The sequence below is a fragment of the Momordica charantia genome (genome assembly GCF_013281855.1).
Source record: "Momordica charantia cultivar OHB3-1 chromosome 11 unlocalized genomic scaffold, Mcharantia_2.0 BLBB01000011.1, whole genome shotgun sequence".
NCBI classification, from domain to species: domain Eukaryota; kingdom Viridiplantae; phylum Streptophyta; class Magnoliopsida; order Cucurbitales; family Cucurbitaceae; genus Momordica; species Momordica charantia.
In genome coordinates this window covers 8,108,900-8,385,987 of record NW_028275159.1, presented here as the reverse complement: position 1 = coordinate 8,385,987, position 277,088 = coordinate 8,108,900, and the positions used below count along the sequence as shown (strand labels likewise).

The window sequence follows — 277,088 nt, the reverse complement described above, 5'->3', positions numbered from 1 at the left end:
CTTGACATGTTTTCTATTTGTTTAACTGTGGTTTTAATTGTTTTGGGCCTAATAAACAATCCGAGGTAAAAAGAATGGTTTAAGAATGCCCAATTTTAATCATATAAACTAAATTTAAAGTATTTAATTATTGATACTAAGTTTAAGTTATAAGACGAAATTAGTAATTCAATTTAAAAAGCAATAACATTTTATTAATTAGAAAGATAAATAATCTTTAAAAATTTTAAAGTCAATGAGATAGTTCCTATAAGAAATAGTTTTGAAAATAAAAGTAAAAAAAAAATTCAAAATAGTTTTCCCAAAGATATTTTGAGAATTAATAATTTAAAAAGAGATAAAACAAGAGTAATGCCTCATAACTTTATACCCCTAGACCAACCTAGAGAAACTGAAAAGACTATTTTACCCCTAATTTTAATCCTCCTAGACCTATGCTACCTAGGTTTTGTTCTATTTTAGCAAACCCACACACATGCTACATTTTTAATATGTGGTTAAAAGTCTTTTCGCAATTAAAAGGAATTAATGTACTTTATCAAAAAATAAAAAATAAAAAAAAAATCTATTTTTCGGTACACTGACTTTATTTGCTCACTTCTTCGACACTCACATCTCACTTGAGCTAATTTTGGACCTCTGCCATTCACCTAGCTGGGCTCCTTATACAACTTGGTTCATCTTTTCGAACACAATTGCAGTCTGAATTACCTTTTGCGTTGGGTTTAAGGGATACACATGCTCGCATCTCTTCGACCTCCTTAATGATCTAACGGACGAGTAACTCATACTCTCGAGCTACTTCCCTCTCACTTGATTGGTCTCCCAAGCCCATAGTGTCAAACTCTTTGACGTATTATTAAAACGGTTTCTACTTGTTCAACTTTGAAATGAATCATATTAAAAAGTTATGGTTTCTACTTATTGACGTAGATATAAATTATCAGTATTGTTATTATTATTATCATTGTTTGGGGAAAGAAAATCACCATGCCACGTGGAGGACGAAGAGCCGCCCACATGAGCGGTAACTCTGGAGCAGGTCCACCTGGGTCACTTAGTCATTTTGTCCTTAATAAGGGCTAAATCCGCTCCGTAACCGACATGCTGAGTTTGACATATCCGATCTATAATCCAACATAAATAACTGTCAGTCGAGGTACGTCGGATCCCAAACCTATGAGTAGAGGGCACCATTTTTATATTAAGTATCGAATTTCTCCTCTAACTTATTATTGAGTCTGAACTGTTTAGTGACTTGAGCGTCGGAGAGTTTCCTCTCTTGTACAGGTCATCTCGTGACATATCAAGTTAACAGACCTCCGAATCCGACCTTGACTAGGTCAGACCTCAATGTAAATTCTTGCATAAACAATCATTACTATTATTACTTATTTGTTTAATGCAATTTGAATTTTTCGATCAAAATAATTTCATGAATGCATAAAAAAATCATTTTGATTTATTTTCATTGTCATTGTTTACTATTATTAGTATTGTTATATTCTCACTTAAAATCAATCACAATCATTTTTATAAGGTAAATCTTTTATTGTTTGATTCTCACTATACAAAAGTTTTTCTTATAATTAATTTTCTGTTTAAATACTATTTTATTTCTTGCACTTCTAGTTTTAGTTAATGTTGGTCCCTGTATATTAAAAACGTCTCCATATATTTTAAAATGTCTCAGTCTTGTACTATTAAAAAGTGATTACTTTGATCCTTTTATTTTTACTTTTATTTGATTTCTTTCAATCGATACTTCACTCACTAATTTTTTTACATGTACCCATAAATTTGTATTAAAGACTTTCCACTTTTTAATAAATTTTGCAAGTAAAGATTAAGTTGCTCATTTTTTAAAAGTACAGTAATTAAAATGGATTTTTTTTTAAACATACAGTTGACAAGGACTATAACGAATATTGTTTACAATATAGAGACCAAAATAATATTTTTATTGAAATTTTCTCTCATTTTCATTTAAATAAATTTAATAATAAAATATTAAGTTAATATGGAGTAAATATTGATATCTAAATTTTCAAGCATAAAGTCAGATATCCTAAAGTATCAAACATCAGAATTTTGTTTCCTTTTGTTCACTCAAAATATATTATTCATTGGTTGATAGACTTTAGAACATAAATAACCAAAATAATAACATCCAAGGTAAACCTATCATGTATTAGAATTATAATAATAGGTCTATTTTTACTGAATTGGACACATACTATATTTAAGAAACTCACAATGTATATGAAAAATACTCAATTCATTATATTATTCAACTAGTAGTAAATTCCGTTTAATTCAAACACGCGGAATCATTTTGATGTATGACATCTTCGTTGAAATTAAAAGAGATAGCTTTAAAATCAACACATAATTGAACTTGTTTCGTAATGGTTTGATATTTAAAATTTATATCGTTTACTCATCCAATTTTTTCTTAGTTTTCACGAGATAAAATAGGCCTATATTTAAAAACCTAAAACTAGGTTTTTTGGAAACTTTTTTTCTTCTTTCTTTTTTTCGAATTTGGCTAAAAATTATGTGAAAATTCGAATACACGATCTTTAAAGAGATGCTACTAAATTCTTAATCAATTAGGATATGTTCAAGTTGATGACAGAGAATAATTGATAGTAATAAAATTGCTATCAAATGAATAATAACTTTGATATAATTAATACATCAGTGACAAATGTCCAAAAAAAATCAAACTTTAGGGATATCACTATCAAATAATTGTATTAATCAACAAAGAAAACTAAGACTTTGCTCATTTCTTAATTGCAATAAAATTAAATCAGCTCATTTTCAATGCATATAATAATACATAATTAACTTGACTTTAATCACTTGAAAATAGACGTGTGGATTTTATTAATCTCTCATATAAGCTATGATTTGTTCTTGGTTTGTTTTGGTCATAAAACCTTATCTTTTACTAACACATTTTAGTTCCCTTTTGAGTTTTATATGACTTTTTGCAGAATTTATCTTACTTAAAAAAACGAAATATTACGCAAACATAACTAAGTTCTAATTTGTATATATCTTCAATCAAGAGTTTGTAAATTCAATCATCCACTCCACATGTTGTACTAAAAAAACGAAATATTACAATAAAATGATCTTGTCAATATATAATATTTAGAAGTGGAGGGAATTAAAAAAATATATCACAAAAAAATGATGTATTTCTATATATAGCATTAGGTTTAATTTAAAAAAAATAACATAATTAACATATATAATCACATGAGGCAACTATCAACTCATTAGTAAATCAAAAAGTTTGAACGGGATGAGTTCAAATCTCATGATGACCAGTAGATTAGTCAAAGTGCGAATGCTCAGACGCTCATGGATATAAAAAAAAATCCCATAAGAAAAACCAAATGTCATTTTGTGACCTTTTTTTTTAATAAAAGAAATAATATTTTTATAAACACGTATTTATTTTGTGGCATTTAGTATAATTTCGTCTATATATATATATATATATATTCTTCACGGGAAAATAAACAAAAATATTTTTAAAGTTTTGTTATTCGTTGCCTTGAAACTAAGAAACCAAAACACGACATGGTTATGTCTGGTTGCTTCAAATTTTTAATTACGAACAATTATGTTTGATCACGAAAATGACCAACACTGCGAACTTGGACGTCAAGATGACCAGGCGGATGAGCTGGAGCAGACTAGGCATGTGACCTGTAAAATAAAGAACACTCCGATGTCAAAGCCAGGAACAATCCAAGGTGCTTTTCAGAGAGAAAATGGATGTTCACATAACTCAAAACGGAGCAAATGGGTTTTATTTATAAGCGACTTCCCCGACAATATTTCCGACAATACCTCAACGACTCTTTAAGGTAGTCGAAAATCATGACGCATTGTCGTGGAATTTGTCGGAGGCTGGGACTGAGCTGAGATAAAGCTGATCAATTCAACAAGTAAATGGGAACAGATTCTCATTGAGTTTGATCGGCTCGGCCACGCAAGACGTCGGCTCGACTACAAGAAATGAAAATGAGATGTGAGGCTTTCTCGAGGGAGGCCATGTGTAATGCTCATCACCCAACCAACGTATACCACGTCTATGGTGAAAATCGCCTCCAATAAATCTTAGGACCACAATTATTTGTTATTACAATTTTCATATAATTATATATATTATTAGAAATTGTGGTCTAAATTAGTTAATACAATCCAAGAACATGTGTATTGTGTCCAATTTGATGGGATTGTTGTTGAATATTTCAATCTATTTGACAATTTGTTTTTGTCCTCTTGATGTGTAGAAAAATAAGGTCCTTGAGATTTGGCTTGTCTTTGACTATCCTGAAGGTCAACTCTACGAAGCTAATATTTATGATAATTAAAAAGAAAAAAAAAAGAATCAATTCCCATTAATAATATCAAATTCATAATTGACATTTTTTAATTATATTTAAAGAGGCTTTATTAAAAAATACAAAATGTATATATCGAAATTTGATTTTTTTTCCCTTTTGAAAGATCATTTTTTTTTCTCACTAAAGCATAGTCAAGTGGAGATTTTTGTAAATAAAACTTGCAATTAAAATAATAAGTTGATTAGATTTCGTGTTTTGAGTGCTTTAATTTTAGACTCAATTTAGTCTCATTGCTTTGAAAGTTTCATTATCATTTCATTTTTGTAAAATTATAATTTTTAAAAAAATCCCTATACTACTATTAGTCAAAATTAACAAAAATCAAAACCTAATAAATTATGTCATGAAATTTACTTGACAATGTAAAAATAAAAATAAAATTTGTTATAGGTAGGTGAAAATTATCGTGGTGGGTCACTCTAAATGAGGCTAAAGAAATAAAGCGAGTTAAGTCGACCATCCGATCAGACTCAACTGGATCGAGTTGACTACTTTAAGCTAGTCCTGTAACATCTCACAATTCACTTAGTGCTAAAAGGAATGAGATCCCCTGTATATAGGAGGAGAGATTCTATACGTGAAGTACATTTACAAAATCATATTTTTTTGCCATGCTCGATTTAACTAATTGTCTGAATATCAAAGTGTATTGTATTTAGTATTACACTGGTGTGTGTACCTCATTTCTTGTGCAGGTGTTCATCCATAGCATTCGACATCGAGGCCGAGATCCAAATCGTACATCAACAAAATTGATTTTGAAACCAACTGTTTGAAAATCCAAATCAACTACTCCAACCAAAACCAATCGATCAAGACAATCAATCGATACTAAACTAATCGAATTATGTTCCATTCTAAACTTTTACTAAATCAAGTCGGTCGATATGCATTGCTCAAACCAGTTAAACTAATCAACTCGGGTTGGTAGGCTCGATTATCGAGCCATTGGAGAGAGAAAGTGGGGGAAGGGGACCATTAAGGGCTCCACGCCCAAAATCCAAGTGGTCGACAAGTGGAAACACAAGGAGATCCCTTTTGGACCATCACCACTTATTTTAGTCAAAATAAACACTCTAAAATTCCCCCATGCACGTCGAACCTTCAACTATCCAATTTCTACTTTCCTTCTTAATTTCTTTTTCTCTTTTTCTTTTCTTCTTTTAAATTTATTTATTTTATTAAAAACTATTGAATGTGAGCGACATAAAATAATAATAAGAAGAAAAGTGGGTCAATTTAGTTCTTGAATTTAAAGAAAAAATTGATTAATTGTTAACTTTTAAATTATATTTCAATTTAGCTTCATTAATATAAATTAAAATTAACAATATCATGTTTATATTATAAACATGACTCAAATTTCAAAGCTGTTAATTGAATTTTTTTTAGAAGTTCATAGACAATAAATAGACACAATAATCCAAATCTAGAGACTAAATTGATAACGAATCAAAACCGGAATTTTTCCTAAAAGGGACTCAACAAAATAAATTAAAATTTTAAATTCCAGTTTGGTTCACCATTTTAAAAGGATCTATTTTTAAACCCTAAACTTGTAAGTTTATTTCATTTTAGTCCCTCAAATTTATATGATCAATTTTAATCCACAGACTTTGAAAACAAAAAAAAAAACAATCATTTTAATTTTTTAGTATAGCGTGTGGAATTGAGGGATCGAACTCACAACATCTTGATTGAACATATATGTTAATTATCATTGAACTATGTTTGTTTTGGTAGTCATTTAAACCTGAATTAAGTGATTTCAAATATGTGTGTATTAATGTAAACTTGTATTAAAATGTCACAAATTTTTAATGCAGGAGCTCAATAAAAGTTTGGAAAGCTGGTGGATGAAAATAAAATAAATCTAAAATTTAAATTTCGAAATGGCCTATTATAGATGTCATAATTAATAAAAAGGACCAACGAAAATGACTTACCAACGTTTAACAATTACGGGAGAAAAAAAAAGAAAAGAAAATAAGAAACAAACGAACAAAAAGGGGTGAAAGTGGATAAGGTTTGGGATTAATTAAAATTAATTAATTTGGAGGCTTTGGGCAACCAATGGAAGGGAAGGGAAGGGAAGGCTTGGCACGCCGAAGTCACGTGCGGTGGATGCATAATGGAATAACTGAAACCCGGATTCCTTTTACAAATCCGCGTTCACACCTAACTGAAGTTTAAAAAATAAAATGGAAAATTGAAAATTAAAAATTAAATCTCCGTAAAGATTCTGCTTTTTAAACGCGTTCACACTGGGGATCAGACCCCAAGATTCCACGTTTCGCCCTTTTCACATTGCTTTTTATTATTATTATTATTATTTTTAATGCGCTCTTCTTTTTGCTTTTATTTTCTCTTTTTGGAAAAATTAGAAATTGCCTTTCTTTGACTGACTCGGCTCATTCACTTGAGCCGGCTTCTCCCCTTCAAATTTTATTTTATTTTATAATAATCTTATTTTATGAATATTTTATTTAAAATTAAAAAAGATATTTGGTCATGTATTTTCTTTAAAATAATGATTTAGCCTGTGAGGTAATAATCTAGTGTATGTAATAATTTAATCTCTATAATTTAAAATTTATAATAATTTCATCAAACTTAAATGTCTATTTTGGTCATATAATAATTTAATTTTTGTAATTTATAAATACATTTGATCTTTTATCGATTTATTCATTTACAAATATAAAAAACTTAACAAAAATTTTTCCTGGACCGTAACAAACTTTTTTTAGTAGAGGATTGTTACAAACTTTAAACTACATAATTAAATTGTTACGTACTAAAATGCAGGGATTAAATTATTACCAATTTAAAAGTATATAGATTAAAGCATTACAAATTAAAATTTAAGGATTAATCGATACTTCACTAAAAAGTATAGAAATTAAAGTATTTTTTTAATATTTAGTTAATTTGTAACAATTACTAATATTTGCTGAAATTAACACTCTTATAGTTATCTTTTCTTTTCTTTTTCTTTTATTTATTATTTTTAGTTTAAAGATTTGTCTATGGTGTTTTGAGACTATAACATCGTGGCTATGCAAGGTTATTTCTATTGACACTATTGTTTCGTTCAAATGTTTTTTTTTTGTTTATTTTTTCTGAGATGGGTGTGTTTGATATTACTAGACATCTTTAACAACGACATATGAAAAAGACAGAAAAAGAGAGACGATATAGAATTAAAAAAAATAGAAATATAGCATAGTCCAACTATATAAAAAAAACAATAAAAATATTAAAAAATTTATCTGTAGAGACTACAAAATCATTATAGGATAGAAATTGAATGTTCTAATACATATTTAGATGGCGTTCAAAGATTAGTTAATAATGTTTGAAGTGTTATCAAGACGAGCTATCAATCACATGAGAATAACATCGATGGATGTCATTGAACACCGCGACTGATATCCTATTTCCACAAACGCCACTTTTATCCCTTAAAAATTAAGCATAAATTATAATAACACATGACAAAATATAAAAAACGAACGGCTAGTGGAAGCCGAGCCGAAGAGCAGGCGCGTAGCGCAGCACGCACTTGAAAAATATAATCTTATAATCTACGATTGGAGGAAGCGAGTAACCGGGAGTGCCAGTAAGTATCATGGCTGCCGTCACTCACCGCCTTTAAATTTAATGAGAGTAATGAGAATACCTTTGAACCGATCCCTCCGTTTCCCGGTCAACCTCTGCCACGTGTCCCCATTTTCATCCTACGTGGCACACCCATCTCCACCATCCTTCTATATATATAAAACCTCTCCCCTCTTTTCCGTTCCTCCCAATAAAATTAAATCAATTCTCTCTCTGAAAACATAATTAAAAAAAAATTTAATCATCGTTGTTCAAATGGGCAACTGTCTACGGCGGGACGGGGCGGCGGAGCGGTGGGCCGGCGAGGAGTGGGGATTTTTGGCCGAGGAAAAGCAGGGCTCTGCGGCGGCGCCCACGGCGGCGGCAACGGAGGTGAAGATCAAGATCACGAAGAAGCAGCTGGAGGAGCTGCTGGGGAAGGCGGATGTTAAGGGGCTGTCCGTACAGCAGGTTCTGGCTCAGTTGATCGCCGTCGGCGACCAGTTTCACGAGTCTCGCCACCGGCCGTGGCGGCCGGTGTTGCAGAGCATCCCTGAAATGGACTGATTGGTGCCGGCCGGCACCGGCACCGACGATCAGTTTGGTTCTTCTTCTTCTTTTCTCGTAGTGTGATTTGATTTTTCTTGTTGGAGAGAGGAGGCGCTGTGCCGGCCGGAAGTGGGTCGCCGGAGCCGGAGCGGCCGCCGTGGGAGAGAAACTTAGAGGAAGATTAGATAAATTAATTAAATTAATTGTACATTTTGTGCAGGTTATAGATTTTGTATATTAAATATAATATACATTTTTTTACCGAAATTCCAATTTTCTCCCTCTCATCAATGCAAAGTTGATTTTTTCTTCGAGAATAATGCAAAATTGGTTTTAGGGAGCTAAATAAAATAGAGTCAGATAAAATTAATTGTTTAATTTTAACACTTGATTATTTATTTTTAGTTTAAAATAGTGTTGTTGTACTAAAAACAAAAACAATTATATAGGTATAAGATTGTAAGCTCCAAATTTTTGAGTGATTTTCACCTCAAGTAATTTTATCATTCAAATACAAATTTAATTTCTCTAGGTTTATCTATATTTTTAAATATTATATCTATACATTTAATTTTAGTGAGCAAAGGAAAACAGAGTGAAAAATAAATGAGAAAGAAAAATAAAGTATTAAAAATGAGATAAATGAAGTTTTTAGGTCGAAAATAAATTATCTATCGCAATTTTCTCCCTCTCATCAATCAAAGTCGATTTTTTCTTCGAGAATAATGCAAAATTGGTTTTAGGTAGCTAAATAAAATAGAGTAAGATAATATTGAATTATTATTTTTAGTTTAAACATATTTTAAAACAATTATGTAGGTGTAGGATTCTAAGTTCCAATTTTTTAACGGTTTTTACCGTGAGTAATTTTGTCATTTAAATACAAAATTTTCACTTAATTTTTTTTTTTACTTTTATCTATATTTTGAAATATTACATCTATAAATTTAATTTAGATTTGTGGAGAAAAAAAGAATTTGAAAATAACTGAGAAAGAAAAAGAAAATATTAAAAATGAGATGAATGAAGTTTTTGAGGTTGAAAATGACTTATCTATCGCAATTTTCTCCCCTTCATCAATGCAAAGTTGATTTTTTCTTCGAGAATAATGCAAACTCGGTTTTAGGTATAAATAAAATAGAGAGACATAAAATTAATCATTTTTAATTTAAAAATATTATTGTTTTACTAAAAAAAATAAAAATGTAATAATAAACTCGATATTTTGACGGCCCAGCCCAAGATTACGGTATCGGCCCAATTACATTTGACGGAGGGCCCAGCCTATATAATTTTGTAACAGAACCCAGCTCTCTCCCGGTCTCGGAATTTGTTTCCCTCTCTCTCTCAGGCGCTCAAAAAATTCGCAGAAAAATTCCTCTCCCGCCGAATTTCTCTCTCTCTCTCTCTCATGCCATCCCAATTATCTTCGCTATATGCGTCGCTCTCTCGTCGTCGGCAAGCTGCTGAGAGTTCACCGTCTTGATGGGTATCTGATAATCTCCATCTTATCCTCGTTTCAGAACTGATTCTTTTGGTATCCATTGCCACTTCTTTTGCTGCGTTTGATTGGTAGCTGAATCTGCTTCTAATTTGTGTTACTGCTTCTTCAATTGCTGAAAATTTTGCATTCGTTTTCCTTCCCAGATCTTGATCTTCCCGTTTGTGCAATCTTATGGCTTATTGTGACGCTCCCTCCTTCTCTCTCGGCCTCGATTTGGATTTTGATTCGGAGCCCCAGATTCCTATACCGGATTGTACCGCTCGGAAGCCTGCTTCTGACTGTTCTGTGGGAGCCAGTGCTTCATCCAAAGAGGACGATTGTGGGGAGGTGGGAACAGGGGTTGTGGGTTGCACTGCGGAAATTGAAAACGAACCACCTAGAAAATTTAAGCGACTGAAGCGTGGACCATCTGGAGGTTCTTCGTTGGCCATGAAAAACGAATCACTGCCTTCATTATCTGTAGTCGATGAGGACATTGAAGAATTTTCATCACAAGAAGACTTTCCCAGAGGTAATATATCTCTTACATTTTGAGTTTTTTATTTTTGTTCTCTCTCTACCTTTCTTTCTTTCTTGAATGGAAAATCAGAAAGGATACTGTCAGAAAATATAGCTCTAAGGTTTTATAAATGACACCCAGAGAATCAGAGAAGCTTTGGATGCTAAATGGTTTATGACATAGGGGAAATTTTCTAGTACTACCATTTTCCATACTACTCTCATTCATTGTTTGTGAAACCAGTTGCATTTAAGAATGATGTGGGGTTTATAAAATAAAATCATGTATTATTTAATGATGTTTCAAATTGTGAGCGAAAGGTTTCATAGTATTAGAAATTTTCCGACACTGGTTATAAAGAATGGCCTTGGACTCGTTTGATATTAGAACTATATTTTTTACTCTTTGTTCAAAGTAGCCTACTGGAGGTTCATACATTCTGAAGTTAACATAATGTTCACGTGTACCTCTGTTGCAGCAGATCACCATCCATCATCACTTTTGCAATGTGTATGCAGTACTTCAAAGGTACCTTTACATGGGATCTTAACTGCTCCCTCTTCCAGCCAGCTAAAGGCAAAGAAAATCAAAGAGACTGTAGATGCACCAACTTCTGCTGGTTTGGAAAAGCAGAATAAGTCAATGTTTTCTAATTTAACTATCAGTCCTCTTCGAAAGTTTCAGTTACTTGATTCCGATTCAGATGATCCTTCTAGCTGTGACAATAAAAGCAGGAAAAGCCACAAAGCTGCATCATCTTTAGACAAGCAAAAGTCTATATTTTGTCACTCTGCAACAGCGCACTACAAAAAGATGCGTTTGACAGCCTGTGTTACTCAAAAGGAGGATCTATGGAAAGATTTTTGTCAAACTAAAAGCTCTCATTTGCCAACTCCAGCCTTTGATGAAGTCTGTGAAGAATTTTTCCAGTTAAAGAAAGATAATAAAGCAGCTACTGAATTAGGAAGTAGTGCTCGTATAAATTGTATGGATAATCAAACTAATAATAGCAGCTGCCCAAATGAACTGATGGATAAGCTCAGTTGCCCTGCTCATTACTATTTCTTTCATGATGATCCAAGGATTCAGAAATTAGTTCGTAACCGCTTACCAAACTTTTTCCCATTGGGAGTTGATGGCAGCAGAGCATCAGTGATTGATTATATGTTAGTAACTCTTCCTATTAATTTTAATTGCTCCTTTTTCATTTAAATAAAAGTTGGCCTCTTTTCTTTCTGACCTTTATCATATTCTACATGTTTTATTGCTGCACTGGCAGGAGACAATTTAACAATGGAGAGGCTTCTACCTGCCGACCTTCACAGGTTAACGTGGAGAAAAGTTCAAAAAGATCAACAGATGTATCAAAAGGGTCTAAGAACATAGCTTCCAAATCTCGGGTTAATAAGAAAGTTCTTTCGCCATTAAGCAGTAAAAAGGCACCTAAAAGGGTATCAACTCAAAAAAATAATATCGGTAACAGTTCAAGAAATGTAAAAGGTAAACAAGGGGCATCAAACTGTGAAGAACTTTTGAAAGATTCTGGAAGCTGGATTGATCCAAAGAGCTCTTTTAGTCTTCCTAGAGATGCTGGGAAAAGAAGGGTCCAGGCAGGTGGCCAATCATCAACTGGTCACTGGTATACATCTCCAGAAGGGAAGAAGGTATGACAATATTGTTCTGCAAACTCAATTTCAATAATTTTCTCAAATGTTCATGATAATAGGCCAAAATAGTTTCAATATACTCTGTTTTGTGCATTCATGTAAGTCACGTACTGATAGATGATTGCAGAAACAACTATTCGGCATTTTCTTTTTCTCTTACCCAGCTTTCTTTAATTTGTATTGATGGTTATATTTTGCCAATGGTGTGGAGCCGTGATGGAGGTTTCCAATATATTGTTAGGGTTGGATAAATGGTGTCTTTACGATTTCTGCAACGGACGATTGTATATTTCTGCTGCAGAAATTAATCTCAAAGTGGTATTTCTTAAATTTTTCTTTGATAGCTTTTCCGAGAGATACTGAGTAATGTCTTGTTATTAGTCTACTTTGGTGGTGTCATTTTCACATATTGACATTACAACTTGAAGAATGATTCTTTTGATAAAAAAGTAAATTCATAAAGAACTTGAAGAATGATTCTTCTAGCAAGACCATTTATTACTTATTTTGCCTAGCTTTCTCTGGCCAATGTTCATACTGTATTACCCATGTCCAGGTATACATCACTAAAAGTGGGGAGGAGTTGACAGGCCGAGCTGCATATAGATTTTACAAAAAGGTAAATCCAAATTCTATTCCTCTGGATTTGGATTTTCTTATGCTCTTTATCAGTTTATTGCACATTCATCACTTCCCTATCTGTTGTTGCCTATAGGATACTGGAGGCTTTAGAAAGTCAAAGAAGAAAGTAGCAAGCAAGAAAAGAAAAGGATAAAGGACACCATTCACGAGAGGCAAAGTTACACAAACGATCCTAGCGTTCGGTTACAATGTTTTCTCATTTCGTCCTTTCAATTACTGTTGGCTGTTTCATTAACATCATTGTTCATAGTACAGTGTACATGTAACAACTTTGTCCAATTTTAGACTAACAAATCAGCCAAAACATGGCAGATTGTTTTCTTGATTCTTTCCCATATATGCATCCCTATTACTTGAGAGTGTAGATCTTAAATGTACCAAACTGTTGATTTAGGCTTAAATTTTGAATGATAGTTGAGCCAGTCAGTTTTCACCAACCCATTCAATATGATAGTGTATATACAATAATTGTTTTATGATTAAGACGACAAGTTTAAGAAGCTTCTGTTATCATGTTTCTTAAATCTTTATTTGACAGGTTTTACTTCCAGCACAAGAGGGAAGAGGGTAGAGAAAAAACTGGTACTGGTTTTAAACATTTTGCCAAATTTGTTTCTTTAGCCAATCAACAAATTACACAACTATTAGGGGGAAAGGGTATTCACCAATGAACTGCCTTACGTTGCTCCTTTGCCTGAAAACTGAACTTTATAATGTTATGTTGTTGAAATGAAGTGAATTCCTTTAGCATTTTAATATTTAAAGATCAAATGTTTGGAAGAAAAATGTGATATTATCTTATCTTAAAATCTTTTGTTGGAGAAGTTGATATTGTCAAGTTTTTTGTCAGTTTGACTAAAGACATGTAATGGAGGTTTCGTTATACATTCTCGATTCGAAATCAGTTTTATTGAAGTGAGAGTTGATAGATTTGAGTTCTATATGCTTTCATTTTCAAAATTTTTTTATGGGACTCCACATTATGATCATCTCTTAATTGTACATAACATATTTTAATTTCTACATCATTTCCTTGGTTTATAATACAAATGAATCTGCTTTGTAGTTGTAATCGGTTCATTGTTCTATAGAAAATATTTATGCAGTTGAAAAGTCTAAATTTATATAATCTACATTTGAACTATACCCAAAAAAAAAAAAGTTAAAAAGTTTATACAACCTCGGTTTGATACAACATTTGAAATATTGTAGCGGCTCGCAACTTCGAAATAAACAAACATACATACCAAATATAAACTCGACTTTTCTCCCTCAAAAGTTTTAAACCCAAGATCACTTTTTCTTCTAATTAAGTATAAAGTAAATCCAGAGTCTACATGATTAAGTTTTCACAAAATCAAACCTCAAAACAGATAAAGAATAGAGGCAAACATCCAACAAAGGTTGCCTTCAAATGGTTGCAAAATTGAGACACAGCCCTCATCAGAATGGCACAGCACTCATGAAGGTTTTTTTTTTTTTTTTTTTAATGTGAATTTGAGAACAAAAAGTCAAAAAGACAACATGAGCCGATTTGGTTAATACTTGGATCTGTCATCACCTCCTTCATTCTGACTTAGCAACAGTGGCAAGAGATATGATCCACTTTTGTGAGAGGAACAATAATCATAATCTTTGATCAATCCTAAGAAAAATCAATGTTTTTGCCTTTTAAGAATGATTGTCAGAAGAATTTTGATGGTTTGGTTCCTTGGAATCTCCTGAATGTGACTGAGAAGACATAGGATCCAAGATTCTCTGGCATCTCCTGAAATGCAGTTCAAGCAAAACATTTGTAAGCCACTGGATGAAATAAAAGGCTGCAGATAACAAGCGACAGCGTTTCTTCGGTTCTAATGGGTTGGCATAACTAGAAAGATCTAATCTTAAAATTGATGGCCGAAATGATCATCCAGATTAGTTTCACTTGCAAGATACAGTTAACAAGTGTAGTACTTTAGAGAGTGAACGTTCTCAATAAAATCAAGGTTGGGAAAACTTCTCTACCATTAGTCTAAACTTACAGAAACTTGTTAGATTTCAAAAAGATCAAATAGAGAAATGCCATACTTGTCGAAATCCGCTTCCCGAGTTTTGATCTCACTTGACCATAACAAAGGTTCAGTGTTTTTTGGCAACAACTCTTGTTGTTGGCTTTTCTCTGTTAGCCACTGCTCTGCTCTGTTGCACTCATCGAGGATCTGGAGAAAAGGGAAAAGTTCATGAGAGAGAGAATTCAAACAAAACCAACTATTACTAGTAACATTAGAGATCATTAGCATTATTACCAATGCTCGAACTTGAGGCGAAAGTGAATCCCCAGTTTTCCTATAATCGGAAATACGCTTTAACAGATGTGTTTTAGCTTGTGCTCTTGCTTCTTCATCTTCGTATCGGTTAATTATAGGATCCACCAACTAAGAAAGAACAATGGTAGAGTAGAGTAAGCAAGGAGAAGAGAACTTGAAATCAGAAAATGTGAATTAACTTTGTATCATACAAAACAAATAGAAATAACCTTCTTAAGGTCATCCAACTTAGAAGAATAAGCACTCTCTGTCTCATCATCTCCATCCTCATATAGCCACTCCTCTGTTTGCTGGAGGCTTGAGGAGATGCCTTCTCGCTCTTGGTCACTAGCGAAACTCCGATATGTGTTGAAAAGCTATTAGAAAACCGCTCTAAGCATCATCATTTTTCTTATAATATAATAAGAATCAAACATTGATAGGAATAGTGATTAGAATGCATGAGATGAGACTAAAAACCTACCTCGAGATATCATCAAAATTAACAAAAGTCTGAATGTTGATAGAGCCTTACTAAAAGGGAAAGTCCATTAAATCTAAATTATGCTTCATGCTCACATGTTGGAAATCAAGAATTTTATTTTAGAAGAGGTGTGGCAGCAAACATTTTTACAACCCCCCAAAGTTATCAGGTGTAAAGTGAGCATTAAATGACTTCGCCGCATGACTCGAAACAGAATGTGTTAATGGCATCATAAAGGAAGATTGAAAGTGCTTTAAGCCTCATGAAAATAGATCCTTTACCTTATTCCTCATCTCATAGACATATGACTCTAAAGCATTCTTCTTATTTTTAGCTTGTTCCATATTTTTATCCTGTTGGGCAAGTTGGAGTTCTCTTTCTTGGGCTTCTGAGAGCTCAGCCTTGGTCATTCCACCATATATGTGTTCACTAACTGGTATCTCAATCCTCCTTGTGCTCCTAGCTTTTCTTGAAACATCAGACTGGAAAAATGCAATAAATCAATACGTTAAAGGCAGCAAATCTCAGTGAAGTACAAACAAAGAGATAGAGACAAATTTCCAAGGAAAATTTTGGGAGATAAGAGAAACATAGTATAAGGTTTTCTATCAGAAACTTGATTCAAATTACAGAATTAACAGCAAACAATCTTTTGATGCATGTGAAGATTTTGAGTGCTGTAAGGGATTGCAATAACACCATCTAGCTTTACCTCGGAACAGGAAGAAGCCTCGAACTCGGTCTCCATTTTTTCTGTGTTTGAATGAGCAGCATCTCTCTTTGGTATTTGTTCATCTACATTATCCTCTACGAACTAAATTCATAATTCATATCAATAAAGAGGAGTCTCTTAAATAGTTAGAAAATTTGATGGAAAAAATATATATTACTTACAATAGCTGATTCAACAGTAATGATGCCGTTCATATTTAACTGGACTTTAACTTTAACCCTTGCATTCGAGTTGTTAGAACCTTGGACCGGACCAATCTGCATCTCAAATTACTTCACATCTAAGAATCAATTCCAACCCATCATAATAGAAATTAGAGAATGCCAAACTAGGAGCAGAAACATGTTAAGAGTGACACTCTCTAAAGTAGTTCAAGAGCTTTCCAGCTCCACGCTAACAACTACTTCAAAAAATAAAAATAAAGCTTAAAACTGAACATACTGTAAAACAGCCAATTTTTGAAGACGTGCCAGGAGGTAGTTCATCCAGATTAGTATAGACGGCTTCTAAATGGAATAAACTGGCACGCTGGAATGACAGAACTTTAGTACTTGGAATGTGCTGGCCTTTGGGAAATAGTACACTATTTAAATCCAAGCTAATTGGGCCTGCATCTGATGAGAACCCAATGGAGAAAGGGAATGAATCCTGAACCTGCATTTCAACAACTGTATTTCATTAGCATTTATGCAACTACAACCCAGAGGAACAGATGGCGTATAAAGAAAGAAGTAGATGGAGAAAAACATGTAAAAGAAGAAAATGAAAGACCATGTTTCACCCTTTTTTAAAGGAGAATAATGGGACAGTTACTTTTCAAGTCTTCTTATTTATAATTAGGTCAAAGCTAGTATAAAGAGTTAAAAGAGCATCACATCATATGAAAATAAAAATGGAATGACTGGAGGTGGGGTCGTCTTTTCTCAAATCCCCATCACATGCCTAGCTAATGCAAGCTATAAAATCTCAGGCAAAGTACACACCTCATAATCTCTGACCCGAAAAACTGGGCTCAGCATCGCACAATGTAGAGCACAGCCACGCGCTACACATTCACTAGCATTAAGTTTGCGACTGGGTTCTTTCTTGAATACAGAAGTCAATAACCTAGTTACTGCAGGGATCCTTGACCCTGATCCAACAAGCTCAACAGAATGGATTTTTTCTACAGTTAATCCTGCATCAGCTAAGACTCTGGTACAAGGAATGCTAATCCTCTCCAATAACCCAGAAGCAAGATTTTCAAATTCTTCTCTTTTGATAAATCCCTTAACGTCTTTCTCGTCCATCAAACATTCAATATTAAGAGGTGCCTCTAAATTTGCACTCAGAACTTTCTTCAGCTTCTCACAAGCTGCCTGCAATCTGATACAAGCCTTGACATTAGAATTTACATCTATATCATACTGCTTCTTGAATTCCGCAGCAAAGTGGCTGAACAAAACCTCATCAAAATCTCTCCCTCCTAAATTTCTATCGTAGGTATGTGACATTATCCTCATATGTCCAGTCTCAAATGATACAATAGAGACCTGGGTATCACAATGACCAATATCAACAAAAGCAACGTATATAGGACCTGGATTTGAGAAATCGGTTTTATAAATTCCATAACTAAGTGCGGTTGCAGTACAGTCATGCATGAGTCTCAAAGGCTTTAAACCAGCAATAGCAGCAGCATTCAAATATAAACGTCTCTGCAAATCTGTAAAATACGATGGAATGCCAATAACGCAATCTGAAAATGGTGTTCCCAAACTTTTCTCTGTTACGTCTCTCAAATTTGCAAAGAGCATTGCCATGATCTGAACTGGAGTAAATGTATGAGTCTCCCCCAAGTGTTTCACGTGAACCAAAATGCTGCCATCAAGGGCTTCGGATGTTTCAAAAGGAAGCCTTTTGAGATCCTTTTGAACATCTGGCTCGCCAAAGTTACGTCCAATCAATCTCTTTACCTGAGTTATTGTGGATCTCGGGTTCATAATAGCAGATGCAGCACCTGCAGACCCCAAAAACCGCTGCTTTTCCCCAAAACATACCACTGCGGGTGTTTCTCGTTGTGATTCCTCGTTTAACAGGACATCAATACCACGTTGCCTCGACACAGCAATGACACAATTCTCATTTCCAATATCAAAACCCACTACGTTCATCTCTACTAGTCAGTTATATAAGCTTTCAAAAGAAACTGAAAGAAATAACTCTCAACCCAATCATTTGCCAAAAAAGTCAATAGTTGTTCATAGAATCACTGAATAATCACCAAGTTCTCCAAAAGAATGCTCCAGAAACTAATGACCACGTAATATAACTGCATAAAAACGAGATGAACCAATCGGTAAAGAAGCTTGAATTCAACTTGAACATAATCAAACTATCAAAGTAAAGAAAAATAACAATGCCAGCAGTCATATAATTGTAAGTATGCCACCTATGCACTATTTGATATAAAAGGCAATTGGGTAGTTCTTAATAATCTTGGCTAGTTATGAGGGTTTCTTTTTCTCCCTTTATGTACTTCTCTCTCCCATAAAAACAACAAGAACAATAATAAATCTATTTCATAAGTAGGAGTGATAGGATAGGGCAGGTGGATCCCCTGTTTTTCACCTCTAAAGGCATTTCCATTTATACAAGGGTCAGAGATGGAGGCAGAGATTCACCGCAATATTCAAAATTTAAAAACAAGCCAGTTCACAACAAAAGACACAGTTGATTCCGGCATCAAATAACACAGTTCGGGAATCTCAAAGATTCAAGTTAGTGCTACTATTAAACAATCTCCAAATCGTTGATAAGTAATTTGGAATTGACATACAATCGTAACGGTGAAACAAGCATTTCAAATTCTTGGCCATTAACCATAAAGCCTCATCACATAGGTACGCTATTGTTCCATACAAACAGCCCTAACAAGATTATGAGAAGCACATCAAAATACTACAAGAAGGGGGTTCATTAAATTCACAAATTGATGCATTGCATTGACTGCCAAGAAAAATCAGAATTCCCAAGTGGCGATAAAAGAACTCACACATTGGTCACTCACACTAATCAATAGAGAAACATCAGATGAAACCCATGAAGACCCACCTGAGGATGGCCTCTCAGAAGCTCACGGCAGCTGAAAATACCTCCGGCGACCGACAATCGGAGACGAAAAAGGGTATCAGAGGGAGAAGCTTTGGGCGTAAGTTAGAGTGTGAGGGAAAGGGGGAAATTCGAGGGAGGGAAGAGAGGGTTCTGTTACAAAATTCAAGGGCTGGGCGAGAATTTTGGGCAATTATATATGTGGATACAAAGCCTGAGATTTGAGATTTCCTTGTCGCAGAACGGCAGATTTTCGTTTTTCCCTGTAATTTTGACTATGATTTTCTCGTCATCTTACGTTTGAAAGTGCATTTCCCCACCCAATAACATTTCATTTCCATCTAATTCTAGACCAATAATTTTTCTTTGGTACCTCTAGTTTTTGAATTTTCAATCTAGTCCCTATAGTTTGATTAAACTTCACCAGCGTTCTTAAAAATTTCAGGTATTTCATTCTAATTTTTACTAAGCACTAAATCTCAATAGAGTTAACCAACGTAGCGTGATTAGCCAAGTAAAAAATATTAAGATAGTTGTTGCATAAAAAAAATCGACAATGTGGTATTGGCAAAGATAAAGTTGTGAAGTTTGACTAAACCATGAGGATCGGAATGAAAATTTTATCATAAGAATTAAATTGAAACTTTTAAAATCATGGAGACCAAATTGAAAATATGTCTAACCCAAAGGGACCAATTTTATAATTTACCATTTTTAATGAGAAATATTTCATAGCATTAAATTATATACTTAAATCATTCGTTATTTCAGTTGGAGAGACGTAGAGTGTAAAGATAAATCATGTGCATTTTATAGAAATATTTCATAGCACTAAATTATATACCTACGTTGCATGCAATTTCATTTATTTTGCATACAAGGTATGAGATTTACGTGTTAACTCGCCTTCATGCTTCACACGTCATTCCATACGTGACGCCTTTAAATCGTGTTGAATGTATACAATTCTTGACTTCGACCACAAACTAACGTATTTTGTGAATAGTTTGGATATGCATTATACACCCTAGTTTTGAGAGTTTTCATTTAATTTACATTTATTTTGTTATTACTTTGAAAGTTACATCATTTACGCAATTTCTTAAAAATTACATTTTTTTTAATTTACTCCATTTTGATCCTTGCACTTTCATATTTGATCTATTTTAGTATTTTTACTTTTAAAACATTTATTTTACTCTATATACTTAAAAGTGACCTTTATAGATATTTTATATACAACGAAAACTCAATAATTTTTTTTAGTACACAACCCAATCATTTGAACCTATGGTAAATAGACTAAAACAATTATTTATATGATTTAATAACTAATTTTTGGTTTTATATTAAGAGGTCAATATTTTATGCCTTCACAATTTTTTTTTTTAAGATTATCTTTGTACAACTATGAGGGGAAAGTTTGAATACACCACCTTTAAAAAAGTAGAAATATCTTTAAGTTAACCATCCAACGTTGTTCATGTGGGCTAACGACATATTTTTTAACTAAGTTAAAAGGATGAAATAGTCTTTTTCCTTTGTATACCAATAGCATTATGAAAGTACGAACATCTTTAAGAATCAAATGAAAGAAATAAACGTGCAACATTGTCTAGTATATAATATGAAAAAGTTCCCTAATGTGGAATTTTTGGTTGATAATCCAAAAGCTAATTAGGTATAATAATTGATTTAAGATTTCCATCCCAAATTTGAATTTGTTCCACCTTCTCTTGTTCCATTGTAAATTGTGAATTTATGAAGAGACATTAATTGCCAAGAAAATGTTTAGGTCTTAGTTTTTCAAGAAATACCCATGAAAATATTTGATGAACATAAAAAAAAATATCTATCTATTGTATTGTGTCAAAATTAGCCAAAAAAAAAAAATTGTAATAAACCATAAACTAACTCAGAAGAGAACAACACCAAAATACATACATACGCATATATATATATATATATATATATATATATATATATATTATATAGGGTATTTTCAGTAACAAAAAAGTGATAATAGACCGGATTTGGGTCGACCTGAAAAATTATTCGATTTGATCATCTCCTAATAGTCCTTCGATACAAGTTCAAAATCTATCTAACCCTTGATAATCATTCAATACGGATACTAGTTCAAAATACGATTTCCAAATTCTCTCGCACGACGCAAAATTGTTAGCCACATTATTCTAACCTACTCAAATGGCTTCTTGTAAACCAAATCAACACAACGTGACCTTTCAGGCTTTGATTACTTGCAGCAAGGTGAGACATTTGGTGATCTTGTAGAGCCAGATATTTTGATGAAAGATTGAACAGGAGTGAAGCCAGTAAGCAAACATATACTGCTGTTAAAGCCTTTAGGCTCCACTGTTCCCATAACTTTAGATGGAAGGTGCTGTTTGAAAAGAGCGGATTGAGTTCATGATATGAGCACGCTAGCGCTAACCTCGCATCAAAGTTGTCTCGTGCACTAGGATTTCGCGTATCATTGAACTCGAACTCGTATGATCATGCCTAGATCATGATTAAGATGAGTAACCACACCATTACACATGGCTGAAGGTTTGTGAAAGTTCCACGAATCATCTATTGGTCGACAAGGTTTCTCTTGCTTTCGTGTCTTGTAGTCATGCTCCCTTCTGCTTTTGCACTCAAAGGCCAATCTCTGTCTAGCCCAAAGAAACCTTTGCACAGCAATTATCTCGCCTCGCCTCATTGACAAATGGGAATGAAAGCTCTACTATCCTGCTGTACTGTTTGCATAGCAATAGAAGCATGCTCATGCTGCCTTGGCAGCGCTTTTTCGCCTTCTCTTAGCTTTATACATATTCATCAAGAACCAAATGAAGTTTTTCCCATTTTTAGCCTCTCATCTTTACATCTCCTTTGATCTCCAATCATGGACTCAAAAACATCCAACAAACTATCCAGCCCTTCAGGGTTATCTCCTATTAACTTCAAGGCATAAACAATGCTTTCAATGGTGGACAAAAAACCAATCTTGGGCTGATGTCTCACATCACTATACAAGCTAATCTTCTCCAAATCCAACTTCAGATGTGGCAAAAGCCTCAACCAAGGATTTTCATTGTACATTCTCTTTGCTTTTGCCCATGTTCCATCCAAAACTATCAAATTATTCACATCAAAATCACTACCATCTACACCACAATCTACAGTAAAAGCATTTTCAGAGGGAAAGAGTAGAACTGACTTGGGAGGAATCTCAATCTCGAATTCAGCATATTCCTCCATCTCCTGGCTTCCATCCAGCAGCCGCTTCTGCAGTTTCTTCACGATGAACCCTTTTGCTACTGATGCCCGAATTGCTGGAGATGCTAAAACCTCGTCGATTTTAAGCTTCTGAAAGCTCGGTTTCTGCATCCAGATGTGATCGAAAGAGTTAACGACGCCATACTTGCCAATCGTAGCAGTAATTACAGCTTCAGGAGTTTCAGGTTTTATGCATTCGGAATCTATTACATCACCAAGTAGAAATCCATCCCGATTCTGTATTTGAATTCGAGACTCGTTCTGACCTTTTGTGGAGCAACATTTCTCCTCAGGATCAAAATCTTGCGTTCCGCGTATGGTGAAGCGAGCCTCGAAATTAACGTCGGAGACGGTGGCGATTTGGACATTCTTGAGACCTAATTTTGCGATTCTAGCGGAATTTAGCGGGTGCTTTCTCTCTAAACTGTGCTGAAGAATGGTTACCCCGACGGAATTCTCGAGACCGGGGTTTCGGAGTCGCGAACAGAGACAGATACGGGCCGGTTTCGAACAGGATGGACAAACGGGTCTTCGGGAATTGGGAGGAGCATCCGCCATTGCTAGGGTTTGAAGAAGCTTGGATTGGCGAGGACTTTGAATGCGATTTAGCGGGTCTTTGAGGTTCCCGAATCGGATCCGATTTCGAAAAAGAATCATCGTTCTCGCCGGCGCTATGTCGTCGACGGGAATACTCCGACGAGGAAGAACGCACTATACGACGTCGTCTAGATGTACCAAGCCAAATGAACGTTGAGAAATTTATATAAAGGCCAAATTACCAAATTAAAAAAGAAAATACTATTTCAAAATATATCTCTTTTAAAAGTTTTCTGCTAGAGCCTAGATTTTTATAAACATTTCAAAACGACCTTTTGAATAATTATTAGTTAAATTTTTTAAGGAAATTTTGACAGGACAAAATCTAACTTGAAAATTAAATTTGTTTACGTTTAAGTGTGAGGGGAGAAATTTAGATAAACTATTGTTTTTAAAAGAGAAATTAGGGTGAAATTGGATAGAGAGCGGAGGAAGAAGATTTTTATAATAAAATTGAGAGGTGAATTGCTACATCATTTCAAGTTCTACCATGTGACTTTTATTCAAAATATTAATAGTGCTCAAATGGTATATTTCAATTGAAATTTTTGAAAGGATAAAGATTTTTTTAAAATAAAAGTAAAGTTCGGAGGTTTTTTATTATTATTATTTAATAGTATAAAATAAATTATGGATTTTTTTTAAAACAAATAATGTAGGTGTGAAACTATTTCTAAAAATAATGTAGTGAAATCGCAGCCATTTTGAGGTAAAACACAACCAATAGGTGTGATTGCAGTCATTGGTTGTAGTTCGACGTGGTTTCCAATCCAGTTGAAAGCCACAAGCTAAATAAAAATAATAAAAATGCTTCAAATGGAATTTGATGTCAAAATGTGGAAGTTGGGGAAGAGGATAAAAGGGAGAAATAAACTACTTTTTGTTTACAAATATTTCGCTATATTATATTTTAACTTAAATTTGTTAACCCAACTCTCAAATTCACCCCATATATGATGTGCTGACACCTAAAACTTCATATATGACGTGTTGACATTTAAATCATATTCATTGTACGCGATTTTTTACTTTGATCAAAATCCAACTTATTTATGTCAAGAGTTTGGATGTCTAACTTACTTTTGTAATTTTTTTAATTTATATTATATTTATTTTGTTATTATTTTTAAATCTTATATTTTGTTTTTAAAACTATATTATTTTCAGAATTGATCCAATAAATTATATTTATAAAATTTAAAATTTTTGAAAAGCAACGTTACAAAACAGGACAGATCCAAAATAAAATAAAATTTAGGTTAGATTTGAAAAAAAGAAAGGAAAAGTTGTTATGCTTTTAAAATATATATTAAATTTATGAAATAAAGTAGAACTTCTACTTAAAAAAGATTTGAAGTTGGTAAAAACTCAAAATCAACCAAAAAAAAGTATAATATTATCGTAGCATACATATGCTTTTTTTTTTTAATTAAAGTACTTGATTTACATTGTTGATTATTGTTTATTGTAGTTTATTTTCTTTTATCCTTCGCATTGTTTGTATCGCCTTTTTTCAATAGGATAGAAAAAACTTAAAATAAATGAATAGTTTGAATCTCGTATAATAAAATATTATACAAATTGATTATTATTATTTTTTAGTAGATTATGCAGGCCGAAATTATTGAACTCTAATTTTTAACGGAGAAGCAATATTATATATTCAAATATACTAATAGAAAGAATATTAATTATTCTATCGAAAATGACAATTTAGTTCAGCTCTAATTGTAATTGTCACTTGTCTAACCAATCACTCATGAAACAAATATGAAAGTTTAGGGATGAAAATATAATTGTTAATGACGATTTTCAGATAAACGGCACATATATGTCATGGAGGTGCCACGTACATCTTCATTCCTACGCATAGAAATTTAGCACTAGTGTGGTGTTCGACGAAATGCATTACAATGCCTAAATTATAATTTTAGGTGGAAGCAAATGAATATCAAATAAGATAGAAAAGCAGTAGTCTCTAGTGAGTCTCTGCTTGAAAGTTTGTGAATCTAATTCTCACATGGAATTGTGCAAGAAAATTCGACTCATCTAAATTAGAGTTTTCTCACTTTTATGTATTGGGCAAGGAAAGTTGATAGAGTGGGAGGCAGATACAGAGGACGGAATGCTGCATAAGGGTCGGGGTGCATTAAAAAGAGGCGTGACAGTGTCTTGGGTGATTCTGTGGAGTACATTGCTATTCGGGCATAGGGAGTAAGCGCCCTAATTACTAGCTGTCTCTCTGGTACAAATTGTCCAAATATACTTGGTCAAATTAAACTGTGGAAATTGAGTCTAGTATACTTGGCCTTCACATGATTATTATTGACCCGATTCGCATGGGTCGATTGGTTTTCGAAAGCAAAATAGTATTTAAACCAAAATTTAACTGCAAGAAGTTGTTATAAATTAGCACCTTTGTAAGGTATGAACGAGAAATGGCGAAACTTTACTTTGCAAACAAAAAGAGAAATGGCAATCTTTTTTGACTAATGTTCTTCTTTTGCGAAAGAAAACAAATTCAAAAAGGGTGATTTGATCTCTCCTTTATTCATTCTTCTGAAATTTCATGAAGCAACCGAACCAACTCGCGTGAAAATGGAAGCCAAGGCCACCAATCTACTGCTCCTGCTCTTCGTCTCGATCATCTCAACTCTCACAGCTGATTATGTTCGTCCTCAGCCGCGTGAAACTCTGCGCTTCCCATGGAATCCGAAATCATCTTCTCAGCCACAGCAGGTTTCATTTTCATTTTTTCTCGGGCTTTCTTTGTGATTTTCTCTGGAAACAATCAAGATTTGAACACTGTTTTGTCGGATTTTTGAAGATCCATTGCGAACCCATGCTTGATTCTGCACTAGCTCGATTCTTCTAGGTCAATCGCTCCTAAGTCTAATTGCTATTGCCTTTTCCTCAATCTGCTCGTACAAGTTTTGGGAATAGTTTAAGCTTCGTACTTGATATGGTATTCCGTGCGTTCATTACTGAAACTTTGTGGTGGGCTTTCTAGGCTAAGAATAGTAACGATTTTGTCTGAATTTGATCATTAGCCTATACTGGTTAGGGCTATGAATAAATGATGATAGGTACCATAACAGCTTTAGAGTTTAATGGTGGATTTAACTTCGTATTAGTATAGGAGGTTATATGTTCCAACTCCTGTAAAGTCATTCATTCCTCAATTAATATTGATAGTCACTTGTTGAGTTTTGGGCTAATTTCCAAGCTCATGAGTGGGCAGTATTAAGAATATAAATAAATGATTAAATATAACATAACTGCTCGAGTTTAGTGGTGATTTAGCATGGTATCAAAGTTAGAGTCACTATGTTTGAACTCACGTAATGCTATTTTTCCCTGATTAATATTGTAATCACTTGTTAGGGTTTGTGCTAATTTTCAAGTCCAGAAATGAGAGTGTGTTTGTGTTAAGAATATAAATCAATAATTAAATATATTCTAATCTAATGGTATAAATTTTTGGGTTAGATGGTAATTTAACGAACGTTTTCTTCATCATTGTTTGCACGTTTGAGTTTCCTTTGCATGATGTATTGCTGATTCCTGGCAGGTGCATATCTCCCTGGCGGGGGATAAGCATATGAGAGTTACATGGATTACTAATGATCATTCTGCTCCCTCTTATGTTGAATATGGAACATCATCTGGAGAATATACTTCTGTTTCACAAGGAGAGAGCACCTCATATACTTATATTCTGTATAAGTCAGGAAAGATACACCATACAGTAATTGGGCCTCTTGAGGCTGGCAAAGTTTATTTCTACCGATGTGGAGGGGAAGGTTCTGAGTTTCAGCTGAAGACACCTCCTTCCCAGTTTCCAATTACTTTTTCAGTGGCTGGGGATCTGGGTCAAACTGGATGGACCAAATCAACATTAGACCACATTGATCTGTGCAAATATGATGTGCATCTGCTTCCAGGTGACCTATCATATGCTGATTACTTGCAGTTTCGGTGGGACTCATTTGGTAGGCTTGTGGAGCGGCTTGCGAGTGCAAGGCCATGGATGGTGACTGAAGGGAACCATGAAAAGGAGAACATAGTCATGTTGAAGGCTCCATTTGACTCCTATAATGCAAGATGGAAGATGCCATTTGAGGAGAGTGGATCAAGTTCAAATCTCTATTATTCTTTTGAAGTCACTGGAACTCATGTGATTATGCTTGGATCGTACACTGATTATGATGAGTCCTCAGATCAATACGCATGGTTGAAGGTTTGTGAACATTTAACTTTTTTCTTAAGAAGTAATCTTACTTGCTGATAATAAATATTCAGAGAGAGAGAGAGAGAGAGTATGATTAGTTAAGAGAGAATAGTTTCGTTCTATTGAAATAACTATTTAGGTGGGGTTTTTGCAATTAGTTTAGAGCAAAACTTTGTTTCTCTTTTGGAGTACAGGAGCAAATAGTTCAATTATACTTAAATAATTACTGAGAAGTGAGAATACGTTTAGTGCCTAAGATATAAAAATCCTACCAAAAATTTTCTTGATGACTAAATATTGTGGGTGTGGCATAAGATTAGTGGAGATGTGCATAAGCTCGCTCAACTTTTTTAACGTGACTATATGAATAATATTGAATAACAATCCAAGTCTGGATGTATAACTAAACTAGTGCCGTTGGATTTGGCCATTCGAGTGAACATGTCATCCTCTCGATTCCATCTGCTACCACGAATCCCTTCCTTGAATAAATTGTTTATGAGAATCATTCAGCTAGAGACCTGAGAAATTTTGTTGTTCAATAGGCTGATCTTGCAAAGGTGGACAGGGAAAGAACACCTTGGCTGGTAGTGCTATTCCATGTGCCATGGTACAATAGCAATAAAGCTCATCAAGGTGAAGGTGCAGGTATGATGGCAGCCATGGAGCCATTGTTATACGCAGCTGGTGCAGACATAATAATCACTGGCCATGTCCATGCCTATGAACGCTCGGTATATTCTTTTGGTCCCATTTGAATATTTGGTGATTCCATTTTCTCCTAAAGCATCTTGTGATTCATATTCACTCTATGGCAGAAACGTGTGAATGCTGGAAAATCTGATCCTTGTGGTGCTGTGCATATAACTATTGGCGATGGAGGAAACCGAGAAGGTTTAGCTCACAAGTACGGAATCACTATAATTCTACGATTTATAATCGATTTTCATTCATTCATTTTAGTAGAACTACGAAAATTTAATTTCTTATCAAAATGACAGAAGATGTTAAAGAGAAAGTTAGAGATGAAGATGTTTATGGGTGCTTGAAATCTTAATTCTTTTGCTTGTAATTTGCTAGGTACGACCCACAGCCGGAGTGGTCGATATTTCGGGAGGCTAGTTTCGGTCACGGGGAACTCAAGATAGCAAACTCCACTCATGCCTTTTGGAGTTGGCATAGAAATGATGATGATGAACCAGTTAAGTCTGATGAAGCATGGATAACCTCACTGGTGGGCTCTGGTTGTGTTGCTGAGAAGAACCATCAAGTGAAGAAGTTCTAATGGCACCTTAGGATCTCTTTTAAGTTTTAACATAGTCTATCCATTCTGCTCTATCCATTCTGCTCTAGATGAAGCTCCTCTTTGATCCAGTGTAAATAGTGAGTGTGATTTGACTAAAACTCAATATATAGAATATATTATAGAAAATCAATTATCGTTACTGCTCTCTTTCCAAGCTGTCTCAAGATTTGATACCATATATCACCATGGTATTAACCATAGATATTAAAGTTTAGATTCATTGCAGATATTCAAGAAGACTACACAACACATCCAGGAGAGTTTGAGGAATGAGAATCAACAAATCCCCAAAGCTCATTCAAGATTTGAGCACCATTATAGTTTACATTTCCTCTCCATGTTCTATCGACATCCACCGTCTTCGAGTTCACGTTCTCTTCACGATCTCTCTCCCTCTCCACAATTTAATCTGTCTGCTCATCCTCGAACAAAATCAGTAGGTACAATGTATAAATTGATCGTCCTCGAAGAAAAACCATCCTCATCATCTGTACCAAGATACTGCAAGTTAAACATACACATTCCAGGAATCTACCATCTTCGAGTTCACGTCCTCTCGATGATCTTTCTTCCCTCTCCACAGTATAATCTGCTCATCCTTGAACAAAATGGGAACACAAGGTACCAAACCCTGGATTTTTGGTAGAGGAAGTATCTTATAGATAAGAAACAAACTTCTTGGCATTAAAAGTATGAGAATTACAAAAGAAAAGTGGAAGAGAAGAGCTGTACCCTCAATTTAACACCTATTTGTTTGCAGTCACTGCTGCCAACATGAGTGCAATCTAGTCTAACCACATCCTCGAACTCGAAAGCCTCTCTCACTCTCTCGACGACGTTAACATATACACCATTCCTTGCTACAGAAAATACATCCGAAGGTGAAAGTTCAGGTTAATAAAAACTACAAACACCATCTTTACCATTCATCTCTCAAACGCATACATAATTTGTACATAAAATAAAGGTTGGCTAGCCACAGCCTCCTCTTTTTTGCTTTTCAACCAAAATAATACCTTAAGATCGACCCATGTATTGTAACATTAAAGCATATAGATTAAAAATGCAATTTGACCTAAAACAAAGAAGAATGGATAGCTCATTGGAACAACATTCACTTACTAAGTTTCATTAGAGGAGGAGAATTCAATCCTCTACTTCTCATTTCCTTCGTTTCCTCAAATGATAAGCCATCAGCCACATTCTTCACAAGCTTTGGATATATTGGCGCATAAGGTTTCCACAACATAAGAGGGATAGCTGGTCGATTCTTGGGATCATAGTTTCGACCACGGTATAAAAGAAGGACATTGATATGTCGATATATTATCTTCCCACCCGACTTGTCCTAGAGAGAAACTATAGTGCACGTCAGGTAATTTCCTAGTGAAAGTTGATCTTGAAAGACCAAAAAACAAAAAAAACAAAAAAAAAACAAGAAAATGGTATGTTGTGGATACATGAAGAATGGTTGTAGTTCAAACCTCAAGGTGGAAACATATATTGTCCATATCAAGAGTTGGCACTCCCAAGCACTTGATCCTCACAGCTTCAGCCCTTTTCCAGTGGTTATGTATGTCATCCAACATGTTGTGAGTAACTCCCCCCTTTCCTAGTTAAGTAAAATGCAAAATCTGTCAAACCCTTCATTCATTTTTACTCAGCTATAGGCATTATGATCATCACAAAGAAAAACAAATATTATAGAATGAATAATGCAAGCTCAAAGAAAGTTCTGAGCTATAGTCAGTACGATCATGTCAAAGACAAACAAACACCATAGAATGTGCATAAGAAATGCAAGTATATCAGTAGAAGGGATTCAACAATACAACTTGAACTACCAGCCAATTTTCCCCCATTAACATGAATTCAAGTTTTCATGGCATGATAGAATCAATCTTGCATTTTCAGTAACAACCGGAATACACAAGAAAAATATAACTCTTCAGAAACGGTTTTGAATCTCTAGTGTTATTACCAAGATTTATTTGCCGGGAGCAATTGTCATGCCGATACTCTTCCACAAGCTCTGCAACTTCCTCCTCCGAAAGTGGGTCTCCAAGAATCCGATTCCTCTCCTCCGAAACTTCACGTATCTTCACTTCCATCCCCGCAGGGGCCGAAGTGCCGCTCCATTTCCGGTCGAGCCGGCCCGGGCCAAACGGTGAGAACTTCGGCGATTCTCGGAAGCCTATAGGCTCAACTGACGGATTGGTCTCGGAGTAGGAGTAGAAGAAGTCGAAAGGAAGATCCGAGTGGAGAGGGAGCGTGGGGTTTTTGTTCGAACTTGAATTTCCTTCGTGGGTCTTCTTGTTCTTGGCCTTTCGGAGCTTGGAAGCAGGAGAAAATGGAGGATCGTACGCGTCTTCAGCCGGAGATTTGGAGATAAATCGGCAAATCAAGAGGAAATAGCCGCAGGGTTTCTGGTTCGAATGATTCGGAAATCTGATCCGGGTTCGAAAATGAATCATCGTCTCCAGCAGCTCGACTAGGGCAATACTAAAGTTGCAGTCTTGCAGAGAGCTAGAGAAGAGAGAACACTGTACGGCGTCGTTTGGGTGGAGACAGGCGAGGGTAACCCCGCCATTTTGCAGGAAAGTTAGGGGTATTATGGGAATAAAATTTGAGAGCCTGTGGAGGGAGGGATAGTCAATTTTGACCAGCGGCGTCCCACGCGCCATACAGCTCATGAAGCGGTTAGGAAGAACTGAAAAATCCTCCCTTCTCTTTGATCTGTGAAACCAGAGAGAAATTTGCTCAAAATCTGATTTTCCCAGAAAACCCAGTTGGAGAAATGCATGATTTCTGCTTCACAATCCCTTATGGATTGGTTTTAGTGGGTGGAGGCATTTTTGGTTACCTCAGGAAAGGGAGCACCGCGTCGTTAGCTGGAGGCGTGGGTATTGGGTTGGTTCTCATTCTGGCTGGATACTTGAGCCTTGGAGCTTTCAAGAAGAAGAAGAACTCGTATTTTGCTCTGATTCTTGAGACAGGTATTGGTTTTGTTTCCATGTTCAATTGTTTTTGTTTGATCTTATTTTTGCTCTTTCCGTGGTTAAAGATCTTAGCTAAGATGTTTGCTACTATAGATCCTGGTAGTTTTCCCAGTTATAGAACCTTGAATTGTGGGATTCTCCCCTGTCAACGTGTCAATTCTTTTCTGGTTTTTTTTTTTTTTTTTTTTTTTTTTTGATGTTCCAGTGTTCATGTTTCTGCAAACTTGAGACGCTTGCGAGCAAACTCATCCGATGTATCTTGTGGGGGTTTTTTTTTGGCTGTATAATCTATACTGATGAAATCGATCAAACCATGCACTTGTATGTAGTGCTTTTCTAGATTTTGCTAGTAAGAAATCATGTTGTGAATGCTACAACTACAATTCATGAGAGCTTGCTGAACACGAGCTATTTCCTCTTCTTGCCCAGGTGCTTTTAACCACTGTCACTTCTTCTTGTTCTTGTCTCATCTTGTTGTTCTTTTTTTTGTAAACATTAAATTCCATTTCCGAGCATGCCTGATTCACTTTCTAGGTTCCATTTTGGGTATTATTTGGAGTTATATGTAGTAAGAGGAGTTTGATGGCTGTCAACTTATATGAATTTCACAAAGAGATCCAATGTACTTTCAATTTGTGTTGATGTGTCTGTATTATGATAGAATAGAACTACACTCAAGGTGAACTCGAGAGCTACCTGATCTCTTCCCAGACAGTCCTTAACAAAATAGCGAAAAGGTTACCCCTTCCTTCACTACTCGGATGTATATACCCTATTTACAAAATACTCATTTTACCTCCATTAGGACCATAACTAGTACTAGGGGCCCACTCACTTCACGGACTCACCTCTCATACACTGCACTCCTTGGCCTCTCTTTCTGACATGTACTTTCTTACTCAGGCCTATCATATTCTTTCTTTGGTCCTAGTAAGGTTATGGTTAGCACATTTTGACGCACCACCGGCGTGCAGCCTTTGGCCTTCATGCTGCACGGTGCAAAGCTAGATGTCGCTGCCACACCCTACTTTCCTGTCGGATCAAATATACACCATGCCCCTCCATTGAGCGAGGAAGTAGGGTGGCATGTCAAGTCAAACTCGAGGTGGGCTTGCTTTGACCATGCCTGAGTATTTGCTCCCTCAGTCTTAGAAAGACAAAAGAAGCGGGTTGAGATTAGCACATTGGATTCATTTAATGCAAGTAACTAATAGCAAGAATGGGGGAGTGGGCGAGTAGCTCTGAGCATTCAGTGCTGTCCAAAACTGGTAGGGATCAGATATTCAGATTGCTTGTTGGTTCAGCATGACTAAGTAAATAGGGTTTGGTAAATATAGAACATGATGTTTTCGTTTAGTTATTCATATTCTTTTCTCCCCAAGTATCCTTTTCTGGGACCTTTGTGAAGTTTACATTTCCTGTCAAGTGAACTGTATAGACAGTGGTAGTGTTCTCCATCCTTTTTATGATTTAGCTATAACCTGCTTTTTTTTTTTTGTGAATTTTTTTCTGAATCATGAAGTTCTGAAATTCATTGAATTTTTCTTATGACTGATCCATTTTTCAACTATTAGCTTAAGTTGTTAAGAAGCGCCCTGTACACCACCATGCTAAAAAAATGGGCAAGGACATTTTGACGCTGCAACATAGTTGACTTTACAGAACTTGATAATTATGGAGGACTGGTGAAAACTCTATATATTTCTTATAGGAATGCCCTTGGGGTAATTAGGAATAGTAATTATGGTAGGAAGGATATATTAGTTATTAGCCAAGTTATTGGTTATAAATAGAGGGGTGGTATGAGATGAAGGTAGGCATTGATTTAGTTGGTTTAGGATCGAGCAATCTCGAGAGAGGGAGGGTTCAAGTACTTTAAAACACTTGGTAGTATCTTGGTGTATTTTGTTCAAAGTTTTCTTTAAAAAAAGAAATTTTCTCTGGGAAAAAATATCAATCTAAGAACCTCTTTTCTTCTCCTTTCTCTGTTTCCCTATTCAAAAGAAATCAATCCTCTTATGCAAGGGAGAGGAAACTTGGAGAGAAAGGAAGGGAAGAGCTCTCTCTGTATGTTTGAGATAGGGAGAGTGAAAGAGTGAAAAATTAATGGGAGTGGGGGAGAATATGGGAGAGGAAGAGAGAAGGGAATAAAAGAAGAAAAAAATACCTTTGTTGCCGAGCACGAGAGAGAGATTGATAAGGAAGAAAGTGAGAGAGAATTTGGAGGAAGAATGAGAGGAGAGAGACAGAGAAATCAGTGGGAGAGAGTGAGAATGTACAATGGGAGAATGTGGAGAAGGGAGAATGGAGAGAAAAAAATAAATCGTTGAGAACGTGAGAGAATGAGAGAAAATTACGTAGAATTGGGAGAGTTGGGAGATAAGGAGTGAAAATGGAAAAATGGGAGAGATTTAGCTGAAATGTGTTTAGGAAAGATATTTTTGAAATTTTTTCTTAATCTCAAATTTCAAACTTCATTTATCAATGAAATTTCATGCTATCAATGAAATTTGTTTCCTATCCCAAAAAAAAAAAAACTTCATTTATCCACTCAATTATAGTTTTGTTTTTTTCTTATTCTTTTTTTGATTTTACATTTAACTCACAACAAAAGATTATTTTGAAATAATAAAAATAAAAATGACTTGGACAATGTTATCTACAAGATACATTTCACTCCTAATTCGTATAAAAGAAATGGTATTCCTGGTGCCACACCCATCTGTATTTTCTAACTTCTTTTCATTATACTAAATACTAATTCACCACTTATTTTTCCATGTCAAGTTAGCTATGCATTTACTTCAATGAAGTACTAAAGATATATGTGCTTTTGAAACAGTATGTGCCGCCGTGCTGACATGGGTTATGGGCCAGCGCTATTTGCAGACTTCTAAGATCATGCCAGCTGGAGTTGTGGCCGGAATCAGGTTACTAGATCTACTTCTAAATTCATGTCAAGAATTTCTTTTAAACAAAAGTGAACCTTTTCTTCTGCTGTTGATTATATCTTGATCGGAGAAAACATAGGGATGCTGCTGTTTATATTATAGTATAGTTCTAAGCTGGTACCTGGTTAATCCAAACGTTACTTTCCATATCTGGTCTGCATATCGTTACGATTTGAACGAAATCTTGTCGAATCAAACTAGGAGAAAGATGATTTCTTACTGTAGGAATACTATAAATGTTAAATATATGTTTCAGTCCCTCACGTTGGGGTATTTTTTCAACTTAGTGCCTATTGTTTAGAAGATTCCAATTTAGTCCTCTATGTTTTAACCTTTCTAAATTATACTTTTTCAATTAGTATATGTTAAAATTGGTTGATGATAAGTTTATACGGCATGATGCTTAATAAGTTGGCAGCCATTGGCAAAAAATTAAATGTGGAAGTAGGCCACTTAAACTTCTTAGAAATTTGGAGAAATCATAATCTTTTCTTCTTCAGGAAGCCTAATTACCTTTCTAAATTTTTGCCTAACTCATGAGTCTCGTGTCATGCAAGTTTATCATTTATCAATTTTAACATTCACCAACGAAATGAGAATAATTAGAAAATGTTAAAATGTGAGGGACTAAATTGAAATTTTTTAAATAACGGGATCAAATCAGAAAAACACCCCAAGATTGTAATTTCGGATCATCTGGTTTTCTTGTATGACATGACAACATCAATATTGTAAGTTCTTGGAGCTAATACACATTTTACACTTTCTTTTTTGCTATTCTTGCAGTTCTCTAATGACTGTATTTTACCTGTACAAGCTGGCATCTGGTGGCAACCATATTTCTCCCAAGGCCGAGTAATGATTCCACCGATTACTTCTTTCGATATTTGATATAGGAAATGTATCGGATCACACGAAAAACTTGAACGATGTTTTATATGCTGATGATTGCTGTTATTGCTAACCTTGCAAACTTGGACATGTAAACCAAATGGCCATTATTGAATATAAACAGTTGGGGTTAAAGTTTTTCAGAGTTCTTATTACAAATATATCGTATCGTGTTCTTGGCCGAGCTCGCTCGGTTACTGTCCTTTTACATGTGCAGTTTCGTAGGAATCAAGTTTTGCTGAGAAAACTTTGGATTCTGTTACAGATTTTTTGTTTGTTCTCATCATCTCTGTTATCAACTTCTGTCCAATGATGTACAACTGAAACAAACTTACAGGTAACTGAAGAACAATCTTGCTGACATTTGGAAATTTATATTTACAAGGGTTTTTTTGGTATTATTTTAATTGTCTTCTCCAAATGGTAAGAGGTTGCAACAAAACAATTTTTGGGGTCATTGAATTGGTGGGAATAAATACAACAAGAGAATCTATTTAGATGGGTAAGAATCAAGGATAATAGTATTTGTTTGTGAGGGTTTTGTGCAAGGATAAAAAAAATATATAAATATATTAAAGTTTTATTTTATAACGTTTTCATTTTTTGTTTCTCGACCTGTTCCAAAAGTGAATTTGAGGTAACATTTTTTTGGTACAAAAATAGATGGTATAGAAATTTCAACTCATGACCTTTTGATCTATGCTTTAATTGGTTGAATTATGATCAAGTCGAAGAGTTTAAGATAACTTTTGAGAGCATTGTTTTTTAGGTAAGGTATTTTCTATAAGTATTGAAAATGTCTTAATGATAAGTACTTTAAAGATCAACTTGAATGTAACTGGTTAAGGTATATATCATCGAATACAAAGTCGGAGTACGCACTTCACATATTGTTCAACTAAAAAAAATAATTACTTTAAAAGTATTTTTAAAAATTATAAAAATATTTTTAACCATGTGAATCTTAAAATTTTGATGAGTGATTTTAGTTGGGTAAAACCTATGTGATTAAAATTTTTTTGGTAGTATACTAAAATATTCCTTACATGGGAAAGAATCATGATCATATGAATATAGATGTTTGTTTATATATAGATGCTTATCAAGTAAACACCCAAGATGCCCTCAAAACATGCATGACCACTTGTGAGTTAAAAAGGAATCTAAGGTGTTAAAAATGTAACCGTCGAAGTTTTGATTCGATGGAAATGTCGATGTTGATGGATATTTTGAAAAAAAAATCACGAAAATTTTAAAATTGATGGTGTTTGATCCAAAAAGACCATGCTCGGAATCCTTGTAGATCGGAGCGCACGGGATGATCTTCCTAACCCTCCGAAGAACCTGCAAAACAAGGTTAGCACTCCAACGAGCAAGTTAGCTCTTATCTGATCTAATTCAATGAATGCAAATGGATTCGCGTACCTTGTACCAAGAGCAGACATCTCTATTTATCGAAATTGGATCTGACAGGAGTCCCGACATGGGGCTAACGATCGTCCTACCGTCCGTAGAACACGGCTTGTTATCAGAGTTTAGAGACATTTCCTTGAATGCACCTCCAGCTCGGCTTGAATCCTTTAAATAGACCAATGGGAGACAATAGGTAGCTCGGCTCGTGCCTCGGTTTCCGACTTGAAAGGACTTAAACAGATTATTATAATCTAAATAGGTTTTAATCCAAGTACCTCCATGATGACACGTGGCCGCAAAAATCTGCCTCCAACGTATGAAAATTGTTTGAATTAGCAAATGAAACTTTAATGGTAGTTTAATTAGGCCATAATTAATCACTTTTAACCCTCCTATGAAAATTATGAATAACTTACCTAAAACAAGATAATAAAGATGGATAGAAATTAGTTGAATTTTGTTTAATCAGATGTTTGATTGGTAACTTATAATTACATCTAGATATAAAATAATTTTGTCTAGATACGTACACATATATATATAATTTTGTCTCACATTGGATATGACAAACCGCTTGTAAAAGGTAAATATCTCCCGTGTGGCAAAATTGTGAGTTTGTTTTTTTCATTTTTGTAATTTAGCCTTTTTTTTTCCCTTCCTTTTTAATCAGAGTTCGTATATATAGCATCATTCAAATTCAAACCATGTGTGAATTGAAGCAAACACAATTCTTGTGTTCCCAAAAGCAAAATCATGAACATTTACCTCACAATCTTCTCTTTTCTAATCCCAATCTTCCTGTTTCTTACCAGAGGAAGAAGATCAAGATCATCCCAAAAGCTTCCTCCGGGATCCCTCGGAGTTCCCTTCATCGGCCAAAGCCTCGGCCTCCTTCGCGCCATGCGCTCCAACACGGCCGAACAATGGCTGCAGCGCAGAATCACGAAGTACGGGCCCATTTCGAAGCTAACCCTCTTCGGAAAACCCACAGTGTTAGTCGGCGGGCAGGGCGCCAACAAGTTGATTTTCAATGGCGACACCGCAATTTCGAACCAGCAGAATGAGTCTCTTAGGGCGATTTTGGGCGAGAGCAATTTGTTGGAGCTGACTGGAGATGATCACAAGCGTGTGAGAAGTGCGCTTGTTTCGTTCTTGAAGCCTGAATGTTTGAAGCAATATGTGGGGAAAATGGATGAAGAAGTCAGGAGACATCTCGAGATGCATTGGCAGCGCAAGCAAGAGGTCACTGTGAGTCACTCCCAACAGAATTTCTATTTGTTTGCATAAACTGGCTGGAAGGCTTTAGTAATTAGGTGCTCAATAAATTTTATTGAACTTCGGTTCTACCCAGAAAATCTTCTACTTGAACTAACTTCACACAGTTTATTTAGTAGGTAGTGATTGTTTGACAAGAATTGATATGCATAGGTTTAGTGTTTGGTAATGTTTTTCGCTTCTTGTTTCTTTACTTTTTAAGTATGAGATACGAAAAACAAAGGACAATTACCAAACACATAAGTTTCTTAGAAACTGGAACAAGAAACGAGAAACAGGATATCTGATAGCACCTAAACTAACAAAAGATGTCCCATCACCTTAAGCTTTCCTCTTTGGTATGCGGGTTTAGGTAGAAGAAATCTTAGAGAAGATGCTCTTGTCTCATGGCCTCTCAGAGGTGTCCTCTAATTATCCTTTTATTTTGATGGACTAAGCTATAGATTTGAACAAAAAGAAAATGAAGACTAGATTCTTTCTTTCACAGCTAATCATGAGAAGTGTGTGATTGCCTTTTAGGTAATATATGAATTATGCTTGAAGTTACTGAACAGAATTTTGTCAATTGAGTTGTTGTTTCATATGCAAATAGGTACTGCCATTGATGAAGACTCTCACCTTCAACATTGTATGCTCTCTTCTCTTTGGTCTTGAGGAAGGTACAAGAAGGGAAAGAATGATAGAATGCTTTCAAGTAATGATAGGAGGGGTATGGTCGATCCCGATAAACTTGCCGTTCACGAGGTACAACCAAAGCCGACAGGCAAGTATAAAAATTCAAGAGATGCTAAAGAACCTCTTGGATGAAAAGAGAGTGGAACTGGAAGTAAAGGGCACTTCCCCACACCAAGATCTAATTACTTGTCTGCTTAGCATAAAAAACAAAGAACATGAACAAGTATTGACTGAGAAGGAAATCATTCACAATATAATACTGGTAATGGTTGCTGGATACGATACATCATCTGTTCTGATTACATTTATGGTGCGGTTTTTGGCAAATAATCCAACTGTTTATGCTGCTGTTCTTCAAGGTATGCTTGAAATTATCTCTCAAACTGTCAATATGACCACGAGCTTATAATCATCTTAGTTTTAAAATGTGGAGACTATAATTCTATTTTTTGTAGAAACCCATAGAAATTCCTGTTTAAGAATAAATAACAGAAGTAAACCCAAATCAGAAATTTGATAAATTAATCTTGAAATAAGAAACAGTAGAAATGAAGTCAGAAATCAGTAAAGGAACTCTAGATAGTAAATGGCTTAACCCATTGATAGGCTAGAAAATAGGAAGGGCTTCTAACTTGAAGCACACAAAATTGAGAAGATGGGAAAATCATAACATTATCTGGTTTCTTATGGTCTGTGGTTACAGAACAGGAAGAGATAGCAAGAAGCAAGGAATGTGGAGAGCTGCTCACTTGGGAAGATCTTGCCAAGATGAAATACACATGGAGAGTTGCATTAGAGACTTTAAGACTAGTGGCACCTGTATTTGGAGGGTTTAGAAAGGCTATGAAAGATATTGAATTTGGTGGCTACCTTATTCCTAAAGGATGGCAAGTAAGTTCGGTTTTCTTCTTTTTTATTTAGGTTGAAAAAACATGTGAAAATATTTATCTTACAACAATTGGATTTCAGATATTCTGGGCATCACCAATGACCCATTTGGATGATACCATATTTGAAGAACCACTAAAGTTCGATCCCAATAGGTTTGAGAATCAAGCATCGGTTCCAACATATTGCTTCGTTGCTTTTGGTGGGGGTCCAAGAATTTGTCCAGGCTATGAGTTTGCGAGGGTCGAAACTCTTGTTACAATCCATTACTTAATCACCCAGTTCACATGGAAGCTACTCTTAGATGACCTTTTTATTAGAGATCCAATGCCAGTTCCTACCAAAGGATTACCTATCAAAGTTTGTCCCAGAGAAACTTCCATGACATTGTAGCTTCTGGACTAATGGAAATCATAATTAAGAATGAAGCGGAAAATGGGAGTTATGGTAATGCCTACATTTGTGCACATTTTTAGAATATCAACACTTGAAAGAGTGAGAACAGATTTTTGAAAGACAAATATATAAAGAAAGAAAAATCTATGGAAGGACTTGTATGTTATATATAGTGTGTTTAGGAGGTTGAAGAACTCAGATTAAACTCTTACCACTGCAGAATATGTAAATGTTAATACTTGTTGCTCAAGGTCATGAATTATGATCATTGAGAAGCCAGTACTTCTAGATGGGCAAAAGAAGACATGTAAAAGTGAACTGAACATAGAAATTCACATAAGTTGGAGAATTTAAATTGCTTTTTAAAATAATAATTGAAAGTTTAAGGATAAAAATCAAAATTCTGGAAGTTAAGGGACCAAAATAAAATGGATGTAAGATTTCAAAGATCAAAATCATATTTAAACTTAAATAACAGTCACTGACTAAATGTCAAAAGCTTGTTCCTACTTCCTTGTAATTTCCTTCAACCTCTACACGCATTCAGTCCTATTCATCCTCCCTCTAGTTAATTATTGTATGAAATCTAAATACATGAACTACAACAATCACTAAATTCCAACCAATGGAAACAAACGTGCAAACTGATGAACAGATTTGCTGACTTTTGCACTTGTTGTCATATAGAAGACAAATATAAACATTAAACAGACAACTTAGTTTATTTGTTGTTGGGATGTTGATATTGCATTGACTTCATATATACACACATAAGCACTATGCCAGATAAAAAGAAGAAGAAAGAAAGAAAGAAAAAGACACAAAAGAAGAACAATTCAACAACAAGAAGTAAAGTAAGCCAACATGTTATGAATTTGGAACAACAATTGCGACAAATAAACAGTGAGACAAACAGGTATGTTAGACATTATCTGTTAGAGACAGCATATAATTAAAGGTTCTGAGATGTCCTTTCAAACTCTCTCACTCTAAACTCATCTAGTCATCTCTTTCTCACCCTGATACCAACAAAGATCATGATTGCCATCTTTGTGTTACTCATCACCATCTTCCTCTTTCTCAGTAACAGAAGAAGATCCTCCAAAAGGCTTCCTCCAGGGTCACTCGGAATCCCCTTCATTGGCCAAAGCCTTGGCCTCCTTCGTGCCATGCGCACCAACTCTGCAGAAGAATGCTGCTGCACAGGATTGCAAAGTATGGACCAATTTCCAAGTTGACTCTATTTGGAAAGCCTACAGTTTTCATTCGTGGGCAGGCTGCAAACAAGTTCATCTTCTCCAGTGACGACCGTATGATTTCCAACCAGCAAACGAAGTCTCTTAAGATGATATTGGGGGAACGTAATCTGACAGAACTAAGTGGGGACGATTACAAGCGTGTGAGAGGTGCACTTGTTTCATTCTTGAAGCCTGAATCTTTGAGGCAGTATGTGGGATAAATGGATGAGGAAGTCAGGAGACATCTCAAGATGCATTGGCAGGGCAAGCAAGAGGTCACTGTAAGTGATTGCCCCCAAAATTTCTCTAAGTTGTACATTAAATTAAGCGCATTAAAATTATTTATAGTGTTTGCTTTTAACTTAAAGCTGTAGTCTATATGAGATTTATCTTGCATAAACTGACTGTAGGACTTAGGCAGGTCATCCTTAGTTGATGGGGACCTAGTCAGTAGGTGCCCAATAAATTGGATTTTACTTTGGATCTACTCTGAAAACCTTCTTGTTGAACTAACTTGGGTTGATCAAGTTGCACTTAATTTAGTAGGGAATGATTGTTTGTCAAGAATTGTTTTGATTGGCACAATATTTTGTGTGACTTGAAAAAATGATGAATAAAAAGAATGTGCCATCACCTCCAGCTCTTTCTTCTCTAAGCTATGAATATGAAGAAAGAAATGAATGTTAGGTTCTTTCTTTAGCTAACTTTGGGAAGTTCATACTTCAAAGTTTCATTGAGCTCTAAGAATAAAATGTGTGATTGCCTTTTTAGGTTGTAGTTGTATTTGAATTATGCTCAAAGTGAAGGACAACATTTTATATCAACTAAGTTGTTGTTCCATATGCAAACAGGTATTGCCATTGATGAGGACTCTCACCTTCAACATTGTATCCTCTCTTCTCTTTGGTCTTGAGCACGGTACAAGAAGAGAAAAATTGATAGAATGCTTTCAAGTAATGGTACGAGGAATGTGGTCGATCCCGATAAACTTGCCATTCACAAGGTACAACCGTAGCCGATGGGCAAGTTTGAGAATCCAAGAAATGCTGAAGGAACTCTTGGATGAAAAGAGGGTGGAAGTAGAAAAAAGGGTGCTTCCCCTCACCAAGATCTAATTACTTGTTTGCTTGGCATAAAAAATAAAGAAAATGAACAAGTATTGACTGAGAAGGAAATTATTCACAATAGTTTGTTGGCAATGGTTGCTGGATATGATACTTCATCTGTTCTTATTACATTCATGGTGCGGCTTTTGGCTAATAATCCAACCATTCATGCAGCTGTTCTTCAAGGTATGCTTTTAAGTTCTAACTCTCTTAAATTTTCAATTTTACTCTGAGCTCATTATCATGTTAGCCTTAAAATGCAGAGAAAGTAATTTTATGTTTAGTAGAAACCCAAAGAAATACTGTCTGGAAATGGATAAAAGAAACAAACCGAGATCAAGAAATTGGTATGCCAAAATGAAAAACAGAAACTCGATAACTCTAGATAGATAATAAGAGACTCATGCATTGCTATATAAAAACCTGAAAGGACTTCAACTTCTAACTCGAATCATATAGACTCGAGAAGACGAGCGAAAGTTAACATTATCGGGTTGCTTGTGGTCTGTGGTCACAGAACAGGAAGAGATCGCAGGAAGTAAGAAATGTGGAGAGTTGCTCACTTGGGAAGATCTTGCCAAGATGAAGTACACATGGAGTGTTGCATTAGAGACCTTGAGACTAGTGGCACCTATCTTTGGAGGATTCAGAAGGGCTCTGAAAGATATTGAATTTGGTGGCTACCTTATTCCCAAAGGATGGCAAGTAAGCAGAGTTTTCTTTCTTTCTTCTTTTGGTTGAACAAACATGTGAAAATATTCATCCAACAATAATTCAAATGGATTTTCAGATATTCTGGGCAGCACCAATGACTCAACTGGATGGTACAATATTCGAAGAACCACTTAAGTTCGACCCGAGTAGATTCGAGAATCAGGCATCGATTCCACCGTATTGCTTCGTTGCATTTGGCGGGGGTCCAAGAATTTGTCCTGGATACGAGTTTGGAAGGGTTGAAACTCTTGTTACCATCCATTACTTGATCACTCAGTTCACATGGAAGCTACTTTCAGATGAGCTTTTTATCAGAGATCCAATGCCAATTCCTACCAAAGAATTGCCTATCAAAATTTTTGCTACAGAAACTTCCATTTCATTGTAGTATTTGTACAAGAGAATCGTAATTAAGAATGGTGCAGCAAATGCTGGAAATGGTGCCTTGGTTTTGGCAATGTAATTGTCCACATCTTTACAAGCTCAATACATAGAATTACTAATTTATATTCTATCTGGTAGTTTTTTTTTTTCCTTACTCTTGTTTAGTACGGGGATTCAAACTCACGATCTTTTTAGTCGAATATAGGTGTTTTAACCTATTGAACAATGAGATATATTCAAGTTGCGTGCTCAGTACAATTTTATAGTATTTGTATAAATAACCACTTCTAAAAGATTAAATTCTCAAAAAATGTTGGAGAAGAAAGTTATTAACACAACACTTACCAAATCATCTCAACTTTATAAAATACCTAAACAATAAAGGTAATAGTCCAAAAAAAAAAATACCTAAACAATAAAGGTAATAGTCCCAAAAAAAAATACCTAGTATGAAAATATTAAAAATTTTAAATTAGTTGAAATTACAATAAATGATTGCAATTTTTCTACCCTATTTTTTAATACTATTCAAACTACATTATCATGGTCAAGGCAAACAAAACTCGGTAATTGACATATACCTCAAACCAAGAGGTTGTGAGTTCGAATTTCCTACCAACATGTTGTATAAAAAAAACCCACATTATTATGTCATTTAAAAAAAATACAATCTCTAGTGATTTTTCGAGCATTATTCTCGAAATAAGTTTTGGGAAACTTATATTTTGTAAATAAGTTAACATTATTAAAAGGAAAAAAAAATCCCCCAACGTAGTTTTATGAACTAAAATACAATTAAAATAAAAAAGTTAAAGACCTCAAAACACTAGAATCATATTTAAACAAAAAAAAAATGCATTGTAATATTTTTCAATCTGTCTATGGTTGCCATATGGATCCCAATAAAATACTTCAGCTTCATTTTCTTTTCTACAAAGTCTTTGAATCAAACCAATAAACCACTTTTGCTGACTTTTGCACTTACATCATATTATCAATATAATAATCCGTTGCAAAAAAAAATAAATAAATAAATAAACTTAGTGTATGCTTTATCAAAATAAATAATAATAATAACAATAATAAACTTATTGTACGCCGGCAACCAAAAATAAAAAAATAAAAAAATCGGCAAGAAGAATCCACTGAAGAAACCCAATATTCTATAATGGTTAAATTATCCATTTCATTTTAAGCTTATAAAAAATTTGGTAAACCTTTATTAACACACCTTAAAATTTCTCTTTTAATTCACCATCTTTTGCTCAAACCCTAAACCTAATATAGTCATTTTAAACCCAAAGCCAAAATTTATCATTTGATAAACAATTCTTAGACATTTCTTGACCTAGATAATTTCAAAAATTGGCGTCGCTCGGACTCGAACTAGAGACCTTCAAGTTAGACTGACGTGATAACCAACTACACCACGACACCAGATGCAAATCAAATGTAAAGAATATTATTCAATTAATAAAACTAATAATATTTAAGTATTTACTAATATATGGATATTATTAGATTAATAAAACTACTAAGTTTCTGACAAGAGGGAGAAGAATGCAAAAAATAATAGTGAACGAGAGACTTTCTTAAAAATATATATACATGACATTACAAAAATTTACTTGTGATAATTAAGTTAGAAATTTATTTAGTTCCAGAGACGTTTGGTTCATTTTTTATTCTTAGGTTCAAATAAGATTGAGGTGTTTACTGATAGATATAATATCTCTTGCTTACCACCATACAAAAATTGACAACGAAAAAAGATGAATGTATAAATAGAGAGACTATATTTTTTTTCTTTTCAAAAAGTAGCTGTCAAAAGTTTAACTGCAATTTGAGGTTGCTGATCCATCACTGATAATTAATATACTTCAATTTCATACCTATAGACCCAAATTTGTAATTTCATGCGATAAGTAAGAAGATACCTTAGCACCAAATTGTTCTGAGGTTGCTGATCCATCAGTGATAATTAATATACTTCAATTTCATACCTATAGACCCAAATTTGTAATTTCATGCAATAAGTAAGAAGATACCTTAGCACCAGATTGTTTTGAGGTTGCTGATCCATCACTGATAATTAATATACTTCAATTTCATACCTATAGACCCAAATTTGTAATTTCAAACCCAATTTATGGATTTGTTAACAACAAAACAAAAACAAACCATCCCCAATAAATAGTGATAGCTAGATAGAGAGGCAATCAAACAAACATATCCCATAGACATTACTTATCTCTCCCACTCTAAAACAAAACAAAACAAAAATCCCATCATCTTCTCTCTCTCCAAAATCCAACCATGATCATCCCCATGTTCTTCCTCTTCCTCCTCACCATCTTCTTCCTCTTCCTCACAACCAGAAGAACAAGATCCTCCAGGCTTCCTCCTGGTCCACTTGGCCTCCCCTACATAGGCCAGAGCCTCGGCCTCCTCCGGGCCATGCGGAGCAACTCGGCAGAGCAATGGTTGCTCCGTCGAGTGGCGAAGTATGGCCCGGTGTCAAAGATGACCCTGTTCGGGAAGCCGACCGTGTTCATCCACGGGACGGTGGCGAACAAGGCGGTGTTCACCGGAGAAGAGGGGGCGATGTCGAACCAGCAGACGGAATCGCTGAAGAGAATTCTGGGGGAGAGGAACCTGACGGAGCTGAGTGGAGAGGACCATAAGAGGGTGAGAGGAGCACTGGTTTCGTTCTTGAAGCCTGACTCCTTGAAGAAATATGTGGGGAAGATGGATGGAGAGATTAGAAAGCATCTTCAAATGTATTGGCATGACAATAAAGAAGTTACTGTAAGCTCTACCTCTCTCTCCCTAGTCAACACCGTTAAAATTTTGACAACTATTTAAGTTCTATTATATTTCGTTGTTAAAGTAACTCATAAGATATTAAATCTTACATAGATGACTATCATGATTAGAATGATTTTGACAACTATTTAAGTTCTATTATATTTCGTTGTTAAAGTAACTCATAAGATATTAAATCTTACATAGATGACTATCATGATTTGAATTCATTCTCTCTCTCTCAGCTCCTGTGGTTCTTATTGACCATTAGACCAAATTATGGTGATTCTATTTGATTAATCATTTTGTTTTTTGTCATTGATAATTTAAGCCTATGAATATTCCTTTCACATGTGTTTTTTGTTTTGTTAAGCCAAGTTTTGAAAATTAGAAAAAATAGTTTAAAAATATATATTTTTAAAAATTTGACTAAGAGCTTAATTTGGTGTGTATTTACTCATTGTACAACACAAAAATTTATGACAAATTTCAATCTATGTATAGCATAAGTTTAATATGCAAAAAAAACACATGCAGGTATTGCCACTGATGAAAATCCTGACCTTTGACATCATATGCTCTCTCCTCTTTGGCATTGAAGAGGGACCAAGAAGAAAGAGCATGGTAGGATGCTTCAAAACAATGGTGGATGGCATCTGGTCTGTTCCAATCAACCTTCCATTTACAAGGTACAGCCACAGCCTGAAAGCAAGTGCAAAAGTTCAACAGATGCTCAAGCAACTTCTGAAAGAAAAGAGAGAGAAAATGGAAAAAGAAGATCAAGAAGAAGAGCAACAAGATCTAGTCACTTGCTTGCTTAGCATGAAAAACAAAGACAAAGAACAAGCCCTGAGTGAGGACGAGATTGTGCACAATATCATCATTCTAATGGTGGCTGGCCATGACACTACAACTATTTTGATTACTCTCATGATCAGGGTTTTGGGCTCTAACCCAGCTGTTTATGCAGCTGTTCTTCAAGGTATGCATATTAAAATTTTGTATATTCTTATGGGTGTTTGGCAGTCGAAGCTGATCTAAGTTGGGTTTATAAGATTGTTTGAGTTATCATAGTTTAAGTAAGTTGAGCCTAATAACACACTAGTTTACGTCCCTAAGGGATAGTTTGGGTGGCTTGGGGCCTCAAGGAATAACCTTGAGGTCCTGGGTTCAAACCATATAGGATGCAACTTCCACCAAGCAATGACTCGTTACGTATGTTTGGGTATGGAGACAACTAGTTTACGTATAAAATAATGATGAGTAAATTTCAATACTAATCGTTAGAGTCAAAAACTGGTTGAGTTGGGTTATATCACTTTGTTTCTATTGATAAGGGAATTCAACAAAGTTGAACTAACCACCTTCTACGCATGATAAAGAATATACTTTAAGCATATATGTTCCATTTGATCAGTTATCACAGTACTGTAGAGTTCAGTTAGATTCATTCTCACCTTGTTAAAAGTGATTTACAACTCCGAGTAATTAGGTTGAGTCCATATATATATATATATATGTTGTTTATGTACTCTCTTGTGGTTGAAGAGCATGAAGAAATAGCTAGAAGCAAAGAACGTGGGGAGCCACTCAGTTGGGAAGATGTTGGCAAGATGAAGTACACATGGAGGGTAGCATTGGAGACCTTGAGACTTTTCCCACCTGTATTTGGAGGGTTTAGAGTAGCTCTTAGAGACATTGAATTTGGTGGATACACAATCCCAAAAGGATGGCAAGTAAGCAAAAACTTTACTCTTCTCATATCTAGATTTTGTTTTAGTACTAAATTTGGAGGTTTTCCTAAACTTAGCGTGAAATGCACTCTAAACGCTTAAATCTTATAAAGTCACATGTAACAGGTTAAGTTTTTTCTTTTGTTGTTTTGAAACCTGTGAGAGTCCTAGTAAGGATAGTTTAGGAATATTATTAGTATATTAGTGGTATATTAGTGGGAGTATATTATGGTAATTAGTTAAGGGTGAGTTGTTATAAATAAGGGTGGTAGGGAGAGGAGAAGGTTTATCTTGGAGAATAGTATTGTGTTGAGGAACTTGAGAGAGTTCTTTGGGAGGGAGATAGCCCTCTCGAAAGACTATCGATATTGTAGTTTCTGTTCGAGATTGCAATATAGTTTTCTAGTTAGGTTCTTGTATTTGGGATCCTAACAAAATCCTTCATCCAACTAATCAGTTAAGATTGATCGATTTCGCAGGTATTTTGGGCAGCACCGATGACCCATTTGGATGACACTATATTTGCAGACCCACATAAGTTTGAACCGAACCGATTTGACAAACAAACATTGATTCCACCCTTATGCTTCATTGCATTTGGTGGGGGACCAAGAATTTGCCCGGGCTCTGAGTTTGCCAAGCTTGAAACTCTTATCACTATCCACTATTTGATCACTCAATTCACATGGAAGCTTTGTTCAGAAGAATTCTTAACCAGAGATCCCACATTGATGCCCAACAAAGGATTGCCCATCCAAATTTATCCAAAAGAAACTTCACCTGCCATATAGCAACTTTTTATACTCATGGAACAACTTTCCTAATAATAGAGGGTTACTCGATCCTCTTGCTTAGATATATGGTCTTGTATAAACTCAAGTAGTCGGATGGTAGATAGGTTTACTCCAACATATCTAATGTAATATTCTCCGTATGCATAATCTCGTTTATATATATATATATATATATATGTAATTTTTCACAGTAGAGTCTAAATCTTTACAAGTTTCAAACAAGAAGGACTAAATTCTAAAATATTAAAGTTCAGAGATCAAATCGAATTACAAATTTTTAACTATATCGATTAAATCATTCCATTTTAAAGTTAAGGAACTCCATCATTACTCTATAATAGTATAGAGAACAAACGTATTTTTTAACCCGACATCTATCACAAGGCCCTTTTAGCCCTTTTCTCTATGTCCTCTGTGTAGAACATTCTCTTTTCTGTCTCTTTAAGGACCCTAACTTGGGAGAAGAATTCAAGATCCTATTATTAAGTGTTTTGTCTGTATTAACATCTTCCAATCTAATTATAGGAAGCAAAAGTACAAATGTTTAGTGGATTACTTGCATAACACTTAGCATTTTGTCTTTGTGGAGGTATTATTATTTCATTTCATCGTTTACATTAAGATTTAAATAATCATAAAGTTGTTAGAATCAATAATGCAAGCTGACTTTACATATAAACTATTAAAAGTCAATATTAATATAAAAAAAATGCACCACCAAACAAAGTTCTGCTTTTATATTGGAATATACCTAGCATATAGAGTTGGTGCAGGCATTATGGTGTCTTCTAGCATTTTTTCTTTGATATTTTAAAATAATAAATCAAGAAATATAGACAGAGACCAATAGAACATCTTAAATTACAATCCCCCACTATGTATGTTTAAAAAAACATTAGAAAATCATTCAAAATGGTCAAAATAACAAAAACTCTTCATTTATTGACGTGTATAAATAGATTTCACCTTTAACCAATTAAACTTATGAAAAAAAGACAAATAAAACATAGTTTCAACCGCACTGATCCAATTTCAATTATAAACACTATGTAACGTTGAGACATTCTTGCTTCAAGTCAATCTACTAACCTAAAAGATGTAGAATTATATCCATATTTTGAAGTAATAAAGTTTTCCTGATTTCTAGCTCCAAGGGTCAGTCTAGTTGATAAGGACTTGAGGCCTCTTGGTGATACTAGCTTAGAGGTCTCAAGTTCGAATCTGGTGCATTTAATACTAAAAAGCCTTGATATCTCTCAGGTCTGGGCCTTGAGGCGAGCGCAGGTGCCCCTCGGTATAGGGGAGCAAAGCTCCGACTCCCAGTTCTCTAGAGGAAAAAAAAAGTTTTCCTGGTATCTAAACAAGAAATCATGTATATATTTACCCCATCCCTTTCTTCTTCTTGCTTACTCGAAGATATGATCCAGAAAGCTTCCTCTGGTTCAGCACTGGGATTCCCTTTATAGGCCACAGCCTTGCTCTTCTTCTTCATGCTCTGATCAGCTCACCAACCTAATAACCAAAAAAAAAAAAAAAAGGGCTCCAGCAGGGGAATTAGAAGATATGGTTCTATTTTAAAATCTAGCCCTCTTTGGCAAACCTACAGCATTCATTAATGGCAGAGGTTCCTATCAAGTTCATATTCAGTAGTGACAACAGAACAATTTCAATATCAAAATGTGTCTGCAAGCTAATCTGTTGGAGTTGAGCAGGACTAACCATTCGGCCCCGACGTGCTCAGGTCGAACCTCATGGTTTTAAACCATAGGCTATCAGAGATGATCTCTACTTTGGGTATCTGAACTCTGCGTGGGAAGAAAGGATGAGAAAGTAAAAGGCATCTCAAATGCATTAGTTAAGGCAGCCAACAGCGAGTCTTTATGGTGCAATTGTCATTGTCTTACGACTCGGACTTGGATGATCTATCCATGACTAGAATGACACTTCGGTAATACTAAGTGAAAATTCAAACCAAGAAAGGTAGCAACAGCAGAATTTTCCTGGGACTTGTTAATGCAAATGCATGAAAAAGATGGAAGCTTGGATAAAACAAAATGGAGGTCCAAACCCGACTGATTTTTAAGGGCTCACGTAAATCCATGCCAACAAATACCATACCGAGAATCTAAATATGCACATATAAACACCCAGTTACACCATCCTCAATGCGAAAATTATATTCCATAAGTGGCTAATGCAGCTCATCTTTCATAGATCTTGATCAACCAGAAGCTCAGCAAATATGAATAACTGACTTAAAACTTATCAAATTTCAGCTACAACTAAGTGGGTATGCTAAATTTTATATTTAACCTAAATGAATGTAAAAGGAGTTATTCCTTCTAATTCAACGGACATTCTCAACATTATGCCTTGAAGAGGACTCGAACCTCCAAGTTCTTTAGCACGAGATTTTGAGTCTCGGGTGTCTACCATTTCACCACCAAAGCATATTTAAAGTGAATCATATTCCATGAATGTGATATCTATCTAGTGTGATGTATGGAATATATGACAAAAGTGGAGTGTTAGAGTATTTATATTGATCGGTCATGAGTACTAACTTGAAATCAAGAGATCCAACAAGGTGGCAAAAACTGTTTTTGAGGTTAAGAAATTTCTCAGCAGAAATTCAGAATTCCACACTAACAAAAAAAGGATGGTTATTAACTTCTCAAGTATGATTTGCAGTCAAATAAGAAACATGTACACTTTAGTTTGGGTAATCTATCCATGTTGAACAGTCAAACATTTATCATACTTATTAGCTCGACATATATGTCAGTTGTACAAAGTGAATATGGATTCTAACACTAGTTAAGCATGTATCGAACACTTGTGAAGCATAAGAAATATATTAATATAATATAGAATAAAATAATAAATTATTAGAATCAAACTCATTTTTTAAGCATAAAAATGTATAATTTTATTGAATGTGAGTTTCCTTCCTCGTATAAAAATTACACACTTAAAAAGATTGTATATTTTTTTTCAAAAAAAAATTGTATATTTTAATAAACGTGTCCTTGTCTAGTCTATGTTTTAAATTTTTAGAAAATGACGTGCCACCGTATCATGTCGTGTCATTTTATCCGCACTCAGGCAGTCAATGTCAACTGAGTTGTATAATTTTGCTAATACATCTTGCTATGGATTTACTAACCTCAACATAACATGCGCTTCTATTCGGTCCTACGTGAGGAACAAGAGGAAATTAAAAAAAATGGGCAGCCTAAGTTACCAAAGAGAACCCACAATTTCCTCATTGGATCTATATATTGCTTCAGATATGAACTGCAAAAGCTACATCAAAATCATCACTGCAACAATTGAAGTTACCAGAGATATAGTTGAAACTCAATATAGACATGACACTGCCATCATTTAAGGCATATAATTTACAATAAATTAACAGCTATAGTGCATCGATTTGGACATCATGTAACTGTATTTACAATTTGTATTATCAACACTTATCAGTTACACTAATGGGCTAAAGCTATAACTTTAAGATAATCAAATATTCTACACAGCCTAGGCACAGGAAAGTGACTTTCAAGAGGTTTCCTAGCAATTCTCTGGCCGGTCGTACTTGGGAGGAAGAGAAGGGCACCTTTCGTTCATATGTCGATAGGGCTCCATGCTATTATATCCAGGTAAATCCACTCGATACTTTCCGAGTATCTGACAATATGGAAGCTTGACATTGTCGCCATCATTACACCACTTTGGAAGGCGGCTTGAATTGTTTTCATAAAAGTTGAGAGTGTATGCATCTTTTATCTGCATTTTAGATGGATAGTTCATTAAAGACCCAATAAATTCTCAAGCAAATCAAATACATTCATTAGAAAATATGACAATCTATAAACTAAAAAGGAAAAAAAGAAGAAAGAAGGAAAATATTACAATCTGATAACATATCAGTAATAAACATATTTTCTCTCTTTTTCCAATAGCAAACACGTCCAAGGGAGGTTTTCAATAAATAAATTTTAAAAAAGAAACACTCTAGTTGGCAACTATAGAAGAATGGATGGTTACACAAATCTTTAGAGAATGCACTAAAGGATGAGGCAACAAATAGAATAATATCCCATAATTCTCAATTGGTTTACCTACATTTGGTCAATTCTTCTATTCTTCTCAAGCAATTCATAGATCGCATTAATCTAAGAAACCTAACCCTAGCTTAAGAATGAAGGTTAGTCCTCTCTTTACCAAAGTTATGGCTTATATCTCGTTTGCCCCATTTGAAGTGTTCTTTTGTAGCTTCCCTTGGAATGGGGCACTCTCTCCCACCTTTTGTAATTTCATCTCATCAATGAAATTATCTCTTATCCAATTTTTTTATTTTTTTATTTTATTTTACTTTTTATATTCGTAAGTGTCCGGGCTAGCTCACGCACACCTTGAAATTATTACTGATCCCAAAAAAACCTAAAAGATATAATGATGGAAGGGACATTAAAATATTCCTCTGCCATAAAATTTTAGTTTCTTCAATGTCAATTGTCCACACAAACAGCACAAAATAATAGGAATGGCATAAACTGGCCCAAACAGATAGCACAACATTCTCATCAGACTTACTGTGAATTCAGTGACTTCAATTGAGCTAGCAAGTGGACCAAAAAGCCCGGCCGCCTTGTACATTTGAAGGATAAAAGCAACACAAGATGCTGATTGACCGTCAGCATAGACCCAGTCATCCCGTTCAGGAATAGCCAGTAGATCACCAAAAGTTGATCCTCGCTTTTCAACTTCAACTAAAATTTCAGCAAGTTCGAGGCCCTGCAAGAAACTCGGGATTTAATCACACTTACGATATACCATCAAGATATTATTGAAGATAAAATTTTCAAGAAATTATGCTAGTAGACTATACATGAAGTTAAAGCTTGAAGAGAGTGTGCAATATTTTGAACCACACAAAAGTACTCTCCAATTTACAGTAGTATTTAATTATATTTTAGAAAACATCATAACTACTTTTTTTTTCTACCCAGGAGTCGGCAGCCCTTTGGCCTTTATGCCTCTATACCTGGGGAGTATGCGCATTGTTCTCGTACCCGTACATAGGAGTCATCGCTTGGTGGAAGTTGCGTCCTATGAAACCCAAGACCTCTCAAGGTTATTACTTGAGGCCCCAAGCCACCCAAGCTATCCTTTGGGGACAAGCAAAGTCAAAGCTATCCCTTGGGGACAAGCATCATAACTACCTGAGTTCCAAGTCGTATGTTCAAAGCTTCATTCCACAAATTTGCCGCAAGTGTTGGCTTCACTTGATTCCATATTGTCATGAAAGAAGCAACCTGTGCTCCAATAGTGCCAACAATCAAAGTCGAAGAATTAAATAATAAAATTCTTCAAGAGCTGCCATGACAAAAGCCACACTGAGAGCAAAATTAAATATAAAAACATACTTGAGAAAAGTTTACACTTAATTTTATTTAGGTTCCAATTCTCATTTACACTACCCCTTTTTACTCATGTTGATAGAATAAATAGAACCCTTGGAATCATCATAGCCACCAATAATATCTCAAGAACTACCACTACAAGGAATAACATGTCAAGTCTATTAACTACATAACTTGAAAAGGAGTAATGGAAAGATCAAATTATATCTCCAATAAATCGAAGAGCTGGAAGCAGTCATACTATATACCGAATGTTAGTGTTACAATACTAAGGCACGGTAGACTGGAGAATGGTAAAAACAGCTCCAAACCTTGAGATGGGAAAAACAGTACAATAAGAATATATCTATACCAGATGCGCATCCAAGGGAGGCGGATAGTTTCCACGCTTGGTGTCGATCCAGCTAAAGATCAAGTTATGATAACCATACGGTTTCCCAACCATGCTCCATACGTACTCCCATGCCGCAGTATCATTAAACTTTGCCCGCAAATCGGGATGCAAAGGAAGAAATGCAATGTGGGGATTGGATTGATCGCTGTTGAGTTCATAGTCCCACCACTCATCCCATGGTAAAACATCGATAATGTCATCATCCTGCAAGAAGAATAAAAGCACACATTAGCTTTAAATTCAGTATCATTCTTAACTGAATATTTGGTTTATTTGAGTAATTTGAATATTATAACAAAAAAGAACAAAACTTGATGAAGATTGTTCGATTACAGGACAATTATTAGAAAAGAAAGATAATTACAGTGAATTAAGATAATATGACATCCCCTTAAGCAAAAACAACTTATAAAAAACAAGACCACCTAAAATACAAACATGCAAAAGAAAGGCCAAAATCTAAAGGTTTAACATCCTCTGGCACAAAACAAAAAAGGATTCTGACTCTGTTCCTAGGAACTTCAACTTTACCCTAAAGGGTGTATTTGGCAGAGGGGGTGGGCTTAGGATGGGCTTATACAGAAGTATAAGAAACATATATTTTAAGTATAAGAAACATATTTTAGGAAGGAGACCACCCAACAACCTTGATCAGAGTGACCACCACCCAGACAGCTTAGAGCAAAACCTCAACAAGAAAATTGGACTCTGACCACCACTCTATGTTCCCACCAAAATTAAAAGATGAACCTTGCAGAGCCAGGTCATCAAGTAAGAAATCCATTATTGGAGCAAAACATCAACAAGAAAATTGGATCCATCTTGATCTGCAAAATTATAGAATGTGTTTTTTGTGAAAAAACAATCTTTCAGAAAAATGAAACAAAGGGAAAAGAAAAAGGAAAAGAAAAAAGGGCACATCAAAAAACCGCCCCTTAAAATGGAGTCCCAAAACTAAACGGACTCCAATCCAAATGAATAACACCTAAATCAAAAAGAGTAACACCTAATTGATAATTATAAAACTGTTTAGTAACCATCCAAAGCCCACGAACAGGTGTTAAACCTAACAATATCCCACACCTCTTTTCAGGCTCTCTCAATCCCTCTAAAAACTCTATCATTCCTCTCAAAACTCTATCATTCCTCTCAAGCTAAATACTCCACTAAATAGCAAACAAAAGTCCATCAAACGACTGTGCCCATATCTCGAAAAGGGGGATTATAAAGCCACCCCATATAAAGTTCAGGTAGGCCAAAAGCAAAGTGCCATCATGAAAGGGAGGATCGGTCATTCGCCTATCTTTGAAACAATTTGGTAGACAATTGTTAGGAATCAATAAATGTTGCCAAGGGGTGCTAAACAAGAGAGACCATGAAGACGGTTAAGAGACTGAAAGTATAACCTCAGAACAATTTCATTTGTAGCTATTTAATAAATGATGATCCAAGTCGATCCACATTAGAGACATTAAACAGTATCTTCCTATATTACTAGATGAGACATAGACATTATATATATATCTTAAACTCAAAATAGAAAATGACCATTATTAGCAATAGTATTAGAGCACTCAAATGCATGTCAAGTAGATTCAAAAAGATACCACTCCATCTCCACGCCCAGATTCAGCAACCCACAACTTTCCTTCAGAGTCCCTTAAGCAAACAGCAGAATGACCAGCATATGATCCAGTAACCCACTTCTGTAGAGTTTCAAAACCACCCCATGCTCCACGAATTTTGGACAGTGCAAGAAAATCTCCAGAGTGAATATCATCGATGCTAACATTTGTAATCCATGGCTGAGGGCGTTGCTCAAAGGTAGCACCCATGTGGTTCTCAAGAAATTTAACATTAGAATTCTCACCCCGTACAGAATTTGAAAACAAAGGGAGGACATCAAAGAGTGCTTGGAGGGTTTTCAACACTCCAGCTTGCATGAGGAAAATTGAAACCCCTGTATTTTTAACCTGATTTCAGAAGGTACAACCACATTTAAAAAGCAAGTACTAACTTTAAAAAAAAATAATAATAAATCAGCTTGTTAGGGAGCAGCGTGCCAGCAACTTACATATTCGAATTCTTCTTTCCCTTCCCATTTTGGAAACTCCAGAGTATGTTCTCTGGACAGGAAATAGTAATCCCACGTCACGCGGTATGGAGTTGCAAAGATATAAAGATCCATACACGTCCAACTATGTGCTTTGCTAACCTGAAAATAAAATCTATTAACTTTTGGAGCACATCAAGCTTGCAAACTGGTAAATGTCTGTATTGTAAAAACAACATGCAAGAGGGCAGCATCAAAATAAACTAAAAAAGAGAGTCTTTTTATTATTAGCCCATCACTAATGTAGAGAAGAGGCCTAAAATATGACACATCTCAAAAACGCACAATCCTCATTCGTCTAATATATGAAATCCCAAAATGAAAAAAAAAAAACAGAAGGAAAAAAGAAAATGAAACTAGTTTCCTATCAAAAAAATCAAACAGACAAACCAAATAAATGAAGAATCACGATCACCTCGGGCACCCACAGCTCGTAAAAACACAAACAAATAATCCAAAGGGAAAAGTCTTCTATCGATCAATTAAAGCAAGACGAGTGACACGAATCATATGGCGATCAATTTAGGACCTCAAATCCACATAGTGAACTCTGAGCTCATTCTTCCAACTTACTGACTGCCATATAACTTATAAATCAAAATTCAAAACCCAAAAAAACTCAAATTAGAGCTCGTCCATCCGCACCTTTAGATGAAGCGTGCCACCGCCAAATTCGGAGCCAGACTTATTATGAAACTCCATCCAAGCCGTGTTCTGATAGAAACAGGCGCCTTTCCACTGAATGGAATTGTCGGGAGAGGACGCAGCGCCGACGAAAGTGGGAAGAAGATCGACGGCGCTGTTGAGGGAGTTGAGAATCGGCCACGAGACCTGTTTGGGTAACAGGGGAAGCACATCCCGGGGGTGAAACAGCGATTTCAGGGCCAGCGTTTGCGATGGAAGGAGAAAACCCACGATTGAAAGTAGAAGAAAAGTTGTGGGGATCATAGAACGAGAAGATTGAGAAGAAGAAGAAGAAGAAGAAAACGCCATGAAATGTGCGAGCAACAGAGAGAGAGAGAGACGTGAGAGAAGAAGGAGAGTAATCCGAAGAAATGGATTGCAAATAGTTCGAGGAAGCACGCAAACGCATGGCCATTTTGTGGATCTATCGACACAAACACTTTTTCGAGGTTAAAAATATAATTTGACCTATTTTTTGGAATAAACTTTTTATGTCGTTCGCGCATCTCGATTAATCTCATGCTACCTGACCCTCCTCCAATATTTGGATAAATACTTAGAATCGATTCTTAATCTTTGACATTTTAATCTCGTACATATGATTCTAGTTTAGCAAAATTTTATAGATTTGAAGTGTAGTTATAACCTTCTAATATTGTTAAATTTTTAACATTTGTTTGATTTGTGTTATCCTTTTTTAACTTATAATATTTGTGAGGCAGTACGATTTTAATATTTTAGATATGTGAAATTTTAAATTTATTTCTTCAAAATTTCTCTATTATCTCGATGACTATGTTAATTTCAAAGTTGGTTAAGTTCTTCACTAGTCTAATCTCGAAAATTTGTTTAATCCTTCAATATTTGATTGTTAAAAGGTTCGTAAGGATTCTAAGAGAGTGGATGTCACTGGTTTATTCACATTTTTTTTACTTTTCTTTTGTGCTAATAACTATTAGGTGAACCTAAACCTTGCTTAATTTTTATTACTTTGTCATAAGGTTTAAGCCATATCTTATTGAACCTCTTACTGGTTTTGTTTATGGTTCATAGAGCTAACATATGTTATTTTAATTGTTAGGTGTCACGATAGTTGACATGATGTATCGATTTTAAATTAAAGTCATACTATAAGTACCTTAGGAGTAGACATGGTTTGACTAAAAATATATCTTAGAGTTTTTCTAACTTGATCTACAACGTTTTAGAAAATTTAGTTTGCTCAGTCACGAGTCACCGTCAAAAAAGACATGATATTGAGGTGCAAACCATGATGTCTCAATAAAATTCAAGAAAAACAATATCGATGACTATTATAGAAGTGTGAATTTCAATAATGGTCACGTTTAAATTTATTTTTGTTTACCTTCATATTTGATAGTTTGTGAAAATTCATCCAACCTAACTACTAAAAGAAAAAGGAAGTTGCACACTTATTTGAAAAGTCGTTAATAGAAATTTGTTACATCAATGTTGTTTATTTTATTTAACAGTGTTATTGGGTAAAATTTCAGGTGAAAATTTGTATAGAAAAAAAAAAGTTTAATATATATTCTGAAATCTATAAATTAAGAAGTTTAAAAATAAAATAACTTTTTGTTTTTCTTCAAGTTAAAAGCTATTGCATTAAAAATCTTAGATTTACTTTCTTCAAATGAAAGTGTAAATCAACAATTTTATTATATATAGAAAATAAAGCGTTTACGATTCAACAATCAGAGTGGCGCAACGGAAGCGTGGTGGGCCCATAACTCACAGGTCCCAGGATCGAAACCTGGCTCTGATAGAGGAAGGCTTCCAATTCGCTTTTTTTTCCTTTTGGGCTTCAACCGAGTTGGGCACACTGGACTATTTCTTTTTCGGGCTTTAACCGAACAGGGCACACTGCTTTATTGGGCCTTGGGTTGGGCCTCTTGCGGACGCATCTCGATAAATAAAAAATAAAAATTTAATTGGAAAATTAGAAACAAAAAGTAAAATATTTTCATATTAATACTAATTTTAAGGTTTAAAATGAATTGATTGGATAATTTCTTAAACTCATTTATTAATTTTTTTAATTAAATGTATTTGGAAGAAAATATATTATTATTATTATTATTATTATAACAACATGTTTGAAATATAAGTTTGGAGATTTCTATAAATTAAACGTTTAGGAGAAAATTTTTCATTATTGTAGTCAACGGAATTAATAATCTAGAAAACAACTAATTGATCCTTTGCACAAAAAAAAGAAAAAAAAAACAAACTAACTAATTGAACATTTTTTTATTACAAAAACTAATTGAACAAAAGACATCAAATTTTTATTTTATTCCGTTTTAGTGTTTGTACTGTTTTAATATTTTTTTTTATTTTAATTAATACATGTCATGATTTATATTCTCAATAATGAGGTGTGGTGGGCCCTAGATAATATATTGGGTGGTTTCAGAAATTTATTTACCTCTAAAATTTTCCAATTTTAATTTCAGAATTTTATTTTAATTTCGAATTTACTCTTAATTATTGTATTTACATTTATTATAGTTATTTACTTTTTTATAATATAAAATATTTAATTATTATAATCATTTAATTATTGTGGATCATATGTTAATTTTCAATTCAAATCCCTTAATTCACTCTTTCTAGGGTTGCACATCGCTCGGACCATTATTAGACTGAAATTCCAACCGACTGACCGAACATTATATATATAACCGATCGACCAAATTGTTGGTCGGTCGGTCGATTTCCACCGAAACGGATTTTTTTTTAAATCAGTGTCTTATTTTTTATATATTTTTCTAGAGAGAATATAAGAGAAAACGGAGAAAATGGAGAGAATAGAAGAGAAATACGCACTGATCGACGGCGACGTGGCGTCACTATGGCGGGCGACATGACGGCGACGTGGCGTTGCTACGATGGGCGACGCGACGAAGGAGAAGGAACTCGTTGCAGTGTGCAACAGCGACAGCGAGCACTTGCTGCGGAGTGCGGCGGGGCGATTGAGAGTGAATTGAACCGGCGACGGCGAGGTCACGAAGGAGAGAGAGACTGTGAGTGTGAGAGAGACAGAGATGAAATGGGATGAGGGAGGGAGGCCGTGCAGCGTGCGTCGAGGGGGTGTAAAGTTGTAAACCTAATTTGAAATTAGTAATTTCTATAATATAATATAATATGTTATTATATTATTATTATTATTATTATATATATATATATATAATATTCTTTTCAACAAAATATATGTCGATCAGGGTCAGTCGGTTTTTGGGATTTTTTTCTGCCAACCACCGACCGACAGTACTATAAAGCCACCGACCGACCGATTGCCCATACACTTTCAAAACCGATCGACCGATCCTATTTCAGTCTGTTTCGTTCGGTCGGGTCAGTTTTACCTCCCTTTGTGTGCACCCCTAACTCCTTCAACACCTTAATTTACTCATTCAAAATATTGATTTTTTTATTTACCAATATTATTAAATAAAAAAATATCAAAATCTTAATTATTGTGGGCGCAGCATCTTCTCATCATCCTCAGCTTGGTTGGTACGATTCTTTTTTATACTCATTCTTTGAGTTTTAGTTTTTTGTTTGATTGTTTGAATATTTCAACAGGTACAGTTCATTCATTCCTTCATTCATACCCATATTGCTTGAATATTTGCACTGTCGTTCACATTGTTTTCTTTTATTGTTTGAGTGCCATGTTTGTTTTAATGAAATCAATTTTACGAGGTTTAGATGCTCATTAAATTTGGCAAGGTCTTATTTCTAATATGTTTGAGGCCATCTATGGCTTCCACTGGTTTTGAAATGTCTAATTATTATTTATGTGTGTGTTATATATCCTTTAACAGAAGATAATTAATGGGAAGTACGTATTGATTGACGCAAATATTCAAAGGAGAATAAAAACACAGTTTATCTATACATCGAAGGAAATATGAGTATAAATGAATGTTATTTTCTTTTTTTAAATTATAGCTATTTCTATACATGGGTATAAATTATGTTCATGTTGTTTCGTTACTATAACATATATTCTACTTGTACTTTTGAAATCTAGTATTAACATTATGTATAAACACCTTTTAAGTAAGATATGATTTATATTCATGTAAGTAAATGTACTTTTATCACTATATCCATGAAATTTTATAAGACAGGGTAGTAAGTATAATATATTAAATATACAATATATTCGATATAACATAGACTAAACTTTTCGAGATATAAAATTTATCTAGATATAATCTAAATCACATATAAACTTTAATATATTACAACTTTCTCCTTTAGTTATTGTTCTAATTCAAACTAGTTAATACTTAGAGGTAGATAGGTACCATAAGAACACTTTCAGTATGTAGGCAGTATGTAAATATTGTAGGCAGTATGTAAATCATCAGTATATATCACTATTCGTTTATATCCACCAGAATAATATTGTAGGCAGGCAAGATGTAATCACTATCAGTATATATCCACAAAATAACATAAACATCAGAAAGCCAAGATGAAAATCACTAATGATATATATCCACCAGTATAATAGTGTATGCAGTATATATCTACAAGATTTTTAGTTTTAAATCACCATCAGTATATATCCGGATATATAAAACTTGAGTTATAATATATATCTTAATCTAATTACTATACTATATATCCTCATATACACAATATTTTAAACAAACGAAATCAGAAATTGAAACTTATCAGATGGAGTGCAAACCCTTCAAATTGGAGATGAACTGCTCTGGCGACTGAGAAAAATAGAAAACGTCGGCCAAAAATGAATGCAAGCAGAAACTACCAGATAATAGGAACCGACGGAATGAAATGCTCTTGCGAAGGCGGCCGAAGATGAAATAATATACGACAAAGAAAAGCGGAGTTGCTAGAGAGAAACTGAGACAGCGACGACGGTCAGAGAAGAGGAACGGAGGTTCGGAGGAGGGAAACTCGACCGTTGGAGGAAGGAAAGAAAGACGAGGAAGAAGAACGGAGATTTCAAAAATTTGGGGGTTTAGAGATTTTTCAATTTTGGGAGGCGTAAGTTTGAAGGGATTTAATGGATTTAACATGTTTTAAGGGATTTTGTCCCCATTTACCAATTATATATTTTAATATTGAGATGTTATAGATATATTACTAATTTGTATTATGGAAATTATATACTTTTTAATTATCATTCCTAAATAGATATTTTTTTTTAACGTTTTTTACATTTTACTTTTCCGATTTTATTAGAAACTGGGCCTTTAGAGAGATGGGCCTTCTGGGCATTTGCTGAGCGTCTACAATAAATACTAATTTAATTAGTAAGTTAAAAATAAATGTTTAATATCAATAAATTGTTTTTTTTTCTTTTAACTTAATAACATTTTTGTCCCTCAATTTTACTTTCTCTCTATTCCATCTATTTTCAATTTCTAATTTATTAATTTTCTAATTTATTAATATCCTCAGATTATGATTTTGTTTAGACTAAAACAACTTGTTTAAATTTGAAGAATGAAACTATGGAAAAATTGAAATAAAAAAATTAAAAGTTATGATACATACATTTAAAATTTTCAATTTAATCTTTATAATTTTAAATTGAGTTAAAGTCAAAGTAAAGCTCACCACTACATAAATTTTATTAATATTTCTCCTTTGGTTAAAATTGATCCACTTAAAAAATAGTCAATAAATTTGGTAATTTTTACTCACATTCAATCACTTAATGAAATCAATTTGTGGTCAACCTAAGCATAATTCAACTGACATGGATCTCCTATCAAAACATCGTGAGTTCGAATCTCCATCGTTTTACTGAAGAAAAACATAATCACTCCTCAGGAATATTATTATTCTCAAAAACTTCATCAATTTCACTTCCATTCTTTGTTTCCAAACCCAGGCCTTTTCACTAATTAATTAACAACTTTTGCATTTTCTCTATCTATTAACAATGACTTGATTTCATACTAATTTCTTATCATTCTGATTCTTGATAAGTAAACGGAGCCTTTAACATTTGAGAAACCACTTCTACACTCTCACGTTATTTCATTCATAAGCAAAGCGACACCTAACTTTATTACACAACTTTATTACATGATACAACAAAGATAAAAGTAGTTGGTAGAGAGTGATGAAGTTAAAAAGGGACTTAATTTTTTCTAGCAATCATTTGGCCTGGCATAGTCTGGTGGCAAAGAAGGGCAGTTCTCATTCATATGTTTGTATGGATCAATGGTGTTGTATTCAGGCAGTTCCATTCTATACTTTCCCAATATTTGGCAATAAGGCATCTTCACTGAGTCTCCCTCATTGCACCATTTTGGCAGCTTACTTAGCTCATCCTCGTAAAATTTCAATGTGTACCCATCTTTTACCTGCAAAGCATCGCAAAATCGTGTTCGGTTTTTAGCTACTTTTAATTGTCATGCACTCTTCTATAGATATTGTTTTTTTAGTACAACATAGTGCAGGTGATGATCGATCGAACTTACAACCTCTTGATTGGAGATTTATGCCAATAATCGCTGAGTTATATGCTCACTTTGGTTTCTTCTATAGATATTGTTTGTGGTAAAGACTAACAACAAATAATACCCAATATAGAGAATTTCAGTTCGTATTTAGTTTTGATGAGTTTGCATCCAAGATTAACTAAGAATTAGGTTCTTGATTTTGAATAGAAATTAGATTAATCCCAAAGAGGGAATTTTAGTTTGGTTTCTAGGACTACTTGTCTTTGTCATTAAAGGACATGATAAAAAAAATACTAAATATATGTCATTTTAGTTCCTAATATTGATGTGCTTTCGCAATTTATTTCGGATTGTTTAACAAATTTTAATAGTGTCCCTTATGTTCTAACATTTTTTAATTCTATTTTCTTCCCTTTGCGAATGTTAAATTGATTTACCTGACATGAGGTTTAATGAGCTAGTAGAAATTTAAAGAAAAAATTATGCCATCTATCTAATTAATTAAAATAAAATAAGTCAAAATTTCTATCTAATTAATTAAAATAAAAAAAGTCAAAATTTCTATCAATTTCTTAAAAGTTGGGGAGGAAATAGCATGTCAACTCATTAAGTTTTAACATTTACCAATGAAAAAAAGGACCGTATAGTTGACAAATGTTAAGACGTGAAGAACCAAATTGAAAAAACGCTCAAACATTTATAGCGAGTAGAACATATATTTAGCTTTGGAAAGAAAACAAAAAATGGAGGCTTACAGTGAACTCTGTGGCTTGAACAGTGGGAGCAAGGGGACCAAACAGGCCAGCTTCCTTGTACATTGAAACAGCAAAAGCAACGCATGTTACTGATTTTCCATTGTCATAAATCCAATTGTCTTGTTCTGGAATTGCCAGTAGTTTGTCAAAAGATGATCCTCTCTGCTGAACTTCCTCTAATATTTGGGGAAAATCAAGTCCCTATCAACCCAATCAAACCGACCCAACTTAAATATTGATTTCAGTACAACAATTTGTTGGATGAGAATTTGTACTCACGATCTTTTGGTCTGAGATACATGTTTTAACCCGTTGAATTATGCTTAAACCAAAATAAGTCATATATTGTTTAATGGTGGGTCTCGAACAACAAATTGAAAGTAAGTGTAGTCCATTTATTACATTGGGTCCCTAAATTTCAGTACAACAATTTGTTGGATGAGAATTTGTACTCACGATCTTTTGGTCTGAGATACATGTTTTAACCCGTTGAATTATGCTTAAACCAAAATAAGTCATATATTGTTTAATGGTGGGTCTCGAACAACAAATTGAAAGTAAGTGTAGTCCATTTATTACATTGGGTCCCTAACTTCTAAACATTTATGTTTTGATCTTTAAATTATTAAAAAAAATTGTTAGTATTGCTATTTAATGTTTTTCTAAATATGTAACCATAAATATATATATATATATATATATATATATATATATATATAAAAATAAGTATATAATAAATGTCAAAACGAATATAGTTCAGTGGCAATTGGTAGAGTTTTATACATATTGTCCTTCCAATTTTGTTGCTACTGTTAAAATTGTATGCTCCTAAATTAAATTAACCAATTTATAGCTACAAATCAATATCAATATCATTCAAAATTAAATTTAATAATGACTAATGAAAAAAAAATTAACATAGAAGACAACGAAAAATATAATATTTAGATATCGAAAAGTTTAGAGATGAAAACAAATTAAAACTTGAATTAGGGTTAATATAGTTGATCACCTGAGTTCCAAGTCTCAAGTTCAAAGCTTCATTCCAAAGATTGGTAGCAGATTGAGGCTTCAACTTATTCCACACAGTCATGGCAGCAGCAATCTAAAAATGAAGAAATTAAACCAAACCTCATTAAACTTAAACCATTAAGATATAATTTATATCGAATTCTGCCAAGTTGAAGGTCGGCTACATTTTCAACCGAATGAGCTATACAGAGGAGTGAGCTTTTGGAAGACCTGCAATGGCTCGCTCCTTCGTAGCTCATTTTGATGAAAATGTGGACGACTTTCGAGTCCTCAGCAGAATTCGGCATCAACATGATATTTGTAGGTTTTTTTTTTCTTATTACGAGATTGGCATCAAGGGGAGGAGGATAGTTTGCAGTGGAGGTGTCGATCCAGCTGAAAATGAGGTTGTGGTAGCCATATGTCTTGCCATTCATTTTGCTCACGAACTCCCATGCAGCGGTGTTGTTGAATTTGGCTCTCATTTCTGAGCTCAAACGAAGCAATGCAATGTGGGGATTTGCTTTGTCTTTCTTCTTTCAATCTCCCACCATTCTTCCCATGCTGTCAATGCTATCACTTCTCCCTAATATATACTCTCAAACACACCGCACAATTTTATATATAATGGAACTTTTTTATGGCTAAATATTCATCCTGCTCTCTTAAAGGGAAGGATGATTTCAAATAATATTCATCAAAGTGGCATTAAAAAAAAAAAAAAAAATATATATATATATATATATATATATGAAGTAGCAAAATAATAATAAGAACCAAAAATAGTAATTTTCATTAATTTTAGAAAATTCAAGGGTCGAAATAAAAAATGAAAAAAATAAATAAATTCAGGACTAAAATAATAACAATAATAAAAATAAATTTAGGACCGCACCTGATCACTTTCGCGGCCGGATTCAGCGACCCAGAGCTTCCCTTGGGGATCCCTTATAAAAGCCGCGACGTGACCCGCGAAAGCTCCGGTGACCCATTTCTCCAGCGTCTCGAAAGCGCCGGAGGAGCCGCGGATCTTGGACAGAGCAAGAAAATCGCCGGAGTTAATGTCGTCGGCGTCCACGTCGGAAATCCACGCCGCCGGTGGCCGCTCCGTGAAGCTCGCCTTCATGTTCTTCTCCAGAAACCTCAGGTTAGCCTTCTCTCCCTCCTCGTCGTTCATGAACAGAGGAACCGCCTCGAAACACGCCTCTAGGGTTCCGAGTAGCCCCGCTTCCATCAGAAAAATCGATATCCCCTTCTCTTTCACCTAATTACAAAAATCCTTCAGGATTGAACATCGATTTCGACAGATAGATCTATTAATTGATTCAATTTGTGTGTTGTGTTTTGCGTGCTCTGTTTTCTGATTTTGATTCTGATTCTGATTCTGATTCTTACATATTCATATTCCATTCCACAAAAATCCGTCAGGATTGAACATCGATTTCGACCGATTGATCGATTAATTGATTCAATTTGTGTGTGCTCTGTTTTCTGATTTTGATTTTGATTCTTACATATTCATATTCGGCTTCGTCTTCCCAGAGTTTGAACTCGAACGTGTGCTCTTTGGATCTGAAATAGTAATCGCCGGTCGCTCGATCTGGCGTTGCGAACACATAGAGATCAATGCATGTCAAACTTACAGCATCGCCCACCTGCAAAATCCACACCAATATAATATTACAGTTTCTTTTATTTTCATTTAAGTAATAAACTTAGTCTTTTTTTTTTGGGTTTTTTTGTAAACTCTGATCAAGGTATAGTATAGTATAAATTGTATAATGGAGTTTTTTTTTCCTTGAAATATGTATAATGGAGTTTTTTACTTCATCAATAAATCTTTTAGGAATGAAATCTGCTTAGAAACTAACAAAATTAAATCGTTGCAGAACTTTTTATGGTTAGGGATTAATGGTTATAAATTTTAGGGTTGTTTGCATATATAACAAGATAATATCAAGTTTACTACTAATATCGATTTCTTAATTTTCAAAAAGAATGTAAAATCATAATTAATAACAAAAGGAAAGAAAAAAAATCTGATTTACAATTTTTTTTTTGCCATATTTGCAAAAACTAAAATGTTAGACTAAAATATAATGTTACTGGGGATGGATGATCGAACTCATAATCTCTGGAGATATATGTCATAATCTCTGGAGATATATGTCAATTACTGTTGAGTTATGTTCGCTTTAACGTTTGATATGTTTTAATTATTTTTTTTAGTACAATGTGTGGGGTGGGAATTCAACCTCTTGGTTGGAGATATATGCCAATTTTCGTTGATTTATGCTCGACATGTTGTATAAAGAGGTTTGTCTACTGAAAATTGGTATTTTTATTGGCGATCTGTTTCCGTTGCATTTAATAAATAAATGGATTCCACCAAACTTTTTAGTCAATAAAAATACACCAAAAACAGCTTTCAAGGTCGAAAATATATAATGCTCAGGTTCGTCATCGATTTACTATTTTTAAAATTAATCAATAAATAATTTTATATTTGTGATTGGTTTTGTAATTTATAAAGTTATGGAATTCGTGACATTAATTTAATGTAAAATTTTAATAGAGAGCACCTCAATATGAAGCGTGCCACCATCACTCCTCAAGTCCAACCAAGCAGAGTTCTTGCGGAAGCAAGAACCTGACCACGTGAGAGGTTTCTGAGGATCGGACATGGCAGCCCCGACGAACTTCGGCAGGAGATCGACAGCACTGCTCAAAGAGTTGAGGACTGGTCGGGCGACTCGATTGGGTAACAAAGGAAGCACATCGCGGGGGTGAAACGGTAATGGCACCGCCCCTATCGATTGTGGCACCCGAAGGACCACGACAACGACGGTGTAAAGGAAAAAACTAACGGTGTTACTGAAAGAAGAAGCCATAAAAACTCACATAAGAGTTTTGTAAGGGGAAAAATACTATGATATGGGACGTTGGTTTAAAGAGATTAGAGATTGATATATTTATAAGAGAAATACTTACTTCATGTCTAGCGGTAAAAACTTTGATCGTGATTTATATATATGGAAGAAATTTTAAAACTTGAAAATAATATTTCACACCTTCTTGTGATTCAATAAAAAATAACAATTGATTTGATTAAAGATATTTCTTTTTTCAATGGTACTTTATTTAACCTAAGTTACGAGACAGAAGGAAGGTAAATATATAAGAGTACTTTAATGACAAGCGCAATAGAAAGTTTGAGAGGCATGTGGCACGATATACTTAGATATATCCAAACAAGTTCAGTCTTAATATGTATATTAAAAATGGAGTGATATCAATTTTCCAGAGCGAGGAGATATTTTTTCCTTTTATCAAAAAAAAAAAAATAGCTGTTGAGTTGGGCGCAAATCTAGATTTTTCATGTAATATTATAAAAAATGTTGAGGCACCCTAGCTAATTATACTCTAAATTAGAAGGGTTTAATCTACCTTTCTTATTATCCAGTGAATGAACAACTTTTGAAAATATATTTTTCATAAATAAGTAACAAATTTTTTTCTTGTTGTTTATGATTAAAAATTAAGTTAATGAAACTACATATACATCTATTTTCTTTGTTCCTTTTTTCTTTTTCCATATTTGAAAAAAAAAAAGACTTTTTGAAATGTTAACCAAATTTTAAAATTGGAAAATGTGTTGGGAAACTTCTTTTTTTCCTTTTTTTTGGGTTTCCGAGCTTGATATTCAATTCATTTTTATTTAATGACTTTCTCATTTTTCTGAAAAATATGGTTATTTACACCCAATTTTAAAAATATTTTTTCAAATTGTGAGTAAAATTAAAAAAATTAAAAGTCAAAGTGATGATAGCTTTGCAATAATTGACATATGTCTCAAACTAAGAGATTGTTGGTTCGAATTCCGTTGTACTAAAAAAAATTAAAATTAAAAAACAAGTTTATATTTTTTCTATTCTTAACTCCTCCCTCTCGATTCAAAATATCTCTTATTTCTCTTTTCTTAACTTATGATCTCCTTTATTGACCATTTATATTTTTATCAATATAAATATAACCCAACAGTTGATACATCTTGTTCCTTATGTAGATATCGAAGATTCAATCCTCCATCTTCTCATACTCGTTGCACTAAAATAAATAATTTATATTTGATTTTGATAATTAAAAATAAAATAATCATTTAATAATAATTACATAGTTGAAAAGAATCATTATTGTCAAACAAATTTTAGTTTAAGTTTTTCTTTCTTGTGTATATATAATACAGAGCTCAAACTGGATGGATAAAAACAAGAATTTTTCTTTCTTCCCCTATTCGACACAGCAATCAAATCTAGATTTTCAGATTCTTCGAACAAAAGCATAAACCTACGTTTAAGTTTGGATAAAAAATTTAATTCAATTAAAAAGCAAGCCTATCTATTCTTGATTCCAAGACCAATAGTTCCAACGATCGACTCACTTCTTTCCAATTGTTTCTCTAAGTAAAGATAACAAAAGCTAACATCCGATCTTGTTTTATAGCAATAATAATTATGCGTTCTTATTATAAGATCAAACTAATACATCGAGGATCACGATTCAATTCTAAATAAAATGGATTATGTGACATTATACACTACTACAAATTTCCCTATCTTTAGGTAGTGGGAGCACTAGAAATTATCAAAAGATGGGGAAGCACATTACACATATATGAAAAATAAAATTATGGTAATGGAAGAAGCACCACAAATTATATAGTTGGAGAGTAAATTAACCATGAACAAAACTTTATGTATTGTATTTGGGCATTTTCACATCCACAATTGAATTATATTTCAAACACTTTCATCATTGTTCATAGGGTCATTTCATTGCCTAATAAAAGAATCTTCTACATTACAAATGTCATCGAGTTATACTTCCTCGTCGATCATGAGAAACATTAAAAAAAAAAAAGTTCAAATCTTATTTTAGTTTTTGAATTTTTTTTTTCTTTTTCAATTTTGGACTTTAAATTATTTAACAAGATTGATATATAGATAGAGATGATCCATAGATATTCATGTAGATGAAATACTACATTAAAAGTTTATGGATTAAATAGAATTGTGTAACTTAAGAAATTAAATAAAATGAAATATTTTAAAATTTATAGATCAAAACAAAATAAATAAAAATTTCATAGGAATTTAATGATTAAAAAATGTTTTGTGCATCCAAAAATAAAATCACTAGTGTCATATCTACCATATCCTCAATCTATCATTCACATCATGATATAAATTATATTTTTATATCCACCAATAACAATTATTTTTCTCATTCATAATAATCATTAGCACGAAGAAAATAGATTATATATATATATATATATATATATATATAAATATATGTGTGTGTGTGATACAATTGGTGTAGAGGATTGGAATTCGTGACCTCTTAATTATATATTGGTATTATTTACCACTAAGATTATATCGATAGATATATATATTTTTTGGAGTGTGGATACAAATGCATTAACTGCTTAACTAAATTTCTATTGATGAAATCATTTAACTTAATTACCGAAAGAAGATTAAAAAAAATTGTTTTACATCTATTTAAAGAACTACCGATTTTCATAACATCACGAATTTAGAGAAGGTTGCGATGTGTAGAGATCTTGTTGAAAAAATTTTACATAATGAGAATAAATTTAAAGCTTCAAAAATATTAAAACAATGTAAATAAAATATATAATATGACGTCATAAATAATTTTTAAGATTTTCTGAATGTTTGTCTTATTTATTGGAATTGTTATCTACTTTATATAAATAAAGTATTGCTTTGCTTCTCAATAATCAGAGTGGCGCAGCGGAAGCGTGGTGGGCCCATAACCCACAGGTCCCAGGATCGAAACCTGGCTCTGATAGAGAAAAGCTTCCAATTAGTCTTTTTCGTTCTTTTTCTTTTTCGAGCTTTAACCGAACTGGGCCCACTGGATTTATTGGGCCTTCGGCTTCGGCCTTTTGCGGATTCCTATAGAAATAATAATTTAATTAGTAAATTAGAAAGAAAAAGTGAAATATTTACATTGTGAAGTTAATAATTCAATGGTTTAAAATTTATTGATTCAATAATTTCTCAAACTCATTTTGTCAATTTTTTTTAATTATAAAATATTTGGAATCAAACTTCTCTCTTTTTTAATCTTTCTTAGAATTTAGCTATAAAAATATATATTACTATTGTTATTATTTTTATTGTGACATATTTTAAGAATTTACGTTTAAAATTAAGCCTCTAGGACAAAAATTATCATCAGAGTCAATAGAATTAGTTGTCGGACAAACAACCAATTGAATATGTTTTTGCACAAAACATAAATTTTTTTATTTTATTTCATTTATTGTACCATTTAAATGTTTATTTGGGTATTTATACTTTCCAATGTTTTTTTTTCCTCTTTTGGTTTACAAATCTCATGATTGCTTTCTTTATTTTTTAATTTTAGTATTATATGCCTTTTCAGGCAAAAAAAATTTGTATTATATTAATTAAATTCTACCCCATTCATTTTCAAACATGATACTCGACTCTATACACTAAAATTAAATGGTATAAATTAAGATAGATTTTTATATAACATTTTAATATTAAAATAAAATATTTAAAAATATAGATGTTAATTTAAAAAATGAACATATATATATATATATATATATGCAATAGAAAATTTGAATGACAGATGGTTTTTTTTTTCTTTTAAAGAGAATGACAGATGTTAAAGATAGATTATTACATGAAATTAGTATACCAAAATGAAAATTTCAAAAGTATTAAATTTAGTAAAGAATAATTGAGAAACTTAAAAAACGGCTTAAAACTATGAAGTCAATAAATCAAACATATATCGAGCATGTGGGTCTCATTATAAATTCGCAAACTATTCAACCAATTTGCAATTCAAACCAAAAGGTTGTGAATTCGATCCGCTACCCCGACATACTATACGCAAAAAAAATTGCAATTCAAACACATTTTACATAAAACTTAAATTTTCAATGATTGGTTATTAAACTCATAAGTAAAAAATCTTCTGAACCATCATTACTTGATTTACCATTTTATTTGACTATAACATATATTTTTTTTTTGTTTTTTTAACATGTGTCGGTGAAATTACGTGAGTATTGCTTAACTGATTAAGATATTATAATTTCGATCAAAATGTTATTGAATCAATTTCTCATCTTCATATATTATTAAACTAAAAAGAAAAAGGAAAAAAAAAACTTTGACTCCGGAAATTCATGACACTTTTAATTATGATTTAACCTAAAAATATGTTCACATATATAATTTGGTTGTGAGGTTTTTATACTTTCCTATGGAGTGAATGTCTTTCACTTTTTGGTTTAAAAAATTGGAGTGATTTATTGGGGAAGAATAAGTAAATTACTTTATATTTCTATTTGCTACTTTTTTTCTTTTCTGAATATGGTTTTTTCTTTAACATAAAATTAAAAACCATATCCCTTATTACACCAAAATAGTTTACAACAATAGATTAATAATTTTATTAAAGAATAGAAAAACAAGAGATCCATTTATTACTTAGATTAACATAAAAAAATAATAAAAAGTTAGGAACTATGATTAACTGCACAAAAATGATGGATACATAAAAATATTTAGAGGCAGGAAAAATAAATAATGAAAATATTGAATGTATATATATATTAACATGCAAAATAATAAAAAGTTAGAAATTGTGATGATGAATGATGAATGTGTTCACTATTCTCACTATGAATTTCCCAATTTAATCATATAATTAAAAATATATGTAATATTTCATTTAGAAGATGAGGAAACATAATAAATAAAAAAACAAATAAAAAAACAAAAGATAATTGTATACTTTTAAATTATCTAAAAAGTGAATAATGTGTTACAAAACAAGAAGGTGAGAAATTGTAGAAGAAGAAGAGGGAAGGAGAAACGTCAAATGAGTTTTAGAAGAAATATATATTGACGAGATATGAATTTTTATAAAATAATATAAATTTTTAAGGCCAACCTATGTCAATTTATTATTAAGTCATGTCATAGTCACGAGCGTGGTAGTCTAATCTTCGTGATTAAAAAAAAGAAGAGATTTTATAGGATATAATTACACTGCTAAAACAATATAATCTTTCAATTATGAAAATATAAAGATGGAATATAAGTAATTAAAAAAAATCTAAAAATTACTGAATAATAATTGATAATCTGAAATTTTTTGTGGCGGCGCTCACTTGGGAAGTGCAAGAGCCTGCCCCTTTTAGAATTATTTTATTCAAAAACTAAAAAATTTATCTAATTTCAAATAATAATGCCACTGACAAAATTGGAATATATAATTGTACCACTAAAATATTGTTAAACAAATTTTAATTTTTATCCTAACTTTTGTTTTGTGAAAACTAAAAATTGAGTGTAACGACTGTCAAACAAAAAATTATCACAAAAATCTCTTGAAATTCATCAAAATGAAGTCATGAAAAATGGAAGCACAAAATTAAAATGAACGCAAAAATTAACAATTATATTGAAAGTTAAGTTGCATCAAATCAATCTACAAAATAGATTTAGAATTCTAATTTTAAAGTCTCTTATCTATGTAATAAAGTGAATGGTCTTTACCGATCAGGTCGAGATGAACCGCTTAGAAGATCGACCTTGATATTAAGATTGAGATAGAATCAAATACCACTGTAGAGTGGGGCTCCCTATCTATCTATAATTTTGGGTGTCTGACAGCGAAGCTATTCCAGTCGAAGATGCTCGTGGCTAGTCCATCATTTTTTGTATTGTTTTTCTACGAATTATCTAAATTTCTCCTATAAAAACAAGTTTTTGAAAATGATTGTAGTTGAAATTTGTAATTTAAATGATTTAAGAAAAAGTATAGGCAAATAAATGAAGCAAGGCGTCGATTGAAGTTTTTCATACGAAACTCTTCACAATTTAACGATCCATAGTTGAAATTACTCTCCGCCGCATTTCGCCTCTCTATACATATTTCGATTCCACAACCGGGATTCGGCAATGTCTCAATCGACAGCCTCCGCCTCCCCTTCTTCTTCTTCTTCTTCTTCTTCTTCTTCGCCTTCGTTTTTCTGGTTACCATGGAAATGGCGGATTTCATGTATCAAGAAAGGTACGGGACAGTCATTTCCAGAAGCGGGAAGCCAACCGAGAGGATTGGGAGGTTTCTGAAACCATGCGCGGGGAGCTCGGCCGACGCAGAGAGGATTTCTGGGCGTGCCAACCTACTGTTTGAAGAAATGTCTATAAGAGATAAAGGGTGGCCAAAGAAAGTGAACTTCAGAGGATGGGCATTGCCACAGAAGAATTGGGATAGATGGGTCGAAAAGTTGGAGGTAAAACGCTCTATCATGTGGAAGCATACTGGAATTCACGATGCCATCATGAGTTCGTGCTGTGAGATTAGGTGCAATAAGGAAGTAGTGTTGGGTTTGGCTGAGTTTTGGTGTACAGAGACGAACACTTTTGTGTTTCCTTGGGGGGAAGCCACGATTACATTAGAAGATGTGATGATTCTTGGGGGTTTCTCTGTTCTTGGGGAACCCATAGAGAAGCCTCTGACTACAGATGCCTTGAAGATGGCAGTGAACGCCATGAGAGACAGAAAGACTGCAATGTCAAGAGAGAGGTCTAAGAAGGCTTCTCATGGAGCTTGGATGAAGCATTTTATGGAGAATGACAGTGAATTTGAGCATGTGGCATTTCTCTCACTCTGGTTGTCAAGGTATGTCTTCCCTATACATGCTAAAGAAACCATTTCGAAGGATGTGTTTTCCATTGCTGCCCATTTGTCTGAAGGTACCCAGATGGCTCTAGCCCCTGCAGTTCTTGCAGGCTTGTATAAGAACTTGAGGTTGCTGAAGGAGAAAGCACTTTCTTTTGATGATGATGACGATGAAATCAATGTCTTTGCTCCATTTCAACTTGTTTTATTGTGGGCTTTTGAGCATTTTCCTGATCTAATACAGAAACCCCCAAATAAACTCGAGCCTTGGGAACCAAGAACTGCACTCTGGAACAAAGTCACCTTTAAAATTGAAAAATCTATTGTTGATAACATCTTTATAACAGGGCAATGCTTTCAATGGAGGCCCTATGCTGCTGATATAAGCAACTGGAATCATTCATCTTACTACATACTTGAAAAGCATTTATTAGTTGACAATGGTAAGAATTCTGATGAGGATTTGCAATGTTATGTCATATGTATGACAATGTCTTACTTGGTTGGATTTGATAGTAAAGAGAGGTATATGCCTCATCGTGTGGCGATGCAGTTCGGCATGGATCAAGATTTACCTGGTGAATTCTCTGGATTGCTCATTGTCCCTAAAAATGTTTGCTTCTTTGTTCCTCCGAGGGCCTTTGAGCCCAGTGTTTCGTTAAGATACTTCGAGTGGTGGAAGAATTCTGAGTTTATTTGCGGAGGAAAACTACCAAACATTTTGAGAAGAAGCTCAGATACTTCTCAAACGTCGCCAGCTGAGGTTGAATTGAGCTCTAAAGATTACCATACTCCAAGTGTAGCTATGGGGTTGAAGAACGGCGAGACTGTTTCTCGTTCCTCCATGAAATATGAGATTATAGAGATCCTAGATGATGAGCAGAGCGACGACTTTGATGTTTTGTTCAAACCGGTTTGTAAATCTGGTTTTCCCACCAGAGAAGCTGGAAGCTTGGAAAGGAGGTCAGCTTCAATAGAGGAAGTGAAGGGTGGGGATGGTTGCTGCACCTCACCTAAATCATTTAGTTTAGGAAGTCCCGAATGTTCGACTCCGTGTTCAGTTGGCGTCGGATCCCACACTTCTGTCACTAGTAAATTTTCTCCCACACAAAGATTTCAAGATTCTGTTGAGTCTGATCACGTTGCAGGTGCAGGAACTTCCAAACAAATGGCTAAAGACTCCAAGGAAAGCAATGACGATCCTCCTTCAGAACCAGTTAGTCAGTTCACAGCCAAGGGCTCGAGCAGAAGAGCTACTTCAGACGAAGTTCATCTCGACGAAACCACTAGGAAAAGAAAATTGAGAAGCTACAGAAACTACAGAAAGAAACTACAGAAACTAATGGGCATAAGTCCAGATAGAGTATAAGAACTACTCAGTAAATACTGCTGCCTCCATAACCCGATTTTTGGTTCCCATGAATTCAGTTATAAGTTGGACCATGTTGATGTTGGAATTAAAGAGAAGTTCATCTGCAGTGAATAGAGGAAGATGAAACTGGCTTCTGGTTTTTGCTCTTCTGCTATAATAATACAACAGATCTTGATGAGCTATGGGATGAGTTCAAAGTAGTGGTTTTTTATTATATGGTGTGCCTTGTGTTGTTGAACATATTCACTTCCAAACCAACAACAGATTGGTTATATAAATTTACTGAATTTTGTAAAAGAAAATCATGATACTTTGTACAGCACTCTTTTGAGTTTGACTTGAAAGATGGTATCCATTTTCAAAATTTATACACAAGTCACATCCCACCAGGATAATAAGTGCGATCGAGCTACGTTCGGATTGGTACCATATTTCTTTCTAAATCTATATTAGCAGAAAAAATCAAGATCTATATTAGCTGAAAATTTTTTTGATTGGCAAGTATATATAATATATTTTTAATTAATTTTTTCTTCTCATCTTTATTTCAATCGACTAAATTATCACTAGGGAGTCTAATCGAAATTATATTCGTTAATAAAAATTATCATTCACTAGAAGCATAACTCAAGACATTAACCAAGAAGTCATAAGTTTAAATTTCTCTACCCCACTTCATGTACTAAAAAAATAATAAAAAAAGTTTTATGCTTACATCTATTAGCAGTGATACACACAATTGGCCACCTATTTCAACTTCCTATTAATATTTCAAAACAAAATTTATTACAACAAAAAATAAAAACTCTAATTTTTAAAAATGTAATTTAATCTATTTTAAAAAGTAAAAACTCCATAATTTTTTAACATAACTACGCAATTAAAAGTTTTCTATACAAATTATCTTTTGCACATATATTCTATCAGATGATCTATTTGTTTTTAGAACAAATAGAAACTATTCTTCCTTTTAATCTCGCACATTTTTTAACAATAATTCCAAACATAATAGTATTAACATGTAAGAATTATTAAATCACCATTCTTAAAAATAATTGAGAAACAAACAAAAAACTAACCTAAAACCACTTACCTAAAAAAACAAATATATATAAAAATCCCATTTTTCATTTCATTTTGGATGGGAAAAAACAGCAATTCAGCACAAAAAGGGAGAGAAAAAAAAAAGGTTCATAAATGGCCTATTGGAGGTGTCCAAGATCAATTCTCCAAGCAGAGGCCAACTGTGACAAAAGTTGGTCAGGCAAAGCACCTTCCCAATCTTCTGGTGGATCCATTGTTGAAGAAGCTTCATGAAAATTTAACAACACTTCTTTCTTCACTTCCATAGGAATCCCCACAAAATCACCTCCATTCTCCAAAATAATGTCTACCAACTGAAACACCATGCCAAAGTTTCAGTTTCACCATTCTCGTAACAGCTTAATAAAGGTGAGAAGTTTCGAAAAACGATGGGAGTTGAGTAAAAGACATACCTGTTGAATCCAAGATAAGCATATGTCGAACAAGTCCTGCTCGAGTAAAAATTGTCCCACGGCACGCAAGACCTCAGCAGCAATCTCGTCGGGGAGCTGGTCGACCACAGGACCGGATCTTTCCATTAGTTTTATGAGCAAGATGTCATCCGCAGTGGAGAGCACTTCAGCATAAGCTGTCTCCGTGTCGCCTGCCTGAAGGGCATCCATTGCATTGTTCCAAGAAGTCCATACTGGATCCCGTTCTTGGCCAGCATTGTCATCTGCTAATGCTTCTGCAGTCAATTCGGGAATCGCCACTTTTGGAGTCCTGGATATTCCGCTGTCTTCCCCAGCGACTCGAATCGCTTCTAAGGTTGCTTCGTCTTTCGATGCTTGCCAAACACTTCTTGCAGATGGCCCCTCACCAAGTCTTAAAGGTCCAGCCCCTTTGTCCCAGCCTCTTCTGCTACCTCCCTGGTCACTCTCCTGCTCTGATTTAGACGACCTACTGTCGATGCCACCATCTAAAGTTCTCTTAGAGCACATCTGCCCGTTTCTCGACACATAAGCAGGATAATCCCAAGTCTCCGCCGCCATATCAGGTCTCCACGCAGCACTCCTTCCTCTCATACTCGAACCAATTCCTTCTGATTGAACAAACCTCTCTCCAAAAGCAACCCTCCCATCATTATTTCTTCCAAACTTGCCACCGGGATAGTCTGAAAATCCACCATACTTGCCTAGATGCCTATTAGACGATCCTTCAAATCCAAGAGCAAAATTACCTCTCCTGCCTGACGACACAGATAAATCACGAGCCATTTCTTCGACGACTCTCTCGAGTCCACGTACTCTATTTTCCAAAGTTATCATGCTATCATGAGAGCCTCCCATGAAATCCTGTGATATAGAAGTGTGAAATAACAAGTTAAAATTCAGACATGAGAACTAACCCCACATAGCATATGTTGAGCATATACCTGCAACATGTTCATCAAATGTGCCTGTTGCCTCTCCAACAACAATAGCTGCCTCTGGATAGCGGACCAACTTCCTTTGTTGTTTATGAAGGCACTTTCCGAGTGCGTGTCCATTTTGGAGAAGTCAGAACGAGCGCCAGAAGATTCCCTCTGAGATATGTCATTTTGATCATTCACATTGTATGCTCTTGTTCTGGAATCTCTTCCATTCATTTTCCCATCATGCCATTTATCTCGCTCGAGATCTTCATAATCCCGCAGCTTAGAATGAGTAGCCAATTGACCTCTTTCGATGTCTCGATACTTACTGTTGAATGATCTATGGAAATCATCAGAATGTGTGTTTTCAACGCGATTTAATCTTCCCCCGGCATTTGAATCGTCTGGCTCCAATTTCTCATCGTTTGCATTTGAAGAACCAGCGTGTCTGCGAGGAAGAACCACCTCCACAGGCAAATCCCCAGATCCCCTAGTTTCAAGTTTCTGGAAGAACTCTGGGTTCAACTCCTTGTCAGTTAAGGCAGGTACTTTCTTCTTCAATATTACAGCCGCTTTATCCGAAATACTACCACATTTGGCTTTCGAAGATGAATTTGAAACCGGTACTGAATCCTCAGATTTATCTTTGTCTAGTGACCTCCCTCCCTGAGGGGAATCAGCATTTTTTGGGTCAGACTTTTCTGATGAGTCTGCTGTTTCATGGTTTTCACCGTCTGACATTTATAGCAAGAAAATCACATGGAAATGGAACAAGAGTTAGATGGCACCAGAAAAAAATAAAATAAGGTACTCCCCAACCTCAAGAAGAACAAAATCAAAAGTAAAAGGGGAAAAGACCCATCAATCAGTATACCTTGAGATGCATTCTGGCTTTCCGCAGCTCCATCTGTTTTCCCAGCAAGTTTTTTCCATAACTGAAGTGCCTCTGTCATGCTATCTCGAACTGGTTTTATCTGTAAAATAAACTAGATACCATTAATCCCCACCGTGACAATTGTTATGCTATATCCTCCAAACAATAAGATTCTATTCAACAAATAAAATTTATAGTTCTTATACAAGTGTTCCAGAATATCAGCATCCAGTAGTCTAGTTAGTTATCATAGTGTTCAGTTACAAACTAACAATATTCTAGTTTCACTTACAATAGTCTTGCAAATAATGTTTTTAGTTTTGAAGGGCCAGAGACCAGAGAAAAACATGCATCCTATTCACTTTTTTTTTTATCCTGAAAGAGATTAAAAAAGTGGAAGAATAAGGAATTCACCAACTATAAAGAAAAACCTCTAGAAAAATAAAAATCTATCATTAAAAAGAAAGAAAAAGAAAAGATTGAATTGAGAAGTTTGGAAGCTTTTCTGAAAAATTAATTCTTGAAGTCTATAGAATGCGAGAAGGAAATAAGAAATACATGCACACAGATATAACAGAGATAGGGCAGGGCGGGTGAAATGCTTTATACAAATGAAAGCAAAAGATTACCTTGTCAAAACGGCAAGCCTCAAGTACTGCCAAAGTGGAAGCACCTCCATCTGTGATGAAATTACTTGAATGCAATGCTAGTGCACTTAGGGCATCAGCTGCTGCCTTGCGTGTTGCCCAATCAGTGCTCCCAAGTAACTCATGAATACTTAGTAGCAAATGTTCCAAGCTCTGTTGTCCAATAGCACCAACCTGAAACAAGTTCCACTAAACTATTATGTTCTTCTTAGTATGAAGGCAACAGATATATATAAATTGTTATCGGTTTCTGATAATAGCTAAACAATCCATCATATAGGGGTAAGGTGCTGTTTTGGTGTGGGCCACAGAACCATGTATAGGGGCAGGGTCATGTAGTCCCCCCCAGCCACCACAGGGAAAAATTACCCCTGGCCTTTTCCGAGCTGTTTTGACAAACTTGCAGCCTAATTCCTTTTCCAAGAGGATTTTCAGACACTTCTATTTTATATGCACATAAGAAATGAACTTCCATCAAGAAAAATGAAAAACAAACAAATACAGCCTCAAAAAACCACGGCCAAACCAACTAAGGGCTGAAAAAAACTTACAAAAAGGAACCCAAAGGTTGGTAATCAACAAAGCAGAGACCACTGCCCCATAGAGAAGCATTAAAGAGGGGTCGAATTCCACGCTTCAACCCAAAAAGTGAGGAAGGAGGAAAGACACATGCTCTGGCGTAAAACCATCACTAGCAAATTTGGTACTAGTTTGGGGGTTGGTTTTTAGAGTCTAGAAGAGATGTAGTTCCGAAATTCGATGGAAGGAAATCATGAATCTTGGTCACTTTACAGAGGATTAAAGCCTTTTCTTGGTGAGTAATGGCAAAGATGTTAGATTTTATAAGGATCCTTGGTTAAATTTCCTTTATGCCTCCTCCCTTATTAGACTTTATGATATTTTAAATAAAAAGGATGCTTCATTTCAGAGTTGTGGTGTGCTAGTTCAGCTAGTTGAATTCCTGGAACCAGGAGGTGTTTACCAATGAGGAAGTTCTGGAATTGATAACTCTAATGAAAAAACTGAAGTCTTCCTCTTTTTCTAACACAAGACTGGAGAATCTGGAGTTGTGAGAGGTAACATATTTTCCCTAGAAACTGAAATTAAATAATTATCACCTAAAAGAAAATAGTCTGTACTTGCACATGTTACCCTTTTTTTTTTTTCTCTTTAGTTAGAGGACTAGCCATTGACTTCTAGTTCTGTTCTTGTAAACATTTTCAAATCATCTGTTCATTTTACTTTGTTTTCTTAAAAGGAGAGACAATTTTAGTTCATCTTTTCACGCTGAAGTAGCAGGCCTTGATATTGAACTCAACTAAAGTTTCTAAAGAAAAGTTGCTTCCATCGTTATGAAGTTATATACTTGCTTCACAACATTGAGGATTTCAGAAATAATGCTTAGTCTTAAGTTCATTTTGCCCTCCAAACATAATAAACTTGCAACGTATTATTTCTTGCTGCTTATCAAACATCTTCATTGAACTCATTTTTCAGACAAAACCATCAAATGCAGCACCAAATTTCAAAATACATGATGAAAAAATGTGAAATAACAAAATTACAGGCAAGAAAATAAACATAAGGGACAACCACAGAGAGTTAAAACGAACCTGTGATAAATTGGATACCACAGAGAGGAGTGAAGCCTTTGCCAAAAAATTTGGATTGTTGAGCAACTTACAGATCCTGGGGCAAAGCTTCTGAAACGCCGTGATGGGTGGGCTTGCCGCGCACTCCACCATCTTAGCCATACACATTGCCGCGCCAGATTGAACACCCTTGTTCTGCTCCCCCATTGCCTCAAACAGAGGCTTCACGAACAGCGCCACCACCGAACCAAGGCCGCCGTTATCGCCGCCGGAAGCATCCCCCTTCAAGTACTGCGCCGACAGCGCTCCAATGGCGTCTCGACACGAATCCTTGACGCCGGAATCTGAATCCTTCACCCTCCTCACGATGTGGGCGATAATTTTGGTCAAATGGGTCGAAGTAGAATCGCTATGTGAAGCACATACGACTGTTAGAAGCCGCAATGACTCTTTCTTCACGGCGGGTTTAGGGTCAGCGGAGGAGTCGTAGAGGCAATTGAGAAGCATAGGAATGGCTTCCGGGGAAATGGACTGGATGATTTTCTCCAGGTCGTCAATGGCGATCTGGTGGGTGTCTCGATCGGAGAGCTTAGAGAGCGCGGTGAGGATCCTCTGCTTCAGTTCCACCATGGCGAGATGGGATGAGAGAGAGGAAGCGGAGGATCTCGATGTGGGCGGCGATTGGTTGGGGGGTTTTGCAGGTCTTGACGATTTGGGAGCTTGAGAGCTCATTCTGAACAGCGCTAATGGCGGACACGCCCGATTCAGAGCTTCAAATGGGTCAAGAACAAGAATGCAGTCGAAGAAGAAGAAGATCAGAAGAAGGTGCGAAGCTTGAGAGAGACGGAAATGGAGAGGGAGAAGTAAGAAGCAAGTGTTGTGGGTCAGCAATCGAAGTCGAAATGAGGGCTAAAATCTTGAGATTTTCAAATCGAAAGCAAAACGAGACCTGTATGACTGATTTAACTGCTGCTTCATTTCCCCATTTTTCCTGCAAAATTCAAAAGTTTTTGGATAATTTCTATAGGAAATGGTCTGATCCATAAGACCCGTAACACTATTTTTGGAAAAATGGAGTTATATAACAATGGAGCTGTTGTATATCGAGGAAGAAGAAGGAGAACGGGGGTGCAAAGTGGAAACCACGTTCCAAAGTTCTAATATTTGTTCAAAATTTAAAAGTTCATTGGAGAAATGTTTATATATTTCAGCTTAAAAAAAAAGCTTCAAGAAAATTTTTTTTTGAACTTATTAAATTATATGTAATTTTTTTTACCTACAAATGACAAACGAAAACATATCTTAACCATTGAACTATACTATTCATAAAAGAGTAAGGATTCTGACCTCCGGGTTAGTAGTTAATTGATCTATACTCAAGAGAATATAGTTTCATTTACCTGAAAATGAGGCGGAAGGTCTCTATTTATAGGTGAAGTTCATGTCCGACAAACCTCCAACGATTCTCCGACAGCCCGAGAAGCGACGTGTTGTCATGGATTATGTCAAAGAATCCTTGCACAAATCAAGTCTATGCGCCGACTCATCATTATTATCCTACCAAGGATTGCCAAGTGGTCAGAGATAAATCACCTCTAACATATATTTGGCTTTTTATTAGTTCAATGTTAATATAATATAATGATTTGGTTGGTCTTTTTTAGTTCAACCATTCAAATCATCTACTTAATTGATATCTTATCCTCTTGAACTATATTTTGACTGACAATATAATTTAGTTGATAATCAATGTTTTTTTTATTTTAATTTTGATTTCTTTAGAATATAGAATTGTAGACATAGAGTCGAGGGTTCAATTTTTCAAAGATAATATTAATGCGCTCAAAGTTTTTAGTAGTGTGCCTATTTAATTAAGTTAAAACATAAAAATTACATCCTAAAAGTTTTTGTTAGTTATTTTTCATATAAAAAGAAGTTATAATCCTAACAAAACCAATCTATTTTCATATATAACAACTCATAATAAATTGTTTCAATTACTTTAATTAAACATGTGAAAATATATTGCGTTAATAATAGCTAATTTGCATATTAAAAAAAAAAAAGTTAATCTCTCTTCAAGATCATGTTTGGTATGACCACAATTTGCATCATTCCAGTTTTCTAGACTGGTATATCAAGCAATCTTCTCGGATCATGTAAGAGTTAAACTTCAAACATAATTAATACTCTTCATTTAAGTGGTTGAAAATATTTTCAAATATAAGTACGATGGGGAGAAAAATACTTGACCTTACGGACATTACAGAGTTGTTTCTTCAACTTATGCAAGAAATCTGCAAATCGAACGACACATTACAGAGGCGAAGATGATGACGGAACGTAACGTGGAAGGGTGTTGGATGGTAGAAGTTCCTGAACGTGTTCTTGAACAATATCTACTAGAGATGTCCTTCATTCCTTTTAACGCAAGGAGAGTTCCCTATGCACCTTAGTTTCGCTTAAATATTTGTCTCGGTAAAAAGAAAAGGGTTCTAATATAACTACGATAGCAACCATCCAAATACCTTCTAACTATTTATCCCTCCATAAATGAGTGTCTTTTTTTAGTACAACCATAAATTAGAGTCAATTCTATTAAAAAGATACTAAATTCTCTATTAGGCATCATCGCTGTCAATACAATACAACCAATATAACATGATACCTTAATTAATCAATCAATTAATTAACAAATTTTCGTTATTAACTCTTTACTATATATATTTCATAGTTTATGCGAGTGTTATTGCATTTTAAATTATTTTCCGGAGTTAATTTTATATTTTTCATTTTTTATTTAAAATTTTGGAGTGTAATTATTGAAATAGGGTCGAGTTTAACTTTAACGAGCTGTAATAGACCTAGGTTTAATTATAATAGCATTATAGTTCAAACATGGTCGGTGCATTTTCTAATAACTCTTACTAATAAAGTTATAGTGGTATAACTTTAGAGTAATAGTTTGCTTGGGAATGCGATCAAAGCCTTATATTGACTCGAGAAGTGAAGATTTATGGTATATAAGTTTAAGGATAACATCTCTATTGGTACAAAACTTTTTGGGTGAAACTAAAAGTAAAAGCACGAAGACTTATACCTAAAGTGAACATAGCATTGTGAACATGTCATCTAACATGCTATTTAGAATGAAATCAAATAAAAATTATGTTTGATTAAGGATTTGACCAAGCTACAAACCTCGGCTCGGAAGCTAGGCTGATCTAGCAAACGAGCTGGAGTCTAGTGGACAGGTGACCTGCAAAACAGAGAACACTCCGATACCAAAGTCAAAAAGAATCCAAGTTGTTTATTAGAGAGAAAAGAGATGTTCACGTACCTAAAAATGAGGTGAATGAGTTCTAATTATAGGTAACTTCCGTGACAATGTCCCCGACAAGGCCTCAACGGCTCTTTAAGATTACCATGAATCATAGTGAGCTGTCGTGAAGTCTGTCGAAGAGTCTGAAGTAAAGCCAATCGGTTCGACCAATAAATGGGAACAAGATTCCAAGGTGTTTGATCGGTTCGGTCGTGGAGAATGAAACTGAGGTAGCGAGACTTGAAGTTTACCGATAATAACTACGCGTAAGTTTCATTATCCAATCAAGTGCCCCATGTGATCTGAAATCCACCTCTAACAAATTATATTAAGTAATTTTTTAGACTTAAAAGATGTCCAGATGGATTTGATAAGGACATTCATCCCTTTATCCATTATTTTGCATACTATAAGCCATTAAGCATAATTGGATAAGTTGGGAAGCTTTAAAAATGGCTTTGATTAAATGGTAGAGAGTGTTATCCAATAAAAAAGTATCTTTCTATTTTATCACAATGTTTTAGCTTCTCAAAACTTTGAAGAATGCATTCATTTCTAGCTAAAACCACACTATTCAATTGATGGGAAGTTTTATGGAAACTCAAATTTCTAATAAACTAAAGTTATTTATCTATAGTGATTTCACCGCAATCCTTTTGTAAAATGATTAGTACTCTTGACTTGGGGTTATGAAAAATCTACTATTGATGCAGAAATTTGACTTTGTGGGACTCCGTAAATTCCGCACCAATCTTCTAGAAAAAGAGACGGACAAGACTTGCAAAACAGAGTCACGTTAAGACCAGTGTGGAGTTGTCGAATGTGGGGAGTAGAGTGATTAGGATTACCTCTAGGGTTTAGCTTACTTTTCTATTTATTGGAGTTAAGTCCTGATTCCTTCGGGAATTAGGAAAGTCAGATCAAGGTGTTTAGGAGATCCTGCTGATGGGGTTTGACCCATTTGCAATCATTCCATATCACTTGGATCACGCGGGATAGTCGGATTGGACGCACGGTAGTCCTCGGTCATTGGGCCAAGGACTGCTAGGTATCGAGCAGAGGTTGACACCGAACCCGGGTCGGTCCAGTCGATTTGAGCCCCTCCCAAGTCTTAATTTGGTTGATCGGATCATTGAGTTTTTTCACACTCGACCCGTCGCTGTGTCGAATCTTATTTATTTAGCTCATAACAATGATGAAATCAACTCAATCAAGAAAAGAGTTAGAATAAAAGTTACGTTACTGATTAAATTCCAAGAGATTAGGAGAATTAGTTTACTCAAAAGTTGAATGTTTCACAAATAAGTTTGATCAATTTTTAGGTAGAATATTTCAGCTCACAAATCTAGATCAAGAATTGTAAATAAATGAGGAAGATAGACGTCTTGAATATCTAAGAGAAGAAATTCTCAATTCTGATTGAAATTCAACTTGAGTTTATCAAACAAAACTATGTTGTAAATAGCTCGAAATTCACAACTTAAATAGCCTAAATTATTCCAATGGTGTGCTGGCTAATTAAGATCATTACTAAAAACATAACATAATAAATCCTAATCAGAGGTTATATCATTTGGCTAAACACCCCTTGTTAAACATATCATAGAGAAAATTAGAATTTAACAAAGTTACATTAAAGGACTCTTGATGGGTAGTCCGATGGTTACCACATGGTAGATCTCGATCCTTGATTTTTAGAATGTATTGTGGTTTTAGTGTTCGAGAACGTAGTTCTTTAAGTCCCATTTTATAATGTTTCCATTTCTTGTTTTTTATTTTTTAATAAAAAAACATAACTACATTTGGTAACTATTTTTTGTTTTTTATTTCTTTTATTGAAAAAAGATATAAAGAAATTTGGTTTTGTTGGAAATAGAAAAAAAAAAAAAAAGAAAAAAAATTTCCCTAAAATCTTTATAGAATTTTGAGAATATTTATAAAAAAAAGTATTGAGAAACAACAAACATAAATAGTCGTAAATACTTCAGCTTCCTAGTAAAACTGGAAACAATAAACAAGAAAGGTGAATGTTACCTTAAACTTCCCACATCAAAAAACTTTAAGACTATCGCACGTGCCCTTAAAAAGTGTAATATATAGACTCTAATTTCTTGTAGGAAAAAACTTACTAAACATCATACCGAATTCATGGTTTTAAATATCCATTGATATGTCGACATTTTCATCGCATGTCCATGTTTTCATGGATTCAACATCGACATGAGGGGTAAATCGATATTTCCATCGTAGTACAAAAAAATCGACAAAATATCAAAATATCAACAAAATATCATTAATATATACATAATATTAATATTAATTATTTTAAATTTATTTTGAAATAGAAAAATTTTTATTTGTTGATTTAAATAGTTTTTTTACGATTGTTTTAATTTCTTTAACTTTTACAGAAATATCCATCGACATCAATATTTTATCAATATTTTCATAGATATTTCCATGAAATTGAGACATCGACATTTCTATCGATATCGACATTTAAAATATTGACCGAATCTTTTATTTTACTACATGTATGTAATTGTCTTTTAACTCCGAATTTTAACTTCCCAACATAAAAAAGAATGAATCATATGTTTTGATGCTAAGCTATGTTTACGTTGTCGAAAAGAAAAAGAACGAATAATTTTAACTCCAACAAATTTAAGTTTGTTTATTATTTTAACTTTAGTTGTATGGTATTGAATCTATTGATGAAAGATGACAATACTCTACAAAACAAAGTACACAATGACACTTCATATGCAAGTAGGGACAATCTCGTTGGAAAGTGCAACAAATTTGAAGATGGATGAGAGCTACAACATAGTAGCTAAAAAAATATTTACATAATTAAAAGAATAAGAAAAATGTTGATGGTTTTTATAGGGAGAAAAAAGAGATCCAGTGAAGCGAGAGAAGACCGGAGGAGAGCTAAGAGAAGGCACAACCTAGAAAGGGAGACAGTGCTTGGCAACCCAAGTCGGCCCCCCGACCGAGCAGGGCTCAGCGTCGAGCAGTTCTCGACCCCCGGCGGAGAATCCTAGAGACCCAACTCGACCGTGATGCATGCCGGCCCGAACCCATTGTGTCCCGACTCTTGATCCGACGACAGACCCATAACATGATACGCTGGTTCAGATAACTAGATTTTCTAGATGTATCAAGATTCGACTCCCATAATTCTGAGATGAATAGGATTCAACTTCTATAAATAGGGAAGTAAGCTAAACCCTAAAAGTAGGTCTAAATATACTCTCTACTCTAGACTACTTCAATTTTAACTTAAGCATCGGAGTCCGTGTGGTAGGAGCTACACTGATCTTAAGTTATTTTGGTTTTGCAGGTCACGTCGATCCCTTTTACGATAGAAGATTAATGCAAATTTGGAGGGATCTTAGACGGTCAAATTTCTATATCAATAATTGTTGTGTCTATTTGAGTCATTATTTTAAAATCTGTCTTATTTATACAGGAGATTTGATATATTACTTTTAGTAAAATGTTAAATTAGCAGTGTAACTCTATTTTGTTTAATTGTTCGTCATATAATGACATAAACCATAGAAATTAGAAAGTATAAGAATTACATTTCAAGATTTCATAACAATCGACGATAATACAAGAACACTTGAATTTTGCTTGAATTTATAAACCAATTGCATTTTAAAATATATGTGTGGTAAAGATAAATTTGTTCTTTTTTTTTAAAAAAAATTTGGAAAAGAGGCGGAGAGCCAGCTAATATATTAGGTGGCCAAACTGACCAAATGTCATTTCTCAAAAACAAATAATTAAAATAAAAATAAAAATGTTGACTTTTATATTCATTTTTCTTTTGATTTATCATCCTAAATACAGGTGAATTTCAAATTGATTTAAAATTATGACTTAAATCATTTAATTTATTTGTTTTCAATAATTTTAATATATGTTTACTTAAATTATCATTCTAGTTGGTTATAATATAGTTTCTGTCGTTTTAATTTCATTGTTATGGTTTTTAAAATTTTAATTCAGTTTCTAGATTTAATTTCCCAAAATATTATTATTTTCTCCAGGGTCATAAGTGACGTATTTGATTTAAATTCAATTTATCTTCTTTCTACCCCATCCAAAGAAAATATGTAAATTAAAATCTAAATCTATAAAAATTAAATTGAAACCAAATGACAAATAGAACTATAATATTAATTTAACATAAAAATTTTAGGACTGCAAAGTAAACAATTTTTTTTTAAAAAGTAAAAAATTAGACAATTACCCAATGGTAAAAGTTCTAATATTTTTTTTGCATAAAAGCTGGTTAAAAATAAATTTGGTCCTATATTTTTATTAAAATAACGATTTAATCAATTATAACGATTTAATCACCTAACTTTTAATGGTAACGATTTAGTCCATGTACTTGTTTATTGGTAACAATTTAATCCTCAAACTTTAATATATAACAATTTAATTCCTATATTTTAAAATTTATAACAATTTAGTCCATACCATAAAAATTCTCATAAGCGTTTATTTTTAATCACATAACGATTTAATTTTTGTCATTTATAGATAAATGTGATCTTTGATCGGTTTATCGATCTCCATATTTAAGAAATTTAACAAAAAAAATATCATAATGAGGACTAAATCGTTACAAACTTTAAACTTCAAAGATAAAATTATTACATGTTAAATTTCAGAAACTAAATTGTTACCAATTTGAAGTAAATGACTAAATTGTTACATTTGAAAGTCTGAAGACTAAATTGTTACTCAAACAAAAGTACATTTTTTAACTCCGAAATTAAAATAAAAGAAGAAAACTAATTTTTTTACATTGCAAAAAATATATAATTTTTTAATTATTTTTAATAAATTAAATGAAACTATGAAAGGAAAAAAAAAATTATTGTGGCGAGAGTGATGAGATGATGAAGACGATAACCGAACCTTTTTTTTTTCAGACGAAAATTGCAGTGAGGTTCACGTTTGATTGTCTGATGGAGAAATGCAAATAAGACAGAAAATTCAACAACTTGAGATCTAATTTCGTCCCTTAAATCATCTTTGGAGCCGCAGTTTCAGATTTTGCTTCCAATCGATTCACTCACTGACGAATTCCCAAATTAAAATCCCCACTTTCCCCTTTTGATTTCCCTGCTTTTGTGGGTCGTTTCGTTTCTCTTTATACCCTCTTGGCTTTTTGGCTGCAGATTTTGTTGATATTCTCTCGTGGGTATGCTCTATTTCTCTCTCTCTCATGATCGGTGAAGTGTTTTGTCTTTTGATTTCGCAGCTCCTGGTGATTCATTTTGGATTTTGCTTTTGGTGGATTCTTTTGGAGTTTCTTTCGTTCTTCTGAAGTGATTGATGATATGATTCTTTCTTCTTTGGCACAACTTTTGAATGATTTGAGTAACCTTACTATTTCTTGATGTGATGCTGATGTGTGTAGTGAGGCTCCTCAAGTGTTAAAGCTGATGTTTTTTAATCTTGATTTGAATACCTTTTGGGATTTATTATTTTGAAGTGGGATTGGTTTTTGTTTGCTTCATAATTTTTGTGGGATAACTCCTAATCTTAATCAAGTGTTACTAATTGTGTGGGGCACTGGGCAGGGGGGCTGGATATGGGAAACCTGAGTGTAAGGATTATAACACTTTTATTTCTAAGTGAATGTGGAGTTTCACCTTGAAACTGATGCTTTTTGGTATAAGATTGTGGTTAGTAAGTATGGTCTCCTCATGAATGTGTATTTGCTACTTTTGTTGGCAATGGCAACTGTAACAATCCGCTGAAAACGATCCCCCGTTAGTTCTGCCGTTATCTTGATTTTTATAACACTTCTTTTTTTAAGTGGTTTCCCCTTGAAAGTCATGCTTTGTGGTCTAAGATTTTGGTTAGTAATATGGTCTTCTCATGAGGGTGTAGTTGCCACTTTTGTTGGCAATGGCATTGGCACCTGTTGCAATCTGCTGAAACTGATCCCCCGTTAGTTCCACCGTTATCTTGACTTTATTACTTTTTCGAGTTTTGTTAGGAAACATGGTTCATATTTGTTTATGGTACGATCGATGGACTAGAAATGGACTGCTTTGCAAATGCTTTTCTAACCTCTATGCCAAGAACTCTCCCATTTCTGATTTTATCCTTACTCCTTAGACAGGAGCCTTTGCACAAATGATTTCTAATTTAGAAGGGTCTGGTTTGATTCTAAACTTTTTAAAGCTTTATACTCTTTTGTCTTCCGTTTAGGGAGTCTGTTTAAATCCATCCTTCAAGGATAAGCATATATCTGGTCTCTTGAATCCTTAGATTATTTCTATGTCAAATTTTTATTTGGCCAGTTACTTGCCACCCTGTCCATTATCGTTCTCCCTTCTTCACAAAGCTATGGAAAATTTGCATTCTTAAGAAGGTAAAAGTTCTTTGTTTGGCATGTCTCTTATGCCATATGTGGGCTAATACCTAAGATGTTATCTAGAAAGCTTCGCTTTTCGTGTTAGGGCCTCAATGGTGTGTTCTATCAAATAGGAGGGCAAGGATTTGGCTTGCATTTTTCGAAGATGCTATTTTTTTAGAAGACTTGGCAGAGCTTTTAAGAAGTTCTTGGGTTGCCTTATGAGGCCTTACTGGTTCTATTTAATTTTTGAAGGCTCCTTCAGTACACTTCTATAACAATTTGCTTTTCCAGAACAGCTTAACGATTGAATTCCATTACATGAACTCGTCGATGTGCTCCTTCAGTTTCTATATCTTCTGGGCTTTCTGTCCCTGTATGATATTGTATTCGTGGTCACTCTGATTTCTATATACATATAATAATATAGATTTTAGATTGATTATAAAGTTGATATCTCAGATTTTCAAGTAGATCACAAGATTCATGCTTAATTTCTAGTATAAACTTATGTACTTGTGAGCCTCACACTATTGGATAGAAAATAACCAACTTCAATCTGCAAAGTTAGCCGTGCTACAATCAATTCTTATCATTTTCTTCTTTCTTTCAGGAGGTTATCTTATGATGGGCTGTTAAATTGCTTTAATTTGTTAAATTTTCGTTGGGAATTTTTGAAGATTGCCTCTTTCCTCTTAGAAGATACTAGTTCACCTGACGAAAACATGGCTCAGAAACTGCAATCTATCAAAGGTGGTGGAGGATCCATTAAGGTTGGAGCTACTGGAACTATTAGCTCCTTGATGATGAGGGAATTAGAGTCAATGAGATCTGGCCCCCAGAAGTCGGTAGCTTCCAAAAACAAATCTTTGTCGTCTACTACTACTACTTCTACCTCGTCTGCTGCTTCCATTCCTAAAAGATTGCAACAAAGTAGATCGTTAGATGAAGTAAGCAATGGTAGAAGATATAATAGTGTCAATAACAGAAGCTTTGGGAACTCTCATAATAGTACTAAAACCAGTTCGAGGGATGTCCACCGAATGCCAATGCTTGGTTCTAATGATAATTATACAGATGGAAACAACAGCTATAGAGGGAAACCAGAAAGGAAAGGACTTAGAGCAGTTGCAATTGTGGATGTAAAGTGCAATAACCCTGATAGAGCTTGGGCTAGTCGCCCTCTATCAAATCGACTCAGAAAACTCGGTTTTGCAAAGCTATCTGAAACCTTTGCTTGACACTAAAAACTTTCTCCATTAGTTTAAATAGGCTGCATTCTATCTGAATCTGTCACTTGGCAGGAGCTCCGCCACCCTCCAAGTTTTCTTATAGATTTTGGGATTCAAATGACATAAAGGGAGCTGCAAGTCACATTGGAGAGCCGAAATCGACCTTGGGTTGCCCTTTTCATCAGGAGGCTGCTTGCATTCAAGTGTCTTCTAGGCAATTTAGCTTGACTCATCACCCGTTCGTGCTCCGCCAATCCAGTTGGAAGCTACACCGTGTTCTAGTCGTTAGACGTTTTATTTCCTTAATCAAAAGTGAAAAGAAAGCTGGCTTGGCTTTGTTGTTTTCTCTTGGATGGTAATTTGTTCTCTTCCCATATTTGACATGTTTGCACTCAAAAACATGTAAGTTGTGTAATAGTAAAGAATTTTTCTTTCCCACTTGGGTCTCTTTTTGCATTTTTTCAGTGTATTTCAACCCATTGCTTGCTTATGACTATAATTTGCTCCAAATTCTTTGCTTTTTGCAAGTGATCTAGTAGACCAACTTACCAAAGTTTCCATTGATGACCTGAAATCTTGTTTCACTGTCTCTAATAAGTGCCAAATGATGGTGCTACATTCACAAGGAAGATTCAGTTTCTGATACATTTTTTTCTGTTGGTATCTTGAATGGCAAGGAAAAGTAGAAATAATGGTGTTTGGAGGATGGTGTGGCCTACCTCATTTTATTTTTAGATTTGAATTTTTTTTTTAATTGACCTAATGATCTAGTGTAAATCTTTTACCTTATATTTTTTATATTTGGGATAATAGGGGTCTCACTTTTTTCATTATTCTTGTGGCCTACCTCCCCAAGAAAATTGCCCTCCTTCACATCATGCCCAAAAGGAAAGTTTTAAATTATCAGGAGAGTTTTAAATTACCTGAGACCCTTTAGTAAGGTTCTAGTTTTTTGTTTTAGGTTGCCTCTTTTCTAATAAAGAGAAATTGAATTAATGAATTTTGTGTGATAGCTGTTTCTTATTTTTGTTCCAAAAAAAACATAAATATGTTTGTTAGCCCTTTCTTATTTCTCTCTCTAAACTTTCAAATTGAAAAAAAAAAAGGTAAAAGGTTTTATATGAAAATTAAATAATTCAAAATTTTTATGTTATATTTCTTTTATATATTTATTATGCATTTTATACATGAATGATAAAATAATATTTTTATCTATGTTTTTGTTGAAAATATGAATAAGCTACGTCAATGATAAAATAATATATTTATCTATGTTTTGAAAAAAACTGAATATATGAATAAGAAACTTAATTTTTTATTTTTCTCAAAAATTGGAAACAAGAAATAAAAATGTTACCAAATAGGCATTTTGTTTTTCATCGTGCGGACTAGTGACATAGAATGAATTCAATTCATTACATTTGCTCTACATGAAAAAGTACTTTTATTTATTTTTTTTCCTAAAAAAGTTTAAACTTTTGTCAGAGAGTATTTAATTAGCAAAAAGAGCCCAATGGTAAAGAAATTTGATATTTCCAAATATAATTCACATATCTAATTAATACATGAATTTCAAGGCAATGATAGATTCAACAATAGAGTTCTAGTAAATCAAGTCTCTTTCAAAAGCTAAAAGCACAAGTAAAGAAATGCTAGCAAGAATCTACCATAAATGAGGATTGGATTATGACCAGTTGCTTGGATTTAGACAAGGTTGTATTGCTGAACAACTAATTGAACCAAAAACTACTTGAAATATAGTTCTACAAGCTTTTTGAAAGTATCAAATACACTTGTGAAAGGGTTGAGTTCAATAGGAGCCTTTAGCCCCAGATCAGGAAACTGATTTGTCAAAGCCTGTTGCATTCCAGACATTGACATCATTGCAGCTAGCTGACTATTTGACATTACTTCACAATCTTGAGGAGTGTCCTTGATTTTGCTCGGATCGTACCCGAAGTTCGCCAGGTACGATTTGTACTTCTCTATGAACTCGCGTCCCGGGTTCGGTGTTCTTGAATAGATCTGTGAGATTTATGTCCAAATGAATCAAACAAAACAGTTGACTAATTAGCAGATGGGCAGACAATGATATCCAATGTACCTATGTCTTCTGAAAATGGTCTCAAACGTCTTTGTAATTTGAAAATCATGCGCTCCAATTTGTTAGTTTTAATGGAATTAGTACACATGGTATATGTAGAATAAGCCATATGTACTATTTCCGTGGAAGTTAATGGTGAAACTTACTATAATAATATGATTTATAGATCTCGAAAACCATAGGAATGTTTAAACCATTTCTAAAACATAGGAACATGATTTGCAAGCTAAACAAACTATTTGTAATCAGTCCAATTCTTTGTAAGTATAGATATTAGAGCTAAGCTTTCTAAACTACGAGTGGAAATGTATCGGGACCAAGATAGTATTTTAACCAAATTAAACTATGTACAGAATCTTTTAATTTACCTGAACGAAACTAAGGTCTTTTGCTCCAGAAACAAGAGCAAAGTTGTCATAATCAGTTGCAATCACATCATATGGCTCCTTGGGGATAAATGGCAATGTTGGAAAACGCAAGTAACATTTCTCTTTGATCATCTCCTGATTCTCCAGCTCGGTTGCATTTTTCTGTAAATCTTCCTCTGAAAGGCACTGAACTCTTCCCCTTATCCCGGTTATATACCCGTCAGGGCTTCCATGAACACAAAAGGTATCGACTTGTATAGCTGGTGTCGCCATATCAAATGTATATACACCCTACATATTGATGCAATGTAATATCTTATTCATCAGTATGATTAAGGTTGATTACGCTGTTTTCTCACTCTATGATATACTAAAGGCACGTAAAACTGGTTTGTTGTTTGAAGTATCAGATTCAAGGAGTGAGAGTTCAGATTTCAAGAGATAAAAAGAACTATAAGCTACACCAACCAGTCAGGTTCACCTGGGTGCAGTGGCAGTCTTCCTGACCTTGTCCAGCGAATCCTCGTTTAAGTGAAGCAACTTCGAACCATCTTCCCGAGTATCTAACGGGATCGAAATTTTTTGCAGTCATCCCTCTCATCATCATCAACCTCCCCCCTCCATCAGAACCACTGTCAAATGGAAGGCTTGCAGCATTCTCTGCATTTGCGAGCTGGCACAGGTTTTCATGGCGAGATAGATCAGCTGATACAGCCTGACAAGAAACTAGTATTAGAATGGTAAACCCTGCTTCGATCCCATTCAAGTTCATCACATGATCCTATATCCTCCAGTTTGTAGTCCGAAAAAATGTGTAATTCTACAACATGAATTGACTAATCCTGTAATGCCATTGGACCATGGAAAGAACTTCTATGTTTATTCAAGTAATGTAACGTAATGATAAAAGGGCCAATTTCAAGACAGACCAGATGAGAACAATCTAATTATCTCATGCGTCTAAAGTTGCAAGTAAAGGACTCATATAGTTTGAATCAACAGGACTGAATTTTGGGATCCAAGCTTTTCGATGGAGTCTGAACTGCAGGCAGTCTGATGGCAATGCGTTTGATAAAACTACACCAAACAAATCAACATTCGATCGAAACTACTCAAAGGGGATTACTTAGCTATCTCGACTAGCCAATGGACCCACTAACCTGGTTCGTTTGAGTGAGAAATATCAATGAAGCAGCAAATCCAGATAGTACATGCTGGGACACAAGCTTTCTTAGAGCAGGTCGCTCAAAACCACTCTTCAACATTGCTTTGCCAGGCATTCCCCTGATGACAAAAGAGAACAAAAAAAAAGCCCATACAGTAAACTGAGAGCATGAAGAAAATAAAAGGGTAAAACTATGGTTGATAGAGCGGGAGATTGGGAAGGAAAACAGACCATCAACTTGTTTGAACCAGAAGTCATGATCAGGATTTTACATTGAGGTCTTTGTCAGGAAATTGGATAAATTCAAGTTATTGGTCATAACATCATATGAATTCTATGAATCTAAACACTAATAATACCAACGGCACATCAAATTAAACCACCTTCAATCTATGAATTCTGTCACCCAAATGAATGCATCCTCGGTTTCAAATACCAATTCATCTCTCTTTTCCAAAATCCATCGATACTAAAATAAAATCAAGTCATTTCGAACATCCCAGAACCTAGTTCGAAATTTCCTAATGCCAACCGCAAATACCCGAAGACTACTACAAGAATTGCGAGTTCAATTACAGATTGAAACAAACCCAGAAAAATGGAAGTAGAACAAAACACAAATCCAGCTTCCATTTTATACACAACAAACTGTACACATCAATGGAGAGAAGAAGAGAAATTATGGTACCTGGAGGAGGTGGGAGGAGGAGAAGAGCATTGGAGAAGAAAGGGCGCCGCTGATTGAAGAAGAATCTGCACCATTTTCTAATTAGATTACTTTTTTTCTCTCTCAAATTTTCAAGCGTCCTGTAAGAGCAATGTGTAGAACATCGCCATTTCTGGTGCTTGGCTCTGCTGCTTCGAGCTTCTTCAAAACTCGGAAAATATCCAAACCTACAAAACGGCGACGTATTAGCGACGGCATGTTGTATATTGTCTTTGTCAAACTTTTTGAATGATGTACGTATTTCTTTTTTTTTCTTTAAATAATTGGTATTTTAGAATGGAGAATTTAAATATCGATGTTGAAGATTCAATTTTAAGAAATCGACAGGAAAAATCTCGATAAATTATCGATGTAGATAGATATTTGAGAAAAATGTATAAATATTAAGAGACCCGAAAAAACTGTCTGCAATAATGAATAAGTATGTCGTACGCTAATTCTTTTTATTATTAAGATTTATGTTTTTATATAAGTGATTTTTATCGATATTTTTTATTTTCGTAGCAACTTTAATATGGTATATTGGAAAAATATTGATCAAACTCTTTATTTTTATTGTATCAATGTCGGTTCTTTTGACTTATAGAAATATATAGTAATCAATTTTTAAATTGGTTTTTTTAAAAGTAATGAAGCTTAAAATGAATTGGACGGTTATTAGTTGAGTTGTCACTAATGTGCGATGACTTGATCGTATTAGGATCGTTTATTTGAATGATGTACGTATCTCTTTTTTTCTTTTAAATAATTGATATGTTAGAATGGAGAATTTAAATATTGTTGCCGATGGTTCTATTTTAAGATCTCGGTGAATTATCGATGTAGATAGGTATTTGTGTGAAAAATATTTGAAGATCCGAGAGACTCGAACAAATTGTTTGCAATAATCTCACATGCTATTTTTTTTTATTATTATTATTAGTGTTCATGTTCATATAAGTGATATTATCAATATTTTTTTATTTTCTTTAACAACTATATTGAAAAAATATTGATCACCGTAGAAATATATAGTAATGAAATTTGTTTCTTTTAAATAGTAGTAAGGGCATAAAATGAATTTGACGATTACTAATTGAGTTGTCACTAATATACGATGAGTTGGCTGTGTCGGGGTAATTTATTAAAATTAGAATCCGACAATTGTGTATAACTTGGTGGGATTTAAGCTATGTTTTTCTTTGTTTTTTCATGATTAAAGAATGGAATGAAAGTAGCTTTCATACTCATACCCAATTCATGCATTGTTGACAAATGTACCAAACTATACATGTAAATAAATATAATAAGGTTTTATTATAAGGGGACAATGGATATAGTTTGTTGGTCTTTTAATTTATTTTTTATGGCCACTACTTTGGTCTTTCTCACCTACTATGTGACAAAATGCATGTTATGTAGGATTTCAATTCAACTCAAAAAAAAAATTATATATATATGTAACATCCATTCATTAACCTAAAAATATCTATTCTTTCTTTTTTTTTTAATGTTTTTATTTCAAAATCGACATTGCGTGCTTAGGCTGCGGATCTTTATAACCAAGACTCATTTGTACTAAACTTTTTATTTTTATATAATGTTACGATCATTATTACTAATATTTTGGTTACTTATGTTTACCTCGACAAAATTACCCATATACTTAGTATAATTTTGAAATTGTATAATTGTATGCTTTTGATGTGGTATCTTTAAAACAAATGAATGATAAATTTGAATGGTCATTCTCAATGAACTTTGGGTATTGAAAGGAAAAGTTAACTTCGTAAATAAATGTACAATTTTGAATAATGTTTTTTTAATAAGACAAAGATGTGAGGGTGTAGATTTGAACTTATAATTTCAAGAAAAATAAATAAAAGTCTTTAACTGTTCAATTATACTCATGTTGTTGACAATTTTAAAAAATGTACTAATGATATTTATCCGAATTAAAATAGAAAATATCAATAGAAAACGGTTGAACTTAGCTCCTCGCTAAAATAAAAATGAAAGAAGAAACGAAAAAAGGATGCATCAATGATGGTTCTTTAGTATACTTTTTTAACTTAAAAAAATCAATCTTACTCGATAACTATTCCACACTATCAGCAACTAATTTGACCAATAATTCTTCTAAACTTAATTGAGTACATGTTACACATTTATCGAACTAAAAGAATTAATGAAGTAAAGTAATATTATGTAGAAAATATTTATCATGATTAAATTAAAATAAAAAAAGAAGATGATGTATCATGTATTACATTGCTTTGACATATTTCTTTATTTTTTTATCTTTAATTTTAAATTGATTATGGAAATATTTTTAATATGTATATGCATGGAAAAGAATGGGTAAGTCTTTAATTTGGAGTTTTTAAATAAAGTCCAACCTTTGATTGAATTGAAACAAACTTCAAAGGGAATTTTGGTTTTAAATATTGCAATGATCTTCTAGAGTTTGTAAGACACAAATAAATCTTACTTTTAATATTATTTTAAGATTGTTTGTTTGCTGCTTCGACAATTTCAATTTCAACTAAATCATGAAAGAGTGTGCCATTATTATTATTGTTTTTTTTAAATACGTTTAAAATATTATAAAGGTGACATATAATTTTAATCCTAAAAGTTTATATTTGGTCGGAGAAATTGTATATCGAACAGAAGATTGTGGACTCGAATTTTCGTTCTACTGAGAAAGAAAATTACATTAAAAGAAATTTTATTTTTGACCACGATTTAATTTCCCATAAAATTTAATGTGTTGACAAAAAAGGTTTATAACAACAAAATTTTATTTGTTACTCTATTACTAGTGATTCCATCGGTAAAAATCATATCTCTTATTTCAACAATAGAAATTTTTGTAAAAATTAAGGATTTCAATTTTTAATATACTATTTTTCGTGAAAATTAACGGGACGAAATTAGATTATGCTGATTATATTTAAATGAGTTCCAAATTGAGTTTCTTGTTGAAAATGTTAACTTAGGAAATTTTAATGTGCGTCACTTTTTGTTGTTTGATATTTATTATTTACATGCAAAAATTAACTTAACTATAATATTAAAATTGGGGATAAATAACAAGATTGCTAATGCTAGGATTAAATTAAATTAAGAAATTTCATTTCATGGACATAAATTTAATAGTTTTTTTTCAGAGTGTACAGCCTTTTCCTCTCTTAAAATATAGTATAAATGTGACTTCTTTAAACTTATTTTAGATTACATATAGGTTTGAGTTGGATTTGAATTATACTATTATATAAAGTTTTTTATGCTGAATTTAAAAATGTATATTTATTTTATGCTGATTATATAAATACCTCAATTAAATAAGTCAAATCCATTTGATTGTGTAAAAGGAATTATTAGGCAAAAACAATATTCTATGCTTAAAATTGTTTGGGAACATTTTCTTTAATATTTTAGAATTCCTCTCACGTTAGTCTTTCCTCACTCTACCGTCAAACAAAGCTCTCAACTTTTATCATTTCAAGGTAATTATACAAATAATGTGGTTAGTGATAACGTAAACATAATTTAGTTGATTAATACATAAATAACATTTGTTTATGATTATTTTGATCTAGCTCTAGAACTGCAAAAGTAGAGTTTGGCCAAAGCTTGGGAGTGAGTTTGGTGAGGAAGACGTGGATAAGAGAAGCTCAAATCAGTAAGGGGTCGACCTAAAGTCTCCGATCGAGTTTAGATTGTGTACCTGGAATCATAATTGGTTCTTCATTTATAGGGTTAAGATCTGACTGGAGTATCTGATGGTCAATTGTGCATTGTTGGAAAGTTCATTATCAACGGTCAATTTGTCGGGTGCTCAAGATCAAATCGTGGTAGTACCTTGTCTATCAAGTTTAGGCAGTTTACCTTAATGTAGGGTTGAAAGGTCGATCACTATGTATCTCCGAGCTTCTAGCTAGAGAAGATCTTACGTTCTAACATTTACTTGTTCTCCACGTGACAATACTATTTACCCTCCAACAACCTTCTTTAAAGATTGCATATTCGAATTTTCATGTGTATGTGAGGTAGATACAAAAACAAAAAAATCATTATTAGTTAAAATACAATATTGCACACACAAATAACATTCATATAAAAATCTCAAGGGCACCTAATTATAGCATACCAATTCAAGCTTTAAAAGAGATTTAAGGATGTGGAAGATTCATGATTATCTACACAAATATTTAAAACAAGATCTTTTTATAATCATTTTCAATTTAATAATTTGGTAGGATATATAATATCATATTTATATGCAATTAGTCTTTTAATTTTATTGTAAAAGACAGATGGGGCCAGTGTGTTATTTTATCAAAGCATGCACCTTTTTTCTTTTCTTTTCTTTTTTCTTTTTTGCCTTTATTCTAAAAGAAAGCATTGTATTCATATATTCCTTTTGATCTAGATCCACCAATCAAAACAATGCTCATTCTTTTAATAACCATGGGTTAAAATATAAATTCTTCAACCCCAACTCCATTTTCAGCTTTAACTTATGCTTTAATTTAGTCTATATTATTAAAAAAGGTTGACGTGATCTAAGAGTATAACTAATATGTAATTATAAAAACTGTATGACTATAAAGTTCTATGTCGGTGAATATTTTTTTTTTGTTGAATTAACTCGATAAAAAGATTAAATTATGCTTTAATTTATGGTGTGCTTTACATTTTACTCGAAGCAGTGTGTATTTTCATTATGTTACGTGGTAAGATAGTGTTCGTTTTAGTTTCCCGCCATTGACAAGGTCCACTTGGAGTTTACGTTCATGAATGATTTTTATTATTTACTTGCATGCTCGAATAGTCAGCTCTGTTTTTTTTGTTCCATACTTGCAAAAATAAACATAAAAAACAATGACCTAATTTTTAATATGAATATTTCTTGTACTTCAAATGTGAAGCAATATACAAAATTTTTGGTAATAAAGTATACGACCTTCTAAATTGCTAAAAACACGTTTTTTAAATATTTGTCTTTCAAGTTTCCATGCAACGGAAAAAACTTATAATTATTTTTAAAATGATATTTGTAAACCTTCAAAGTAATTAACGTACAAAAATAATATTTATAGGAACCGGCCATTAAAAACACAATCTGCCACGTCATTTTCATGGGGAATTGCGAATTCTTTCATAACTTTTCTTATCCATATAAAGCTTCACGATATATATATTATACACTTTAAAGAAAAAACGCTCCACGAGATATTTAAAATCGCCATTAAATTATGTGCAAAAATTAAAAGAGATTTTCGTTATTATTTCTTAAAAAAAAAATTGCGTTTAATTTTTAAATACTTTTTCGTAAGGCTGACCCATTTTTCTGAAATAAATATTCTTTAATTTATTACCATTCAAATTTTTTCGATTTTTTGATTTTTTTAAAATATAATATGTGATTGTGGAGATTCGAAAATAAGTGTCTTAACCAATTAAATTTATCTTCAAGTTGATTTGAATATGTAGAAGTTGACGGGGGATTTATGTTGGAGTCGATGTTTTAGGTTTTCTTAATTTTTTTGTTTTGCATCAAAAAAAATATTTAGCTTTTATAAATACTGATTTCAATATCAACAATAATATTATTTTTTTAAATATTACTTGGTTGGAGTTTTTAACAATAATTTCTTGAATAGATTCTAAATTAGGTTTTTTTTTCCTTATAGAATATTTTGAATTTATTTGTCCTTCATTTTAGTTTACGTATTTTTAAAATATCTATTTTGTCTCTTGTACTTTCAATTTTTGTTCATTTTAGTCTATATATTTTCGAACGTTGTTTATTTTGTCTTTGTACTTTTCAAAATGTGACCATTTTATTCTATTTATTTTTATTTTTATCTTATTTTTTTCGATCATAATTTTAACACGATACTTCATTACTCACTAGATTTCTTGAAATATAATCATAAATGTGTATTAAATAAAACTTTGTATTAAATTCTTGTAAATAGGAACCAAATTATTTGTCACCTTTTAAAAGTACCAAGACCAAAACGTACATTACAATAACTAAAATAAACAAAAATTAAAAATACCCTAGTCTAAAATGAACCAAAATCAAAGTAAGTAGATAAAAATAATATTTAAATCTTATTTCAAACGAAGCCATAAAAATGACCATATTGAAGAGAAGTTTTTGAGTGGATGAATGATTTAAGGGTGGACCATAAATATCAATTCCATTCATTTGATTTGGTAAATTTCATTTTCATCCTCTAATAATAGCCAATATTGTCGAGTAATAGTCAAAGTGTGATTCAAATGCATTTATAACTAACAACTCTACCATATAGTGTTCGAGCGGTTAGATATTAGTATATTATGGAGTTAGATATCTGAATATCTCTCATCCTCGTTCATAATGCAATATTATAAAAGAACGTATTTTGAATGTATGTATTTATTTTTGGTATATATCATCACTTTTGTTTCTCAATGCTATCGAAAAAAAGTTACATGATGGAACGAAAAACATACCACTTTTTAAAGAACTAGACAAAGTCCTAACTAAACCGTAGCACGATTTATAATAATGCAAACTTATGACTTCTTGGATGGAAAGAGATTCAAACCCTTGGTATTCCTACCAATACTTTAGTTTTCGAGAGACGACTAATTCAGAATATTAAAAAAACGCGATAGTTTTGATGGTTTTGAATGATGTACCTTAATTAAGAAAGGTAAATGTTACAAGTTTAAATCCTTAGACTTCGAGTCTATATCTATCTAGTCACTGTATTTTATTTTATTCTCTAACTAGATTCATAAACTTTCAATTTTGAGTCACAACGTTAGTTCCAACATTTGACTCTATTATTTAAAGATTATCCAAAAGATTAATTTTAGTAAGGCTTTAAGTATTTATTAAACTAAAATAACTAGCAACACATACCTGTTAAACATAGAATTTAATATTTAGAGACTTATGACTAAATAGACATAATAATAATAATAATAATAAAAATCTTTTCAAAACATTAAATTTATAATTTAACAAAGAAAATGATTAATTTTAGTGAAAATGTACATTTCCAAAAGTGACACTTGACATGACAATGAAAACTGGGGTTTTCCTTTTAAGGTTTAATATTCGACCATGCTTCATGTTTTTACCGGGAATAGTTCAACAATACATGGATACATGGATAGGATTCCAACATCTAATCTCGTTAAATAGAATAATATATATATTAATCAGAAGAGTTGAAAATTTATAAAAATAATTCTAACCCAATTTATTTTAGTTCTTCTACTTTTAAAAAGGTCATTTTAGTCATTATTTCTATATTTTTGTTCCTCATAGTTTTTGTAGTTTTAAAATATCTATTTTAATCTATGTAATTTAAAAATAAAAAAGAGAGAATATCTTGATTTTTAATTTTATTATTTTTTTAACAATTTTAGCACCAAACTTCATTCACTAAATTTATTGAAATATAGGCAGAAATTTGTATTAAAAAGTTTCTGACATTTGAGTTAAAATTTTACAAATAAGACTAAAATTGATATTTTTTAAACTGCATTGACGGAAATGAATACTTTGAAAATATAATAACTAAAATGAACAAAATCTAATACATGGATTAAAATAGACATTTCAGAAATACATATATCGAAAAAACAAAGTTGAAAATATATAGACCAAAGTTTTAAATGTCGACGTCGATAGATCTTCCTATAAAAGTTATAGAAATTTAAAAATCATAAAAAAATATTATTTCAATTTCTAAATAAATTAGAAAATAGTCAATATTAATATTTTATATATATATATATATATATATATATATATATCAACAACATTTGCTGATGTTTATCATATTTTGTCCATTTTTATTAGACTTGTTATACAAGTAGTTAGTTTGTTATGTTATTTCTATAACACTACTGTATTTTGTATTTTGAGGTCCTGTATACAAGGTCCATATGTTATTGAATAAAGATGATGAAAGAATTTAATTTACTTTCGGTCTTTAATAATTTTGTTTGTAATATGATGGAAATGTTGATTTACCTTTATGTAGACGTCGAATACATAAATATATAAAAATGTTGATGGAAATATCGAGACGTGTCGATACATATCTAATGTGGTAAATAAAAATAGAAAATAAAAATAGAATTGATAAAAATTGAAAAAGTAAAGGCGTGCAAATTGTGTCAGGTGTGTGTTTTCAAGCATGGACTTCACTGCACCTGCACGGCGCCAAGACACTGACCAAAACGTCGCGTTTCCAACACCAGCCGGCGATTTGGACTCCTATCAGCCTTTCATTCAACATTTAAATCTCAATCTCAATCTAAAAAATAAAAATAAATTGTAAATTTTTTTAACGTAGTACATTCTATCATTTTTTTAAAAAAATGGTAATAAGTCGTGTCATTAGATATTTGTTAAATCTCAATCTCTCCTCTCATGTACTGTTGCACTGAAAAACTTCTCATTTTAAAAAATCTCAAATAATCAAATACTAAATTAAAGACTTATTAAAAATAAATTTTAATTTTGTATCTAATCTAATTTTAAAAATATGTAAAATATATAAGAGCCGTCATGAATAAAAACTTAAAAGTTTGAATAAATTGAGTCAAAATCCTATTAGATATTTGTTAAAACTGCTAAAATATTATATTGGTCTCTATGCTCTCAATTTTGTTTCATTTTAATCTATATACTTTAAAATGTTCATTTTAATCCCTTAATTATACTTTCAATCGTCAGATTGAGCATAACTGAGTGATAATTATCATCTATTTTCAATCAAGAGATTGTGGGTTCAATTCGAATACCAACTCTCACATGTTGCACTAACTTTTCCCTTTTTTTTTTTACTTTCAATTTAATTTTTTGTATCACAATTTCAATATGACAATGCATTCAATTTATTTCTTAAAATGTGACAATGACTTTATATTAAAATATCTCTGTTATGCGTAGAATTTGTATTAATTTTATAATTATAGACTAATGATAACTTTTTAAAAGTAGAAAAACAAAATCAACATTTTAAAAATTAATATTATTAAAATTAAAGAATGTATTAAATAAAACTAATACGCAAAGCTGGAAAATTAAAACGGGATTTAAATTTAAAACGTCGATTTTAAATATAAAAAGAACCAAAAAAACCGGTCAACTGTCCCTTCTTGTTGCTGGTCCAGTCTCCAACTTTAGCTTCGTAGAAATTTGTTGGGAAAAGCGCCAAATGCACCAGAAGAAGAAGAAGAACAACAGCAGCAAACCAAACGCCGCCATTGAAAACCATGGTGCCAAGCTCCGGCGTCTCCCTTCCCTTTTCGCCGCCAAGCTGACCCATGACGCCGCCGCCGCCATGACCAAGCTTTGCCGGCGACTCGTCCGCTGGAGACTTCTCGAACGGGTCTCCCTCGTCCGCCACTTCTTCCGCCTCATTTGGGACAGCCTTTTCGTTTGCTCTTCAGGACGGACCCCCGGTAAATACCGCCGCCTCTCCCCCCCCGACGCCGGCCTCTCGCCGGACGACCCGACCACCAGTGCTGGGCTCCATTCCGATTCCGATTTCGACTCCGACGATTTGGTTCCTCTGAAGATTAGTCTGTTGGGCGATTGCCAGATTGGAAAAACAAGCTTCGTGGTAAAATCTTATTTCACCTCCGATCAGAAAGTTTAGTCTCTCTTTTTCTAAACCCTTTTTTGTTCTTCCGTTTTTTTATTAGATCAAGTACGTGGGCGATGAACAGGAGAGGAGAAGCTTGCAGATGACAGGAATAAACCTAATGAATAAGACGCTGAGTATCCAAAATGCTCTGATTTCGTTCAGTATTTGGGATGTTAAGGGTAAAATTAGACCTCCCCTGTTTATTTGATTCATTTTCCCTTCTGGGTTTTGAGACTTTCTGAAGAGAAATTTCTAATACGATAGTTCGATGAAGGTGACAGAAGCTCCCAGGATCATCTTCCGTTGGCCTGTAAAGATGCAGTGGCAATCTTGTTCATGTTTGATCTTACCAGTCGGCGAACTCTAAACAGGTCTGTTCTGCGAAAAATCTTGTCGTTCGAAATGGGAAATTTGAGCTTATTTTTTTTATTTGGTTTTGTGTTTTTGTTCATTGCAGTGTTGTTGATTGGTATACAGAAGCGAGGAAGTGGAACCAGGTAAAATTTTTTTATTCCGTTTTCCGCCATTGATGGCGCTCTGTGAAATTAGTGTTGGTTCGGTTTGCTTTTGATTTTGATTTTGATTCTGATTCCCAATTTGGGACTGTTTTCTCTTTCCTATTTTGCTGTACTTATCATCTGATCATTAAGAGGTTTTTATTGCTCATAATGAGTAACCCATTTGGCAGCTGTGGGTGAAAGTTTTTAGCACACGAAGTGATCGATAAAAGTCCTCTGAGAATTGATGAGAAAGAGATGTTAGGCTTTTTTGAACTTATGAACCGCTAAAAGATGACTTCTCCACCACCTAACTTGTTTTTGAAGAAAATGGTTTGTTATTTAGGAGATGTTTTGGCCCTCGGTTCTAACAAGTCGAGGTTTGGTTCCCATATTTGGATTGTGAAATTCTGAGTTAGTGCCGGGCAGCCTAGTTGGTAAGGACTTAGGGTCTTTTGGTCGTTTAGAGGTTTCGAACTTTCTGGTGAGCTTAATACCAAAATCGCTTGAGATCCTAATTTGACATAAGCAGACCATTACTGCATGCTAAATATAGGTTCGATTTTTTAACTCAGGTTACAGGAATCTAATAAAAATACATTCAGGTAACTTCAACTTCAGTTGTATAATAACCTCAAACTTCAAATATTGACCTTTTTATAAGTTAGGAGGCGTTTGGTTCATAGATTATACTCGCGTAACTTGGGGTTGAAGAAGTCTCGTCTATGTTTTTGGTATCTAGATTTGTTCGATCTTTCATACTATATACTAACTTTTACAAATCATAAGTCTATGAAACTAGGTTTCTCAAACCTAGACCTATTAAAACCGTGGGTCAATTCATGAGACCCACGCTTTTAAGTCTATTCTTAAATCTTGTTTTGCAAAACCAACTACCAAACAACCTCAGATTAATTCTCGGGTCGATTCTCGTTTATTGCAGACAGCCATTCCCATTCTGATAGGAACCAAATTTGATGATTTTGTTAGACTTCCTCCAGATTTGCAGTGGACTATTGTGAGTCAGGTAAGTAAAATCAATCATCATCTTGAAAATTCCATTTGAATAAACTCCTCTCTCTTTTATCACATGGCACTGTTTCCCTTTTTTTTGGCTTAATGGCAAAGACTTTTTGGTATTGAAACCGTGTGTAATCTAAGCTTTTGAGGGACCCCATTTTTTGGTTCATCAAACTTTTTTTCTTTGATTGATTGTGGTTTTTGTGTTCACAGGCAAGAGCTTATGCAAGAGTTATGAAGGCCACTCTGTTCTTCTCCAGCTCCATCCACAACATCAATGTCAACAAGATCTTCAAGTTCATCGCCGCCAAGCTCTTCGACGTCCCGTGGTCCATCGAGCGGAATCTCACCATCGGTGAGCCGATCATTGACTTCTAACTTCTGTTACACGCGATTCCGGTGTACATACAACACGAGAACCCCCACGAAAGAGAGAAAGAAAGAAAGAAAGAAAACAAAGAAAGTAGAAGAAAAGGAGAAATTTTTGTTTTTACTTTTTCCCCCACAGGTTAGATTATGAGTTGGGTTTGATCTGTTGGGATTTGTTATTTGAAATCTTATTTGTAACTTTTTCTTTGGGGGGTCCAAATGAACGGATTGTTGTAGAAGAAAGAAGAGAGGAAGAAAAAATACAGATCATACTCTGATTTGTTTTTACTCAATGACAGAGTAGATTTGTTTGCCTTAGGAGGATATGAAAAGCCAGCACTGAGAGATTCTCATGGGGTATCTTCCATGGAAGAAGCAAACTCACATATGATTTGATGTTTTGGAAGTCTCCTCTTTCTTCTTCTTGAAGCTATGGTGAAACCTTAACAATATTTGGCCAACTATTTGGGTCGGGTTGGGTCGGGTGTAGTTTGAAATTTGGAAGTTGAGTCTTTCGAGTCACGAGTTTGCTAAATCTTCGAGCTACATACAATATAATACATGCTACATGTAATTGTGTGAGTGACTTGACAAAACGGTTAAATTACAAATTCAATCTTGAAGTCATGTTTGATAACCATACGTATTTTTTTTTCATTACTTTTAAAAAACATTTTCAAAATCTAAGCTATAATTTGAAAAAAAAAAGTTTTTTTTTTTTTTGAAACTTGGCTATTAGTTCAAATGTGGTTCTAAGAAATTTAGAAATAATTCACTTCTTTTTGAAGTTTTAGGTTTAATTCAAATGTGTTTCTAAGAAATCTTAAAACATACTAAGGAAATTGTGAGCAAACCGACATAATAATAATAATAATAAAAACAAAAACGAAATAATTATCAAATGGGCCGTGGGCCATGAGTAATAGGATTCTTTTTAGTTCAACCAATGAATACACAGATCTAGAATTGTATGTCACACAAATTCATATATATATAATATAATGGAAAAATATTGTCAACATAAGTTTAGTTCAATCGTAAATGACATCTACTCCTTCCTTTGAAGTCGGATGTTCAAATCCCATCATGTGTGTCAAATAATTATAAAACATATATTTGGTACGAAATTGATAGCATTTAGACAAAACGACATTGCAGGTGAATTTTCTTTTATTGGGTTTTATAACTTCCAGCTGAATTATTTAATCATTCACTTCGTGCATTAATTAAACTTAATTTGAGAATGGTTTATATTAAATTAGTGAGTTTTTATTACATTGTTTTTTGTTTAATTATTAGGCGAGTTAGCGAAACTGATAAAATTACAATATTTATCTAAGTTAAGGGTTGAATTTGTAGATATTGAAAGTTCATTGGCGGAAGATTGGATTTTGAATGATACATGCTATTTATGACTTTATTAAACTTTAAAAACTACAATTATATTATTAAACTTTAAATTATGAATTTATATAGTGATTGTAGTTAATGATGTTCACTAATCACATAACGTGTCTACTAGATAAATATTGACTATATTTTAGTAAACAATATTGATTTAGTCAACACGGTAGATGGAAATGGACAACTGGATAAAATATAGTGTCCTAATCTATAAAATGGAGTTCAGGTGAAATTACAAATTTACAAATTTAAAGTAAAAAAATACTTGCCGTATCTTATTTTACATGTCTATCTTCTCCCATCGATTTTCAAATAAAATAAGATAATACCTTTTAAAGTTTAATATGGTTAGAGATGAAATGAAATGCTCCATGAATGATAATATTAAAAAAAAAAAATACTATTTTGGTCCCTTATTTTTCTAACTTTGATTTATTTTAGTCCCCATACCTTCAAAATATTCATTTTGCTTCCCGTACTCTCAACTTTGGTTCATTTTAGTCTCCGCACTTTTCACAAAATATTCGTTTTTTGTCAATATAATTTTAAAAAGTGATCATTTTGGTCCATATTTTCAAAACTTTAAAACAAATTCTACACATAATGAAAACTCATTAATATAAAGTCATGGTTACATTTCGATAAATATATAGAACGTAGTATCATGTTGAAATCGTAATAAAAAAAATAAGATTAAAAATAAAATTAAGGGCAAAATACATTTTTGGTCCCTGAAGTTTGAGGTAGGTGTCTATTTGTTTCCTGAAGTTTCAAAATGAACAATTTTGGTCCCTAAGGTTTGAGGTACGTGTCTACTTGGTCCATGAAGTTTCAAAATGAACATGTTTGGTCCAATTAGGTGTCAACTTGGTCCTTGAAATTTTCAAATGAACACTTTTGGTCCCTTAAATTTGAGAAATAGTTCTAAATGATCCATGATTTTTTTACTGTTAATTAACTAATATTAAAATGATATGGTAAATTGCAATTGAATTATTTATTGTAGTTGCTGACCCGACAAATTATATTAATTAAATAATATATGTGTAGGTGATGGTACTTTCTCTTCCATCTCCTCATCTCTTCCTCTCTCTTTCTCCTACCCTTTTCCGACGACCACCACGTCTTTGCTACAGCCGTCCGTCATTCATATCGGACATATATTATTTAATTAATATAATTTGCCACATCACCAACTATAATAAACAATTTAATTGCAATTTGCCACGTCATTTTAATATTAGTTAATAATAGTAAAAAAAATTAGGGATCATTTAGAACTATTTCTCAAATTTTAAGGACCAAAAGTGTTCAGTTTAAAACTTCAGGAACTAATTGACACCTAATTTAAACTTCAAGGACCAAAAGTATACATTCTGAAACTTTAGGGACCAAATAGACAGCTACCTCAAATATCAGGGACGAAAAATGTTCATTTTGAAACTTGAGGAACCAAGTAGACAGCTACCTCAAACTTCAGGGACAAAAAATGTATTTTGTCCTCAAATTAAAAAACCTAAATAGTCACTCAGGACCAAGACAAACGTTTAAAAGTAGATGGACTGAACTGAACCAAATTAAAATGGACTAAAATAAACCTTTACAGAAATCTGAACGAGAGTTTGAAAGTACATGGACCAATCATTTTTCTTATTTGGGCCTAATATGATGTAGCCCATAGCACCCTGCCAGCCCAAACAAAGAAAGTGGAACGGCCCACGTTTCTGGCCCAAAAAACAACAAAAACACAGCATTGTCTGATTATTCTATTCCGACGTGTCACATTTCAATTGGCTGGTAGAAAATTACAGACCACATCAGATGGAAAACCCCCAAAATGCCGCCTAAACCCTCACCGTTCTGATTTCCCACGACGGGAAATTCCTCTGACGAAGCTAAGCCCTAACGCCGACCACAGAGCTCTCCCGGGGCCGGAATCGTTGCTACTGTTTTGCTCTCACTTTCTCCACCACATTGGAGCCGGTAAGCGAACTACTCCACTTCTTTTCCGGCCACAATTTTTGCGGAGAATGGTGATGTATTCTATTTAATTTTTACAAGGGAAACTGAACTCTCGATTGACTCTAGAATCGGGAAATGTTGTTGTCCTGTTCAAGGAATAGAGGTGTTTGAACTCTTGCGATCGCCTAGGCGTGAATGTGAGGATGTGGATGTTTTTTTTGGATTTTTAGTTGCTCATTTGAGAAATTTGTTTCGGTAAATCCTACTTGGCGGAAATTTTTTTTACGCGGATTATATGGTTTTGTTCTTTAGTTTTTCGTCGATTTTTGTTAGTTGGATGATTTTCAGATATTTTGATTTATTTGGAAACCTGTAAAATAGAGTTCATTTTTGTCAATCAGTTTATTGAAGCTCGAATGAGCTTGTTTTCAGCTTATCTGTTGATTTAGAAGAGTCGAGCTTCTCGCTCTTGCTCTATTTTATCCACAGCCATTAAATTGAAAGCGTCTCTTATTATTATTATTATGATTCTTAAAATTTGAACTTTTGAAATTGTAGATTGTGCGTATTTGACACAATTTTACTAGTTCATGGATGTAAAAGATAATAATAATAATAATAATAATAATAATAATAATAATAATAATAATAATAAAGATTCATCTGAATTGAAGCTTCACTTGATTGGTACACTGTTGTTGTCTTTCAGAAAACAAATGGGACGTAATGTATCAGATGATTCAGAATCTCCAATTAGGGTGCGGCGGTCTTCTCCTAGAAGGAGCCCGTCCCGGAGAGGAAGATCACCTACGAGGCATAAAAGCTCCCATAACGGCAGTTCTCCAGCAAGAGACAAGCATTCTAGTCGTGCTAAATCTCCAAAGCATGGGAGGTCAACTTCTCCACGACCTCGATCTCCTTCTCCAAGGACAAAACGGTTGAGGAGAGCTGCTGAAAGAGCTCCTGAAAAAGCTAGTGATAGAGATCATGAAAGGAATCGTGGCAGGGGTAATGATAGAGAAGCTCATCGGGAAAGAGCTTCTGATAGGGACTTAGGAGGTGAGAGAAAGGAGAGGAGTTCTAGACAGGATGTTAAGGATGGAAAATCTTCCAGTTCAAGACATGGGCATTCTGCTTCTCCATCAGAACGCCCCCACAGGAGCCGCCATAGGTCTCCATCACCTCAGCCAGGCTCTGATGCCAGAAATCATGATGAGGTGTCTGGTGATATCTACTGCTCAAAACTTGATCGCTTAAGTGCCTGTTTACCATATATGCGTAATTTATGATTGTAAAATAAGCCCATTTTGCCTTTTTTCTTCTGTAAAAATTCAATTATTACTTTTGTTAGGTAAAATAAATGTGTCCTCTCTAGCAGAGCATGTAGCGTTCAACTTTCATTTTCTTTACTACTTGAATTCTGTTGGTGATTTGTTTCCTCTTTGTTTGGTTTTTTTGTCCATATGATTTGTTCTCTTTGTCCATCTTTATGGAACAAAGAAAATTCTGCATCAGGTATTTTTGTGTAGTTAGCATGTTCTTTATTTAAGTGGTTGCAGTTGTCTTTGTTTAAAGTTTATATGGAACGCGGTACCTAATTATCATCTAACTTTCCAGGTGAGAAATTCAAGAAGAGCTGAAAGCCGGTGAGCTGCTTTCCTTTGCAACATTTTCTTTTAATATAATTTTTGGTTTTATAAGGAAAACATAAGTTCTCTGGAGACTGGAAATCCTCCAGACCAAACAAGAAGTAAGAACAATGTTAAGACACGTTTCTGAATTTGGACTGGTGAGATCCATGTTGAACATATGTTGATTTTCTCAATTTTATATTATTAAGACTTTAATATATAATGTTCTGCTTGAAAATAGTTTGTATCACTTCATTTTAGTAGTTCACTAATTTTCCATTGCAACTCCCATGTTTTAACTTTTAAGTTTTAATGTACCATACAGCTCATACTATTGTCTGAATCTGTTAGATATTGTTGGGAAGCCTGGGTTAAACTTGGCCTAGTTTCCCGTCAAGTCAAATTACTGAATATATTAAGAAAAACTGAAAGCATAGTGAAATTAGTTCTAGTAGTTGATGAATAGGACCAAACTTTTTTCTTAGATTTGCTTGTCTGTCTTAGATTCTTTTCCCTCTTTTGTACTGAGAATCATCTATATTTATTGCCTCGCAGCTTCTCATTAGGTTCTGATTATTTGCATGAGCAGGAGTGATGAGGATGATTCAGTGGCAAAGATGAAAGCTGCTGAGGAAGCTTTAGAAGCTAAGCAGAAGGTGTGTTTTACCTTGCTTGCTAGGCTGTTGATAATAAGATGTTTGGTGGAAAGCATGTAATTTGTTGTCAGCACTCTTATTCTATAAGCTGTCTTCAGTGTGGAATATTTTCTTTCAGTTGTTTGTAGCTCATTAGTATAGTGAATGTGAATCTTGTTATCTTTTTTGTTTTTGTTTGCAGGACAAACCTTCTTTTGAGTTATCAGGAAAGCTTGCAGCAGAAACTAATAGAGTAAGAGGTAAGATAATTGAATATCTCCAGCTCTTTTAAACTAGTGTTGTAGGGAAGCTATACCTATGCAATTAGTCCTGTATAAATGGAATCGTGATTTTTTACCGTATCCTCTGCATTGAGACAAGTTACAGAAGCTTTTCTGCTTTCATTTATTAGGTGTTACGTTGCTGTTCAATGAACCTCCTGATGCTAGAAAACCTGATGTAAGATGGCGACTTTATGTTTTTAAGGCGGGGGAAGTTTTGAATGGTAAGTCTTTCTTTAAAAAAAAAATATATATATATTCATGTTGTTGATTTGACTTCATTTATCATTGATATTTCCACTTGTGGTTTCATCTTTTGGTGTTAATGGGTAGTGGATAAGGCCCCATTGTGATGGGGCAGGCAATAAACTCCTATTTGTGGTGTTACAAGCCTATCATATATGTGTCTAATACTCTAGTCAAACTGAAAGCATACATATCCTATTGTTTCTTTCCTTCTGCATAGTAAAAGATATATGATTTGTTACCATTGTAACTCACTGACAGTTTAATTTGCTGATTGGTTCTCTATTTTTTATTAGCTTTCCTATTTGAGTATGATGGGAAGTGGGAGGGGGTGAACTATAGGTTTCTACTTATTATTTATAGTTCACATTTGATGTTTAGTTGTTTACTTTAAAATTTAGGTCGATAGAAGTACAAGGGCATCATTGTCCAAAAACGTCTTTTTATTTTTGTTCTTTGAAAATTTGTTGTGAGGGATGAGAGGAAAATTTATAATTGTGTGAAAATATTTGGGATAAAATTTCATAAGCAAAGAATTGTTGAAAGAAATGATGCCATGTTTTTTTATAACATGCTAGATGCAAAAGTTTGGAACATTTTATCCATGGTCTGAGGTTACTCCTTGGAAGAGCATGAAAGGGAGTAAGGAGTCTCTATTAGAGAAAGATCATGTGCACTGTAATAGTGGAATATTAGTTCTTTGCTTTATGCTCGAGTTCTTGATTTTAACGTGTCAGAATGCTTTTTAGAACCTCTGCATTCATGTGAATGTTGAAGCTGTTAACTTATCAGAATAAATTTTAGAGCCTCTTTATATACATCGTGAAAGCTGTTACCTCTTTGGGAGAGAAAGAAGAGTGGCAGACATTCCTACTGATCATCCGTCCTGCAGCAAGCAACATGCTGTGATCCAGTTTAGGTTGATTTCTTGTTCGGAGTTCTGTTTTCTTGATGTTGATGGAATAGCCCCTAATCCCCATTTTCTTTAAAACAATTTTGTTTTGTTATGTTGATAGGCAAGTAGAAAAGGAGCAATCTGATGGTATGATGTCAAAGCAAGTAAGGTAAGAATAAGCCGTGATCAGTGTGACATGAATTTTTTCAATCTATGGCGAGCCTTTTTTTATGTATTCTTGTATTGGTAGGCCTTATTTAATGGATCTCGGAAGCACAAATAAGACTTATATCAATGTAAGCTAAACTTTTTCATCCATTTTTTTGTAATTCATGACTTTGATATGATAGTTCATGTATGACTTATTCTGTGACTCCTATTATAATTTCTTTGCAATCGCAGGACACTGCAATTGAACCCCAACGTTATTATGAACTTTTTGAAAAAGACACTGTGAGATTTGGCAATAGCAGGTAAGATTTTAGACAATTTATGTTTCCGATTCATTATTGGAAGTAGTTTTAAAGATCTTCTCGGATATGGGCAACTTAGACTGGATAGCGTTTCCGTTTTGTTGATAAACAGTTTTCTCCAGTGCATGCAACATCTTGTTAAATCTATAATTTATTTACCTATACGACATCTTACCTAAACTACAAGTTTATCATATTGTTAAACAAGCTCTTTTTGTTCCTAAAGTAATTGAGCTCAATTGTTAAAAGCAATGACAGGAAGTGTCATTTGGTCCTAAATGAAGCAGATTCTTACTGTAAAGAGAATCTGAAAAATACTGCTGAATTTTGTTATCTCTGGTTTGTCCTTGATGCACTCTGAAATTTTTACTGCATACATTTTTATTCTATTTTTTATTTTTCTGCAGTCGTGAATATGTTCTGTTGCACGAGAAGTCAGCTGGATGATAAGCGTTAAATGTATTTTAGTGTGTCAGTCGATTCATCTTGCGGGGGATCTGTTTCGTTGAGGCTTCGGAGATGTTACCATCATCAGGATGGCGTGAGTTCTTTGCAAACCATTCTAGATTTATCTCTGTGATCAATACCCTCAAAGAAAATATTTTTATGCTATATAACCTACTAAGCATGTGTTGAACAGTGACTTATTTTCAAGTCTACTAATAGTAAAATTTTGACTGCTCTTAACTAGCTGCTGCATCTTATAGATAATTGTAGACCAATGAGCTGCACTTTCAAGACCTTTAGTAATCATTTATTTGATCCAATATATACGTTGCTTGGTTGTAGATTGATGCAAGGGAAAAATGCTCTTTTGATGTTGATGGTTTTTTTTTGAAGTTTATATTTTAGAGGAAATAAGAGAACGTTTGGTGGTTTGGAGAGTTCTTGATGATGTTTGGGCTTTAGGTAGTTGGGTTTGAGGCCGTTTGGTAACGTTCCCGTTTCTTGTTTCTATTTCCTCTTTTTTTTATTAAAAATCAATAGAATTGCATGACCCCCAACCCCTATGGATGAAAGAATGAGACAACGACATTTTTCTTTATGTTGGAACAAATTTGAAAACAGAACAAAAAACAAGAAACTTGTTTTTGTTGTTTACAAAATTTCTATACAATTTTGAGAATGTTTCTAAAAAACGAGAAACAAGAAAAATAATAACTTTTTAAATGCTTAGATTTCTTAATAAAAATGGAAACAAGAAATAAGATTGTTACAGTGGGTCCTTCAACGCCTCTTTTTTTTAGTTTTTTGGAATTGAGTACCATGCTTTGTTTCCTCCAGAGTTCTGAGCATGAGGCTAGAGGAAGCCTGCCATTTTTTTAGTTATATTTTGAGGGGTGTGTGGCTCGAGAGGAATAGCATAATTTTTAGGGGGTCGAGAGACCTTGGAAGGAAGTTTGGGAAATCCCGTGGGTGTCGGTTTTGAAGTTCAAGAGATGTTGACTACACTACTGCAAGCTCTCAGTGAAAAAAAGGAAAGAATATAAAAGGCCAAACAAAAAATGTGGTCATACAAAAAACCATCCGTTTGGAAAAGTCCTGAAGGACAACTATTAAATAGAAACATGAACTCTAATCAAGGTCTCTTCACCCGTCTAAAAATTCTACTGTTTCTCTCCATCCATCATGAACTCTAATCAAGGTCTCTTCACCCGTCTAAAAATTCTACTGTTTCTCTCCATCCATCAACCTTGGCGAGCCAAGGAAAACACCTCTAATATTGGAATGGCGAAATAGGTGAGCAACTTTTCCACCCGTGCACAACCATCTCTAAGACGAGCGAGGCTGAAATTAAACTTCTCGGAAGGAAAACTGTTCCAGACCAAGTAGGCAAAGTGATGGTCTTATAGAAAAGAATTTAAAAATTCAAAGGTTCTGAGATTGCATAGAACAACATCAGACCAACCTCAGAACAACATCAGACCATCTCCCAAATTTGCAACTTGGAACTCAATTTCATTCCCTTTTTAGAGATTAATCCACTTCAAGCTGATGGCCCTACTCTATTATGAATTTTAAATCCTTAATCCTCATTCAAGGTTGGGAAAACAGGAGCTTGCCACTATTGATTGACTTGAGCAATTTGAGAAGAAGAAGACCAGACAACTGTCAATTTACAAGAGATGTGTCTTAAAAAGAGACTTGAGCGAGGCAAAAACTCGAGTTGTAATGCGAAAACACCTACTTTCTTCCACTATTTAACCACGACCAAAAAGATGAAATAATATACCAGGAGCACACGAAAAATAAGCCCCACCAAGAAAGGACCCCAATCTAAGTCAATGACACCTAACTCGTAATTAAAAAAAGCTTCAGAAAGCAAAACCCACGTAGAGGAATTAAATCTAAGAAAGAGACACAACATTATGCATGTTTTGATGCCCGTATAGTTTTAAAAGTTGTAAACTTGATTTCTATAATTTAATCAAATTTCACAAATCGTCCATGATATTAAATTGATGATCTTCTGTTTAATTAATCGCATTAGTTGGCTATATTAGAATAGAGTTAAAAAAAGAAATATAAGGCAATTTATGTAGTGAAGTTTAACCAAACCATAGCGCTAAACCCAATCAAATTTCTCATTGTTAAAAGCATCACAGTGCAAGGGAAATGAAGTCAATTTTAAGCTATGATCTTTACTAAAGCTGAATTTTACTTTTTTGTCCTTTTTTGGTTTTTGTATTTTTAACAAGTTTCAATGTACATACCTTTTCAGAATAAAAACATTAACTATGATTGGTACACAGAAAATGCCTGTCATGGGAAAATTTCTAGTACCACACCAGTCGGGAAGATTTTCATATTACTCCCGTTTACATTATGTCATGTCTAATCTTATTTTAGAAATAAGATAAAAGAAGATCCCACGTGATTTTAAAATGAAAGGAAAATTCACGTTCTATCTCCTTCATATCGCTCCTCTATTCTTTATTTATACTTTTAATAAAATAAAGTAGATCCTACATTTTTATTTGAATTTTTTTTGGATATTTTTCTCCCTTCAAAAAAAATTTATAGTTCAGTTAAATATTTAATATTTAATTTTTTGTTTTATATAATAATGTTTACCATTTCTTAATGTATATAGATAACAAATAAAATTTAATTGTAATATTTTAAATTAAACAAAAAATATTTTCATTATTTAAGTTTAAGTTACAAATAAAAAAGAATATATAAATGGGTAACAAATAAGATTTAATTATAATATTGATTAAATAGAACCAAACAAGTTAACAATAAAAATAACATATCAAAATGGTTAACGAATAAAATCAAATTATAATAAAAAAATAATTTTTAATTATTTTAAAATAAATTTCTAAATAAAAATAAAATATCAATAACGAATTCTGAACTATAAATATTCTCTAAACTAAAAGAACGAACAAATTTAGTTTAAGAGAGAGAAAAATCTACTAATGAATTGAATTGTGATGTAGAGGGAAATGTGAAGTTTATTGTAAAAATATTTAAATAAAAATAATAGAAGACGGAAAAATGAAAGAAAAAAAGGAAGATAGAACGTAAAAAAATAATAAGAAAGAGAGTATATTTTAAGAGGAAAAGAGTATAATTTTTTTTAGTACAACGTGTAGGGTTGATGAATAAAATTCACAACCTCTTAATCTGAGATATATACCAATTACCGATAACCTATACTCGTTTTGGTGAAGAGAGTATAATTTACTAAAATGGAGAGAATAGTACGTGGATTTTTTTCATCTTATAATTATACGTCTACTTTATTTTATTTCTCATGGTCAAAATTCTGCCACGTAGGCAGCTCATAAACTGCTGAAGGGTCCCACAAAATTTATGGTCGTCCTTGATCATGTGGGTCCCATTCAGAGGACTTTTGATTTAGATGCTAAATATGTCAAATTGTTTGTACTTTTTTTTTTTTTTTTGGCTTTTCTTTGTTCCTTAGCATTTTTAATTTCTACTTTTAATGTATTAAAAATTATCAATTAAGTATTACCGTAAAAAAAGTATTAAAATTTGTTAAATGGAAAAGCCATGTATTGTTAAATTATTGTTTCTTAATGTATTGGACAAGTGAGCGACTATATAGGAAGAAATTAATTTTGTTGATGAGCAGGATGGATTTTATTGATGGCAGGTGAGTGATATTTTATGTATCAGCATTCAAGTAAGATAGTTACGTGTCCAAATATTTGATAGAAGAATAATTGAGTGATGCATCGACTTTTTTTATTAATAAATTTTAATAATTTATAGGATGACCTAATTGAGATTTTATTTATACATTAGGAGTAGAATTGAAGATTTAAAGGGTCGAAGAACAATTTAAGAATGATAAAACTATATCTTTATTTATGTTTTGGAACAAATTAAAAATGGGAACAAGAAACAAAAGATTTATTTTTGTTGTTTCCAAAACTTTTATATAATTTTTAGAACGTTTCTACAAAAATGAGAAACAAGAAACATGAACGTTACCAAACGAACCCTAAAAGATTAAAGATCAAATTGAATATAACCTAAAAGATTTCTATATACTCAGTACGGTATATTTTCCACATTGATAGGAGTCCGTTTATGTTTTTACTTTACAAATATGATATTGTCTGGGTATTTCTAATAATATCAAGTACGAGTTTTTTAAGAAAAAGACTTGTTGCCTCCTATTCGAATTCCACGAGTGACTAAGTGCGAGACAAGTCCTAACATAAGATCTTGTGTACCGACTTAATAGCATGTAAACAGAACATGTAGCCTAAGCAGGACAATTAAATTAAAAGAATGCCTTTTAGAAGGTTTGGTCCAAATAATACTACATTTACATCACTAACTAATAACTTATAATTTAGAAGTCTACATTCACATTTATATGTGGGATCGTTTTTCTCAGCCTACCAAATTTGCTAAGTTCATTAGCTTTACTACTTCAAGCCTCTCGAACTCACTTCTTTGACTATAGATTACATTTTTTAAATCGCACATATATAAATCAGATACAAATTACATAAACTTAGACTTACGAAATACATCTCTATGCACTAATGAAGTTTGGCACGTAATTTGGCTCGTCCAACTTCTTAGCATGTGCTTTTTTAGATTAAAAGAGGTAAATATCATTAAATTAAATGTCCCAATTTAGGCTATTATTATCCTCTAAATGTTTTTGGCACGTTGGCAATTGAAATTAGCCATGTGAGGAAAAATATGAACATGAATGACAAAAGAGTGCCCTACTCTATTACTCCCTTTTTAAAGATAACAAGATCAAGAAATTGAGTTCATTTTTTCCCTCTATGTTTAGGCCTTAAAGTTTTAAATTTGTCAAATAAAACATTAAATTGAAATAAAATTTGTTGAACATGTTACCCACTAAGACGGTTTCGATGGTAAGAAGTGAGGAAGAGAAGAAAAAACTATAGTTGTCTACTAGACATTATTGGGGCGGGTATCTGCAAAGTACGAGGAGTGGGGCTCCTAACTCCTCGACTATATTTTTCTAAAAAAATTTGGGCACGTTTAAAGTCAAACAAGACTAATTTTGTACGTATTGATTATTTTGATCTTGCTAGATACTTTTTTTTTCCTTCTTTTTTACTTTTTAGGCCGGATAAGTTTCTACATTCTTGGATTTTTAACATTCTCACAGCCAAGTTATGATATTTTTATAACTTAATTTAAAATGTTTTGTTAGTTGAATTTTATGCGACTTATTAGATGGGTTCGTGAACGAATTTTTAAATTTGGAAAGGTATTAATTATGATCAGTTTATTCAAACAAACTCACCTACCAAACTAAATACAATAGTAAAACTGGTCTTTTTTTTATTTATTCTTTTTACGGTAAATTGAAGGTACGAGAATTTGAACCTTCGACCAGAAAAAAGTAGATGTCAATATTGTTAACTATGCTTATATTGGTGACGTGGCACTCTTCGCTCGCGGAGTGGTCTAGAATTTAATACGACGTCGTTGTTTTGTACATAGAAGGACGAAAATAACAGCTAGAGATGGGCACATAATAAAAGGAAACTGAAATCCAAGAAAAAACAAAAAAACTGTAGTTTTTTATTACATACCTTTTTAGGCCATTGTTTTATATATTTTTATTGCAGTGTCTGGATTTTGACTTATTTTGCTTTTAGCCCCCTCATCTTTTGCAAATTTCTTTTTAGATTTCTCCTCCCATCCTAAATAAGTAATTTCTTTCAATACAATTTGACAAACTAGAAGCTTAAAATTATGGTGCAAGGTTTGATCATTACAAGTATGGTAATCTAAAAGAATAGTCTCATATCATAAAAATGCATGTTAATTGTTAATTATTGAACTTTATATAAAATTTTGTTTTGTTCATAAATTTGTGTATTGTACTTAATATCCTCAGTGTGAATGCGATATGAATTTATGTTTTAAGTCACGTGTATCGAACGGGTTAAACGAAATTTAAGTTGTCATAATATTATAACTCTACAAATAAAAGTCACGTGTAGATCAAACTTTAAGAGAAGTTATTAATGTGTTGATCTAAGTATAGCTTAATAAATACGATACTCATTGCTATTTAAAGGTTAATGATTTGATTTTTTTTAGTATAACTTGTGAGGGTAGGAGATTGAATTCTCAATCTCTTGGTTAGAGATATATATCGATTACCGCTGAGTTATGCTCGTTTTGGCAAGGTCAATAGTTTGATTCATCGCCTCCACAATTGTTGAACTAAAAAAAGTTCATTTTGGTACCTATAATTTTGACTTTGATTCCTTTTAGTCCATGTATTTTTAAAACGTTAATTTTGGTCTTTGTAGTTTAGACTTTTATTCACATAACTATGTGTATTTTCAAAATGTTCATTTTAGTACCTATAACGCATCAGCCTTCTCGTTCAGATCTACGCCCGATTAGCCGTCTCTATGGGATTCTTATCTAGCAAACAGCATGTTAGGTCTTTTGATAGCCCTCTCTTAGCCTGATGTTACCCATCTTCCTTCTCTACGACCACCCAGGAACTCGAACGTAAGCTAGACAGAAGCCCTCTCGTTGACAACCGCTACGGGATAGGAAGATCCAACAGGCTCGACCAGCGTCCGAGTTGGAGGAAGCTCTTCAAAATGTTCATTTTAGTACCTATAATTTTTTAATAGTGACCAATTTGATCTTTTTATTTGTAGGACTTTTAACAAAAATTTTATACACAATAAGAGTGAAAACCATAATTGACAATTCTAAAGTATATAAAAATAATGCTAAAATTATGATCCAATGAAATTAGATAAAACGAAAATGAAGGGATCAAGATGACCACTTTTTAAAATGCAAAGACCATAGTGAACGTTTTTAAAGTATATGGACTAAATAAATAAAAGTTGAAAATACAAGGACTAAAATAGATATTTTGAAAATATAAACACCAAATTGAACCAAAACAATATTTAAAAATATATATATATATATTATATATACGAACATAAGGGATAAGACGCCTAATATATTCATTTAAGGTTGAAGGTTTGATTTCTTTACTACTCTACCCTTTTTTAACTAAAAGGCTAAAATTGACCAAAAATACCTAAAAATTTAAGGACTAAAATAAAAAGAAGGTAATACGAGGGACTGACTAGCAAAAACTTTTAACTAAAAATTGTAAAATATTAAACTGAAAATTTTTTAAAAAACAGAAAATTAGTACCGAAACTCGAAAGTTCGAAACAGCGAGCGGCACCTATAAATCCATAATATGGACTCCCAAAAAAAACCACAAGAAAAATAAAATTAAAAGAAAAAGAAATTTTTTTCTCTCTCTCCTCTTTCTCTCTCTAGAAATGGTTGCCTTCACAGCGTTGAACTGCAAAATCCCCACGGTTTCGCCGTCGTCTTCTCATTCCAACTCCGAAATTTCTTCTTCTTTCTCGCGTTTGCCGCTCCGTTTCCGGCGAGCGGCGTCGTATCCATCTCCGGCCGCCCGGCGGTGCGGCGTCTCCTGCACTTTGACCACGCAGCCGTCTCTGGCAATGGAGGACAAGACCCAGACCCAGAGACCCGATTCGTTCGGGCGATTCGGCCGATTTGGGGGGAAGTATGTCCCCGAAACCCTTATGCATGCCCTCACCCAGCTCGAGGCTGCTTTCCATTCGCTTGCTGGGGACCAGGAATTTCAGGTTTTTGACCAGTTTCTTCTTTTATCTACAGCTGTGCCATTTTCGTTTTGGGTTCTTTGTCTTGTTTGGTGATGTAGTGAGCTTAATTTTGTGAAGATTTTCTTTGTTTTGGTTTCACTTGCTGAATTAGAATCTCAGTGAATGCTTATTTGACTTTAGTTGACTACATGAAAATGAGTTCGATGTTTCTTGAAAAGATTAATAAACAATTCTTGTGAAAGATTGTTTCGATGTAGTGTGGTTCTTAGGAACAATGTGGATTTTTGCAAAAGGGAAGAAATAACAATGTGCACGAAGATTAACAGTTGAATTGATTCATTTTTAACTCATTAGTGAACTTGAAGGATAAATTTTTTGTAACGTAACTCGTTCAATTATTCTTCCACTTGATATAATCGTTTTAGAAATGATTTTTAATATGATTTGAAGCACAGCGGTATTTGTTATTTTTTCACCCTTTCTTTGAAACTGGCTTTTAATCTTCAGAAAGAGCTAGATGGGATTTTGAGAGACTACGTGGGGAGAGAGAGCCCTCTATACTTTGCAGAGAGGCTGACTGAGCACTATAGGCGTCCCAATGGTGAGGGGCCTCACATTTTCCTGAAGAGAGAAGATCTTAACCACACAGGGGCTCACAAAATTAATAATGCTGTTGCCCAAGCCTTGCTTGCCAAGCGTTTGGGAAAGAAACGGATCATAGCTGAAACAGGCGCAGGTCAGCATGGAGTTGCAACTGCAACTGTTTGTGCTAGGTTTGGACTAGAATGTATCATCTACATGGGCGCACAAGATATGGAAAGACAAGCTCTCAATGTGTTCAGAATGCGGCTTCTTGGGGCTGAGGTTTGTCCATTATGGTTTTGTTTATTTGTCCCAACTCATCGTTAATTTGCAGCTATATTATTTGAGTTGGAGGATCACGATCAGTGTCACACCTTCCAATCTGTGGATATCTTGTTATGTTAGAGAATTAGGGTCCTCAATACAGCAGGAGTGTGAAGAATTCCTTTTTATTCCCCTGGCTGATTGTCTTTTTTACCATGTTATATGATGCATCACTGCAAATAGTCCAACATCCTGTTTAGTTTTTTTTTTCCTTTTTCACTGCTAGTTATCACACCCTGAAGTTATTGATTGAACCCATCCTTAGATATGAAATTATGAATATGATTTGAAGTGCCACTAATTTAGTCAAGGAAGCTGTATGGCTTGTATGCAGTTTGTTGCTAATCTTCCCATGATTGTTGGTAAAGATAGTTTTGCAGTATGGTGTCAGCATTTATATTTTTTCCGAGACTTTTCAACAATCAGCATCTGGCAATAAAAAGGTTTATCCTAACACTTGATCCATAGTTGGACTTGGAACTCATCTGAGGTGTTTCCGTTGATACATGTAGTACCTGCCTCATAGGGTTCAAATGATTTCTCTTTTCTTGTTTGATCAGTAATCCTTGGCTATTTACAGCTAATGATGAATAATCAAATTATAAATTTCACTTGCTTTGCAGGTTAAGCCAGTTCATTCTGGTACTGCCACACTGAAGGATGCTACTTCAGAAGCTATAAGGGACTGGGTGACTAATGTTGAGACTACCCATTACATCTTAGGATCTGTTGCTGGGCCCCATCCATATCCCATGATGGTAAGAGATTTTCATGCTGTGATTGGTAAAGAAACTAGAAAACAGGCCTTGGAGAAGTGGGGAGGGAAGCCAGATGTTCTAGTAGCATGTGTTGGTGGAGGTTCAAATGCTATGGGACTATTCCATGAGTTCGTTGGTGACAAAGATGTTAGGTTGGTTGGTGTGGAGGCTGCAGGTTTTGGCTTGGATAGTGGTAAGCATGCAGCAACCCTAACCAAAGGGGAAATTGGAGTTCTACATGGAGCAATGAGTTATTTATTACAGGATGATGATGGCCAAATAATTGAACCTCATTCGATCAGTGCTGGGTAGGGGATATACTTTGTTCTCTTTTTAGCCCGTTGTTCAAATATTTATTCTTTCTAACTCTTATGCATATTTTCTTCTTTATGGTCTGTAGTTTGGATTACCCTGGGGTTGGACCAGAGCATAGCTATTTGAAAGATCTAGGCCGAGCTGAGTATTACAGTGTCACTGATGATGAAGCACTGGAAGGTACTGGATTGCATTATGTTCTTTTCTTCATATTTTTTGTTAGATAGTTCATCCCTATTTTGAAAATGATACAATATCTTTCGGGGTAATGTTTTGAAACTTATCTGCTACAGTCAGTTTCCTCTGCTCTGTTCAACAGTTTTCTTTCTTTCTATTCTCATCCACGTTTTAGGTGGAAACCGCTCTGCATTCTTTTCAATCCTTTCCAATTCTGTAAACCTTGGACCAGCAAATACACATCTATGACTGAATATCTTGGCTTTCTTCAGGTTTTTTGGGTTCATTAGGAGAAATGATCTGTTCTTTCATGAAGTTCCAAATAGTCAAATACATATTTTTCTGGCATAGGACCTATGTGGTAACAGATAGGTCTTGATCTTGATAATGGGGTTGGTCTTGGGAAGGTTTCTGTTCTTTGCATTTGTCTCAACTTGATTAATTGGAAGTGTCATTTTAAATCAACACGAACTGTCTTGGAAAATTGTAAATCCAATTGGAACTGGACTTCAGTCAAAGTCATTCAACTAGTAGTCTAGTAACTAGTGGGACAATGGCATTTGTGCCAATATATCGGTGCTTGCCGAGTTTTCCACCATTTTTAGTTGCTTATTTTTCTCATGGCTAAATTCATAATCTGGCTTGTCGCTTGACTGCAGCTTTCAAGAGGTTGTCACGATTAGAGGGCATAATCCCAGCTCTGGAGACATCTCATGCTTTGGCTTATCTCGAGAAGCTATGCCCGACCCTCCCAGACGGGACGAAGGTCGTGCTTAACTGCAGTGGCAGAGGGGATAAGGACGTTCACACAGCGATCAAGTATTTGCAAGTTTGATATCGCTCACTACTGCCAATATCAGCAAAACTAAAGCTCATTCTCCCTTCTCACTTGGAAGCCTCGTCTGAATTGAGTTGTTTTTCAATGAGATCCAATCTGAGCTTGAAGGACAATGAAGATTGCAAACGAAACCGAAGTCCCCTGTTTTTTTTTTCTTTTTTTTTTCTCTTTTTTAAAGATAAACTATCGTGTTGTATTTATCCAAGTCAAGTCTGGGTTTTGAAATATATTCTGGCAGGAATGGTCTGAGAAGCCTTATGAAGATAGATTTTGACCATTTCTGGATCTTCTTGTTATTGGATATTTAAGCTCACAGGTTTTTATAGAGAAAGTTATAGGCACATGAATTTGTGTAATCTATGTGATTAGTAAAATAAAAAGTGAGTTTAATAAATCGAGTTTGACAAAACAAACTCATATTAATAAAAAAAATAAGACTTGGTTTCTTAATTCCAATTATACAAACTTTAACTCAACTTGTGACTCTTAATCTTTGATGTTAGGTATATTGAGAATTCAGATTTGGGCCACTCAATCTGAATTGGTAGAACCAAAGTGGTCCTACATTGGACTGTTTGGTCAATTTTCATTTTAACTTAAAAGTCATACATAGAAGGGCAATTCCCCATTCCACCACATATCTTTTCAAATATGCTTGCTTACATATATATATATATATATATAGCATCCACCCTCACACGTGTGAGCAGACACAATCACAGAGAGAGAGAGAGAGAGAGAGAGAGTTGAGAGTAGGCGAAGGAGAAGACACGAGAAGTGGGTAGGAGTCTTATCGAGGTGGGGACGGAGATCCGCAAGTTACGAGTTCTATAGAGAATTATTCTCAGTTTATTTATTTTTTTAAGAAATTTTAATTTAAAAGTTAACTCTCTTATATTCATTTGAATGGTTAAATTCTCAGGAAGAATCTCTGTCCAAAAAGAAAATTTGTTAAATTTCTTAAGAAGCCGAAGGTTGAGTAAGAGAAGTAAGTGTCAAGATAGGAGCCAAGAGAGGAAATTGCGACGGGGTTGGTGGCTGAACATAATTAAGAGCCTTGTTAGAGTTTTTTAAATAGATAGGAAAAGTAAACAAGGCAAGGATGGAGAACATATTTTCCGTCCCCACTTAGGTGACAGGGATGGGACCCGACCTGTTTCGGGCGGGTTCGCGGGAAAAGGAAATATCAAGGAGCAGCCTATGGCCAAGTTGGAGGGGAATAACCAAAGAAGATGATGCCATGAACAAGAGCCAACCACCTCAACTTTCTCACCATGTGAAACTTTAAGGCAAAAGCAGAGAGGTCCACATTGTAATTTATGATTCATAATCAAATAGGCAACCCAGACAAAGACAAGATGTTCTCCTGTCATTATTCCCTATTCAAATCATTTCCCTCTTTCCATTCTCTTCCCCTCATCTCATCTTCTAAAACAAAGAACCTCCAAAATGCTTAATAACTTTTTAAATTAAAAAAAAAAAAAAACTTGACTTACCCCACCTATGTAGAAAACTTATCAACCTAAACATTATTTATTCTATCTACAACAAGACAGCTTCCTCCTGTTTTCATTACAATAAAAATGTTCAGTCTTAGATGTACCGAAACCGCCTCTTTGGCTCTTTCTTCGCCTTCGTTTTTTTGTTTTTTCCTTGCCTCGAGAGTAATATGGGACACACCACCCTCGCCGATACATTAATGTTACATTATCATAGACCTAAGTACGTGGTTCGTAGTTCGTTGCTTTTCTCTCCTCATTTCATTGCTTTGCCTGCAAACAGAGAGAAGGATTTGGTCAAACTAATTGCTATTGATTCAGATAGTCTCTCTCTCATTCTCATTCAAGAGAGGAACCAAGTATAAGCATATTTCTCAATTTGATGGATTCAGTCTGATGTAAAGAATTGATTAAAGAAGCTAATATAAACTCTCTTTTCAAGGAGGGAAGAAAAAATATGTGGACAGATACATGTTCAATCTTGTTGCAACCTGTAAAAGATAAATAAAATATCCTTCTTCAACATTTTTCATTCCGAGTCAGAATTCAAGAATAAGTGTGAACAAATAACGAGTTTTTTTAGCCAAAAGCATATATCGTTGACCAAAAAGTTGGAGATTCAAACCTCCACCCCCATTTGAACAGGACAAGTTCCTTATCTTGTGACAAGCAGATGTACATATCAGAGATATGGCAGTCTTTCTTTATTTTTTTACCCCTTTTCTTTATTATCATTATTATATATAATATATTTTTTTGTGGGGGGGAGGTGTGGACAAATGCAAACACAAATCTTATCTTATCCTTAAGAGACAATAAATTTGGACCAATAGATTGTCTTCAAATAGATTTACCGAAGAAACTAGGAAGAATAATCAAGGAGAGACAAGGAATCATCACCTGCGAATATATAAAGGTTCCGAGAACTGCAATGGCAGCTCCAAGAGCGTTGACAGGCTGCACAGGTGTGCGGAAGATGATGATGGAAGAAACTATGACCGATATACGTTTCATGGTGTTTCCGATGCTAAACGTCAAGGGAGAAATCTCATCCAAGGACATGTAAGACACCTGGTTATAGAGATGGTAGAATATACTTTGTGCTGCAACCCACCTATTATTCATATAATTTCAAATTTCAGTAAACAGAACATAATACAAACTGATGGTTTCCATTAGAGAGCTACAAGTTCATGAAATGACAAACACCATGAAACTTACTAAATTAAAGTTGCATAATAAGAAACTCTTATATCCTTTTCGAACTTATTCTAGAAAAATCCATGTTTATTACTTCATAAGGAGTCAAAATTTGCTAAACTTATTATGAGATTTGGCATAGGGTTCATTTCTTAGCTACTGAAACTACTGGTGGTCTCTGGTTATATATAGTTAGGATTCAAATGATCATTTTGACAAATTGTTGTTTGAACAACTGTTAAGGACATCCCCTAGCATGAAATTGACCGAGGTCGAGGTGATACCTTCTATCTCAGTTGCATAACAAGTTAGTATATCCCATATGCAATACACTCCAAGACTAATCAGCATGGTTTTCCCTTAATAAAGTACAATGCTCAAAATAATATCATGTAATATATTGATTTAATTAAACAGAACAATTATCATGTGGGCTATCAGACATGGAGAGAATATAAATAAATTAGATCAATCATTTGTTCAAAACTTCTCATACGATGTGAATGCTATGAGATAATCTAATTACCAAACAAAATGAGGTCCAATTTGAGATACTGCCGTTTGCCACCCAGCAGCCCATAACTGTGGTCCCTCCACAGCAAATGCAAATGGCGTCAGGATTAACAAAGACAAAATCGATAAACATGCATAGTAGTTCATCCCGCTAACAGATTTTCCCTTCATGCCTCTCTTCGAGAATATGTTACGGAATACAAATGCCAAGTTCGATATCATGGCCCCCATGAAACCTGAAGGAATAAAAACCATAGGAGAGAACAACATTCTTCAGTAAGACAAATCAATGTCAGCAACAAACAAATTTTAAAATAGATTGCAGTAACATATCAACTTGAAGTTGTGAGATTTGAGAGATAAAGCAGACTTAACTAAAAGAATGCAAACCAAGCAATTAAACATTTGAAACTATTATATCTGTATGATGGGAACTTTTTTGCGCTAGTGTGGTTAAGGTCATGCATAAATAAACTTGAAAAGAAACTAAAACTCCTAAAATTTCTCACAACTATAATTTTTTATAAGGAGAGGCCAAATTTAGCTATACCAATCATGTTAAAGTTGAGCTCGGTGACAGCAGCGAGAGCGCACCCGCCGATAATTGGGAGAAGCGACAAGTAGACAGGAAGCGGGAAGGTCTCGCCCAACAAGAACCTTGAAACCAATACGCTAAAAGCAGGCTCGCCACTCTTGATGATGTGAGTGAATGAAACTGCAACCTTTGACATGCTCACAGTTGCAGCAACATGTCCAATTGTATGGGCAACAGCAACCTTAAAACAAACAACAACATCAACATCAGCAGATACAAACATTAAAATTATCTACAACAAAGAAACTGATTCTAAAAAAGTATATAATTCGCAAATACTAAAACTCAGAGAATCTCTAGTCTATCCACTCAATCTATTAGAACGAAAATAGAAATTAAAAAAATGCAGATTAAGATTTTGAGTGTAACGTAATATTTTCAACTACACTCTATATATATAATTTTCTTTTGTAATTTCTTAATTCGGTTTGCTTTCCCTATCCTAAGCTTTATCCTCGGCCGGGAAGTGTTTTTCAGTGGCTGAAAAATCAACCCATTAAAAACCACAACGTAACAAATAAGAAACTTCTATCTCTTTTGTCTTCTTTGTCAAACGTTTCCCATCAACCAAACAAATCATGCTAGGACAACTTACAGGAAACAAAGACTTCCAAAAATCGAAATCGGTTTTGGGCGCCTCAGCAATTTTCGTCATCCACGAGATCAACATGATCAGAGATCCAGCGGCAAGCGACAGGGTCGAGGTCAGCCATGGATATGGATACGCGTTCAGAACTTTCTTGTTGTAGATATTGAAGACGACGTTCAAAGCCCACCAGAGAGCGAAATACGATCCTATTTTCACCTTCTTCGCGGCCTCGGAAGGGACCTGACTCTGCGGCAACTCAATGCTCGATTCGATCGGCTGCGATCGCTCGGCCTCGTAAGCTTCGCATTTGATCAAATTAGCTTTACGAACTCCCAGTGATCCAAAATTCTCAAGCGAAGAAACGTGTAAAGCCTTCTGAACGGAAACAGCGGAATTTCGAGCAGGTTTTTGCACCGGTAGAGGAGGAAGAAACGAGGATCGCTGAGAGGGGACCGAGATTTTTCTCCGAATGAACCCATCAGAGCAATTAACAGCCCTAGGAGATTGTTTCACAGCGCAGATCATGGTCGAAAAATTCACTTGTTTATAAGCAAAAATCCAACTGGGTTTCACAAACTTCCAACGAAAAAAACACCACAAATCAACGATCGACCTTCTGGGTTCGAGCAATCAGATCAGCAAAGCAAAGAAAAAATCTTAAAAAACAGATCACAAAACTCAAGAGCCGTGAAACGAACTGGCTTTCACGACTCCAAAGGGACAAGAAGGCTACGACTTTTGAACCCAACAAAAACCCTTTTAAAAAAAGCGATCAAACAGACCGACCCATGAACAGAAACAGAGAAAAAAACTATTTTTGAAATGGAATATTATAAAGGGATCAAATGGGATGGCGACAATCTTAAGGCTGCGTGCGAAAAACTCAAGAACGGTGGATTTTAGAGAGAGAGAGGGAGGCTTTGGAAACTGGGGTTGAATATTATTTATGAAACCCACCAAAAATTTTCTTGTTTACGTCTGATGGGGTCAGTGGGGAGCAGAGAATTAGGTTAATTTGAGGGAATTTATAATGGGTTTGAACTGGGAATCAAGGAGAAGCTGGCTAGCGGTGGCATGTGATTTTTGGTTTCGTTTTCACAAAAAATGGTGGTGCTGCTTCTTCAGTTTTCCTATGGAAAAGTTTGCCAATCCATTCTTTCTTTCAGTAGGAATAGGAAATGGCATGAAAACTCAGGGATTTCCCATGCTGTGCTTTTGCCACACTGCCCTGGAGGGTCGGAATTGGAATATACTATTCTTTGGTCAAGATATACCTTTTAATCAGTTGAACTATACTTAATTTGATTTTAGTGGTTGGTTAAATATCTAAGATCATTCTCATCGTTGTCGTATTTTATATATGATATATTGTTTTATTTATATGACAATGTATTGATGTTCTCGATTTAGTTGATTGTCTTGGTGAATTGTATTGGAGTTTTGCCAACCTAAATAGGTTAAAGCACATATTTCGATGATTTAAAATGGAGTAAAATATATTGTGATTAAGAGACTTTTTCAGGAAATGAAAACATTTTAAATTATAGGTAGGCAATGAAAATATTTTAAATTATTTAGACTAAATTATAATTTAACTCAAATCACAGGACCAATTTTATAATTTAATACTTTTTTCCCTTAAATTTCACTGTTTTCTATATTTATTTTAATTTTAACCGTTTAGGTTTTAAAATATCCCTAGAGCTAGGGTCATTATAATTTTTTATAGTAACTAATTTTTGTTGACTTTATTAATTTATTGTCGTTGAACTAAAAAAAATTATTAAATTAATTATTTTTCTTAGTTAACCTACCTGAGGTGTGAGATCAACTTTTTAGATTAAGAAGGATATAGATATTATACCTACTAACTACATTTGAATGGACTAACATCAATTGTCTAATAAATAAATAGATAAGTAATTTTAAACATATATATTTATGTGGTTTGAGGTAAATATTAAATTTAAAATATGTCTCGATGGAAAGTCAATCTGAACATAACTTAACTGGTTAATGCACAAAAATTATGAGTTCGATTTACATGTATACTAGAAAAAAAAAATTAAAAAACTAAAATTTGTATTAAAAATAAAATAAGGATGAAGTTAAAGTAGTATTATTAAAAAAATGTAGATGAGAATGGGATAATGCAAAAACCAATATCGAAATTATTATTTCTTGAAAGGTGAAAGATTGAGATAAGATAAATCAAAAGTTGAATGATTTAAAGTTAGTACTTTTATGTAACTATGATTACTGCCATTACAAAAAAATTTGATATCCCAATTTTGTCCTTGAATTGAACTAAAGTTTTGGAATTAAATAGATTAATTATAGGTTAAATACTTTATTTTAATTGACAATAATGAATTATCAATCCACTAACACCAACCTTAAAAAAGGGCTAACAGTAGTCCTTTGTTTCAATTTTGATATAATAGCATTAAAAAAAAATTATCATAACAAATATTTATTTATATACTATCAATTTATTTGTATATTATTTACAGGTAATTAGGGAAAAATACGACCTTCAAGTATGTCTAAGCATTTAAACAAAAATTGACATTTATAAAAGATTATCTCGAGCACACAATTTGCATTATTATTATTATTATTATTATTATTATTATTATTATTAGTCTTTTAATTTTTAATTTCAGGTATGTTTTAAAAATATACGGCAAATAAACCAAATTGGTTTTAGTCTTGTCGTTATTAGCTTTTTAGACTACCATACATCAATTCATATTTTTGAGTACTAAAAAAAGAAGAAGAAGAAAATCATATATTTTTTTTAAAGTTGTATGGGTAAAAACCAACTAATTTAGCAAATATAAATTTAGATTAATTTAAATCAGTAATAATTGACACATATTTAAAATCATTCTCATAATATATATATATATATATAGCTTTAAATATATTTTAACATTGTAAGTCAGTGTTACACTGAATAAAAATTATTTTTCTTGAAAGAGTGTAACTAAAGATTTTATTTACCCCTAAAAGGTTTAAAGTTCTAATTTCTAATTGTATTAAAAAAAATAACTCTATTGAATAAAGTCATCGCACCTTCTTTCAAACTAAAAAAATATTTCATTGAAATAGATTTTGTATCCCTTAAAAAACATCATATAATAATTTAAAAAGGAAATTACATTTGATGACAACAAAATATTACATGTGTTTAAAATATTATGTATTATCGTATTAGTCAGAGATAGATGCCTTAACCAAATTATGTTCGGTTTGACAGTATGTAATTAAACTTGATATACTATATTGGAAGAACAAATATTTGTATTTTGTCATTGTACTGAACATTATATATATTTTTATTTTTTGATATATATATATTTTTTTAATTTTTGATTTTGTCATTTATGCACTCTCTTAAAAATAATTTTAAAAAAAGGAAAAAAAAAATCTGAAAGTATAACGAAAGAATAGCATAACAAATGTCCCAAGCAGCATCCAAATTCCACTTCTGACATCTATCGGAAATTGATTCAGGAAAAATGGTGGATCGAGACCGGGATTGGGATTTTCATCTCAGAAATTTATCCAACAGCGCCAGAGACTCGAATGTCGCAAACGATCCCGCTTCCGATCCTAATATTCTCCAATCAGTGAGCTTCCTCCTTGCTTTCTGTTTTGTTTATCGGAAAAACATGGAGGATAATGTTTAAATCTCTGTAATATGCTGTTTTACCATGACCCAGAACGCCGTTCTTAATTAATGAGAGCCGAGCTTTATTGGGTTTCTGCAAAATCTCTTTCGAACCATACCATATACGCGTATTTGTATATATTTTTCTAATCTCCCTTGATTTTGATGGCAATGTTATTAAACATTTATCAGGTTAAAAGGCTATATGAATTGTGCAAAGCTGAGAATTCTGAGGATTTGGTGGCTCGGGTGTATCCTCACTTTAACAAGATTTTTCAGCGTTCGGTATCGTCCCTGTCTCAATCTAGAACTTCTAATGGCCTCCTCTTATTGGTGTGCTTTCGTTTTTCTCAGTAATTTTACTTGTTATCCACGTGGCTACTGTTTTATTTGTTTATCCCACGATATATGGAAGTGTCTTTTATCATGGCTATACTATCAGGGTGGCTAGTGAGAGAGGAACTCATATATTCGAATGTAAGGCTAGTATTAAGTTTTACGTGTATTGGTTCTTTAAGCTGTTATCTGGTTTTGGGGAACAAGCACCAAAAATGTAAAACAGAACCAATCAGATAAAGTTAACACGACCTTGCAAATGCCCATTGGGTTATAGAATATCTGTAATTGGTTATGGGTATCAACTGTATTGATATTGACCCCAAAAAACTAAAATCCAGACCTGATAGGTGACTGTAAACTGTTTCCCCTTCCTTTTGTAACTGTTCTTTATTTTTGATTGCTATGCAACCCATTTGTTCGAAGAGAATTAATGCGATTCTGTGTTGTCTCAAGTTTGAGAACAAGCTTAGAAGTATTCAAAAGCTTCCGAGAGGTGAGAGCAATGAGGTAACGTTCACAATCGAGTGTTTTTTTCCAATGAGAAACGACACATTCATTGAGAAAAATGAAAAGAGATACAAGAAGTACAAAAGAGGGCCTACAAAAAACAGCCATGAGAGAGGAAGTCCTCTAAAGAAAGGGACTCCAATCCAGTAGAATGTCACAATCGAGCGTTATTTTGAGCCAAGAGCCTATGAGCATTCTTTTGTGCCAAGAACCATGTTATGCTTGGTTGACTAGGAATGAAGAAGAATTCTTCTTGGTTTTGTTGGTTATTTTGATGAAGGAGGTCGCACATACCGAGCAAAAGGCCATAGAGGGAGAAGGAATGCTTTGCAGGCGTTTCTGAGAGGGAGTCAAATGATTATCTTTTCAATAGGCTTCACTAACTTAATATTGTTTAGTTAAATTAAAGACAAATTTAGTAATTGGTGAAACTGGGTGGAAATCTTCAGCTTGAATTTTATGTTTTTCAAGTGAGAGATTGCATAATCCATAGGCCCCAAGATCATTCATGAATGTATAGTTATTTGGTGGTTTGATTGGTTGCTGTATTGGTGATTGGTGTTTTGATAGGTTGAAGAAAACATTCTAAGTTGGACCTTTTATACCTCACAAGAAGAAGTGAAATTTTAGCTTTTAAAGTTCTTTGTTTCCGACCATGTGTCTTCACCACATTGACTTTGAGGACAAGCTAGAGGAAGGAAATTGATGTAGTAGGTTTAGGGCTAGGTAGCACGGACATGCTCAAAATGAAGAAGTGTCGGTGTCCGACACGCTCCGACATGTGTCTGAAATTATTTTTAATTTTAAAAAATCTGACACGTTGGGAACACGTTGACGACACGTCTGGGACACGCTCGTGACACGTCTGGGACATGCTCGTGACACGTCTGGGACACGTGAGTGTCTTTTTTTCCGATCTTTCTCCTCCCACTTCCAGATTTTATATTTTTCCACGTTTACCTAGTTTTCTTATTTCTTCTTCATCAACCGACGACCAAGCTAGAGGTCTTTAGTTCTTTCTTCTCTAGAAACCAATAAAAATTTCCCCAAAAGTCATGTACTCCTCCAAACTTATAGAAGATAGACGAACAAAGAAGAAGATAAAGAAGAAGGAAGACAAAACAGCAACGTTGAGAAAGGAGGAGGAGAGGAGGTAGTGGGTTGTGATGAAATAGATAAAAACTAGGGCTAGATTATTAAGTGGGAAGAGGGAATCAAAGATGAAAATAAGGTCTTCTTTATTATGAGAGAAAATTTGAGGCTAGAGTTATATATGTATATATATAATCATTTTCATTTAAATATTAATTAAAAATCATATAAATAATTAATGTGTTCCCAACGTGTCGTGTCCTACTTTTTTTAAAATTGACGTGTCGCCGTGTCGCGTGTCGTGTTGTATCCGTGTCGCGTGTCCATGTCTGTGCTTCTTAGGTTTAGGGATAAGCTTGTACTCTTTTGTTTTAATTTGTTTGTTAGTTGGTTATTTTGTCACCAATTGATTTTTACTTAGTGGGTTGCCATCCTCTCAACGAGGAATAGTCAATTATAATCTAACTACTAATTTTGAATAATAATGATTTTTCTTAAGTATTCTTGAAGTTCTGTCTCTCAGATGCTAGGTAGCATGAAAAATGAACAATGAAAGATAGTCCCCTTTTCTTTTTCCAATTATCTTTTGATCTTTTTGGCCACTAGCTTCTAGAAGCGAAGGGAACTGATGCTACTGAGGGAAACCTGGGTACTTCATAGGTTGCTCATTTATCTTTTATTGGAGAGAGTGCTAGGTAGCTGCCAAGTACGATTGGCAAATTAACTAGTCCTTTTGGTAAGTAATAAAACAATACTAATAATCAAGGGTTTTATGTTCAAAACCCATGATGGCCATCTACCTTAGGAATTAGTAATTCCTATGTGTTTTCCGGCACCAAATGTTGTAGGGTCAGACGGTTACCCCGTGAGATTAGTTGAGGTGTGCGTAAGCTGGCCTAGACACTCGCGAATATAAGAAAAAATAAAAATCAAGGGTTTTATATATTTCTCATATCCTATATGATTTCAAACTTTGATTTGTTAGTTTCCTTTTGATTCCTTTGACATAAGACTTTTTGGGCCCCCATTTCTTTCTTTGTGTACAGTCTAGAGCATCAGGTGAACTTGAGGAGTTCTGAGTTCAGTTTTATTTTATTGCTAGTTTATTGGAGTGGAGGATACATTTTCCTTGGGCCTTTTATACTTTCTTTTTAGTTGATATATTCTCTTACAGTGTAGGATCATAAGTATCTACTATCCTCTATAATTTAATATCTTGATTCTTGAAGATTATTGGTGCCGAGTTTATTTTATGATGTGTCTTCTAAGAATCAGATGCAACTTTGTGGTACTTGTGTTAGTTATATTTTCCTTTTTTTCAATTGTTTATTAGGCCATTCTTCAATTTTTCATTGACTTTGGTGAATTGGTCTTACATGATGCTGATCCCAGTCTGAAGACATTCTTCCGTTCATGTTTGAGCCGGTAAGCATAGGCTTCATATAAATATGTCTCTAATTACTTGATTTTATTTATGTTCACCAGTGTATTGGGTATAAAAATCTATCATTGCTCTATTAACATTGTTTATAACAAGCTTCTCTTTGGATTTTCTGTTTAAAACTTAGGTTGTATTTGGGAGTGGTGGTAGAAGGAGGGATTTTGGAAAAAGAGATTTAAGTATAATTGATTTTTCAAAATCACCATCGAAGTGATACCTTAAAAATTAATTTAAAGTGATTTTAAAATTTTCTAAAATCAAAATTTTAATTTGTCAAACATGATCAATGGAAAGAGAAAGGGAAGTGATTTTGACAATGGCAACATGCCAAAATCACGCCCAAACACACCCTTAAAGCCTCTTATTTGAATTTCTTGTGACAGTTAACTTATTTGGTGTATGATCATAATAACTGCAAAGTTGAGTTGCTTATGTTTGTTACACAAAAATACTGCATAATTGCATGGAAGTTGTTTCTTTTAGAATTATTTTAATGTATGAAATATCTTGCTTGGCTTTTAATTGTTTAGGGGATAAATACCTTTTCTGTTTCGGAGTTTTTAGGAAAGGCTCTATTTGGTTTCTGAATTTCAAAAATTATGTTTAATGATCCTGGATGGTATGGAGAAATTAGTTGGAAAGCTTCCTCTATCTATTACGTGAGTTCCCTAAAACAAATAATGAGAAACAGGAAGTCCTTCGTACGAATACTATGTCTTTCAAGGAAGTTGTTTCCTTGAATTCCTTCTGCAGCTCCAATAATACTTACTAAAGAGGAGGAGAGGATTGTTGATGTCAATACTCTTTTGACTTATGAAATCACTTCTGTAGGAGACTTGAAAACTGAAAGGTAGTAAGTCTACATGTTTTATACAGTTGAGCAGTTAGCACGTGGGTACCTTACCTTGGCTTCTAACAATAAAGGAACCACATCAATTAACTACCCCAACTAACTACATCAATAATTGGGATCCTGCGTTGTATTTCTCTTTCCAATTATCTTTTGGGGTCCCTAGTGCGTCTCTGTATGGCTTACTCTTTTCTTGTGGCATGCCTTTTGTTGCATCCTTTTTCTCACAATCTGATTCAGTTTTTATCTGCTTGTGTCGTAGCATCCTCTTTAAACCTGTGTATCTCTTATGAAAGTTTTTGTTTTATGCCAAAAAGAAAAAGAGTTAAGATCCTAGATGAGAAGGCATAGTGCTATTACAACTATCTTTGTACTGTATTGTAGCTTCTCTTGGTGGACAAACCCTAAATTTCTATTTTACAATGTATTAATATGCTGATCACAATACACTCTTTGATCTTATTCTAATATGACTACAGTGAGTTTGCAGATCCAATTGTTGCAGAAGCAGTTCTAGAAATTTTTAATGCAAATTGAAATAAATTTCTAACTTCTTTTCCTACACTGCTGCCACAGGTATGAGTTGTTGACTAGTTTCTAATTTTTCACTCATAGGAATAAATTTTATTAACTGTCACCCGATTTTATGAACAGCTTTCTTCAATTTGTTTTTGAAGAACTGAAATGTATTTGGCTTTTAAAATGTATAGGGGAAACAAATTTACACTTGTATCATTGTTGTCTTTCCTCATTAACTTATTTTTTTAATTCATTTTTAAATTATGCTACACATACATTCCAAGTAAATGATATATTTATCTCTATATAACATGGCTGGATAATTGCCACTTTCCTTCGAGCATTTTATAGATATAGATACTAATTATATGCGTGCTTATTATTATTTTATATTATAGTAATTGTTATACTTAGTCTTAATAAAAATACCCCAATGATGTTGTGAGTTCGAATCCCCACCCCACGGTACCAAAAAAAAAAAAAAACCCAATAACTGATAATGATTATAAGCTATCTATTTTATTTTTTAATGTTTATCTAAAATTAAAAATGATTTCTCCTACTAAAATATTATTTTCTTAAGTTTGATACACAATTTTAGAAGATGTATGATGAGGACGCGTTTTATTTTTATATTAATAATTTAATATGTAAGCCAACTGTCACATATATTTATTCATTATAATTAATTTTTTACATTTACTTAAAATTGGGTATTAATGTAAGTTTAGATATCGGCAGAGAGGATGTGGATATCCACAAAATGTTTCTCCACTTTCTACCAGACAAGACATTTCATATTTACATACGAACTGATTCTACGGCCAAGACATTTTGTTCTCCCTTCTACCAAATCGGCAAATGTTGCGCCTACCAAATTTATAGCCACTTATTGTCAACAAGTGCTCACCACTGCGGGGGCTTCTTTGGCCATTCACTGACTCGAATTCATTGTTAGACTAGGAGATAGATGTACCACTAATCTAGATTCATATAGTTGCAGTTCTTTCCATTGTTGCTGAAGCTGATTGTGTGGAATGGAGAAAAGTAAGTTGTTATGTACAATTATTTTTGTTTGACTTCTATTTTCTTAAATGTTATTTTGTTATTTTTACTCCCGGATGGACATGTTCTGCAAATACAAACTTCACTGTGGATCAGGACTAGTTGTCTTTTTTTGGGTGGGGGGGTGGGAATGGTTGTAAACAAACAAGTTGCGTACGATAGAAATCCAATTCTTATTGAAGATGCCTAGTTACAGAATAAATGATTAAGATATTCGACGATCAACTATTAGATTTAGATGAGGGCCTTATCTCCTTGGAAGGGGTGTGGGGTAACCAATCTCATATTCGTATGATACTTCTAGTCCCATAGGTATTAATGGGAATTTTCACAAAATCCATGAGCATGGGTAGTCTGACTTTTTAAAAAATTTATTTTATTTTATATTATTATTATGATTTTTTTTTTTTTTGTTGGGGGGGGGGCAATGTTTTAGAAGTCTTAAGGCGGCTTTGAGGCTTAAAGAGAAAAAAAAGATAGAAAGAGAAAAAAAAAAGAAAAAGAAAAAGAATAAAAGATAGAGAAAAACTAGGAAGGAAAATTGAGCCTGCTCTTCCCAACTCAGAGGTATTTCCAGAACTTAATGTTTTTTCTTCTGGGCAATGCATACTCGAGATGGAGGTCTTGGCTATATATAAATATCTTCAGACGAGGTTGTATCAAAGTTCTCAAGTGTCTTGACCAAATTTTTTTTGGAAGTTGACGAGTCTTCATCCTTATTATTCTTTTAAGTAATGAGATCACAGAAAATTTCTGGTTCTCCTACAACCCTCGACAAAATTAAAATTGTGGGTTCTGATATCAGGTGTATTATTTCACATGGCTGCTTGAGAAGAATTTGATGAGGGCTGTGTCTATAGATAGGTTTCTGTTGATCTCTACTTCTTTCAAGGCATTTAACTCATATCATGAGAGTCTTGTACATAGTCTTGTTTATGTAATAAAAAAGAAGGATAGAGGCTCATTGTGTTCCAGATTCGCCATTTTTAGCTTTTATTAGTTACTGCTGATATATATTATCTTCACCATTACTCCCTCAACTTTCTTCTGTCATTCACAAGTTTTATGGACTGACATTCCTTGCGATCCTCACACGTCTCTCTCTCTCACAAGTGATAGATACTAGACCTTTTGGAGAATTTGTACGATGTTTTCCTATTGGCATGCTCATCTTGCTTTACTCTTTTTTGTTAGCAGACTTGCATTACATTATATAATTTTGTTATTTAATTTCAAATTTTGACTCATGTTGGTAATTTATTGTAGTTTTGGTAGTCGCATTGGAAAGGGTAGAGCGGAGCTCAGGATCACTAGTTGGAAATAGCATAGCTTCAATCCAGAAGAGTAAAGCCCTGAGGTTATATCAGAATTCAGAAAGCTCACACATAAAAATCCAATTTATAGTATGCTAGAATCCTCATGTTATATTTGGTACAGATGCTACTTGCACTCATGGATGAGGCTTACACTGGTTCAACCATCGGGGATGCAGGGGGAGACTCTGAATCTGAGGACAGCAGCAGAATAGATGTAGCTGATCCTCTCTTCTTAGAACTTTTGGAGGATGAAAATGATGGTCTTTCTGTAGGGATTCTTTCTCTATATCTACATTCTGAATTTTAGTATCTGGTTAACTGGAAATATCATAGTATCAATAAAGACTATACTACGGGAATACAGTAATTTAAAATGAGCTCCACAACTATTCGTCTTTTAAAATGTTTATGCAGTTGTTTTTAAATTAATGTTTTTACTTTAGCGTTGCTATTGAAGGAATATGCTCATCAATGTGTTTTGTGAACTGCCACATGCACAACTCACTCACAGTTCATTTTTAGCCCATAACATCTTGTTTTATTTGTGTTTTTGGCCAATGTATGTGATGGAAATATATATGCTGCTAATTAAAGAAAATAGTGAGAAGGAAAAACCTATATGGCCTATCAGGCAACTCCAAAAGTTTGTCTCGAGAGATATAAAACGACAGAAGCTAGAGATTTAAATTTTAAAGATAAGACTATAAGATCAAATATAAAATGGTTGGGGAAGAATTTGACCCTCAGGCCTCAATGGGGAATCCTTGAAGTCAGATCATTGTCTTTGGATACTATATGCATTTGATGAGCGTGCCTGTGGCTTCAAAACTGCCTGATGGGCTTGGGAAACAGAGAGGAAGCAGCTAAACGTTTCACTTTGAACAGTATACGTCTTCCTCTTTCTGATTTTATTTCCAAGTGAATGTTTTTTTCCATGATAAGGATTACAAATTTGTGTATTTGTAGTGGTATGTGTTCTTGCTTTGTCTTTGATCTCCCTGGTGGCACTCTTCAAGTCTTCTGTTTGCTTCCGTATTTAGATCATATCACCATTATTTTTTATGCTATAATTTGAAATTTAGATTGTAACTTTATATCTAAGGAATTTTTTTATTGTAACTGGATGGTGGAATAAGTTTTTAAGTTTATTAACTATTCATTCAGGAACGACATTGGACTTCTCCTGTGATGGCTGCAGTATTGCAGACCGCAATAAATACTCCATCTGTTAGGCTGAAACAAATACTGAACATGACACCTCGGATTCTTGATGTGTACTTTTCCGTTGCACTGCAAGAGGTTAACAATTGTATGATGTTGCTTTGGGTGATTGCCTTTAGATCTGAGAATGTCTTATTCATTTTGTATCTTCATTTAATTTTGTTAATAGTTATTTTAGATATTTACATTTTACCTCCCTTCTTTTTCAGCATTAATCTGTGCGCTGGTTCCTTTGCTTATGTCAAGAAACTCCACATTATTTCCCGACAAAGATTTCTCATATAAGGTGTGCATCCGAATGTGGATTAAGTTAAGTTCTTGTTGTGGCATTATTTGTTCACTTTGGAAAGCATGGGTATTACACCACATGACTGCCGTTAGATTGCCAACTTGGGATGGGTGTGTTGCATCTTTGAAAAGCCTGGTTCAATAACTATTATGTGTGTATACTGTATATAATGCGTACTTTATCTTATAATTTTTCTGAGTTTTGCCTCGTAAATTATTGGCTCTAAGACTAGACACATTTTTTTTTATTAAGTATCAATTTACTACCATAACTTTGCATTTCTTGCTCTGAATGGTGTAAATGTTTTTACTCCCCTTTCAATAGTTACAAGCTAAGCGACCTTATCGCTATTTAGAAAGCGTTCTTGTAACTTGTCCTTGTGGCCTTTTGTATATTTCATGTCATCAATGAAATTCTTGTTTTTAACCAAAAAAAAACTTTGCATTTCATATTGGTCATGTTTCAACACTTTTTCTTTAGCTGGTCAGTTTGATAAGTTTTTTCTTCTTCATTTTCTTTCTCGAAGAATGTAGTTTTTTCTTTCTTTTTTTTTTTGGGCGTGAAAGAAGCAATTTCATTGATGGTATGAAATTACAGAAGCTCTATTCAAGGGATATAGTGATGAAACAAAGGAGAACATTTACACCAAGTGATAACTAAGAAGACTATAGCATTAAAAAGCCTCTCATAAGGATTAAATTATCGTTGAAGGTTCTTGGGTTCTTTCTCTCCAAATGATCCAAAAGAAAGCTCGAATAAAATTCATCTCATTTTCTAGATTGTTTTTAAATTCAAATATGAAATATACTTTGTTTTCTAGATTGTTCATTTTCTGACTCTTTTTCTTTAGTTGGTTGTTTGATGAGTTTGTTTCTTCTTTATTTTTTTTAATATTATATTTTTTAAAATTAAAATCTGAAATATAACTATAGTTGGTATTTGCAGAAGATGAATAAATGATGTTTATTATTGGTTTAAAGCCAGGTGGTGTGAGCTCCTAGGATAGTTTAGGAGTGGTATTAGTTAGGGGCTATCTCTCTCCCAAAGAACTATACCAAGTTCCTTCACTGAGACTATTTCCAAAGATCCCCTTCCTCTCCCTACTTCCTCTATTTATAAACAACTCACCGCTAACTAATTACCATAACGCCCCCAACTAATATACTAATACTATTCGCAGACTATCCTAGGAGTACTTCACAGTCAGTTTTGAGTTTTTTGACCAGAATTGACACCAAGATGGCAAGATGATCTTATTAGCTAGAGTAAACTCTACCAAAATCAAGTAGCATGACATTTGGCTGGAAGGTTGAAATATAAGGGGGAAAAGAGAAATAGAGAAAATGAGAAGAGAATAAAAAGAAGAGAAGTCACAAGCTTAGACTCTGGTGAGAGAGGATGATTCTTAAGGGAAGGGCGAAACATAGGGTGAATAGTTGGAGGAAAACTGAAAGTTTTGATAAATAATGTTGTTATTGTTATCGTGGTTTTTCTATGAAGCTTATCCTCATTTCTATAAATATTTCATTTTTAATGAAATTCTTGGATTTGTTTTTATGAAATAGGTTGGGAAAGTTCAAAGAGGTTATTAGTAAAAGAATATTTTGAGACTAGTTGGTTCCATTTTTTGAATGGAACTAGTTATTTTTTCATATTGAAAATTTTGTTCATATCAAAGCCTTGTGAAAACTGATGAAACCAATCGCATTTTTTTATAAGAAACAGAAAGTTGTGTATTCAGAAAGGAAAAGGACATCCCTTCAGAAAGGAAAGAAACTAGCACGTTGTTCTCTCTCTCTCTCTCTCTCTCTTTTTTTTTTTATCTCAATCTATCTCCCTCTATTGTTTATCGGCAATAAAATATTCATGATTTTTTTCGTATTTCCATCCCTTAAATTTATATCACACTATTACTTTCAGATACTGCTTTTGTTACCTAGAACATGGATCAACAATTGTAGGGTTGTGAGGTTAAGAATTTGAACTTTTTAAGTGATTTATAGGTTTGTAAGAGGCTCCTAGAATTTATGCTTGCTGCATTTCAGCGGTCTCCAGCCTTCATTGCACTTCTCAAGGTATTTTGTACTGATAAATTATTGGCTCTATGCTTTTCGTTAATCAATGACTATGTGACTTCTCATAAACTTTTCTTGTTTTTCTTGTCTTTTCCATGATTTAGAATGTGTGATGCATATAAACAATTCTGGAGGTCACTATTTACTACTTTTGTTATATGACATTTCTTTTCGATTTATGGTGAATTTTTTTTCTCTCACTGTCTCTGAGGGTGTGGCCTTGATACTGAGGTATTATTGAGGCTAACTGGTGTGCGTCTTATGGGAACTAAATAACCGGAATAATATTGAAAGATAAAAGGATAAATGAATATAGTAACTCTTCAGGTATTCGAGTTACTTGAAACCTCCCTCTTCCTCGTGTATTCCACCCAAGCTTAAACCTACCAAATGCCTACCTTCATCTCCTTTCACTCCCTCTATTTATAACCAGTTTCTTGGCTTTACTAATATATCCCTGCTATTTTAATAATATCCTAACTATCCTAATGGTATTCCTAACAGTGTCATCTACTCTCAATGAAAGGAATGATGCATTATGCATCGTATTAGATGTTCATACATGCTGAGACCTTATTATCAAGGACCTTTTTATTTCTTAGCTGTTTCAAATTTCTTTCCTTCTGGTTCTTTGCAGAAACCTATAACGGACCGGCTTGGTGAAGCTTACGAGAACCCTGCAAAGGTTGTTGCTTACCTCTTGTATCCGATGAAACAGAAAAATAAAACAACTGTTGGTTGAATTACTTGCACCTTGTTCTTCTTTCTAGACAGAACTGGCATTGCAATTGTGTTGGGCCATTGGAGAACATGGCGGGGGTGGCAGATCTCACAAAGATGCTGCCCGTGAACTTTTTGAGAGCTTAGAGTTGCTTTTGTATGAAAATCTTTTATCCAGGTATGATTTACCACAACTACCTTTGCATCTTGTTTCAGAACTTCACATTTTTCATCTGCTGCATATCTCTTCTTTTCTTCCAAAGTCTTCTAGGTATGAGACAGGACTCGAGCGATAATTCCAGTGGGGAGAGCTTCAGAAAGTCATCACAGTCCAGGCTTCTATGTTTTGTTATTACTGCAATTGCAAAACTTGCGACATACCACCGTGAATTACTACCGAGAGCGCAGGTCTCATTGGGAAAGGTCTATTTCTCAGCATTTAGTATTATCTCTAAGAACTTGGGCTGAAAGGATCTCCAGTCTTGTTACTGTCGGGACAAAATAAAATTTTATGTTCTTTCATTTTCCCCTTTACTAGATGCCAGGGGATTTGTAGGGAAGATAAAATGGATACATTATTGACATAGATGAACTAAATTACATGAACTGGTGGCTTGATCTCGAACCTCAGATTCAAGGGTCTGGACTCGAGCTTACAATTATCTAGGGCTACTGAGTGACCCTGGAGTTTCTTTGTCCATTTTGGGGCCTTCTAGACAAGCTGCACTTAACCCAGGAACCGACTGGAGTCAAGGCGGAACTAAGATGGTTGCACACATTCCCGTTTTACATTCTCTGTGAACATGAAGGTCTTCGATCTCTAGCCTCCTTTCATGCTCTTTCTACTCGTAGGTTCTATGATTATGGGAGTTAGCACATTGGTTCTTGCCTTTTTTCCTTCTCCTTGTGGGCTTTCTTAGAAAAATAAATTTTAAACAATGGAAGCTGAACTCCATAATAAAAATTGTAAGATGAAAAATTAGGACCAAGAAAAGAAAAAAAAGAAGAGGAAGTAACCACCAATACATTAATGAGTTGCAGACTTATGCTCTCTGCTTGAAAGTATAGTTTAGAAATATCAATATCATGTGGACTAAGCCATATATAGTAATGCTCTTTTGCAGGTCCTCCTTTCTATGATTTCTCATTATCAGATATTCTTCCAAAGAGATGATGAGCTTTAAGGTTGCAGAGGGTAAGTTGCAGGTGAACCTGTAAGTTTATCGTCTTGGACGTCCCCGAGCTGATGTTACAGAGCAACACACCTCACCTAGTAGGTTACCTTGAGGTATTGTGCTTTGTAGGATTAATCAAATTCGACTCTTTCACATGAGAAATTGCTGAAGTTTCTCCTTATTCTCTCCGATCTCTGGTAGCGTCCTGATCAAGAAAAAGGGATAATCCCGACTTGTAAATTGTAACATAAACAGCTTGTAAAGCCACCTATTTCCAGGTATTCTTGGCTTTGTCACATTTAGATTGAAGGTCATCTTCACCATGTAGCCATGAACACTTTATTCTGAAAGAAAATACTTCGTTCATACCAAATATGGCCAATGGCAGCAGTTATTACAATTTCCTCAGTCAAAATTGTTGTATTGTGAAAGCCTCTTTAATTGAGGCAACAGTTTCATCCATAATCTTATGCATGGAATCCATTGATTCATAAGGAATTCTCTCAGTTATTGAATGGTCAATAATGTTGAGGGCAACAGTCAGAATGCTTCCATCAGTTTCATATTCCTCTCCATTCATGTTTGGTTTATCTGGAAGGACTGCAAAGCCAGAAGGCAGGATAGCTACATTATCTGGGTTTCCTCCATGAAAGACCGCCGACATTGCAAAGACGTCGATGGGTGCATAGACTATATAGGATCCTGTTGTGTCGAAGAAACTCTCTTGCAGGTAAAAGATCTCGACTCGTCTTGGTGCAGACTGCAAATTCATCAACTTTTCAAATCAAAGTTTGATCATGTAGGAAGCGCTGTCTGCAGAAGAAATCAAACTGAAACTTACGTTCACTTGAATTACTGACACTCGGTTTCTTGGGTCGTCGCCATTGATGATGTAATCAAGCTCTGTGATACAAAGGCCATATGAAAGGATGTCCCACTGTAGCATATGAATGAAGAGAATGAGAAAATAGTTTGGTAAAGCTTTTTCTATGTTTAGCACCATGGTATTGCAACATTGCTATGCCCTCTTAGAAACATCTTGTAGTTGCTCAAACTTATATATGATGACGTAAATTCGAATCACGTACCTTGTTTCGTGACTTCTCATGGCGAAGAAAATGGAAAACTTGTCTCGGGGTGGTCGGAATGTGCACAGAAGTGGAGAAAATGACCGAGGTACAGGGAGGTTTTCCGGGATCATCTTTGCCGTTTCGGGTCATGACTCTAATGTCTTCAGCTCCAGAAATGGGAATTTTCATCCACAGACTGTCTTTAGAAGTGCTCACATTACTATAGAAACTCCTTGTCATTCTCTCAGCCAACTTCAATACACTATACCTTCCAGCTTGTGATATCAAGACTACAAAAAAGTTTGAAGTATCTCATTCTAATGTTACGAGTAATTGGTAACATATTCATATAATTATAATATCTAGCTACTTGAAGTTATATTTTTTAAATAATATATAGGGTGCGAACACACGACCTTTTGATTCGAGATATACACCTTAACCAACTGTGTTAAGTTTTGGTTGGCCTTCAAAATTATTTTAAGTGGGTTTATAGATTTTTATTTGAATGTCTTAATTTTTTTTTCCTTTTTGAGAACAACAAGAGAGGATGAGAGGATTCAAACTCATGACTACTTGGTCAAAGACATATTTCAAGTATCGTTGAGCAACGCTAATGTTGGTGAATCGTTTTAAATTGGTGGCTGAGTTATATTATCTAAATATATTGATTAATACAATAAATTCGTGTGTTTCAAATTCTCTCTCATTTGATATGTTCGCTGAGAAAGATCTTGCATATTTGTATTTGTGGTGTTTTACACTATAAGATTATTGAATTTTTAAAGTTTTTCTATTTTAGCTTCGTTATTTTTTTTAATATGTTATTAAATTTTTAAAATGGTGTCTACTTAATCCGTAATACTTATAGAAGATTGAAAAGTCCCTACTCAGACGCCCGAACTCGCTTAAGCATGTAATTAAGCACCTAAACTAACAAAATTAGCCATAAAGATACATTAGAAACTTTTCAAAGTATACATGCTACCGGTCCAGATAGACACAATCTTTGAAAGTTGGAAAAAACCTATAAAAACAATTTCTTAAAGTACCAAGCTAAATAGATACTTTCTAAAAGTTCAGGAATCAAAACCGGTAATTTAACCAAGATCTTTACACACTATATCTTTATGATATATATTGAGAGTGTGACTTAAATTCATCTCATTGATCTAATTTTCTTTTTCTTTTTTGTTTAGGTATATTGCAAGGAAAAAAGTTGGATCTCATCGCATGAAATAATCCCAAGCGGTACAAAAACACAAACATAAAAGTTAATATAGGAAGAAAAAAAACAACTCAGTTACGAAAACAAATTCCAAGCAGACTCGTCAAAGTTTAGACTCTGAAATGATTTTATGCTCATCAAAGTTCGGGCTCTAGAATGATCTAACTTGTAGTTTAACCTAAGCTAGAAAGAATTATTGTATGACAAAAAAAAGAGGAATAATGTAATAGTGAAAAGTGTATTAAACGAAGAAAATTAAGTAATAAGAAAGTTAAAAGAGTACCTCCTTTGGGCGTAGGAGTAGTGGTAAGCATTAATAATGTAGCTTGCCAAATGCAGTGTCTAATCAGAGAAGAAACCCATCGTTTTGCACCAAATGCCAAACCAGAATTCATTAATGGTTCGAAGATTTTGTGAACAAATCTGTTGTCAACTTCCACATGCTCCGACCACATCACCTGCAAAACCAAAAGAGAGAAAAAGATCACTACGAATAGTTCGTTTGGTAACCATTTCTGTTTCTTGGATTTAGTTCACCTATTTCTTTTCTTTGGACTTTTTGCTCTCTTCTAGAAAAGAGGGACAACAAACTAAAAAACATGGAACTTGAGGGTTCTTTTTTATTTATTAAACGTTCAAAACCAAACAACTTATTTTTTGTAACAAAAAAGACGGAAAAGATCACTAGTAACAACTCGTTTGATAACCATTTCTGTTCCTTGGATTTAGTTTATCTTGTTTCTTTTCTTTGGACTTTCTGTTCTCCTTCAGAAAAGAGGGAACAATAAACCGTAAGCGAAAAACAAGAAACCAAAAAACATAGATCGAGAGTCCTTTGTTATTTATTAAATGTTAGAAAACCAAACAACTTATTTTTTGTAACAAAAAAGACGGAAAAGATCACTACGTACTAACAACTCGTTTGGTAACAATTTAGGTTTCTTGGATTTAGTTTATCCTGTTTCTTTTCTTTGGGCTTTTTGTTCTCTTTTAGAAAAGAGGGAACAAGCTAGAAGCAGTAAACGAGAAACAAGAAACCAAAAAATATGGAACTCGAGGGTCCTTTTGTTATCGAATATGTTTATGTTTCTTTTCTCAATAAAAAAAGAAACGATCAGGAACAAGAAACAATTGACAAATGCAGTTATGTTTTTATTTGTCGGAAATGAGAAACAAAGAGTTAGAAACGTTATCAAACGGTCCACGACAACATGGTGCACACATAAAAAGGAAAAAGAAAGAACCTTGGAGAATCCATTTGGAATGGATTGGATTAAACAGCCAGAGGGTTTTCGACGAAAGCCAACAGATGGATAAGGGAAGAGATGTTCCAAGGAGACATCAACAACTCCCCATGTTTGTGGAGCCAATTGTTTGCAGTATCTCACAAAGTAACTCTCTCTTGTCGGAACAAGTGGTGTCGGGATTTGAAACTCCGCTGTCATCTGCATATATCACACGATAAATATAATACAGCTTAAGTGCTTCTAAAAAGTAACTGTTTAGGCCTTTGTAATTTTAAGGTGATATTTCACTCACCAAGTTTCATGAAATGTTCTAGCAATAAAACTGTATTAAAAGGTTTCCGTTGGATATAAAATTTATGTTAAAGTTTTGTAAATAAAGACCACAAAATGGTTACTTTTTAAAAGTACTGAAGTTTTGCAAGTATAGAGACTAAAATGACCAAAAGTTAAGAGTACATGGACTATAATTAGACGTTTTAAACCTATTACCAAAATAACAACATCTCCAAATTTCTTAAGAACAATTATAATATAAATCATGAACATGGAATAAGTTCACAAGTAACTCATAATAACTAGGGTAAGAACTCTCTTATAAAAACTTAACTTTCACATAAACAGTACTTTTGAAAAATTCATCTCACACAGAACACATCCAAACAACCACAAAGTATTTCCTAGTACTTGATAATTCTCATTACTAGATGCAAACAGTGGGAACCAAATCAAGAATACATATATAATAATAATATTCAATCAAATAACTTCTTAAGAATCTCACTTAGCTTATAATAATAAGATTTAATTTGTGTTAATTAATTACCACTTGCATAGTTCCGTGGTAATTCTCTGCAGACCCCATTGATGACCAAACTTGAAGAATTGCTGCTCTTGAAACAATGTTGGAGAAGGCAGCTGACCATTGTTCCTAATGGAAAAAAATTATAACAACATTAAAATCCCAAAATTACATATTCTACATAAACTTGAGAAAAATCTCAACTTTATTATTATACAAAAACAACAGACCAGATCCATAAAAAACCCAACAATTCTGGCTGGTTCCATTCTGACATATCCAACATGTCTTGAAATCTCAGTTTGGAGATGATTATGTTGTTGTTCTTGTTGCTTGAAACTGTCTGGCTTGGTGTTGGTGTTGATGTTGATATTGCCAATTTCTAGGTCTAGAAGACTAGAATGTGGCTCCCCAACCTCAACCATTTTCATTATATCCATCAATGTTAAGTAAGTTTTTTCATGATCTTCTTGGGGTTTCCATAGAGGATCTCCATCAAGGGCTGCTTTGGTGAGCTTGTCCATGGCTGCGTCGGCCAGCTCGGTGATTCTCGAGCGGTTGGCGTTGGTGCACACTGAGAATGCCATGAGAAGGTCACTTGCTCTGTGGAGCTGATTCTTAGTTTGTGAATGGGAGTTTGATGGTGAAAAATAATCTGATGATGAGAGGTGAAAGTTGGAGGAGCATTGAGGAGAGCCAATATCTTCATTGCTACTTTGTAGGTTATTACTTCCCATTTGTGTGTGAATTCTGTCAAAATTTAAGAAGAAAATTAGATGAGAGAGAAAAAAAGATTCTTACACTTTTATAAATAATCTATCTATTGTTAGATCAGTGTTCATAGCCTCTCCCAACACAGTAAAACGTTTTCGATATACCATGAGTAAGGTCTTAGGTCAAAATCCCATGATAGTCACCTGCAATATCAATATCTTTAAACTGAACCTTTCCGTTGATGAGAAACTTGATGCAGTTTTTCTCAATTAAATGGTGTTGCTTTAATAAAAAAGATGATGAAGATCTTATATAAGGAAAATAAAATGTTTAGATCTTGTTTCATAACATATTTTTATGTTTTCTTAAATAATTAAACCTATTTAATTATGCAATCATTTGCTTCATTTTCTATTTACTAAGAACATGCACTTTTGCAATCTTACCCTAATTTCATATAGAAAATCCATTTTCAATTCTTCCATGCATGACCAAAAATTCATAATTAATTTAGAGTAAGTAGAGATTCAAACTAATAGAAAATCTAAGAGCAAGATTAATTCCAAAATTAAAAGATGATCATGAACATGCATGTCCCTTTTCTCTCTGCCCACAAATAAAAAACCAATCTTTTTCCCTTCAATTAATATAATGAATCAATTTCTTAGAGATTCTAGGTCAAAACATGAATATCAAAATTGGGTTTTTTTTCCCTCCTCCTTTATGCATGTTCTTATTTTTATGAGAAATGGATAATTGAAAAAAAAAATGCAAAAACCGATCAAAGTGGGTTTTTGATTTTTAGGGTTTTGTGGAGAGTGGATCTATCATATGAAATCATCAAATTATAATTAATGAAGTGTTTTAATTTACCGTTTCAATCTCTCTCTTCAAGTTGGAACCCTAATTTTCCTCCATTATTGATCTTCTGCGATTGCTCTCTGTAAACCCTGAAAATATCATCAAAAATCAACTCAAGAAAAACGAAGATCATCAGAAACCATCACAAAAAAAAAAAAAACAAATCAAATTAAAATCATATAATAAAAAAGAAGAAGAAGAAGAAGCAGAATACCCTTTGAATTATGAATCGAAAAACATATATATAAATATTTTTTAATAATATAAAATGAATTTCTCTCTCTCTTTTCGAAGGCTATGATCTGATGAAGAGTTCAGCTTTATGGACTGGGGGTTTCCATTTATGGGTTTTCAGTGAAATGTACATGGTGTCCACGTGGCAAACTGACGTGGCTGTTTGCTCCATTCTGATTGGTTAATATATTCTCACTTTCTTCTTGTTTTCAGAGTTTCAGAATCTGCTTGGTTTTCTGAATGAGTTCACAAATTCTATGTATAATTTTTTTAATTTATTTTTAAGATTTGGCATTTATTTACTTTTATTTGAATTTGATTTGTGTGTTATTGATCTCATGAATTTACTAGTGATCAAGTTAATATAAAAATAAATATGTACAAAGATTTTCTTATGGGTACCCTGCGCCCTAAATTAAAATCCTTCTCCTAATAGATTTTCTGACTATTATATTTAAAATAATCTCAAATTTATAGTACATATTAGGTAACTAAAGTTAAAGAAAAAAATTACCTTAGATAATTAATCTCCAAAATCTCCACTTCTTTGGACTCTGCAAAATTTATACAAAAGAAAAATAATTGAATATCGAAAATTTGGTGGTTTATAGAGAGAGGAAAAAAGATATCGGTACAATAATTTAAATAAGGGTCATTCAAAATTTTTAGATAAAAGCAATTTCTTAGATCTTGGGATCTTCTCGCCCATTTTGCAATGCAAGAGGAAGACCATCGAAATAAGACGAGTTCAAGTTAACTCTGGGTTAATCGTCTCGGCCCATGGTCAATCAAAGAAGAGGGACAAGCTAACCTAGCATGGTTGGCCGAGCCAACCAGCCAACTAAGGTTGGTCGGCCTTGTGGTTGGCCGAGCCGACCAACCGGCCCACAGGCTGGTTGCCCGAGGGCCTTGATCTTCGGTTCTTGGGTCGAGTCCACTACTTAGGTCTCAACTCCCTTAGATGACCACCTGATATCCAAACTTTGACTTGTCGAAATTTGATCGTTAAATTCATATTCTAGTTCTTGTTTTACTCTACTCATCGCAACATTTGTGTTCTATTTTAATTATTACCACAACGTGTTCTTTGGTTGAGTTTGTATTATAAATGTTTATATATCTCAGAGTAAAAAAGTTTGTTTACTTTAAATTAAAATAAATTCTCAATGGATTTTAGTGGAATATGAGGATGTGGGGGATCGAACTCACAATCTTTTAATTTGAATATATATTAATTAATGCTAAGTTATGCTCGTTTTAGCCCAAATTCTAGATGGCGTTATATCCCCTACAAATGTGATGTGTGACAATTAATGTTCACACATTTTAATTTATTCCAATAGCATAGTCTCACCGATGACCTATATTATGTGGAGCATCAATAATATCTCTTGCCTTTTTTGAGATAACAATATGTTGGATTTGGAGTAATATTCCCATCAATTTCAAGACCTTTTTTGACACTTTTTTTTTTTTTTCGTTTTTATCAAGAAAATGTTTTTTAAATTATTGTCCTATAAACAAAGCATCAAATTTAGGCTTTTTCCGCGAGGCAATAGTTTTTTTAGCAGTTTTTTGAAATGTTAATTTTGGGGGATTTTCAATAAAAAAAATTTTGGTGTAATTTTTTTTTTCATATGAATTAAACTTGGTTGAAAAGTATAAAAATTATGGATCTTGTTTGTTGTTTGAATGAAAAATGTGTTGTATACTTTTTGAAAGATTAAATTCATCAATTATTTTTTAATGTACTAGTTGATGAAAATTTGAATCGTTTGATTCATTATTTGCCGATTTAATTGGTTTTTGTCCTCACAAATAATCGGCTGTAAGTATTAAATTTTCATTGATATATGTCCAAATTTTGAAGTAGATTGAGATGAATCGATATTTTTTATAGTATTGTAAAAAAAATAATAAATAAAATATATATATCAACAAAATATCACTAATAGGAACATAATATTAATATTAAAATTTTAACTGGTTAAAAAAAGCTAAACACTTATTTGTTATCCATTCTTTTATTTCTATAATTATTTTAGAAATATTTATTTTTCAATCAAACATTTAAAACTTTGACTTCTAAATCTCTTTCTTAATTATTATATATTTACCGTTTCTCTCAATTGGGGGTGTCTTTTATATTGTCTCCTCCTTAAATGAAATGATCTCTCTAAAAAAAATTGACATTTAAAACTTTTTTTACACCAAAGTTTTGAACGTCGATGTCGACGAAAATGTCAAAGTCTCAATTTCATAGAAATATTAATGGAAATATCGATAAAATATCGATGTTGATGGATATTTCTATAAAAGTTAGAGAAATTAACAAATCGTAAAAAATATTTAAATTAATAAATAAACAATTTTTCTATTTCTAAATGAAGTAAAAATAATTAATATTAATATTATATATATATTAGTGACATTTTGTTGATAGTTTTCATATTTTGTATTTTTTTTATATAATAATAAAAACGTCAATTTACCTCTTATGTCGATATTGAATCCATGAATACATGAAAACGTCGACGTATCGACCAATAGTTAATACCATGTTTTATACCTAAAACCATTGACAGTAGATATTTGTCATTAATAAAAAATAATTCTTGACTCGTTGGGTCTTATCCTAAGTTTTATTTTGAAAAAAAAAAAGAAAGAGAAAAAGGAGAAAAGAATGGGATTCTTTTTCTTGGTGAGGAATTGTCATTCTGATTATTCTTAAATCAATTTTCTTTTTTTTTTATACTCTAATTAATCTGTCTAAGTTACATGTTTAATTTAAATTCCTTCGCATTTTTAATTTTGTCTCAAAAAAGAAAAAATATTAAATCATAATACACATCTTTTAGATTCTGATTCTAAAATAATTTTGAGAAATAATACTATTATTTTTATTTTCAATTCTATAATTTTCATTCCAATTCTTTTTCATTATCGTGGAATAGTTTATCACATGTTTAAAAGCCCAAGCCAAACAAGGCCAAAATCAATTACTATAAGTTTGGTAGCAATTATTTTTGGTAGTCAAGGAAATTTATTGAAGTTCTAATATATATTTTGATGTCTATGATTGTCACATAATAGTAATATATTGTTTTGGGTATACACCTTTTTGAAAATTGAAGTTTAATGGACTGTTTTATGATTTTGAAAAAAAAGTCTTGGCATTATTTAGCCAAAATATTTGACATTTGATGCAAATGCTTCTTTTTCAATTCATAATGATGCTTAATTTACTTAATTAATTCTTTCGTTTACACATTGGAGATGTTTATTGGAGTATGTTGGAGAGGACAAATAATAATATGTCACATGTCATAAAGGGTCTTAGGTCGAACCAACCTACATTGAGACATAAATGTGTCGACCAATGGATTGATCTTAACTAAGAAACAAAAGATGATCGAGACAGTCGAACTAAGGTAAACCGCCCCTAAACTCTCCACTCATCATTATCTTTGGATTCCATTCATCCTCTATGGAACGTGTTCAATGTGGCTAAAGAGTAGTTTCAATCACTCGACACCTATAAATACTAGAGGAGTAATTCCATCCTCAAGTAGACTCGAATCTGATTGCAAATTCTACACAGAAATAGATCGAATTTCTACTAACTTGAGTACGTTACAATCTCTCTTGCACCTGATTCTCGGAAATCTCTTGAAAGGGGTCAGGATAAAAAATCCCTTGAGAGCGATCAGATCTTTAACAGAAACAAATTCAAATTCAATTAGACTTAAGCTAAACAAAAAATATATTAGATGCTGATCTATGAAATAATTTGTGTATTTAAGTACTTAATTAACTTTACTTTGATCAACTTGGCTTTTAAAATTACTACAAAACTAAATAAAATATGAGTCCAAAAACCTTGTCGACAGTTGAGGTCTAATGTCCAATATGCGAGGTCTCTACCACTAAAAAGTTTACTTAGTATAAGAATTTCGTTAAAAAGTTTAGACCCATGTATGCTAAAATTTAAACTTTTCAAACATATGAAATTAAAAATAATAATATATGCTTCAAGAGTATTTAGAATCTATTTGATGACGTTCATGATTCTTTTTTTTTTTTTTTTATGTTTCTCTTTTTCTCTTTTTCAATTAAGAAAAACAAATTTGTGTTTGGTAATAAGTTTTAATTTTTGTTTTTACTTTTTTAGAAAAGGAAAGTAAAACATGTTTCGTACCTAATTTTTGTTTCTTGTTCTCTAAAATTTAAATTAAAAAAGTAAAAAATTTATATGAAAATTAATTTTTTAAATTAAATATTCAAAATTTTAATGTTATTTTTTATGCTCTTTTGAGTAAAAATGATAAAATAATATTTTTATTTATATTTTGAAAAAAAGTTAAACTAAAAAATATAGGAATAAGAAACTAAGGGAGTTGATTTTATTGTTTTAAAATCTCTAAGAAATGTTTCTTAAAAGAGAAAAACAAGAAATAGAAACATTATTCAAAGACTAAACATTTTTCAAATGATTAGAAATGAGAAAAAAATAAGAAAACAAGAAATTGCTCGTTTGGTAACGTTGTTGTTTCTTTATTTCTAATGAAGAAAAATGTATTGCATGATTCTAACCTCTAAGAATTCAAGTATGATAAAACAATCTTTTTATTTATGTTTTAGATCAACAAATTGGAAATGAGAACAAAAAAAGAGAAACTAGTTTTGGTTGTTTCCAAAATTTCTATACAATTGTGAGAATGTTCCCAAAAAGAATAAACAAATAAAGTTAGTTGAAAAATACTTAGATTTTTTAAGAAAATTAGAAATGAGAAATAAAAAACGAGGACGTTACTAAACACGCTCTTACCTACCGGTATTTCCTTTCTTAGTTTCCTATGAAGTTCACTAACTCCATTGACTGAGGTGGAGGTTTGTCATTGATAATTGATATTTTAATTCCAAAAGCAAATGACCAATCTTAATTTTAGTGCCTTTTTCTTTCCAATCAAATCACTGTTAAACAGCTCACTAATCAACATCAAAATTGGAAAATTATAACCAAATTTTATCATGTGGAAAAGAAAAACAAAGGTAAGAAAAAGACTTAACTTGATCAATCCCTATCTAACATAACTCATCAGATTTGGCTGTTTTACAGAGAGACAGCATATGCACCTTGAATAATTTGATTGTATATTATCAATATAATTTTGCAACATAAATTCAAGCATGCTCTATTATCTCTTCTCATTATTATCAATTTTTTTTAAATTAGGTTTTTTCGTTCGACGAATAATTTCGTCGGTAGGCTTATTATAATCTACAGAGAAGAAAGAAAAAATATATATATAGCAAAGCCGTAAAAAGTAATGAGAGATGAAAAAATAGTACACAAGAGGAGAAGAAAATCACTATATATGTATCGATAAAAATTGATAGAAGAAAAGAGATCATATTGCATGTTGCTCTAAAGAAAAATCAACTTAGTATGCACCTCGACTAATAGATAAACTGTTCGACCCAATAATATTTCACAAGATTTTAATATCCTAAGTAGTAGGTGGCCACTATGAATTTTGAATCCATTCTTCCAAAGTTTTTTTACTTTTTTTTTCCACCTTCCTATCGAGCTGCCACTAGCTAAGCCAACCCACTATGATTAGACTTGAGGTCGTTTTTTTTTTATTACCTAGGAGTTGGCGGCCATTTGGCCTTATGTCTCTATACCTGGGGTGCGCATTGTCTCCATACCTCTACATACGCAAGGAGTGATCGCTTTGTGGAAGTTGCGTCCCATGTGGCTTGAACCCAAGACCTCAAGGTTATTCTTTGAGGTCCCAAGCCACCCAAATTATCCCTTGGGGACGATTAGACTTGAGGTCTTTACAAAAACCGATATTCAACAGTATTTACTCGTATGTTATTGTTTTTTAGATCGAAATGAAAGTATAAATTTGATCATTGACTTTGAGAGTTGTGCTTAATAAGTCCCTAATTCTTTTTTTTTTAATTTAAAAAAACATCTTATAATTAAGTTATTTAACTTCCAATTTTGTGTTAAATAGATTTTTAAACTTTAAAATAATGTCTAATTAAGTTATTGAACGTAAAATTGAAAGTTCGGATACCTAACTTAAATTGAAAGTCTACGGGAGAGAACAGAAAGTTAAATATTTAGAGACCCCTATTAATTAAATAGTTATACTTTTTAAAGTTCAAAAATATATTATTAGGACACAACCCTACGAGAGAATTGTAATAATTCAACCTTATTTGTATATCCTCACTTTAAGGAAGAAAAATAAAGGCCGGCAAGACATTAATACATAAATGTTGGGTATTTTGTTGGTTCGTTTTATTGTGTTCGTGTATGCAACTAATAAAACACACACGACAAGTAAAGAGACCATAGAAAATTAATTTGCATAATCTTAGAATTAATAGTGCTTACGTGTTGGAACAATTCCCGATTTGTATGGTAAAATAAGACGGTATAAATACTATTTTGGTCTCTCTATTTTAGTCTCGGTACTTTCAAATTTTGTATATTTTAATCATTGTATTTTCAAAATGTTTGTTTTGATCTTTGTACTTCCGAAAGTGACATTATTTGGTCCATCTTTACAAAATTTTAATACAAATTTTATACACAATATATATAAACCATTGAATACAAGTATTTGTGATTATATTTCAAGAAATTTTGTGTGTGAAGTGTCATGTTAAAATTATGATTAAAAGAAACGAGATAAGAATTAAAATGAATGAACTAACCATTAAAATGTACATCGACCAAATAAGATGTTTTGAAAAGTATAAAAAGTAAAATGAATAAAAATCGAAACTACGACATCTATATACTATTTAAAATAACCTAATAACATTGAGAAAAGAAAAGAAAAAAAAAAGCCATTAATTATTCGTTCTAACTATGACAATAATAATCCATAACTGGGATCCATCTTTGAAAAGGGAAAAATATGCAAAGAATTTGACCTATATTTTGAGGAACAATTATTTGACATTAGAAATACATATATACTTTGTTAGTTTGGAGCCCACTAACTAGTGATTTAATTATTAATGTCATTGAAAATGAGACCCACTTCTTAATTCAATTCTTTCATTATTGTTGATTAGATTAATTAATTAAAATTAGAGAAATCATTGTCTCACCCATTATTCTAGATCTAGATCATAGTCTTCTCAAGTCACCTAATTCTTGAATCAATAACACACGTATGTGTATTAGTTTTATTTACTTTCACTTTTCAACGTGAGATTCTTAACATGTTCTCTCAAGATTGTGGCTCTTTCGACTCATCGATCTTGGTCAGATCTTATTTTTTTGACCAGATGCTCGTTTGAATTTGTTGGGCTCTGATACCATATCAATATTTTCAATCGATCTCAGAATTAATTGACAACGAGAAAAGTAGCTCATGTCTATTATAAACCATTGTACTCCCTTTTCTTTTCAACGTGGGATTCTTAACAAGTTTTTGGGTTGGGTGGTGGTTTATTCATCCTTAACATAGTATCAGAGTGGGAGATCCTGCTTTTGAACCCCTGCATTGTTGTTTCCTCCCCATTTTATAATGATTTCTACTTGTTGGGTATTATGCAATTATCCAAGCCCACAAGTGAGGGGGAATATTGAGATATCTACAAATTTGAGTGGTGGTTTATTCATCCTTAACAAAGATGACTTTTCCATCTCCCATCCCTCCATCATTTTCCACTCTTAATTGAGTTGATTAAGATCATGATCATGATCATGAATTAAATTAATTTATGCGAATAAGAGCACAATTCAATTGGTTAAGACATATATTCTTATTAAAAAATCATGGATTAGAATACCCATAAATTTTGTCTTCCTAGAATTTATAAACTTCATCATTATGGATCAATATTATTATACATTTTATATAAGATTTACTTCCCAAAAATGGGGCAAATGTTTGAATTTGGGATAATATTCCAACCATTTGGTGACTTTATTGATACACTAAATTTAAACCTAAACTTTGAAGAGAGGGTTAGGTCTAAGCCCATAATTGACATATTAGAGTGAGAAAAATAATTATATATAAGGATTCATATATATTTTAATCAAACCAAATCTGAGTAAATCTTCAAACAAAAGAATGTCATAAGAGAGAAGGAGAGTCAATAATTATATATGGATTAGAAAGTCAAGGATAATACACATTAATTTTTAAAGGTGCTTAAACAAATTAATCACTCTTTACACATCATGCTGAATTAGAAGCATATTGTGATTGCAACCCAACAAAAAATAAATCAAGGGATGATAAATTAATTATAAAGGAATTGAAAAATTGAACTATTTTTTTTTATTTTAAGAATCGTGATAGAATAACTTGTAAAAGTCGATGATAGTAATTGTTGATGAGAAATTTGGCCTTCTAGGATCTCGCCAAATTCGCACCAATTTTTAAAATAACAGGATCGATGAGATCTGCAAAACAAAATAGTACTAAGACCGGTGTGACTCTTGTCACACGGACTCCGATATTTAAGTTAGTATTTTAGGTAGTCGAGTATGGAGAGTGCATTAGGCTCACCTCTAGGGTTTTACTTACCTCTCTATTTATAAAGGTTAAATCATAATTCCTTTAGGAAAGTTGAATCCTAAGGTGTTTAGGAGATCCCTCTCATGAGTTCGACCTGTTTGTGTTTATGTTGCCTCACACAAATCACGCAGGATAGGGGGATTGGATGCACAACAATAATTGTCATTGGGTCGAGGGTTACTCGGTATCGAGCAGGGGTCGGCACCGAACCTAGGTCAGCCCAGACAATTTGAGCCTGATTGGTCTTAACCTGGTTGGTTCGGGTTGTTGGCCTTTCGCACACCCAGCCTCGGGTTGTTGGCCCTTCGCACACCCAGCCTGTTGCTCTATCAGGTTCTATTTATTTAACCCATGACAGTAATTATTCTTCGCAAACTCATAATTTCAAAAAGAAAAAAAAATTTGTACTTCGTTAACCTAAGTTTAACTCAAACGATTAATATATTTATCCCGATTAAAAGGTCATGAGTTCAAATATTCATCCGATTGTGATGTTGTATTAAAAAAAAAAAGGGAAGAGAAAAAAAAAACTTAAAAGAGGGGTATGATTTTCAAACCAAAGTAGACCCATATAGTTAAATTGATTCAAATAATACTTTTTGCATTGAATATAAGGTAGTGAATTACATGAATTAATTAATCATTTAAAAGCATTTTTTTTTCTCTTTCCATTGAAAATCTCATTTTGAAAGACAACTTTGTCTTTGCATTTATTGTTGCCATTTATTTCCAATAGGGCATTTGAGAGACAACAAGATATAATTAAGAGTGGCAATTTTTAATTCTCTCACAAGACCTATGATGTGTGAGAAGAAGGAAAAAAAAAACCTTCAATCAAGCTTCCCCCTTCTAAAGTCTACAAACAGTAACAAAAAAAAGTGTCTTTTTTTTTAAGAAGTTCAAAAATAAATATTTATATTCATATTAAATTTCATTAAGATGTATATGGTATATTAAAAATATGGGTTATCCCTAATATACTCGATGTCGAGCTTTCTATTTGTAGAAATTTTGACATTTCATATCGTTGAATATTTTACTGGCTAAAATTATGAGTTTGTTACATAAATTTTGAGAATTGTGTTTGGTAATTACTTTTTTAGTGTTTGTGCATTTTGTATCTTATAAATTTCTGATTTATGCATTACGTTTTTAGAAAACACTTTTAAAAGTTCAATTAGAATAAACTCCTAAAAGTTCATGAAAGACTTGTAGTTTAACCTATTTTATCCTGTAAGAATTTGAGTTGGTGGTTAAGTATCCCACTTTGAAAAGAAAATGAACTTTACAAAATTTATAATAGACGTGAGCTACTCCTCTCATAGTCAATTGGTTTTGAGATAATACCCTATGAATATTGATATGGCATTAGAACTCAACAAACTCAGACGAGCATCCAGTTTGATCAACGAACTAGAAAAAGCTACGATCTTGAAGGGGCATAATAAGTATATCCCACTTTGAAAAGACAATAGATTTTACAAAGGTTTATAATAGAAACCAATTGATTTTGAGAAGAAATTAGTCGTTACTCTGAAAAGACCCCTGATGTGTGTGAGATTTGTTTTCTTCTTAAATCAACAAAACCTTCCCCTTTTAAAATGGTATAAACAGTGACAAGACGAGGAAAAATGGGGTTGTGACCAAAGTTGTCAAATGACACACAATATATGAGAAGCTAACTTTTGTATGTATTATATGAATGTGAAGCAAATTAATTTGAATCTTGGAAGTGCATTTATGGTAGAATTATTGTATCTTGTGAAGATTTCTTTGCACCATGCTTTAATTAATGAGCTTAATTGGTGGATGGCTTCTTCATTGCCATCACAAATTTATTTTATTTTTGACTTTTTGGCTTACTCTCCCCCAATGAGGGAAATGGGGCAAAGTTATTGAAGACCACCTTGGATTTTTCTTTTTTTAATGCCCTACTTAACTTTTATGTAAAAGAGAGAGAGAGAGAAAAAAAAAACCCTTCTTTATCTAAATTTTATTTTATTTAACTTTTTTTTTAATATATTAGTTATATTAGTTATATTTTTTTATTTTTAAAATTGGCTAAATGTTTAAAAAAAATAATACGGGTCAAAGTGAAAAGCTAAAAAAATATGTGGATCCAATATAACTTTTTGAATGGTAACTTATACTTTATCCACTTCTGAATTGGCAAAAAAAAAAAGAAAATGATATGATTTTTCTTGTTGAACAGAAATGATATGGTTAGTAAATAAGCTTAGATCTTTTTATTTTTAAAAGTTATGGATACCAAGTCATTATCAAACATAATCTTAGGATATTCAACTATAGATTTTATTAGTTGAAATTTTTTTAAGGTGTTAAGTTCGCGGGTTAAGTTTGTATAACTGTAAAATAAAGTCTACATTTGACATGTGAGTTTGTCTATAGTACATGCTTCTTCTCAAACCACGTACTTTTACACAAATCACAAACACGCATTGCGTCACATAAAACTCAATCTTCACCATTAGGTTGTAAAAACTCAAGGCTGCTTGGTAACATTTATGTTTCTCATTTTTTAATTTTTAGAAACAATAAGCATTTGATAATTGTTTATGTTTCTCGTTTCTCATTTTTAACAAATATTTTAAAAATCAAAATCAAGTTTTTTTGTCTTTGTTTCTAATTTTTTCTAAAATATAGATAAAAAAACATTATTTTATAGTCTTTGACTTATAAAATTCGTAATAAACATCAAAAAAGTAAATATAACAAAAAAAATTTGAACATTTTATTTGAAATTTTTTTTCTTAATTTAAAATTCTAGAAAACAAGAAACAAAAAGGTTATCAAACATGTTTCTATTTCTTTTTTCAATAAAAAATAAAGAATAAAAAACAAGAAACCGTTATGAAACGTAATTCTATTTTATGGATTGAAAAAGGTGGAGGAAACGAAAACAAGAAAAAAAAATAGTAACGTTACCGGACAAGCCCTAAATTTTCCAATTTGGTTTACACAAATTCAAAATTTTTAAAATTATGAGGTCATCATAATTACAAAAAAACAGCATTAGGGTTTTGCCCTATTTTCCTTCCTTAATCTTTTTCAAAAGAATGTATTAATAAATCAAGTGTTTAAATCACCTGGCTAGAAGAACATTCCAATATTTTTTATGATTAGATTCTCATCATATTGAATTCAATTAACTGCAAATTTTATTTACTTTCTGGCATATGATGAGGTGGATAAGTTAGTTAATTATAAGTTAAAGAAAGAAAGGAAAAAAAAAAAAAAAAAACAGAAACATTCATAGGAGAAATTGGTTAGAGAAAAATAATGATATTTTTTTACTCTGACAATGACACATGAGCTAAGATCATGATCAATAATGAAACTCATTAATTAAAAAAATAATTTTAAATCACCTCGTCAGCAGATACGAAACAATTAATTAATTAAAAACATATATAATTAATAATTTGAGTTTGAGTTTGATTTTCAAGTTCTATTTTATATTTTCTATTGTTTTATATTCTGGTTGCAAAGTCAATAGGATAATGATTAGTTCGTCCAAATAAATATTATTTTAATATTTTGAAATTCGTTTGATTTAATAATTTTGTTTTCAATTAAAAAATGTCTCTTTTTTTGTTTAAAATTTTTATTTGAAATATTAAAAGTGCTATTCAATTCTAAGAACTAGAGTCTCATTTTGATACTAATGATTATTTAATAATGTATTAGGTTTTAGTTTTCTATTTTAGAAAATAAGGGTATATGTTTATTAACTTTTTAGGCTTTTCATTACTTTAAAATTCTTTAGCAAGTTTTAGATTTTGTTTTTGAAAACGACTTGGAAGATTACAAAATAAATTGAGAGTAAAAAAAAAAATTGGAAGTAAAATCTACTAAATAAATGAATGGTTACTTACTCGTCAAAATAAAAATTTGGCTAAAATTTTAAAATATGTTTGAAAAGTAGAGATTACATAATAACTGATAAATTCTTGTAAACTACTCCTTTTTTTCTAATTTTAAAATTTTGCCTTGGATCAAGAATTTTTTGCAAATAGATTACAGGACAGGAAAAAAAAATCATATCATAATTTAAAAAACAAAAGCAAAAAAAGAAGAATACTACTTTCCAACTGTCACTCATCTTTATGCCTATATGAGTTCAACGATCAACACATCTTGTTCGGAAATTCAATCTCTCATCTTCCCATTTATTGTTTTGAATATATATATATATATATATATATATATTCTAAATTTTTCTCTTATTGGTGAAAAATTTAATGGTGCTTAATAAAATATGGATATTGAGTAGTAAACACCAAAATATTTTTCCATCAAAAATCGAAATTATTATGCTAACAAACCCTAAGAAATTGATCATTTTGAAAGAAATAGTTAATAATCTCACTTATTTTAATCATAATTAAAATGGTAATCAAATTGAAATTAATTAAATTCAAAATTTTCCCTTTTTTTATCATTTTCTTGCTCATAGATCTCTTTGCTCTCTCGTTGTTGTCTCTTTGGTGCTTTTTAGGAAAAGATAAATTTTGGAGGTTGAAAAAGGAAGGGCTTCGTCATCTACTCAAGCCTCCTTGGATACTCTCATCATAGATGGCAAGAAAGAGGGAAAAAAAGTGAACTTTGAAACATAAAATGTTCTGTAATTTTTCAAAAGTAGTTGTAAATAGAAGTGAAAAGTCAAAATTAAAAAAAAAATTAATGGAATGGGCTCGATCGATTTGATGGAATGAGCTCTATCATTGTTTTATTTGAACGATGACGTTGTTATTTGTCTCTCATTGTTATACCATATTAGTAGAGTATTATGGTATATAAATTATTACAAAAATGGTTTGTCACTACCAGCGTTCATCGCGGATAGACTTCTAACGACAATAGTTATAAAAACAAAAATGATATATATGATAAGGTAGGTTAAAAGGAAATTACGTAAAATTTCGTTCCATAAATGATTGAATTGGCTATCATCAATGCATGAAAGACACGTGGAGGGGCTTGGAGAAGCTTCAAAACATACAAAAACTTGTGTTTTACATTAAGGGAATTTCGGAATTGGACGAGACGCCAAGCGCCTAGCTTGGATTTTTCTGCACAAAATTGTAATTTCCGTTAGAAATCAACTCTAAATGATATAAAAATGTCTTATATGCATATATAACCTAAGATAAGGCCAAATGAAAGGTTTTGGACACTAAACTAAACTTAAAACACGATTTCTGAGTGTAAAATGATAGAAAACAGCACCTAACTAGTTCATTTATACCCTCGTAAACAAGGGAAATCAATGCACGGAAAAATTTAACAAAAAAATGGTCATATTTACAAATTATGCGACCAATTTTAATCACCCATTAAAATTTCTCAAAAAAGTATCGTTATGATTGTGAAATATTCTTTATAATTAATACAAAACAAGAAAAAATAAGCCAAACATGTAGTATATTCTGATAATGATACATTTTAGTATTGTTCGTGAATAGCAATTTTGAGCAAAAGTAAAGTAAATTGGTCCGCATGAAAATGTCTTTTTCATCCCTCCATTTCAATGTGACATTACTAAAAGATATCTTTATGATAAAATATTTGAACAAATCAAACGTATGACATTGCAATAAGTGAAAAATGGAAAAAATAATGCAATTCCACCCGTAAGTGGACATTAAATATAATGCAAATGTCAAAGCGAATATAGTTCAGCGGTAATTCACATATACCTCAAAATAAGAGGTTGTGAGTTCAAATCCCCACCCAACATGTTGTATTAAAAAAAATATATATTATTGCACATAATCATTTTCTTTTTCTTTTTCTTGAAATAATGGTGGTTAACGTGGTCTGTTTGGTCGCTCGACATTTTGAGGAGTATTTCAAATTTGGACAGATTTCAAATTAATTATGTTGTTTGTTATCACGGTGAAGATTTTAAATAGTTACCAAACATTTATGTTTTTTAGAACAAAAAATGAGAACGTTATTAAATAGGTCTTGTAATAGTTATATGTCTATCCGTCAAAAAAAAAATATATATATATATATAAGTTATATGCTTAATTTCTACCTTCTAATTCCTACAATTTTAGTAAACATTTTCGTTTATTTTTTTAAAAAAATATAATAAGATTGATTCGTTCCGATTTTTCTAGTGAGTAAATATTTATTGCAAAGATGAAATTCATTAGGTGAAAATTAACCAAGTTAGAGGGAGGGAGAGAGAAGTGGTATTTAGATTTTTCTTTTTTTTTTTATTTTATGTTTTTATTTTGAGTTAAAAAAATGTGGGGTGTGGTCCAGGGTGAGGATTAAGACTATAACTTCGGCGTTACCTATTAAAAGTTATGCTTAGCTTACTATTTATTTATTTATTTTAGCAATAAATATAAATTTTTCCAAACGAAATAATTCCCTTTTCACAATTAATTTAAAAAACAAACAAGCAAAACAATAATACTCCTCACCGATCATTTAACCGTAATTAAAATCTCTCGCATCTTCTCTTATTCTTATAAGAATAAGATTGAGAATGTTATTGTTTATCATAAATTTTCAAGAATCGGAGTCAAAATTCCTTTAATGTTATTTACTAAAATGGTCTGAAATCAAAATCGAAATTAGATATATAATAATTATTAGGTAGTATAGCTCTTTATTCTTTCTACCTAATTACAAATACATTATTGTACTAATTTCTTTCTTAATTAAAATAGTAATAAATTTTAATTTGTTTGGTTACTATATTATTGATATTTAGTATTAATAAATAATTAAAAATTAAAATAAAATTCTACCAACTAAAAAAGACCAACCATCATTTAATCTAAAATATTATTAGATTTTATTACTCTAGTATTTAATAATAATGAATTATATTTTAAAAAGTTTATTGATACAAATTAATAATAACAAAATAAAATTAAAAAATTTAAATATAAATTTAGAATATTTTATAATAAAACCACATCCACTAATAAAAGTAGTATAAATTTTTATTAGAAAAATAAATTATTAGTAGTATAAATGAAAAAAAATAATAATATAAAACAAATAATAAAAAGAGTTACGGGTGTAATTCACATGAGAGAGAATGTGTAAAAATAGTAAAGTAAGTAGAATAAATGTGCGTGGGACCCATGAAATAAGGAATGAAAACGAGATTCATGAAATTGTTAGAGGAGAATGAGATTGTCCGTTTTTAGAAAATGTCATTAATAAATTTGTAGTCCGTCTCACCATTTTCATTCTTTGGAGTAAACATGACCTAAGTATCTTTCTGATAAAAAATTTACAGTGATAAACAGAAGATATGACAAGTCGAGAGGTTTACTTATTCAACTCTCCGCTTTAAGCTTCGTCCACAAAGGTCAATTATCTCTCTCTCTAGCCAGAATAAACCTTGGCCAACTGCCTATTTCCCACGCCAATATTCCCAAAACTCCCCACAGACGCAATTTTTGAAACTTTATATAAACTTTCTCCTTTCTTCAATTTTCCTTATCTTCTTCTTCCCTCTCAATTTTTCTCCTCTCTCTTCTTATGGCCAAATCAAACTCCACCAACAATTCCCAAATAAGCTGCAGCCGAGGCCGCGACCGCAGCGCCGATGGCGATCGGTCCCCGGAGGAGAGTGGCTGGACCATCTACTTTGAAGACTTCCTCAACTCTTCCGACCATCAACAACTCAGCTCCTTCTCTTCTGATGGTGTTGCTCCTGATGATCAACCCCACGTCGCACCTGACGCTGCTTCCTCCGTGGTCGGTGACAACGACGTGGCCGTGCCTGGGTTGAGCTGCAAAGTTATGAATGGTTTCAAGAAGAGGAGGATGATGATCAAAGAGGTGTTTGTTGAAGATGAGTCCTTGGAGGATACTGCTAGCTCCCCTGTCAATAGCCCCAAGGTGTGAATTTTTTTTTTTTTTAAATGATGATTCTAAATTCCATGATATAATTAAAAGCACTTTTAAAATTTCCCACTAGATTTATAAATGAAAAAAAGTCAATGCATCAAGTGAAAAGTAATTCTAGTTCATTAAAATGAAGTATTTTTCCTTTTCAAAAAATTATCCCAAATTTCAATGCCCTTAAAATAATTTGTGAAAAAAAAAAAAGAAAAATTTCTTGAGGTGGGTTTTGTTTGATGTGTTTAAACTTTCTGAACTCAGGTTCCTGAGTCAACCTACTTCAGCAAAAACCAGAAGCACAAGGAGAATCTGATAACTCCTCAGGTAATTAATAAATATTTACTAAAGTTTCAAACTTTAATCTGATTAGCAATTTTCTCGAGAAAAGAAACACTAATTTTCCGGGAAAATGGATGTTTTGTTTTGTGGGCAGGTGGAAGAAAGATCAAGAGAAATGGATTGTGAGTACACACAATTGAAGAAAAGAGGGCTTTGCTTAGTACCTTTGTCAATGGTAGTTAATTATTTGGCTGAATAATTTCTCTCTCCCCTCTCATCTCTCTTGTTTATGTACATATTATTCATATCAAATTGAACATAATTCAACTGGTTAAGATATATATATTGACCAAAAGATCGAAGTTTGAATCTTTGTTCCACGTGCCATTGAACTCAAGAAAAAATATTGGTGGGTCTTTAATTAGGAGAGAAGCATATTTTTTTCAAGTGGAAGTAAGCAAAAGAGAGGAATACCAATAAATTTAGTGATATTTGAGGGAGGAATATGAGATGGAAAGGAATAATAATGGGAAAAAAAAGTGATTAGTAAAGTGATAACCTTAATTAGAGAGTCTTTTTTTTTTTGCAAAGGAGAAAAAAAATTTAGTTGAACGGAAAAAAAAAGATTTTTTTAAAATAACATTCGGCGATGGGGATTCGAACAATTTGACCAAACCAACCCATTGGAACGGGGGTGGGGAATCGAACTCACAATTAGATATAAATGTCAATTATCGTTGAGCTATACTCGTTTTTACTAGACAACAAAATTTTGTTAGAGTATAGGAAGACTCATCAAAGAATAAAATTGATTGAAAATTTCCAATCCAAATTGATGATTTTATATTCCATAATAGTTCCAACAATTTTCTTCATTTAATAGTAGTCTTGAGCAATTCCTATAAGCGTAATTTATTTTGTAATTTAATATATGAAAAAAGGACTAAGTCACTTGATGAAGATAAATTTTCCTTTTCCAAAAAAGAAAGTATCATATCAATTCTCCAAGGTATTAGATAACAATTCATTCTTTTTTTACTTTGATTGTTTTGACATTTTTAAGAAATTAAAGAAATTATGTATTGGGAAAGTAATATCTATTTAAAATATTAAAATTATATATAATAAATTAATGCTGAAATTTTCATTTTGGATTAAGATAGGCTACTTTCCGAGCGTTTCAATATCTTTTGATCATAATCTTAATATGGTATTTGTATATAACAGTAACAAATGGCCAACGTGAACTTAATTCAACGATAATTGACATCTGTCTCTAGTCAAAAGGTTATGATCGGTTTGAATCCTCTCACCCTTGTTTGTTGTGCTAAAAAAATAAAATAAAAAAGGTAATAAATGGCAAAATTATTCCCATGAGGCCCCAACTTGAAAGGAATGGGAAAATATATTCCTCTAATCTTTCTTGATCATGAACAAGGTTCCTTTCGAGAACGGGACAAGAAAGAGGATAAAAAATCTTACATGGTCTGAAATGATCGGTGCATATATATTCTTAACGTTACTCCATCCTGTTTATCATCTCTAATTAATTGAATTTCTATTTTTAGTACAACAATTGAGATTTGGAGGTTTAAACAATTGAGTAGATATCAATTACCGTTGAACTATAATCATATTGACTCTAATTAATTGATGACGAATATAAATGTATGTCGATTCACAAAAATTCACATTAAGATCATATCGGTTGATGTTATATTAACATTGTTCGTGATTGCACAAATTATAGTATGGGGATGAATTTGAAATTTTGAAAAGTGCAGGGATAAACTTGTAAATACAAGGATAAAATAAAATATATAATTTAACAAAGAAAAAAAAGGTTTATTTTCATGCTTAATTTTAGAAACTTCCATTTTTTTAAGAACAAAAGTTTTCAAACCAATCATTTTGAAGGAAGACCAAACGAAATTAACTGTACTTGTCTGGTTCAAAAGGATATGTTTGGTAATTTATAATTCAAAACATAATCACCATTTCTTATCTCCAAAAAACAGAAAGGAGTTTTAATTATAAAATTTAATCTTATATATTAAATATTTCTGTTCTTGCAAAAAAAACATATATATATCCAAAATCATAATAAACTCCTGAAAACACTTGTGGATTGAAATCTGCAAAAACAAGTTAGCACTCCGACTGTCTAGTTAGTCTCTGTGCCAAATGAAAATAATAATAAAAGAAATTATCAGTCTGTTTTTGCATACCCTCTTCATCATTTCTGGGGTATTTATAAGAAGACAAGAAAAAGTAACCGTTGTGTGCCACCCCGTTTGAACGATGCGATTCCCACTCCGTAAGAATAGGGAAATTATGCATTGTGAGGGAGAACAGTTGTAGCGTGTCATCGTGGGAAGCAGGATAACCACTTTGCTAGATTCTTAATTCGACTAAATGCCTAGTTCGACAATGGTTCGACCTAGCACATCTTACTCCTGTAGGATGCTCACCCTCGTGGTTAAATAAATCGACTGACATGTCCTTTGAGACCAACGGTTAAACAATTTCCATAATTATAACATAACCATACAAGACATTTATGATAGATTTCATCTAATTTGTTTAGCTCTTTTATAATTATTGATTAATGTAAAAATCATGTAATACCACTAAAATTTAAAAAACATTTATTTTAAATTAAGCTAATCATGTCATGTGATTATACTTACCTTAATTTTAATTATAGTTTTTTTCCACCACAATTTTAGATAGAGGCTAGAGCAAGTTTTTATACAGTAAACAAATAATAATAATAAAATAAAATAAAGTTTAATCACTATTTACGTACTTTTACTTTAATTCACTTTGGTCTGTACTTTTAAAATATTCATTTTATCTCTGCACTTTTAATTTTTGTTCATTTTGGTCTTCTCTATTTTTAAACGTTTGTTTTGGTCAATATGCTTTTAAAAAGTAACTATTTGGTTTCTATTTTCAAAATGTTAACACAAATTTTATACACAACGAGAACTCTTTAATACAAATTTATGGCTGCATTCCAAAAAAATTTGTAGTAAAGTGTCGTGTTAAAATTTTAATCTAAATAAATAAGATAAAAATAAAAATGATTGGACCATATATATAATCACTTAATCCGAAATACAAGGACCAAAATAGCATTTAATCCCGAATTTAAAATATACAACATTTGACATCACATTTGAAAAATAACTGAAAAATATAAAAATCTTGACATATTTAATAGACTTTTTTTTCATTATGTTATCGGGTAGAAATTCTTAATTATTTGATAGCTTATCCAACTTCCCTTAAACAAATAAGATGTCTTCCAATATTTATTCAAAATAATAATAATAAATAATAATACGTCTTCCAATAAGATGTGGAAGAATTTATTGGTATACTTTTGCAAGTGGAATTTCCCTATTTTCTAAAGACAGATAAAAATACCCTTTTAAGAGTAAACATATCATTTTAAATAATTAATTAAGAAGGCTTACTTGGCCATTGAAAAAGCTTTTTTTTTTTTTTTTTGTTCTTGTTCTAGTTAATTACACCACTCAAACTCATTGACTTTAATTTTAAATCTTGAGGCAGAGTTCCATTTTGGAGAAATTAATAAATAAATGGCACTTTGGTGAGAAGACTATATAACTAGAGGAGACTAATTATAAATAATAGATTGACATCATCAAATTCAAATGACTAGGGTTTTTTGGGGATATTTTTTGCTCAATTTAGGAGAAGAAGTTCATTGATTATTTTGATTTGATTGGGAAGAATATGTTGGAAAAGAGTCTCCCAACTACCTATCATTTTAATACAAGAAAATGAGATGGAAATTATAGAATTTGTGTGTTCTTCGTCCATATTGTTTAATGTCTTTAAAAAAACAAACAAACAAAATTTCATATCTGTACACGAGTATTTTAATCCATGGTAATTTTGTTTTCAATATTACATTTTTCAAAACTCATGTTAGGTTAAGGCACATGTATTCAACCATGAGGTTGAAAGTTCGAATCTACATCCCCACATATTGTACTAAAAAAAAACTCATTAAGTGTTTTGTAACTATTTCTATTTCTCGTTTTTCATTTTTTGAAATTTTGTAGAAAATTTTTTAGATAAAACAAAATCAATTTTTTAGTTTCTGGTTTCACATTTCTAATGTTTTTTTTCAAAATGTAAATAAAAGCATGGTTTTATCATTCCTGATTTATAAAATATATAATATTTATTTAAAAAATAAATAAAGCTTAACAATTTTGAATATTTAACTTTTTAAGAATAATTTTCAAATAAAACTTTTAATTTTTATAATCTAAAATTGTAAAGAACAAGAAACAAAAAATGGTTACTGAATATGTTTTTATTTTTTCCAATAAAAAAATAACTAAGAAACAAAAAAAAATTGTTTAAGAAAAAAAGGGTCATTTGGTAAAACTTTTCTCATTTTCAATTTTATTAGATTGTATTAAAAAAATCTAAGCATTTGACAATTATTTATATTTCGTGTTTTTCATCTTTAGAAACATTCTCAAACGTATATAGAAATTTCTAAAACAAGAAAAACAAATTTCTTATTCTTGTTCCCATTTCCATTTGTTTCTAACTGTAAGTAAACATTTTGTTTTATCATTCTTAAATCCATGGGGTTGGAGGTTATGCACTTTCATTTTTCTTTATTAAAAATGAGAAAACAGAAACAATAAACGTTACAAAACAGGCAAAAAACCATACCAAACAGTCCTTGGATTTTTCACTTTCCAAAATTTGTTAAGATTTCAAAAGTAACTAAAAAAAGTACAAAAAGATTAAATGTAAAGACAATATTTATAAGTTAATTGTTTCTAAATATTAAAAAAAACTAAAATAAATTTGTTATCACAGGAAATCTAGATATCAACTTTCATGTTAATGCAATAAACAGAATATGTAAGTAAAGTCAAATCGAGCATAATTCAACGGTAATTGACATATACTTCCAACCATGAGGTTGTGAGTTCGATCCCCCCCACCCCCATATGTTGTACTCAAAAAAAAAAAAGAACATGACATCTACAAAGTTCCTATAATTTCATCGTTCTTTCCTAAAAAATACTTGCCTACGCAACGGTCAACGGTCAGTAAGAGCTCCTACTAATTTTCTGATGTGGTGTATCATTCTTCCCATCTCAAATATATTAATTGGAATCTACTTATCTATTAAATATAGTAAAAATAGACCAATAATAACACACCACATCGGAAAGTCAAAAAGAGCTACTCACCAATGCGTAGGCAAGTATAGTTCTTCTTTCCCATCACACAAAGTAGCAATTTTATGCAGTCTCTTGCTTCCAAAGGTCAAGAAATTTTCTCTGGTTCAGCCATAAATTTGAACAGCTGATAACTGTAGAATCTGAGAAAATATGAATGTATATCTTTATTGCCTTGGAATATTTACATGCTTGGGGGATTCCTTTTTGTTGAGATAAATGATCCAAAGATTCAGATAAATGGCATACCTATTTCCCCCTTTCTACTCTTTCCAGCACAATTCAAGCAGTGATAAGAAATAGAAGGTTACTTATTTTCGGGTAGCTTCTCCAGCAACTCTGGTATAACATCAAAAAGATCTCCAACAAGTCCATAGTCAGCAACCTGCACATTAGAGGGTTCAATGGAATGTAAAACAGTCACAAGCCAATCTCATATACATGTATGTGAATTATGAGGATGACTAAATAGTCACAAGCCACTATTTTTTCTTTTTCCTTGTGAGACTTTGGGAGTGGGGGAATTGACCTTAAATATTGGGGCATCTGCATCCTTATTCACAGCCACAATAACCTTAGAGTCTCTTATCCCTGCCAAATGTTGAATGGCTCCAGATACACCAAAAGCCATATATAGTTCTGGTGCTACAATTTTCCCAGTTTGTCCAACCTGAGAAACAAAAGAATTATCTAGGAACATGAAAGAAATTTGCACCTATGGAAAAAGAAAGTTATGAAAAAGATACAACCCCTGTTTTTATGCCATTTGCAGTGTAAATATGTAGAAACGTATCAAGGATATTTTCCGGGATGAATGGGGCAAATTTCAGATGGTCAGAAAACAGATATGAACCGAGGTATCTGATTATAGTGTTTAAACTCAAGAATGTGATTTTATATTTTATTTTTATTTCTCTCTCTTTGGGTTCTTGATGGGTTGGGGATTCTAAAAGTTCACCATCTTACACAATCAAACTGCAATGAAAAGCCAATGAAGTAATACAGTGTCGGAAATTAATTTGTATTAGGTAAACTTCAATGCTTAAAGTCAGATAATACACTCTGATCACGAGCAGGGAAGGCATCTAGAGGTGTTACCTGGAGGTCATTGGGAACAAATCCAGCATCAACAGCAGCACGTGTGGCACCGACTTAATAAATAAGAGAAAGAGGAACAGATTAGTCGATGCAATTAGAGAATGGATTAAACAACATATTCCCATTTCGCTATTGACAAAATTGGTTTCTTAGAGTAGAATGAACTGAATACAGTGCCCTATGCTGAGATGTGAGATCTAATCTTTTGTGTTCTTCAAACACTAACAGGCATGAGGCAACATATATCCCAATTCCCATGAGAAGTGACTAACAATCAATACTTCATAAACAAAAGAATAAAAATGCAATGATTGATGATACAGAAAGAAAAAGAACTGTAGGTTCAATTAAAGCTGAATCTACCTGCAGCACCAAGTTTCCCCGCAAGCTTCTCTATCATTTTGAAGTTTTCAGCACTTTTCAAACCACGTCCTCCGGTGACAACAACACGTGCATTCCCAAGATCAGGACGTTCTGCTTCCTGAGATGTGTGCTTTACATATCTTGATTTTCCAACAGAATCTGCAAGAATGGCATGGCTCATTAAATCTAGTTACATGTTCTAACTCTCTGACAATCCACTGAACTAATTTACAGAAAAATTAATATGATCTAGAGAATTACAATAGAGTGTTCCCATTGTAGGATGGGAATTTCATAAAAAATACATCCAAGGGTAATCATATAAGCAGAAAGAAGCATTCACTTTTAATCGAATTCTTTGTGATGAAAAGTCGGCCTACCTCCACCAAACGTTGAGAGATCAACCTGAGATATAGGAGACTTATTAGATGTCGATTCAGCTGATCTTGAGGTCACTGGGAATGATGTTGATCGTACAGTCAACATACAAGGGTCAGCCCCAGTGTATCGAACCGTACAAAGTGCATTTCCAGCATATATAGGCCTATTATGAGTTCCAAATCAAATCATCAGTTCTATCCTACGAAAGAGATAAAATTTGAGGTACATCATAATCACATACCAACTTTATCCTACGAAATGCAAAGTTGTGGTTCATAAAAGTTAACATTATAACATGGAATGGAAAAAGAATTTAAGTATTCCTCTCAAGTATATGAATTTCTGCAACATAAACAACACTGCAAAGTATATTTACTATTTTACGTACACCAAAAGGGTTTAATTCGTGAGAAAGAAATATATGCTTCTATAGACGGAGCGTCCTGGCTCAGCATTGTGTGGTATACCAACAGTCCAAACAAACATGTTCCAAACAAGTCATTATATTGACGGATTAAGGTCCTAAAAAACAGTACGAACCTCACAAATTGACGAGATTCAGATATAGCAACAACATCAGTAACAGGAGAAACATCCAAAAGAGCAGCGGCACGAGGAAGAATATTTTTCCCAAAGGAACCTGAAGCCGCAATTACATGAGAATACCCATTTCTCAGTTGGACCAATTGGACTAGTTGAGCCCAAGGTTCTGCCAGAGGGTATGTAAATTTATCGGAATCAGCAACAAGCACCTAAACAACATTTAACCTCTGATATTATCAGTAACAAGTAAACCACGGACAGGAATAATCCTATCGGATCCCTCTAATCTTTCTGAATTCTTTGTCCTAAAAAGTTCCCCACCCGAAAGAAACTAACTACTCATCCAAAACCAAAAACCCTTACACAATTCCTAGGTATCTTTCGAAGCAAAATTGTTCGACAATCGAATCTTCCATGCAAAATGACTAAGGAACAAAGATACCTGAGAAATAGATGGGTGGCAAGAGGCAGCGTGCTGAGCAGCCTCCTGAAGCGAAGGCCCTGAGCCAGCCAACAGGACGGAGATCGAACTGCCTTTGCTCAAAGAGCCGGCAGCCGCTATAGCACTAACGGATGCAGCATTGATAGAACCACCATCATGTTCCGCCAAAACCAATGTGCTAGCCTGCGATTTCAGAGCAATTAGAGAAAAATCGAGAGAGAGTTCTGCAAATTTTCGGAAGTGAATCGAGTAGCATACGGATCGACAAGTGGAGGAGAATGACGGAAGTAATTGCGATTGCGACGTAGACGACGGAAGAATCGATCTCTTCAACGCAGAGAATAGCGTTCGATTGATCATGTTGATAGTTCTATCTCTTTCTCCGGTGAACGGCGGTGGGGAGGCGGCGGCGGAGATAAATGCTGTCAACGGAGGTGTCAAAGTGGGACACGATACGGCACTGCTCAACGATTGAAACGGCGCGTTTAAAATGTGCTCAAAATACGCTCTGACCAATAATCATATTAATTTCGATTATTAATTTCTCTAATTTATAATTCAGATCATTTTTGTATTTTTTTCTTTTTTTAAGGAATATTCAGATAATCTTTGTTAGAGCCTAGAGGATAAACCTAATCCAAGTATTAAATGGTGTATAAAAAAATCCATTATTAAACAAAATAAATATATATATATTTGAGTCAGAATAGATTGAATTATTCAGACGATTTATTCCAATTTTTTTTATTTATTCCAAATTGAAATTAAGATTAGAAGTTACAAATAATAATATATTAATAAAAAATTATAAATTATATTTTTTTAAAGTTTTGGGAGTGTGAAAGTTAGAAGAGAGATTAAATTAGAGTGGTATATATAAATATATGTATATGTATAAGAGATTGTATTGAAATAAATATTTTTTTATAATTAATAAGTTGGCTATATTCAACCCATACGTATTTTAAGATAATTTATGAACTAACTTAACCTATATTATGAGGTAGATATCCACAAGATCATAGCTCATACGATGTATGAATACGATACAATCATTTCACATTAGATTTTTCAAAATATGATTTTTATTAAACGGAGCATTTCTCACACCAACAACTCTTTACTTAAAACTCTTGAACGGCGTTAATTGTTATTCAACTAAAACATGTGTTTCAAAAGAATATTTCATCCAAACACTCGAAAGATGAGATTAACATCATAAATATACCAACGTGTCAAATTTTGTAACCCAATAACATCTGTCATGCTTTATGCTTACCAAACTTAAAAATTCAAATTAACTTAAGCGCCGAGTTGTTTGACAATTAGCAGATTGATATCTAGCACATCTTTATTTTTACATGTAATCTCCTTTTTTTGTTGTCTTTGATATTGCACGCATGCATGATGAATCCAATAAACTTTTTGATCGAAATCACGCAATGATTAAAATAGACTTTTAGATGTTAGAAACTCAAAGATTATATATATTTATTAAGATATACAAACTAAGTCTCATTTGATAACTATTTTGTTTTATAGTTTTTTATTTTTCAAAATAGAACTTATAAACACTGGTTGGTTGTCTACTCTACGAAAACATTTTTAAAATCTAAGTCAAATTTTTAAAGCTAAAAGAAAGGTAATTTTAAGATTTTGTCTTTTTTAGTTGGTTTGTTGTTTGTTTTTTTTTAATTTAACTCAAAATTTAAATGTATTACAAAGAAAATGTGAAAAAAATATCAAATAAATTATAAGGAAGTAACATGATTTTTGAAAACATAAAACTAAAAACTAAATCATTATAAAATATTAAAAATACAAGGCTAAATATATCCTTAGTACCTAATGTTTAAGTAAATTATTATTATTATGATTTCGATCTGGACCCTATTGTTTAAAATATTCAATTTAGTTACGTTTTAATTTCAATAATACTCCTAGGGTGAATGTTAAAATAGCGTATATATATATATATGTTTTTTTTTTTTACAAAATGTATTATACTTATTGAGTTGGCAAAAAAGTTATTAGATAACCTAAGAGAAAAAAGACCAAAATTTTATTTAAAAATCGAGTTGGCATAACTAAAATTTTATGTTCATTTACTATCACAACACGTAAGTTCATAATCAACAAATTTTAATATTTTTCAACGGTAAGAATATAATTGAAAACATGAATAAAGTTTAACGTGTTAGAGAAGCCTATATCCGATTAAAAAGTTGCAAGTTCAAATCTCCACCGACACGTAGTGTAGTAATTGAAAAATGTGAAAGTAAAAAGAGACTAAATTCGAAACTTTCAAGAACTAAATTGAAAAAATACAAAAAAATAGAAGGTGAAATTGTTGCTAGCAAATATAATACAAATGGTAATGGATTAAATTTTCCTCTCTCTCTCTTTTCTCTTCCTCTGCGTGTAGCTTTCTTATAATTCCATGGTTTCGGTTGCTGAGCACTCGGGCCGAGCCAGCTGATGCCGTAGAGGACCCAAATCACGCAAATTCCTGGACCCTCTCCCTCTCGCTCTATCTGTCTCTCTCCCTCTTCCTTCCAGAGTGAGCCTGTGGAGTGGATTTTGCAGCCATCCAGCCATGATTTCCTCCACCAAGCTCAAATCTGTAGATTTCTACAGGTCAGATCTCTGCCTCTGCCATTTTCCCATTTTCCCACTACGCATTTTCATAATTCCACCCCTCTCTGCCTCTCAAACACCCATTTCTGTGATGTTTCGTGCAACCATTATCTTGTTTACGCTCTTTCTTCGAATGTTGCTGATAATCTGAGGGACTGGTAACGTATTGGGTGCGCATGTTTGTGGGAATTTTATGTTCGTTGGCTGTTGGGTTGTGATTTTACAGCATAAGGGAGGAGGCTGTCTTCGATTGAGGCTTTGATGGCCTTGGTTTTTTTTGCTCAAGTTTGATCTAATCCATTTTATTGAAGCTGGTTATTTGCAGATCAAAATTATTTTCGACCATCTGTTTGGAAGGAATATGGCATTCTTCTGACATTGATTCTAACTTGAATGATGTTGTGCATTTAATATAGTCAATCAAGGGTTGAATTGATAGCAAATGTACTTCGATCCTTGACATTTCTAGACAGCTGATATTGGCCAAACATGCGTAGTGGGTTATGATATTCGTTGTGACAGTTGGAAAGATCATTACATTATTGAATTTCATTCCTATGGCATTTCTAGTTATTTTTCGTTTGTAAAGATATGGTTTTGCACATGGTGAAGTATGATCTTTCATTTGTGGTTGATTCCTTTGTCTGCAGGAAAATACCAAGAGATTTAACGGAGGCAACGTTATCAGGTGCCGGATTGTCCATGGTAGCAGCCCTGTCCATGATGTTTTTATTTGGAATGGTACTTTGCGTCTTCTCTTCAATTAAATATTCAGAATCGACATATTGAGCATGAAGTTGGGTTATTGTTCCACCCAATCTAATACAAATAGCTCGCATTTCTTGCTATCACATGGAGCTTGCGGCTTGCTCCTTAATTCTGCTTCTTTAATTTGATTTTATCCTTTTTATTTACCTATCTAGGTTTTTCTTGGTCATGATTTTAAGTTTTATTTTCAGGAATTGAGTAATTATTTGAGCGTTAGTACGTCTACATCTGTTATTGTTGACAACAGTAGTGATGGAGATTTCTTGCGGATGGACTTTAATATCAGGTACTGTGTGGTTCTGTATAACATGTTACGAACGTCCTTAACGAAAGTGGTTTTCATGAAAAAGAATATTGACCCACATGTTGCTTGCCTTTAGCTCCATGCCCCAACCCAAATAAAGAAGTTTTTGATGGATTAACTTTTCACTCATCGCCTTTCTTTATTTTACTTTTTGTAGTTTCCCTGCACTCTCATGCGAATTTGCTGCTGTAGACGTGCACGATGTGTTAGGAACTGTAAGTTTTATCCTTCTATTTCTTTTGTCAATTACCTATGCAGAAATGTGCTTGTCAATATGATCGAACGATGTTATTCTGCACTTGGAAAGAAACCTTAGAGCTTTGAAGATAAATCTAGAGACTAGGTCTGTGGGATATAATTCATTTTTCAGTTCCTCTTTATACTCTCACTAGTTGTTTCTGTAACTAAGATTCTTTTTTTTTTTTTAAATTTATTGATAGGCAGCTTTATCTTTCTTGGTTTCGGAGTCGGTACTACTATATTTTATTTATAGATGAAAAGTCCTGTTCGTCGTTAAAGAAAGGGTCGAAGAAGAATTCATGATATTAGTTGATAACAAGAAAGCAATTATATATAACATGACAATTACAGTTAATATTTAATATAAATACTTATATATGTATCTTACTATCCACATTTCATCACAAAATACATTTTAATATGTAGGTTTTTCAAATCCCCATGACGGCAATGATAGCATCTTGAATAATACGAATTAGTGATTTTCATTTTTTTTCTACGTATAAATTGGTAGAAAAATGTCAATAATTTAAAAACTAAGAAGTTTAGAATCGTTTATTTGAGATAACTAAATGTAATAGATGTTTTTCTTGCAGTCACATGCAGTTTTCTTTTGTATTCTAATACAAGTGCATTTTTTTAAAAAAAAAAATAATAAGAAACAGAAAGATGTATATTCCATAGATAAAAGAGAACAGACTAAGGGCTGGGGAGCGAGAAGACCTCCACCCAAGAACTAGTAAAAAGTCTTCCAAAAGATCTAGCTAACTAAAAATTCTTCCAAAATGAAATAATCATCAAAAAGCTGTAATTACAAGAATTTTCTGTGGTTTGAACACCACCAAGAAACATTATGCTGGACAATACTACAAAAAACATCTATAGAGGAAGGCTTATCTTAAAAAATTCTCTAGTTTCTCTCCTTCCAAATTTGCCAAAAGAGGGCTCTCACCATGCAGCACCACATAATCATCTTAGCCTTTCCTTTTATATTCCAGCCCTTGAAAAGAAAAGGTGCTTTATGCTTGTGCAATACAATATGATTCAGTTTTTTTGCTATTTTGCTGCCCACAAGTTAAATATTTAAAGTAACTTTGTTTGAGCCCAATTAGTAACTTTGTTTTAGTTGTTAATTACATGTCTAAATATGTATAGTGTTTCCCGTTTGATGGGGCCTGTGCTCTCTCCAAAAATTCAAGAAAGGAAATATTTGTTCCAATTCAAAATTCTTCTAATCCTCTTCAATACAAGAGAAAGTATCTATTTATAGAGAAAACATCAACTAAGTAACTAAAAAAACTAAAACAATCAAACCAAAAAACCATTTAACTGACTCACTACATCACAATTGCGCACTATCTATTCCATATTTGGAAAAATTCTGCTGTAACTATACCCCTCTATAATTAACACAAATTGAAGCATTTTTTTTCCTTTTTAATAAGCTCCTGGGGATGATACCTATTTCTTGTGTGATATTTTTCATTTTATGATGTAAGTTTATGTTTATTCAAATGAAATCATTATTTGTTTATGCATGTAATACCCGAGTGTGTTGATTTCTGAATTTTATTGTGGCTTATAATAGAAGGCTAAATATTTCCCTCTCTGCAGAATAGGTTGAATATTACGAAAACAATCCGTAAATTTTCTATAGATTCAAATTTGCGGTCGACTGGATCTGAGTTTCACTCAGGCCCACTATCGAGTTTGATTAAGCATGGGGATGAAGTAGATGAAGAAACCATTGATGGTTCTATTACGTTGAATTCTCGGAACTTCGATAGATATGCTAATCAGTAAGCATAATTGATATCTGGGGCTCAGATTGTTCATTTTTTGAATTCCAATTTTTAATTTTACCTGATTTACCAGTATAATGTAGTTGTACCTTATGTTTATTTCAAATTACACTTCTGCAGGCATCCTATTTTGGTTGTTAACTTTTTTGCTCCTTGGTGCTACTGGAGTAATAAGCTGGTAAAATTGATTCCCTTGTGTGTGTGTGCATGAGTGTGTATATATATATATTTCTATTTTATAATAAAGATCCCTAAAGTTATTTGGAGGTGGATACTAATATTCAATCGTTAAAATTCATCTGAGTACTTGGTTTTTCTTTAAATTTTTAAATTTCATTTTCTATACGGGTTCTCTTTCATACTAATATTAAGCTGTGGATTCCTGCCAAACTAAGAACATATATGATGTACTAGTCAAAATGAGAAATTGTTTTCTGTTAACTAATTATTTAAGGATTACTGTTATAATCCATCACAGATGAAACATTGCTGTGCTGAACAAAAAGCAGTTGTATAGTTGTCATTTGGACGACGGTTGGATTCCATGTCCCCCGACCATTTCATAACTGTTAATGTTAATGCAATTATTTCGTATCTGAAAACTTCTCTAGCACTCTGTATCTGAATATCACTTCTCACTAAAAGTATGGTTTGGTTTCTTCTCCAAGTCCTACTCTTGAACAGAGAATTTATTATGAAAGTTATAAATTTTTTGCACGGGAGATTCTATCTCATCATGTTCTCTGATAATTTCTTATGTTAGGGATATGATATTTGGGTACATTTTGATTAAGACGAAGCTGGGAAGCAGAAACTTGGGCTTGCCATCCTTTTACTTTGAAGACCACCTATCTTATAATTTTAGACCCAAAAACATAAGCATTAGTTGGTCCTGCAACAGGGGACATTGAATAAACAATAGAATAATTAGACCGGGCACATGAATTTCATCATGAGCATTGGAAAAGTACATTATTGTCTTCCATTTTCTTATCAGTTCTGTTATATTCCAGAAACCTTCATGGGAGAAGGCTGCCAAAACTATAAGAGAAAGGTGCTCTGCTTTTGGTATTTTTATTTTGTTTTATTTCATTGGAGATAAGTAATTTTGGTAGTTTCTTTCTTTCTAATTTATCATGGTAAAATTTATTACCTCTCAGTCATGCTGTATAATTTTAATGATGTACTTGTTTTTCCAGATACGATCCAGACGTAGATGGACGAATTCTCTTGGCAAAGGTTGATTGCACAGATGAAGCTGATTTGTGTCGGAGGTAAGTGATATTCTAATTGATTTGACTCCATCTAGTAACAAAACTACAATTTGTTTCTTCTTCGGCTTTCGAAAGACCTGATTCTACCCTTCCCTATAGAACTCTAGTCCTTATTCTGTACAGATGACTAGTTAGCTCCCCTTCCCATACGAGATTACCCTTGTATACCATTACCTAATAGACTAATTAATTGTCTGTATTACACCAAAAACCAACCAGCCGCCCCTCCCTTTGTAACTAACTCTATTCCTTAGCTCCTCTTACCTTTTTCTGTGATGAGTACATGAAACGCACTTATAGCTTCCCATTGTTCTTATCAGTAAGCTGGTCTTGTATATACCATATATTTTTATTCAAATGTCAAAATATTTGGTTTACCCGTCCAAAGAGGAATTTAATGTCGATAATTTGATAATTTTTTTCCAAGATGGCCACCTACCTTAGAAATTAGTAATTCTTTTGTGTTTCCCGGCATCATATGTTGTAGAGTCAGGCGGTTGTCCTGTGAGATTAGTCGAGATGCGCGTGAGTTGGTCTCGAACACTCACCGATATAAAAAAAAATGTTGACAATTTTTTCGATTTGATCTCTATACTATCAATTTTTCTTAGGTCTATTGAAAGTTGGGAGGATTTTGTATCTTGGATTTTTATGGTATCCCCTCATTATTGGCATTCGATTGGGATGTATAATCCACATGTTGACTTTACTATGACCAACTTTTTTGCATTTTATTTTGATCTTCCACAGAACCACTCCCAATTCTTTAGTTGCCTGAATTAGTTTCTTTACTGCTAACCATGCTTCACAATGGAAAATTCAGGCATCACATACAAGGTTATCCATCCATTCGCATTTTCCGTAAAGGAAGTGATGTAAGGTAAGTGAAATGCTCGTTCATAAATTATTGCCATCCAGTTCATATAATATATTTCATTTATGTGTGGTAGATTTATACATGAATAAGTTTGTATGAAATGAACGTCTTTTCAACAAACTGCAGAATCATTTAGGTGTTGAGATACAAGTTGGTTATTTCTTTAAAATATTTGGAAAACTACCGCAATGATAAGCTGGGAGAATTATTTGTTAGCAAGAATAAATTACTGGAGGAAATAGGAAATAGAATTTCTGGTTTTGAATGATGTTACAACTAGTTAAGAGATGACAAAATGCTACCGTCCGAAAGGCCTTCAAGGTTGCTGTAAGCAGTGAAATGTGATCAACAGTGAGAGGCAAGAAGAAGAAAAAGGATGGAAAGTAATACCACGAAGAAGAAAAAGGATGGAAAGTAATATCATGAAGAAGAAAAAGGATGGAAAGTAATATCATGAAGAAGAAAAAGGATAGAATTGAAATGTCTGATAAAATGTGTAGAGTTGCAGGTTGATTGATGAATAATAAATTTAAAATGTTATTTTCTAGTGGTTTTGCTTGTGCAACATGGGGTTAGAACAGATTGAGCTTGTTGTGATTCCCAATGCTTCTTCGCATTTTCTTGCTGCTCAAAGATTCTTATCTTTTAGTTAACTTAAATTGGAACTAATAAATGGTAAATTCCTAAGAAGTTCAAGTAGTTAGCAGCATGAAACAGGAAATATCTCTTGGTAATACCACGAAAGAAGAAAGTACAAATTTGAAAGTCTTGTACAAGTTGTACTTCCCCCCAGTTTGAGCAAACGGTTTCATGCTGAGTTTCTTTTTCTTTTTACATGGACCTTCGTCTCTGCCTCTCCATGTCCCCACTTTTCTGGGTTCAAGCTGCTTTGTATTATCAAAATATTCAACATTTTTCCTTTTTTTTTTTTTTGTAGGGATGATCATGGACACCATGACCATGAATCTTATTATGGAGATCGAGATACAGAATCACTGGTTAAGGTTATATAGCATTCAACTTTGAAGCACTATAACATTATGCTCAAATTTTAGCTGGATTTAATTTTTTTATAATGAAAATAATGTGCATGTTTAGACTTGCTTATAGTTTTAACTGAGCTTAAATTTTATTGCTAATAAACTTGACAACTGCGTTTTTTCACAATTTTTGAAACATTTGGCTGGAGAGAAATAGGAGAGTTTTTAGCAGTCAGGAAAGTTCTTGAGACTGAGAAGAGGTCTGGGGCCAATGCCTCCATTTGAGCTTCCCCTCCAAAGATTTTAGTGATTACTCCTGATGTCTCATTCTTTTGAGTTAGAGTTCCTTTCTGTAATTTGCTTGTTTGTGTCTTTTCTTTTTTCTTTCTTTTGTTTTGGTTGTTTCTTTGGCTCCTTTGGTTTGGCCTTTCTTTTTTTATCTTATTACCCTATTGTAATCTTTTGTCTGTTCTCAATAAAAGTTGTTTTCTTATCCAAAATAAAAAAAAAAAAATTGACAACCGCATATCCTGATCTCTGAACTTTGTTCCTCTCAGACAATGGAAGATTTGGTTACACCTCTTCCAACGGGATCACAGAAGCTAGCTTTGGAGGATAAATCCAACAATGCAACAGGAAACGCTAAGAGGCCTGCTCCATCATCAGGAGGTTGCCGGATTGAAGGATATGTTCGTGTAAAGAAGGTAAAGTTCTTACTGAAATTAAAAAAAGTGGGTTTTTTTTTTTGCCAGATTTAAATAGATGGGAATCAAATGTTTCAACTTCATGCTACTTCGATATGCTTGGTGTTGCTCTAGCTCCAGGAATGGTATCAGCAAAACTGAGTCACCAAATAATCTCAACACTCAACTGAATCATTTACTGATATATTGAATTATTGAATTATGAGTATTTGGGGGGGGGGGGGGGGGGGGGGGGGGAATGGATATCATTTGAGATTAAAGGTTATTGTCCTTGTGTTCTTAAATATTGGAGGTTTGTTGCTGTTTGCAGGTTCCAGGAAGCCTTGTAATTGCAGCTCGTTCGGAGGCCCATTCATTTGATGCATCTCAAATGAATATGTCACACGTCATATCACACCTTTCATTTGGTAGGAAGATTTCCCCCAAGGTGTTTAGTGATGTTAAACAATTAATTCCGTACATCGGTAGAAGCCATGACAGGTTGAATGGACGTTCCTTCATTAATCAGCGAGACTTGGGTGCAAATGTTACTGTAAGTTTTTGGATATGATTTCGCAGGATAGTTCATCATGCGCATGTCATGTTATATCACAGCTTGCGTATCATTAACATCTTTTTTGGCAAGTCAGCAATTACTTTTCATAATTATGGAACTCAAGACTGAGTGCTTTTAGAAGATTGACTTTCTCCATGTAAATTATTTTGCATCGTTACAGAGAGAGATTAGTGATAAGCTTTTAACCGGTTGCTTCTTTAAGCATACCTGCTTGCACCCGGCGCTCTATGCAGATACCTCCTCCTGTTAATCCTCTTTCTAACCAACCACTTCTAGTAGGTTATTAAGGGTCAATGAAAAAGTAACTTTCTCTAGGTTGGTCTAGTGACATGAGGGCCAACGAAAAATAAGAAACTTAAAGAAAATGAGTTCAAATCATGGTGACCACCTACTTAGAATTTAATATAATATCCTATGAGTTTCCTTGATAACCAAATATGGTAGAGACAAGCGATAATTTCATGAGATTTGTCAAAAAGCACTTCCAATTAGACCGCACTAAATTTTGTTATATTCCAGTTCATATCATACATGCACTTTATACACTATAATATATAAATTTTTTTTTCTTTTTTTTTTTTGGTAAAAACACTAGATCGAATGCGCTTTTAACACATTCAAAATGTGATAAAATTTTCAATGTTGAGTTTTTAGAATGCTAATGAATGTTGCTAAATGTGTATTAAACATACTGTTATGTATTTTTGCATTTGCCTTTGCAGATAGAGCATTATCTTCAAGTAGTTAAAACAGAGGTGCTGACAAGTAGATCTGGTAAATTACTTGAGGAGTATGAATACACAGCTCACAGCAGCGTGGCCCAGAGTCTACACATTCCTGTTGCAAAATTCCATTTTGAGCTCTCCCCCATGCAGGTTTTGTAAATCTGAAACATTTTCTTCTCTTGCTTATCTTCAAATGCTGTAATTTTTGTCAGTGCTTTTTAATTCTCTTTAAATCCTTGTTTAAAGGTTGTGATTACTGAGAACCACAAGTCCTTTCCACATTTTATCACAAATGTATGTGCCATCATTGGAGGTGTTTTTACGGTCAGTATTACACGTATCTGTTTCCTTTCTCGACTCTTCTTATGGCTACATGTTCTAATAGGCATTCCGTTCTGTTTCAGGTCGCTGGAATATTGGATGCTATTCTGCACAATACTATTAGATTCATGAAGAAAGTTGAACTGGGCAAAAATTTTTGATAGCCTGTAGTTTTACCAGGAATTTTTGCAGACTGGTTTTTCGTGTTACTTTAGTTATATATATTTGCTTTTTTAGACAAGGAATGAAGCAAGGTGTTCTGTTGAATATTTTCCTGCTAGGAAAATGATTTTGTAGGACTTGAACTCCAAAATAAATTCAATTATATGCTTACACATTCTCTAATAAAACAGAACTGCATACTCCAAATTGTGAATGGCGGTTTGGATACCTTAAGGAAATGTTTTTTTTTTCCTTTTTTTTTCCTTCTCGAGTTCAGAGAAGGTGGGAATTTGAACTTCTAATCTTAACAGAAATAAATAATGTCTTGACTAGTTGAGATATGTTCATGTCAGCTATGGAAATAACTTGCTGATTTTGAATCCAATTCTTATATATTCTTTTTGAAACACAGATGATTGCTCACCCAGCTATTTCTTAGGAGAGAGAAAGTTAAGATCATCTACAAAGATTTATTGACAGACCAACACCAAACTTAGAAGAAAGCTAATATAGCAACAGCAACAAAGGCTCCAATGGAGCCAATGCTGCTGGGGATGATCGAAAATCCGACACTCGGAGGTGGTTGTACCAAGAGAGGAGGTGGCGTAGGGTTAATCGCAGACATCCCTGCAGGCGGAGACTCTTCCCCAGTAGGCGCTGGAGATGGACTGACTTCCTCAGCAGGTGGGGGAGAAGGGATGATTTCAGTCGATCCCGACCCGGACGGTGGGGGAGAAGCTGTGCCAGTTTGATCATTTGCTGGTGCAGGAGAAGGAGAAGGAGAAGGAGAAGGAGGCAGAGTGATGGTCTGATTAGAAGTTGAATTGCTTCTATCAGCCAAAACAACCACCGCCAGCTTCTCATTTTTGAGGCAATTGTCTTTGTTTCCACTGATGAAATAGTAAGGCCCAGATTTGTCAAACTGGAAAACAGTGTGGCCATCAGAGAACTGTTTGATTGGTGATTGGATGCTGCAACTGTTGTACTCATCTTGGGTTACTTGAAGCACTGAGTCTTCATCAGCAGCATAGTTGAAGACTGCAAAATATAGCACCACACATCAAATTTGGTCTGCTCTATCTATATTATGTCAAAACTGAGTTTATAGTCCTTTCTAATCTTGAATTTCAAAGGGTCTGTTCAATCATGTTCTTGTTTCTCGTTTCTCATTTCTCATTTTTCGTTTTTTTAATAAATAAAAACAGTTTGTTAAGTGTTTATTGTTTATTGTTCTTTCTTCTTTCATTACAAAAATAATTACCAAATACTCATATATCTTTAAAATTGAAATCAATAAACAAGAAACAAAACATTATCAGACGGTTTGAAATGTGACACTAACTTTCTTTTTTTTTTAAGGAAAAAAATGCTCGATTTAAGTTTGCAATAATTTTATAAAAATTTAAAAACGGTCCATTGAAGCAATAATTAATTCTCTGAACTTTAGTTTATAACGATTTAGTCGTTATACTTTCAAATTGGTAACAATTTAGTCCTTATAATTAAAACTTGTAACAATTTAGCACCTTTTGTAAAAAATGTTGTTAACATTTAATAGGATTTCTTATGTATGTACGAAGAACGTACCAAATGCAATTATAAGTTACAAAGGCTAAATCATTATATAATAAAAACCCACTTAATTTTGATAAGGCTTTTCACCGTAAGAAGTAAGCTACTACAAATTACTAAACTATAAAATACTAAATTGTTACTTCAACAAAAGTACACGGACCCTGAAGAGTCTCCGATTTGAACATACCTAAAGAGTCTCCGATTTGGAACCTGTTTGCTTCTGCCCATTGATTATAGGTTTGAGCCATTGGAAGAGACCACCCCTTGGCTCCTCCCACAGTGAACTCAGTGCCATCACCTTCCTTTACCAACACCATCAAACACATCAAAACCCCAAATGCAAACCCTAATTTTGCCATTCACACACACAAAAATGGACTAATTTTCTTTTGAGTTTTGATGATGCAATTAATGGCAGAGGGTTCTCTTTTTGTAGGCCAAATTTATGGATCAAAGACTTGCAAAACTGTGGCATTGAAGTTTTTTTGGTGCTGAAATTTGATGGCCTGTTTCCTTTAGATTTCTTGATTTCAAATGGGTTTATGCCTTTCTTGACTATTTTTGAGAATATTCATGTCTTGGGTGTTGGGTTGGGAGGAAAAATGAAAAATATTCTTTGTTGACCTTCCATTGCCAACAACAGTTTTTGCTTTGAGAATGATCAATGGATCTTCTTCATCTTGTTTCTTCCTTCATTTCTTTTTGGTTATGGATGCTTCATTGTTCTTCAATATAAGTTCCATTTGATAATAGTTTTCCTCACTTTTTAACCTCCTTTTTCGATTCAGATGAATTTTTAATAATAAAGAAAAAACAATAAGGTCTTGAAGATGATTGTTTTTAGCTTAAATTTTTGGTTAGAACTATATTTTTTAGTAAGTATGATCATGAAGCAAATTGTTACTATATATGAAAATAATTTGTGTTATAAATAAAAATCAAAATCAGAACTTTTGTGAGGATTTGAACTTTTTGACATTTAAGGAGGTAAGCAATAACTTCGAATTGTGCCGGCATAAACAAAACTATTGTAAATGTTTTTTTCCCTTCATTTAGATATTATTTTGGTCTGTAGTTTCAACTAAAACCTTGTCCGAGAACTTGTATAGAGAAGGATTTCCCACGGCGTTGTGTTAGTTCATTTTAGTCTAGATACCTTTAAAATATTTATTTTGGTCTAGTAATTTTTGTTCATTTTAGTTCATGTACTTTCAAAACGTCAATTTTGGTCCCTATACTTATAAAATTGGGTTTTTTTTTTAATATTATTGTAAATGAAACTTATTTTAAAAATATTGTAGTTTAATTAAAAATATTAAAAGTATCGTAGGTTTTGAAACTTTTTTTTAAAAATATTGTTGTTTTAAAAAACTGAAAACAGGGTCTCTTGACGACCATGTCACGTGGCGCCGCTTTGGCAACTAAGGGCAACTAGAGGTCTTCTTGTTGGTTGTTAGGTCTTCGACTACATTGAACAAACTAGAACGCCTTCAATTGCTTCCTGCATTTGCTAGTTCTTCATTCTCTTCTTGGTTTAGCAGCCAGCTGGCCAAACACGGGCAAGACCTACGAATTCCAATCTTCTTCTTGTTTCAATTCCCTCCGCCCTTTTACATTCTGATGTATGGGGCCCATCGCTCGTGCCTTCTCTCTTTGGTTATCGCATTCCTTTCTTAGAACTAATTCATAGGGGGTTAGTTCTAAGCTCGTTTATGGATTATGTATTTCGTTATCAAAAAAGAATGAATTAAGCACAAACCTTACTAGATAGGGGGTACACGCCACGTAAATTTTTTTTAAATTTTGAACGGAGACAACCACCTCTTCTTTTTTTTTTTTTAATCTGTCAGTTGAGATACCACAAAACTCAGACCATTAGTAACTTCATCTCCTTCTTTTTCTTCTTCTTCACTGACCAAACCACTCAATTCCCCATAATTCACAATACCCGGCCCGGAGCAGCTCTAAACCATCCCAAATACCTCCTCAAATTTCAACTCCATCTTCTCCCTGCTCCCATTCCCGGTTACAAATTCAGAAATTCCTTCCCGATGCAGATTACACGCAACCCAGTAATCTCCGCCGGAAACACGTCCGATTTGCATCCCTGCACGCAATCAGTAAAGCTCCGGAGCGCATCGGCCACGTAGACGCTGATTAGCAAAGGGTTTCTCGCAGTTTTCTTGGTTAAAACATCGGCGATTCTCCTGGAATTGGCGTCGTCGTCGCCACCGCTGGAGAAAGGGGAAAGTGAAATTGCGGTGAGAGGGGTCGGAATCGGTGAGGTTGCAGAGGAAAATCGTGGGGCAGCGGGAGCGAGAGAATCGTGAGGGCTGGTGGGAGAGAGGAGGGTGCATTACGGCCAATTTGATATCGCAGCTCCCAAATACGGCCTCGGCAAAAACCCTGTTGACAATCGGATCATCGAGAATGGAGATGATGAAATACTTGAGCTCGACTTTGAGAATGGAAGGGGGTTTGGTGGTGGGTGTGAATCTGGTGGAGGTGGAAGCTGTCGGGGTGGCAGCGCTGGTTGGCCTGGGAGCGTTTGATGGCAGCCATGATGTTTAAAATTTAAAAAAAAAAAAAAGAAGAGGGGGTCGTCTCTTGGTTCAAAATTAAAAAAAAATTTACGTGGCCCTCGAGTGGCGTGGTCGACGACCATGTTTTCATTTTTTTTAAAACAACAGTATTTTTAAAAAAAAGTTTCAAAACCTACGTTACTTTTAATATTTTTAATTAAAATACAATATTTTTAAAATAAGTTTTATTTACAATAATATTAATAAAAAAAGCCATCTAAAAAGTGACTATTCTAGTTTCTATTTGTAAAATTTTAACAAAAATCTTATATACGAGAGAGTTAATTTATGGCTACCTTTCAAGAAATTTAGCAAGCAAAGTGTTATGTTAACATTTAAAAAAAAAAGATTAAATAAAAATGAAAATAAAGGAATCAAAAGATCACCTCTTACAAAGAACAAAACGAACGTTTCTAAAATATATAGGCTAAAATGAATAAAAGTAAAAAATATAAAGATCAAAATAGACGTTTTAAAGGTGCAGGCCCAAAGCGAACAAAAGTTGTAAGAAAATGACTAGTATTTAAACTCTTTTTTTAAAATTATCAAAATAGAGATTCCTCCCCTATTTATAATCCATGTTCATTGATGTTCTTATAAAGACAAAATTAATATTAACAATCTTTAACTAATTTAAAAAGAGTGAAATTCTTATTTATTAATTTAAATATTTGACATATATTTTTTATATTATATAATTTTTCCTCGACATCAATACTTCCATTGGCATTTACATAAAATAAAGACAAATTTTGCATAAATGTGAACTTTTCTTAACATATTTTAGTATGGGTTTAATTTAGATTTATGTTATTTACGTAAATAACTCAAAATAAAAATTGTGGCATTTTAGAACATAACGACCAAACAGAACCACTCATCCAATCTCGTAGACTAAAAAAATATATTTGTCCTAAAAATTGTTCAGATTTGCATATACAAACTCTGCAAAACAATCAACAAACAGGCATCATTCTTTTTCATGAACATCCATATCATGCAAATTCCAACACGACAAAGATTTAAACAAAAACATGAACTCAAACAACTATGGTTTCATTAATCTACGTCAGATCTTGAACTCCAACAACAATCTAAAACAAAATTCACAACCCAAAATGCAAAAATGATTGGTCCAATTCTGTTTAGTTTGCTCAGGTGTCGCTACCACCACTGGCAGCCAAAGAAAAATCTGTCTATAAACATGCGTCAATTTCCAGTCATAACATGAGAGGAATCCGAGCTAAATGCGGGACAACGATAACAAGAGAAGCTTGAGAACCCGCTAGAGGGATAACATAATCTAACCCCTGCCCGACGTCATTGTATCGATCATTGTTAAAATATACACTAGTTGTTTATGATGCTTTGATGCAAGTGTATTAACCCCTGCCCAACATTGATTTCTTCAACAAATTGAGCTTTTGGTTCCAAATCTATGAACTGGTTGGACTTACTAGCTAGATGTGAAATGCTAACCCTTCCTTGACGCTTGATGTAGTCGGCAACTGCTTGCATTTCTTCCTTCGATATGTATATATATTTTCCCCTGTCGTCCATGACACCAGAAAGTCGGCCTACAATATCACGTATTTAATATTACTTGTGATATTATAATAAAACGATCACAACGATAAAAGCTACCAAGAAATCACGACATACGATCCATGAAATACATTATCCAAGAGAGAAGAATGAAAAGAAACATACCCATACTCTCCAGGGAGGTGATCCGATTGATACATTCCTGCATTTGTGAAATAAATAGGAGTGATATTTGGCGGGAAAAAACGGAGAGAGAGCAAAATAAACATTTAATTGAAAGCCGCAGTCAGAGAACAGAACCATTCTTCTTGAAACTCGTGGACTCTGGTTTATTGTGGTTTTTATTTTTCTTTTGCAGAAAAAGAACGACCACAACTAAATCTTACACTGCACATAACAATAATATCTGGATTACCTGAGTTCTTAATTTAAATTCTGCAGCAAGATCTTCCAATTGGACGCATTTATGACTCTGTAAAATAATGTGAAAAGGGGATCTCAGAAATAGAACTAGAACCACATGAAAGCATAAACTAAATGCTGTCTTATACGCATGTCTTTTTCTGACAACTTTTAGGCAACAGGTCTTCTAAGATGTTCTCAGAATTGTAAGAAGCATGGTTTCAGTTAAATTTCACTCATAGGTTGTGTGATTCACCACCAACGAGCATGGTACAGTCATGTTTTCAAGTTTTAAGGAGCTGGATTGTTGAGTCAACAATATCTCATCAGTTAAATATGAAAATAAAGTCGAGAACAGTCAGATTCAGTCATTCATGGTCAGATCTTACTCCCATCCTACACTAATATGTACTTGTACAAGAACATGGTGGGATTGAAATCCCATAAGGTGAAAGATTGATCATCTCATTAGAACATGACAGACTTCACCTTTACATATTCCACAAAAGCAGAGAGCAAATCTTGATTTCCGCCTTCCACTTCAGCTTCAGTGGTACCTTCAGCATCGACTGAAAATTCCCCTTTCCACTTATCAACTCGAGTGCAGCAGCCTCTTCTTCCTCCTTGGCCTTGCGTGCCTTGGCTTCTTCTTCCTACACAAAGAAAAGTGACCATTCAATTCAACGACAGAAGTACCAGCCTACTTTGCACTTGTCTATATTCAGAGTATTCAACAGAAAATGTGATTTACTAACCAGTAACCGTTCCTGATCTTCGCGCTCCTCATCTTTCTTCCTCCGCATTTCTGCATAGCGGTCTTGTTTTGTAAACCTTGACTCACGGGAAGCTTGTTCAGCCTTCAAAACAGTAATTTTGACTTCAATAAAGTTAATCAGTAGAGAGTTAAAGAGGGGAAAATGTAAGGAAATAGGATGAAAAAATAAGACTATAAGAGCCACGAGCCGAAGCTAAAAACCTAAAGCATCTGAATTTTTGCAAATATAGTGGAATTATTTATGACATGTATTTTCAACACACATAGATGCAGTCGTTAACAATCCAATCTTTCGATACTGATATTTTCACGGAAAATAGTATTTGAATTTTGAACCTTTTCTCCTCATGTTATATTCCTGTACCTGTCTCTGAGCCTCACGCTCTTGTCGCTTCTTTTCTTTCTTCTTCGATCCTTTACCTTCATAGTATTCACCCCCAGCAATTTCGTCATCACTTCCATCAGCACTTTCTGTTCCAAAACCACCAGGAGCAATTGTAAGAGTTGTCATATTCAGTAAAATAAACTTCTAATTGAAAAAAAAAATAAAATAAAAATCACATATTGCTTATACCGACCATTTCCAAACTTCTACATTAGCTACTTATTGCAATAATCATATAAAACCTCCATATTCCATTGCCTCCTTTTTGGTCAATACACCGTAAGCGAGGGTCAACAGCCCTAATCTCACTTGGAAGTCCAAAATCCTAAAGAAGAGCTCATTTTTTTTCTGAGGATTATTGTTATAAAGAAATCAAATGTCAAAGACAAATCCAAATGAGGCATGCAATCATGTAATTAGCCCCCATGTGTGCGTTACATGGTAAGGTCTTAGGACAAAAGTTCAACCATTTCGTTCATTGGCATATCATGAGGATCACTGGGAAAGTTTATGTGAAGATTTTATACTTTCCTTAGGAGGTTCCTGCCTTGGTAAAAAACATGATTCTCCAATATGGTTCTCGAGCCAATTTTAGCCTAACATCACTTTAATGTTCAATGTAACCAATATGTCAATTGTGAATCGAGCTTGGACTACTTGCCCCGTCCTCCCTTGCAACTGACCTTTGGAAAAAAAAAATTAATCTCGAAAAGCTAATTCATACGCAAACCTTCCAGAGCCGCCCCTGCGTTTGACGAACTAGCAGCCGAAGCCGGTCTCCGACGCATACGACGGCCACCACCCGTGGCGCGAACTACAGTTTCTCTCTGAGGAACCTGAAATTCCAAGAGATTGATAACTAAAACCATGCCAGTCCGATAGAAAACAAAGAGATGACCAGTAAAACGATTCTAAGCAAACCTGATCCTCGTCTTCATGCGCATGACCAGAGCGGGAATCCTGATAGCGTCTCCACAGAAAAAGAGGAACCAATGCAACAACAAGTAGCATCGAGAGAATCGCCACGAGAAATTCCTCCATCTTTCGACTTTCCTACACCTATCACCCAAAAATTCCACCGTTAAACTCCTCAATCGCTTAGAAAAATCGCCAACGAACAGCACAATCGGCTGCCTCAAAATTCTTGTTGTTGCTACAAATAAACCACATCAAAGGGTTGGCGAGCGTACCTTGCGAAGAGAAATTTGTGCCTTGGAAGATCGGAGATGAAGAAATCAACAACACCAACAGAACAGTAACGAAGCGGAGGGACGTCGGAGATGCGGGGAAGTATACGGCGCCGTTTAGTGGCCTTACATAGCAGCCGGATCGAACCGGGTTGATTCGGGTTCGGGCCGGATTTAACGTAAATCATTCAAATCTTTTGTAAAGTTTCAATTTAGCCAACGTATGTTTAGTGGTGATGGACACGTACCCATTTTCATAAGATTGGATGTTCCATCATTTATATCTTTAAATTATTGTCCTAAAAAAATGAAAAAGAAAAAGAAAAAATTTGTCCTTAAAATGTAACTTTTGTTTCAATTTGATTCGTGTAATTTAGATTTGATTAATTTTAAAAATTTTAATTTGATGTCTATGTAGTCAAACTTCATGAATGGTTTTTTTTCTCTTGTATACAGTGTAGTTTTTTACTTGAGTAAATATAATATTAATTGAGTTAGGAGCTGTCCTCAAGATATCAATGTCTAACAAAAAAGTTATAAATTCAAATTCTTACTACCACATATTATTATATTTTAGAAAAAAAAATTGTGTGTAGGATTTTTAGGGATGAGTAAAAAATAAAAGAAAATGGATGAATTTTTCAAATGGGTAAAACACAATTTCTGCTAAATTTAACCAAACCATAAAGATCATATTGAAACTGAAACAAAGTTTAAATCATAGAGACTAAATTGAAAATTATAAAATCATATCGACTAAATTGAAGCTAAGTCATAGGAACTAAATTGATATTTTTAAAATTACATGGAACAAATTTAAAAATCTGTCCAAATGAACTAAATTTTGTAATTTAACATAAAAACAAAAAAATTATGAAAGAATTAGAAATATGATCAATTATTTTATTTTTTCTTTATAGTCTCATAAAAATCTTTTTACACTTAAAAATAATTTTAAATGCTCCTATAATTTATAAATTATAGAATTCTAGGCCAATTCTAATGGAACTGTATGTAACCCTTTATTCTAAATAAATAAATAAGTATATGTAACCCTTTTTGAAATTGAAAAAAAGAATTCCCCTTGATGAAATACATAGGCTTAGCATGTAAAACATTTTGCCCATTTCTATACTTCAAAAAATACTTTGTAAGTTGGAAAGAATGGTTAAAATACTATCTTCACTTCTATATTTCATGTATCACAATTTCAACACAATATTACCATACATAACTTTATATTAAAAATTTCTATAAAATTTGTACATATATCAAAATGATCCATTTTAAAACCAAAACAAACATTTTGGAATAGGGATTAAAAAAACCAAGACGACATATCGTTACAGGAAAAGCCATTATTCATAGGAATTATGATTTATTGATTTACTATTATATTTCATTAATATCCAGGGGAAAGAAAATATTACATGCATATAGAAGGTGTCTTGCACATGACCCATCAGCCATTACAGCCACCACCAACATATTATAATAGAAATTGAACTAAAAAGTACTTCTGGGGACCGATTTTATTACTACCATACTGGACCCAGGAGAAGCATAACAGACGCCATGAGAAATCCAGCACAATATGACGACGGAGCCGAGCCTAAACGCCACCGCGCAGGCGGAGGACGAGGTGGAGGGTCGACTCTTTCTGAATGTTGTAATCCGCCAAAGTTCGCCCATCCTCCAGTTGTTTCCCAGCAAAGATCAATCTCTGTTGATCTGGAGGAATCCCCTCCTTGTCTTGAATCTTTGCCTTCACGTTGTCGATTGTGTCCGAGCTTTCGACCTCCAACGTGATCGTCTTCCCTGTCAGTGTCTTCACAAAGATCTGCATCCCACCGCGCAATCGAAGCACCAAATGCAGAGTTGATTCCTTTTGGATGTTGTAATCTGCTAAAGTTCTGCCATCTTCGAGTTGCTTGCCTGCGAAGATCAACCTCTGTTGGTCTGGTGGGATGCCCTCCTTGTCTTGAATCTTTGCCTTCACATTATCAATGGTATCGGAGCTCTCCACTTCCAAAGTGATTGTCTTGCCAGTCAAGGTTTTCACAAAAATCTGCATCCCGCCTCGCAACCGAAGCACCAAGTGCAGTGTCGATTCCTTCTGTATGTTGTAATCTGCCAGAGTCCTACCATCTTCTAGTTGCTTACCAGCAAAGATCAGCCTCTGTTGGTCAGGTGGGATGCCCTCCTTGTCTTGGATCTTGGCTTTCACATTGTCAATGGTATCAGAGCTCTCCACTTCCAAAGTGATCGTCTTGCCTGTCAAGGTCTTCACAAAAATCTGCATCCCACCACGCAATCGGAGCACCAGGTGCAGTGTCGATTCCTTCTGGATGTTATAATCTGCCAGAGTCCTACCGTCTTCGAGTTGCTTACCAGCAAAGATCAACCTCTGTTGGTCAGGTGGAATGCCCTCCTTATCTTGGATCTTGGCTTTCACATTATCGATTGTATCAGAGCTCTCGACCTCCAAGGTGATTGTTTTGCCAGTCAAGGTTTTAACAAAAATCTGCATACCCCCACGAAGCCGAAGCACCAAATGCAAAGTAGATTCTTTCTGGATATTGTAGTCAGCAAGAGTACGGCCGTCCTCAAGCTGCTTACCAGCAAAAATCAGCCTCTGTTGATCAGGAGGGATACCCTCCTTATCTTGGATTTTAGCCTTCACATTGTCAATCGTATCAGAACTTTCCACCTCAAGCGTGATGGTTTTGCCAGTAAGGGTCTTCACAAATATTTGCATCCCACCGCGAAGTCTAAGCACCAGATGAAGAGTAGATTCCTTCTGGATATTGTAATCGGCAAGGGTTCGACCATCCTCGAGTTGCTTACCAGCGAAGATAAGCCTTTGCTGGTCGGGAGGAATTCCCTCTTTATCTTGGATCTTTGCCTTTACATTGTCAATGGTATCCGAACTTTCCACCTCGAGGGTGATTGTTTTGCCAGTGAGAGTTTTCACGAAGATTTGCATCTGCTAAGACACCAACGATAGTTCGATTAAAACCATTGAAAAGTATGCCTCTCTCAACCAAATCCATAAATGGACAATGCCCCTCAAAAAACGAATTAGGAAAACTCATGCCAAAAAATTTCATTAAGAGAAAATCTCAACTCCATATAATTTCTCTAATCTCAGACCAGCCAGGGACAATTCCTCTTCTCCACCCTTCCGTCAAGAACCTCTTATCAATTCGAATTAATAAAACACGGAATTCGTAAATCTCATAGAGCCTCTCGTCATCAACACGAATTAATAAAAGCCAAGATCAAATTCAATTTCTTATTAGCAAAATTTACACAAGATTTGATAAATACTAGAAACAGGAGGAAAAAAAAACTCTCCAACATGCATCGTGGATTACAAGCGAATATCAACTCAATTATTTCTGGCAGAAAGATCGATCCATGAAGAACATGAACCTAGATTCTAAAACCAACCCTAAAAACACGAAGAATCGAACAAATACATGTCCACACGTCCTCGAGATCCAAATATAAGCAATTAAGAGAACAAGAACGAAAAGAGGTGAAACATACCTTGAGATTAAGAAAAGAGCGCAGTCGGAAGAAACAACGGAGAGAGCTATGAAGAAAAGGGTTGAAGACGATGGATTAGGGCAAGGAGGAGGTGAATTTATAGGAGGCGATTGCCGATTGGAAGGGGTAAGATCCAAAGAAGGAAACGAATTTTATGGCGGTTCTTGATTTGCAAGCCACGAATTTGGGGTTTGCTTCTATTGGGTTCTAGGAGCTTCCGGAGAACGGAGACCTTTATTTGGTAATTGCGTCCTGATGACACGTCTATATATTCCAAGGTAAATCGACATTTCTTTCGTTAAAAAAAATATATATATATATATCTACACTTTGTCGATGTTTTCATATTTTATTTGTCAATTAAATATTTTTTTTTATGCTTTTATAATTTTTAAGAGAAATGATACTGATATTTCTATGAAATTGAGACCTCGGTATTTCTATCGACACTTTGATAATTAAAACATTCGTCATACGTGCTGGCGTTTTACTTATTGGTTAAAAAATTATTTTGATCCATGTATTTTCAGTGTTGGATAATTGTGATCCCGTACTTTGAAAATGTTCATTTTGATTTCTGTACTTTAAACTTTGGTTGTCTATGTACTTTCAAAATGTGTATTTGGTACCTGTATTTTTTAAAAGTGATTATTTTGGTCCCTTAATTTTATTCTTAATCTTATTTTTTTATATCACAATTTTAACCCAACGCTAAAATCAATATATTTCTTAAAGTGTAAATATTATTTTATATTAAAGAGTTTTCGTTAGATGTAAAATTAGTATTAAAATTTTACAAAGAATAACTAAAATGATCCCTCTATTGGAAGTAAATGAACTAAAATGATGAATATTTTATAAAACATGTTTTGCCTTGAGTTATTTTCCTTTTGTCATTCCTTAAATCCAAGTTTAATTTTGAAAGAGATAAAAATAAAAAAAAGGTGTTTCCACAAAAATCTTCATTTCTTTTGTATAATATAGATATTTTAAAAGGAATTTTAAAAATCATACAGTGGAAATTGAGAATTCGATGGTTGATTTTCCAAATATTCATGAGGCACTTTAACTTATTTTTGGTAACCAAAGTAAATTTAAATAATTAAAATTTTCTTAATGGCTTTAGGTCTTCATTATTTGACTAAGAATAATGATCATGAGATATTTAAAAAATATAAATAAATTTCTTTTTCTTTTTCTTTTCCGCATGCACAAAAGACCCCAAACTCAAATCATTTTATGCAGATCAAATTTATCCATGAATTTGGGTGACTAGTCACACCCTGTAAATCAAGATTGATGACGACTCCATTTTTTCGTCACAGGAAGAAAGTCGCGCGATCCACGTCGCAAACCCATAACGACACGGTTAATGTGAGAAATTTCTAATGATAACGACATCTACTCCTAACTATTTCCTTTGATTGGAGGTTGAAATCTCCACATCCACAAATTTGTTGTACTAAAAAATAAAGTTGTATTAAGGAAAATCTGTTTCGACCTCTCCTATATCAAAGTAATGGTAGAAATTGAACTTTTTTCAATTATATTTAAATTTTCTTCGTGTTTCGATCAAGTAAAAGGCAAATGAAATAAATTTAATTTCATTCCAATTAACTTATATTTTATGGAAAGACCATCAAATTTCCACCAAGTTAAAGTCTATCAATTTGCTGTGGTTTTTGCCCTCAATATTTAATGGTGCGATCAAGTTGAAAAATCTCATCAACTCACTTTCTTCCTCCAAAAACAAAAAAGATTGATAATAGACATTATAAAATATAATCATTGAGACCAAATATTAAGCATTTGTTTTCGTTGCATATAAAATTAAACATTTATTTCTGGTGTTTAATTTTTTTTTAGCTTAAACTTTGAAAAACTTTACAAAATATATAGTTACTTAACAAACGAAAAAACACAGTTAGATAGGCAAAATACAAAATAAATAGATTATTAAATCAAAACCAGCGTAGCGCAGCGGTAATTATCTCCAACCAAGAGATTGTGAGTTTGATCTTCCACCTCCACATATTGTATTAAAGAAAAAAACAAAATAGATCAAAACAAGCGTTCATTTATTTATTTGAACATGAGTGGTTCAATGGAGTCTCACATACTAATGTAGGCAAAGAGAAGAGAAAATTTAGAAGATATTAGAGAGCTAGGGGGAGATAATATTTTTTCTAAAAAAAAAATATTAGAGAGATAATCGTATATCTGGCGACGCACCAAATTAATAATTATTTGAGAATCAAAGTTGAGACGATTAGCTTGACTCTAATTCACGCTTTCTCTTTTCTATCGGTAGTGCAGTGGCTTTTGCTTAAGCTTTCTCTTTCCCTTCCTTAAAAGCTGCTAGTGTTTTCTCTCTCTCTTCCTCGATCATTTTGGACCAGATCTCTTTCACTCTCCCTTCCACAAAAGCTGCTAGTGCTTTCTCTCTTTCTTCCGAAGTCATTTTGGACCATATCTCTTTCACTTTCCCTTCATTAAAAGCTGCTTGTGTTTTCTCTCTCTCTTCCGGGGTCATTTTGGACCAGATCTCTTTCACTTTCCCTTCATTAAAAGGGGCTTGTGTTTTCTCTCTCTCTTCCGGGGTCATTTTGGACCAGATCTCTTTCACTTTTCCTTCATTAAAAGCTACTAGTGTTTTCTCTCTCTCTTCCGAGGTCATTTTGGACCAGATCTCTTTCACTTTCCCTTCATTAAAAGCTGCTCGTGTTTTCTCTCTCCTCCGAGGTCATTTTGGACCATATCTCTTTCCCTTTCCCTTCCCTAAAAGCTGCTAGTGTTTTCTCTCTCTCATCCGGGGTCATTTTAGACCATATCTCTTTCGCTTGCTCAAGAAATGCTTCTACTTTCTCTTTGACTTGTTCCACTGCCGCTCCACTGTCAAGATTAAGATACATTAATTTTTATTCAAGAGTGAAAGAGCAGTCTAATTAGTAATTAAATCAAATCAATTACCTCGCATCTTTTCCAGAAGGTAAATGATCTTCGCAGCTGCATTTCTCCAGACAAATCCCCATCGCAAGAACCACCCACAAAACTACCACAACCGACGTCGTTCTGATCATCGCCATATCTTTGTAAAAAAATAATTATCCAAATAAATCGAAAGCTTATGAATGTAGACGAGAGAAGCATTGGGTTTTATAAGTGAGACAGTTAGGAGTGGGGGCTAGTATATATGGCACGTGATGGCTATTTGACCTCATCAATCTCCACATTTCATGGGGCTCACTTCTAATATTACTGTGAAATGTGCTTTTCCCCTCCACAACATCAGCCAAACCATTCATTACTTCTTATTCTCTAAAAACTATTTTCTTCCCTAAAATACATGTTTGGTCAAGGTTTCTATTTTTCCATATTTTCCTTTTAATTTATGTTATGGAGAACAAAAACGACCCGAGAGACAAGGAGTTGAAGCCTGAGATCATTGATTGGGGGAGACCGGCCCATGACGTAACGAACCGGCCCAAAGAACGACCTAGCGCCGGGGCAGAGAACTAACCGGGCTGAGAGGGCTCGGTCCCGACCCCTGCTCGGCCCACGGCCCAGCCCATGAATCTCCCGCCTACGATCTACAATACCTCGGGCCCTACAACGCCGAATTAAGGTTTGGCTACGGAGGTTTTGGAATCATCCTCACGGCTATAAGTAGGATCCAACCCTGAAGAGGCAGGTGACTAATCCTTAGTTAATTATTTTTTCAACTCTCCCTTGCTAACTTAAGCATCGAAGCTCGTGTGACTAAGGTCACACCGGTTTAGATCGGTTTGATTTTGCAGGTATCGGTTCCCTTATCATCGAGTTTGGTGTGTGCGAGAAGAAGAGACGGAGGGTCAAAATCCACGCATCAACAATTTACAACTAAGGTACTAAACTTAACTGAACACTTTTTAATATATTTCTAAACTTTTAATTGATATTTTTTTAAACAGTGAAGATATTTTACTTTATTTATAATAAGTCTACGTTGTTTATTCCATCAAGTTTAAACTTACATCCTACCACATTGAATAATATTATCGAAGGAAAACTAGTTTGGTTAAGTTTCAAGTAAGTTTAGATGTTTGGTAGTGTTGGGGGGTGACTGTGCGCGGCCGACCTGGGCGTGACCGTACCAAAAAGGTCGACCTGTAGGTCGGCCCCAACGACGAACAGATGGAAGAACCGCACGATCACATGTACTAGAGCAGGGATCGGACCGGTCACTGCCAGCGACCAACGATCCCTCGCCAAGCTCCTCACCGAGCAGGGAAATACCCTGCTGGGACGTATATTTGCCCACCTTCCACTGTAAATATGTCACTCCCATGAGCCCAGGTATGAAAATCTGTCTAATTCTCATCTATTGAGTTCAGTTTGAATACTAACTCAGGCGTCGGAGTGGTCGCCTCCTTGCAGGTATCCGGAAAACTGCTTAAGTGCTGACGGTCGACCTCCGAGGTCATCTTCTATACCTCGACCAAATCTTGCATCAACAAGTAGTAGTATAAACTTTAAATTAACCGTGTTAATCACATAAAGTATGTTAGACGCAAATTTTAAAGTTCAACGGTACATTAAAAAAATTATAAAAGGATGAAATGTACAAGAATGAGTTTTAAAGCACTACTCTTTTAGCATGTGCATCGCACTTGGTCTTTTTTTTCCATATATTAAATTAAAGTTTGTTTTTAAAAAAAGAAGTTGAGTTTGTATTAAATAATCTTATTGTTTATATTGATAATAAAATAAACTGTTTATAAAGTAACGAGTCATTTTTTCCAAAACAATTTTATAATTATTCTTCTTAAGATAACTATATAATAGTTTTTAAAATAAATAGCTTAAAATTTTATTAAACTATTTATTTAAGCACGTGCAATACATTAAATTTTTTTAATCCAACTGAATAAATGTTTTAGAAAAAAATATGAAAATTTTTCTATTTAAAATATGGATAATTGAGTTCTTTTTCATTCAAGGGGATAATTAAAGTTTCTTTTTTCAAACAACCAACTCGTTAGATTTTTATTTTGCAAATAATGACTAAAATTATCCTTTCTTTAAAGTACATTTTCATAGTATAAGTACTAAATTGAACCAAAGTTTAAAGTACATAAACTAAAACGATCACTTTAGTTATTCTTTGCAAAATTTTAACTCAAAGTTTACACCTAACGAAAACTCGTTAATATAAAATTATGTTTACATTTTAAGAAATGTCCTGATTTTAGTGTTGTGTTGAAACTGTGATATAAAAAATGAGATTAAGAATAAATTAAAGGACCAAAATAGTCATTTTTTTAAAGTACAAGACCAAAATTAACATTTTGAAAGTATATAGACTAAAATGAATCAAAATTCAAAGTACAGAAACCAAAACGAACATTTAAAGTACGGAGATCAACATGATCAAAGACTAAAAGTACCTGACCAAACTAATATTTTAATCTTATTTATTTATTTTATTTTATTGTCAAATAAGAAAAAAACTATGGTATAGAATATATTTTTGGTCCATGATATTTGAATAATAGGTAGATTTCATCCCTATATTTCAAAATCTTACAAAACTCCTTGCTTGGCATTAGATTGTTATCATGCCGTGGCAATAAATATAGTTCACATTAGGTTCTTAAAATTAAAGAAATAAATAAATAAAACTCTTTCCTCTCATCTCCCATGTTTTTCGTTTAGTACAATAAATATTAAATATGTGGGGTGAAAACTCGAATCTTCAATATTAAATAATGGAGTTATATGTCTTTATTTTGGGAATTTCAATTTTATTTATGAGATTTAAAATGAGAGAAGAAAATGGATGTGCAAATAAATTGTGAATTTATTTGATTATTTAGTAAGTATGGTTTATTATTAAAGGTGTTTCTAGCGTGTCAAAGAAGTAATAGGTTCAAACAAATATAAATCTCATAGAGTGACGTCAAGACACAAAAGCAATAAAGTAACTTGTCATACCTTAGAAACGAGACACGGTATATCAATTCATTTATGCAAACTAGTTTGTAACACATGTCATGCTCGTGATAGGTAGAAGATTGCAAAGTAGTAGTGTTATATTTTTATTCTAAAATATAGCTATATTAAAGAGTTCAATCCGGCATTAAATTTTAGAAAAAACATAATTATAAAATTAGTCTTTCCAATTATAAAGGAACTTTAGAATCGGTAAACTTGATACCTGTGTTGAGATTATTTTGTTGAAACATCTCCATCTTTCGTTTTAATACATTGCTATATAATTGGTAAAGAATGCTTACTAATAATATCAATTGGATGTTTTTTTTTTCTTGAACAAGGGTGTTGGATATACATCATCTAGCTTATCGTTTCAACCTCATTGCTTTTGAGCACATTGGTTGACAAAATAATACGGTAGCTAATTTCCTTGAAAAAAAATAGTCCTACTAATATTTTATCTTTGTATTTATTGTTGGACTTCATACTCTTTTCCGCTTTGGTTATCTATCATGCTTGAAGATGAAAGACTTGTTGATGTAGCCAATTTAGTAGTGTCCCCGGTTATTATTTAATTGAAGTGACTTTTGTATGGAAAAAAAAAAGCTAGTACCTTGCTATTCATATGAAAAAAAAAATTAGTGTGCTACTAAATCTAGAAACTTCAGAAAAATTAAATTAAGAAAATAAGAAAAGTACACTAAAAATAAAACGTAAAGTTTTGTGAAAAGAAAAATAACATGCAGCTGCTTATATAATTGCAGCAGTCGAAGACGATGAAACTACTAAAATGTTGTTATTAATTATAACAAAAAGTAAATTCATAAGCGAGTCTACCTCAACAGTAATTAGTTTATATCTCCAACTACATGTTGTACTAAAAAAGATAAGCAATTAATAATATATGAAAAAATGTAAAAGATGTTACGGGAAAAAACAATAAGTGAGGTGATATTTTAATTATTTTCAGTGAATGTGGTATAGGGTGTGTGCTTATCACCACAAATACGCCTCCACATTTGAGCATAAGAAGCAATTGCACAAAAGAACAACTGGAATATATAAGAATATGTATGATATAGATAGCTAAACACAAAACAAAGTATAAAGATAGAAACTTTTCTTCATATTCCACTCAGAAGAAACTTAAAATTAAATAGAGAAAGAGTAATAATATCAATGACAACAACAATTAATTTGAAAGGAAATGTGAGCAAATAATCAGTAAATTTGGTGAAGCAAAATAAGGGAATAATGCACAACCACTCTCTCCATGATCAAGGAGATTGGCAAAATCTGATTAGTCTCAACATGGTACTGCGGCTTACAATTGCAATTAAAAAAATATAGTTTTCCGTCGTGATGATAATGGATACCAAGCTAGATGAAGGTGAAGCATGAGAAGCTCTTTACCGAATTAGTCTAATCCCTTCATCTAACATTTGCGATATTGAACAAATTGTTGAAGAAAAAAGATAAAAGCTATGTGTGTATAAAGTGAATGAAGGATGAATCTTTTTATAGTTGTATGTTGGAGGAATAATAAAAATTTTTGGTATTACTAATTCTTTTTAAATTCCATGAAGTATATAAATAAATGTAAAACTATCCGCATTCTTCCTTCCTAAACTTCCTTCATTTGTCACTAATTATAAGGGAGCAACAAAAATTAGAAAAAAATAAAAAAATAAAAAATATAGATAAATCCCAAGTAGACCTTATCAGTGGTCAGGAGCTATAACAAATGCTATCTCGCTAAGTAGTAGCACAAATATAAACATAACTTTGAATAAAATGTAAAATAATTTGGATTGGATAAAAAGCACCCCCATATATCTTGGAATTACGTTCTCTTCCAATAAGAGAAATCTAGATAGCCAAAGCAATCTTTCACTTTATATTTAGGTGAACAGTTTCTACTAATACGACGTATTCATGTCAAGTTTGTATCTCATAAGCAAATACAATGCGAGGAGCCCACTAACTCAATCATACACCCTATATAATTTTGCTAAACATGCACAAATAAAAGAGGGTCCCAAATCTGAATCTCATCAAAACATAAAACACACATACTGAAGTAGAAGGACACCAATAACGTATACAATTGTGAGTCGAAGAGGTGATCATAAATAGTCAACCAACTCAAAAGAAAATGGGTTAGAGATACAGACCAATTCATAGATTTGTTAAAAGAAAGAGTATAATAATTTAAGAATTGTTAATAGAGGAGCCTGATAATTTGACAAAGCTAGTCTTAGCAATTACTACATTTAAATAAAAAATAAGATGCGTAATTAAGATCGTGTTCGGCTAAAAATGTTGAAAGTAAAACCTACAATTTCAACGTAAATAAATAATAAGGTGATGTCAAAGCGATTATAACTCAACCATAATCCACATAAGAGCGTGAACTCAGATTTGCTGTCCAAATAATGTACTGAAAAAAAAGTAATTTTCTTATCAATAAAAGAAAAAACGAAAAAATTAGCATAGTTCTTTTTAGGGAAAACAGACAATAGTGACTACGAAGTTTCCTTTCCATCCACTTTCTCACACCGGAACCGCCTTCGCCGTCGGCCGCGATCTTCGTTTACCGACTCAGTTTCCGTCATCCGATCGCCGGAACTGTAAGTTTCAATCTCTGCGCACAAATACGTTTTCGACGCTTCATCTTCATCCATCCATTAGCTTCAAAATCAAATTCATTTACTGTACAAATTTGATGAAATCTCAATTTTGATATCGAACCCAATAACACACCACAATCTACCAGTTCTAACTCTGAACTTCTTCACTGGTGTAGCGACGACTGGCACAGCGTCTGGGGAAAACACTCCTTTGAGCTCAGTTCGGATCAATCATGCCTCCCGCTGGTCCTCGATCTGGTGATGCAATCTTCGCTAGCGTTGAGCGAGTGGTAAGCTTCTCAACTTCAAGTCTCTCTGTAGTTTTCTCTGTTCCTGCTGTTTGGTTTCTGAGGAATTCTAAGAAAATGTGAGGGAAGAGGTGAAATTTTGATCAATTGTATCGGAAATGATGTCTGTTCTTGATCAGGATTTGCATTTAATTGTCAGCTATGAGAATGCCCAATTTCTAGGTCTTGATTTCGTTTATTTTTTGGGGCTAAAAATTTAATTGATATAGAATGCGGAGCTGTTTACCTTGACTTATGGAGCAACTGTTCGTCAATTGCTTACGGATCTGGAGGAGGTTGAGGAGGTCAACAAACAGCTCGATCAGATGTAATTTTATTCCACTTCACGAGCTTTTTGATCCAACTCGTTTTTCATAGCTTATAATTTTGCTTGTTCCAAAGTTGGTTTTTGTTTTTTTTTTGTCTGAATGATTGATGGATTTGGTTTCGCAGTTCATTTTGGTCTTTGATTTATGATTCTTTTCGTTGCTCAATTGCTCTCTCATCCTTGTATGATCTCATGTGAAGCTGAAGGCAGTTACAGATTGTGTAGCTCAAAGAAATTTCTGGTTGTCTGTTTTTCTAAACAAGATACGACTCAATTTTTGTAAAGTGTTTTATCGAATTATGTTATGCAAAGTTCTTTACAAGAAACACATAGGTGGAATAGTTTTTGGAAGCTTAATATTCAGAAACGAAAACAAAAAAACAAAATGATTTTCAAGGGGGCAAAGCATTTCTTTTTCCAGTTAAATTAAATACTTTCTATATTCATTGATGACAGTTCTGTGCTTAAACTTAATAATGTCCTTGAGACAACACACATTAGATTTGCTGATCTGACTGTTTCTTTAAATATTTTTCAGGGGTTATAACATTGGAATCCGACTGATCGATGAGTTTCTAGCAAAATCTAATATCTCCAGATGTGTTGACTTCAAAGAGACAGCTGAAGTAATTGCGAAGGTAGGTTGTAGTTGAATACATATGCCAAAGTATTTTATTTTTTCTGAAAGCGAACATGAGACTGTTGAAGTAGCTTTCCCTGTCATTCCCGTACTTGATTGTCACAATTCATATTAGCTATTAGTATCTAATTCCTACCTAGTTTTGGAAACCTCTATTGAAGTCTCGTTGGTTGTTACTTGGTCCTGTCCAACCTTTCTGGTTTGCCTCTGTCTGTAGAACACCACTACTTTTAGTGCTAGGAAAATTTATAGACCAAAAATAGGATATAAGCTAAAAAAAAAGTTGTACCTACAATTAAGTGGTAGTTTTGAGGACAGTGTATGTATATTCTGATGCAAATGCAATAGGCTTTTCAATTGATGTATCGTACATGGTCCATATGCATTTCTGATACCATTGAGTTTTAATGACTTAACTATGAACAAGATTTCTCATATATAATATAACTTTGGATGCAAGTCTTAATCACTTTGGGTTGGAGTGGGTGAAGCCTCTTAAAAGTAGTGGGGTAGGCTATGAGCAAACTAGATGCGGGGCACTCCGATACTCCGGTTATGAAACCAAAAAAAAAAAAGAAAAAAGAAGTTACTTCTTATAATTTTACTTCTATTCATCTGACATTGACTAGATCTTCATGTCCATTTGGACTTTTTTTTCCTTTTCCTTTCAATCTAGGTGGGTTTAAAAATGTTTTTGGGTGTGAATGCAACGGTGACCAACTGGGATGCTGAAGGCACCTGCTGCAGTATAGTTCTGGAGGACAATCCATTGGTAGACTTTGTAGAGCTTCCTGATACTTGTCAAGGTCTTCATTATTGCAACATCTTAAGTGGAGTCATTAGAGGAGCACTTGAGATGGTGAGTCTTCTGCATATGTTTTTAGTCTTGCTTAATCGTCTACCATTCATTTTTCCTTTGACTTTCATTTCATGTTTCTTTGAAGGGAAATGTTTTGCCAGTGCTGTGAATTATGATCTTGAAAAACTTTTGTGAGGTCTTTTATGCTGAGGCTGATTTGGTTTGTGTTTAATCAGTCTCTGAAGTTTAAAATGTGCCTGGTATTCAAACTTTCAATTTTGTTTCTAATAGATCATTGTAATAATCAATATTCTTAAAAATTCACAAAATTCATAAATTTATTAGGCACAAAATTGAAAGTTCAAGATCCTACTGGATAAACAAAACCTCCATTTTATGTGTAGTAGAGTAGATTCATTGATTTTAAAAGGACTGAATATGTTAGAGATCTATTAGACACAAAATAATAATTACATAACTTAAAAGTTTAAAGATTAAACTTATAATTTAACCTAAAAATGTTGAAGTTGCTTGATTTTTACTGTGGTTGGGGCCAGGTGTCAATGAAAACAGAAGTGACATGGCTACGCGACATGCTGAGAGGAGACGACACGTTTGAACTACAAGTAAAACTCCTCAAGCAAGTCCCTGAAGAGTACCCCTACAAAGACGACGAGTAAGCAATTTCCATATCTACGTAAAAGAATAACTCTTATTTTACTAGTTTTGCTTCCTGTCTGTGTTCATTTGGTCTGAAAAAGATAGCTATATTCTCTGATTCCTTGAACCAACTTTTAATCTTAATCCCAAGTTATATATATAGTCTTTTTGCTATTTGTAGTTTCTTATGAATGGATTTATGTCTTTTATAGGCCAAATATACCAAATAGTCTATCATCTTTAAGCTTATTACCAAGGTAAATTCAACAAGGGGTAATTCACACCGTCATATTTGCAAATATAGCAACAAAATTACAACTGTGCAAATATGAAAATTTTTCACGTATTGATTTAGGCATTTTTACGTAGTTCTATTTTTCTTCTCGTGTATCACTCTTGTGCATCTATCATCACTGTATCGTCTATCGCTGATAGGCGTTGCAAGGTTGTTTTAATCTTTTCAGTGAATTAGTTTCGGTTTTTTTTTAGCATATCTATAATGTTTGTGGCTATATTTACAATTAGTTGGGTTTGTTTGGCCATATATGTAACCGCTCCTATTATCAATTTGGTGTTTTATCGTTTAAAACTCTCAATTAGATCCTTAATATTCAACAACATAAAAAATATCCCTTACACAGAGGCAGGCCACTTAAAAAGGGAAATTGACAAGTTTTTGGAATGCTATGACCCAACTTCTTTAATTGGACTTTGGAATGCTCAAATGACCCAATTAAAGACCCAACTTCTTTAATTGTGTCCAAATGACCCACTTTAATATTTAATTGAATTTAAATTGAAAGGAAATTACACTGTTACCTCTAAGTTCAAAAATCAAACCTTTCGTCCCTTTGTCTTCTCCTTCAAATTTCTTCTCCGTTTCCCTTTAAGGTAAGTTCGATTTCTGTTAATTTTTGTTATTTTCCATTTATTTTCCATTGATTTGAATGTTGAGGGAATATTTAATGAAATTTAAATTGAAAGGAAATTACACTGTTACCCCTAAGTTCAAAAATCAAACCGTTCGTCCCTTTGTCTTCTCCTTCAAATTTCTTCTCCGTTTCCCTTCGAGGTAAGTTCGATTTCTGTTAATTTTTTGTTATTTTCCATTGATTTGAATGTTAAGGGTTTTAATTTTCATCGCTGTTGAGCAGTTGAATGTTAGGTTTCTTCGTCAATTTTGTTTTTCGGTGTTTTTTTTAATGAATGAAAACATGAATAACATTACATCGATTTATGTTTCGTTTCTCGTGTATTTCATTTTTCGAAAAATAGGAAGACTATTTACTCTTTGTTTCGTTCATTGTTTTTGGTTCTTTACTGTATTTTATGTGAAATTGAGTTATGTTGTCTCTGTGTGTTAGGTTTGTTTGAGAAATATTTGTGGTGGGAGGTTGAAGAAGAAGGGTGAACTCGGGCAAAGTGGGATAGATCTCGCGTGAGGTTGAAGAAGTTCCAAACCTGGCTCGAGGTTTCTAAGTCTCTGTCCAATTTCTCGGGAACGACCTCGAGCGAGGTGGGCCTGAGGGAATTCAAAGACACACAACCTCGCTCGAGCTTTCTAACCCTCTGAAATATTCCATGGGGCTATCTCGCCTGAGGTTGAGCCCGAGAAATTCGACAGAGGCTTAGAAACATCGAGCTAGGTATTTGAAAGTCGCTCGAGGGTTTGTGCCCTCTTTTATTTTTCTCGGGTTCGACCTCGGGCGAGGTCGATCCCGAGGTATTCGGAAGAGGCTGAACCTCGAGGTTGAGCCCGAGGTTGAACATATTTCAAACACCTCGGGCTCAAACTTGACCAAGATTATCCTGGGAAATTTTCCAGAGTGTCCAAAACCTTCCTAAATCCTAAACCACGCTTGAGGTTATTCCCACTTTGCCCGAGTTTAGTCTTCTTCAACCTCCGACATTTCAACAAACATTACACCAACACCACACAGAAGAACCATAGAGAAAGCAAAAAAAAAATCAAGAACAAATAAACAAAGTAGATTTCCTTCCCTAAAATGAAATCCAAGTTGATGGAAAACTAAATTGATGCAATATCATTCACGTATTTCTTCATCTAAGCACCAAAAAACATAATCAATGGAAAAAAATACGATTAACTTCTCATACGAAATCAAAAACCGGTCTTAATCTTCAAAATCGATCGCCCACTATATACCTTAACAGAAATCGAACTTAGAAGAAATCTCGAACAGTTTCTTTTTTGAATTGAGAGGTACTAATGTAATTTCCTTTCAATTTAAATTCAATTAAATATTAAAGTAAGTTATTTGGGCACAATTAAAGAGGGTGAGTCATTCGAGCCTTTCAAAAACCTTTGAAGGTTATTTGTATCAATTTTTTCTTAAAAAACAATGGATTTGGTTAATGGGGGTTAAATTTTGCTAATAAAGAGTTAAGTTTGATGTGACAAGTCGCATCATAATAGGTTACTAAAATAATAATTTAATAATCTTGTGTACAAATTTTTTTATAGCATGATCTAATAGAGAATTTTTAACACAATAAAAAAATTGATTAAAAAATTAAGGATTGGATCAACTAAAATATGTTGTGAGTTGATCCTTTATCCCCGTATTACAAAAAAAAAAAATTAATTAATTATTAAATTATTTGGTAATATTTAGTTTTTTTATTGATTGGGTCCCAGTATAATACAGCAGCTAGCAGACCTTGGATTTCGTGAGTGACGTCATGAGCGTGACGTCTTTTTTTTGTTTCTTACGCCATCTTAAAAATTTTCAAATTATTGCTTCTTTTCTTTGACGACTTTTTCTCCCAGCTTTTTTTTTCTCCATTTGTAACTATTTTACTTTTATTCTTTTATTTATTTATTATTATTATTATTTTTTAAGAAATAAGTTGTCAAATACTACTTCGATTATCTTATTTGTTCTCCTCTCTTAAAACTTTTCATAAGCTGAGTTAGATTTTTAAAGATTTTTTAAAAGTTGTTTGTTTTAAACACAAATAATTTTTTAAAATAAAAAATGAAATCGTTAATAAAATGATCAATTTATTTTGTTTTTATTATCTACTCTAGCCAGGTCCCCACCTAAATAGGGATATATTATATTATGTATTTAAAGTTGTTTCATTTATTTTAATATATGGTGTTAGACTCAGGACTTGGATTATGATTTATGAACCGATTTTCAAATATGGTTTTTACTTTTTTTTTTTTTAATTATTCTCTCTACACTTTTTTTCCTTTCAAAATAACTAACTTTTGATTAAGGGTTACCATGGCTAGTACACTCACTAAAATCGTCTATCTAACTTATATACCCATGAATCTTTATCTTATGGGGTAAGTTTTAGAAACTTATTTTCATACATGTCTAAAGATTTCGAATTTTACACTTTTAGATTTCTGTATTTCGTAATATCGATTTTACTCTTATTTATTATAGTTATTTTTTTAAAATCTAAAATATTGAAATCCCTAAATTGTAATCATATTCTTTTAATTATTGTGGGTCTCACACAACTTTTCAACACTAATCCCTTAATTCACTCATTCAAAAAGATTTATTCCCATGATTTACCAATATTATTAATTACAAAAATATTATAATTCGTCTCTCTCATGTAATTTTCCATTGGTTGTCGGAAGTCACTGTAGTTAATTCACTCACTCTCGTGTATCTAACTTATATACCCATGAATCTTCATGAGTAAGTTTTAGAAATTTATTTTCACACAAGTCTAAAGATTTCCAATTTTACACTTTTAGATTTCTGTAGATTTTTTTGTAATATCAATTTTACTCTTATTTATTACATTTACATTTATTATAGTTATTTTTTAAAAATCTAAAATTGGATATCTTACAATTATGTTCAAATTGCTTACAACTATCTCTTTAGTTAATACTCTAATTCAAATTAGTTAATACTTACCACTATGTTTCAAAAAAAAAATTTGATTCTAACTAGTTCTCTATTTTATTCAATATACCCAACTCGACTCAAAATTCACTATAAGATATATCCTCATATATACAATAGTTCACACCTAAATTTTGCACCACTAAAATCATAACAGTACAAAAACAACCATTGAAGATATATTGGTATGGAAAGGGTTTCGAAGGGGTTTAACAATAAAAAAAAATCAGGGTTTTCAACATTGTTCAAATCTAAAATCAAAAACTAGGAGGATATATTGGAATGCAAAATATATGGAAGTTTATATGGTGAGACAAAACAAACCTTCCAGTCAGCGACTAGACAATGGTTGGGATAAACGAAAACGAATGAGAAGCTAGACGGACTGCTCTAGCGACGGAGAAGAAGTAGCAGACGGAAACCGAATGACAGAGGAAGAATAATAGTTGACGGACTGCTCCAATGATGAAGAAGAACAGAGACAACAACCGAAGAAGAAGGAACGCGTACAGCAGTCGGAGACGAAGGAACGGACGGAAAAGGAACGACAGAGGAAGAAGAAAAGTTGGAGGAATGAGGTTTTCGAATTTTTTCAATAATGGATAATTTTGGGGATTTGGTATTAGTATAATTAGGAAAGATTTAAGTGATTTAAATTGTAGTAACTCAATTTGGATTTTAAAATTTAATTACTACATATACAAAAGGATATAATAGTAATTTGAGTGATAGATATCATCTTAAATTAAATAGGAATTTTATACATGCAAATCTTTTATGTAATTATAGTGTCTATCAATGTACTAATCCGTCTAATAAATGTGTGACTAGGTATATTTTTCACATCATACTCTTTGTTACTTTCAATTGGACCCTTTGTCCTAACATGGAAGTGCAGGTGACTCAGGTTCATCCGCTATTTGAAACTTTTTGAACTAGATGGTCTAAATTGAAATTAAACTGAATTATAAAAGAAATATTAAAATCTTAAAACTACATCCACCCAATTAAAATTTGGCGATTTGAATCATCTGGTCAACGGCAAATAAAAGGTCAATTATTTTGTGGTCATTTCCTTCTCAGCAATCTTTTTTTGCTTTACTATCCCCAACAATAATTGTACCTCCTCTGTTCTCAACATCTCAATTTCTACTTTTTCTTCCACCGGAAAACATGACGGAAGCCGGCGGTTGCGGCCGGTGCTGCTTCAGCTTCATCTTGACTTCCGGCTTCACAGCTCTGTTCTTATGGCTCAGCCTCCGCACCCACAAACCCAAATGCTCAATCGAATCTTTTTACATTCCTGCGCTAAATCAGTCCCTAAATTCCTCCTCAGATTCCACCGTCTTCTTCGATCTGCGCCTCAAAAACCAGAACAAAGACAAGTCCGTCTTCTACGACGCCATCAATCTCAACCTCACCCTCGTCGACGGCGGGCGGCGGCCGGTCGGCAACTTGACGGTGGCCGGATTCCACCAGGGCCGCGACAAGAAGGCGTTCAGGAAGGGGCAAGTCGAGGCTCGTGGAGTGGATTGGAAGGCGGTTCGGCGGAATGGATCGGCGGTTTTCCGGCTGGATTTGGCGACGGCGGTCAGGTACAAGATCTTGTTTTGGAAGACGAAGAGGGATAATTTGAGGGTTGGGGCAGAGGTCAAAGTCAACGCCCAGGGTGCCAAGGAATACCCGCACGGGATTACGCTCAGCTCCGGCGCCGCCGTGGCCGGCAGATCGCCGGCGGGAGCTCTGTGGAGCGTTGGGGCGTTGATATTGTGGAAGTTCTGGTGAAATTAGGGGTTTGTTTTACTATTTTTTCTTCTGCTGTTATTGACCGGAATGTTGGGCGGCGTTATTTGATTCATCGGAACTGTCTCCACCGCCGACGGCGGCGAAGCAGATGTAGAGGGAGAGTTTAATTTTTTTAAGGGCTTTTTGGAGAGAAGTTTGCTCTGTTATGGTTCCTAATTTTTAATTTAGTTTACAATCTTTTAAATGTTTTTCTTAAATAATTCTACATTAATTTTGTTAATAACAGCTCCATAAAGTAATTCTTTTTAATGTTACTAATTGAATTAAATTTTACATTTAGTTAATAAAATATTAATTTAACAATGTCTCAATTTTCACCGGTAATTGCTCGTAAAAAAAGAATGTGTCAATTTTTAAAAATATTTTTATATGCAAGGACCTAATTTAGAATTTTGATAAAGATAAAATTTTAAAAATTTTAGAAAATTTAAAACCGATAAGAAAATCACTTCAACCAAACGTTAGGAATATTTTATATATTTAACTTTGTTTTAGGCCTCGACATACATCGGAGGCATTCAAAAATATTTTAAATTCCTTTCTCAATTTATGAATTTTTAACATTTTTACGGTAGACCAATTTGAGCATAACTGTTTTGCTTAGACACAATCTGACGTAAATTTATATCTAAAAGATCGTAGGTTTGAATTCTAATTCCCACATGTTTTTGTAGTTTTTGATTGGAGTGAAGTATTTTCATTTGTGAGTATCTTCTTTCTTATTTTCTTGTATATATGTATGTATCTATATATATGTATCTCAAGGAGAAAGACCACCTATTTACTCGAGAGGTAGTGGAGGCCAACTAACAATTCTAGAAAATGAGTTTACTTATTGATCCAAGTATTAAAATCTTCTATAGATTGGGTTACTTGCTTAAAATCTTATTAAAATGAAAACGGAAACATGGAGTTCCAAAAATGTGGTTTTACGTTTTTTCTCTTTTATCAGTTTTTCCTTTTTTTCCCTTTTAGGTTGTGAATGGACTGCATCAATTTCCCTCCTGTTGGAGAGGATTCGGCTTCAACAACAAGATCCACCAAACAAAAACAGAAGAATAGGAAAAAACGTAACATAAAAGTTTCTAACTTTCTCAACTACAATGAAAAGTCTTTAATTTACCATGAATAGGCTCTTTGGTCAAAATCTCATGTCAGTCACCCGCATATCAATGTCTTTAAGCCGAATTATAACTACATTTTTGTTTTACATACATTTATTCCCTAAAATTTGAAATTTATTTTTCCTAGTACAATAATATATGAGTTAGTCAGAATACATGTCTTAACCAATTTAATTAGATTGAAAAATACTACACTCATTGGAAAAGGGACGTGATCACTTTAGGTGGTAATTTAGGGATGATAGGACAATATTTATTTATTATATAAGTAATTTATTAAATGCGGCTTTTTTTTAATATATTTTTCTCTTTTATTCTCTCTTCCCCTTCAGTTTCCCTCCAACAAGTGTTGCTGTCGCAATCTTCCCTTCAGGTCACTATTTTTCTACACTCGACCAAACGTATATTTTACCCTATTTTATTTCTATCCAATATCTTTATTTTTAATTTAGATTAAATTATAAATTTAGTTACTAAATTTTTATTGTGGTGTGTTTTTTCTTATAATTATTATTCAATAAAATGATTCAAACTTATTACTTGTCCAAAAGTGTATTTTACCTCATTTTATTTCTCTCTCAATATCTTTATTTTTAATTTAGATTACATTATAAATTTAGTTACTAAATTTTTATTGTTGTATGTTTTTTCTTATAATTATTATTCAATAAGACGATTCAAACTTATGATTTTTAGTTAGTTCAACCTGATAGTTATTTATTTATTTATATTAATTTCATTCTCAACCTCCAATCACCTCTAAACTATAATCGGACTTCAAATAAATTTCAAATTTCAAATTTCAAATTCCAATCATATGGGTTGATTTTGGACACAAAAGCATCTCAATCTATCATATCTTTAAACTCTACTTTCTCATTTCACATGTTAAAATGTCTCCTAATGATTTTGGTGGAGACCAAACTACCCAACCAAAAGTGGGATGGTCTTGAGAATGTTTTGAAACATTTTCTACTTTCAATTTTTTTGTTTTTCAAATTTAATTTGACTCAATAAAATCTATTGCACTCTTGACATATGCTAAAAATGTTCGTAGTCTAGGTCATAGATATTTCGATAAATAAATTGAAATTCACTCCCATGTATTGATTTTCTTTTTCAACATCTATGGTACAGAAAAAAATCAATAACAATGTAATTTTATATTTTTTTTCATTTTGATTACTGTACCTTGAAAACGTTTATTTTGATCCAAATTTTTTTGTTTGAAATGGAAGCAGTTGCATTAAATTAAGCCACATGAGAGTCCTACAAGAAGCCAAGGAAGAAAAGAGTTTTGAGAGTACCACATGTCCGATGGAGATTAAATTTCCCATTTTGCAAGACAGTAGGCTGAGAAGTTACATTGACGAGGGGCATGACGAAAGAGATGAAATCGACATTTGGTGTTAGAGTTTTTAGTATTGATTCATTTTAGTTGTTCACGTATTTTTAAAAAGCGATCATTTCGATCCATCTATTTCTATATTCATTTTATTTTTCTCAGTATATTTAGTGGGGGTGGAGGTGTGGTGGAAGTTGGCCCGTGTCAAACAAACAAGATAAAAATAACAACAAATATAACCTATAGAATAATAACAATAATCACCATTTTTTTTCCAATCGCACAGGTAATATAACATAAGAACAATAAGGATAAATATAATTAATAATTTATAAGAAAAGTAATCTCCATGAATTTTAGAACTCAAAAGAGAACAAAAACATTGTTCCAATTTCAACTTCTTGTAGTTCGTTCTCATATCATCATATTCACAAAAAATGAGCAGAATGATTCGATTTCTCATCCCAGAAAAGGAATTCTGAGATTCAAAGGGTAGAAGTGTTTATGGTCTGCAAATTTCTCAGAGAATAGTACTCTCCACGGCGCCCCAATGAAATCAGCTCACTGTGCGATCCTTGTTCCACAACTTTTCCGTTCTTGATCACGGCGATGGAGTTCGCCTTCTGAATCGTTGATAATCGGTGAGCCACGATTATGCAAGTTCTGCCCACCATCATCTTCTCCAGCGCTTCCTGCACCAAGTTCTCTGATACACTGTCGAGTGCGCTCGTTGCCTCATCTAGCAGAAGGATTGAGGGATTCTTCAGGATTGCTCGAGCGAGTGCGATCCTCTGTTTTTGGCCTCCTGATAGCTGAGCTCCTCTCTCTCCGCAGTATGTATTGTACCCATCTTCCATTCCACTATTACAATAAAGAAAGGGGAAAAAAGTGTAATGTTACTGATTGAAATCTGTGTTTTTAGATAGCTTAATTTTGTTTTCGTTTTTATTTTAATGATGAAATGGAAGGAAGGAAACCTTGGAATAATGATGTTATGTTTACCTTATAAATTCGTGAGCATTGGCTAGAACAGCTGCTTCTATAATCTCTGATTCCCCTGCATCCCCCTTTCCATAGGCTATGTTTTCTCTGATAGTTCCGGCAAAAATAGTTGGCTCTTGGCTGACTAATGCAATCTGTGACCTTAACCATCTCAAATTGTAGTGCTTAATGTCTTGCTCATCAATGTATACGGATCCACTTGAGGGATCATAAAACCTCTCAATGAGTCCAATAATGGTAGATTTTCCAGAACCACTTTGCCCCACTAGTGCAACTGTTCTTCCTGCATCAATTTTAAGGCTCAGACTCCTTAAAACCATCTGGTCAGGTCTTGTTGGATATGAGAAGCAAACACTCCTGAGCTCTACCTTTCCCTTTATCCGTCTTTTGAGATCTCGTCCTGATTTGCTATCTGGATCAATTTCAGTCTTCCTGTCTAGGATTGCAAAAACTGATCCAACAGCATTGCTTCCTTTAGATATATCAGAAGTCATACTTCCAGCATCCGCTATGATATATGCGGTGAATAGCAATATCAAGAATGCTTGGAAGATATGCTCTGAGGATATTAAATTTTGTGTCAATAGTCTCCCACCATACCAGTAGGCCAAAGCTGTAGCAGCAGTGTTAAAGAACTGGGAACTGAATAGGCCAAGGCCAGATATCCAAGACTGCCTAGCACTCTCCTTCTTAGGACCTTTTTGCGTGGCAGCAAAGAGCCCGAGCATCTTTTTCTGAGAAGAGAATGCAGTGATAGTTTTATGGTTTATAACGGCTTCACTTGCAAGTTGGCTGCCTTCTCTTTGTGCTTTACGGGCTTTTTCAGCCATGCTCTTCATCAACACACTCCTTGCATAGAAGCTACCGATGACTAGTGGCTGCACTGCAATCATCACCAGAGTTAACCTCCACGAGAGCACAAGTCCCACACTGTAAGCAAGGACTGCACTAAAAATTGCTTGGACCAGTAATGACATTCTGTCTCCAACAAGAGAACGGACCATGTTGGCTTCAGTCGATAGCCTTGCACAAATGGCTGCACTTGTGTTCTCATCTTGATCGAACCATCCAATTTCGAATGTCATAAGCTTTTCAAGTATTTTCTCACGCACCCTTTTGGTTAATCTTTCTCCCATGATAGAAAAATTGTGATGCTGCAGGATATTTGTTAAGAAGTTGAAAATGCCAATTCCTAAAAAGACAAGTGACAAGGTTCTAGATTTAGACTTAATTTTGGGCTCATTAGCACGAAAATAAACTGATATGAGTGCTCCGACGCAATAAGCATTAATGGGCTGCACTGCTCCTGAGCCCAGAGCACCTACACATCCAAGGAAGGCTCGTCCCCATTCAGGTGCATTCATTTTCAGCAAACGCCATTGGGAAGGAGAAGGATAAGTTTGCTTTCTATCTTCTTCAAAGCTTTCATCATCAGGATCGAATTGGACAGAGTAAGAGTAGGGTGTTCCCATGGAAACAGACATCGCTGTGCTGAAGGGATATAAAACTGGAGTACTAGGTCCACTGGATCTCACACTCATTGGGCTTGTGGGAGTACTCATCCTATGGCGATATCTTTTATCCATTTCAATGTTGGAATCATTGAAAGTTTCATTTTGCACAGCCATCTGCTGCAACTGCACCATTCTTAGATACTCTCCACCCTGTCCATTGTTCAACAGTATCAGCTCATCATGTGAACCTGATTCAATTACTCTTCCAGCTTTAAGAACCACAATCTGGTGTGCTGTTTGTATCGTTGAAAGGCGATGTGCAATGGTGATTGTCGTCCTTCCTTTTGATGCCTTATCTATTGCTTCCTGTACCATTTGTTCAGATTGTGCATCTAGTGCACTTGTTGCTTCATCAAGTAGCAGCATTCTTGGGTCCCTTAGAAGAGCTCTTGCTATGGCAATCCGTTGCTTTTGACCTCCAGACATCTGGAAACCAAACTGACCAACCTGAAGAAAATCACAGTCATTGACATAACCAAAGATTCAGTTAAAGCGTTTCTTATCTAAAAAAAAAAAAAAGATTCAGTTAAAGCAATCTAATTTTGTTTCACTTTTGAAGTACATGGTAAACTTTTAATAGTTTACAAATGTTTTATTTGTTTCAAACTATTGAAGAAGGTCATCTATTTCATCCACTGCAGATGATAACTAGTCTCAAGCTTTAAAGTTTTAGATAGCAACCTAATTACATGCGTGACAAAAACTTACTTGAGTATCATAACCTTCTGATAGCCTAACGATGAAGTCATGTGCGTTTGCAGCTTTAGCTGCATTCATCACTTCTTCCATTGAAGCTCCATCTTTTCCAAACATTATGTTCTCTCTTATTGAAGTTGCAAACAGAACAGGTTCCTGATTCACCAGACCCATTTGAGATCTCAGCCATTTTAGCTGAAATCTTTTTATTCTATGTCCATCCAAGAGTATCTCTCCATCAGTGGGATCATAAAACCTTTCAAGCAGTGATATAACAGTGGACTTGCCAGACCCACTTCCTCCTACAAGTCCTACTCTCTTCCCTGCTGGAACCTTCAGATTGAATCCTTGTAATACAGGAGTATCTGGTCTTGATGGATAACTAAAATATACGTTTTGAAATTCAATTTCCCCTTTCACGTGTGATAGAGCTTTCTCCTTTTTGTCTTCTCTGTCTGTCTCAGAAACACGGTCGATCATTTCAAGGATACGAGTAGTTGCAGATTTTGCCTCTGTGATGGAGGTTAGATGAGGAAGTGCACTCAATATACTCCTGAAAATATTGAATTTCCAAAAAAAAGAAAAACAAAATAATTGAAGATGCGGGTGAATGGAATCGTGCAACTAAACACAGCAATAAATGCACTGGATATAGATGATGAAGATATACTCACAGTCCTCCCATTAGAACATTGAAACCAGCTATAAAAACATCGCCTCCTTTTTCTCCTTTCTCAGTAATCAAGTAAGTGCCAATCCAAGCTTGAAAGCCCCAACCAACATAAATGATTCCCATACTTCCAAGCATCAATCCCTTCACAAAACCCGACTTAATCCCAAATTCCATACTTTTTTGGAGTGCTTGGCTGAAATTTTCCAGTGTTTGACTTTCTCCTACATATGAATATACAGTTCTTATTGAAGATACTGCTTGCTCTGCAATCCCACCAGCAACACCATAAGATTCAATCATCTTCATTATCAAGTCCACCATGATCTTTCCAAACACGAGCCCTGGACCAATGAACATGACTGAGAGCGGGATGACTGCAAATGTCAACCTCCATGATGATAAGAAGGCAAATATGTGGCAGAAAACGAATGTTGACATGTAAGCAAGACAATCAGGTATCTGCACAGAAAGAAAGAATGAGGTATACTAGCATGATCAACAATGAAATTATTGATTATATTATTGACACTTCTCGGGCACTGCAGTGTGGGGAAAGAGTGACCCTGAAATCAAACCTTTTCACACAAAGCAACTTGGATTGAACTGGCATCAGAGGAAATGAGGGAGACGACCTCATGAGTTGTTGAAGAGCCTGCAGCTTGGGTATCAAAGAAGCCAACTTCTTGTCTAAGCACAGATTTCAAATATTCCATTCTCATCCGAGATGTCTGTCTCTCTGCTGTTCTTGCCCAACATAATCCTTCTGCAAAGTTAAAATTGTGAAACTCAATGAGAAAAACAGAGATTTTAACCCCCTCCTTGTCCCAATCTGAGTATATTTTCCATGCAAATGGCAGCTTCAAAGAGTTTGAATCAGAGCAAGATTCCAATATGCTTACCCACAAAGGCTGAAAGTCCAACTCCAACTGCTGTGTAAAGTAGACGCAGTGCAAACTGAAACATATTTGAATAGCAAGTTAACCAATTGCTTTACGTACTCCCAAATGGGCGATTCATAACAACTGAGAGCTTTTTTGTGGATAATTTGGTTAGAAACAGATTGGAGAGTTCTCAAAGATGAAAAGAAGTCTATTGATCATCTATGAGATGGTATCGTTTTTTTTTTGTATTTTTAGGCCCAAACTTTTTTTGTAATTACTGGTTTATAACTAGGTGGAGATCTCTCTTGTAACTTCATGGTTATTCTCATTAATGAAATTCCTCTGATTCTAATTAAAAGAAAATTAACCAACAGCATTTGGGATGTGTGGTAAAAGACAAAACTTCATACTTAAACTCAGTTTCTGCTATTTTTCCCTCGCAAGGGAAGACATCTTACTGTCATAGAAAACTTTTTCTTTTTCTGCCTCCTTTGGTTGCCTTGTTGTCGAAAAAGATATGATAGGAAGCTCCAGGCTATTTGTTTTGTTGGTTGAACATTATGTTTAATTGATCGTATCCATTGTGTCATTCTCTCACTAATTCTTCACTATCTCTTTCATAAAATGTGTAAGTTGTTCATTCACTTTGCCTTCTATCATTACTATATATCAACCATAACTAGGTATTTGCTTTTAACTTCCAATCAAATTGAAGAACAGAGCTTTTCAGAAAAGAAGACATAACAGAGGAGCAAGCTTTACCTTGTCAACCATATCATTTGTCAAGCCACTGTTTTTGTCTCCATAAGCATTGATCACGTCCTTGAGAATGAACATCGTGAGAGGTATCTGCACTCCATCTCCTATGCTGCCCAGAGTCCCGAAAAACATGAGAAACTTGTCGATGCCATCGGCATAGCGAAACATACTTTTCCCTGCCATTTTTCCCATCCTGTGGTCGATAGAGGAGCAGCAGCCTTGGAGATGATTAAAGGTATGTAATATTTCTAAGTTATCTAGAAAAACTGACGGATTATTATCTGTTGCACTGTCTCTTTCATTTTCTGATATAGCCAATGCAAACTGAGATGAAAATGGCTTTATATTTGAGCTCTGCCGGCAGCCATAGTGATTCTTGAAATGTCAAATCTTTTGGAATTACTATTTGTTTGTCTACAAGCAATTCAAGCACTTGGGAGACTGATTCTCCTTTCTAGTTATTGGAAAACACAAGTGAATCAGAAATATATTAACAAAACTTGGAAAATGAAGATGATTGATTTGGGATCCATGAATGATATGATAGGTTGAGTTTTTTATTTTTATTTTTCTTCTGTCTTTGGACTGCTTTGTATGGCCATGGTTATGTTATGTTTATGTGTGGCTTCTTCTAGTTGTTTACTCCTCCAAAACTAGGCAATATCTGCCTGCAATTTTTGCTCCCTTCCTAATGCATAAGGCCAAAAAGACTGCACTTTGGAGATTATGAAGCAATCAGAATCTGTTTTGAGGCTATAAGTTAAAGTATCATCCTTGTTTAAAATCTCCAAAAACTAATAGAAAACTAGAGCAATATCAGATGCTGCCACAGAGAGAGGGAAACAAAATTATTATATTCCATCTTCATTTTTTTCTTCTCTAGGACATTTGGTTTTGGATTGGACCAAATGAATTGGGTTGTCTTGGTCAACTTGCATTGTTATTGCATTCAAATAAGCCACACAACAACAAGTGCTGAATTGGTCAACATTTTTGCACCTTTTTGTTCTAAACTTACAATCAGCTGTGTAACCTTAAGAATCCAAATGTCATTTTGAATTTGAAAGACATCTTCCTAATCACTCTTATGAAGAGGGAGATTAAGAAAAAAAGCTCAGATGATGTGCAAATTTTGCCCCGAAAAATGTTGTAGGGAAAAATCAGACAGATGAGGAAAAATGACTGCATCAAGATAGATATGAGAAAGCCGAGATGGTCGTAAAATAAAACCGTAAATAATAAAACTCTAACTACTTTGGTCCCTTTTCTAAGTCCAACCTTAAAAGAATTTTTACTTTTGTAATATTGCATAATAGCATATAAGCTGATGATTGGGATACAAAAGAGAATTCTCAATTAAATTTCGAGGTCTCAAGTTCGAACCTTCTGATGAATTTAATACAAAAAATTCTTTATGTCTCTTGGGTCCGAGTTTTGGACAGGTGCAGGTGCCCTGGGTATAGGGAAGCAAAGCTTCGGCTCTCGGTTACCAAAAAAAAAAAAAGAAGAATATCAATTCTCACCGTGTTATATCATCTCTTCGTATGTGTAAATCTCATTCACAATAAATTATCCAAACATTGTTTTACCACCAAAATTTATTGAGTTTTCTATACCCAATACTTTTAAGTGTGGGCGCGAGATGACTTATTTTTGTTTCCCGTTCTCCCTGGCAAGTTGCAAGAACATTGAGATTTGTATTCTAGGTAGATGGTCACTGTGAGAGAAAATGTTTTTAAGCTAATTAAAACATTTTATAAACTTTTTTGAAATTATTTATTATTTTAAAAAAATTTAAAAACAATTAGTACTTGAAACGCTTTTAGAGTAGACACTTCATTAATATTTATTCCAAAAGTACTTATAAGAAAAATATTTAACTTAAAATTACTTTTATAAGAAAAATATTTAACTTAAAATTACTTTTATAAATAGCATCGTAAACTCACCATTGGACGGAGAGTGCGTATTTTATTTTTTCTTTTCATTATTTGGGAGATCAAAGGTGATGAAATAGTGGCTGTTTAAATATAATTAGGGTTTATGTTTTTCATTTCAAGATGATTTTTGAGACTTGTGGTTAAGTGAGTAGTAGTAATAAGCAAAGAAAATGAGGATAGGGCAAATGTAAAGGTTCCAATTTGCAAAATTAAATAATTCTTTTTAGCTTTAATTTCTTTTACTTTTAAAATTAAAAAAAAAAGGAGGAAAAAAAAACTTTTGTATTGAAACTGAAACCATCGCCCATAATTCTTTGGTATCTTTAGAATCGACAAAATGCCGGAATACGTTTTTTTTCTTTTCTTCTTTCTTTCTTGCTATAAGGATAAAGTTGGTTTAGAGAATATACTTTTACCATGCTAGAGCGAGCTTTACAAAGCATCTAAATATGTCGAGGTGGACAAGTCGAATCAGATCAACCAAGATTCTTAGATCGTATTTGGGACAATCGCATGAGTCTAACTCATAGGCTAGACCCATGGACCAAGCACCATAGGCCAACCCATAGGTTCGAGATACGGGCTTGAGCCATAGGTCGAGTCCAAGAGGTGCAACTCGGGGTCTAGGAGATGAGTCTCATGGACCAAATCCTGTTTTTCGAGTATTTTTGGGGCCAGGGCACGATTTCATAAATACAAAATTTGAATAGAAAAAATGTTTTAGAAAATTTTTGGAGAAGTCTCATACACCATGTATGGTAAAAAATCAATCTAATTTAAGTGTTAAAGTATATTTGACTAGATATTCGTCAATTTACCTTCTTTCCAAGTTACACTTGATCTCATTCTTTAAGAAGAGCGGTAAGAATTTGGTTATTCTAGGCAGATTTCATGCCTAACAAAGTAATATATGCATCAAGCTCCTGTCGGGAGAGGTTGAAAATTTCGAGGAGGATGGTACTTTGATTAAAGATATTCTTAATCTATCCTCCTTAGGAGTCCATCACTTCACGAATGTCCTGAGAAGGGCGAATGTAATAGCCCACAAATTGACTTTTGAAGCTATCTCATCCACGGTTAACTGGTGTTGGTCCACTCAATTTCCCATCGTACTTTTAAATGAAGTTAGCAGAGACTTTGATCATTATGTAGTCCATGAGGCACATCTAATTATTTAATAAAGTTCACAGATTTATATTCAAAAAAAAAAAAATTAAGAAATATATGTCTTATCCGATGAGCTATGTTTCGACAGCATCTATACTATCAAGTGATTTTTTTGGAAATAAATAAATCTTATTTAGAATAATTTTCAAAATGATTTTTGTTATCTATATATATAATTATCAAATTTTTGAACCCTACAAACTAATGGCTCATAATGGAATGTTTCACATTGCAACTTAAATTCCATTTAATTGAATTTAGCCCTTTAGCATAAAATTATTATCTCAGGCATGTGCGTGAGTTTGTCTTATGAAAATTATATATATAAATCATTTTTAATTATTAAAATTTGTTAACAAAAAGTTAAACACGTGGATATGTCACCCACTTAAATACTATTTTAGACACGTGAAACTCGTTTTGTCAATGAAACCAACCCACGTATTAATAAAATTCATTTCTTAAAAGCGTTCAAATAAAATAGATCAAATATATTCAAATATGTTAACAATGCAATAATTTAATGACGTATCAATTTATGTTAACACATATTAACATCTTTTTCTTCATGAACTTAATTTTCTGAAGTTTAATCTTTTAAAATTCGCAATTTACTTTTAATGTATTAAAAATTCTCAATGATGTATTTCATAAAAAGAAAATTTGTTAAAATTTGCTAACGAATAACTGTTGTTAAATTACTATTTTACTAATATATTTGAACACATGAACGCGAATACTATATGACACATTGACCCACTCATTATTAAAATTCGTTTATTCTAAGTGACACGTCGGTATAAATATGTAATTAAAATAATAATTTATTAATACGTTACTTCTTTTGTTAATAAAATTTAATATTTTCACTAAAAAAATATATTTGAATTTAAATACCTAAATGGAAAATTAAGGATTAAACTAAAAATTACTCCACACATTAGAGATTTCTAATTTGGTATATGTTAAGCATTTTAAAGACATAATTTAAGAGTAAAATTGAAAATTTTAAAAGATTAACTAACAATCTAATAAAAACTTAAAAGATTAAATACGTTTTAAAATAAATATGAAAGTTCCACCTAATGGAATTTCAAAGTTAATGGGTTCAAATCTCATTAAGATTGTCTATGAATTAATTTTTATGAATTTTCAGACAACAAATATTGTACTGTTAAGTGATTGACCGTGAAATTATTAGAGCGTGCAAATTGATCCATACACTTTGAGGATAAAAAATATCATTTCTAACTTTTTTATTATTATTATTATTATTTGGGTCAAAGAACCCAGTTCGAATGGGATGTTGCCGTCGCCGATAAACCCATAAACCCCACAACGAGAAGCAACGGCGGCTGAATTCGCCGGAGACCGGAAATTTGCTTTTGCTGTTGCAGTTGCAGACCTTTCGGAAGCCGAACCTCAAATGCGTTCCAAATCCAAAAATCTAAGCTCACTATTCCGCTCCGCCATTGCAGCTTCAAAACCTTCACAGAACCTCCAAGATGCGGCTCTCAAAGACTACGTCTCCACCATCGACCCCTTTTCTCCCAGCACCTCTCTCTCTAAAGCCATCGATTATCGATATATCAAGTCCGCGAACTCCAAGAAGCCTCCCCAGAAGCTCAATTCTGATGTTCAATTTCCTGCTCTCGTTTTGGAAGAGCCTTCAGGGTCTGGTATGCATACTGTATTGAGATTGTTTGGTTATATATATGCATTGTTTTTGTTATTTTGGTTAATGGGGTTGTGAATAATCTTCGATCAAGCTCAATTTCGCCCTAGGTTTTGGTGGCTTAATTAGTGAACCGGAAGAAAGTTTTTGTTTTAATTATATTCTGTTTGCAGTGATGGCACTGATAGGTGAATGATATTTGATTTATCAGGTTTTACTCACCTCAAAGGATAATGTTTGAATGCAGGGGATTCTATGAAGCATCTAACCAAGGCAATATCTTCCATTCTGTGCGGTACGTGTCATTGAATGTTTGTTGTAGTTTCTGCAAATATTTAGAATTGCATTCATGAATTTCTCCTTAAGTTGTTAATGCAATAATAAGGATATAGTACCTTGGAACTTTCTGAGTGGTTTGTTTATTTCTACGTCCTGTCCAGTTACACAAATTCACTAAATTATTTCTCTATATTTTTTGTGCAAATGTTACAATGACTTGAACTTTAATGTTGAAAACAGAAAACTAAAAACCTTGGTTTATTAACTGGGCAAGTTTCGTCATTCTCTACAGGTTTTAGAATTGTATTTATAATTACTTGGCTTGTAATTTTCGTAGACATGGTTTCATAAGTTATAGTTTTGTTTGTGATTTTATTTACATGTAGTTCTTTGTTTCTTTGCCTAGTAAAATGCTTTACCAACGCATTGTTCCCGTTTGCAGAAGGCTCATCTGTCAGCTCTCGTGATGCACAAGGAAATGGTGATGATAAATCTGTGGAAAAATTATTAGACATACCGTGGTTTTCCAAGATATCCAATCATAGCATATCATTTCGTCGCAGAGAGATATCCCGTGAAAGAAAGCAAAAATGGATTTTCAAAAGTAGCCAAAGCAACAGATTTAATCGATTAGTTAGAAATTGCGCACAGAAGCTGGGGACTGATGTTACTCTTGAAGTTTTTGGTAAATTGGGACGAGAAACTGGTGTGAAAGAATACAATGCACTTATGGATATATGTTTAGAGAAAGCTAAGACAAGTAAAGACGTGGAGATTGTATTGGAACAGATTGCCAAGGTTTATCAGCTATTTAAATTAATGAAAGAACAGGGTTTTCAAATAGAAGATGAAACTTATGGTCCAGTTCTTACATATTTAATTGAAATGGACATGATGGAAGAATTTGATTTTTTCTGTGAGGCTATAAAAGATGGACATCCAGGCTCGTATTCTAGGTTGGGTTATTATGAGATGTTGTTCTATGTTAAAATCAACGATGGAGAAAAAGTTCAGGAGCTTTGTAAGCATGCTGCAACTAATGATGGAGTGGACAAATACAATTTACAAGGTACGGCCTACAATTTTCAGATGAATAAATTTATCTGCTGCAACTTTTGTATTCTTGCATTGAAATAAACAATTGGGAAGTTTTGATTTTCATGGTAAATATATATATATTTTAAGATAAGAAACGACCCATCTATAAAATGCATGTATAAGAAGGGAGGTTGAATCTGTTTGTGGAAGGCTCTCTAATCAACTAAAGTAGAGAAGTGTCTAAAATGCAATGGTATGGCGGAAGCTCACCATTGATGACAAAAATTTCAAGGAAAAATCATCAAAATCAACTAAATTAAAGAAAAACAGGGAATAACTAAACTCCCTGGTATTTTCACTCTAAAGAGATGCAGAGAGTTAGAATCTCTCCCAACTTTCTCTGTATCCCTTGAAAAAAAGACCTAAAAGACTCATATTCCTAACTGATTATATATCCCACAGCCTAAAGTTGAATTCTGTCTAGAATACCTAGCTTTTTAAGAACAGAAACAATGACATAGGACAATTGTTGGAAACTTTATAAAAAATTTAGAGTTCAATTTGAGAGTTTTGCAAAATTTTGTGTTTCATAATCACTTTCCAAGAAATTGGAAGGCTTCGCCTTCTACTCTCCCAACAATAGCTACACTCTAAACAACCTTGCCTCAAATTGGAAGGTGTTCGTGTAACTTGTCCTCATGACCTTTTGTATATTTCATATCATCAATAAAATACTTGTTTCTTACAAAAAAAAAAAAAAAAAAAAATCGCTTCCAAGAAATATTTTATGGGGTTCTATGAAGCATCCACCTAGGCTTTTAGACTTCAATGTACTAGCCTTAACCCATAAAATATTACTTGGAAAGTGATCAAAATTGTGTTTCACTATTTCAACGTTGGAAAAAAGTTGCCGCTGTTGTTTTAAAGAGGATAATAGAACTTATCTTTATTGACAACGTCAATGGGGTATATACCAAGGGGGAGATCAGAAATTTTCCCACTCTCCTAGCCTCTATTACTGACAAAAACAGACTCCTTCTAGATACTTACATTCATTATATACTAACTCATACACGACTTCTCTCCTCTCATACGTCACATCACTTAGTTACCAGTTGTGATGGATATGACCTTCTAAATAAGTTCTGTAGGTTGTGATGATGGACATTGTGTTTGGCATAAGCACTTAGAAATTTTAAATCTACATTCATATTTTTCTATTTTTGACAAGCTATTGTCACACTTTTGGTGAAGCATATGTCTTACATTGAAATTGATTCATATGATACCTATTTAGTTAAAAATTTGGAACCTGTGGTCACAGAAAATTATTTGTTGGCCCTCTGCGAATGTGAGCAGAAGAACGAAATTCTGCAGATGCTGGAAATTATAGACATCACAAAGCTTTCATCAACTGTACTCGCAGTTAACATCTTCGAATGCTTAGCGAGGCTATCACTTCATTCTTTTGCAGAGAAGTTGCTTGTGGCATTTAAAACTTCTGGTATGTTAATGATTACCATAAATTTTTATTGTCCAAGGAATTTCATGCAGTCATATCTTTGTAAGGAGCGTATTTGGATGAAGTCAGATATATTGAAATTAGCAACTGAATAGATTTTCTAAAATTAATATATAATCTTTTTGGATTTTTGAAACCAGACAAGTGATAATTTTGTAAAACTTAAAGAATACCATCAATCCCAGTAAATAGTATTTTAAGCTTAAACCAATAAGAATTTTTAACTATGTTCTATTTTATAGTAAAAGAAGAGGAATATCGTAGGCTTTTAACAAGTTATTCACTAGTCATTAATAAGATTCAATTATGTTTGCATGGGTATTATATTTATTTGACCTTTTTCAATTGTATGATCTATCTATATTTATTGTACTCTGTTCAGATCATGTCTTTCTGGCAAGTATTGTGTTTTTGGTTTAATATTCAATATAGGCTCATCAGTATCGCATAAATATCCTATTGTCTTCTTCCCATACTGTATTACTGAATTGAAATTGCAGGGACTGGAGCAGGGAATATCCCATACCTTATTTATAGTTATGCTGTCAGCATTCCAAATTTAGCGGTGAGGTTCCCATGAATAATGCTGGTAATGCCCTTGAGTCTACAAATCTCTCTGCCCCAGGCAGTTTGATTATTTTGAAATTGGATGCACCTTTTCTTTTTCCAATTTTGGAAGTCATTTTGTTTATTTGCGTATTGTCATGTCACTCTGTAGAATTTATAAAAAAAGAAAAAGAAGAAAGAAAAGGAAAAGGAGTTGCTTTAAATAGAAACACATTGTGCCCTACCTAAAAGGGTCACACAACTTAAAATAAGAGGCTTAATTGTTAAGAAAAAAAAAGGTAGGTACGGAACACCCAAATGGAGCAATTGAAGTGAACCACACTCTAAACCTCCTTTAAAGATCAAGCTACTTGTTGAGGATTTTATTATTTCTCTCTCACTTAGATATTATAAATAACAATGAAGAAAACTATCTGGCAAATAAGTCATTCTCTCTAACATAAGGGAGGACGGACAGACAAGCACCACCTCTATCAAGCCGCTTGACTAATAGTTTCGAAAGTCAGGCTCTTCTGCTGAGCGAAGCTGCGAGCCTACCCTTCTCGAGCCTACTTAAATAGCTTACACTTACCAAGGACTTGCCCAAAAGCTTAGTAACATCTCCCTTTTCCAGTGGGAAGAGTCAAAATCTTATTTAAGAACTTCGACTAAGAAACATTGATGGACAATACTGATGATAGCTCAATGAGTCGAGCATCGTCTACTAGGGTAATAGCTGAAATAGGATTCATTTTGGCTAGAGCGCCCAAATCCGCTATATATCTTACACGGATTGGCAACCTTGTCCAGAATAAAACTAATGCGAAAAGTCTTAAGAAATCTTACCCTAAATTTTCACGATAATGTGACATGAAATCAACCACCTTTTGAGATACAGAATTCTTCCATTTGGTTAATCTTTCAAAACACTTTCTATCACCAATTCCTGAAACAAATTTGACTTGGAGTAGAGGCAGCCGGCAGGTTAAGATACTCAAAAGGACGAAACTCCTTTTTATAGCTACACATCCACTCTTCCTTTCTTCCATATTCACCCCAACGATTGGAGTATTTTAGGGATAAGTTCTACAGGAACTGGACAATCCTATTTGATCAAATACCTAGCGACAAACTCCTATGGACAAACATGAAGTTTCTTGGAATATTAAGAGAATATAAGCTGCTTTCGGCTGGCAGCTGGGCCTTCCAAGTAACATCAAGGAATGGCTAGAATCTATCTTTATTCACCACCCTTCCAAGCATGAAAAGGCAATTTTATGGATGAACATCAATAGAGCTTACATTTGGGTTATATGGAAAGAGAGAAACTCCAGTATTTTCAAAGATAGGATCTTCAACATCAACATCTAATTGAATCTATACTTTTTTTGGCTTTATCGTGGTGCAAATATGTAAATCCTTTCATTAACTATGGGTTGAATTCTCTCACATCCAACCGGAGAAGTTTTTTGTAATTTCATTGGATAGGGTTTGTATTTTTGTACTTTCATGATATCAATGAAATTCATTCCTATCCAAAAAACAAAAAGAAACAAATTTCTAATTTTCTCATCCTTATCATGGCTAAATATGATTGTGTCATTGGTTGGATATGGGTGACATGAGCACTGTATTCAAATGTGAAGCTGTTAGCTAGTGAAATGTTATTTCTAACAAGATGAACGTTTGAACTAGCAGTAAATGTTTATTATTGATCATTAAGGTTTTAAGTTTGCTTCTGTTTATCCTTTTCCAGTCTTTATATATATCCAATGTAATATTGAAATCTTGAGACTGACGGCTTATACCACTTTCTTCAAGTTATCACATAAACGTATTAGCGTTTCTACCATACTTGCAACAATTGCTTGTAGTACAGTCGAATCTTTCTGTATTTGCCCGGGTGTTTGATAGTGCACAAGAATTTTGATGCATAAGAATTGTTGTCTTTTGTATTTTGATTGCTGATAAATTTCTCAATTTTTTTGTAACGTGGAAGATTGAGGATATGGTTTCAAAATTCAAGAGCTTGCACTCCAAGTTGGACATCAAGCCCTCATCTACTTCATATGAGAAGCTCATTCATTATTGTTGTGGTTCATTTAAGGTATGGTATTGGAGAAAAGATTGACAAGATCGTTTAAATTTGTTTGTTTTATTATTTTCTTAGGCGCAGTTTCGGAACAGCCTTGAAATTGACCTTTTTTTTTTTCTTTTTTTTCTTTTAAAATCTGATGTAGGTGCACATGGCTCTTGATATAGCAAACGAAATGTGTGATGCAGATTTCACACCATCAACTGACGTCTTGCACTCCATTTTACATGCCATGGATGAAGGTTGTGAGTTTAATTTGGTAAGTGTTTTTGTAATATTAAAAAAATATTGGTAAGTGTTTTGTCATGTGGATTCTTTTGCTTACAGTCACATCATCTTTGCTTCTCATTACCTTGATATTTTACTTTATATTTCGACATCTTGAAAAATCTACGAAAAAAGTTGATTTTTTTGTTGGATAACCTTCAGGTGATAGAATAAGATTGATGTTAATGACGATGTTTGTTTATTTGGTGAAATATTTGTATTTATCCCATATATGAAAAAGACGTTGACTCGGACACTCATGGATATCAAAAAATGTAGATATACACACGCGCGCGCACACACACACAGAAGATTGAATGCAATGTTGGAATATTCAATGCAATGTTGGAATTTGCATTTGTTTTCCAGTGATGGGGGAGTACACCTGCCAAAATGGCAAAGGGCAGTGAAGAGAGGAAATATTAGCAAGAAAGAAATGGAGGGAGGACAATAAGGAACAAGCAGAAGATTGATAATTCATATTTTAAAGTTGAAACTCACCAGGACCATTAAAAAATCCATATATTGTTGTGGCATATCATTTTCTATTTGGCCTTTTATGTAGTCTCTAGTTAGTCTATGTCTTGATATTGAGGATTGGGCTCAACATCTTAGGCTGGAAAATATTGAGCTTAGGGGTTTAAGAGACGTGTTTAGGAAACTTGTGTTTAGGATGGTCTTAGTTGGATCTACTCGATAGGTTGTACTAGTGTCCTTGAGTCGTTAGGAAACTTGTGTTTGAGATGCAGGCTTAGGTAAACTCAGTGAGAATTGGGTTTGGGGTATTTTTGGAAGTTTGAAACCCATAGCTTTGTTTAACAAACCCCGGACTTGACAAATCCACAGAGCAAACTCAGTCATCTTAACCCAAACCCATCTAAATTCAAACACTCCCTTAATGAACTTCAGTGAGATTATATCTTTTTATCCATTTGTGTGTATGGTTCCATGTGATTTCCTTATTTCCTTGTTTCAATATCGTAGCTGTTTTTTATATTAATATTGTTTTGACATCTATTGTTCTCCACTTTCTGCTTTGCGAAGGTTCATCAAGTTTATTCACTCATATGTCGCCACAACCTAAAGCCAGATTGTGAAACCTTCAGGAGCATAATAAGTCTGCGTGTGAAGATGAAAGATGTAATTTTTAACTCAATTTTTGTTTTTATATCCATTGTATTGCTATGTTATGTGCTCAAATGCATGCAATTCAATGTTGACTTTCCATAGATGTCAACTTTTTATTTTGTTTCATGCAGTTTAATGGTGCCTTTGACATGCTTAAGGAATCGGAGAAAATGAACTTAACTCCTACTTCTAGCATGTACAATGCTATCATGGCTGGATACTTTCGAGAGGTACTTTAAGCTTTAGACCATGGGTGGCTCATGCTACTAGCCTTCTACATGTATTTTGGACTCCTAAAATTAATTCTTCCAAGTACTCTGCAGAAGAACACTTCTGGTGCATTGATGGTTCTCAAGCAAATGGAACTTGCAGATGTAAAACCAGATTCTAAAACTTTCAGCTATTTGATCAGCAACTGTGAATGCGAGGAGGATATTATCAAGGTACCACAGAGTTCTTCAAACTTTATTTCTAATTTTTACATGTAACAAAAATAAAAAATAAAAAACACTTTGATATCATTTGCCTGGTTACTTTTATGCCTTTCAACTTTCATTTGAAAGTGGCTTTGCCCCATCAATCAATTATTACCTATTGTAGTCAATTCCTTCTTTTATTCTTGAATACTAGGATAGTGAAACTTAGTCTATCACTCAAGTACTTAACTTATTAAAAGTCTCAAAATATTAGGAAGAATAAAAATGTAGAGGAAAATGCAATGAAATATATATTTTTTTGTTAATGTTTAACTTGGTTCGAACAAGGACAAACTGACATCTACATAAATCATACTCTAGTTTGCCATTATTGTTACCTATAGTGCTGTTGAACATATAACATAACTCATTGAAGTCGAATTTTATTTGTTGAGGAGTGGAGAAAGAAGATGACATCAAGCATCCTAGTTTCAAACCACAATCACAACTAGCTAGAACAAAAGTTCTGCTCTATAGATAATTTGCATTTTTGTTTAGCAAGTTGGGGTTGACCAAAAAATCAAGGAGTATTGTGATTTTTAGTGTTTTTTTAAAGCTTAATAAAGTTAATTTAATTAATTTATGTTTTGACCTTTAATTATGCATTATAGCATAAGTTTGGCTCTCAAACAGTCTTAACTTCAGCATGCATAACATTTACTACCAACGTTTCTTTTAAGTTGATGGGTATTAAATAGGACTTCATTCTAGACCTTGTACATGTGTTAACTTCAATGTGAGTTTTCCGTCGCTAATAGGAAGTTTGCCTTTCTCTTCTGGAATTAATTTTCTCATATTTCAATTTTTTTCCTCTCTCTGTTCAATTGTTTATTAAATATTAAGGTTTTACTATTGCTTCTGCAATATCTTTATCTTTTTTTTTTTTTTTACACTCTTTGCCTCTCAATCCCTTAAATTTATCAATAGTATTCCGAGTTCCAACCCACACCCAGAGAACTCTTCTTTCACAGTTGGGACTCTGGTAAAGTCATAACTGATCATAAAGTTAATCCTTATATTGACTATCGCATGTAACTAACCTAGATGCCTAACAAACTATGCTTTGTACTCATCACTGAATACATTGTTTGCTTCAATCCAATTAGTATTCCCTTTAACGTTTTAAACTGTAAAATCTAAGCATTTTATGAATTTAAATTTAGAAGTTACTTATCTTCCTGTAGTACTATGAAGAACTGAAGAGTTCTGGAATTCAAGCGACGAAGCAAATTTTCATGGCGCTTATAAACGCATATGCTGCTCATGGACAATTTGAGAAGGCAAAACAGGTACTTGATCCGGGACTGGATCCCCATGCTTTTATTCCTTTGATGATTTTCATATATAGTTGCTTGAAATGTATGTGGTGTGCAACATAAGATAGTTTAGATGCTGTTTAATCTCGTAGGTTATATTGGATGAAGGAATACCGATGAAGAACTTGAATGAAATTAGAAGTGTGCTAGTCTCTGCTCTTGCTTCAAATGGGCAAACGTCTGATGCCCTGAAAGTTTATGATGAAATGAAAGAAGCTGGATGTGATTTGGAGCCAAAAGCTGCCATAAGTCTTATTGTAAGTTAAACGTTTTATAGTTGATAATTGTTACCTTTTTCGTTTCGTAGACTAAAGAACATTTCTTCTCGTCTCTAGGAGCACTATCCACTTGATGGGCCATTGAGTAGAATGCTTCAGTTACTTGCTGAATTGAATGGTCTTGACGACTGGATAGATTGTTGCCGCAGAATTATCTTATTTTCCTTAAAACACAACGATTTAAGGTTCCTCCATTACGAATTCATTGTTTACTTGGTTGGTTGGTTTAGATTTGTTCTTGTCTCTTATGAATGGGAATTTGATATAGAAATACTGTTTTCTTTAGTTCAACTCTTGATCTGTTGAAGCAGCTCAGTTACAGATGCTGTAACGATGAAGTGATTATGAGAGTCGCTTTTGATGAGGTCTGTTAGTTACTTCCCTTCCCATTATATTTATTATGTAATTTTCTTCCGATTCCCAATAATTTTTAGAACTCCTAGTTTAAGGATATTTTTAGCTCATAGAAGGGTGGCCCATTGGCAAGGACTTGGAGTCTCTTGATCATACTGGCTTTGAAGTTTCAAGTTTGAACCTTTGAGTGAGCTTAATATCAAAAACCCTTGATGTCTCATAGATCCGGTCCTTGAGATAGGCACAGGTGCAAGTGGAGCAAAGTCCGACTCCCAGTTATTGAGAAAAAAAAAAAAACGGTGTTTTTAACTCATTAAAATCACTTTTGGGAATTCAAAATTTTCAGACAATCAAATGTGATTTTGGAAATAGGTGATTATTGGGATTTTGTGCCCCTCTTTTGCCTTTTAATAGGAAAACACATCGATCCTGTACAAATAGCCAATTCTTCTTCCTTCATAAATCTCGCCAAAGTCTCAAAAGAGTTACCAGATTACTGAGTTTCTGATCTAAGATATAAATCTCCAAGCATTATCGTATAACTTGCTTTCTTGTCCAGGTTTTCTCCTTCATAACGGAGTCTGATCCTACATATTTAGAAACAGGCCTGCTATTGCTTCAATTCATAAAGAAGGATCTCGGTCTATCGCCTCCGCGGAGATGCCTCGACTTTCTCCTTGGTGCTTGTGCTAATGCCAAAGATGCAGAGAGCTCTCGCCTGGTCTGGAAAGAATATAAAAAAGCTGGCCTCCCTTACAATACCATTAGTTTCTTGAGGTAAAACCATGATGCTAGACTGCTACTGCTCGTTATGTTTCTTTCCTATGAGTCCTCACTCTTACTTGTTCCGCTTTCTTCAAGCTTAAACGGTTCGGTCTGACTGACTCCATCCACGGGCATTTTTGCAGGATGTATCAAGCTCTTTTGGCATCTGGGGACCAAACATCTGCAAAAGTTTTGCTCGATAAAATCCCGAAAGACGATACTCATGTTTGCTCCATAATCAAAGAATGTGAAATGGTTTATGGTGCATCTTCCTCAGTAAAGAAGACAAAAGGAAGAAACAAGAAAAAGATGCTGAAAATGAGCAGGACAGAAACGAGAAGTTAATAGAGGAGTAGGATTGGAATGAATTAACTTGCATTTTTGGCTTCTAGGAGTAGGTAAAGAAGGGCTAGAGATGAATGTGATGGCCTTTATTTCCTGACTGAAGAACGTGAAATAAAATTAACTTTGTATTCATTTTTTCTTTTTGTTCAAACTGGAGTAGGAAATAGAATTATCGGCTTTCGAGATGGTAGTAGATGTCTTTTTCACTGAACTACGGTCGAACTGGCACCTTGTATTGATTCAACTATTTTAATAACAAGAATCAAATTTAGTTTTATAAGATTTGAACATGTGAGATCTATTTTTGAGACCATGTTTTACAAAACTAAACTAACTGTAACTGTAGTACCAACGTGAATTACTGATACATGCGTAAGTTTGAATGGTGAACTAAAATATAATTTCGAACATAATTAAATAGATAAAATATTTATTTATTGTTTTATCATCCAAAAGGTCAATGATTCAATTTTTACCTCAAACCCCTTAATATAAGTGGTCGCTCTTGAAGTCTCAAAAAGATTTTGGGTTTAGGTAATTGACCCAAAGCAACTTAAATGACCTAATGATCTCTTCTGACATGTAAGTAATGGTGAAAATACCATACTACCCTTCATTTGATGTAAAAGTGTGAGGTTGGGTTTTCATAATTTGGTGGATGCTTATGCATTTCAATACTTGGAAAAAAAAAGCAAGAATCGAACGCGGGCGTGAAGAGGCATGTTCGAGCCACCAAGCCAAGGAGATATTGATTAAAACAATATAACCAATAATATATATTACAAAATTCAGAGCGGCTCGAGCTTTTTAGGCCTATCATAAATCTGCCTCTGCTATAGAATAATTTATTGGAGAAATTTTGGGAAATAAGGAAGAGGCCAAAACTTGAGCAAAAATAGTATAGAGTTTTGGCCTTATTTTCCATGCGAGGTTTGAAGATTTGATAGCAAAAAATTCCTACTATTCTTCCTCCCAAGTTCGAGAACCCAAGACTAAAAGAATAATCTCTCAATTTCTTCAAATCAACCGTTCAAATCAAAGTTTTTATTCATATTATATATATATATATATATATTGCTTTTACAAAATGTACTTGAGAAAATATTACACGAAACAAATGGGAGTGGGAAGAGAAGAGAGAGAAGTTTGAGAATTTGATTTCAAAAAAAAAAAAAAGTTTGAGAATGCAAGGGAGAAGAGAAGAGAGAAGAGAGCATCATAATTTCGTTAACTCATCAGAATATCAGTATAACTTCAAAACTAATCAAAACCCTACAATTTTCAACCAAAAATATAAAAACTTATAAATTTATCAATCCATAACAGAAAGCAAAAAAGAAAATAAGAGCAAAAATCCAAACTCGATTGGTAAAACAATAGAGAACATACCTCGTTTAAACGGTTGAAAATGTATTCAACCTTCAAAATGAAGGTTAAAGTTAAATGATCAAAACCAATAACTAGCTAAACAATCTTTAACTTTTTTGAATTTTGGTGTGCTTCATAAAATAGAACATTCACGTTCAGGATTTTTGTTCACTGAAATATTAATGGAAAGTTAAAATTGGTGAGCACAAATTACTTTTGTAGGAAGAAGTTGGTGAGATAAATTCTGAAATTTAATATACTTTAACGAAGTTAATTGGTTACTCGGTTTTTTTATGGGGCATTAGATGTGCTTTTTTCTATAAAATTTAGGCGAAAATTTTTTAACTTACTCAAAATGAAGGTAATACCGTAAATTCATCAAGCTAACGTGTCAGAAAAAGCTAATTTGAGTTAAAAAAAATTGTTTTTTGAAAAGATGGATCATCAAATTGAAAATTATTTCAAGCCATTTGAGTCCATTTCTCCAATTGGTTTCATTTAAACAAGGGTTTAAACTTTAAATTATAATTGTCCATTCATCGTAAAACACTTTTTTTCTTATCAGAAAAAAACATTTTTAAATTTGGGTCAATTTTCATTCATCAACGTCTTTGACTCTTTGCCACTGTAGGCGGAAATCGGGCGAGTGTTCCATATGTTGTTTATATCTCCAAAATCCGTAGGAAAACGGAATGCGCCACTGAATAGAAATTTCGACAGTGGCCCGTGTTCTATCTTTGAACCATTTGAGCTTCAATGAGTTATCTTCTTGGTGTTTCAGTCAGTGGGTTTTATTCTAGGGATATGTTTGATTGAATGCTGCGTCGTACGATTACGAATTTTGTTTGATTCTGTTTATCTTTTGATTTCTTCGAAATTTTCAATTGCCTTCACTCCCAATTCTACTCTTGAAGAAGGAAAAGAATTCCGATGCATGTGTACTAGACGAGAAACGGTGCTTGTTACTTTTCCTAATTTCTAATTTTCTGTTATCCTTTCTCATGTTGCTGATTGCTAGGAAATAATCTCCATCCAGTGATATGGTTGATGGATTCTAATACTTTTGCAGGTTACTGTTTACTAATGTCCGGAATGAAGATGTGAGTGATTGTGTTGTAGTTGAACCCCAAATTGGTTTATATTCTCTAGTAGTTACATTGAATCCCCCATTTACTTTGTAGATCAATGTTGATGGCTCTCCATTTGTTGTTGCTGGTGGAATCGATGTTATAATCCGTGTTATTGATGCTGCCACTGAAAGATAATACAAGGTATCATCATATAAACCACCTAGGACTTCAAATTATGATACACTCTTTGCTGTGATTGATCATGTGACATCTAGAGTTTAGTTGGAAGCTATCTAAAGATCTCACTATTAGTTTGTTTCAAAGATTTGATCGGTTTTGGTGAATAGATTTTAGCCTTTGCGCTTTTCCTTTCAAGTTAGTTCAGAGCTCATTTTAGCCATCTAGAACATGTACAGAGAGATACTTTACCAAAGCTCATTTTGCATTCAATTATTAACTAGTTGATTATCTGTTAGTTTAGTATTATCTGGTGATTTCTAGCAGAAGGAAATGAACTAACCTGCTTATGAAGTGGAAATTTTCTATTATAACACTTACATGTTGCTGAATTAGACAGGAAAAGTGGGAATTAGTCCCTTCTTTCACCCTTTGAGTCCTATAAAGAACCAACCAGTTTTTCCAACCCCTTTTTGTTTGAAACAAAACAAGCAGAGAAAGCCATATCTTTATAAACAAATCAGTTGGCTGGTCACAACTTATGCCACAGTAAAAAGATGTTCTTAGATTGGAACCTTGCTTTCAACAAGTGCATGATTTGTCATCAAACCAGTTGATTTGTTTTCTGGATTAGATTTTAAATTATTCCCCCAATGCAACTTGTAGTTTGTGCAAGTTGAGGTTTGGAGAAAATCCAAAGTTAGGAATTGTTTGGCCAAAGAGGAAAAAAAAAAAAGGGTGAGAGAGAGTTTAGAAGAAAACTCTAGGAATTTGTACTCATATTTTGAAGTTTGATTGGCATAACAATCACTTACTGAGAACAGAGAATATTTACAGGCCTTTTTTGGAGTGGGAACAAAACAAGTACTGTCTACCTCTAATCTTTATCCTTCACAACTGATAGTGATAGATTGCTGTCAAATCCCAACTCATTGTGGATCCTCTTTTTGAAGGTTTCAACTGGTCTCTTCAATATTTGCTTTTTGGAGTTGAAAGGAAAAAGAATAGCGATTACATCATCTTATCAATTTCATACCTGGTTTCCATTTCATTCTGAAGCCTGCTTTTCGTTTCATCCTGACCCTCAACTTTTAAGTGTCTCTTTTAGTTTCTGAACTTTTAAACGTTCAACTTTAGTCTCTAAATATAAAAGTCATTTTAGTCCATGTTGTCAGATATTGTCCACTCAGATACAAACAAGTGGATTATGTCAGCTTTTTATATAGTATTTTATTTGAAGTTAATAGTAAGGACAAATAGTTGTTTTGTTTATAAAGGATATATATGGGATTAAAATGGAATATTTAAAAGTAAAATAGATAAAATAGGATCTAAGCTCATCTTAAATGGTTTTGATGTTAATGTATTCTTTCTTGTTTTAAGCGAAAGATTCAAACCACTTGGTTGATTTCTTTTTTCAATTTTGAATTAGCTATTTTATAAAATAAAATTGAATTGGTGATGTAAGTGAGCATATCACTATCTATATGATTTATGTTGGAGCAAATACATAACGTCCAATGTAACTGTGGACTCGCCAACTAGTTGAGATGTATATCTACATCAAAATGTTAAATGTTCGACTCTTTACTCTATTGTGTTGAACTAAAAAGATTAAAAAATAAATCAGTGTAATAATTGTTAGTTGATAAAGAAATTTTCATCGAGCATCAAATATCAGGATGATGAATTCACGATGAAAACAAAAGTTGTATAAACATTCTTAAAATGGAGGCTTAATTGATGAAGGCAAATGGTGAAAGTAAAGAGAAACCATATAATATAATAAACATTTTCATCTAGAAAATAACAAACATAACATGTTATGTAGAGAGAGAAAATAGAAAGTTTTTAATGTCTCAACAAATATTCTTGAGCGTTTGTTTGGATGATGGGAAAAAGGAAAGGAAAAAGAAAGGGAAATTGATATTGAGATCACATGTGAAGATGATAAAGTCACGCAACTGTGAGTTGTGACTTTCAACTCCACTTTTCCTCTTTATCTTTTCGCAACTAATTGGGCTCTTATTTAATGGCCCAATTTCTCTTCCTTATTGGGCTTCGCTCGGCCCATTATGAATGTGTGACCAATCTAGCAAAACCGAACTTTTTATGTTTGTGTCTATTTAGTCTTTCAACTTCAAAAATTCTAAATTTCGTTTTTTAACTTTTAATTTTGATTTTAATAAATTTTTATTATTGATATGATTATTTAAATATTAACGTGGCACATGAACTAATGAACTTAGTGATTAAATGCACTACTTTATTTTATCCAATTTTGTTTAATCTCTAATTTTAGAGTTTAGTGATTAAATGAACAAAAATATCAAAGTTTATTGGCTAAATTTGTAAATATAGCTTGAAGTAAAATACATGGTAGCAAGTAATTATTAAGACTACGATCCATCGATAAAAGTTAGGTTAAATTACAGGCTTAATTCCTTAACTTTCAAGATTGTGTCTAATAACTAGTTCATTGTATTATTATTTATTATTATTATTTTTTAAATAGTTTATTGTATTTTAAAGTGTTTAATAGATCTCTAAAATTTTAATATTGTTTCTAATATGTCATTGAATTTTAAAAAATTATAGAACATGAATTCACCAACACAAAAATTGAAAATCAAATGACTTTTTGAACTTCAAGGACCAAATAACGTAACAATTAGTGATGAGTATGATTATAATACATCAATATATGAATTAAAAAATATTAAACAAATTATTGGTTATATAATTGTTTAACCAAACCAATATCTTTAACAAAGTTTGAGATTAAGCAACTTTCCATATACATTTGTCCATAAAACTTTATATAAAATTTATTTTAGTTAAATTTTAAAATTTTATATACACGTCTATTCTAAGTAATTTACAATAGTCTTAAGGAAGAGATTAATATATACTATATTTTGTAACTGACTTTAATATTAATTGGAACAAATAGCTATAAAAAGTCATACCAAGATATTCAGTCAAAAAAATTGGCTCATCCAATATGTCCAATTGCCCATAAATTAACCAAATTTGTTAACTATACACAAAACTTTTTTTTCTATATATAATACAAAATTATATTGTTCCACTGAATAATTAGTAATTATATATTAAACCAAATTTAGGATAAAGAAAAATACCAACTATATATGAACTATGACCTTTATGTCCTTTGCTAAATTAATGAGTACATTCAAATATCTATATATATTTGAAACAAGATATTATGAATTACTTTATTATTATTTTTTTCCTTTAATATAGATGCATATTTTGTCCATTTATGTGTGTATATGGACAATAATTTAAAGCCTTAAAACTAAATGGGTTGGAGGTATATGACAAAGCTAAGGACTGAAACAAAATTAATTACAGAAGTTCAAAAACTAGCTAGCGCTTCCGAAGCCTCCGCCAGCCATTCCTCTAAGCAAATCGCATGTTGTTGATTCAATGATGCTCTTCGCACCAAAATGTGAGCAACTTCATTTCCATCTCACTTCGTGAACCTGTAAGTTTGTAAAAACAATAAGTGTGTAAATATTTTTTACTTTATTATTATTATTACGTTTGAAATATTTTATTAAGTTAATAAAAACAACAACATTTTAATCGGAGATATATGTTAATTACTGAACTAGATTTGACTAGTAATTATATTAGAATCATTCAAATGACTGAAATTAAATTGCCTCAAAATAATTTGGTAGGATTTCTTTTTAAAAACTATTTTTTAAAACATATTTTAAAATCTTATTAAATTAAGGAGAGATTGACATTTTCTTTAGTTATGGGAAAGAAAAATGTTGACTTGTGCCAAAAGAAATGATTTTGGATACGTTTTGTAGATTATTGTCTTACATATTTGACCTATTGATTTTTCTTAAAGCAAATTTACATTATAAAGGAAAACAGAAAAAAAAAACATTTGAATCTCCCTTCAAAAAATTAATACATAACCAGTCAAATTATGTTAAGATATGATTGGATTTCGATTTGATTCTTCTACCAAACTAAAATGTGATGTTGAATTTGTATATGCAAATCTCCAACTAAATTTACTATTCTTGAAAATCAATTTTAATTGATACTTAATTTGACATCGTTGTAGCTTCTAAAATAATTGAGTTCAATGGTAGTTTTTAAAAAGTTAGTCACACCATTAATATTTTGTAAATTTCAATTTTAAAATAAAAAAATTTAATATTAAATTTGATAAATTGATATTAAATTGCTGTGACTTAGCTTGACTAAAATAGACATAATATTTTACTTGTACATCTAGTTGCGTTAATATTTAATTTCCTTTATAAAAAATTGGTTTTATCCAAAAAAAAAACCTAAAACTTTATAAGTTAATTATTTAAAAATTCATATAATATAAATTATAAATTATATTTTATCTATTAAATTATTTGATAAAACATTTAAAAATTATTTAAATTAAAAAAAATTGACAGAGATGAGATACATTGTCAATCACATTGTTTCAAAATTTTCGTCGTAGATAATGATATGGAAAGATAAAATGAAAAAATTCACTAGATTTTCAATAAAACTAAAATTTAAAACTTATATCAACGTAATTAATTCTAAAAATAATATTTAAACTAATAAATAATGAGTTTTATCGAATAATAAAAATAAAAATAGTTACATGGTAATCAAAACGAACATAAGTATTCAATCAAATTAAATAATTCAATTCGATTTTATTTAGCTATAGATTTTCTTAATATTTCTAGATCATAGATTCGAATCCTATCGGTTTACAATAATATGAATATAATATGAATATGACGATAAAACTGTTTTAAAAAAACTAATTTTCAAAAGATTACAGAGTTGATTTAAATTAGTTAGTTCGAACAGAAAATAAATAAATAAATAGTGTAAATATTAGTTCACAGTGCCTTCCAATTTCCATTGATTAGAATCTGTGGGAGTCTGCTGTTTCTCTCCCTAAAATTTAGAATTTTAGAGAGAGAGATTTTGACAGCCTTGAGAAGAGGAAGAGACGTGGGAATTGCAATTGGTTATCGAGAAATTCAATTCATAATTCCCGAAGCACAGCAGAAGAAAAGAAACCCAACCCAAGTCCTGATTTTGTAATTAATATATATATATGTAGTTTTGGAGAGAGAGAGTCGCTTTTATTTGCCGAAACAAAGATTACTTCTTCTTCTTCGTTATCCAAATACCCAAATCCGCGTTCTTCCCTTTATTTTCTCCATTCGGATCTCTCCCGGTGATTTCTGGGCTGTATTCCGTTTTCAAATCCGTCTTCTACCCAATCCCCTGTGGCCTGTGCTGTGTTGGATGGATTGATTGATTGATTTCATTGTTTTAATATTTGGGATTCTTTTTAAATTCTAGCTTCCGCTTCCTTTTTGGGTTTATTTGTTTATTTTTAATTCTTTCGGCAAAGTTAAAAAAGAGAGAGTTCAAAAGCTTGTTTCAGGAAAGAAAAAGGGTGCTTCGAATTTTGGTTTTTTGGATTCCCTTTTGTGGGGTATTGAAGAGATTGTATATTGGTGTGCACCGTTTTCGTTGCTTTTGGTTTTTTGCGTAAAACTTGGGGTGGTGCAAAATGACTCACGATCGAATTTGAAACCGTCTGTATTGATTTGGAGGCGTCGGATGATTGCCGATGATTGCCGATGATTGAAGAAGCAGATGGAGACAGTTGGAAACTGAATGAAATTTAGAGGGGCTGTTTCTTGCCTTTTGGTAATTTCTGGGGCTTGCAGAAGAAACAGCCTGGGGTTATGATTAGAGTAGAATTTGGAGAATTGGTGATTCTTGTGTTTTGGGCATTGGGTATTTTGCTTACTTTGATTCTGGGGATGAGGAATGATGGAGCTTTGAAACAACAGGGAACCGTAGCCCGCTCTGGGCGGGCTCACGAGTTCATATCAAGTTCATTTCGTGCCTTTTCTAGTTACATGAAGATTGTATCTGCTGGTGCTTCTACTGTGGCGCGGTCTGCTGCATCAGTGGCATCGTCTTTGGTTGATAAGGATGAAGAAGCGAATGGCTTTCAGGTATGTGCTGAACTTGAATGAACTTCAAATACTTGGGATTTTGATGTGTTTCTGGCTCTGTTTATTATGTTTTTTGGAACAATGATGATACCTGCTGAACCCATTTGGATTTTGTGTTTTAGTCTATTTTTGTTATTGAGAGGGCTTTATTTGGTGGAATTGCCTAATATGCTAATGCATGTTTAGAAGGGTACAAGGTTTTGGTTGCCATTTATTTGAATACAAGGTTTTGGTTGCCATTTATTTGAAGAATGATATAAAAGAGTTTGTTATCTTGCATGAATGCGGCATACATTTGGAAAGGCATGCTACCATCGTACTTGGGATGCTGGACTTTTTCCAACACTTGCTGCTCACCTCCATAATTGCTTTGTTTTGTGGAATATATCTTTATTGTGAGCGTTGTATCGTAACATTGTTGTACTGTATTTGATTTTGAGAATTTATTGGAATGCAACTCTCCATGTTCATGATGGCCCAGAATTGGGGAATTCTTCATTTCACGATGTCCAATTTTTTCTCATAGTTGATCATTGAGCAAGGGGAAAAAGTTTGATTGGTTTTACCCTTCTTTTACTGGCAAGGGAAGTAGCGCTTGTGAAATTATTCAGTTTTCCCATCCTCATTTGATGAATGATCTATGGGTTTTGTTTTTGTATTGACTACAATGGAGTTGTAAATCGATGAATTTTCAGTATCACTAGATATTTCCGAAATCCTTTAATTTTCATTTTGGTTTTTCCTTGTTAATCTTTATCTGTATAATGTTAACACCCTTTCATTTTACTTGTGTTTTTCTCGTAATAAATGTGAGATGATTAATTCATAATTCTGTTGTTATATGGTAAAGGTGAATTGGGCTGGATTTGACAAGTTAGAGTGGGACGACAATGTCATTCGACGGGTTCTTCTGTTGAGTTTCCGTTCTGGTTTCCAGGTCTGGGATGTTGAGGAAGCAAATAGTGTCCAAGACCTGGTTTCTCGTTATGATGGTTCTGTTTCAAATATGCAAGTGCTGCCAAGACCAATACCATCAATGAGATCAGGAGATAAGTTTGCTGAAAGCAGGCCATTGCTGGTGCTTTCTGCTTATGGTTCCATTGCTGCTGCTTGTGACATTCAGGATCGGTTAGCCACTTCTGGCAATGCAGCCATCCCAAAGTGCCAGGAACTAGTGGATGGAAGTTTTATGCCTACTTTTGTTAGGTTTTATTCCTTGAAATCTCAAACTTATTTTCACGAGCTCAAATTTAGATCAGTTGTATATTCTGTGAGATGCAGTCCCCTGGTTGTTGCCATTTCTCTGGCAAATCAGGTATGTTTGCTTATATAAATAGGATGCAGTCTTATTATTTGTTATTTTAAAGCATTAAATAATTGTAGTCTGCATAATAATTTTGAGTCCTTTGTATGGCAGATACACTGCATCAATGCTACAACTTTGGAGAAGGAACATATCATTCTTACTAATCCTGTCGTTTCGGGTTTTCCTGGATCTGGAGGTGGGATAGGTTATGGACCCCTTGCAGTGGGACCCAGATGGCTGGCTTATAGTGGAAGTCCGATCATGGTTTCAAATACCGGGCGAGTGAGTCCACAACATTTAAAACATTCTGCTAGTTTTTCTCATTCTTCTTCAAATGGGAGTTTAGTTGCTCACTATGCAAAGGAATCAAGTAAGCAAATTGCGGCAGGCATTGTCACCCTTGGAGACAAGGGTATCAAGAAGCTATCGAGGTATTACTCGGACCTCTTACCCGAAAGCAACAATTCTCTTCAATCAGGTGCTCAGGGTTTGAAGGGCATTGGGGCTCTTAATGGCCAAGTGACAGATGCGGATAGCATTGGAATGGTTTGTATTAATTTTTAGTTTGTTTCTTCCTACCTCGTCTATTTTCTGCCTTCATATTTTGATGTGTTTTTTTAGTACAATGATCTCTCTCTTTTTGCTTTAATTTAATTGTTTGATGATAGATGATTCTTTATTTTTCTTTGATTAGGTTTTAATTATGCAGTTGAACTGATTCAGCTAAAAATTAAAAAAAAAAACTTCTCTTTTTGCGGATGCTTTACCACGTTCTCACTTTTACATTTTGTTATCAGGTTATTGTCAAAGATATCATTAGCAAAGTTATAATCACCCAGTTCAAGGCACATAAGAGCCCGATTTCTGCTTTATGCTTTGATCCAAGCGGCACCATCTTGGTGACGGCTTCTGTTCACGGTCATAACATAAATGTTTTCAAAATCATGCCAAGTTCAAGTTTAAATTCATCTGCTTCTGGTACTGGTGCATCTTCTATCCATCTATACCGTCTCCAACGTGGTTTCACTAATGCAGTAAGAGCAATGCATCTCTATTTCCTTGTTGGACCATCACAGCATGGATTACTTTTATAATTGTATTTCTGGATGTATTTGTCAGGTCATACAAGACATCAGTTTCAGCTATGATAGCAACTGGATCATGATTAGTTCCTCTAGAGGGACAAGCCATCTCTTTGCCATAAACCCTGCTGGAGGACAAGTGAATTTCCCATCTGCAGATGCTAATTTTATTATCAGAAATGGTGGGTCGGGAGTTCCTGCCAGACAAACCCTTCGGCGGGTTGATTCTGGTTTACACATGCCTAGTAAACAGGACCCATGTGCTACTGGAGTTCCGGTCACACTTTTTGCTGTTAGTAGAATTCATCATGGAAGTAATGGCTGGCGAGGCACTGTAAGTAGTGCTGCAGCTGCTGCAACTGGTAGAATGGGTACTGTTTCAGGAGCTATTGCTTCAGCTTTCCACGACTGCAGGGTAAACGCTTTGCATATCGACAATGGATCTTCTGAGGCTAGGTACCACATATTAGTGTTTTCTCCAACTGGTAGTATGATACAATATGCATTGCGAGTTGGTTTAGACTCAACCGAAGTTTTGCCAAGATCTAGCACCGCTCTTGAGTCTGTTCCCGAGTCGGATGGTAGACTTGTAGTTGAAGCTATCCAGAAATGGAATATATCCCAGAAACAAAACCGGAAGGCTCAAGATAATAGCATTGACATATACGGTGACAATGGAGGTTTAGAATGCAATAAAAATTATTGTGGAGAAATTAATGGAAATCCTATTTATCTTGGAGCAAGTGACACTGTATTGAAGGCAAAGGCTTGCAGGGAGGAACTACACCACTTCTATATTTCAGAAGCGGAACTGCAGATGCAAGCTGCCCGTTCTCCGCTGTGGACAAAACCTGAGGTATCAGCTGTTTGACTTGTGTCTTTAAGAAGTAGGCCTGTTTTGTTTGAGATTTACATGTCTGCTTTATTTGTTATCGATGGTCAGATATATTTTCAAGCAATGGCAAGAGATGGTGTCAAAGGTGACGAAATTGGCAGTCTTGGTGAAATTGAGATCGAAAGGATCCCAACCCGTATGATTGAGGCTAGGTCGAAAGACCTGGTTCCTGTTTTTGACTATCTTCAGTTACCCAAAATCTCACAGACAAGGTGAGCTAAATTATATAATTTCTTATGCTTCGTAATTTGGATTTTGACTCTTAGGAAGCAGAAAGATCCTGCTGAAAAGGGCATTCATGATAAAGAATCTATAGGGGGTTATACTTGTATAAAATTCTACTATGTCCATGTCCATAATCTTTTACTTTTCAATAACCGACTCGTTCAGACTTTGTGGAAGAGGAACATTGTTGCTAATTATGCTTGCTATTATTTACACACGACACGATTATTTTTGTTGTTTTTCATCAAATAATTCCTCTCAAACTCAGGTATTTAGACAACAACAGTGAGCCGTTGCTGCACCAGAAGTTGTCTGTCCTCGTTGAAAATGGGAGGCAATCATTGGGGAACAATGCGGGTCCCCACGACTCTATTATCGGTAACGAACAGGCAGGAACTGGTAGGCATGGTTGCAAGATGGTGACAGAATCTAAGGGCATTGTAAATGACGAGAGCCCAAACTCAGAAACTCAGCTCAATAATGTAAATAATTGTACAGAGAGCTTAAGAATGGAGTCTCCACACAAGTCTGTAAATAACCAAGAAAGTGGCCCCAAGGTGGTGAATCTTTTTGAAGACACAGATGATGAGTTTTGATTAGAGGTAAATAATTCTACAAACCTTGGTAAACTCTCATCTCTTTAGTTAATACTCTGTCCTGCTGATGAAGTGTTGGTTCATAACAATGGTAACTTTATCATCACTCTGGTTTGCAGTTTATTCTTTTATTTCTCCTGGAAGCTTTATTAATGGTGTATATGGGTGTAAGTGTAGAGAAGAGTTGAGATGGAGAAATATGTGGTTACAGTGTTTTAATGGAGTTTCATTTAATGGTCAACTTTGTAAATAACACAGCTAAATTATCTCTCCCAACTAGCAGTTTTATAATGTAAATAATAGAACTGCCTTCATAACTACTACTGACTTGATATGTAATTTATGAATCATTGAATGTGATTCACTGTGTTGCAGTGAACATGAGCATTTATGTTGTGTGGTTGATCTGCATTAGAGCTGTCTCATATTTTGTATGATTTGTCTTTATACTGAAACTTTTAGTTGAAATTTTTCCACCCGGGTCGAGTAGTTGCCTTGCGAGACTAGTTGAAGTGCCCTTAAGACTTAAGTTGGTTTGACCACTCGTAGATATTAAAAAAAGTTCTATTTTAGAAATTTAATTATGTTAATTCGGAGATGTTAATTTTTAGTTGCGTGTCTTCGTCCATCATAGGCTGACAACCTTAAACATGATGAGTCAAGACGCCAAGGATGTTCTACTAGGTTCCAAAAACAAATCGAGGGTTTTTGTTAACACCTCTTTTATCTTAAATCATTCAATTAGGGGTTTGTTTTCATGCCTTTTGGAAATCTTACTCTTACTATTAATAATTAATAATGAAAGGGCTTTCTTCCTCAATTTGTCTATAAAAAAAGGTCAGAATTTATATTGTGTAATTTTGATTTGAGATCAATGTCTTATCTAGTTGAGTTATGTTCATGTTGGCGTAATAAGAATTGCTGGTTTCCTCTATTTATTTTTAACTCATACAAAGCATTTTATCGTTGCTATTAACTTTTCAAACTAAATAACTCTAATTAGGAAGACAATTTGAGATATTGGACTCGTTCGAACCAAATCAAAGATATTGGACTCGTTGGAACCAAATGATAGTGGAAGTGGTTTCTCTTTTAAATGATAGCCTCTTCTTGGCATTTTGTTTCTTTGTTGGTAGGTCATCCGTTTGTAATCAACGTGCTGCTAGCTCAATTGTAACTATAAACTAGTTTGAAGAACAAGGTTGCAAAAAGCAACTTACAAAAGGAAAACACCCTTGAAACTTCAATCCAAATTAAACTTAACTATCTCTGAAGTCTTGGAAGTAGATAAATCCAAGCAAAATGTATTTTAAAGATGAATAATGCAATTATCTCTTCGTTAGATATGTAATACAAAAAATTCATAGAATAGAGTCACATACGAATTAAAAATTTGAAGGTTGGAATCTCTGATTTTTCTCTTTAGTTGAGCAAATCTTCATACTACCTCAATTCGAACCTAACTTTTTTCTCCCGTAAGAGTCTAAACCTTTTAATAATTTGTCGCTCACAAGAGGAATTCTTTAAAGATAATTTGAATGCACAAAACTTAGAGATATTAAAAAAAGAATGTCCAATTTGGCTTTTGTTTGTGAACTTGGATGGCTTGAGGAATCAAAATCAACTTCGTATCTATGAGCAAAGAGTGCTGATTTGGGGGTGTTTCATTTTTTTAGTAACATTCAATTTGGGAAAGATACAAATGTACAAGATACAACTATCATTTTCATAGTTCAAACACAAGACCAGGTCATTAAAAAAAAGAAAAAGAAAGAAAGAAGATACATTTGGTAATTATGGATGGGATTGGTTGGTGATGTGAAAAAAGATATCCGATAATGAATGATTCATTGAAAATTTCATGTTTTCTAGGCCAGATTTATTCTAATATATTTGCAAACTAGTGTTGATTAATAACTAAATATTTAGTTCAATATAAAATAATATTAATTAATTTATTAATATACATGTTATAAATTTTGTATAATTATTATTTTATATTTTATATATTTTAATTTCAATTAAAAAAATAGTTTACAGCATGAAATAGTATATTTGTCAAAATATTTATCTTTTTTTATTGTAACTCTGTATTTTAATGTTTCAAATTAAAATTTTGGAAATGTTAAAAAAAAAGTTATTTTCAAAATTTCAACTATTTAAAAATGACATAGTTTGTTCTATGCTTTTGATTGAGGTGTTTAATCCCAATTTAATCCATTAAAATTTTAATATTTCATCATGCAAACCTGATTTAAAATTTATTTAGCCTCCATCCAACTTGTACTATTTTTAACAGTGGATTAAAATTTGAATTGAATCACTGCAAGTGCATATTATCATTAGAGTTAAAAAGACTAATAGTAAGTTCAACCAAAAAAAATATCGTGGACCCAATGTATTTTTTTGACGTATCAAATTTATTATTCTTCACATTTATAACCCCTTGGTTGAAATGAGTGGAAATAACATTTACAACCTCTAAGTATTCACCCAAGTAGAGAAAATAAATTCAGAGAGGGGCCATTAAATATAGTCATTACCAAATCACTCACTTATTTACAATTACAATTACAAAACATTACAAGTTCTTCCATTATCCTCCGATCGCAAATAAAATAGTCAACCCCAAAATCAATTGACAAACCTACTTAAATGTAAATACTGATATATCAGTCGACAATGACAGATTAAAAATGAAACTATGGGACATTTCCAATGGTTCTTTATGGCAACCTAGGTTGCCAATAGCTCAAGCAACAGGTGGCCGGAGTACGTGGTCCTGTGACGTGTCCACCGCAGCGGGTGGCATGAACTGCCACATGGCAACTCCTGGGTGGTAACCAATGAAAGGAACCAACTTATTGCCCGGAGCTTGGCTCTGAGCAGCAGCAAATGTAGGGATGGCTGGAGGTAAGAAGCCAGGTTGAGCATGCATGGACTTCACTTGCTGCTCTAGCTTCTCCTTATCTGCCTTGAGCCGCTGCTTTTCGTCGCGGAGCTCATTCTTCTCGGTCTGGACGAGATAGGAGAGAAGAAATTAATGATCATTCACCAGGAAAAATTTCTCCTTGCAAATAGATCAATTCTCCTTGCAAATAGATCAATAGTAAACAAATCGAATGTAAAAGCTTATGTAATGGAATGAGTATCATTGGTAAGAAAGTCAAGGAGACTTGCCTTCAACTCTTTAATCTTCTCCTGGAGACTTGAATTGGATTCCTTTAGTTTCTGGGCTTCCCCACGTAACTGATTCACCATTCGAACAGCATCAACTAAAATTGCAGCCTTGTCAGTTTTGGGTGGTCTTCCAGGATCCAAAATGGAGCCCAGTTCCAAAAACCTGTCGTGAGATTCATTATAAAAAAATTAAGCTCTGTTGATGAGACAAAACATACAATCGTCATAAACATGCATATGACTGGCCATTTATTAGTGTTAGAGGTAGTACCTGTCATTGAGCCTATCCCTCCGTAACTTCTCCCTACACGCTTTGGAGCTTGATGCACTAAATGAATCAGATCTGACCCTGCAACAGAAAAGACTTGAGTATTTTATTTGATGCCATATTAGATTTTACTTAAATCAACTCAACATCCTAACATGGTCAGCCTTAGAACTCAAAGGACACAGATATACAACCCATAGAACAGATCCAGTTCAAGTGAAGAAGTACATCTTAACACGGTCAGCCAAACTTCACAACAGAAGATACATGAAAGCAAAAAAGTGGACCCTCAGCCTTTCACTAAATCATCGTAATTAGGACCCTATATCCAATTCCAACTTGAATCTGTCAACTGTATGAAATATAATTACAATAAATTCATTGAAGCTCAAATGAACGAGGAAAGATCATAGCTTTATCACTCACTCCAATCCAAGCCACAAAACCAGATGCTACTCAGTTAACTTATAACTGGTAAGCGAACAACTATCCCATGTGCTGTGCACAGGGTAAAAGACCTTGTGACTCAACAAAAGGTCAGAGACTCAAATTCCGTCGGTCACACTAAACAAGCAATTACCCTATATTACCCCCTACCACTAAATGCTATAGCATCTAGGCATCTAGCCTGCAAACCTAGTTTCCGGCCCATTAGAACATAACCCTTATGCAAATTTCTGGGAATAAATTAATATTGAAGGTCGTACCTCTTTTTTGAGCCAGATTCTAGACGGCCATCTGGTTCTGCCAACGATCCATCAATTTCCACACTAGAATAGCATGCCCAAGGAAAAGAAAATCAGCAGAAAAAAAAAGCGGGAAAAAAATAACATGTCCAAGAAAAAATTATGCTGATCAACAAGAACTCAAATAACATCAAAAGCTCTACTTGACATCAATTACCATTTCTAATAATGTAACGGACACTTCAAGTCACAGCTGAAAATAAACAATCAGTCAACATAGCACAAGCACGAAATAACAAAAGAAAATTTTCCTGACAGACAAATGGCCATCTAGTACAAATTCGCATAAACAAGAAGCCAAGCCGCACAACGGTAAAACATCCTTTACAAAGTATCATCCCAATCTACAATTTTCAAAATACAACAACAAATAGTTCTTGGTATATTAACGCCCCCCAACCCCTAAAAAGTAACCCCAACATCTTGTAAATTTCACCCATCAGCCCCGTAGACGCTAAATCAATTCGGTCAACGACTTAATGGTGTACCATACAGAATCAGAAGTAAAGCATCCATAAACCATTTCCCCCACAATAAAACATCCATAAACCATTTCCCACACAATCTCTCGTATTCCCGTCATAAGTCAGACGTCTGAGCCATCACCACCTGAATCTAAAAACGTTTGGTTGAAATCTGGCTCAAAAGAAAGGAAACCATCTCGAAATTTAATCCCGACAGCAATAAAAGAGCAACTCCAAACGAAAATCCGGGAAGTATTATATTTTCCCTCAAAATACGTAATAGAAATATTAACAGTTGAGCTCTGATAAAAAAAAATAATAAGAAGAAGGTAAAAAAACCATAAATAAAAGAGATCTGAAGAGTACCCGACATCAGGGGTGCCATTCAAGGGTTGAACAGCCCACGAGAAGCTTGAACTTGTAACTGGGAAATTCGCATCCGGTACAGGGATGTTGTCGATCAAACCATAGTCAAACAACCAATTGGGATTTTCGGGAGATACCATGTCTCAAACAATAAAAAATAAGCGTCGGATCGCCGGAAAATTTGAAAATTTCCCGGCCTGAAAAACTGGAAGAAACACGGAATAATAATTGAAGGAAAATTGTGGGACTAGGGTTAGGTTTAGGGTTAGGGTTAGGGTTACTGGTGAAGAGAGAAATTTGAAGCAGACGATTTTCCAAGGACGATAAAATTTCTACAAGATTAGGAGTTATGGGTACTGCTGGCATATTGGAACCCAGTGGGAGAGACACGTCGTCATCTGTACGTGGTTGGGCATGGGCTTTATAAGCCCAACTCAGGCCCAATTGACCGTCTATATTGAAGGTTTTAATAAAGATCTCGAGTTCTCAATTTATATTTTTTTTAAAAGTGATAAAAATTAAAAAATTATAATTAATATTTTTTTCAATTTAACATTCGTATTTCAACATTTATTATTTTATAATTAATGTTTCATTATCCTTTAATCTTTCTTTCATTTGAAAAAAATACTTTATTTGTTACAATTGAATAGTTATTATTTACATTAAAAAAAATTTTATTGTACACGGTCTCTTTGTAATTCATGGTCAATTGCTTAAGTACTCGGTAAATCATTATTATTTATATTTTTACTAAAATACTTTTTCAAGTTCAACCACACATGGAAAATCTCTATCCTTTTTATCGAGGATATATATTTCAGATTGATATTTTTCACTAAAATATTATTTATCTAAAAACTTTGAGATCGGAAGCATAATTTCAGTCTTGAATCGTACTTTAAAATAAAGTTAGCAAGAAATTAGAATACGGTGATGAATGAAGATTGAGACGGTCTAACTATTTGTAAATCTATACTAATAATAAAATCATCAGAAATATTTTTATGATCAACATGGTATATTTTAATCTCTATGAAATAATTCATGGTGATTGGTGTACAAGTTCTATTTATATAGATGTATTTAATTTTTTACTCAAATATTTTAATTTCTAAATTTAAAATTTTAAAACAAAAAAGGATTTTCGCCACAATTCCCAAATAAAGAATCCTCAAATCTGTCTCGCTCCTCCAAAATTTGAAAATTAAGTGAGATCAAAGATTAAAATTTTTCAGGTAAGATAAAGTGAACTACCATAGATTAGCGTAATAGTTATTAAGGAGGCAAGGGAGAAAAGTAGGACTTTGATGAAACTAGTTCAAACTTCAAAGTATTCATAGACTAAAATGAAGTACACGTAAATTGGGCCAAACATTCGCCCATAATAAAACCGAAAAAGATAAACATGTCAATATCTAGCACCATCTATGGGTTGTTGAGGTCACTCTTTTAAAAATATGTTTTTCTTTTTAAGATTTGAAAAATGGCAAATGAAAATGATGGAACTTGAACTAATGGAATGATTCCATGAAATGAGAATCTAATTTTAATATATTAGGGTGATTAGTGATGTAGATGAATGAAATTTGTACTTTAAATAAAGCACATGGGGGAGTTTCTAGATAAGTTTAGTTTTATTTTATTTTGTTATATATATATTTTTAAGTTCAACGGAAATTCAAACCTCTAACTTTTTTGTTAAGGATATATGTTCTAACATATACTTAGATTGACGAGCCACTCATGAGTTAAAATTGAAGACTCAAAAGAATTTAAGATCATTTCATGTTTTATGTATATTACAACTAATGAATCTTAATTTTTTTTGAAGATAGATATATTAACTAGCTAGATTTTAATTTGGCTAACGAAAGTTTGAGATTGGTCAAAAATAAGTGTGGAACTTAAAAGTGTAGCTAGTAGCATATTCATCATTTACAAGGTTACATACCTAAAGTGGTCAAACATGAACATTATTACATCCCCTTAAGAGTTGTCATTTTGAATTTCTTCCACCTCTTCTATAATATAATATGTAAAAAATAATAATAAATTATATTTACAAGTCGAAATGGAGACGAGCTTATTATTTTATTAAAATTTGGTTAAAAAACATATTTGGTCCCTATACTTTCACTCAAGTAATAATTTAGTCCCTGATTTTTAGTTTATAACGATTTAGTCCCTATACTTTCGCTAAAGTAACAATTTAGTCTTTGAATTTTATCTTGTAACGATTTAGTCCCTGTCATTTAAAATTTGTAATAATTTAGTCCCTATTGTAAAAAAAATTTATTAAAATTAAGTGTCAAATTTTATCGTATAACAATTTAATCTTTGTAATTATAAATATATTTGGTCCCTCTTTAATTTGTCAATCTATATATATAAAAGAAATTTAACAAAAAAAATTTACGATAAAACTAAATTGTTACCAACTGTAAATTACAATAACTAAATTGTTATATATTAAAGTACTAAATTGTTACTTTAGCTAAAGTATAGAGACTAAAAGTGAGTTTTAACCTTAAAATTTCTATAGGATGTTTAGATGTAGTTGAAATCTGTAAAACATAGTTCCAAGATGAGCGAAGCTATCAAATTTTGAAATTGGCTTAGTTTTCCACTTTTTGGAAATATATTAGCAAGATGACTTTATAAAGAAAATTAATAACAACAATAAACCAAATAAAAAGTCTTTGAGTTGTCAAAGTAAACATAACTCAACGATAATTGACATATATCTAAAATCAAGAGGTTGTGAGTTCGATCCCTGCCTCTACATGTTGTACTAAAAAAAGACTTTGAATTTGTAACATTTTATTACGTTGATAGTAAACCAAAAGTAAATAGCCAATACCAGAAAAAATTCAAGAAATAATAATGGTTTGAGGTTGAAACAAATGTGAGATCCTAAAACATGTGTCTCACATTCCTATTATATTTGGTAATCACCAATCAGCCATATATGAAGCCATTGATCCTTTTCCTCAGCTCAACTGGGTTGGCTCCAACAAGTTTGAAGTTTGGGGCTCCATCCTTCATCAATACAAATGTGGGCATGGCCTTTATTTCCAACTTGGATGCAACATCCTGTTCATCATATGATCAAAGAAATTTATATCATAACAAACCGAAAAATCCAAACTTATGTTGTTTGATAACCGTGCCTATTTGGTAGCCTAGTTTATACTCATATCGACTAATTATCTCGTGGACAAGTATTAACCCTACAACATTTGGGATCAATGAAACTTCGGTTCTGTTCGAAACTTCCATGTTTCCCATTTGTTGTTTCTCATTTTTAAGTTTTTAATATAGGCCTTATTTGATCATACAAATTTGATTTCTTGTTTCTAAAGTTCTAAAATGTTCGTGTGATTGTTATTTCTTTTCATTTGAAGAAAATATAAGCAAATAACAAATAGTAAGAATAAGAAACGAAAATGTCACCGAACAGACAATCACAACTCCTAAGGTGACCTATCTCAAGAGCTCCCATTGATCTAAAATTGTGTTACCTACTTGGATTATTTCCATCACACATAATCTATAGCTAAGTTTATGATTATAAGATCAAAGTTACATTATAGACACAAACCAGAAAAGATCACAAGCAAAACAGAAACATCAGTCAAATGAAATCAAGATTACCTTAGTTTCATCCACATCCACAGACAGAAACACAACACCTTTGTACTCCAAGGCCAGCTCTTCAAAGAAGTGGCTCATGGCTCTTGAGGGTGTGCACCAGCTAGCACTAAAATGCACTGCAACCTGCAAACTTCCCAAGTCATCTTTTTCTCCTTTCAAGTTCTCTCTAGTCTCTCCATATAACAGGAAAAAAAAAAACAAAACAAAACAAGGATGGGGACTTGAACTTGGGGAGGTAAGTACTGCCTTGACCAATTAAGCCAGGACGATCAGGTCGGCTTCCCAAATGACTATTTCAGTCTTTCTACTTTGGATTGCATTTCATTTCCATACTACATAACATTGAACTGAGCATTATGAGAGAGAGTAAAGAGGGGACTTACAGGGAAACCTTGTTTGAAAGCTTTGGCAACATAATAATCCCAAGATCCCTCTGATCCAACTTTGATTACCCTTGACTTCTTCACAACCTTTTTGTGTCCTTCCATGTCTTCTTCTTTCTTCTTTCTTTGTTTCTTGAATTCAGAAGGAAATATAATTTATAGAGCACGAAGATAAGCTACAAAACTGTGGGTGCCTTTACTGCTAGTAATTTTCTGGTCTTTCAGCTATTAAAACTTGACTGGATGTGAAGAAGTTTGAAAATAATCTGTAACTTCAGGGACCCCACAGAGAGGAAGGGACCAATGCTTATCCACTTCCATGGTCATCATGATAATCATCAACCTTCTCTAATGTCTTTACTTTTGTTTTTGTCTTCTCGTGATTTGGACCAGAAAAGAAGGAAGCTACAAAGAGAGAAATGTTTGATCAGTTTAAACTACTCGGGGTCATCCATGTTCACCTTCTCATAAATTACTTGTTTTCCCACAACAACTAATGCTGTCCATCCTTCAAAAATTACGAATCAATAATTTCAAAACTAGCTTCAACCTTAACAAGTCAGCAGGAGCACGTCAAACTAGTATATCCTTTGAGTAGAACTATATCGCAAACTAAACTATCAAACAACACCACTTTCCATGAACAACCAAAAAAACAGCATGCATTTTGAGTTTTGGCATGAGGGCATCTCTTCAGAGAAAAAAGGGAAAAAAAAAACACTTCAAACCCACAATAGAATCTGAACTAAAGAAAAAAACCATCAAAGTTAGACCCAAGAGACAGAATCTGAAACTGAAAGGGGTGACATTTCAATAGCAGCAGTTAAAATTCATTGAGTGATTTCATCAAACACCTGACAGGCGAGAAGGGGCTTCTGGGGCCTAAAAAATGGCAAGTTTCGCCAAGCTTTGGCATGCTTCAAATGGCGGTGGTGTTGTGTGATCTAAGCGCGCCATCTGATGTGGAGAAACAAAAATGACAAGTGGAAGAGAGCTGGAGAGAAGCGATGAGTCCAAAAGGAAAGGCATCTGGAAATTTTTGGAGGGTTGAGGGTGGCGGAAAATCGACAAAGAGAGATTTGCCGAAAGTATTGTTGCATTGGCATTTGTGCCATTGTTTTCTCGGAAACCGCTTTTGGAATTTGTCTCAATCTCAACTCAAGGTTTTAAACGGGGATGTATATTTCAGAAAATTTGGCAGAATTGGAGTTTTGTAGGGTTTTTTTTGGTTTTTCAAACGCCTTTTTTAAAACATAAGTTTTCAAGGATGGACGTGTGAAATTATGTATTTATCCTTCCTCAATTTTTCATTTTTATTTCTTTCTTCACCTTTCTCCCTCTTTTATTATTATTTCTCTTTTCCATTATTCGACTTCTTCTCTCTATCATTTTTTCTTGTGCCCCCTCTTTTTCCATGATTTACGATGAATTCATCAAAGTCGTCAAGGGAGGTCGTTCGTCGAAGAAAAAAACTTGGGGGCTTTTAATTAAAAATTTGAAAATTGAAATGGAAAGAAACTAAATCTCAATCTCTCATCCCTTAACGGTAGTAATTGGTGTTCAAATTTGAAATTTAATTCAAATTTCAAATAAATTTGGGGCGGGTATTGAGGAAGATGAAATTCCAAATATATATATTTGCAACAAATATATAAGTTTTGAAGCTTTCAAGAGGGCGCTTAAAAAACAAAAATTTTTACTTTTGAAATTTGAATTTAGTTTCTAGTTAGAACTTAGATTTTATTTTAGTTTCTAAAAATAATTTTTTTTAGTACACTATGTGAGGTGGAGGATTGAACTCATAACTTTTTACTTTTGAAATATAGATCAATTACCTTTAAGAAATAGTTTTAAATGGTCAATAATCTCATTTGACACGAGTGGAAAAATAGTAAAATTTGGTAAAAAATATTAGCTTAATAATTTTTTTATCTTCTTCTCTCCATCTCTCTTCTCCCTGGTCCTATGTTCCCTCTTTCTTTCGACAGCGGTTACAACAAAAGTATGATCGGCCATTTAATCATTTTTCCATTAGTCAATTAATAATAATTTAGAACTACTTCTCAAAACTCGAAATTAAAAGTGTTTCTTTTAAATCTCATGGACCGAATAGACACAAAATTTGGAATTCAATGATCAAAAGTGTATTTTATCTTAAAATATATATATGGTACGAAATTTATAAGATTTAGACAAAAATTACATTGGAAAGGATATATTTGTTGAAAATTTTAGGTTTTTGCAGAGTTATTTAATGGTCGATTTGTATATTAATCAAACTTAATTTTGTGCAATTTTCATTCAATTAGCAAGTTTTTTTTTTTAAGTTTTTTACATTACTTTTTTCTTTAATTAGTGGGTCAGCGAAAATTGAATATTGAATAGATAGTCAATTTTACAACACTTATCTAAGTTTAGGATTCAATTGGATGAAATTAAAAATTTAGGGAAAAATTGATACAATTGTCACGATAAAAAATATCTTCTTTCTCATCTTTTTCAATTCAATAGTTGGAGAGTGAGAATCGACACTCCACTTTTGAGACAACAATAAATGTCTTGTCCAATCAATTTAAATTTTATATTAAGATTAATTAAGTTTATATTTAAGCAAGATGAACGTATTTAATATAAAAAGAAAATGGAAACTTATACTAAATAGTTTCTTTCAAATATCATATCCCTATTTCGTTTCTCAATTTCAACATTATTAAATAATTATTATTTAATAGTAAGATTTCTTAATACAATAGGGTAGAGATTTGAACTCACAACTTTTTAATCTAAAATAAGTGAATTACCATGAATAAAAATAATAATTAAAAAATTGAAAACGACAAATCATATACTTTTATCTGCCTTGTTTTAATTATATTGTTTTTTCCTTAAAATGAATATCTTAACAAATAATAATAATTTCATGATATATATAGGTAATGTGACAAAAGAAAACGAAGGGATATAGTTTCAACATTTAAAAACAAAACAAAATAAATTTGTCATTCCTCAAAAAGTTCCAAAGCCTCTATCTCTATATATCAAAGCAAGCTCATCCAAATTTTTTGTTGTTAATAACATGCATGAAATAAGAAAATATATTGTCTTTTTTTTTTCTAGTTTGACGAGATGTGACGTGAGATTCGAGTTTCTTATCTTTTTATCGATAATATATATTCTAGCCTGTATTTGGACAAAATATTTTTTTATTCGTGAAGATTTTAGGACAATATTTTATTGTGACCCACAATTTATCTAAGTACTTGTTTCTTAAAATAATAACCATTGCAAAAAAAAAAGTGCGAATACTATTAATCAAAGATGCAGAGTGAAAAGGTTATTTAAAAAAAAATTATGTTATAAACTTCATTTCTAATTTCTGTTTAAATTTAGTAAATAATGTTATAAATTTGGGACTTTAGACTATTACTTTGCTTGTAAATAAAACCTTGATTAAGATAATTTTATTAATAACTTATTGATGTATATTATATTTTATATTATAGTTGCAATTATTTTTTTAACACTATTTGTGTAATATATTTTATAGATAACCTTTTTTCTTTAAAAATATAGTCACGAGAAAGTGTTTTTAATGGATCAAATAATACATGATATTTCATAAATGTCCATTATTTTAATTATTTACAGATCTGGATTTCGAGATTTTGAATTTTTTATCGTAAATCACATTCTTACGGAAAAAAAAAGTCACTTAAACACCGTTCACATTATAAATCCAAGGCCCAATTGTACGCTTGAGCCCATTGCACAGCCCAATTCGGCCCAGTCTTTAAGGGCTAGAAATTTCTTTTTCTTTTTTTTTTCATTCCTTTTTTTTCTCATAATTAAGGAAGATATTACTCCCTCCTTGGTATTAAATTTTTGTGAACATTTTTATATGTCTATGAGTTCGAGTGCGTGAATTATATTTATATATATATATATATATTTTTTTTTTGGAAACAGTGAATTATATTTCTATAATATCGCATAAATATCAACAAAAATATGATTAATATAGACCTGTTATTAATATTATTAATTTTTTTACTTATTTTAAGAATGTGTAATGTTTATTTGATAATTTAAATATTTGTTAGGGGATGATTTCCATGTTTGTCCCATAATGCAAAGTCGATGATAATGCTCATATAAAGATAAACAACTTACATACTAAAAATAGTTTCAGATTTTATAATCTTATTATTATTATTAACATTATGAGATAAATCTTATTAAATTAAATTTTACTGAGAAAATTACCAAAATAACCTCAATGAGGATATCCATTGAGTGGATAGTGGAGGAGCGACGAAGGAAACGGATAACTGAATTAAAAGCTCTGCCTTCTCTGTGTTCCCAATTTCCTCCATTTCTCTTCCTCTCTTTTCCATTCAATGGCTCGTCTCGCAAATTTAAACGGCGTCTCAGACAAATTCTCCGCCATTCCCAAGCTTCCAAAGCTTCAAAACCCTCGGAAGAGACTCAAAATAATTGGGTTTCTCGGGAAACAAACAGAGGTTTCTTCTCATCACAGCTCATTCACAAGAAGATTGGCTTTAACCAGCATCGTCTCTGTTGCTCTGTTTGGCAACGCATCCGTCGAGATCGCTTCCGCTAACGAGTACTGGCTCGATGGCCCTTTGCCTGTGCCGTCTGTTTACAACAGTAAGCTAGCTTTCTGATTGAAGAGTTTTGAAGCTTTCTGTTTCTGAGCTTGTTTCTTTATCCGGGTGCAACTCGAAATCGAAAAAAATCGAGGACTGACTCGAATGAATTTCTTGTTACAGACATTGCGAATGAGAAGACGGGGACCCGATCGTTTCTGAAGACGGGGATTTACATAGCCAACATAGGGACAGAAGGAAGAAAATATAGACTAAAGAGATATGCCTTTGATCTTCTGGCTATGGCGGATTTGATCGGGAAAGATACTTTGAACTATGTAAGGAAGTATCTTCGACTGAAATCGACTTTCATGTACTACGATTTCGACAATGTCATCTCGGCAGCTGCAGATGGTGAGAAGCAGCCTCTAACCGAGCTTGCGAACAGATTGTTCGACAACTTCGAAAAGGTAAAAAGACGAGAAAGTTTACAAATTTCTGCAAGTAGTCTGCAGATTTTCAAGCTGAAGTAGCTTGTTTTGTGTTTTGCAGCTTGAAGATGCAGCAAAACAGAAGAATCTGAGTGAAACTGAATCCTATTATCAGCAGACAACTCCTATACTTCAAGAAGTCATGGATAGAATGGCTTAAGTTGAGAAACTTTATTGAGAAGATTATAAGATCTACTTGCTTTTCCACCATTCTTTTCCTATTCTGTTGTACATGTTCATAATTTGTTTCGATTTTGTACTAAATACGGCGAGAAGATGCAAAACCAATTGCCAGCATTGTCGAGACGATATCAATCTTGTTGCAGGATGCTTGGTATCAATTAGAGAGATTTGATCATCAAAAAGTGGGAAAAAAATATCTTACTTTCATTAATACAATCAGATCTCTTTTGCTATACAACTAAGCCTAAGTCAGAATCATTCTGATGTTTCATCATTGAATAGTGGATTCGCGGATATAAAGACAGCTCGAGCATAAATCTCAAGGTCGTGTATTGGTTAGACGTCGCGGAGTACCAATCTCGCAAGCATTGACCCGGGCAGCAAACCGAAGCGAGCAGAGTGACTCATTGGCTGAGGAGGGGTCGGGAGAGATATTTACAAACATCAACGTCTTCGAATCTCCACCGAGGCACGGCTGGTTAACCATCCATATTATTAAGTTAGAACGATTAAAGGGAAGAAAAAAAAATTTATGGTAATCTTTGAACAAGTACCTGAAGAAGATAGGTAAGTTTGGAGTTTCTAAAGGGAACATGCTCTTCCTTCTTTGCCAAAGCAAATATAACATCACTTAAAGATGATAAACTTCTGTTTATGGCCTGATTGTAATAAAGAAAAATAAAGGATTATGAACAGAACTTTGCATGATGAAACAAATTTAAACAAAAATATGATAGAAGTGATCAATTACTTGGGTTTCCTTTAGTCGGTCTCCCGTAGACCCGCTCTTAGAAAGACGCTCGCTTCCAGCAAGATCGATTAAATTCAAAATGCCTTGTACTTGTTGATCAGTGCTCTAGCATGATGCAAAATCATAAGAAGTGAGTCTATGGAAACATGGCAGGACAGAGGAACCAGAATATTTTCAAAATATAAATGGTGTTACCTCATTGATACCAGATATTTTTAGAGTGAACACAAAATGACTTCTTGATGATTGCTCATTCATTTGGGTTTTGCCAACAGATCTAAGGAAAAAAATAAAGAAATGCATTTAAGAGGAAAATCTATCAAGAAAACACGAAATTTTCGTGTGGACATAATGATGAAGATGAACGGTAAGCAACAGGAATCGTAACTAATGTCCTAACTGAAAAGCATATAGCTACGTCAAATCATCGATATATAAATGCAAACTATGCAGTCACTGATACCTGCTCCGAGAAGCTTGCTCTAATAGGAACGAGACCTCCCTGGCACTACGGACATCCACGACTGTAAGATCAGAAACTTGTGTGTTTCCACTCGCATCGTGTTTGATTGAGTATGGCTTTAAAGGAGAACCATTCTCTGGTCGTTGCACATCTGGAGCTGATCGATTTGTTGCTAGTAAATCACGGATCGTTTCATTATATATTTCCAACATCGATACCTAGAAAATGTTTAGTATAAAATGCCTGAGAACATGACGACGGAAAAAAGATTAACAGATGGTAAAATCTAAAAACTGTTCTTTCTCTCTCACCTGCATTTCATATTTCCAACCCTGAGGTTGAAGAGATTGTCTAGTTTGAAATATTTGTTCCAACGAACGAGGTATCAGACCTTTCTCCTCTAGGAGCCCTGGTCTGCCCATCATTGTATACGTCTTGCCAGAACCAGTTTGACCATACGCAAATATGCAAACCTGAAATGAAATAGCGTTAACTAATAAACTTGAAACAGTCTCTAATGAAGTAACTTGATTGTCCCACCTCGAATACAATAAAATCTTGGTTAAAAATACTTACGGTACCTGGACTTTATAACAATTGGTTGGTCCCTATAGTTTAAAATTTGTAAAAATTTAATTGCTATGGAATATGTTGTTAAGGTTTAACTAGGTTTATTACCTACCTAGATCGATAAATCAACCAAATGTGTTTATAAACAAACTATGGAGACTAAATTGTTACATAATAAAAACCGATACTTTTATCTTGACTGATTTTTTTTCATTAGGGACTGAATTGTCACATACTATAGTTCACGGACTAAATCGTAACAAAATTAAACTTACAGGATAGCAACAATAGTACCGGACCAAAGTTTTTTAACTTAAAATCTTTTAACAGTGGAGAATACATATTTACATGTGTACGAGTGAGCAGATGCATTAACTGTTTTCATAGACTATTCAAGTTCAATCTTTTTGTCAGAATTGGGTAACTATCGCTCTGTTTCTACAAGAAAAACGGCAAAATATATGAATAAATACCGCGGTGCCATGTATTACCTTATAGCCATCAAGGGCACTTTGGACAAGCTGGGAAATTTCTACAAAGACGTCTTCTTGTGATGCTTCTGGTGTGAAAACCTTGTCGTACGTGAAAGAATGTCGTTGCCCTGACAATATATGAGCATGGTAGCAGTTGAATTTTCAATATCACTTTGAATAAAGAGAGCTGGAGGGCAATGTATCATATGGAAGAAATTTGGTAGGCTTGAATATTATCCATAACAAGCATACCATTTTGCACCAGATCGATTCCTCGTCCAAGCGATTCCACTGATGAGGGATAGGAGATAAAATTTCCTTCGGCACTGGAACGTTCATCGGGTAACAGAGGCCGAACTCTACAAAATACACGAATGTTCCCTTTTAATTCCTGTATTACAAAAGGCCCAGTGAGTAACAACACCACAGCAATTAATATAATGCATATGCAATAAGGGAATTACCAAGATGGTATTGTGCAATTTTTTCCTAAGCATCTCTCCTTCCATAAGCTTATTTTCCACATCTGCGAGTCGGTCTAGCAACTCACGTACGAGCCTCTTTTGATCTTCGAATTCACTCAACGTCTCCATTGCAGTCAGATCAGAGACCTAGCATAAGAAAATCACGTGAAATACAATATTTTTTTAGTGAAATCACTATTTTTGTGTTGCTAGAGCTGTTCATCGTAACCTGTATCTTGTTTTCGGCCACAGCTAGATGATTTTGCAACGTCTTTAGCTCAATACTTTGTGAAGAGCATGTTGCCTGCAAAAGAACTCCAAAATTATCAAAGAGCTTCCGAGTCTATGACAAATTTAAAGATCTTCACAAATAAGGGGGAAAAATCACAAGCTCACATATAGGGAAAAAAAATGGGATCACGTAAGAACCTCTAATTCATTTGTTTTAGCCTTCATTTCATCCAGCTCCTCACAGTACTTCTCTGCATTGTCCCTGCACTTCTCTACTTCATCTGACAAAGTCTGCACCAGAGATAGTTGACGATCTCGATCGTCTCTAACTTGTTGTATTTCTCTTCTTAAACACGTGACTTCGTTCACCATAGCATCCTTCTGCTTTACCGCCTCGTCTTGAGAAGCCTATAATCATGATCCAAACAATGACGATTCACAACAGACCGATACACATTTGTAAAAATTTATGAAAGCTCTTAATGGAAAAGAAACTCACTCTAGACAGAGCAAGTTCGCCCTTGGTCATACTGAGGTCCTCCACCACAGCAGCTTTTTCTTTCTCTACTCGTTTGAGGTCATCCTCAGCAGTCGAAAGCTCTGTATGAAGTTTGCCATTATATTGCTGTAAACTGGTAATGTAATCCTGCAACCGCTTGTACATTTCATTAAGAGACGATATCTGCAGAATTGCCAGAAGCCATCGTCACAACATTTGTCATGTTCGGTACACCGATCAATAGCTATCAGTTCATTTTCTATTTTACCTTTTGATTCGCACTCGAGAGTTCACGTTGAGCCCTTGCAAGCTCCTCAGTGAGTGAAGCCTGTGACCTCTCCATAATCAATCGAGCTTCTTTCTCCTTTGCGAGAGATTCCACTGCAGCCTGACAATGATACTCAAATTCTAGATAACAAACCAAGTTCCAACTTATCGAATCATTCATACTCGACAGCACGATTCAAAGCTTACCAATTTATCTGATTCTTCTTTTGTGAATTTCTCTTGAAAAAAACCATTGTTCTTTCTGAGTTCCACAATGATGGAATTCAATTCCTCCTCTCTCTTCTTCACAATCATCTCTATCAACAGAAAAACAGAAAGATCAAGAAAAATGGGCTGATAAAATCATAACCCGAGAAGAACACGAGATCCTGAAGATACCCATTTCACTGCACTTGACCTCCGAGGATTCCAACTCATCTTGTAACTTCTTCTGCTCAAGCAAATAGCCATACTCAAGCTCTTGGAACCATTTGATGCAGAGTTTAAGCCTTTTAATGTATTCCACCATGTTATCACATTTTTCCTGAAAGACAAACCAAAAGGGTCTCACCAAAAAATTTCCTCAGATTACAATGACCATTTTAACTGATCTAACACTTCCACTATCTGATAATGTAAAGAAAAGAACAAAACAGAACACAAATGATCTCATCTCTGAATTACCTTAACTGCTGAAAAGGAGGGACTGACCTTTAGATTAAACCTGTCCTTCCTTTTAAGCTTCTCATTCAACAGAGCCTCAACGTCTTCTTTAGTGAACTCAATGCCACCGCAGTCGGAGCCCGCAAAACTGGTCGGAGTACTGGTCAGACAGAGCTCTTGTCCGCCATTAACGACCGAGAAGGACAAACGGGCTCTTCCATTAGTTGCCGCTCCCACCATTATGGCCCTCAAATCACTCACCGCCCCCACCTAAAACCCCCTGTTCATCACCGATATGTTCGTTTCAGGGCAGCTAACAGGGAGCTGATGGATCATAATCCAAACCCAGAAGAGGGGAAAACAAGAAAACAAGAAAAAACAAAAAATCTAGGGAAATGGGGGGAAATTTCGGGAAACCCAGAAGAGGAATTGCTCAAATCTTAACAAGGGTAGGACTGAATCTAAGAAATGGGCGAGGGAATGAAGCCAAAAGAAGCTGAAAAACAATATAATATTTGAAGGAGAAAGCAGAGAGGCAAAAAAGAGTTTTAAGTGTGTGGGTGTGGGGCCATGGATTGCATTTAAAGCTAACGATTATGTATATGTACTGCAGCCGCTTGCTTGAACCAGCAGGAAAGATTGATGAGCTCCTAAAATGGGGTTGTGGGGAGTAAAGATTTATGATGTATAATGGCGAAAACTGAAGAAACTTATCTGATTTTGGTGCCTCTGGTGCAAAATGATGGGAAATTTTGTGGGGTTTTGTTGGTAGAGGAGACGAGAGAGCACAGGATTCCTGGATTTGTATTGTTTTTTACTGTTACCGATGGAGAAGGTGGTGTGTGAAGTGAAATTTTTGAAATGGGGTTTTTTTTTTCCTTTCAGAATCTGATGGGAAGCATGTGACTTGTTCTTCACAGGAAGAAGATCATGGCGCCACGTTTGGTTGGTCCTTCATTCTCTCGCCGCTACCATAAATCCATTTCAACAGATCTCAAAATATAAATAACAAAATGAAACTTTTTTGGATAAACATTTTTGCTAAATATATAATTTTGTTCTCTTGACTCTTTCCCACGTTTTCTCGATTTATTCTCTAATATTTTAAAGGTTTCAACTTTTTTTAATTAAATAAAGGATGAGTTTCTTGCACCTTTTTTTTAAACTATGCTTGCTTGTGTCATCTCAAAGGTTTCAACTTTGTTTGATCGAAAATATCAACTCTGCAAAGCTCGGTTCGGACTGAGAACTGCTTGAAAGATGAGCTAGACGAGTGACCTTCAAAACATAACACACTCCGATGTTAAAGTCAATAGCTGGCCGAACTAAACTCGAGAGAGAATTTAGTATTCGTGTAGTGAAAAATTGAGTGAATGAATCTATTTATAGGCAACTTCCCTGACAATATTCTTGACAGTGTCTTAACGACTATTTAAGATTACCGTGAATCCCGGTGTATTGTCGTGGAGTTTGTCGGAATCTGGAACTGAGCCGAAGTGAAGCAGGTCAATTCATTTGAATAGGTAGAAACAAACCTATATGACGCTTGGTCACCTTAGTCACACAAGACGTCGGTTCAGTCGTATAAAACGGAACCGAGGTAATGAAACTTCAAGTTTATGGAGAAAGGCTACGTGTACTTCTCATCACCTAATCGACGTGTGCCACGTGTACGAGGGAATGACTTCCAACAAACTTTATCTTTCAAATGTATTGAATATTTTGTTAAATCAAATATTAGAAGTTACAAAATGTTAATGTTCATGGAAAATTTTTTTGTGCTTCAAGTATTTACTCCTTAGGTTTGTCCTATAAATTTTTCTAAATCATATTAAAAAAATGAATGAGAGCAGTATACAGTACGGTAATACTGAAATTATTTTTATTTTCAAAGTTGACTGACAGAATAATTATATTGCATTAAAAAGACATTTTACAATAAAAATATATAAAATTTATCCTTGAAATCAACAATGTGAGATAGTTTTTACCTTAAGTTAAAAACGACAAATTTGACATTTAAATTGGGAGTCAAGTATTAGCCCAAGTGTGAAACTAAAAATATAAGGTTTAAAATGTTATTTTGGTCGTGTGCATTTAGGGTTGATTTTAGTTTTTTATTTTAAATATTTGTTCATTTTAGTCTTTATACTCTTTAATACGTTTGTTTTAGTCTTTA

The 277,088-nt window shown here is 33.5% G+C and overlaps 36 protein-coding genes, 3 long non-coding RNA genes and 2 other non-coding genes across 58 annotated transcripts; 24 read left to right on the top strand and 17 right to left on the bottom strand.

The window, feature by feature from the left end:
- The first annotated feature begins 8,230 nt into the window (after positions 1-8,230).
- LOC111010526 (protein expression protein) lies at positions 8,231-8,846 on the top strand. The gene has a single exon (XM_022283986.2). It carries the CDS (start codon positions 8,307-8,309, stop codon positions 8,595-8,597), a length of 291 nt encoding a protein of 96 aa, XP_022139678.1. The 5' UTR covers positions 8,231-8,306; the 3' UTR covers positions 8,598-8,846.
- A 1,036-nt stretch (positions 8,847-9,882) lies between these two features.
- LOC111010590 (Rho GTPase-activating protein) lies at positions 9,883-13,337 on the top strand. 4 transcript variants are annotated; one of them, XM_022284066.2, is made up of 7 exons: positions 9,883-10,116; positions 10,227-10,594; positions 11,061-11,748; positions 11,862-12,246; positions 12,491-12,567; positions 12,806-12,868; positions 12,965-13,337. In XM_022284066.2, exons 2-6 carry the CDS (start codon positions 10,255-10,257, stop codon positions 12,834-12,836), a joined length of 1,521 nt encoding a protein of 506 aa, XP_022139758.1. In that variant the 5' UTR covers positions 9,883-10,116; positions 10,227-10,254; the 3' UTR covers positions 12,837-12,868; positions 12,965-13,337. The 4 variants fall into 4 exon arrangements, with proteins under 4 accessions (XP_022139758.1, XP_022139756.1, XP_022139755.1 ...); XM_022284064.2 differs by lacking the exon at positions 12,491-12,567 and having other exon boundaries at positions 9,884-10,068; XM_022284063.2 differs by lacking the exon at positions 12,491-12,567 and having other exon boundaries at positions 9,884-10,116.
- Positions 13,338-14,170: 833 nt separating this feature from the next.
- Positions 14,171-19,780, bottom strand: LOC111010450 (heat shock protein 70 (Hsp 70) family protein). Of its 3 annotated transcripts, none has more exons than XM_022283895.2 (10): positions 19,446-19,780; positions 17,380-18,707; positions 16,838-17,050; positions 16,558-16,659; positions 16,376-16,477; positions 15,945-16,145; positions 15,410-15,556; positions 15,180-15,308; positions 14,962-15,092; positions 14,171-14,659 (listed from the first exon to the last, which is right to left on the bottom strand). In XM_022283895.2, exons 2-10 carry the CDS (start codon positions 18,547-18,549, stop codon positions 14,563-14,565), a joined length of 2,292 nt encoding a protein of 763 aa, XP_022139587.1. In that variant the 5' UTR covers positions 18,550-18,707; positions 19,446-19,780; the 3' UTR covers positions 14,171-14,562. The 3 variants fall into 3 exon arrangements, with proteins under 3 accessions (XP_022139587.1, XP_022139586.1, XP_022139588.1); XM_022283894.2 differs by having other exon boundaries at positions 19,490-19,780; XM_022283896.2 differs by having other exon boundaries at positions 16,558-16,653; positions 19,490-19,779.
- Positions 19,781-21,503: 1,723 nt separating this feature from the next.
- LOC111010594 (DTW domain-containing protein) lies at positions 21,504-23,528 on the bottom strand. 3 transcript variants are annotated; one of them, XM_022284071.2, is made up of 2 exons: positions 23,035-23,268; positions 21,504-22,873 (listed from the first exon to the last, which is right to left on the bottom strand). In XM_022284071.2, exons 1-2 carry the CDS (start codon positions 23,134-23,136, stop codon positions 22,328-22,330), a joined length of 648 nt encoding a protein of 215 aa, XP_022139763.1. In that variant the 5' UTR covers positions 23,137-23,268; the 3' UTR covers positions 21,504-22,327. The 3 variants fall into 3 exon arrangements, with proteins under 3 accessions (XP_022139763.1, XP_087975544.1, XP_087975545.1); XM_088119419.1 differs by having other exon boundaries at positions 22,444-22,623; positions 22,710-23,528; XM_088119418.1 differs by having other exon boundaries at positions 21,504-23,524.
- Positions 23,529-25,780: 2,252 nt separating this feature from the next.
- On the top strand, positions 25,781-29,041 carry PAP18 (purple acid phosphatase 18). Of its 2 annotated transcripts, none has more exons than XM_022284068.2 (5): positions 25,781-26,104; positions 26,937-27,605; positions 28,142-28,330; positions 28,415-28,490; positions 28,677-28,883. In XM_022284068.2, the coding sequence occupies exons 1-5, from the start codon at positions 25,964-25,966 to the stop codon at positions 28,742-28,744; spliced, it is 1,143 nt and encodes a 380-aa protein (XP_022139760.1). In that variant the 5' UTR covers positions 25,781-25,963; the 3' UTR covers positions 28,745-28,883. The 2 variants fall into 2 exon arrangements, with proteins under 2 accessions (XP_022139760.1, XP_022139759.2); XM_022284067.2 differs by having other exon boundaries at positions 25,783-26,104; positions 28,415-28,503; positions 28,677-29,041.
- Positions 29,042-29,082: 41 nt separating this feature from the next.
- LOC111010593 (RNA-binding CRS1 / YhbY (CRM) domain-containing protein) lies at positions 29,083-31,607 on the bottom strand. Its single transcript, XM_022284070.2, has 5 exons — positions 30,884-31,607; positions 30,387-30,514; positions 30,025-30,250; positions 29,635-29,762; positions 29,083-29,533 (listed from the first exon to the last, which is right to left on the bottom strand). Exons 1-5 carry the CDS (start codon positions 31,593-31,595, stop codon positions 29,411-29,413), a joined length of 1,317 nt encoding a protein of 438 aa, XP_022139762.2. The 5' UTR covers positions 31,596-31,607; the 3' UTR covers positions 29,083-29,410.
- On the top strand, positions 31,555-35,882 carry LOC111010595 (Transmembrane proteins 14C). The gene is made up of 3 exons (XM_088119562.1): positions 31,555-31,898; positions 34,744-34,831; positions 35,639-35,882. The coding sequence occupies exons 1-3, from the start codon at positions 31,700-31,702 to the stop codon at positions 35,709-35,711; spliced, it is 360 nt and encodes a 119-aa protein (XP_087975688.1). The 5' UTR covers positions 31,555-31,699; the 3' UTR covers positions 35,712-35,882.
- Positions 35,883-37,836: 1,954 nt separating this feature from the next.
- LOC111010306 (cytochrome P450 716B1-like) lies at positions 37,837-41,853 on the top strand. Of its 4 annotated transcripts, none has more exons than XR_015789068.1 (5): positions 37,838-38,404; positions 39,024-39,465; positions 39,810-39,997; positions 40,076-40,441; positions 41,475-41,853. XR_015789068.1 is itself a non-coding variant. In XM_088120247.1 (4 exons), exons 1-4 carry the CDS (start codon positions 37,910-37,912, stop codon positions 41,475-41,477), a joined length of 1,128 nt encoding a protein of 375 aa, XP_087976373.1. In that variant the 5' UTR covers positions 37,837-37,909; the 3' UTR covers positions 41,478-41,853. The 4 variants fall into 4 exon arrangements, 2 of the variants coding, with proteins under 2 accessions (XP_087976373.1, XP_022139355.2); XR_015789067.1 differs by having other exon boundaries at positions 40,076-41,306; XM_088120247.1 differs by lacking the exon at positions 40,076-40,441 and having other exon boundaries at positions 37,837-38,404.
- Positions 41,854-42,479: 626 nt separating this feature from the next.
- Positions 42,480-43,960, top strand: LOC111010305 (beta-amyrin 28-monooxygenase-like). The gene is made up of 3 exons (XM_088120248.1): positions 42,480-42,920; positions 43,252-43,439; positions 43,525-43,960. The coding sequence occupies exons 1-3, from the start codon at positions 42,827-42,829 to the stop codon at positions 43,834-43,836; spliced, it is 594 nt and encodes a 197-aa protein (XP_087976374.1). The 5' UTR covers positions 42,480-42,826; the 3' UTR covers positions 43,837-43,960.
- A 2,053-nt stretch (positions 43,961-46,013) lies between these two features.
- On the top strand, positions 46,014-49,357 carry LOC111010356 (taxadiene 5-alpha-hydroxylase). The gene is made up of 4 exons (XM_022283727.2): positions 46,014-46,640; positions 47,175-47,619; positions 48,186-48,373; positions 48,850-49,357. The coding sequence occupies exons 1-4, from the start codon at positions 46,149-46,151 to the stop codon at positions 49,159-49,161; spliced, it is 1,437 nt and encodes a 478-aa protein (XP_022139419.1). The 5' UTR covers positions 46,014-46,148; the 3' UTR covers positions 49,162-49,357.
- A 3,160-nt stretch (positions 49,358-52,517) lies between these two features.
- On the bottom strand, positions 52,518-58,180 carry LOC111010441 (uncharacterized). Its single transcript, XM_022283879.2, has 7 exons — positions 57,743-58,180; positions 57,059-57,199; positions 56,592-56,957; positions 54,943-55,188; positions 54,390-54,482; positions 53,761-53,961; positions 52,518-52,950 (listed from the first exon to the last, which is right to left on the bottom strand). Exons 1-7 carry the CDS (start codon positions 58,088-58,090, stop codon positions 52,735-52,737), a joined length of 1,611 nt encoding a protein of 536 aa, XP_022139571.2. The 5' UTR covers positions 58,091-58,180; the 3' UTR covers positions 52,518-52,734.
- A 5,422-nt stretch (positions 58,181-63,602) lies between these two features.
- LOC111010353 (uncharacterized) lies at positions 63,603-69,086 on the bottom strand. Its single transcript, XR_015788664.1, has 7 exons — positions 68,609-69,086; positions 67,541-67,681; positions 66,922-67,290; positions 66,371-66,612; positions 66,028-66,120; positions 65,016-65,216; positions 63,603-64,161 (listed from the first exon to the last, which is right to left on the bottom strand). It is a non-coding gene; the product is annotated as an uncharacterized LOC111010353 (transcript).
- Positions 67,030-67,906, top strand: LOC148208068 (uncharacterized). Its single transcript, XR_015788665.1, has 2 exons — positions 67,030-67,173; positions 67,569-67,906. It is a non-coding gene; the product is annotated as an uncharacterized LOC148208068 (long non-coding RNA).
- A 2,748-nt stretch (positions 69,087-71,834) lies between the features above and the next one.
- TRNAM-CAU (transfer RNA methionine (anticodon CAU)) lies at positions 71,835-71,906 on the top strand. The gene has a single exon. It is a non-coding gene; the product is annotated as a tRNA-Met (tRNA).
- Positions 71,907-74,892: 2,986 nt separating this feature from the next.
- Positions 74,893-77,510, top strand: LOC148208067 (uncharacterized). Its single transcript, XM_088119435.1, has one exon. The coding sequence runs from the start codon at positions 75,151-75,153 to the stop codon at positions 77,161-77,163; it is 2,013 nt and encodes a 670-aa protein (XP_087975561.1). The 5' UTR covers positions 74,893-75,150; the 3' UTR covers positions 77,164-77,510.
- A 764-nt stretch (positions 77,511-78,274) lies between these two features.
- Positions 78,275-83,866, bottom strand: TOR1 (ARM repeat superfamily protein). The gene is made up of 6 exons (XM_022283905.2): positions 82,738-83,866; positions 81,107-81,298; positions 80,478-80,577; positions 79,625-80,337; positions 78,663-79,544; positions 78,275-78,563 (listed from the first exon to the last, which is right to left on the bottom strand). Exons 1-6 carry the CDS (start codon positions 83,446-83,448, stop codon positions 78,369-78,371), a joined length of 2,793 nt encoding a protein of 930 aa, XP_022139597.1. The 5' UTR covers positions 83,449-83,866; the 3' UTR covers positions 78,275-78,368.
- Positions 83,867-90,932: 7,066 nt separating this feature from the next.
- On the top strand, positions 90,933-94,099 carry LOC111010581 (hexon). The gene is made up of 2 exons (XM_022284051.2): positions 90,933-91,265; positions 93,043-94,099. The coding sequence occupies exon 2, from the start codon at positions 93,155-93,157 to the stop codon at positions 93,668-93,670; it is 516 nt and encodes a 171-aa protein (XP_022139743.1). The 5' UTR covers positions 90,933-91,265; positions 93,043-93,154; the 3' UTR covers positions 93,671-94,099.
- A 1,226-nt stretch (positions 94,100-95,325) lies between these two features.
- On the bottom strand, positions 95,326-98,181 carry CHL (chloroplastic lipocalin). The gene is made up of 5 exons (XM_022283658.2): positions 97,987-98,181; positions 97,294-97,417; positions 96,615-96,848; positions 96,134-96,424; positions 95,326-95,686 (listed from the first exon to the last, which is right to left on the bottom strand). The coding sequence occupies exons 1-5, from the start codon at positions 98,058-98,060 to the stop codon at positions 95,408-95,410; spliced, it is 1,002 nt and encodes a 333-aa protein (XP_022139350.1). The 5' UTR covers positions 98,061-98,181; the 3' UTR covers positions 95,326-95,407.
- A 9,003-nt stretch (positions 98,182-107,184) lies between these two features.
- SGP1 (Ras-related small GTP-binding family protein) lies at positions 107,185-109,968 on the top strand. Its single transcript, XM_022283702.2, has 6 exons — positions 107,185-107,657; positions 107,740-107,860; positions 107,956-108,052; positions 108,139-108,178; positions 109,122-109,205; positions 109,412-109,968. Exons 1-6 carry the CDS (start codon positions 107,250-107,252, stop codon positions 109,574-109,576), a joined length of 915 nt encoding a protein of 304 aa, XP_022139394.1. The 5' UTR covers positions 107,185-107,249; the 3' UTR covers positions 109,577-109,968.
- A 2,827-nt stretch (positions 109,969-112,795) lies between these two features.
- DDL (SMAD/FHA domain-containing protein) lies at positions 112,796-117,784 on the top strand. 2 transcript variants are annotated; one of them, XM_022283934.2, is made up of 12 exons: positions 112,804-112,954; positions 113,033-113,130; positions 113,643-114,150; positions 114,551-114,579; positions 115,154-115,220; positions 115,402-115,459; positions 115,612-115,704; positions 116,531-116,645; positions 116,743-116,790; positions 116,872-116,917; positions 117,024-117,094; positions 117,502-117,784. In XM_022283934.2, the coding sequence occupies exons 3-12, from the start codon at positions 113,650-113,652 to the stop codon at positions 117,539-117,541; spliced, it is 1,068 nt and encodes a 355-aa protein (XP_022139626.1). In that variant the 5' UTR covers positions 112,804-112,954; positions 113,033-113,130; positions 113,643-113,649; the 3' UTR covers positions 117,542-117,784. The 2 variants fall into 2 exon arrangements, with proteins under 2 accessions (XP_022139625.1, XP_022139626.1); XM_022283933.2 differs by lacking the exon at positions 113,033-113,130 and having other exon boundaries at positions 112,796-112,954.
- Positions 117,785-124,830: 7,046 nt separating this feature from the next.
- LOC111010430 (tryptophan synthase beta chain 1) lies at positions 124,831-128,491 on the top strand. Its single transcript, XM_022283852.2, has 5 exons — positions 124,831-125,241; positions 125,728-126,084; positions 126,750-127,192; positions 127,285-127,379; positions 128,036-128,491. Exons 1-5 carry the CDS (start codon positions 124,906-124,908, stop codon positions 128,209-128,211), a joined length of 1,407 nt encoding a protein of 468 aa, XP_022139544.1. The 5' UTR covers positions 124,831-124,905; the 3' UTR covers positions 128,212-128,491.
- Positions 128,492-129,497: 1,006 nt separating this feature from the next.
- Positions 129,498-133,778, bottom strand: LOC111010427 (glucose-6-phosphate/phosphate translocator 1, chloroplastic). The gene is made up of 5 exons (XM_022283846.2): positions 132,617-133,778; positions 131,977-132,202; positions 131,440-131,662; positions 130,614-130,827; positions 129,498-129,986 (listed from the first exon to the last, which is right to left on the bottom strand). Exons 1-5 carry the CDS (start codon positions 133,133-133,135, stop codon positions 129,975-129,977), a joined length of 1,194 nt encoding a protein of 397 aa, XP_022139538.1. The 5' UTR covers positions 133,136-133,778; the 3' UTR covers positions 129,498-129,974.
- A 2,263-nt stretch (positions 133,779-136,041) lies between these two features.
- Positions 136,042-149,295, top strand: LOC111010525 (AP-5 complex subunit zeta-1). The gene is given in 17 exon segments (XM_088119674.1): positions 136,042-136,245; positions 136,479-136,619; positions 139,558-139,649; positions 140,995-141,091; positions 142,022-142,081; positions 142,310-142,370; positions 143,366-143,456; positions 143,512-143,683; positions 144,580-144,724; positions 144,846-144,922; positions 146,929-147,000; positions 147,638-147,685; positions 147,771-147,898; positions 147,984-148,142; positions 148,329-148,500; positions 148,502-148,529; positions 148,845-149,295. Coding segments are annotated over 17 exon segments (1,704 nt in total). The 5' UTR covers positions 136,042-136,134; the 3' UTR covers positions 148,895-149,295.
- A 9-nt stretch (positions 149,296-149,304) lies between these two features.
- LOC111010358 (homeobox-leucine zipper protein MERISTEM L1-like) lies at positions 149,305-154,982 on the bottom strand. The gene is made up of 8 exons (XM_022283728.2): positions 154,827-154,982; positions 153,470-153,989; positions 153,264-153,368; positions 152,438-152,638; positions 151,477-151,651; positions 149,984-150,255; positions 149,737-149,832; positions 149,305-149,655 (listed from the first exon to the last, which is right to left on the bottom strand). Exons 2-8 carry the CDS (start codon positions 153,974-153,976, stop codon positions 149,305-149,307), a joined length of 1,707 nt encoding a protein of 568 aa, XP_022139420.1. The 5' UTR covers positions 153,977-153,989; positions 154,827-154,982.
- A 16,021-nt stretch (positions 154,983-171,003) lies between these two features.
- On the top strand, positions 171,004-172,163 carry LOC111010550 (vascular-related unknown protein 4). Its single transcript, XM_022284011.2, has 3 exons — positions 171,004-171,508; positions 171,773-171,835; positions 171,945-172,163. The coding sequence occupies exons 1-3, from the start codon at positions 171,146-171,148 to the stop codon at positions 172,047-172,049; spliced, it is 531 nt and encodes a 176-aa protein (XP_022139703.2). The 5' UTR covers positions 171,004-171,145; the 3' UTR covers positions 172,050-172,163.
- A 4,508-nt stretch (positions 172,164-176,671) lies between these two features.
- ETFALPHA (electron transfer flavoprotein alpha) lies at positions 176,672-180,362 on the bottom strand. 2 transcript variants are annotated; one of them, XR_002601361.2, is made up of 9 exons: positions 180,119-180,362; positions 179,861-180,043; positions 179,416-179,627; positions 178,875-179,038; positions 178,495-178,653; positions 178,132-178,184; positions 177,563-177,703; positions 177,283-177,418; positions 176,672-177,176 (listed from the first exon to the last, which is right to left on the bottom strand). XR_002601361.2 is itself a non-coding variant. In XM_022284015.2 (8 exons), the coding sequence occupies exons 1-8, from the start codon at positions 180,218-180,220 to the stop codon at positions 177,341-177,343; spliced, it is 1,092 nt and encodes a 363-aa protein (XP_022139707.1). In that variant the 5' UTR covers positions 180,221-180,362; the 3' UTR covers positions 177,178-177,340. The 2 variants fall into 2 exon arrangements, 1 of the variants encoding a protein (XP_022139707.1); XM_022284015.2 differs by lacking the exon at positions 176,672-177,176 and having other exon boundaries at positions 177,178-177,418.
- Positions 180,363-182,258: 1,896 nt separating this feature from the next.
- Positions 182,259-191,417, top strand: LOC111010553 (protein disulfide-isomerase 5-4). The gene is made up of 15 exons (XM_088119627.1): positions 182,259-182,497; positions 183,148-183,238; positions 183,457-183,551; positions 183,727-183,784; positions 185,424-185,608; positions 185,732-185,789; positions 186,625-186,665; positions 186,811-186,885; positions 187,709-187,765; positions 188,700-188,766; positions 189,300-189,446; positions 189,757-189,978; positions 190,725-190,877; positions 190,974-191,051; positions 191,132-191,417. Exons 1-15 carry the CDS (start codon positions 182,457-182,459, stop codon positions 191,207-191,209), a joined length of 1,446 nt encoding a protein of 481 aa, XP_087975753.1. The 5' UTR covers positions 182,259-182,456; the 3' UTR covers positions 191,210-191,417.
- A 134-nt stretch (positions 191,418-191,551) lies between these two features.
- LOC111010556 (early nodulin-like protein 15) lies at positions 191,552-193,568 on the bottom strand. Its single transcript, XM_022284016.2, has 2 exons — positions 192,973-193,568; positions 191,552-192,248 (listed from the first exon to the last, which is right to left on the bottom strand). Exons 1-2 carry the CDS (start codon positions 193,142-193,144, stop codon positions 191,704-191,706), a joined length of 717 nt encoding a protein of 238 aa, XP_022139708.1. The 5' UTR covers positions 193,145-193,568; the 3' UTR covers positions 191,552-191,703.
- A 2,834-nt stretch (positions 193,569-196,402) lies between these two features.
- On the bottom strand, positions 196,403-199,822 carry LOC111010566 (DDRGK domain-containing protein 1). Its single transcript, XM_022284023.2, is given in 10 exon segments — positions 196,403-196,944; positions 197,078-197,114; positions 197,328-197,384; positions 197,804-197,910; positions 197,913-197,967; positions 198,070-198,171; positions 198,454-198,560; positions 199,205-199,310; positions 199,396-199,533; positions 199,665-199,822. Coding segments are annotated over 9 exon segments (918 nt in total). The 5' UTR covers positions 199,516-199,533; positions 199,665-199,822; the 3' UTR covers positions 196,403-196,717.
- A 1,182-nt stretch (positions 199,823-201,004) lies between these two features.
- On the bottom strand, positions 201,005-203,438 carry LOC111010432 (polyubiquitin). Its single transcript, XM_022283856.2, has 2 exons — positions 203,214-203,438; positions 201,005-202,647 (listed from the first exon to the last, which is right to left on the bottom strand). The coding sequence occupies exon 2, from the start codon at positions 202,645-202,647 to the stop codon at positions 201,274-201,276; it is 1,374 nt and encodes a 457-aa protein (XP_022139548.1). The 5' UTR covers positions 203,214-203,438; the 3' UTR covers positions 201,005-201,273.
- An 8,217-nt stretch (positions 203,439-211,655) lies between these two features.
- LOC111010320 (Transport protein particle (TRAPP) component) lies at positions 211,656-214,704 on the top strand. Its single transcript, XM_022283676.2, has 6 exons — positions 211,656-211,816; positions 211,993-212,106; positions 212,334-212,431; positions 212,970-213,069; positions 213,748-213,930; positions 214,428-214,704. Exons 2-6 carry the CDS (start codon positions 212,050-212,052, stop codon positions 214,548-214,550), a joined length of 561 nt encoding a protein of 186 aa, XP_022139368.1. The 5' UTR covers positions 211,656-211,816; positions 211,993-212,049; the 3' UTR covers positions 214,551-214,704.
- Positions 214,705-219,227: 4,523 nt separating this feature from the next.
- On the top strand, positions 219,228-220,368 carry LOC111010486 (protein NDR1). The gene has a single exon (XM_022283940.2). The coding sequence runs from the start codon at positions 219,603-219,605 to the stop codon at positions 220,212-220,214; it is 612 nt and encodes a 203-aa protein (XP_022139632.1). The 5' UTR covers positions 219,228-219,602; the 3' UTR covers positions 220,215-220,368.
- A 2,672-nt stretch (positions 220,369-223,040) lies between these two features.
- On the bottom strand, positions 223,041-228,412 carry LOC111010322 (putative multidrug resistance protein). The gene is made up of 7 exons (XM_022283678.2): positions 228,233-228,412; positions 227,493-227,543; positions 227,165-227,404; positions 226,591-227,048; positions 225,929-226,469; positions 223,707-225,667; positions 223,041-223,565 (listed from the first exon to the last, which is right to left on the bottom strand). The coding sequence occupies exons 1-7, from the start codon at positions 228,410-228,412 to the stop codon at positions 223,190-223,192; spliced, it is 3,807 nt and encodes a 1,268-aa protein (XP_022139370.2). The 3' UTR covers positions 223,041-223,189.
- Positions 223,396-228,792, top strand: LOC148208066 (uncharacterized). Its single transcript, XR_015789046.1, has 2 exons — positions 223,396-223,537; positions 228,186-228,792. It is a non-coding gene; the product is annotated as an uncharacterized LOC148208066 (long non-coding RNA).
- Positions 228,793-232,593: 3,801 nt separating this feature from the next.
- LOC111010449 (Tetratricopeptide repeat (TPR)-like superfamily protein) lies at positions 232,594-243,700 on the top strand. Of its 3 annotated transcripts, none has more exons than XM_088119994.1 (16): positions 232,594-233,015; positions 233,259-233,306; positions 233,736-234,359; positions 235,653-235,832; positions 236,351-236,415; positions 238,396-238,503; positions 238,637-238,750; positions 239,803-239,898; positions 240,018-240,116; positions 240,210-240,329; positions 241,547-241,651; positions 241,771-241,935; positions 242,014-242,141; positions 242,243-242,321; positions 242,870-243,087; positions 243,219-243,700. In XM_088119994.1, exons 1-16 carry the CDS (start codon positions 232,763-232,765, stop codon positions 243,418-243,420), a joined length of 2,604 nt encoding a protein of 867 aa, XP_087976120.1. In that variant the 5' UTR covers positions 232,594-232,762; the 3' UTR covers positions 243,421-243,700. The 3 variants fall into 3 exon arrangements, with proteins under 3 accessions (XP_087976120.1, XP_087976119.1, XP_087976121.1); XM_088119993.1 differs by having other exon boundaries at positions 233,733-234,359; XM_088119995.1 differs by having other exon boundaries at positions 232,877-233,015; positions 233,223-233,306; positions 233,733-234,359.
- Positions 243,701-245,367: 1,667 nt separating this feature from the next.
- On the top strand, positions 245,368-247,311 carry LOC111010349 (uncharacterized). Of its 2 annotated transcripts, XR_002601345.2 has the most exons (4): positions 245,371-245,743; positions 245,858-245,888; positions 245,970-246,059; positions 246,873-247,311. It is a non-coding gene; the product is annotated as an uncharacterized LOC111010349 (long non-coding RNA). The 2 variants fall into 2 exon arrangements; XR_015788711.1 differs by having other exon boundaries at positions 245,368-245,888.
- A 3,670-nt stretch (positions 247,312-250,981) lies between these two features.
- On the top strand, positions 250,982-256,562 carry G18F (autophagy 18 F-like protein). The gene is made up of 7 exons (XM_022283823.2): positions 250,982-252,079; positions 252,930-253,394; positions 253,497-253,931; positions 254,183-254,419; positions 254,505-255,323; positions 255,411-255,574; positions 255,856-256,562. Exons 1-7 carry the CDS (start codon positions 251,804-251,806, stop codon positions 256,181-256,183), a joined length of 2,724 nt encoding a protein of 907 aa, XP_022139515.1. The 5' UTR covers positions 250,982-251,803; the 3' UTR covers positions 256,184-256,562.
- Positions 256,563-258,714: 2,152 nt separating this feature from the next.
- LOC111010560 (transcription factor ILR3) lies at positions 258,715-261,557 on the bottom strand. The gene is made up of 5 exons (XM_022284019.2): positions 261,208-261,557; positions 260,339-260,401; positions 259,635-259,712; positions 259,364-259,526; positions 258,715-259,199 (listed from the first exon to the last, which is right to left on the bottom strand). Exons 1-5 carry the CDS (start codon positions 261,345-261,347, stop codon positions 258,936-258,938), a joined length of 708 nt encoding a protein of 235 aa, XP_022139711.1. The 5' UTR covers positions 261,348-261,557; the 3' UTR covers positions 258,715-258,935.
- A 2,453-nt stretch (positions 261,558-264,010) lies between these two features.
- LOC111010298 (thioredoxin-like protein CXXS1) lies at positions 264,011-266,423 on the bottom strand. Its single transcript, XM_022283656.2, has 4 exons — positions 266,102-266,423; positions 265,248-265,652; positions 264,865-264,987; positions 264,011-264,303 (listed from the first exon to the last, which is right to left on the bottom strand). Exons 2-4 carry the CDS (start codon positions 265,350-265,352, stop codon positions 264,169-264,171), a joined length of 363 nt encoding a protein of 120 aa, XP_022139348.1. The 5' UTR covers positions 265,353-265,652; positions 266,102-266,423; the 3' UTR covers positions 264,011-264,168.
- A 3,139-nt stretch (positions 266,424-269,562) lies between these two features.
- PNSL3 (PsbQ-like 1) lies at positions 269,563-270,656 on the top strand. Its single transcript, XM_022283828.2, has 3 exons — positions 269,563-269,915; positions 270,038-270,324; positions 270,407-270,656. Exons 1-3 carry the CDS (start codon positions 269,645-269,647, stop codon positions 270,503-270,505), a joined length of 657 nt encoding a protein of 218 aa, XP_022139520.1. The 5' UTR covers positions 269,563-269,644; the 3' UTR covers positions 270,506-270,656.
- Positions 270,657-270,711: 55 nt separating this feature from the next.
- On the bottom strand, positions 270,712-275,859 carry ATK3 (kinesin 3). Of its 2 annotated transcripts, none has more exons than XM_022283826.2 (16): positions 274,931-275,859; positions 274,646-274,790; positions 274,454-274,563; positions 274,248-274,367; positions 273,980-274,162; positions 273,679-273,888; positions 273,479-273,553; positions 273,250-273,396; positions 273,038-273,176; positions 272,804-272,913; positions 272,054-272,215; positions 271,743-271,960; positions 271,475-271,556; positions 271,280-271,384; positions 271,083-271,187; positions 270,712-271,003 (listed from the first exon to the last, which is right to left on the bottom strand). In XM_022283826.2, exons 1-16 carry the CDS (start codon positions 275,147-275,149, stop codon positions 270,848-270,850), a joined length of 2,286 nt encoding a protein of 761 aa, XP_022139518.1. In that variant the 5' UTR covers positions 275,150-275,859; the 3' UTR covers positions 270,712-270,847. The 2 variants fall into 2 exon arrangements, with proteins under 2 accessions (XP_022139518.1, XP_022139519.1); XM_022283827.2 differs by having other exon boundaries at positions 274,958-275,858.
- Positions 275,860-277,088: the final 1,229 nt, after the last annotated feature.

What these genes read in the sequence shown, in the direction of transcription:
- LOC111010526 (XM_022283986.2), top strand. Translation starts at nt 8,307, where the DNA reads ATGGGCAACTGTCTACGGCGGGACGGGGCGGCGGAGCGGTGGGCCGGC.
- LOC111010590 (XM_022284064.2), top strand. Translation starts at nt 10,255, where the DNA reads ATGGCTTATTGTGACGCTCCCTCCTTCTCTCTCGGCCTCGATTTGGAT. An exon ending in GCATCAGTGATTGATTATAT is followed by an intron (nt 11,749 to 11,861) that starts GTTAGTAACTCT and finishes CTGCACTGGCAG; the next exon opens with GAGACAATTTAACAATGGAG. An exon ending in CATATAGATTTTACAAAAAG is followed by an intron (nt 12,869 to 12,964) that starts GTAAATCCAAAT and finishes TGTTGCCTATAG; the next exon opens with GATACTGGAGGCTTTAGAAA.
- LOC111010450 (XM_022283895.2), bottom strand. Translation starts at nt 18,549, where the DNA reads ATGAACGTAGTGGGTTTTGATATTGGAAATGAGAATTGTGTCATTGCT. An exon ending in TTCGGGTCAGAGATTATGAG is followed by an intron (nt 17,051 to 17,379) that starts GTGTGTACTTTG and finishes GTTGAAATGCAG; the next exon opens with GTTCAGGATTCATTCCCTTT. An exon ending in CGCCTCAAGTTCGAGCATTG is followed by an intron (nt 15,093 to 15,179) that starts GTAATAATGCTA and finishes CCTTTTCTCCAG; the next exon opens with ATCCTCGATGAGTGCAACAG.
- LOC111010594 (XM_088119418.1), bottom strand. Translation starts at nt 23,425, where the DNA reads ATGATTCTTTTTCGAAATCGGATCCGATTCGGGAACCTCAAAGACCCG.
- PAP18 (XM_022284067.2), top strand. Translation starts at nt 25,964, where the DNA reads ATGGAAGCCAAGGCCACCAATCTACTGCTCCTGCTCTTCGTCTCGATC. An exon ending in TCCATGCCTATGAACGCTCG is followed by an intron (nt 28,331 to 28,414) that starts GTATATTCTTTT and finishes ACTCTATGGCAG; the next exon opens with AAACGTGTGAATGCTGGAAA. An exon ending in CGAGAAGGTTTAGCTCACAA is followed by an intron (nt 28,504 to 28,676) that starts GTACGGAATCAC and finishes GTAATTTGCTAG; the next exon opens with GTACGACCCACAGCCGGAGT.
- LOC111010593 (XM_022284070.2), bottom strand. Translation starts at nt 31,595, where the DNA reads ATGAGCTGTATGGCGCGTGGGACGCCGCTGGTCAAAATTGACTATCCC. An exon ending in TCCTCCTCTAATGAAACTTA is followed by an intron (nt 29,763 to 30,024) that starts GTAAGTGAATGT and finishes TATTTTCTGTAG; the next exon opens with CAAGGAATGGTGTATATGTT. An exon ending in AAATAGGTGTTAAATTGAGG is followed by an intron (nt 29,534 to 29,634) that starts GTACAGCTCTTC and finishes CCAAAAATCCAG; the next exon opens with GGTTTGGTACCTTGTGTTCC.
- LOC111010595 (XM_088119562.1), top strand. Translation starts at nt 31,700, where the DNA reads ATGCATGATTTCTGCTTCACAATCCCTTATGGATTGGTTTTAGTGGGT. An exon ending in TGCTCTGATTCTTGAGACAG is followed by an intron (nt 31,899 to 34,743) that starts GTATTGGTTTTG and finishes CTTTTGAAACAG; the next exon opens with TATGTGCCGCCGTGCTGACA. An exon ending in GGAGTTGTGGCCGGAATCAG is followed by an intron (nt 34,832 to 35,638) that starts GTTACTAGATCT and finishes CTATTCTTGCAG; the next exon opens with TTCTCTAATGACTGTATTTT.
- LOC111010306 (XM_022283663.2), top strand. Translation starts at nt 37,910, where the DNA reads ATGAACATTTACCTCACAATCTTCTCTTTTCTAATCCCAATCTTCCTG. An exon ending in TTATGCTGCTGTTCTTCAAG is followed by an intron (nt 39,466 to 39,809) that starts GTATGCTTGAAA and finishes CTGTGGTTACAG; the next exon opens with AACAGGAAGAGATAGCAAGA. An exon ending in TTATTCCTAAAGGATGGCAA is followed by an intron (nt 39,998 to 40,075) that starts GTAAGTTCGGTT and finishes ATTGGATTTCAG; the next exon opens with ATATTCTGGGCATCACCAAT.
- LOC111010305 (XM_088120248.1), top strand. Translation starts at nt 42,827, where the DNA reads ATGGTTGCTGGATATGATACTTCATCTGTTCTTATTACATTCATGGTG. An exon ending in TCATGCAGCTGTTCTTCAAG is followed by an intron (nt 42,921 to 43,251) that starts GTATGCTTTTAA and finishes CTGTGGTCACAG; the next exon opens with AACAGGAAGAGATCGCAGGA. An exon ending in TTATTCCCAAAGGATGGCAA is followed by an intron (nt 43,440 to 43,524) that starts GTAAGCAGAGTT and finishes ATGGATTTTCAG; the next exon opens with ATATTCTGGGCAGCACCAAT.
- LOC111010356 (XM_022283727.2), top strand. Translation starts at nt 46,149, where the DNA reads ATGATCATCCCCATGTTCTTCCTCTTCCTCCTCACCATCTTCTTCCTC. An exon ending in ATGACAATAAAGAAGTTACT is followed by an intron (nt 46,641 to 47,174) that starts GTAAGCTCTACC and finishes AAACACATGCAG; the next exon opens with GTATTGCCACTGATGAAAAT. An exon ending in CAATCCCAAAAGGATGGCAA is followed by an intron (nt 48,374 to 48,849) that starts GTAAGCAAAAAC and finishes TCGATTTCGCAG; the next exon opens with GTATTTTGGGCAGCACCGAT.
- LOC111010441 (XM_022283879.2), bottom strand. Translation starts at nt 58,090, where the DNA reads ATGGCGTTTTCTTCTTCTTCTTCTTCTTCTCAATCTTCTCGTTCTATG. An exon ending in CTGGGCGTGGAGATGGAGTG is followed by an intron (nt 55,189 to 56,591) that starts GTATCTTTTTGA and finishes TTCTTCTTGCAG; the next exon opens with GATGATGACATTATCGATGT. An exon ending in TTGAAGTCACTGAATTCACA is followed by an intron (nt 52,951 to 53,760) that starts GTAAGTCTGATG and finishes TCTAAAATGCAG; the next exon opens with ATAAAAGATGCATACACTCT.
- LOC148208067 (XM_088119435.1), top strand. Translation starts at nt 75,151, where the DNA reads ATGGAAATGGCGGATTTCATGTATCAAGAAAGGTACGGGACAGTCATT.
- TOR1 (XM_022283905.2), bottom strand. Translation starts at nt 83,448, where the DNA reads ATGAGCTCTCAAGCTCCCAAATCGTCAAGACCTGCAAAACCCCCCAAC. An exon ending in ATTTGATGAACATGTTGCAG is followed by an intron (nt 79,545 to 79,624) that starts GTATATGCTCAA and finishes TCTATATCACAG; the next exon opens with GATTTCATGGGAGGCTCTCA. An exon ending in GCTTATCTTGGATTCAACAG is followed by an intron (nt 78,564 to 78,662) that starts GTATGTCTTTTA and finishes ATGGTGTTTCAG; the next exon opens with TTGGTAGACATTATTTTGGA.
- LOC111010581 (XM_022284051.2), top strand. Translation starts at nt 93,155, where the DNA reads ATGGCTCAGAAACTGCAATCTATCAAAGGTGGTGGAGGATCCATTAAG.
- CHL (XM_022283658.2), bottom strand. Translation starts at nt 98,060, where the DNA reads ATGGTGCAGATTCTTCTTCAATCAGCGGCGCCCTTTCTTCTCCAATGC. An exon ending in CCTCCTCCCACCTCCTCCAG is followed by an intron (nt 97,418 to 97,986) that starts GTACCATAATTT and finishes TTTTGTCATCAG; the next exon opens with GGGAATGCCTGGCAAAGCAA. An exon ending in TTCTCACTCAAACGAACCAG is followed by an intron (nt 96,849 to 97,293) that starts GTTAGTGGGTCC and finishes GTTTCTTGTCAG; the next exon opens with GCTGTATCAGCTGATCTATC.
- SGP1 (XM_022283702.2), top strand. Translation starts at nt 107,250, where the DNA reads ATGCACCAGAAGAAGAAGAAGAACAACAGCAGCAAACCAAACGCCGCC. An exon ending in AGTCGGCGAACTCTAAACAG is followed by an intron (nt 108,053 to 108,138) that starts GTCTGTTCTGCG and finishes TGTTCATTGCAG; the next exon opens with TGTTGTTGATTGGTATACAG. An exon ending in AGTGGACTATTGTGAGTCAG is followed by an intron (nt 109,206 to 109,411) that starts GTAAGTAAAATC and finishes TTGTGTTCACAG; the next exon opens with GCAAGAGCTTATGCAAGAGT.
- DDL (XM_022283933.2), top strand. Translation starts at nt 113,650, where the DNA reads ATGGGACGTAATGTATCAGATGATTCAGAATCTCCAATTAGGGTGCGG. An exon ending in AGAAACTAATAGAGTAAGAG is followed by an intron (nt 115,460 to 115,611) that starts GTAAGATAATTG and finishes TTCATTTATTAG; the next exon opens with GTGTTACGTTGCTGTTCAAT. An exon ending in ATGATGTCAAAGCAAGTAAG is followed by an intron (nt 116,791 to 116,871) that starts GTAAGAATAAGC and finishes TTGTATTGGTAG; the next exon opens with GCCTTATTTAATGGATCTCG.
- LOC111010430 (XM_022283852.2), top strand. Translation starts at nt 124,906, where the DNA reads ATGGTTGCCTTCACAGCGTTGAACTGCAAAATCCCCACGGTTTCGCCG. An exon ending in CCTCATTCGATCAGTGCTGG is followed by an intron (nt 127,193 to 127,284) that starts GTAGGGGATATA and finishes TATGGTCTGTAG; the next exon opens with TTTGGATTACCCTGGGGTTG. An exon ending in TGATGATGAAGCACTGGAAG is followed by an intron (nt 127,380 to 128,035) that starts GTACTGGATTGC and finishes GCTTGACTGCAG; the next exon opens with CTTTCAAGAGGTTGTCACGA.
- LOC111010427 (XM_022283846.2), bottom strand. Translation starts at nt 133,135, where the DNA reads ATGATCTGCGCTGTGAAACAATCTCCTAGGGCTGTTAATTGCTCTGAT. An exon ending in TTTGGAAGTCTTTGTTTCCT is followed by an intron (nt 132,203 to 132,616) that starts GTAAGTTGTCCT and finishes GTTTGTTTTAAG; the next exon opens with GTTGCTGTTGCCCATACAAT. An exon ending in ATTGGACCTCATTTTGTTTG is followed by an intron (nt 130,828 to 131,439) that starts GTAATTAGATTA and finishes TATGAATAATAG; the next exon opens with GTGGGTTGCAGCACAAAGTA.
- LOC111010358 (XM_022283728.2), bottom strand. Translation starts at nt 153,976, where the DNA reads ATGGGAAGTAATAACCTACAAAGTAGCAATGAAGATATTGGCTCTCCT. An exon ending in TTGGGTTTTTTATGGATCTG is followed by an intron (nt 153,369 to 153,469) that starts GTCTGTTGTTTT and finishes TTTTTCCATTAG; the next exon opens with GAACAATGGTCAGCTGCCTT. An exon ending in ATGAGAAGTCACGAAACAAG is followed by an intron (nt 149,833 to 149,983) that starts GTACGTGATTCG and finishes CATATGCTACAG; the next exon opens with TGGGACATCCTTTCATATGG.
- LOC111010550 (XM_022284011.2), top strand. Translation starts at nt 171,146, where the DNA reads ATGGCCAAATCAAACTCCACCAACAATTCCCAAATAAGCTGCAGCCGA. An exon ending in CCCCTGTCAATAGCCCCAAG is followed by an intron (nt 171,509 to 171,772) that starts GTGTGAATTTTT and finishes TTCTGAACTCAG; the next exon opens with GTTCCTGAGTCAACCTACTT. An exon ending in AGAATCTGATAACTCCTCAG is followed by an intron (nt 171,836 to 171,944) that starts GTAATTAATAAA and finishes TTTTGTGGGCAG; the next exon opens with GTGGAAGAAAGATCAAGAGA.
- ETFALPHA (XM_022284015.2), bottom strand. Translation starts at nt 180,220, where the DNA reads ATGATCAATCGAACGCTATTCTCTGCGTTGAAGAGATCGATTCTTCCG. An exon ending in TTGTTCCCAATGACCTCCAG is followed by an intron (nt 177,704 to 178,131) that starts GTAACACCTCTA and finishes TTTGTTTCTCAG; the next exon opens with GTTGGACAAACTGGGAAAAT. An exon ending in CAGATGCCCCAATATTTAAG is followed by an intron (nt 177,419 to 177,562) that starts GTCAATTCCCCC and finishes TCTAATGTGCAG; the next exon opens with GTTGCTGACTATGGACTTGT.
- LOC111010553 (XM_088119627.1), top strand. Translation starts at nt 182,457, where the DNA reads ATGATTTCCTCCACCAAGCTCAAATCTGTAGATTTCTACAG. An exon ending in TGCACGATGTGTTAGGAACT is followed by an intron (nt 183,785 to 185,423) that starts GTAAGTTTTATC and finishes CCCTCTCTGCAG; the next exon opens with AATAGGTTGAATATTACGAA. An exon ending in ATACAGAATCACTGGTTAAG is followed by an intron (nt 188,767 to 189,299) that starts GTTATATAGCAT and finishes TGTTCCTCTCAG; the next exon opens with ACAATGGAAGATTTGGTTAC.
- LOC111010556 (XM_022284016.2), bottom strand. Translation starts at nt 193,144, where the DNA reads ATGGCAAAATTAGGGTTTGCATTTGGGGTTTTGATGTGTTTGATGGTG. An exon ending in CCAAATCGGAGACTCTTTAG is followed by an intron (nt 192,249 to 192,972) that starts GTATGTTCAAAT and finishes TATATTTTGCAG; the next exon opens with TCTTCAACTATGCTGCTGAT.
- LOC111010432 (XM_022283856.2), bottom strand. Translation starts at nt 202,647, where the DNA reads ATGCAAATCTTCGTGAAAACTCTCACTGGCAAAACAATCACCCTCGAG.
- LOC111010320 (XM_022283676.2), top strand. Translation starts at nt 212,050, where the DNA reads ATGCCTCCCGCTGGTCCTCGATCTGGTGATGCAATCTTCGCTAGCGTT. An exon ending in AACAAACAGCTCGATCAGAT is followed by an intron (nt 212,432 to 212,969) that starts GTAATTTTATTC and finishes AATATTTTTCAG; the next exon opens with GGGTTATAACATTGGAATCC. An exon ending in TTAGAGGAGCACTTGAGATG is followed by an intron (nt 213,931 to 214,427) that starts GTGAGTCTTCTG and finishes GGTTGGGGCCAG; the next exon opens with GTGTCAATGAAAACAGAAGT.
- LOC111010486 (XM_022283940.2), top strand. Translation starts at nt 219,603, where the DNA reads ATGACGGAAGCCGGCGGTTGCGGCCGGTGCTGCTTCAGCTTCATCTTG.
- LOC111010322 (XM_022283678.2), bottom strand. Translation starts at nt 228,412, where the DNA reads ATGGCAGGGAAAAGTATGTTTCGCTATGCCGATGGCATCGACAAGTTT. An exon ending in AAGTTGCTTTGTGTGAAAAG is followed by an intron (nt 227,049 to 227,164) that starts GTTTGATTTCAG and finishes CTTTCTGTGCAG; the next exon opens with ATACCTGATTGTCTTGCTTA. An exon ending in AATGTTCTAATGGGAGGACT is followed by an intron (nt 226,470 to 226,590) that starts GTGAGTATATCT and finishes CAATATTTTCAG; the next exon opens with GAGTATATTGAGTGCACTTC.
- LOC111010449 (XM_088119993.1), top strand. Translation starts at nt 232,763, where the DNA reads ATGCGTTCCAAATCCAAAAATCTAAGCTCACTATTCCGCTCCGCCATT. An exon ending in AATATCTTCCATTCTGTGCG is followed by an intron (nt 233,307 to 233,732) that starts GTACGTGTCATT and finishes TCCCGTTTGCAG; the next exon opens with AAGGCTCATCTGTCAGCTCT. An exon ending in AAGCTGCCATAAGTCTTATT is followed by an intron (nt 241,936 to 242,013) that starts GTAAGTTAAACG and finishes TCTCGTCTCTAG; the next exon opens with GAGCACTATCCACTTGATGG.
- G18F (XM_022283823.2), top strand. Translation starts at nt 251,804, where the DNA reads ATGATTAGAGTAGAATTTGGAGAATTGGTGATTCTTGTGTTTTGGGCA. An exon ending in AAGAAGCGAATGGCTTTCAG is followed by an intron (nt 252,080 to 252,929) that starts GTATGTGCTGAA and finishes TATATGGTAAAG; the next exon opens with GTGAATTGGGCTGGATTTGA. An exon ending in CGCTGTGGACAAAACCTGAG is followed by an intron (nt 255,324 to 255,410) that starts GTATCAGCTGTT and finishes ATCGATGGTCAG; the next exon opens with ATATATTTTCAAGCAATGGC.
- LOC111010560 (XM_022284019.2), bottom strand. Translation starts at nt 261,347, where the DNA reads ATGGTATCTCCCGAAAATCCCAATTGGTTGTTTGACTATGGTTTGATC. An exon ending in GAATCTGGCTCAAAAAAGAG is followed by an intron (nt 259,713 to 260,338) that starts GTACGACCTTCA and finishes TTTCTGTTGCAG; the next exon opens with GGTCAGATCTGATTCATTTA. An exon ending in AGAAGATTAAAGAGTTGAAG is followed by an intron (nt 259,200 to 259,363) that starts GCAAGTCTCCTT and finishes TATCTCGTCCAG; the next exon opens with ACCGAGAAGAATGAGCTCCG.
- LOC111010298 (XM_022283656.2), bottom strand. Translation starts at nt 265,352, where the DNA reads ATGGAAGGACACAAAAAGGTTGTGAAGAAGTCAAGGGTAATCAAAGTT. An exon ending in CTTTCAAACAAGGTTTCCCT is followed by an intron (nt 264,988 to 265,247) that starts GTAAGTCCCCTC and finishes GGAAGTTTGCAG; the next exon opens with GTTGCAGTGCATTTTAGTGC. An exon ending in TGGATGTGGATGAAACTAAG is followed by an intron (nt 264,304 to 264,864) that starts GTAATCTTGATT and finishes TATGATGAACAG; the next exon opens with GATGTTGCATCCAAGTTGGA.
- PNSL3 (XM_022283828.2), top strand. Translation starts at nt 269,645, where the DNA reads ATGGCTCGTCTCGCAAATTTAAACGGCGTCTCAGACAAATTCTCCGCC. An exon ending in TGTGCCGTCTGTTTACAACA is followed by an intron (nt 269,916 to 270,037) that starts GTAAGCTAGCTT and finishes TTCTTGTTACAG; the next exon opens with ACATTGCGAATGAGAAGACG. An exon ending in TGTTCGACAACTTCGAAAAG is followed by an intron (nt 270,325 to 270,406) that starts GTAAAAAGACGA and finishes TGTGTTTTGCAG; the next exon opens with CTTGAAGATGCAGCAAAACA.
- ATK3 (XM_022283826.2), bottom strand. Translation starts at nt 275,149, where the DNA reads ATGGTGGGAGCGGCAACTAATGGAAGAGCCCGTTTGTCCTTCTCGGTC. An exon ending in AAGAAGAATCAGATAAATTG is followed by an intron (nt 274,368 to 274,453) that starts GTAAGCTTTGAA and finishes TATCATTGTCAG; the next exon opens with GCTGCAGTGGAATCTCTCGC. An exon ending in AATTGCACAATACCATCTTG is followed by an intron (nt 273,177 to 273,249) that starts GTAATTCCCTTA and finishes TTTGTAATACAG; the next exon opens with GAATTAAAAGGGAACATTCG.